The sequence below is a fragment of the Colias eurytheme genome, chromosome 4 (genome assembly GCF_061535395.1).
Source record: "Colias eurytheme isolate Ceu_HAF_F1 chromosome 4, ilColEury1 Martin Lab GWU primary, whole genome shotgun sequence".
NCBI lineage: Eukaryota > Metazoa > Arthropoda > Insecta > Lepidoptera > Pieridae > Colias > Colias eurytheme.
In genome coordinates, this window is record NC_142983.1 from 2,338,631 (window position 1) to 2,581,105 (window position 242,475).

The 242,475-nt window shown below is 32.8% G+C and overlaps 11 protein-coding genes and 1 pseudogene across 15 annotated transcripts; 5 read left to right on the top strand and 7 right to left on the bottom strand.

Moving 5' to 3' along the window:
• Positions 1-577: 577 nt before the first annotated feature.
• bark (C-type lectin domain-containing protein bark beetle) lies at positions 578-32,512 on the bottom strand. Of its 2 annotated transcripts, XM_090120343.1 has the most exons (16): positions 31,917-32,512; positions 14,545-14,705; positions 8,000-14,214; positions 7,580-7,791; positions 7,218-7,353; positions 6,787-7,006; positions 6,362-6,487; positions 5,574-5,603; positions 5,028-5,289; positions 4,423-4,624; positions 3,980-4,112; positions 2,733-2,853; positions 2,094-2,361; positions 1,656-1,881; positions 1,255-1,376; positions 578-974 (listed from the first exon to the last, which is right to left on the bottom strand). In XM_090120343.1, exons 1-16 carry the CDS (start codon positions 32,262-32,264, stop codon positions 745-747), a joined length of 9,012 nt encoding a protein of 3,003 aa, XP_089976469.1. In that variant the 5' UTR covers positions 32,265-32,512; the 3' UTR covers positions 578-744. The 2 variants fall into 2 exon arrangements, with proteins under 2 accessions (XP_089976469.1, XP_089976470.1); XM_090120344.1 differs by lacking the exon at positions 5,574-5,603.
• A 2,187-nt stretch (positions 32,513-34,699) lies between these two features.
• Positions 34,700-37,238, top strand: LOC149908765 (RNA-binding protein Rsf1-like). 2 transcript variants are annotated; one of them, XM_090120346.1, is made up of 4 exons: positions 34,700-34,860; positions 35,005-35,595; positions 36,098-36,177; positions 37,096-37,238. In XM_090120346.1, exon 2 carries the CDS (start codon positions 35,016-35,018, stop codon positions 35,460-35,462), a length of 447 nt encoding a protein of 148 aa, XP_089976472.1. In that variant the 5' UTR covers positions 34,700-34,860; positions 35,005-35,015; the 3' UTR covers positions 35,463-35,595; positions 36,098-36,177; positions 37,096-37,238. The 2 variants fall into 2 exon arrangements, with proteins under 2 accessions (XP_089976472.1, XP_089976471.1); XM_090120345.1 differs by lacking the exon at positions 36,098-36,177.
• Positions 37,231-50,792, bottom strand: MED17 (mediator complex subunit 17). Its single transcript, XM_090120347.1, has 12 exons — positions 50,498-50,792; positions 49,939-50,191; positions 49,369-49,650; positions 48,652-48,787; positions 47,812-48,029; positions 47,217-47,297; positions 45,790-45,946; positions 42,202-42,338; positions 41,873-41,958; positions 41,524-41,656; positions 40,006-40,147; positions 37,231-37,486 (listed from the first exon to the last, which is right to left on the bottom strand). Exons 1-12 carry the CDS (start codon positions 50,584-50,586, stop codon positions 37,266-37,268), a joined length of 1,935 nt encoding a protein of 644 aa, XP_089976473.1. The 5' UTR covers positions 50,587-50,792; the 3' UTR covers positions 37,231-37,265.
• Positions 50,793-51,333: 541 nt separating this feature from the next.
• Positions 51,334-142,380, top strand: Plc21C (Phospholipase C at 21C). The gene is made up of 22 exons (XM_090120348.1): positions 51,334-51,676; positions 52,017-52,163; positions 80,513-80,650; positions 98,916-99,049; positions 114,457-114,642; positions 115,155-115,346; positions 117,403-117,585; positions 123,731-123,993; positions 125,360-125,520; positions 126,242-126,434; positions 126,956-127,113; positions 127,584-127,721; positions 129,384-129,617; positions 132,448-133,269; positions 134,796-134,969; positions 135,467-135,551; positions 138,765-138,957; positions 139,247-139,297; positions 140,036-140,195; positions 140,611-140,745; positions 141,213-141,332; positions 141,784-142,380. Exons 1-22 carry the CDS (start codon positions 51,581-51,583, stop codon positions 141,829-141,831), a joined length of 4,011 nt encoding a protein of 1,336 aa, XP_089976474.1. The 5' UTR covers positions 51,334-51,580; the 3' UTR covers positions 141,832-142,380.
• Positions 142,381-157,357: 14,977 nt separating this feature from the next.
• LOC149908768 (carotenoid isomerooxygenase-like) lies at positions 157,358-165,094 on the top strand. The gene is made up of 13 exons (XM_090101558.1): positions 157,358-157,488; positions 157,841-157,952; positions 158,487-158,633; positions 158,955-159,065; positions 159,261-159,358; positions 160,025-160,105; positions 160,584-160,664; positions 160,884-161,008; positions 161,432-161,608; positions 162,898-163,054; positions 163,503-163,564; positions 163,708-163,806; positions 164,918-165,094. The coding sequence occupies exons 1-13, from the start codon at positions 157,389-157,391 to the stop codon at positions 165,086-165,088; spliced, it is 1,521 nt and encodes a 506-aa protein (XP_089957684.1). The 5' UTR covers positions 157,358-157,388; the 3' UTR covers positions 165,089-165,094.
• A 7,877-nt stretch (positions 165,095-172,971) lies between these two features.
• Positions 172,972-182,187, top strand: LOC149908769 (carotenoid isomerooxygenase-like). Of its 2 annotated transcripts, none has more exons than XM_090101560.1 (13): positions 172,972-173,065; positions 174,660-174,771; positions 176,304-176,450; positions 178,330-178,440; positions 178,749-178,843; positions 179,053-179,133; positions 179,308-179,388; positions 179,525-179,649; positions 180,046-180,219; positions 180,545-180,701; positions 181,074-181,139; positions 181,374-181,468; positions 181,920-182,187. In XM_090101560.1, exons 1-13 carry the CDS (start codon positions 172,981-172,983, stop codon positions 182,100-182,102), a joined length of 1,512 nt encoding a protein of 503 aa, XP_089957686.1. In that variant the 5' UTR covers positions 172,972-172,980; the 3' UTR covers positions 182,103-182,187. The 2 variants fall into 2 exon arrangements, with proteins under 2 accessions (XP_089957686.1, XP_089957685.1); XM_090101559.1 differs by having other exon boundaries at positions 172,981-173,065; positions 181,074-181,135; positions 181,370-181,468.
• Positions 182,188-183,499: 1,312 nt separating this feature from the next.
• LOC149908770 (neuropeptides capa receptor-like) lies at positions 183,500-185,819 on the top strand. The gene is made up of 4 exons (XM_090101592.1): positions 183,500-184,254; positions 184,489-184,589; positions 185,143-185,250; positions 185,647-185,819. The coding sequence occupies exons 1-4, from the start codon at positions 183,525-183,527 to the stop codon at positions 185,698-185,700; spliced, it is 993 nt and encodes a 330-aa protein (XP_089957718.1). The 5' UTR covers positions 183,500-183,524; the 3' UTR covers positions 185,701-185,819.
• A 168-nt stretch (positions 185,820-185,987) lies between these two features.
• LOC149908771 (cytochrome P450 4C1-like) lies at positions 185,988-192,848 on the bottom strand (annotated as a pseudogene). The gene is made up of 10 exons (XR_016456694.1): positions 192,658-192,848; positions 190,526-190,635; positions 189,765-189,855; positions 189,338-189,523; positions 188,663-189,039; positions 188,399-188,467; positions 187,411-187,579; positions 186,843-187,022; positions 186,260-186,429; positions 185,988-186,017 (listed from the first exon to the last, which is right to left on the bottom strand). The product of XR_016456694.1 is annotated as a cytochrome P450 4C1-like (transcript).
• A 2,797-nt stretch (positions 192,849-195,645) lies between these two features.
• On the bottom strand, positions 195,646-202,876 carry LOC149908772 (cytochrome P450 4C1-like). The gene is made up of 9 exons (XM_090120349.1): positions 202,631-202,876; positions 201,934-202,043; positions 201,649-201,739; positions 198,352-198,537; positions 197,683-198,065; positions 197,198-197,266; positions 196,715-196,883; positions 196,217-196,396; positions 195,646-195,812 (listed from the first exon to the last, which is right to left on the bottom strand). The coding sequence occupies exons 1-9, from the start codon at positions 202,779-202,781 to the stop codon at positions 195,652-195,654; spliced, it is 1,500 nt and encodes a 499-aa protein (XP_089976475.1). The 5' UTR covers positions 202,782-202,876; the 3' UTR covers positions 195,646-195,651.
• Positions 202,877-203,909: 1,033 nt separating this feature from the next.
• LOC149908773 (uncharacterized) lies at positions 203,910-207,335 on the bottom strand. The gene is made up of 5 exons (XM_090120350.1): positions 207,252-207,335; positions 206,867-206,993; positions 205,915-206,191; positions 204,861-204,983; positions 203,910-204,445 (listed from the first exon to the last, which is right to left on the bottom strand). The coding sequence occupies exons 1-5, from the start codon at positions 207,316-207,318 to the stop codon at positions 204,323-204,325; spliced, it is 717 nt and encodes a 238-aa protein (XP_089976476.1). The 5' UTR covers positions 207,319-207,335; the 3' UTR covers positions 203,910-204,322.
• Positions 207,336-207,776: 441 nt separating this feature from the next.
• LOC149908774 (uncharacterized) lies at positions 207,777-209,666 on the bottom strand. The gene is made up of 5 exons (XM_090101561.1): positions 209,570-209,666; positions 209,290-209,413; positions 208,804-209,071; positions 208,273-208,392; positions 207,777-207,952 (listed from the first exon to the last, which is right to left on the bottom strand). The coding sequence occupies exons 1-5, from the start codon at positions 209,628-209,630 to the stop codon at positions 207,830-207,832; spliced, it is 696 nt and encodes a 231-aa protein (XP_089957687.1). The 5' UTR covers positions 209,631-209,666; the 3' UTR covers positions 207,777-207,829.
• Positions 209,667-210,400: 734 nt separating this feature from the next.
• Positions 210,401-221,237, bottom strand: Acsf2 (Acyl-CoA synthetase family member 2). Its single transcript, XM_090120351.1, has 12 exons — positions 221,137-221,237; positions 218,076-218,256; positions 217,629-217,757; positions 217,114-217,334; positions 216,330-216,451; positions 215,915-216,021; positions 214,616-214,743; positions 214,014-214,182; positions 213,426-213,539; positions 211,572-211,714; positions 211,269-211,410; positions 210,401-210,651 (listed from the first exon to the last, which is right to left on the bottom strand). The coding sequence occupies exons 1-12, from the start codon at positions 221,187-221,189 to the stop codon at positions 210,424-210,426; spliced, it is 1,737 nt and encodes a 578-aa protein (XP_089976477.1). The 5' UTR covers positions 221,190-221,237; the 3' UTR covers positions 210,401-210,423.
• Between the last annotated feature and the right edge of the window lie 21,238 nt (positions 221,238-242,475).

The following is a 242,475-nucleotide window of genomic DNA, read 5'->3' on the forward strand; positions in this document are numbered from 1 at the left end:
TGAAACGTAGAATATTATTGATAATATTTAATTCAATATTTTTTTGTTTTATTTGCGTTTAATAAGGCACCGGGCCCGCGGAGCCCATTGTTAACTTTAATTTCTAAATGATTTTAAATTATAAACTAAAAGGTATTTGTGTAATTAATTCTAACTAAGAGATCGTGCATTTATTGTAATGCGCAAATAATTTTTCTTTTATTATACAGTAATAATGCTAAAAATTAAAATATGTATATTAATTATCTACGTATATAGTAGACAATGGTAAACGTATGTGTAGTAAAAGTAACAAATATTTAAGTATTTGATTCACGAATTTAATACACATGAAACATGATGCACAAAAATACTAAATACATATTATAACTAAATATTTCTATACGTATTTGTATGTATAGCAGTTAAAAATAAATGCGCTATATTATAAGGCGACCTTATTCAGTCTTTAGTTTCTTATACCTTAACATAATGGTGATTTATCGAAATATGAATTAAATGTGAAGCAATAAGTGTAAAAATATATCCATATTTACACATATGTAGTTATAGTACATTTCATATATCTTTTTCCTATTTAATTGTGTTATATCTTATATTGTGTATAAAAAAATAAAATAACATAAATTCTTAGCTTAAAGTTTAGTCAGTAGAATGAGTTCTTTATTGATTGACGGTAGTTCACGATTGAATAAAAAACTAATATATGTACAATGTCTATTAAATTTTATATTTTCTATCTATTCACATAGCAGTTTCCAACGGCTGGCTATGAGATCTATCAGCTTCAGTGATATGATTTTCATTGTCATCAAAATCGAAATTCGTCTCGAGTATAGCTTCGGATCGCGAACGCGCGTGAAGTTCGGGCGAGTAGTTGAAGTTTGACGTTTGCGGACTCGAGTCGTAGCTTTGGTCGTAGTTGTACATTGACGGGGGACTGGGTAAGTCGTCTTCGTAGTACTTTTCTGGTTCTAGAAAATTATTTTTTGGTTAAATATAGGAAAATAGGATATACTTGCTATTTTATTTTATTATTCCCCTTGCTCCTTAGAAAAAATTTTAGATCTATGGATTTTAATACTAAATCGATATTAATTTAATTCTAGATTATATCGTTCCTAATCACGTTTACATTATTTCAATTATTATTGGTTCGAGATATAAAATAAAAATGTTTTGATGATAGCACTAGGGTATGTTTAAATCAAAATCATTTGAATAGTAGATAATAAAACAATATTTTAGTTTTACCAGGTTCAGGTCGTTGCCCGAAAGTAGTAGTAGAGTGTTGTGGCGCTTCATCAGGTATGCGCGAGCGCAGCTCCATAAGGAACGAAAGTTTGGGCTGTGCTTCGAAGTTCGGAGCTCCATATCTGGGAAATACCAACAAAAAATTATAACAAGTGATACAACCAAAAATTTCATAATAATTTTAGACTTGATTTCAATTTACCCCGACAAAAGTTATCTACTTTTTTGTTAAGTTTAAATCATAATTTATCCCAAAGATTCGTTCATGAATGAAAACGTAACTTATAGTCCAGACGTGTTCAGTAAAAGTTTTTTAGGACTGACAAATGACAGCTGATAAGTAAAAAAAAAAGGTTTCATCATACTAAATCAATCATTATAACAAAAAAAAATGCGGGTACCCATAAATCTTCCCCTCCCTCTCCAAATCGCGCTTCATAGCGAGCGGGTCGTCAGTCTTGTCCCGGAGCGGGAGCGTGTCGGACGTGTAGTAGTGGTCTCCGCTCTGTGGCGATACTGTGTCGTCCGGTGACAGGCCTCCCGGGTGGTGGATGATTGGTAGTTCCTCTGTGGCCACTGTGTTCATAGATGGCGCCCCGCTTGCTGCGCTTGAGTGGTCGCGGTAACCTGGATAAATTTAATTTTATGGGTGTTATTAATCATTTTTTTTATTTCAGTATCTTTAGATTTAATATAAAAAATAATGTTCAAAAGATCTTTATTATTCTTGGTCATAATAACACCTACAATCGTTAGAGTGTACTAAAGTAGTTTGAAAAATATTGTTAATTTTAGAAAGACTAGAAGGACCATTATGAAGAATCAAACATGAAACAAACCTTCATTCCTATAGGCCAAGTTGTATGGCCTATTGTTATTGACATTTTGAGGTACACTGTATTCAGGAGACGCCGGTTTTTTATTGAATGTACTATGTTTCAACTGTATTATATTATTGGGATTATGTGCTTCGTAAATATCAAAGCTTTGTGTATCTTCAAGGGATGAATTAAATTGACTTTTCTCCATAGATTCCATAGAAGTGGTGGAAGCAAGCATCTTCTTATAGTCGGAGCCCTTTGTGAGCGTATCTGTAGAACGTGTACTCTGAAAAAGAATAATATAATCAATACACCTTATACAAAACCGTATCTGTTTTTGTTGGTTTGTAAAAAAAAGAATTTGCAGCATTTAAGAGTATATGGGTGTAAGGTATTAAAATTAAGCAAATCTATGTTGATACTTGAATATATCTGTATTCAATCCAACAAACTTACTTTGCAGTTTTCTAAAAGAGTATTAGGTATAATGAAATAACTTAAATAATTTAAGTTAATATTAGCTATAGTTCTGTTATTATTGTGTCATTAAGGAAGGTGGACCCCAAAATAAAGGCTGTCCTAGTTTGGGGTCCAAATGTTTAACATGTTTGTACCTAACCCACAAATTCAATAAAAATGATTTTTATTTCTACCTACCATTTGTGCAAGTTTTCTCCTATAAGTATTATCGGGGAAACCCCCATTGATACTTCCGATAGAGCGCACCGAATGCAGAGACTGTCGGATTGAATTGCGACGTTCTAGACGTTGAAGATGTCTGTAATAAATAAGCATAAATAAGTAATTTATAGCATGGAGTTAATGATTAAGCGTGTTTTATTTATTTATTTATTTATGACACTTTATTGTACATATAACAGGAATTTAAAATAAGAGAAGACATAAAATTGGAAAGTGTATAATAGGCGGCCTTATTGCTTAAAAGCAATCTCTTCCAGGCAACCATAAAAATAAAGGACATATAAGACATTGGTAAAAAGCGAGGGCGCATCAAAAAGATTTAAAAAAAAGAATAGATAATACAAATAATTCATTACTAATTAAAGAATAGACATAGATAATTCAGTATATATGTATTAATCAAGTTATATTTATATTATACATACAAATTAAATAAAAATAATAAGTTAAATACAAATTAATAAATATATTTAAATATATATATATATATATATATATATATATATATATATATGCATATAAATACATACATATTATACATAGTATATATAAAATATAAATACATATTTATAAGATAAAAAGGAAACTTAATACTGGAGAAAAAGTGCTCTTTTACAAGTGACTTGAAATGATGTGGTGTTTTGGCGCGTCTGATAGTCTCAGGAAGAGCATTCCACAGCCGAATCGCTAGGACGGTAAAGAAGGAGTTAAAAAAATTGGTATGGTGAATAGGGGTGGATAGGAGAAAGAGATCAGAGGAACGAAGGGAAAGGGAACTATTGGAGTTTAAATAATGAAACTGATTTTTGAGATAGACAGGAGTTTTGGGGTTAAACAGGACAGAGTACAGGAGTTGAAGGATGTGAGTATTCCGGCGAAGGCGAATAGGTAGCCAGTGTAATCTGTTGCGAAAATCAGAAACATGATCGAACTTGCGCAAGCCGAAAATGAATCTGATGCAAAAGTTTTGCAGCCTCTCGAGAGCATCAAGTTGATATTCGTGAAGATCGGGATAACAGGAGTCGGCATAATCTAGGAGAGGAAGCAAAAGGGATTGAGTCAACGCAATTTTGGTAGAAATCGGCAGGAAGTTGCGTAAACGTGCGTGCGTTGCGTGTTGTGATTTTTAAAACCCAAAATTCAAATTACTTAGGTGCTCTTAAATATTTTTTTGCGAATTTTATTATTTATCTTTTATTTACCTGTGTTTAGACTTAGAATACCAGCAGATAAGCGCAAGTATAACGAGCAATACTGCGGCCACTAAAACACCGATGAAAGCCACGGCTAGAGTGTCGCCTTGCCAGGATAGCGGGTCAATGGTTATTTTTGGATCTAGAATAAAATTAAAATATTAAGTTACTTAGTTATTTAACAGTTAACAGTTTCATAAAGTTAACAGTTTGTGTATTCGTTGAAATAAGTATATTTAAAATAATGCATTTATAACAGTTACTTTTGAAATAAAACTTCTTGAGAGTAAAACTAAAATTTTAAGGCCTTCCAAGATTTTGGTATCATTTCCAAGGATTTTGGTATCTTTGAATCTTGCCAAAGAAGTTTCCCTTCTGACACGTGTGCTCGACACACAGGCTTTGTTTCAAATGTACCCACATTTTTTTTCAGTAAAAAATAAAAAACTCACCAATCTCACAAATAAACGCGTTCTTCTGGTTGCAATCACTAATCTCCACACTTGAGAAAGCAAATGACGTGCACTGAGTCACATAGTCAATATGATTCACCCACACTCGGTCGCCATATTGGAACCATTGGTTCTGACGTTGGATGAACTCGTATAGCGCCTCGTAGTTGCCTGATACGTATGGCATGGAAGCGTTGTCTGACTGTGAAACGAAATAATTAAATGAAGAAGAAGAATTGGTAAACCTTGCTATTTTACAATGCATGGGCTATATTCACTCTAGTATGGGAGGAGTAATTAGTAATTACACGAGTTTATTTTCTCCAGCTCGTGTATACGTACATTGCACAATGTTCACTATAAATATTAAATAAAAATAAGTTATGTGGCCTTGGATATGGAGAAGGATAACAATAATGTTTTATTTGTCTGTCTGTTCTGTAGGCTTGACCAGAAATCTATTCTATACCTACGCTCATTATACAACTCTGCCTAAAATATGCATAGGCAGAGTTTTGCTCCAGACAATTTTTATTAAGATGTGAGTCTAGCAACATTAACTACAAATAATGGTTTTACAAAGTTACAAATAAAAATACACTCACCAAACAAAACAGTCTAGCCTCTTCATACGTCATAGGCGCTCCCACATACATATAACACGTGCCAGCGACCGCGTCCCACCCGGGAGGGCACTTCCCCCCTCCCAGTACCGTCAAGTTATTCATATAATACGGTCTATAGTCAACTTCTAGTAATAAAGGATTGTCAGATTGGTCGCGTATTCGTCCCGCTACAGCTAGACTCTCGTTGTAACTCCAGTAGTTGTGTTTCGCGTCGATGCGTGTACGCCAAAGGTCTAGTGCACTGTAATTGTAAATGGTATTAGTCTAACAGTCAGGCAGTAGTGGGAAACAGTGGTTGTTCATTAACAACTTCGATTGAACAGAAAAAAATGACAAAGCTAGTTAAGTACCTAATTAATGAAGGGACAAAGGGACAGTTTAAAGCTCATTAAAATAATCCAATATCATATTAACGGTTAAAAAAATATTTTTAAATATAACGAATGTCCTGCATTTTTTCTCTTACAATTGGATACTTAATATTATAAAATTATTTAAATAAAATAAATTATAACTACCACTCACCTCATAGCATTCGGGTTATAATCGAAAAAGCTAGTCCGGCCAGCCATGCAACAAAAACATGCAATAAATAATAAACCTTAAAATTATAGTAACAATAAACTTGAATCTAAAGCAAAGCATTCGGATTGCACACATGGAAAAAATCAACCAATTTTCCATTGATATTTTCCTGTGCCTTAATTTGCTCAGAAGTTTGAGAAACCTATTATAAAATATTTTATCGTAATTTGTTGTAATTTTAATAAATTACATTATTTAAAACATTTACGAAGGTAAATATATTTATTAGTTTTCCCAAATCAGCATTCGCAGAATATTATTTTACCCATTCTGGTTTCATTTTCCGCAATTCACCCATTTTATCAAATTCATTCATTCATTCATTCATGATTCTTAACTTCTACATATTTTCCCAAACCAACATGCAAAATATATTGATATCTATTAATTGAATTACACGATGTATAACTTAATTATTATATATTTTGGTTAATTTATGAATCACCCATTAGCAAAAATCTTGAATATAACGGTTTTTAGTTACGAATGACGTGAAGTTCGCGCGGAACACCAACATGCATGACCAATAGCGTTAACGCTAATAATAACCACGTTATTGTTTATTTACGAATGCTGCTAGTACGTATTAGATTAGGTTTAGTCAAACTATTAGGTAATAAATAATAATTAAATATCTTATTTTATGCTATACAAATGGATATATTTTTAAAACTTAACTAACTATGTAATTATTAAAATTATTAAATATAAATTAAAAAGGTACTTACATGGATCTATTCACAGTGATCATTTCATAATCATTGTCGGGGTTAAAGAATATATTGTCGACATAGTGCTGTCCGGCGGTTCCGGCTACAACTGTGGCACGGCCTTCTCTATCGAGTGCGTAGTTCCTGGAATTCATTTACGAGTAAGGTGATTAACAATTCGTGGTAAGTATTAACAGGCATAGACAAAGAAATTGTTAGTGCCCCTAAAATGTGGTTTTACTACAGATTATATTAATTAGTTATCTATCCTGACGATTTTAGGGGATAAATCAGTTTTATTGCCATTAAGTTGAATATCTAGAATATTTATTTCAGTTACCAGTTTAAGTATAAGCAAAGAATACTTAATAGTAGCTAACGCTATATAAGGTATAAGTCAAGGACAGATAGATATACATAATAAAAAATGGAATTCTACTCACTTATAGAAACCATTATGCGATGTAGTCTGATAGATCGGCAGGCGCACTTTATCGAAGCCAGAGACTTCTAAAATCCTCATTCCCGTGTTATCGTGAACATAGTTATGAGTGAAGTTAGATACAACTTGACGTAACACTATGACGTCCTTGAATTGTACCCGATTACGTGTGAAGTAGTTGCGGTAGATGGTCACCTCTTGGTATGGCGATGATTGGCGACCTGTAATAGATAAAAAATAATCAAGGCTAGTAAATTTACCTAAAGGTAAGTGACGTGCCTGTAAATCACCCAGGCTAAAAACGGTACATAGACGGACGAAATTATCTTCCATGAACTTAATTTGAATAGAAAGAGGAAATCATATATCAAATATCATCCTTATTTTAATTACATATCTAAATGAGTAGGTTTTTAATAATAGAAAATTCACCTTCCAACTGAAGACATGGTAAATCATGATTCTTGTAGAATAGATTATTGTGTATCCACCCTCGTAACGAAGTGGCTGAGCCTCGTGAATCCGCTCTCACTAATAAACCACCGACGTTGTTTCGCACTAAATTGTTCTGGAATAATAAAATAATAATAAAAACTGGTGTGCAAAATTTTCAAAATAAATGCATATAAATGTAGATTAAAAAGTATCCTTAGGTTTGTATAGAGAGCAGATAATTATTATGCTTAAAATTAAAATTATTATCTTTGTTGTTCTGTTTTGATTTTATTTTAGAGAGTGACTTGAAGTTTGTTCAAACTCTCTTATGAAAAACAGATAAAAAAGCTGTTACTCACCCTGAACAAAAGTGTCTGCGTATTTTGTACATCTACCCTCACGGCAGCTTGACAAGTGGTGAAGTTTCCATACAATTTAAGGCAGTTATCATTGAATTCGTTTCTGATAACAGCTACGAATGGATTTACTTCGCCTACAGATTGATAACTGATCGCACCATCGCGGTTGTTAGTAAATATACTATTTGATATGTTGTGCTGGACGTCGCGATCTGAAAGGCAATTAAATTATGATTTTAGTATTAGCAATATATTCATATATCATTTTTTCAAAGTGATATAAAAAAAAGAAAAAATAAGAAAAGCATTTTTAAGTTAAAAGCATGTAAATAATATAACGACGTAATATTTTATCATATACATACATGCAAATTTAGTCTAAAATATATATTCATTCAATTAATATTTAAATACACTTACTTAATCCAATTGCCGATATTGGTAACGTGACAATCTCAGCAATAAAACCGTGCACTGAAGAAGCACCATTTGCAAATAACTTCACACTCAAACTAGCGCCATCTGTCCTGAACAATTTCTTCTCATCAGGCGAACCGTTCTCTAGATAGCCTATCTGTGGTGCTGTTATGTTGTAAATATCACCATCGTACAGCGTAATAGAGTCTCTTTTTCCGTAACTCATTGTATGGTTGAACAAATTAAATTGTAACAGTCTAAAACCAAACGGTTTCACTCTAAATGTACTTTTGAATATCTTAACGCAGTTTACTGGATTGTTATCATATTTATAGTACAAAAGAACTCTTTCTTCCACTGTTACTACTTTGGAACTGTCACAGATATCAATTAGAGAAAATAGATGGTACGGCAAGTTGAGGTCCTTCAACGGAGTGAAACTAGACTCTTCAGATTCTCGTCCCTCACCGGTCAAGGATATCGCATTAACTCCCTCTCCAAGTATATCTGTGATGGAGTTAAACATTATGTCGATGGTATCTGTAGGTGAAACTATATTAATGCCATGGTGCGCGCATTTTGTTATATTCACGTTCTGGATGTGAGGATTTCGTATGATACTCTGTATAGCTGGCGACTTTTCATTGTGTAGAATGCCTGCTCCACTTATTTGAACGTTCCGCAGGGTACTTTCTACTTTCTTCATTGTTTCATGCGTGTGGTGATCGTGGATTCTATGTTCGTAAAGCGAATATTCAAATTCAGGATTTGCAAATCTTATCCCACCCCAATATTCAAGATTATCTTCTAGATTTCGAGTCCCACAGTGAATAAAAATAAAATCGGAATCCCACTTGCATTCATGTCTATGCCCATACAGTTGTCCGTTTAATCTAATAGGGCAGTCTTCGTATCTGTTTTCAGTTCCAACACATTGTAAAGGTTCCGGCCAAGACCAAATTCTTGATAATGAGTTACTATGATACTCAACTCTTCGATCATGAGCAAAAAATACGTTTATAGGATCGAAACCTAATTCTCGACAAACGACTTGAGCATTTCTCTCTGTAAATCGGCTATCACACATAGGGACCCACTGTAATGTAGTTTTTTTGTAGTATTCCAAAAAGCCTTCATTTTTCCTGTCATAGTTGTTATCAGTTATTGAACAATTTCTTCCTGTACATAGCCGAATTGAATCTTGAGCGATTAGCGTTTCTAGTTGACGTTGCTGTCGATGTTTTCCATAATCGGGTGAATATTGACCTATTTCCCTTTTTTCAATTCTATTTTCAATATCACTTGGCGGAGAGATAGGTCTCATAAATATTGGCAATTGACTGTGTCCGATGGCATTTAGAGTTCCCATTACTAATATTCCAACATTTGGAGCAAATTCTAAAATCACCCCCGGATTAATTGTAAACGTAACATCCGGCATAACTGTAATATCAGACTTAATGACATATGGTGCAATGCGTCCATCCAAGGTAATATCTGAGGTCACGCGACCACCAATTTCATTTATATCGACTATTGTATGTGGGCTAAAGGTAACTGATACACTTGAGTCAAAGCTATCTTCTAATAAATAAGGTAAATACGTAGCGACAGCATGATTATTCCAATCATCAAAATCAAATATTTCATTTCTAATTTCAGTCTCGTTGGCACTGCCCCACCAATTTTCTGTAACATCTAAAAGATTATTGATTTTAGCAGTTTTAATCCCCGCTACAAGCGTATACTTTAATGCATTGTTGCCAAACAAATTCCGAGTAACCTTCACTTTCTGAACACCTTTGAACCCTATGACATAAGTGGGATCTGTGCTTTTCACTAAAGCTCCCCTATTAATTTGATTCGAAAATTTATTATTTTTAAGTTGATTATAAACAAAAACTGCATATACAAATCCCATGATTTCACTTTGACTGTCCATGTAAAATTGAACCATGTATTGTCCATTATTTCGTTCGATAAAATTGCCATCAATCTTCATTTTCTTTTCCATTCCTCGAATTGATAATAACCCATATCGACAAACGTTGTCAGTAAAAATGTTCTTGGTTAGATTGACTTCGGCAAAATGTCCATCTATGACAACCGCAAAATTGTAATTGTTACGCCAGGTATTATTATGCATGTAAACTGAATGTGTGAAGTTCTCGTTATATTGCCAAACATATGGAAGGCTTATATCAAATCCACCGTTCATGTTTCTTTCAAACGTATTATCCTGAAGAACATAGTGGTACAAATTATTAGAGCTTCTCAAATCTCTAGCAAAATGATAAATTCCTCTTCCGTTGTCTGTAATTAAGCTACTGTTTATCATTAATGTGATTTCTGTAATATTACTTTCATGAATGTCCCAAAACGGGGTATTGATATAGATAGCTTCTTCTTTATTATGAGCTATTTCACAGTTTGTAATCTTGATTGTTTCATTGGCTTTTCTAAGAAAATGATCCCCGAGTTCATTTAAGTATCGGTTATAATACAACGCCATTATACCTTTTGTATTTCCTTTTATTTTGGTATTAGTTACATGAAGTGTGGGAACGGGTCCTTTAATAATTCTATTTCGTACATTTTGTACAGGCGCAACTATTGTGCTGACAACTAAAACCACTCCACCTAATGCGTTTATACCACTATCGTATTTCAACACGACACCAAAACTATTACTAGTAGTAGGAAAGGTTGATAGATCACGATCTAGGCACCATATAGTACTTCCTTCGTGAATATTTTGCGAGTCATAAATGCAGATACTTTCCGTAGAGAAATTATGAATCGGATTCATCAGCTGTAGTCCTAAAACATATCCTGGATTGCACTTTATATTATAGGTTTTAACAATTTTTTCTCCAAATTGTTTGCTAAATACTATGTGTCTAGTCTCCCCGTTTGCAAGAGATATATCTGTTTGATATTCAGGTATTATAATAGGTCGATAACTCGATTCATCCATATTGAGACTGGGATCTAAATTAAACCATCCTGCTATTTCTCTCTGTTGTGGGCCGGTTAGATGTGGATTATGAAAAATACCAGCAATCCTATTATTTTCAATCACTGAACTGTAGACTTTAAGACCTAGTTGCCTAAAGCTAATTCCGCTTCCTTTATTATTACTAAACTCTGAATTTCTTACAGTATTTACAGCATCAGCACCATACAAATCTGAATACAGTATTCCCAATCCATCGTGATAATTATTCACAATCCTCACACTTTCTAAACCATGCCTTGCAAAGTCTATTTGAAGCGCTGGCTTAAATAAATTCGATGAATAATCAAGAAGACCTGCTTTCTCAATAGTTACATATTGTAAATCTGCACGTTCAGCAATAACGCTAAACCTTACACCAGCCCAGCTGGTTTCGTAGCAACGTATTCCAACATCATTTTCATGTGTACATGAATTTTCAAAACTATCAACTGTTTCGGCTTTACATTTTGTTATATCATTATCAAATTCAGTACACTCTACATTCGATAAAATAATATCTTCTGTTATACCAGCACTGGGTATTTCATTTGGTTCTAAGAACCAATCATCGGGATTTAATGCTAAACCCAATTGATTACAAACTAAGGCTGCATTAATAATATTCCATTTATAATTGCACACGGTACCCCACTTGCCCTCTACACGGACTTGTAGTCTTCCTTCGTATTGAGTTCTACCACCTAGCAGTCTTATTGGTATAACTGGCTCCATGTAACCCGGTGTCGTGGGATCTACTTCTGGATCAGTTTCGTATATTGTATCATTACTCATAATAATCTCTTCTTTTAATGTAAAAGAAATATCATTCGGTCGTTTGCCTCTTGCGTCTAATTTTCCGGCTACCATCATACCAATAGCTGGGGGGAATTTAAGCGTGACTCCAGATTGAAGAAGTAATTTACCACCTGGGCGAATATTTATATCTTTCACCACATCGTATTCTCCTTGTCTCAGTATTTCTATACCTTCTACTTCTCCACCAACAATGTTCGATCCAGGAACATTAAATTGGGGCACATAGAGTGAATTATAATTTATTTGTGTTGCACCAGGGTTACTACTATGTAATAAATACGGCATATAAATAATTTTAGCTAAATTAAATCTATCTTTTCGATGGAATAATCTGTTGTAGACTTTTTCTTCTTCGCCGTACCCAAGCCAGTTATACGTACAATTCAGAACTTTGCTCTGATCTTCTACATGAGATCCAATTTCATATTGTGCCTCTGGATTATTAATAATATTTCTGAATACGTCTATATTACTTGATGCTAAAACTATTGTTGCTGCAACTCTACTCCTCGGTGTCAATTGTGGAGTACCATCGATAGATTCAAACTGTTCTCTTATCTTGTTATCTCGCAAATAGTTTCTTGAAAATAAAATATACTGAATATCACTATACGGAGATAGACCCAGATTCACTACAAATGGTCCTCTATTACCGAAGAAATAGTTATGTTGAATAACAAATCTCGATGGTAATTTTTCGAACTCTTCTAGATATTTTCCTTCAACCCTATTCAAAATTACAATAGCTCCATAGTCTCCATGTTCAAAATAGTTATATTCTATTCTACTCATCACATTGAGAGCTGGTTGGATTTTTATAGGAACACGTAAGTTTTGATAGAATCGATTGTGACCTATTTGTAGATTTAGCAATTTTACAGGATCATTAAGTAACCAACATGTTGCGACATCAATTGTGCTTTCTACGCTTGAATTAAACCAGTTTCCTGTTATATTTACCCAACTATCGCCACAGTAATTTCCATGTAAAATACCAATATCTAAATTTTTGAATATTTCCGAATATTCAACCACAGTAGTTTGATTTGTAGGTATGTATTCAGTCTCTTGCGTTGTATTTATCCATACTGCGATACCATATCGTTGGTTTGAACTTATTATACTTCTTGATATGTTTCTGTTACCCCCAGTTACAGTTACATTAATACCATCACCTTGGTTAAAAGATATTCTACTTTCAGTTATATTGATATCTCCAGCTCCATTAACTACTTGAAGACCAGCAACATGATTATTATTTGAAATTGATGTACGATGTACATGAATTTGTGATCTCAAATTTTCTATAACGACACCTCTGCCATTATTATCTGATATTATCGAGTCTGTAACGTTCAAATCATATGTCTTACTAATTCCTGAGGTTAACCTTATAAACCCGGTTATATCTGTTCTAGTGTCTGCGTGAAATCTTACATACATTCTACTTCTTGTAGATGTTATACTTTGCGGTCGTGTGTGGTTTCTTATATTAAAGGACATCAATAACTTATCATCAGCAGTCAATCCATCGTAAACGTATATGTGGCCTGTATCGTTTCTATTGGTTAAAATCTTTATAAAACTTAACGTCAGTACGTGATCGGGTCGCGTATAAAATTTTTGATGACAATCACGTTCCATGTTTGAATATCTTGATTGTTCCAAGGACATGACAATGGGGAATGTTTGACTAGGTGTGGATGCGAGGGTGCACAAATCGAATACTTCTGCTCTATCGAATCGTTCGTCGATGTTTAATTCGTGCACCACGTATTTGACCCCATCACCACCGTTGTCGTGAATCAGGCAATTCTCAATCCTCGTCATGCCGTAAGTAGAATTTACATAAACGCCGTAACCTCTATTGTTTTGTATTGTACAATTATTAATAACTATGGGAGCATTGGGTGACGTCACGTTGATAGCATTAAAAGCGCTATTTGATATTTCGATATCGTCCATCACGGGAGGTACGCCAATGACGTCTAAGGCACTAGTTGCATTATTGTCTCTACCTAAGCCCGCATTTTTGACTATAACGTGGGAAAGTCTCGACATCGAGGTGGGTACATAGAGCGTATTTTCCGCTGTGAGTATCCGTTCATAGACTGCGTGTTCGAAGCGCAGGCCCCGCCAGTGCACGCCGTAATTTCTAAGTTCGTTGTCATCGTGATGAGGTAAACATTGTATAGCGAGATCCGGGTGATAGTCGCAGACGCCGGAGCCGAGTTGTCGTGACTGCCAATCACATTGGAAGAGATCGTATTCCATGCCCTTACACTTGGGCTCTTCGAACAAAAGTCGCGCGCGCCGGCCCGGCTGCCGGTCCATCCAATTGTAAAACGTTCCACCCATGAAGCCTAATTGTCTGCACGCCGTTTCCATGTCGTTAACGGTCCAACTGTAAAACAACAAAGCAAATATGACCTTTTTTATTTAAACAATGTTAGCACTCACTTCTATGTTATTGTTCGTGATATAAAAAGAACATGCACTGATTATTTTATTACGGGATAAATAGTTTAAGTTATATGTATATTTCAAAAAGCAAACTAATTATAGGAATTTTACAATTGGTTACAATAGTAGCTAATAGTCTATATGAGCTCCCTCAACATACCTCAAACATTTATCCACATTAATAAATAAAAACAAGTCATTTTAACAGAATAAAACTGCCACAGATCACAGAAACTAATGAAAACTGCATACTAAAATACATGCAACTCACTTTCTGGAATTCGTACACACAGATCGCCATTGCCCGCGATGTAACAGTTGTACTCTTCCCGCCAAAATCGAAGGACCATCGACAAGCCGTATGTCTGGAAATGGTTTCGAAGTCTGCCGCTCTTCTGTACTGGTGAACGTAATCTTACTTCCATTTTGACCCTGTAACGAAAGAAATAAGGTTCAAATTACATTGTCTATGATTTGTGACCTTATGACTTGAAAGCATCGTACTTCAGCGTCTTTTACAAACTATGTATTTATTTATTTATTTATTTATTAGACACACCAATAATGACTCAATTAATACAATTTACAGAAATACATTAATAATTATTTCATAAACTGAATTGGCCATAAAGCAGGCGTATACAACAATTATAAAAAAAATGTCTTAAAATTTTTTAGTTTTAAAAGTCTAAAAATACATAATCAAATTTATCATCCATTGACGAAAAAAAAATAAATATAAAACATAAAATTCATCACATAATTAAAAATTTATCAAGAATACATCAAATTAATACTACAATGATAACATGATTAAAATTTTGTAATTTTAAATATCCATGAAATAAAAAATATATAAAATTCAATTAAAACATGGCAATTCAATTAACACATAAAATACAATACAAATTAATAAAAACACACAAAACACATAAAATAAAATATGTCAAATACATCAAATACATCAAAAATACAACACAGTCACTGAATAAAATTTACTATTTTATTTTTAAAACTATAAAAATTATCATGAAAGATGTCAATGTCAACGTTATTACTATGTTGTTGTAAGCTATTTCTTTTATTGGTAACACTATTGTACGTTTTCATTAACCTATTAAATGGACTATTCTTTTTTAAATTAGTACGGGATAAACTTGGGCAAAAAGTACTAGAAACACCGTAACGTGGAATAGAGCGTGGAACTGACAAATTCAAATACATAATTAGGTTAGAGCTAAGGTTCCCATGAATAATTTTATGCAATGTATATAAATCGAGTAAACGACGGCGATTTTCCAAAGAGTTTAATTTAAAGTGATCCAGTCTATCTTTATAAGCTGCCCTATACGAGATACGGTGATCCTTAAAAGCTAAGTACTTTGTGAAAGCTTTCTGTAGGCGTTCAATGCGGCCTATATGAATTTGATAATGCGGATTCCAAATCGTACTAGCATATTCTAATAGACTACGAACTAGGGCACTAAATAGGCAAATTATCGTACTTGCTTTTCTGAAATCTTTTGTATTCCGTTTTATAAAACCTAACATCTGCCAAGCTTTAGAACACATATGATCAATATGGTTTGAAAAGTTTAGTTTTTTGTCAAATAATACACCTAGATCACGAACTACTGACACTTCCTTAACAGGTTTATGATTAATCGTGTAAGCTGATTTAAAAGAATTCTTTTTTCTAGAAAATTTTATGTGAAGGCACTTGTCAGCGTTTATCTCCATTTTATTATTCTTACACCAGACTTGAATAGCATTTATATCATGCTGCAGAAGATATGCGTCATCAGAATTGTTCACACTACGATAAAGTTTAAGGTCATCGGCAAAGATTGAGCAATTACTATAACTAATGCAGTTAGAAATGTCGTTGATAAAGATTAAGAAAAGAGTCGGGCCTAGGTGTGACCCTTGGGGAACCCCTGACGTCGCAATATATTCACGAGACCTGAATCCACCCATGGTCACCCTTTGAACCCTATGGCGAAGATAAGAATGAAACCATTGGATAAGAGTTCCGTGGAAGCCATAATTCTTCAATTTTACCAACAGTGTTGTATGGTCGACTTTGTCAAATGCACTGCTGAAGTCTGTGTATATGGCATCCGTTTCAGAGCCTCTGTCTAAGCATTCGCTGATATATGTTGAATAGTGCAGTAAATTTGACACTGTCGACCGATTTTTGCAAAATCCATGCTGAAAATCATTGATAAGGTTGCTAAAGTATGGAGTAACGGCGGATAGTACCACGCGTTCAAATATTTTTGAGAAAGTGTTTAGTAGAGAAACCGGACGGTAATTCTTGACATCATCTTTATCGCCTTTCTTGTAAAAAGGGACGATATTTGCTGTCTTCCACGCGGTTGGAAAAATAGAAGACTCTAGGGATTTCTGAAATATGATTTTGAGCGGAAAGGAAAGATTATTGCTGGTTTTAATAATAAAAAATGGCGGGATTCCATCTGGTCCTGCGCCCTTACTAGGATCGAGGGAACGGAGCAATTTTAGAATATGGCTCTCAATTACCTCGATATCGTATATGGAGAATTGTGAATATATATCATTATCCGCGGTTAATACCTGCTGGTCACTACATGAAAATATTGAATTAAAATGAGAAGCAAAAAGCTCGGAAATGCCAGGTCCAGTATCGGAAGACAAATTACCTAATTTCATTCTTGAGGGAAAAGTCGACGAACAACCTCTACGACTTTTAATGAACGTCCAGAATTTTTTAGGATGATGTTTTATTGAAGCTTCTATACTAGTTATATAATCCTTATATTGAGATTTAATTAATTTATTAATTCTTTTACTCAGTATGCTGACTTCTAGATTGTCCCTAGGATTTTTATAGATTTTAAACCTTTTACGGAGTTTTTCTTTTTCAGAGATTAGCTTTATTAGATCCTTTCTATACCAAATAGGATATTTTCGGCTTTTTGTTTTGTGGCTGGGAACGTGAAGATTAATTACATCATTGATCAAACTATAAAACTTTGAAACCATAACATTGACATCTTTACACGAAACCAATTCCTGTTCCCAGTTTATCTTTGACAGCTTGGAGTTAATCAAACAATAATCAGATTTAAAAAATTTACGACTTGTATATGGTTTGTTTATTAAATATTTAGATTTCGATAATGCTACATTAATTTTAATTGCCGGATGATGAGGGTCTAATCTAGCTAAGGGAACAGAAACCTTTGATACTTCAATCTGACAATTTCGGCCAAAAACTAAATCTAAAATTCGCTGGTTATGATTTTTAACATTATTAAATTGGAGCAAATCATTATGAGACATAAAATCGACTAGAGACAAGCCAGATGAAGTATCATAGTTGCACGGGCGTAAATACATATCTGATTCCACCGTCCAGTCAATAAATCCCATATTAAAATCACCTATAACTATTGATTCACATGGATGCGATTGTATAGCATTACTTATATTTTCCAAAATACCATCTACTACATATGAACACACTGGAGGAGGTAAGTAAACAGCACATAGTAAGATATCCCTAGTTTTGCCCTCCGATATGCATTTCAATGAAACCCATAAATCTTCATATATACTTTCAAGGTGACGCATACGAACAGATTGAATTTCTTTAGATATAGCTATAATAACACCACCACCTCTCGTCTTTATAGATGCCGTAGATTGCCGGTCTCTTCTATATATATTATAATTTTCATTTAAAATCTCGTTATCAAATACTGAACAATCCAACCAAGTTTCCGTACCAATAATTATGTCGTATTCGGTTTGCAGTGACATTAACCTTATACCATCTAGTTTAGTTTTCATACCTCGAAAATTTTGATAATATATATTGAATGGTAAAATAATAAATATCGGACTTTTTCCTAGGGCAATGATACTATATTTTGTTGAGAGATTCGAAGTTCTTAATTTGTATGGGTTGAGATCGCTCATCCTTCCGGGTCAAAATTCTCCCGTTTCTTACCCAGACAAATTTTATACCTTTTTCCTTTGCAACGAGGCGTGTTTTAGCATGAAGGGACTTATAATATGGTGATAAATGTTCCGACACATAGATAGGAGTCTTATTTCCACCATAACCTAACAAACTAGAATTAATACGATCGTTTTGTGTGTTTTTATTAAACTTTGAAACAGCTGATATTATTCCATCTCGAACGTGTGTACTACGGAGCTTAAAAATAATAGATCTCGGTCTTTTATTAGAATCGTCGAGCTTTCTCACGCGTGTACATGTTATAATGTCGGATTCCTGATGATGTATTAATTAATAAACAATATTAGTGGGTTTGTGTAGATAACATGCAATAATATTGCAGGTTTAAATTGTTTGCGTTGAATTCACGTTTTCTTAACCCCTTACATGACTTTACTATAACATAGTAGGTACGTACTAAACTATACAACTATATACCTCATACAATTCGACCTATAGTTTCCCTATCTTTTCTTTCCGCGCAAAACATCCTAATTATATCCTTGTCCACGATTTAATCCTGTGATTTAATCTGTATCGCTGATGAGATTACTAAAGCCAAAGCTATCCTCGCTCGAAAATATCGTAGTTACAAGCAAGGATATAATATACGAAACGAAATATCTGTGTTCAACTCAATGTTAAAAAGAATGTAGCAATACGACCGCCAGAAAACTTTAAATTCGTAACCCAATTCAGCCTTACCCAAAACCGGAATCACAGTACGAAAACTGCAACATTGCCTTTGTTTATAACGTCTTCTTTACAAACTTCTGTCCGCGTCCGGTCATTCAGCTCGGATGGCTTTCATCACGATCGAATTAATAGTTTCCGAAACAATAACATTGTCTGCGATTGTGCGGATAATCGATTTGGCACCCATAAAGCAATATAGGAAATAACGAAAGTCGAATATTTTGTGAAATAAATATGTCTGTGAAATATTCAATAATGTTTCTTGGAAAAAAAAATATTGTAATCGAATATCGAAACAGTTTGGATTTTTTAATTAATATTTATAAAGCACTAGTGGTCCGCCCCGGCTTCGCCCGTGGTACATATTTCGCAATAAAAAGTAGCCTATGTCCTTTTCTCAGGTATCAAAATATCTACATACCAAATTTCATGCAAATTAGTTCAGAAGTTTAGGCGTGATTGGGTAACAGACAGACAGACAGAGTTACTTTCGCATTTATAATATTAGTATGGATTTTAATGCTATAAAACTAAATAGTAAATACATACCAAAATCAACAGTTTGGATTATGTATGTATTTAATAATTTTATCAATCACATACAGGGTTTTTCTCCCTAACTTACTTGGATCAATTTTAGTCCAGTAGCCTGTAGCAGCCAACAAACTTCTAAAAGTTCATGAGTCATCTATAGACCATTTACATAATCTATCGACTATTGAAGGCCTCACACTGTCACACATTACGTCATTCAGAATGCGCACACGCATCTGTCCATGCCCTTGCACTTGGCTGGTTTCCTGCCTTTTGATGCACCCCATTCATTTTGTCACGTACGAGTGACCAACTGTCACGTAGCGATAAATTACTATCCAGCTATAAAGTCAATTTGGCTATTTTTCGAAATGAATATTTATTAAATATCCATTACAGAAAAAAGTACTGATGAGGAAAATTTTTACCTTTCTTTATTACACAGAACGAATTCGTTTGCATTTCTTTTCTGTCAAGTCTTATAAACTTTCATTTATATTTTTTATGACAGATAAAAGAAAAACAATGAATATGATGAGGAAATTAGGAAATACAAGGGAAATACATTCGAGATCTTGCATTAGATAATATTACCAGGATTTCATAGCATGACAATATACAAAACTACCGGTGATTATTATTACAAAGAACCCTTAGAAAGAACCCTTCTCGATGCAAAGCTTTGACAACAAACATCCATACATAATATTTTATAGGATATATCCTGTAGATATGTCCAATCTTTACTACAGACATCAAATAAAGCTGTTCGTTAAAGTTTTATCGGTTACACGGTAAGGTGAATGCTCTAGAAAGTTCGAAGGATTTATAAGCTTCGTCTAGAAGCTCTACCGTCGCGTCGCGTGTTTTACCTGATTTAAATATAGGTACATGAACTAAATATGTAAATGATTCAAGGATATAAATGTATACATACGCATGTGAAATATTAAAGCTGATGATGTTTTATCTATACAAATATTATAAAGAGGAAAGGTTTGATTTTTTGTTTGTTTGTTTGTATGAATTGAATAGGCTCCGAAACTACTTGGCAGATTTGAAAAATTCTTTCACTGTTGGAAAACTACATCATTTTGAGTGACATAGGCTAGGTTTTATCCCGGAAATCCCACGGGAACGGGAACTATGCGGGTTTTTTTTTGAAAACGCGGGCGAAGCCGCAGGCGGATTGCTAGTTAGTTATAAACAGGTCCAGGCATCTGTAAAAGCTAGATAAATAGATACTGGATAGGTAATTTTTATATGTCGTACCGAGAAATTAGTTTTATAATCGCAAATACCTTCCATGAATATATTTGAATAAACTTCAACTGCATAATATATTATGTGAATAAAATAGTTTGTTAGATATCTAAAATATATGTCCTAAGCCTAAGCTTACATACTTAGCTTACATAATATATTTTTACTAGAGGTCCGCCCCGGCTTCGCCCGTGGTACATATTTCGCAATAAAAGGTAGCCTATGTCCTTTCTCGGGTATCAAAATATCTCCATACCAAATTTCATGCAAATTGGTTCAGTAGTTTAGGCGTGATTGAGTAACAGACAGACAGACAGAGTTACTTTCGCATTTATAATATTAAGTATGGATAATTTGTGGTTATTAGGAGACCAGCAGTTTGCAATTTTCAAGGCTATTAATCAGATGAGATTTTGATGACATGTCGTGACTTTCACTTTCAGTAATAAAACGACCCTCATCAATCTTACTCCGTACATTACATTATTCTTCATATATTTCACAAAATTATGCATAAATTACATTATCATTTACGTGAAATATGCTTCAGAAATATGAGAATAAAACATGATGAAGATAAGAATAATTTCCACTTAATTCGCGAAGAGTTTAGCTTCTCGTTTAATTTAATACATATTCAATAGAAAAACTAGTTCTTTTTTGTTTCAATTTATTATAATAATGCAATAAACAACATTAATTAATGTACCTCACCTGTAATTGCTGCTAAATATCCTCGAAGGACCAAAACTAAAGCCACCTGTGAGCTGTTGTACATTAGTCTATTGTTCACGGTGGATTCTAACTTCCGTCCATGCTCCATACATCGTGTGGAATGTTAAAGTGTTAAACAAAGCTTCATAACGCATTATGTGATGGTATTTGTGATCGGATGACAATTTGTTACGACCAGAATTGAATATTTTATGAGTTAATTTTTTATAGATGGCGTTTAAGTTGCTGATATTTTTAAAAGTAATGTCATCATATATTTATTATACAAACACGATTTCAAAGAGTTCAAAGGACCTTTTGATTTTTGAAAGACCTTAAAAGAAATCAGGTGTTTTCCTAAATATGTACATATGGAATTTTAATTCAACAAGTAGTTGACTGACTATTCACATCGAACAGTTTTTATGAAATATTAAACGGCGGCGTGAAATTATTGCATCATTGCTTAATCTATTGAAAAAACGGTGAAAGGAACTTCTCATAATACCGGTAGAACTACCGTATCGAGGTAGGTCAGCATCGCAATCAATTCGTATTGATTTTAATATTTCAGTCCCTTATCAGCAACCGACTCAAATATAGTCAAAACTCAAACACTTTTCTTACCGACAGAGAAAACATCTTGTGATGAAAGCAGCAACTCATTAGAAATAAAAAAAATGTTAGTATTCCTATTTTATTTAATAGGACCTATAACCTTCTCTGTATGTACATGTATCTGGAACTTTTTAGTTTTTACCTATTTCTAAACCTTTGTCTTACTAGATATTTAGTTAATTAGCTAATTTTCAAATACATAGTAACAAACCCACCTCAATATTATCCTATCGGCAACGGCATTGCCATTACAAAGTTGAATTTGTTGAAGTTGAACAAGGCATACACTACTTGACGAGAAGCAAAGTGTCACATCAGTGATAGGCCATCCTATAATCTAGCGTGTGGCTATGTAAAATTAAACTAAAGTACAATAAACGATTAGATAAACTATCTGAAAGCATTGTCGCGCTTTTCACGATTGCAAGCAGAGCGCGACGATGGTATCGCCGTGCCAAATGTCTGCCGCAAGCATTGTCACGGCTGGCTTTTTGTTCACTAATTTATATGGCATCTAGCACTTTACGACACGATTTCTAATTGGAGAATTAATTTAAGTTATCTTCGCGGAATAGAATTGAACTTTCAAGTTGTTAACTGTTTGTCATAGAAACATATTGTTGGATCCTATCCAATTTGCTAATACATAAATAATTAATTTAAGATTGAATGAAACGTCAGCGTCCCGTCGTAAGAAAAATTTATGTATTAATTTAATAAGGAATCGTAAGTAAGTATGGTACGAAATATTTTTAGTAAATTATACGTGTTCTAATACGCAACTCAATAATTATTGCTTATGCCCTCAGTATTGCTGAATCGAACTGATTATAAGCTCTAGAAAATATAATGTAATCTCTATATTCTTATGAAAATACACGATAAGACTCTTTGAAGTTATTGTATCGTTTTACTTGAATTATACTTTGTGTGAATTTATTTTTTTAATGGTTTAATTAATAATTAATACCGATATAGACTTGAATCTGCATCATAAGTACTCCAGAAGAAAATAATACATGAGTAAGTAGTAACATCAAAAAAATGATGTCTAAGTACGCACTTTTTTCCTATGTTTAAGTGTACTTACGTTTTATTTCATAAATGTAGGTTATCAGCACAATGTTAAGATAAGGTTCTAATCGTTAGGGAATGCCGAATGCGCATTACGCTATCACGTAGATCAGCAGGTATACTAAATTAGGAAGTAGGTACCTATTTATTCATTATCAAATAGATAGAGTCTCTAAATTATGGCTAGAAATTATAATACACAGTTGTGACGGCAGAAATTAAGATGATTAAAGTCACAGCTTTTAAGATTACTTTTCTTTGAAGCGGAACTTTCTTTGCGATATTCATTTAGGTTTCTATAGTCAAAGTTTTATGCATATTACTTTAATCTCTCTCTAATTCTCTACCTTAATTGCTTCATCAAACACAAATTCACAATGAGACTGTATATAAATAACAATATATAAACAGAATAATACAAAGTATCAGTTATGCAAGACATTCGCTCCTCCGCTGGGGACTTGTGCAATCGTTTCCACTGCACTTTGCAGTTGTTAACACAATATAGCTATATCTGTATAACGGATATATCTATGCAGCTACACCACAATGCTATCGAATAACAATATGACCTTCACCACTCACGTTTATACAACAAATCTGTGCCTAGAAGAATGGGTTTTAATGTAAACTTTAGAGATGTGAAGAAGATAGATGTATTATTTTTTGAAAATTTATTGCTGAGCGTATTTGGCATTCATTTGGTATGGAAGTAGATTATTTCCAGCGGAAATGTGAATTCTTCCTTTAAAGAGAAAAGTTTAATAATATGCTGAAAAATACTGTTTCCAGGAATTTGGATGCATTCCTAATTTCTCAACGTTTCTTCCTTTAGTAGCGCCCGATAATGCGTGATATTTTCTGAATGTATCTAAGCATGCATGTGAATACAGGAAACAGGAACAATAATAAAACTGTGGGTAAGTATGTACAATTTATAAGTTATACCTTGTTCGAAAATAAGAATGATTAATATAGAGCTTACATCACATCTATAATTTACATTCTCAATAATATTAATAATTTTTACTATCCTCAGTTCCTTAACATATAAGTAATAATGACGTCATCGCAAGGTGTCCTTGTTGAAAAGTCATGAACCTTTAATGACATTAATACATATTTTAGTCAGGTAATTCGCAAGCCGTGTTCCGCTCACATTATTGGTTTTCAGTTCTTGTAAGCATAACATTATAATTGTAATGGATTCCTTTTGCATAGAATGTAGAATAGTCATATTATGTTAAAGCTAAGTCAACAAAACTCAACAGATAATTCAATAAACTCTATAATGTAGCCACAAATTACAACTTATCACAAGAAAAATTTAACTCAAAACAATAGCACCTAACGCTGATAGATGAGATCATCACGATAGACTTGAATGTACCTACCTACACTCTTCTGGCTACATATCTTTTAAAGATGTAGGTACCTAATTATTTAGATACTAAGCTGAAGAGTTGTTTATTTGACCGCGATATTCTCAGGAACATTCACGTCTCGAATTGAAAAATTATTGTGTTATCAGAATCTTTAGTAACATAATATACCAGAGAGAATTCAAAACTTAACTAAAGTAGTTATACTAAAATTCACCGCAAATTCCCACGCTCCAGAACACAGGCGTATACCATGAAGCGATGCTAATAGAGATCGTATCTACACGCTTTGCCGTCGAACTCTCTTTGACGAGACAGTATTTTAATTTTTACTACACTGTTCTATTATTATTATTTTTTATTCTTGTGCGTACCATAGATTTCCTTACCTTTCAAACTTTGTACACTTATCAATGAATACATCAATTAATGAATTTATCTTTTTCAAGCGTGTTTTTTTTGTTCTCTTGTTAAAAATAGGTAGGTTCTAGCGTTAATTAATATTTTCATAATTCTGTAGTCTATGAAGTATATGACATATCATTATTGCTAGGGATCACCATAATAAGTAAATAGTGTACGTGAAAAAATATAAAGTGATCTTTGTTTACTTTTAGATAGATAGACTTCATTCAGACTTCTATTCACAGACTTCACTAAAACCTAGATGCAATCAAAACAAGCTAGGCAATCTTATCATCTGCTCTTGCAATTGAATTATACTTTACCACGAAATTACGCTACTTAGTCACTATCAAAACAGTAAACAGAAGCTAAAGGAAGTATCATATGTTATGAATCAGATATATAAAGGTGTAAATTATTATTATTAAAACATGTGACATGATACTTAAGACACTAGCATACGTGTGACTAATGAGTAAAATATTTTGCAAATATTCGTTCTATACGGATATCCGATAGTGATAAGGAAGTCAGAAAATATGGTATCAAACTAATTTAATTAACACTTTTTGTATGTTTTACGATTTAAAATTCGCAATTATGTTTATAAGATATTTTTACATCGGAATAAATTAAGAAACCTGCTTGGGAATAAATTTACCCACCAGTTATTTTATGTTAGACCGTACCTAATTTTTTGTGTGCTCTTTGTTTGATATTTCAGCAATTTGTTTAAGGTATAGCTACTCATAAACATTTCAATGGCTTTAAGTAACTTCTGAGTATTCTGATATTCTCCGGTGGCCAATATAAACTGTGACTACTAAGTAATTAGTGAAATAATATAACGAAGCCTCTTTAAATGCAAACTTATGTTAGAGCTTATTCTAAACCAATTTACGTGTTGGTTTATTGTTAATTATTACCGCTTGTACTAATCTTATTACTTTGTATGTTTACGGATGCTCGTTGAATTTGTTTAAACCAATTATTATATTAAATTGGTTAGGGTACGTAATTGAATTGAGGTACACAAGAATGACCATTACAATAGATTACCTACTTGACCTGATTCAACTTCCACGATACTTTTTTTACTATTCAATAATTATTATGTTGTATTATGTAAATGTAGAAATAACAGGGTAAAGGGCCGGAGTCAGGAGCAACTAAATGAAGAACCTGCGGACTAGAGCGTTGTCCAATCCATTGATTGTATCATTTGTATCACATTGTATCTACAATTTCCTTACCTAAATATTATGTACCTAGTAAGTAGATACTTGTTCTAAATGGAAGTATGTACATAATATGTAGTATACAGTATGTAGGCTTACGTTATTTTCATCATAACCAATAAGATCTCTACCGTCTACGTACACCCAGATGTTAATTATCAATAGGTTAAGATCACAATTTTTTTTAGTTTTTACTTACTTTTTATCTTTCAAATTGTGCAAATTTTATGAACAGCATCCAGGCTACAATAGGTGACAATTAGCATTCCGTTTCCCTAAAACCTGGTAACTCTAACCTTAAACAACTTTCCCTCCAAATACAAAACTATACATTCTAGAACAGATAATATCTTCACGCGTGTGGGCACAGACTATGCTATCGGTAGGTAATCACGGGCAGACGGGATGCGATCCCTGACTTCCGTTGTGCAAATTGTTTTGCTCATTTGATACTATTTTAACGGGTCATAAACTACTTCCTTGTAATGTAATGTAAGTTATACATTAGTAGTTATATTTCTTAGAAGAGAAAAGAAGATGGGAAAAATTTACTGCTCATAATAGTTTTCTTTTTGTCCTTTTAGTCATGCCATTATTCCATCAACTCGTTATTTAAAAATTAGCTATGCTTTCACTATTTTATTTTACTGTACCGTATTATATTTTCACAAAAACTACGGCAGTGATAGAGATACGAGCAAAAACACCATAAACAATCATAAGTTGTATTGGTTTTTGTTTAAACAATAGGCTAGTTATTTTTCAGCAATACAGTGAAACACATTTGTATGTTCAATTCTAGACTCCTTACTATATGTAGAGTCCAACTAATTTCTACCTATATTAGTTCTATGTCTGTATGTCCAAAGTAAAATCTAAATAATCATTGGAAAATCTTTAACATGAGTCAAGTGACCCGCGAAGCTAATAAAATAAAAGTGCCATCATATTATACGTATATTAATTCATTTGTCATTGCATAAAACCCATGACATGAATGGAAGCTTACCTTATACCGTTAAAGATCGTATAACGTATTGTACATACCTACCTACCTACCTTGACGCATTTTACGCTAGATAATTGCATGTTTATATGTTACTATATAGCGGTATAATGGAGAAAATGCAAATCATATCTCAAGCAGTTTCCTGATAAGAAACTTGATTTCACTTTTACAATGATTCACATATATCGTGAGTCACCGATGGAGCGTGACCGTTCTCGTCTGCAGTTAACCTATATGTGACGTTTTGTGTAACTCGTTATTGCAACTGTTCAAATGAAAACGTAAAGCATATTTATTAAATAACCATTAAGCTAGGGTAACAAAGATTTATTAAAAATTGAACGATCTCCTGTTGCTAAATGAAAAATCAATTGTGTTTTACGAACCTCACGAATTGTGAACGGTCTGCTTGGGGACATCTTTAAAAAACGGAATGCGATGAAAGTACGCACTGTATTGCACGCCTCATATGCGAAGCGTTGAGGTGGGTACTACTGTCACTTCGCGCAAAACATCTGATTTTTCAAACTTAAAATGTCTTTATGTATCATACATTGCACTTGTAAGATAATACATACACACACATATTAAGAAAAAACACTATTTTTAACGTTCATGATATTTTTGATGTCATTTTTGTTATAAATTTATAAATATAAATTTATAAATTCATAAATATAAATTTATAAAGTCATTTTTGTTATTTAAACTAGTTAAAAAACAGTTTAAAAAAGTTCTGTCTTGGACGTCCGTGTGTCTGTATGTGCGGATCCTTTTTCTTGTTAACACGATAGCGACCGAAATACTTTACTAATCGAGTCTTTTTTTTTCTCTTACGCTTGAGTATGCTCAGGAATAGAACCCTTTCATTTTTCAGGGTCTGATTCGATGTGGTTTAATTGTTATTAAATAAACAAAAATAATAATTAATAAATATTTATTAAAAAAAAATTATGAGGCGTGCACTTTTGGATTTTCCAAATTATTTTACATTATGTTAGCTGTATAATTGTGTATAATTCTTATTCATCTTTACATTATAGTTTACTTACTTAGAAATTATATAGGTAGGTACCTAAGTCATAAGTTGACAATAATGTATTCAATCAAAATAGTTTTCCATCTTTCCTTCCTAGCTAAGATGACTTGACGATTGATTTATCAATGTACTTATAGGTACAATTGTTTACTGTATCTAGTAATTGCTAATTAGATGATTCACTGGCGCCAGTTGCAAGGTTACCTATAAGTACGAGGTTACTCAACCGCGGGGTAACTGTTAACAAAACGTTACTCGGATGAAGATAAGAGGTCATTCACGTTATCAGATCGAACATAGATTTTTTAAATTGTTGAAGTAAGTATAACTAACATGTTTATTAAAATTTCGTTATTATTTCGATAGATAAGATAGTTTTAACTCTCTTTTATTCACCTGTTGTTTTATACTGCTACTTTTGGTAGGTAGCTAAACAAAATTAAAAAGGACCTAGCTTGAATGTTATTTTAGGATAAACAAGGCGAATTCTCGTAAGGAATGCATGTTAAATAACAAGTACATAGATAGGTATATACTTATATCATATTGCTACTTAAGAAAATTACTAAGTAAGTACTTATTAATATTACGCAAATGATCAAAATACAAAATAGTACCAATTACTTATATCTTCTTTAACTATATCGGAACATTAATAGAAATTATAAAACGTTACACCATAAACTACATATTTTGATAAATAGAACCGCTTTGTGTAAAGGCTCTTGGCCAAGTTATCTTTGTTTGCGGATCTTGACACGATTTTGATAGCAACGATCCTAATTAAACAACCATGAGTTTATCTATCTATATTTTCGACGTTATAGGCCTTTAGTGGAATCTTTCGTATTAGATTATTCGGAGCCTGACAACGATAAAGTATTTTTTCATAGATTTTTTTACTTAGTAAAATGTCTTTGGAGTTTTAAATATGTTGGTTTTAAGGTCGGTTCAATGTTCGCTTGCTGACTGGCCATTTGTTGCACTTGCATTGCCCAAAATCATTATCTTTCATCTAGCATACTCTTCTGACAAGTCACAAGACAGAACACTATCCCCTTCTTCGTATAGGAATTCGATCAGTTACACACTTTGTGAAATGCACCTGCACGGTACCCACGGTACATTTATACATAGCCACTTTACATTTACAACCTAACCTAACCTAAAAACCTTATCTTTATGGAATCAATAATCTATGAGTAGAATAATAAAAATCACAAAAATCGCATCATTATTCTGCATTCAATAAGATATAAAACGTGTCTCTACCAAAAAATTCGCACCTACGTGATGTTTCTCTTGTAAAGTTTTATCACAGGTTTTATGATAATTTTCGATTTTTATTCAGATTTGAAGGCTGAATAAATCAATTTGAATCATGGAATCAATCAATCTGAGAATGACAAGTAAAAAGAAGAAAAAAAAGTAAAAATATCTGTAGACGAACGATTTCGCAGCAAAAATCTGCCATCATAGGTTTTGTCAAATTATTAATAATTAATATAAAAATTTTAGAGATATTTGAGTATACGAAACACATACACAAATCTACTCTTTTCAGAGAGACGGGTCTGCAAATCGAATTATTATTCTTATATCGACTTCTAACTTATGTAACGACTGACAGGTTCAAGGTACCACCCTCGCACTATCGCATTTTTTGTGGCGGGTTCACTTTTACAATGGGGTGGAAACGAAACCTGTTTTTAAGTTTCTTGGAATCAGTGAAAGTAGTCACATTAGAAGATTGAGGAGTGAATGGAGATTTTATATATTTTTGAGGACTACACGGCGTTAATTCGTTGTTTTTTATGAATTAAATAATAATAGGATTAAGTAAAGATCGTGTTACAATTGAACATACAATTTTTTTAGACTTGACCTAAACATAATCAATTGTAAACGAAGTTAGTTAAAAAAAATGTTGTGTGGTTTTATGAAACCACGGTAAAAGTGAAACTGTTCGAACGGTTCCGAACACTGCTTTGTGTAGCGCATGTCGCGTGACGGTCGGCTGCCGAGTAGGTATACCTACTCGGCAGCCGCGATACACGCGACATGCGCTACACGTCAAACCAAAAAGTTTGAGACCATGTAATAAAAGTTTCACTTTAATATTTCACAAAGATATGCTAGGTAGTATGAAATTGTTAAAAGATGTTGTGTGGAAGACGATTAGGCGCTCTAATTTTATTTTGTTTAATCCCGTACATAATTACATACAAATGTATGGTCTACATAAAGAGTAGGCAACTAGTATCCCCTCGGAAGCAATCATTCGACGGATATCTGGTGCGCCTTGACATGTGGATGAATAAGATCCAACTCTGATTGAATTAGACGCAGGGTCGCGGGTCAGGCCAGCGGTGCACTTTGAACAGCTGCCAATTTTCGTAATCACACGTTTTTAAATGTAATGCAAGGAGTGACGCATGCGTGGTCCATTTCTGTATGACGTAGGTATGTTGTGCGTGTTCGTCACTGAAAATTGTGCTGAAAATCTCCGAAAGTGCTTGGCCGATTTTAATAAAAGTTTTTTCTTTTTTAATTATTTAGTGTCTACAATTCAAACGCGATTGAAATCTCGACAAAAAATTATATAAAACTTAAATGCTTGTGAAATCTAAACAGAACCATTAAAATTTGAGCGCTTACGATTAATAAAATTAGAACTAAAATATTTTATTTCTACTTAGAAACTTATTCGATTTTGAAGGCTAATGGCTAAGGCTAAGAGCAAATATCACGCAATATTTCGCATTCCTAGGCAATATGAATAACACGTTGAAAGTATGAAAATAGGAAAGATACCTACCTACATTGAACCAAAAATCATTAAAATCGGTTCAGCCGTTCTTGAATTTTAAATTTTAAGTGGTGTAACTACCTAACTACCTATGACTTCATTCATGACTTCATTCGCATCTAGATTTATTTACTTAATAATTTATATAAGTAAGTATGTATAGAAAAATAAAAATGATTATGAAATATTTGCCAAACATAAAAAAATACAAATACGCTTTAACAAAACATACACACACAGGTGAATTTGATACCATTATCATAAGTGGCCTTATCATTTCATTGAGGAACTTATCAACTCTACTCGCCCATATTATCGATTGCAGGGATAGGACAAATATATTTTATTAAATTATTTATTTATATACTTACTACCTATATTAATTTGTATACTTACTACAACTAGTATTTTGTTTGCTAGCAATTTTATGTATCGGATTTCGTTACCGTGACCTTGTACATAATTTATTCACACTTGCCATGCAAAATATATAGAGCCTTATACATTTTCATAAAGTCTGACTGGAATTTACGTGAACCTACTTTTTTGTTTCGTGAGAGAATTTCTTATTAGAGGAATGAATAATTTAGCAAGATCGAAGATTCATATTCAGAATAGGAAATTAAAATTATTTCGTATACTTTTTACTTCTCAAGGTTTTTTAATTAATAATAATTCGATTTTATAAATTAAGTCCATATTATCAATAAATAAAAAATGCATGGTCCCTCATTAATGGGTAAACGGATGAACAAGTTCTAATATGACTTTTAACGATATTTATTCAAATCGGTACTTTTCAAAATTGAACAGTTAAACCTTAGTTTAAACTATTGATATTTAAAACATATCTTACCACAGCTAAAAGCTTCCCTCTCACTGTAATTCCAATCATTGGAGCGAACCTGACTTCCACGCCAGGCTCAATGAGGAGTTCCGCCTCTCTTTCCACAAGGAGATCATCCCGTAACAAATACGGACTTCCATCAGCCTTCCACACCGTCCTACCACCGGTCAAAATACCGCCCGACAGCTCAGTGAGCCCTAATGTCTTATTCAATAAATACGGATCTAACTCTTCCCTAGATTCCTGTCCAGCACAACACACACACAGCACGAGCAACCACGCAGTCCTCCACATGAACTTGGTGTCACCGAACTGGCTGTGTCTCTTTTGGATGCCCATATCTTTCCAGCATTCCATGTTAACTCACAAAAACCATATCACTAATCACTCACACCTATAAATCCTTACACTTAACCACTGCACAGGTATTTCTCTTATTGGAATTCATTATATCACAGTAATTTGAACGATTTGTGCATTTCAGCTCAAAATAATGGTGATTGTTTTTATAAAAATAGAGATTATATTGAACAAAACAAAGGCGGGGTCAATAAATGAAATGAAAACAAGCGAAAATACGCGCCACCGCGCGACCGTTAAACAAAGCCGTTTGGCCGGTTTTGTTTGTAGTCGGTACGTGTACGGTGTAGGTTGTTCCTCCTCCCTGCCCTCTCTCCTAGCACACCTTCGAGCGTTTCACACTATGCGATACGATATCGCTATCGGCAGCTGATAGACAATGATACTGATTAGTTGTTTATCTTAGTGGTCTTATATATCTCATGGTAGCAATATAACCCTATACATTCTATGGTGTGTCTGGTTAAATGTACCTAAGCCTCTTTAAATAATTTCTTTCCTGTTCTCTCTCCTTAGGAACCTTCCTTGTGCCTTAAAAAAACATTAAAAAAATGGCCTTCTCCAGCTTTGCGCTTAATAACACCTTTGGCGATTCATTTCACTATTGGTCCGCCCGTGGTTCATGTTTTCTGTCCATAAGAACCACCCTCGTACTTCAAGGAATACTATAAAAAATAATTAACGCAATCGGTTCAGCCGTTCTCGATTTTTCCGTTTAGCATTTGGCGATTCATGTTTTATTATGATATAGTTAGATACCCCTTGTATTCGCATTCATATATGATTCGAAATTTTCCAGAGCGTATGGGATTCTAATAACTAGCCAAACGATTTCGTTTTGTACCTATGTTAAAGGAGTTTTGAAAAGGTCCCAATAAAAAAACTTGTTGTGTCCGGCGTGCTGTTATCTTTAAATGATTTTGGATACAACAGCTAATTACACTTCCTGATTGATTCACCTTTTTTTTTGAAAAATTCAACAATGCGTTATACTTTCTTAAACATTGTGGTAACTAATTACCATCTTAAAATTAGTGAATTATTTATTATATAGGGGTTTTTCTGTATCAATGCGAGAAGCAAATAAATCTTGAAAGAAAAAATTAAAAAACCATCATAAAAATAAACCTTCTAATGTTGAATATCAAGGATAGCTAAGTTTAGATATTTAATTCAAACTTAAAATTTATTTTCAAAATCATTATTGTTGCACTTAGTATATTAAGGCTTAAAGTTGTTATTAATTTTATCATAGGGTGTATTATGTGAAAACTTCAACCAGTCCATTAAATAAATAAATAAATAAATAACCGCTAAAATAGAGCTCATAATATGATAGAGTCTCTACTCTCTATCATAGAGATATCCTTTGAAATAGAGATTATTACCTAAATAGCATACGATTAATCGTATCGTAAGTAAGTCGTAAGTTATAAAATATTTAGTTCTTGAATGATAGTTGTATAGAGCCTGTGTTGCCATTAAGCCTTAATTAAATAAATATATAAACATTCACATTCTTACTTAATGATCTAAGGTGTAAACCGTGTAAACATATTATTCGGTAGAAATTTTAATATTTTTGCAAAGACTCTTTTATTAAATGTATTAAAGGACAAGTTTATTTATTTTAAATTTTATGTTATATGGGGACCTAGGGCTAGGATGGAGACAAAACTTGACAAAAGTCTCGACTCTCGACTCTCGGCCGGGTCTGTCGGTAGTGTCGGTACCACGCATGCACGCCCACTGTCCTACCTACCGACATAATATTTTAATCGCTACAAAAAAGATTATACAGTGTCTTACAAAAATGTATTGATTCTTATCGTTTGTACAAAAAAAATACTACATATTTTTAAATAAACTTCTTGTATTGATTTATTGACTGAATAGTGAAGAATAATTATTTGACAAAGAATCACAATGAATGACTGTTTAAGCTTTTCAATCAGTACCAGAAATATTTACAGACCGTATATTTGTGATTTCTTTAATAGTATTTAATTTCTAGCTCTCTGTTTTTATAGTGCAGTGGATCATAATATTTTAAAGACAATATAAAATACGCTAGCCCCTTGCTAGCCCTAAGCTCGCCTCGATTCTCGTTCTCGAATTATCGCGAAGCACAGTCGCGAAGCATACTTTAACGTTCACCGTTCATCTCAGCGGGAAAATAAAGAGTCATTCGTATCGTTCATCGTTCATGCTTGCATTTGCTTATTCCTGATAAATAATATTGCAGATTGGTCATATTGTCATCAATGTAAGGGCTATAAATATCAATTAAAAAAAGCATGGATATATTAAAGAATATATATATATTTGTTAACTTGTGATAAAGCTTGATAAAGACTGATAGAGAGGATAATTTGTGAAATATTTATACTAGCAACATTTTGAATGCGAGTGAACGGCGTTCAAATAATCGCAAATTTAATTCGTTCTTTCCTTTAACCATTCGGTCCTAAGGCATCGACGTATTGATCCATCTAAAAATTTAGTGTTTAGTTTAAAAAAATAAGTTTTACTCTAAAATAAAGTAATAAATAGACTTCTTTAAGTCTTTATAAAACTAATACACAAAAATCAGGTACGTACTTTGTTATTTATTGGTTAATTCCACATTTATTTTGCTGGTTGGCGTGGCATCTTTACAGCCGTGACGACATCTTGTTTTGTTCATTTCATTGTATTATTGTCGCTTGGGATTCATAATTTTTATTTCTTATTTTAGAATAAATCACAATGAGCTCGGGAGGAACTCGCGTGTACGTGGGCGGTCTAGTTGAAGGAATCAAAAAAGAGGATTTGGAACGGGAATTCGATAAATATGGCAAATTGAACTCTGTCTGGGTCGCACTTAACCCCCCAGGTTTCGCTTTCATAGAATTCGAAAACATGCAGGAGGCTGAGGATGCTTGTAGCGCGATGAACGGTTTCGAGATGTTAGGCGCGACATTAAAAGTAGAATTATCGAGAAAACGTGACGGTCCCCGCAGAGGTTTCCGCGGCGGCGGTCGCGGCGGAAACTTCGGCGGGCGAGGCGGTGGTGGCCGCTCGTTCGGTGGCTCCGGCGGTGGGAGCAGACCCTATAACAATTACGGGGGTGGTGGTCGCTCCTTCAACCGCAATGGTTATGGGTCAGGCAACAGAGACAACGGCAGATCCAGGTCACCCATCGGTCGATTTTAATTTAATTGTAGTTTTTAGTTAGGTTTAATGTTAATTGTAATCTGAAGCCTTCCGAGTGTTAAAAAATCAATGTTCGTCTAATACTGGGGGTTTAATGCTAGGAAGAGTTCTGTCGATGTCTTAGGACTTAGAGGTAATGTATCTATTTTTATTACTTTTACATAGTAGTTATGAAGTTATTTTTGTTGCAAGAAATTCTCTTAAATTTGCCTCATTTCATTTTATATTTTTCTCAATATTAACTCAGTAAAGTGGTACGGCCACTTCAAACTATTGATTTTAATATTTAAATGAGAATTCCTTGTGACACAAATCCTGTATTTATGCTTATCTTGGTTACCTAACCTAGAAATGTCATGTTGTTTTAAAAATGAGTCGGTACTCGTGTAATGTTCAAACTCAATGTAATACTTATTTGATTGTACTTAGGTAATAGAATGGTAGTTGTTGAACAAAAATTAATATGCCTAATGGCTTAAAAATAGCTGACGATCTTAAGAAAAATGCTTAATTATGAAATGTATTATAGTTATCTAAAACGTAATAAATAAAACTTATTATGATTGTTTGTTTATAAACACTTGTCTATTTGTCACATAGTAAAACTTATCTGACAGTAAATTGTATGTTCTCAGATCATGGGTGTTTGTGATGTGTGTGTGTGCGTGCTGCCTTTGATATATGGAATCTAATGTGGAATATCTAGTATGGGAGTGTGAGTGTTTTAGTTTATCATTATTAGGGCCGATTTTTCAATGCTTGGATAAAACTTATCCGTTCAATAAAGTATTACACAATAATATTAAAATGTCACGTAAACTGTCAAATATGGGCAATTATAATACGTATTTAAAATGGTAGTTTTATACATTATTTGACGAATAAGTTTTATCCAAGCATTGAAAAATCGGCCCTAAGTTATATTATTCATGTTTTATTGATAATTGCTAATGAGTAATGACTGACATGACTGGATCAACTTGAATCATACCAAGGATATTATTTTCATATGAGACCTCAAACAATAGAGGAAAAATTATTATTAGCAAAGTAGGTCATAAAGAACAGGGTCATCTAGGTTCAATTAGATCTTGGGTATTATATTTTATCATACTTTTATTCAATTGTCCTTAGCTTGTGTTATATTTCTGTATATGAGGCTTAATCAGTTCTCAGAAAGTTGAGCAAATTCAAATAATATTGAGAGATTTGACGCATAACTTTAATTTCTGGTTGTCCAGACATTAGATGCTTAATGCTTATGAATTTTATTGCTTAAAATGGGAATTTTAATTGTTTTTAAATCTGTATTCAAATGCCACATGTGGAACAACTTGATTAGAATTTTATTACAAAAAATTAATAATCAATTCTAAATTCTATCATTGGGTATGAATTTAATTTATGAATGTGTGTTTGTACCTATAATGTAAAATACCTATTTTAATTTTGTGTGAGTGGTCTCATTTCATGTTTGTCTGTTAGAAATTATGAATGAATAGAAACAATCTAATAAACAAATTTCTTAATGAATATTTAACTAACGAGCATTCATATTATTTCATAATCTTAGAGAAAATGTTAAGAATTGTACTATTGAATGTGTACTAATGTAAAATTTCTTTGTTTACAGATCCCTTTATCTTTAATTACTTATAGTCGTCGTATCAAAATGAAGAAGAACAACAACCTTCAGTGTATCTTTAACATTGTACCTAAGCACTTTATGGGCTAAGTTTCATTATGTATAATAATTAAAACACAAATGAATTCCAATATGGTTGTTTTATTTATTTATCTTAACTAAGACGGACTGCTCAAACAGGCCATGAGTAACTCCATTTTGTTTAAAAAGTTCTTTCCTTCCATTTTCTCTAGTTTCACTTCCTTGAACGCTCCTCCGAGATTCTCCCATTTCTTATCTTGTACAAGTTCACTGACAAAGAAGTCTTTCTTCGGGGATTGAGCGATAAATACTTGTATTCCAACTGATGGTTCACATCTTATTGCTATCATTCTGTCACCTGTGAATTAAGTTTTATATTACAAAATTGTTGCAATATATACAATAAATTGTTGCAAGGAATGAATATGTAAATGGCATATTTTTTGCTGATACAGAACTGTGTAAAACAAAATTTTAATTTGTTCTTTCTGAATGACCAAACTTTTATGACACAAAAAGAATTTAAATTGGAAGGAATGCATAAATTGTGTAAATAACTGTTTTGGCAGGTATTTAAAATTAGGTTAGACAGTTGAGTCAGAAATATTTATTTGAACAAAGTGAAAGTAGTCTCATTAAAATTTTTTATGCACTTCTACACTATAAAGGTAGTACGAGATCCGGCTGCAGGATCAGTGCGTTCATCGGTTTTTTGCTGAAAACCGAATTTTTGTGTATATTTATAATTAGGAGAATATATATCGACTAGGTTGCCAGTCAAAATTTGGCCGCAAGCATGTTTAATTAAAATTTTTCTAATCGATTTTTGGGAAAAAAATTCGTTCACTTGTTTTTTGAATAAAATGTAGTCTACATCACGTCAAATGATATAAAAATTCAAAAAAATCATGGTTGCCGCTTTTCACCTGGCCGCAACATCTTGGCAGCCTGGTGCAAACAGGTATGATTTCGATTTATTTTTACGTTCATAACGCACATTTATGAATCATATATCAAATTAAAGCTAATTTTTTTCTATTTATTATCATAATATATCGCACCCCTAGATGAAGACTCCGGTAACTCAAAAAACCAGTTTTTTCAGAAATAAAGAAAAACTGATATTTCTGCATTTAGAAAAGATATCAAAACTCTAACTATACACATTCAAAGATAATATTTTAAGACCGTGTTGGATTAACTTGTTTGTTTATTGACTGTTAAAAACCTGAACAATACATTTTTTTTTAGTTACCGGGGTTTTGAAGTAGAAATATTGAACTTTTTTGTACACTAAGAAGAGTTAGTTTACTTTACCTGAAATTAAAATGAGTTTCACCTAAAAAAAAGCGGATTTTTGCTGAGGAGTTTTGAGTTATATTACTAGTTTTTCATTCATAAATAAATAAATAAATATTTTTTTTTAAAATAAAAATGCATAATATTAGAAAATTTTAATATGTATTCAAAAAATGGTACATATGAACTTATTATTACAAACTATTATTACTAATAATTACTATTTTAATAAAATTGAGATCGTGGACTACTTATTGCTTAGCTAAAACTATACTTAATAACTATCATAACTTTCTTAAAATCACAGCAATAAGTAAATATGTAGATGTTTATTCTAAAAAAATAGAATAAAAATTGTTAGTATTTTTGTGACCATTATTGTACCCGGGGACAAATTCCTTGAACCCTCCGATGCTTCTAGCGGGTCAGGATCCTCCTTTTTTGTGTTCAACATCAATTTTCCCCGACCTTTCATAATTCTGAAAGCAAATAATGATCACATTCATTAAAAAATCAAGTAAAGTCAACCAACTAAAAAAAACAGCAAAACTTCACGATCTTACTTCGAACATTTATAACATAGAAAGAAATCAATTGAAAATGTTATAAATAATCTATTTACTTTATTATAATTGCGTATTTAACTAAACAAGCAACAATAAACAGAGTTAATCTTTTATTCAAGAAAACTGAGTTAACTCAAAATTTACGTAGATTTTCATGTAAATTAAAGTAACTCAAAATAGCCAAAAAAACATTGTGATACAATATCATCAAAACCCCTGCAAATCAAAATGAGCAGTCCTAAATATCAACGAAATTTCAGCAAAACTTGATCAACTCCAAATAAGAAAATAAACTTACCTTATAAACTTCACGTAAACTCCTGCAACTTAAAATGTGCTACTTTTGAAGCATCCTTCACCTGTGTCGATCGGGAATTAACTAAAGATGGCGGACTAGTCTACGGGCGGTGCGGGGCAAGGTCATTCAACTAAAGTAATGTTTCGCGCCATTTTTTCAAAATGGTGGACGATATTGTTACGTGAGTTATATCTCCGTGTAGGTACTCGATACGAGGATTTGAAAAGGCCATTAACTCAAAACGGGCACTTTTTGAGTTACCGGAGTCTTCATCTAGGGGTGCGATATGGTTGCCTTATTAAATCCGGCCGCAAATAAGGGTTGCTGGCTTATAAAAATTATAAATATAGGATTAGTGCGTTCATCGGTTTTTTGCTGAAAACCGAATTTTACCGAACCGAACCGAATTTTTTTAAGACCCACAAAATTTCGCGTCATTTGTAACAGGATGGCGGTTCTACAGGGGTCTTAGTACGCAATGACCAAAAGAAAAATGATGGTCCGAACGCTGATACCGGATGCGTTAAGATACTGTAATATAAAATATAACCGTATCTTAAGATAAAATATTATAGTATCTTCACCGTTTGTGACGCGCTTTACGCTTTTTCGATCAGGTCACGTGTCCTGACGCGAGTTTAAGATTTTATACCCATTACAGAAAAAGTGCTCAACGCCGCTAAAGAAGTTTTCACTTCAGAAATATACAGTTACCATTAGGCGAGGCCAGTAAACACGAGGACGCGTTGCCGAGCGGCTCCACGGGCCCCGAGCCCAGGTGCGCGCTGCTGGCGAGCAGCTGCCAGCCCATGCAGCGGCCCACCGCCTGCACGCCCGTCATCTGGTGCTGGTATATCTGTGCCGTGTCATATACTATACAGTTACTAGCGATCCGCCCGCTTTGTCTAAAACCTAATCCATACTAATATTATAAATGCGAAAGTAACTTTAAAAAATTACAACGAATTAAATGGATGTGTAATGTGGATGATTTACAAAGTTGGTCTTATCAAAGAGATAGTTATGAATTAAAAAATTAAAAATTATTTACTGTAGGCCGATTAAGAAAATTCCCGGAAAATATCCGGAAAATGCGTGAAAATGTCCGGAAAAACGTGGAAAATGTCACTTCAAATTTGCGAAGTAATTAAAGCAGAAAACCAAAAAAAGAAAAAGAAAGCTAAAATCTTTCATATTAAATGTAAGTATATGGGATATTCATATTTCATACTTAATGTATGGGAGGGTTTAAAGATAATTTTTTTGATATTTCTCGATTTATTTTTAAAAATTTATTACCGCCATTTTACTCATTAGGTTAAGTACTTTCGATATCAGTTTAAAGTTTTTTGTTATCTGTAATACTTACGGAAAAATCGCCTGTGCACAGTTAACGATTACACCCTGTATATATTTATCAACAACGCACCCCTTTAACAATTCAAGTCTACACTTAAACTAGAGTCGTTTTTGAACATACTGTGTAGTAAAATTGCATAAGTGTGAGTACTGTGAACATGCCAGCTTTCCTTAATCGACCTGTACAACTGTTTGTTGTGAAATCATATGTTTATTTAATGTTAAGGTTATATACGTATAAATCCATACTAATATTATAAATGCGAAAGTAACTCTGTCTGTCTGTCTGTTACTCAATCACGCCTTAACTACTGAACCAATTGGCATGAAATTTGGTATAGAGATATTTTGATACCCGAGAAAGGACATAGGATAGGTTTAACCTACGGAAACGGGTTTTTCTTTGAAAACGCGGGCGGAAAGCTAGTAAATTATATATGTACTAAAACTTTCCTCTTGAATCACTCTATCTATTAAAAAAAACCGCATCAAAATCCGTTGCGTAGTTTTAAAAATTTAAGCATACAAAGGGACATAGAGACAGAGAAAGCGACTTTGTTTTATACTATGTAGTGATATTGGAACGAAGTTCTTTATCCTTTACATACAGGTTTTTTACCTAGTTTGGGAGTCAGGGACTTCAATATCTCAAAATGTAAAAGCTTTTGTCAATAAAGAATTTTTATTTATTATTTATTTATTTTACCTTACGAAAGATGGCTAGACAGAAACGAGCGTGTGTGTCGAGCACACGTGTCAGAAGTGAAACTTCTTTGGCAAGATTAAAGATACCTAAGTCTTCTTACTCTATGATGCGACCTTGAAATTTTACACTTCAAAAATCTAACAATTAAAAATTCAAAGGGAACATACCTGACAATAAATAAGATCTCTCAACTCTTGCAGTTCATACGATAGATGCCGCACTTTGCCATCTCGGCATATGCATTTTAGCGTTTTTTCACCGACATGTACCACGAGGGAGGTGCGACATACTGCGTCATAACTGTAATTAAAGTATTTTTTAATAAAATAAACCAAAAAATGTCTATTTGAACGCTTGATTTTAGTTTTACTGCTCACAATATGTGAATGAAACAATCCTAGATCTATTCCTTTTTATAAAATCCGGAGAAGCAAATAAATTGTAAACTTTTAGTTATCACAAAATAAAGGAAAAGCAATTTTTTTGTAGATTCTTTTTAATATTTTTGAAACTTACGCGTGGGCCATGATATTGATTTTGACACAGGACTGCGTTGGACTGTTGAGGGCGTTCCAATGTGAAACAATTAGGGGATCTTTTACCTACAAAATAAATTCTAATTAACAAATTATGTTTAATCACTCATAGAAATGTCTTAATATTTAGGTATTGGAAATATCACTTATTTTTAAATTTAATTAATATTTTAATGAATTAATAATGTATTTTTTTAAGATGACGTCAATATGCAATTTATCATATTATACAGGCAGTATTTTTTAGACTGAAAGGAATCAACTTTCTGTAAGAAATAAATATACATAGAAAAAGTATAATTTATGTACCTCTTTAGCAATAGTATCTAAAACGTATTCACTTCGTCTTCTCATGAAGAAGTGTTGAGCTTGTTGTATGATTTGTTCCAATAGAGATTGTTCTTTGCTCATTTCGAGTAATTCATGTCGATCAGCCGCCATTGGACCTAGAAACACAAGCGTTTAAATATTACGTATGTTTTTATATGCATATAAAGTTTATACAAATTATTGTTATTTTTTTATGCATTATCTATTTAAAATGATCAAATAAGGGCCAGCAGAAACTCAGAGAAAACATTATACTTCTAATATAAGCCTGCTATTGTAAGGTTCAGGCCCTTCGCTCATGGAGCTACTCAAAAATGACTGAACTAATCAGTAATTACGATTACAAACCAGTTACAAATTGTATCTCGCATACAACACTACTCAAGTTATAAGGTTTCAGTCACTTGTCAATGTTTGCTCGTTCATTTTTATCATAAAAAACAAAGAAACTCGGGAAACCAGTAGCGTGGAGACCGACACGACGCGTCGCGCGTGATTTGTTGCTAACGCGTTACTCACCAGTTAGTAACTAGTCGCGTCGTGTGCGAATCTCCATAGAACATGTATGGGCTGTGACGCTCAGGCAACTCGTTAGTAATTTGAGTTTGTGACTAGTTCTTTTTGAGTAGCTCCATGAGCGAAGGGCCTTAGGCCCTTCGCTCATGGAGCTACTCAAAAATGACTGAACTAATCAGTAATTACGATTACAAACCAGTTACAAATTGTATCTCGCATACAACGCTATAGACTACAAGCCCGCATATGAAAAAAATATGGGTCAAATGAACCACCAGGGGTCATATCTAGAACGAAAGAAGAGCAAAAAATAATAAGATTCATCACTATGCCGTCACTTGTAAGCTGTCCAACTGAGTGCAGATGAGAATTGAAAAGTACAGGTAGGCTCGGTAAATTTTGGTCATATATTTTTGTACGGCATTCTTAACCATCGATAGATCCATTAAAAATAATAAGAAACCGCTCAGTGCCGTACAAAAATGTGGGTCCACCAAGTCGGAATTTTTATTTAATTTCCGAGAGTTACCGGGGGTAAATTTGGTCATTTGACCATGTACGGCATCTGTGTCATACTATTGCTATACTGCTTTTAATCCATTATTCCGCAACGCCGTACAAAAATCATGGGGACAAGGGGAAAAAATCGAGAGTTGCAATCCCTTCTCTTTCCCCACTCCAGGGGGTCATTTGACTAAGTACGGCTTCGGTTCCAAAACATTATCTAGCACTCAAAAGTACTATTAAAAGCAATGCCGTCAAAAAATAATTGTTCTTTTAAATGTATACCAATAATCATCTTAATTTCATCGAATTCTTGATATAAAGAGCTGTAAGGTCATTTGACCCTGTACGGGAACTTTTTTTTTAACATGATATTGTAAAATTCAATTGTTGTATAGTATTGCCGTTCAAAAGAAACCGTTCTAAAAAAAGTTATAGAGAAATGCAAACCCAGAAATTTTGTTAAAGTTTAAACATCGTAGATTAATGAAATATAATAGTTTTCTACACTTTATTCGTTGTTTTAAATAGTATTAACATAGATAAATTAGGAAAAAACGATGCCGTACATTTTTGTGCAGACCACATCTTTTAGGCTGATGAAAGCGACGAAAGCTACAATTTTAAGGGTGCTTTATGGCCATTTGATACAGTACGGCATTAACATATTTTTACCCAACTACGGCAAAGCAAAAGGAGGGTTATGGTTTTGACAGGTCATGTATGTATGTTCATCTATTCCCTCGTAACTTCTAAACTACTTATCAGAATTCGACAAATGACATATCATTAGAAGCGTCTGAATTGTTCACTGGATAATCAGTGACCAGCTAGCTAAAGGCTATATGGGGTTTCACAAAATCTAATGCGGCGCCCTCTAGCGGACAAAACATACAGAGTAAAAAAATAAAGTTAAGATAAATATGCCGTGTTTGGTATCATTTGAAAGCGCTTTACTTGTACATTTTGAATATGTATATATTACTAGCATTTGCTTGTGACTTTACCTGTATTCATGGGCTGATTGAATATACTTCACATCTTTTCGTTCATAGCTTTTTTATTAGTTCATCAATTTAACGGAGTCCATTCCACTTGACTCCGACTTTCCAAGGTGATAATTAACCACCTCGAGCTTCTTAATATTAATGTGTATTTATATTTTATTAGAAAAATATAAAGCAAACATTTCGTTATATGCATTTTTTCTTTTTCAGATTTTTCCCCTTTGAACCAACGAAAATGTACGGCACATGAAAAAATATTATCTATGCATAAAATACTTTAAAAATAAATTTATTTCGTGTTGTGTCAAATGACCCCCTGGAGTGGGGAAAGAGAGGGGATTACAACTCTCGATTTTTTCCCCTTGTCCCCATGATTTTTGTACGGCGTTGCGGAATAATGGATTAAAAGCAGTATAGCAATAGTATGACACAGATGCCGTACATGGTCAAATGACCAAATTTACCCCCGGTAACTCTCGGAAATTAAATAAAAATTCCGACTTGGTGGACCCACATTTTTGTACGGCACTGAGCGGTTTCTTATTATTTTTAATGGATCTATCGATTGTTAAGAATGCCGTACAAAAATATATGACCAAAATTTACCGAGTCTACCTGTACTTTTCAATTCTCATCTGCACTCAGTTGGACAGCTTACAAGTGACGGCATAGTGATGAATCTTATTATTTTTTGCTCTTCTTTCGTACTAGATATGTCCCGTGGTGGTTCATTTGACCCATATTTTTTTCATATGCGGGCTTGTAGTCTACTACTCAAGTTATAAGGTTTCAGTCACTTGTCAATGTTTGCGCGTTCATTTTTATCATAAAAAACAAAGAAACTCGGGAAACCAGTAGCGTGGAGACCGACACGACGCGTCGCGCGTGATTTGTTGCTAACGCGTTACTCGCCAGTTAGTAACTAGTCGCGTCGTGTGCGAATCTCCATAGAACATGTATGGGCTGTGACGCTCAGGCAACTCGTTAGTAATTTGAGTTTGTGACTAGTTCTTTTTGAGTAGCTCCATGAGCGAAGGGCCTTATTGTTATAACTTATAAGTTAGTAATGTAGCGGGTTGCGGTGTAGGTTTCAGGATCCCGGTTGCGGTTGGTACAATATGTGATGCATGCCTGATGATGATGTACCTTGCACGGTGCTATGTTCAGTTAGTAGTGTGGATCCCGGATTGGAAGGATCCCGGGTTTCTACACTATCTAGAGCCGGGATCCATGATCCTGAATCCCGGTTGCCGACTTATGGTGAAGTATCTGTCAGTTAGCGGCGCGTGGAGGCTTTGTATTGTATGGTACATTGTTGTGTAGCAGGGTGCGGTATAACGGGTTTCCAGATCCCGCTTGTCTCATAATCTATACTTAATATTATAAAGCTGAAGAGTTTGTTTGAACGCGCTAATCTCAGGAACTATTGGTCCGATTCGGAAAATTCTTTCGGTGTTAGATAGCCCACTTATCGAGGAAGGCTATAGGCTATATATCATCACGCTAAGACCAACAGGAGTGCAGCTAGTAAGATATATACCAGCCAGGGATCGTCGCTTGCTGGGCCCCAGCGGGCCGGTGGCGGGGTGCGGGAACGGGTGGTGCGTGTTGGCGTGGTGCGTGGCGCGGAGCAACTGGTGCAGCGAGTGCTCCAGCACGTGGTCGTGGTCCGACTTGCTGTTGGACGCACTTTCCGACTGTGAAGCGAATGAGACACAGATGTGTGCGTGTACTAGTGTACACACGTAAGAAGTGAAACTTCTTTATAACCTTATTTTTCAAACAATAATTTACTATATGCAACTTGACAGAAAAACGTTGAATCACGCGTGGCAGGGATAAGAACAAGATGGCGCGTAACGGAAAAATGTCACGCGTAACAAAAAAATGTTACACTAATTTTTTTTCCAACCCCGATAAAGAAGTTTCACTTCAAAAAGACGGGTTGCACTCCGGGAGTGCCGGCAGAAGTGAAAACTTGATTATTAACGTTGAGGATGTTTGATATCCATCCGTCTTACGCTTTTTCGATCAGGTCACGGGTCCTGACGCAAGTTTAAGATTTTATACCCATTACAGAAAAAGTTTGACCGCCTCCTTGGTACAGTGGTTGGCGCTTGAGCGTAGAACCGAGGGGTCCTGGGTTCGATTCCCGGTGGAGACGAAGAAAAAAAAAAATGTCTCGGTCTGGCAGGACACAGAAGGCTGATCACCTACTTGTCCGGTGTCCCTAAAGAAAATCGATCAGTGAAACAGATGTATGGATAATGCATCTGCCCCTTACCCCACTACGGGGACACGGGACTTCAAAAAAAAAAAAACAGAAAAAGTGCTCAACGCCGCTAAAGAAGTTTTCACTTAAAAAAAATACGTGTGGCACTCGGGGACTGCCGCGGTAAAGCTATTGCATGCTGCCTTCAAGCCAAACCTCCGTGCCCGTCGGAGTGGGGAGCGTGAGGTTTTTTCGTTACGGAATTTCTGGATTCGGTCCCCGCGCTCAAGGCCCACGATAGAAGCTATGCAATAGCTTAAAAGATTCCGACTTAGGAACGTGAATATTACGATAAACTATTATCATAAGTATACCTACAGGGAACGTAAAGGTAACAAGAGCGCGTGTCGGAAATGAAACTTCTTTGACAAGATTAAAAGATACCAATATCATGGCCATAATCTATGACGTAATGGTATATCCATGACATGAACTTGAAAATTTACTCTCAATGCGCGTAAACAAGTTTCACTTCAAAAACTACATTATTATTATGAGAATTTATAGTGTAGCAGCTTAAACGAGCAAAAAAAAAACAAAGTATCAACACCACATAAATATCCCCCAAAAAAGGACACATAACTTTCATGTTTTCACTATTATACAATGAAAAAATTAATTTTAAATGTATGATTAGCTGTAATTTGCCTTGTTTTAATAAATATTGAAATCAATTATTCTTTTTATTTGCTTACCTTCACATTATCTGTGCCATTGCTAGTATTTTGTCTGTTATTATGACACAGTCCGATCAACAATTGAATGCCTGGCAGTACCTGTAAATTAATATAAAGAATTTCACAAAAATTGCAACATAATTTACTTTCCTTTTCTGACTAAAAACCCATAAGCCAAAATTGCAGGCATTCATTTTATCTTTTAATAATTTTGAATAAGCAAGTTATTTATGCTAAACTACAAGAAAGCCTGTATATACGCACAGATGTAACACAATTTATTAATAACCAAATATCATGGTTAAAAGAAATATGCTTAAAGTCATGAAATTACTGTATATTCACCGATTCTTGATAAGTGTGTCAAGTTTGAATTACCTATCAATTATCTGTCAGTCTGTCGATTTCAAGTGGGTCTAAATCGTGGCTAGAAGAGCCGATTACAAACATATTATAAAGGCTAAAGCTAATCAAAAGTGTTTAACAATTACATAATACATTATTACATTCCATTCAAGTGGTAACATTACAAAATTACAATATCCATCCTGTAAATCTTTATAGGTATCAAAATCCATGTATAAAATAGTATTATAAATAAAAACCATCTCACCGTAGCCATAATCTGGTTCCCCACAACCATGTGCGGTATAGACGCGTCCAATTGCACAGCTTCAGCCGCTAATCTCGCAAACAGTTCCTTACAGAACAGCACATTTTGTGCCGCTTCGAGTTTTTGCTGCCAGTGAAGGTCTGCCCCATCGCCTAGTAATGTCCCGGGGCAGTTGATCGCTGACGAACTTATTGTAGCGGTCACTACGTCTTCTTGTTCTGAAAGTTTTAACAATATTAGGTTAGAATTAGGTTATAAATTAAATATTGAATATGTAAAAATGTAACAATAATTGTATTGTGTAAAATAATGAAGAATTAAAAAACTTTATATAAGCGCAATTTTATGTGTTATTTAAGTGTATTACAGCTTACCTAGAAATAAAAATATATATGAGCATATTTTCTCAATTTTTTGATTATAATTTAACATAAACAATATAAATAAAAAAGTTGTGCGGTTTTATGAAACAATGGTAAAAGTGAAACTTTCCGAACACTGCTTTATACCTACTCGGCAGCCGACCGTCACGCGACATGCGCTACACAGACCAAAAAGTTTGAGACGATGTAATAAAAGTTTCACTTTAATATATATGTGTATCCTTTATCATAGTTATTATTGCACTACCCATTTATGTATTTGGGTATTTATTCCTCTATTGTACCAAAGGTTGTCTGGAAGAAATCGCTCTAAGCGATAAGACCGCCAATTGTACTTAGTGTAAGTTATATTTAAGTGTTTGTATTTCTTGTTTTGTTATCTTTAAGTGCAATAAAGTATTTATAAATAAATAAATATAAACGCATTGTGAACCATAACTCCAATAAATAAACCTACCTTTCTGACACAAAACAGATATAAACGCAACCCCTTGCAACTCGGGCGGTACGGTTACACGCAACGCGGACGGCGCCGGTCCCGATGCGTTCATGCTCATTGCTTGCGCTATCTGTTCTTCTGGTGCTTTTGTGACCTGAAAATGTTTAAAGATTAAAATTTTAAATTAAGTTATTGTTAACTGACAAATATGGATGCATGTATAATGCAGCTTTATGGTGTATGGTTACGATTATGTAAAAAAAATAATGAAAAAGGTCAAAGTAAAAAATTAACATGTTCTGAAAATCTATGTAACATTAAAAATGTTAATAATAGATAATTTATAATTTTATAATTGCAAAACTCTAAATTGAAGAATACTAACTTTTCATTGTATGGGTTTTGTGTTTTCTTTATTTATATAGTACATAAATATTTCATTTAAGTGCATGGACATACAAAAACGAAATATATATAACGTTAAAAAAATGTATGCGTGTACTAGAGTACACAAGTAAGAAGTGAAACTTCTTAATGACCTTAAAAATGTCACGAGTATGGCGTAACGCAAAAATGTCACGCGTACGGCGTAACGCAAAAATGTCACGCGTACAGCGTAACGCAAAAATGTCACGCGTACGGCGTAATGCAAAAATGTTACACTAAATTTTTGTCCAACCCCGATAAAGAAGTTTCACTTCAAAAATTTACATACTGTGTTTACATTAAATTTACCTCAAAAACACCCGTCTGGCTGAACTTCGATCCAGCCGTTCTATAACTCAAATCCCCCACAATAGTGTTAGACACTTTCTTCAACCTCCAGTTCTGTCGCAGCCTCAACAGGTCTATATGAAAGTCTGGCATGTTCCTCGTCATCCTCATAGTTTCACTGGCCCGGAGCCTCTCGACACCGTTGAGGAGCACCGCCCCTGCGGCAGAGAGGGCTTTCTTACGTCCGTACACTTGCACCATCGGACGGCTTTCTACTTGATCTGCTTGGATTGGGTCTAACACCTAGAATTAAGAAGTTATTTTAAATATCAATATTCAATTTTGAAATAAATATCATTTTTATAAGAATTCAATGATGTTTCATGACTTAAAAAGTATTTATCATTACCAATTTATCATTAATTTATCAATGTTTTAAATTAATAAATAAATATTGTTTTAAAATAGAAAGGATTTATTGAATCATCACACAACTTTCAATTCAACCAATTCAGTTTTTCAAAAAGTGAATGTTTGTTGGAACTTAGAATCACAGAAGAGTAGTGACTTAATTATTAACTAGAAACATACCATATATCTCTTCTCCTTGGCTATACTCAATACATCAGCAAGCACACATACTTCCGTCAAAGCATTCCGCAGCTTATTCCTCACAGAATCCCACGGCCATAGACTGGACTGATAGCCTGGGTCCTTATCCTCCTCTGACTTTACATCTGAACTGGTTTCCCCTTCTTTTTTGATGTTACAGAAGTCATCATCGGTTTTAGAAAAGTCTATCTTTTGAGCCAATCTCGCCAGATTTTCTGACATTGACAGAGGCCTGTAAAAAGAAAAATTACGAAATTGTATATGTTCCTAATGATGATAGGTAATGGATTATTGATGAATTCTCTATGATATTCTTCTTGTTTCATCAGAGAAATCATCATTATATGCACTGAATAAGGTTATAATAAAACTATAGAATGGAAAATATAACTGGAAAGCTTTGAATTGTATTCGTAAATAGAAAATCGCACTTGAGAAACAATAGGAATTCAAAAACATAACAAGCACTGTGCTTTTATTTGTCGGTATAAATATCAGGTCGTTTTAGGAACATATTAAAAATGTAAAATATACTTACGCTTGATAAATCTCTTGTCCATCGTAGGTTATTTCTTGTATTTGATTTTCTATAGGTGCTTCAATTGAAATATTTACGGAATTTGCCATTATTATGCTTATACTACAGTTATTTTGTAGAAAATATGAAATCTATTCTTTTGTTTCTGCAAAACGTAACTCAGTATAATTAAACTATTTTGAATCCATTATTTTGTTCTGATTATATTTTAGAAAATTGTTATCATTATAAAGTGTTTTAATCGATTTTGTTTCCAACAACGTAAACTATGCGGCCTCTGTTTTCTTTCGGTCCATTGACATTGCAACATAGAGTAATAATAATAATTGCAATTTGCTAATGACAATGACGTTGTCATTTTTTCAAAACTGAAAGTGTTCTGCAAGACAACATATTATTCGAAGCTAAGTTTGTAATAAATATAGACTTTGAAACAATGAATTAATTGTATATAAATAAATAATATAAAAAGAATCCAAGTTATGAGTTGCTACATAAGAAACATTTATGCTTGATTTATCCCAATAAAGATTATTGACTGTCTGACAATGGAATACGTGGTCTGGAGTCTGGACACAATCGGAACACACGCTTCAGAATAATATTGTCATATTAAATAAATATGTTTACGAAGAAAGAAAATCACTAAAATAAAATTAAGGAATGAATTTGATTATTTACTTAATTTTTTTTCAATTATTTAGTGATAAGACTAATAAATAATAATAAATACAATTTAAATTCTATATTTATTATTCTTTGGAGCTTCATTCCTTCTTCATTCTGGTAACTGGATACAATTTGACATTTCTAAAATTTCGATGGTACAATACGGGCCTGTCGTGTCCCTGTAAGATGTGGAAAGTATTTGTTGTTTCTTAGCCGTAAGCGAACTTTCTTTGGCACTTGAACATTAATTATTTCTTATCACTAGTCGGTCTAGAGTTTACTGCGTTCGTGTGTGACTTGTGCCTTTACTATATCATTGATAACTATCTCAGATAGATCTGAGTGTTGGGAGGAAGATGACTGTATTTATCCGTGATAGTGTTATGATTTCCGTATAAGTGTTTGTTATTCACAATGACTACATCTACAAGATCATCTGGTGTAACTTTGAAGCCGATAGAAGTGCCTAAACCTTTACAAGAAGGGGAGAAATTCATCAAGTGGGATGAGGTATTAATCTACAACTTTTACTCGTATACTATAACGTTAATAGCATACCCTAGATAAGACAATTTAAATCATGAATTTATGTAAATTCTTAAACAATAAATTTCTAAAATACTTTGAAATTAAATTCATGGCTAAACTATTTATGATAAGCAGTTAAATGTATAAACTTTTGTATTAACTACTTAGTTAAGTTATCGAACAACAAGTCAGGAAAAGCCAAACAAACTGAAGATTATTGCAAAAATCACAAATTTTCTTATTTAACCGGTTTATTGTTAAAAGATCCTAAAGTGTAAAACTATTATTATCAAACAAATGAAACATATAAAAATATCTCCAGGATTCAGGCACTGGTCTTCCAGTCACCCTGCGGGTGGATCCCAATGGCTTCTTCCTGTACTGGACTGATCAGAACATGGAGGTAGAAATGCTGGACATTGCCACCATCAGGGATGTCAGAACGGGACAATATGCTAAACTGCCTAAGGTAAGTTACTTAATTATGTGATTTTCCCAAAGTTTTAAATTTATACTATTTTTTGAGACATTATTTTGATAATAATATTTTTTTTTATTTAATATATATGGATGTACAGAAACAAAAACATAAACTTAAACTATCAAACTATACCTATACAGTTTTATTTTATTTTTATTTATTTAGACATACCAACAGAGTACACATAAAAATTATAACAATTAGATCTAAACAACTAACGAATATTAATGTGATGTATACACCAATTACAGGTATGCACAAGAAAACTTATATAATTACGTTACTGTTATTTTAAGTGCTTAAATAAATTTAATTAAAGTATACCTTGAAGGCTATTGAAAGTAAGTTGTTAAAAAATCTAATAAGAATCCATTTAAGTTTTTCTAATACATATACTTTTATAATATGCAGGAGTTTAGTACTTGATACAATGGCCATATAAGATATTTTTAATAAAATATAAGCGTATCCTATTATCATCCTGTAGTATAATAAAAATAAACAGAAATAATCTGTTTTTATTTTTTATTAGGTACATTAATACGAGATAAACACATATGGTATGTGTTAAACAAAATATTATCAATCCATCTTCAGATTGGACCATTAAAAGAATAATGATTGTTGTACTATATAATTGTATACTGTCTGTTGGCATTCCATTTCATAATTTAACTATTTGGCATGAAATAATAACAAGTATATTATCTTAATCTATCTCAAATCTGAATATAAGAAACGTTTTATCATATGAGTGATAAAAATGATTTACTTGTAAAACAAAAATAGTAATCAATAATGTTTTAGTACAAAAACAATCTAAGTTTCTCAAAACATAAAGTAAACAGTATTTTTTATGTTATTATTTATGATAACAAAAACCATTAGTACCATTGTTATATTATGTATATTTTAAAATAATGTATTCTTGATAATGTAATGATTCATATATTTTCATAGTATTCTTCATCATCTTGTGCAAAAAATATCTCAAGTTCGAGTTAATTGTCTTTTAATTAAATATTTATATTTAATTACTTAAAAAATGTTATTATGAATTTTATGAAAATTTACAATTCAGTTAAAATTAAAATCTATTTAAGATGAGTATTTGTACATATTTTACGAAAACAGATAAAATCGAAAAAAGGACATCTTTTTTCGTCAGTTAGGTATCTATACATTGTACTCTATTCACAGTAGATACTTCGTTAGGTAAGTTTGAACACAAGCCGTGCAATTTCATCCGCTAATACGGTTTATTCCAATGCTAAAATACATAGACTATTTGCTACGGACAGCTGCGAAAATTGCTGGACGAAATCACGTAATATATTATCAAGTGAAATTTATGGTCGCACTCGCGTTTAATCCATTTGCATTTGAAATTCGCGAAACTGTTCATGTACTGCTGTAAATATTAGTTGAGTTGATTAATATCGTCGAAAAGTCTCTAATGAAGTCAATAGGTGGTGGCTTGGAGTTCGTAGAAATCGCTAGAAACAGCGTTTATTAAAACCTCGCTATTTATTTCTGATTTTGAATGTATGGAGGTTCCTTCAATGTGTGCTGTAATAAAATATATTTTTTTTAATATTCAAATTATTTATGTTTAATATTGTTTTATCGGATACGCTATACTCTTCGGATATGCCATAATATATATTGATATCATTGCAATCAGGAAATATCTTCTTATATATAAAAATGAATCGCAAAATGTGTTGGTAAGCGCATAACTCGAGAACGGCTGAACCGATTTCGATAATTCTTTTTTTATTATATTCCTTGAAGTACGAGGATGGTTTTTATGTAGAGAAAACGTAAATATGTACCACGGGCGAAGCCGGGGCGGACCGCTAGTTTTAAATAAAACTTATTTGACAATATTCATAAAGAACTATTACTTTACGTGCGTATACTTTCTTTCAATAAACTTTGATAAAACGACGTAAAATGGCTGTCGCATTTCGAACTCTTAAAAGGTATTTAGTATAAAACACGGAAAAATCATACATCACGTTCACGATATATATATTTTCACATTCAAAGAGTCGCTCCAATGATGCGGAATCTAAGATTTCTATTATTCCGTTCCATTATTACAATATATTTTTAATGTAGGCATAAATAAACATTATTATTTCGTGAAAATTTTTACACATTCGAAATTATTGTTATATTATTACAGATCCTGTGATTATTGTGTAAAGAAAAACATCAAAGTACTTTCAGTAGTTAGTTCAATTATTACACGAGGAATCCTATGTTAGTTACAAATGAACAATAACTAAACGACATAATAAATGTAATCAAAATCAACGTTTTACACAATGTTTTTCACAGCAAGTTATTTATAATCCCGTAATAGTGGTATCGGCTATTAGTTATCAGGCGTGGTCGTTCACCGTTAGTCCATTAGCGGAGGACAGGTGTTGGAAAATTGAAATTCTTCATTTTTACCTTATCTGTGCTCGTACTTTATGGTACACTTTTGTTCTATGAGCACATTTTTAAATGTGGAATGTTTTTTATTGGTCGATGAAGATATCGAATTGTTATAAGTTGTCTGTGGTTACAAACTATTCTCAATAAGATAAGAATATGTACACATACCAAGTTTACTTTCAACATTTTTAAAGTAAAAAAAAAATATAGAATATTACAAATTATGATTATTCTATTATTATTATTAACTAGCGGTCCGCCCCGGCTTCGCCCGTGGTACATGTTTACGTTTTCTCTACATAAAAACCATCCTCGTACTTCAAGGAATATAATAAAAAAAGAATTATCGAAATCGGTTCAGCCGTTCTCGAGTTATGCGCTTACCAACACATTTTACGATTCATTTTTATATATAAGATTAGGTGGCCTTTGTAATAATTACAAGCTTTCCACTTGCGGCTTGGCCCGCTTCATCTTATATCTAATAAATTGTATACTAAAATCTCCGTCGAGAATCATTCTATCTGTTTAAAACAACCGCATCAAAATCCTTTGCGTAGTTTTAAACATACAGTCACACAGACGGCTATAATATTCTATCCACTATGTAATTATAAATTAACAAGTTATTTATTTTTATTTGCTCCTTGAAATCCTCGTGTCATTTGGCGGCAATCACTTACGGATGTCCACCTACGTAAACTCATGTTTGATATTTTCGCGCGTAATCGTTCGAAGCTTGTGAATGAGGTTGAGGACTGATTGACAGACACCACAGACTAAACAAAACGACCGTAGACTACGAGTAATGCCCCTTTTTATTGGTATGAAAATATAAATTTGGCAATCTATTGTTCAGAAGAGTTGGTTGCAGAAAAATGTAACATTTAAAGACAAAAATATAAAGGGACCAAGAAAAATATTAATGCGGTTATTATATTATATCCGTAAATAATTCAATAGTCGTTTGTTAAAGTAATAACAAATGTACGTCATAGAGAAATTTAGATAAAGTAGGTATGTTAATTGTATCGATTATGAAATGCATATTATACTAGCTGCGCTTCGCGGTTTCACCCGCGTGGCTCAGCTCCTGTTGGTCTTAGCGTAATAATATATAGCCTTCCTCGATAAATGGGCTATCGAACACCGAAATAATTTTTCAAATCGGACCAGTAGTTCCTGAGATTAGCGCGTTCAAACAATCAAACAGACTCTAGCTTTATAATATTAGTATACATTTTATTCTCATTGGTATTCAGAAATGTGTTTCTGCCCCGTAAGCATCTGTATTCAATAGTATTTCTTTCCATAACTTTCAATCTCGCAATATATCTTCTAGGGTCTGAAAACATTTAAAATATTCAATCTTGCGTATCGGTATTTGCGGTAACCGATAATGTAATAATTCATACGAATAAATCAGTTTAACTTCTTTTGTATAAGCTTCAATATGCGTTATAAGCTTTAGTATTTAATCAAATATTCGCCTTATTCATTATTATCTATACTAATATTATAAAGCTGAAGAGTTTGTTTGTTTGTTTGTTTGAACGCGCTAATCTCGGGAACTACTGGTCCGATTTGAAAAATTCTATCGGTGTTAGATAGCTCATTTATCGAGGAAGGCTATAGGCTATATACCATCACGCTACGACCAACAGGAGAGGAGCCACGGGGGTGAAACCGCGTGGAGCGGCTAGTACTGTTATAATCCTTCTTTCATCTTAGTAATAACATTTAATTAACTTTGTATACTAAATTATTAAACTACTTAAACTGGGGACATGTTAATCTCAATTGCTTATTCTATGAGAAACAAATGAAACATCAGTATTATATAATTAAATTATATTCATAATTAAATTATAATTACTGAAACATTCAAGCATGTTGTTCGTTACAAAATTAACTCACACATTTGTAAGTTTAGTCTCCATTTTCTTACTAATTTCAAATAACATATGAACTTTCATTTAGCGTCACAGCTTACGTGTAGGAAATATTCATTTGGACTAGATTGTAATAAAAAATGAAACGTCCTATAATATTGTTTGGTTTGTATAATAATTTCGTTAAAATGATGCCATTTAATATGGACATAGAAACATCGATACATTGGTATCGATTGTCTATTCAATGCGATACGCGTTGGAAGTTAGAATTGTGAAGCTTACACGGTACTTCACGGTTATTAGTGAAGAAAAGCATTGTAACATTGTATTACTGTCACAGAATAACGATAAGTACAGTATGTAAACAATAGGTATTTTAAATGGATTTATCTTTCCAGAACTTCTATTGAATTTAAATCGAAACTGAATGAAATTTAACTGTAGCAATGGGTATCGAAATTATAAGTAAGGTAAATTTTATTCGTATATCTACCTAATTTAATTTAGAAATTGAAAGAAGCAAAATGTAAAAAAATATCGTGTGTGCCGAGCACACGTGTCAAAGGTACTAAAATTGTCGCTTTACTCCATGACGTGACGGTGTTGCCATGACGTGATTTTGAAATTTTAATATCAACGCGCCTAAAGAAGAGTTTTACTTCAAAAAATGATTATTTCTACTAACATGCGAGTAAAATTAGTAGGTAGTTCTAATTTAATCTTCGCTCAAAAAGTCAGAAAGCGCGGGTAGTTATAACAGTTAACTCAGTTAAATTATAGTGCAGTGCATATTAGTCAGTTCAATAAAGAAACGAATCTTCAATGGCGGCCAAAGCTGACTTTGACAGATGGTAGGATCATCAAAAAAGAAAATAAAAATAACGTAAATTGATAATTATTTTATTAATTATTTCAAATTGTTTGTTGACAAACTTTTTTGTTATTGTATTTGTGTATTTATATGAATTATCATATTTACGTATACAGAATGTAATAAAATCCCCATAATACTTGTAATAAGCCCATAAAACTGAACAACTTTTCCCAAAGAACATATTTTGTCAAATTCCAATAAAACATTATTTACTTTCGCAAATGCATAATTGTCATTGTAAATTTATGATAAAAACTATTATAGGGAAAATCAAATACATTTTAGTGATTTTATTTTTCCATTTTTTTTTTGCATACCGTACGGCCGTGTGTGAGCGAGAGGGAATGATAAGCGCCGCCATTGAAGATTCGTTTCTTTAAAGAACTAACTAATATCTACATATTGTAGAAAGTTCGCTGTTAGCAGTTTCAGTTTCTCGTAAAGTTTGTATGCAAACTCCTGGAACAGAATGTAACTGGCTCAGGAAATCCATGAGATGATACCCAATGCAACTTGCAAGCACTTGGAAGTTGGAACGATGTATCATGTAGCAAGTTTGTATGAGTGCGTAAGTGGTTATAATAAATGTTAATGGGCTCATGAGATGCTTTTCAATCGTCACTGCAAGAGAGTAACTAAATTCCTTAATCCCTAAATTTGTATTTTGTGTATATCGTGGCTTTAAAAGGATAGGTACATAATATGTTACATTGCGGTTTGAATCGTAGTCTCAGTTGCGTTTTGCTATGCAACTCGAGCGTCGGAATGAATGACTGAAAAATTCTTTATTGCACACTAAATACAGGATTAGAAAATAAGAGCTATAAATATAATAAGTGATTTCGGCCAGACAACCCGCAAACCATAAGGATTACATTTATGGTGGTGGTGCATTACAGGCTTTATATTTTTGCTTTAAACTAAAATAAAAGTCGGAAGTATTCTAGGAAAATACAAATGCCTAAGTTTTAAGGCTCTATAGACTGTTAAAACAATAGCTGAATGTGACAAAAAAAAACCTTTGGCTGAAACGCATCAAGAACTCAATCTCGAACATTTATTTATTCAATTAGGCTTTGTCAATAAAGGCTTTTGAGAAGTAATTTAATATAACATAAAAATAATATACCACATACCTAATCATTATGTAATTATTAGATTCGAGACACACATTAATATAATGCGCTTATATTAATTACCTAATTTAATTATGTTGTACTTCCGATTGTTTTGTGGTTATTTATGATAACAATTAACAAGTACATTGCAATGATTTTAAAGCATTTTCATACAATATATTCTCTTGTGTTACTTTGTTGATCTATACTAATATTATAAAGCTGAAGAGTTTGTTTGCTTGAACGCGCTAATCTCAGAAACTACGGATCCGATTTGAAAAATATCACTGTTAAACAGTCGCTTTTATCGACGAATGATAAAAGCTATATCATTATCACGCCAATAGGAACGGAGCAATGCGGATAAAACCGCGGGGCTTAGCTAGTATTAATTTATATTGTCCCTATGTCCCTTTGTATGCTTAAATCTTTAAAACTACGCAACGGATTTTGATGCGGTTTTTTTAATAGATAGAGTGATTCAAGAGGAAGGTTTTAGTATATAATTTATTAGGTTTTAGACAAAGCGGGCGAAGCCGCGGGCGTTAAACTAGTGTAATATAAAACTATGCAGAATATTATGTAGTTACTTTTTTCGTTATTTTTTAACTGTAATTGGTCGACATTTATGTGACTGTAAATGTGCCTCACATTTATGTTAATTTTATGTGAGAGGAATTTTATATCAAACTTTTGTTGTTGAATTCAAATTCAAATTCTTTTGTTGTAGTTGTGTCTACGAACATTTAATTTACATAATTTTTGGATAAAATTTTATTATGATAGATGTTGTTAATATAATGTAATGAGCTTTTTCATAAATATGCGTTTTTCATACGTTGTGTTTAAAATACAAAAGCTTTTATGTTTTTATAATGTAAATCATATATAGACACATTATCCTTAAATTAATGCATCTATTAAGATCTAAATTGCAGTACCTATAATGTAACATAATATCTACTACAGTACATGTAAGTTTTATGGTAATTTTACGCAAAAGTTTCCGCGTATACGTATACATTACCCTGAATACTATCTATCTGCTACGATTGGAGAAAATTTAAATTATGTTCAAACTCGAATAAAATATGTTTGTGAGTTAAAAGGTTTTCTTTTGCTTCCATTTAATTGTTATCAATAATAAGAAAAATATGATAATATTTGCAACATTTGCATCTATCACGTAAAGCCGAACGACGAACTAGTTGAGTATTTAATTAAATTATAACTGGCTGCTATGTACATACAGTGCGTTATCAGCGATCCGCCTAGCCGCTTATCAGAAGCTGCGGTAATTGGCTTTGCTTTGACGTTCATGTGAAATTAACTAACTGCGATATCTGAATTTCAATAAATCAATTTTAATAAATGCATATTTTATTATACATAATATAATATGTGTTAGTTAATAGTTATGGTAAACGTGATGTTTATGTATTTATTATTTGAAATCGATGTTAGATATAAATAACGAAACAAAATGCAGTTTTTACACTTGAAAAAGTTTATGAGATATCCAATACTTGTTGTTGTAATGTTTTTAAAGTTAAAGCTTTAATATTACAATAGCAACAAAATCTATTATTTGACTATATTATAGTTCGCATTTGGTACCACTAAATTGCACAAGGGGAAACCCACTTGATAATGTATCTAGTGATGACTTGGATTGCTATGTCATGGTCGTTGTTATTTAATATTTTGTCTACCAACTGCGAATCGTGAGCAATAGTTAGATATTTTAAATGTTTTGGTGCAGTTTTTATTATATTTCTTGTTGTTAATGTTATTGTTATGAAAATTTTCCAATAACAGATATTCCACACTAGGTGATATTAAAAATTTGTTTGAAATTGAATCGATTGAAATTATTTTTGTGTTGGATAGTGCATTTATAGAGATAAGGTTATGACTTATGACGACGTACACTACGGGGAGCGAAAAATGTTGTAAAAGCGAGAAATAATATTCCGTAGACGTTGCATGGGTCAGGTAATCCCATATTTATTTAGTTGAACAACTAAGCTTTTAAGTTTTAATATCCATTGTCTTTAATTAACGAAAAAGGTAAAATTATGAAAATGAAATCTTACATAGTTTGAGACAGCTTAACATTTCATCTGCTACACCTGAGTTTATCACTGAATACTCGCAAAAGCGAAAAAAAAGCTTTTTAGAGCATTCGTTGCAGCTAGTCCTACATTTATTTCGTTTTATGTCAACACCTCCTAATATTACCGTACATTATCCATCCAAATAATTTCGTTCAACACCTCACTATTTAATATTTCATTGTCTAATGAGTAAACTGAACGGGACGGTCAAGTGCATCTCGCACGTGAGCCGATCTATTTCGGTTGGCCACTTGTCGCCCGGCCTCGTTGATGTGCCGTCTAGATCATTTGGGTCATTAGTTTGTATTGAGGTATTGTCATAAATAGATATAATATAAAAATAGAGGAAGTGATGCAGTGTATTGGCAGTTGAATGACCTTGTATGTCGTGGGAGTTTTTTTGGGTTCAATGACGAGATGGGTGTTGCTTTAGGAAGAAAATCTCTTGGAATGATATTTCTGATGATAGTTGGCCTACGTTAATCTCGTACTGCCACATTAGCTATATCTCTTTTTTAAAAACTGGTGACTGTAATAATTGCCAATTAATAAATTTAACAAACTGATGAGGGATACTTAATTCTAAATATGTAATTTACTATAATAAATTAAATCCCCTCTGTTGACTTTATCATATCGATGAACTCTAATAATTTATGCATTATTTGTTTAAGCCAATGTCAACGCAATTGTTATAACCAGTTTAACTAGACCTTGAACTTCGTGTGCAAAAGTTATTGCGGAATTTATGTGTGTCAATATGTATGTGATTTCGTATAAATGTGAAAAGTATAATACTATAAGATATTTGAATTGTAGCAATGAGGTTGGAAGCAGAATGATACGATGAGTGGTAAACATTATTATAATTATTATAAATCATAGTAAAATGTATTGTTTTAGGCATGAAAAAATCTACGTAAATATAAACATTTCCTTCGATTCCTTTAAGTATTTTATCCATTGGCGATACATGACATGATTCCGAAATACGGTGAAGATATTTGAGCAATATAAAATCTGTCCATATTTGTTATCTAATGATAACTCGTAAAAAAATCTAGTCTGAATCCGACACAGTTCCCATATCAAATAAGTTATTCATTCGAAAAGACGCATTACAGACATCTTGTACCAAAAGATGACACATGTCATCTAAAATGGCGGATAACTTGATAAATAATATAGCAAAGTAAGCAAAATTTATTTATTGGATGTTTTAGGAACTAAATCAGAAAATGTTAGCCATCCGAAGAGACGGATTGACAATTCCGTAGCCTACAAAGTTTATTTCGGTTTAAATTGTAAACAAAAGTGTCCTTCTTTTTACGACAAAACTCAAATATTTTGCGTGTCTTTTACACTTTATTCTTTTTTTAAATCTTTATTACGAACATTTACAAAACGGTTACTGTCAAATCATTTCTATTCTCAATAGATGCGGCCATAAAACTGTTATGATTGAGAGTAGTACAGATATAAAAATAAAAATAGCCACTTCACACTCTTTTATCTCGTAAGAAGTAGATAAAACAATTTCTTGAAGCGTTTAAAATGATGTATTCGTTACATACGAAACTCAAACATTTATTTATTCAATCAGACTTTTTATAAAAGCACTTTTGAACCGTCATAACATTTTTTAACATTTACCACCGATTCGGAAAGCAGTATCTATGGAGAAGAACCGGCAAGAAGCTCCATATAGTTGCTCTTTTAAAATCATGTCAATATTACAATTGTATACGAAACTATAAGTCTCACAAATTAACGTCAGCGGTTTTAGCAAAAAAGGTGATTGCACTCGCGTTGGAAATAACTTTTGTCCGATTTTCGCGAAATGCGGATGAAAAATGACGCCATTAATACCCGTCCAATTTGAACGGGACTCTTTGTGATAAACTTCGCTTTGAAAACTTCGAGCTTTCAGTTTTCACCAAGTATTCGATGGCCTAGGCTTTCTTTGGAAGTGTCTGACGATTTTTGGTGAAAATAACTCGGCGTCTTTGGAATGCTGAAATTTTGAAATGTTTTCGTAGTTATTAAATATTTGTTTAAATACTTTTGTTAATTATTCTTTGAGTCGTTTTTTTGTTCCTCTCAATAGGACATTATTCCAATATATTTTTGCAATAATTATAACTACATCGAAGATCAACGCAAATCATTATCGTTTAAACACTGACGAATTAATTATAATCGCATTATAACAATCAAAAGTACATTATTGAGTTATGTCATAGTTTGCATTTCGCTATAAATTTTCCACTAATTAGTAAGTGATGAATAATGAATGGTCCCGACGTATAATATTGACACACTTTCAATTTAAATTGCCTGTTTTCAACCTGTTATACCTACCTATTCATGAACATTGCGTAATTTTAATTTCTTGTGGGTAGTTTGAGAAATACTTTGAATAGTTCGATGGAGAGATCGGCTTTTGTTTATAGTTTGGAACAGAAATAATCATTGAATAAGTATAATAGACCGGGAGATACTGACACAAAATTTCGAGTCATTTGTAACAGGATGGCGGTTCTACAGGGGTCTTAGTACGCAATGACAAAAAGAAAAATGATGGTGTGAACGCTGGTACCGGTGGGTTAGTCGCGTGGGCTTTAGTCGAACTCGTCGGAAAAATAGCGAAAGTCAAACGATTTGTAACACCAAAATTTTAGAATTTACCGATAGCCCATAAAAAAGAAGTAGGCGGTAGTGTCATGCCATACTTTTCCGGTATGACTTACAGCCCGCCATACCGACGCGAATGTGTTGATTTAAAAAAAACAATTATTCAACCATTTGTACCAAGCTAACTTTTGCACAGGTAACCATCGTCGTGCAGCCATTTACGAAAATCGCCATGCCATACTTTTCGGACGATTCCAAATGGTCGCCATACCGCCGAAAATCTGCAATTTTTTTTTATTTCGCCTATCTTTTTGTACCAGTATTGCATTTGGCTTTTTGGAGAGTATTTGATAAAATGTGACCATTATTATATTTGCCATACTTCTAGTAGGGGGAAAAAGTGCTGTCATACTTGAAAAATAAATTTATTATTAATTTATATAAGTGAAGATTTCCAACACCTAGATCTTTGAAATTTTGTATTTATATTCGTTGATCCTCAAACTTACAGGAAAAATAAGTGCCATACTGTTACAAATCGTTTGACTTTCGCTATTTTCCGACGAGTTCGACTAACGCCCACGCGACTAAGCCGCCGGTACCAGCGTTCACACCATCATTTTTCTTTTTGTCATTGCGTACTAAGAACCCTGTAGAACCGCCATCCTGTTACAAATGACTCGAAATTTTGTGTCAGTATCTCCCGGTCTATAATTAATGAGTTATGAATTTTTTTCTATGTGTATTAATTTCTACTTTCAAACATGTCATCTATTGATTTTTGGCCTCTGGCAATAGAGATAATTCTTTCATTATAATTATTAATACCTACCATAATTTCTTCCTAAATCTTTTCTTAGAATAATACAGTGCGCGAGTGAAACCGCGCGATATATCTAGTATATTGTATTATAAATAGCGTTCCAGCGACAGATTTGCTCACGTGCACTTGACGTTTTTGCTCTATATTTATTATTTTCTTACCAATATTGTAACATGTTTTTTCCATTTCCTTCAAGATTTATTTAAAAAAAAACCAGCCTATGTATACAGGTATAATTTACGTACATTTTACATGAAACGTTGGAAGTTAAAAACTTTTAACCGATAAGCATAATTACTATCGAATTTATAACAATAAGATTACGCTTATAACGATACATTTAAGCTTGGTAATGTTACAAGATTCCAACAGATTGTACTATAATTTTATTTGTCACGCAATATTGTGTGTAGCTTTCCCGTAGATCGGACACGCAATAAAAGTTCCACTTCCGAAATGTGTGGGTGACGGAATTGTGACAACATCACAATGAAAATAACACCGTGGCTTTTGTAACTGTTTGATGAAAACAGATTTTTTGTCAGAGCTTGTGCAGAGGCGTAACGATTAGATAGTAATACATGCACTGTTCGAACGATTATGAACGCAGGTGTGCTGTGTGGTGTGACATGCTTAAGGATTTGTTTAGGATTGGAATAGAATGAAGTTATGGTCAGGGATTCGTATATTATTAACATTTGGCGTTAACCCATTGTTAATATTTTACGACTCTGATGTACAAGCACTGATTAGCGCATTGAAAGCGTGACTGGCAAAACTAACCGCGCTCATAAAGTGAGCTTAACCAGCCCGTTCATTCCAAAATACCTAATCCAGTCGATTCGCATTAAGATAACCAAAATATCGCCATTGTGCGATTCCAAATTCAGCGAAGCGGATCCCGAAACTGCGTTCAGATGACGTTAGAGTAAATTTAGTTAGAATTATTCATAAGACCGCTTCGAGAAAGATGTTATTTTTAACGCGTCGTTTCCTCATTTATTGTCCGGTGGCTGCGTTACGCGGTTTATTATATGATCATTACTTTCCGTTCCCACGCTTTAATTTATCCGTGCGGTAAACAGGGTATAGCGTATGCATGTAAGGCGTTGTTTCAGCGAAAAGTTAATCAAAACAACGTTCATCATTTTTGAGTTGTGTTGCTGATAGCTAATATATGGGGCATCACGTTCGCTCGACGGAGTATCTTGAACTCTTCAATGTTTTTGTATTGTATTATGTATAAAGAGTATGGAGTAAATATTGTTTCTTAAACAGAATTGGACTAATAGCGCCTTTTTATCGTATTGTGACTGAAATATTTTAATTCGTGCGTCGTTGATTGGACCATAACTCGACACGTAAATAATTAATTGGAGACGTATGCAGGATATTTTGTTTCAATTTCAATTAAAATAAATAACAATACATGAACTTTAATCAAATTCATTAATTACGTAAGTTGATCAAATTTTGGTACACTATTTTGCATCGATTTACAATCGATATCTATAATAATTATTGTATGTGAAGTATTCACCCTCAATCGAGCGTACTACACTATTCAGTAGGCTGCAGCCTGCATTCGAAGAGCTTAATTATTCCCTCACACTACATTGTCCGCGGTAGTTGCATACCAAATATGTATTGATTTATAGCTTATTAGGATTACTTGCTTTATGTTAATGGTTCCTGAAATGTATTTTATGAATTTCTAGACTATAAATTCAGTGTTGAAATAAACTGAGCAATAAATATTTAATGTACCTAAAATAGATTTTAATTATATTTCCGTGTCGCTTCACTCGTATATTTTTCATATAAGGACTTGTTTGATATCCGTTTTTCATAGAATTTTGATTTGTAACCAAAAGTGATGTATGGAGTTTTCCAAGATTCGATCTAATTACCGGTGAACTCCCTTCAGAGTTACTTTTGTATTAAAAATATTAACAGGGATTGAACGTCTCCTGCATATTTACTTACATATTTGGGCTGATTTTCCAATTCTTGGCTAAAACTTATTCGTCTAATATCGTATTGAACAACTCTTTCAGAAATGTGTATTGATATTTTACAGATGTAATTTTCAGGTTATTGTGTAAGTTTTAACCAAAGATTGAAAAATAGGCTCTTATACAAATAATTCGACCTACAAGTAACACCTTGAATGAAAGACATAATCTTAAATTTTGTCAACGGCACAAAGTAATAATTTCGATTGGATACATAGACCGGACTCTCAGTGGAGTTTCGTTTGCAAAAATCGCGGACCTAAATCTGACTTCTGATATATATTGTATAGATCCCAGACATCCTATAGACAGATGTTGCCAACCAGTTTTGTGGTCCCCCTGCCCGCACCCCGGTAATTAAATATGGCATACAAAGAAAAAAATAAAAATTTCCAAAACATGCCGTGTGGGGTATCAAATGAAAGAACTTATTGAGTAGATCACGAATATATAGCATACTATATACATTTCTTACACTTTCTCTAAGATTTTTTAGAAAATTTACGAAAATGGTCCATTTTTGAGTTAACTTTAAACCACTATAGATTGAAAACTCATGAATATATTTTTTAAATTATTATTTTAAATAATTAACAATAGTCCATTGTTTACGATTCAATATTTCGTACAGTGAAATAGTTGCATGGGGGAGTGGGGGGAGCATTCAAAGATGGCTAGTATATTTTCAAGTTCATATAGTATATAGTTATTTTCATCAAATCCACCACATAGCTCACTTATATTATATTACGAACTATTGAATCATAAACAATGGACTGTTGTTAATTATTTAAAATAATAATTTAAAAAATATATTCATGAGTTTTCAATCTATAGTGGTTTAAAGTTAACTCAAAAATGGACCATTTTCGTAAATTTTCTAAAAAATCTTAGAGGAAGTGTAAGAAATGTATATAGTATGCTATATATTCGTGATCTACTCAATAAGCTCTTTCATTTGATACCCCACACGGCATGTTTTGGAATTTTTTATTTTTTTCTTTGTATGCCATATTTAATTACCGGGGTGCGGGCAGGGGGACCACAAAACTGGTTGGCAACATCTGTCTATAGGATGTCTGGGATCTATACAATATATATCAGAAGTCAGATTTAGGTCCGCGATTTTTGCAAACGAACATCTCCTTGGAGCCTGCTCTAACATGCAAAACATCCATTCATACTATGAATTCAGCTGTGACACATAGAGATGAGCCAAATAGCTGAAAATTGATATAAATCATACAAATATAAACATACATACATTATTGTATGTGTAGTGTCGCACACCAATAAAGACGTAATAAAAATAGATGATACGGCATTGTCCGTACCGTGTTTATACTCCCCTGTGGTGTTTGGTATCACGGTTTTGTATGCCCCAAATTACGATATGTTCTCTTTATTTGTTTTGTTCTTTATATTATGTTTGTTTATTTATATAAGTAATAATAAATCATAATCACTATACATAGTATAAAACAAAGTCGCTTTATCTGTCCCTATGTCCCTATGTATGCTTAAATCTTTAAAAATACTCAACGGATTTTGATGCGATTTTTTTTAATAGATAGAGTGATTCAAGAGGAAGGTTTTAGTATATAATTTAATATGTTTTAGACAATGCGGGCGAAGCCGCGGGCGGAAAGCTAGTTTTATATATAAACTGCCATCAAAAATATTGAATTTGTTGTTTAAAGTTTTAGTAAAGCAAATATTATTTTATTCGAATATATAAATTATAAACGTTTCAGTATGAGTTTTAAGTATATCAATGTTAAAAATTGTCTCTTATTTTATTGGGGTTTAAAATACACGTAGAGCAAAAATTTTCAACATATTCGATAGATACAGCCAGTTTTCGTTACAGCTATAAAATAATTTTATCAGTTCGGTAGTTTTGCAAAAAAAAAACAAATTTTTAATAATTATACCATATAAATTAAATAAATCTCACTCTTAAACATGCATGTGTATGTGTATATGTGTGTTTGTGTGTGGGCGTGTGTGTGGGTGCATGTGTGGGTGTGTGTGTGGGTGTGTGGGTGTGTGTGTGTGTGTGTGAGTAATTTAGATAGTGCTCTATACTTCCAGTTTCAAGATCTCTTCAGTCTGAGTATAATCAAGACCTTGCATCCATACTTTTCTGCTGCACTTGAAAGAAGCTATTTCGTTAAAATCAAAAGGACATATTGTTATATAACACTTTATGAGTGAGAATTTTGATAAAACAGAGACTACAATATTAAGCTTTGAAGGCACTCATTTATTTTAACCGAGTTGAAAGTATTTGAAGAAGCCATTAATCATTTAATTCGCAATTCGGAATCTATTTAAAATATCAATAGGACATTGGAGTTATCGTCATTTTGAAATGTTGAAAAATATTAATTAAAGAGTTAGATCGCGTTTTATTTTATGGACTATTATTTATGTAATGTCTGGAGTTATTTTTTAATCATTGCCGTTCGTTAACCTCACATAATTCAAAAATAGTTTGCATTTTATAAAAATACCTCGATCAGCTTAAAAATAGTCATAAAATTATTACAAAACTTTTTTTTAAATTTTCAAAAAAAAAAGTTTATTTCTCGAAGTTTATATAGGTGTGATGCAAGCAAAGTTTTCCAAGGACATAAAACGAGCGATGCTTATACAAACATACGTGTACGGTTATGCGGTCGCTTATAAAGACGTAATAAAAACGTATGGCACCGCCGCGGCCGCCCGTGCGTGAGTACGTTGTGTTGCTGACGGTACACGGTTTGGTACAGATCGCGATGTTTGTTGTGGGATTATGGGCAGTTACGTGTGACTGTGTTGCGCTGTTTTGCTGATCGTACGCGGCGAGGTTGTAGGTTGTGGTGTTGAACGCCTAGAAGTATTTTTTTGAAGTAGGTTTAATTGGTAATGAAGTTTACCTATCGCCGCCCGGGGCGTATTTAGATTTACGTTGTGTCGTTGCTGACGGTACATGATTCGCTATTGCTGTTTGTTGTGAGATTAGAGGGGTTAACGTGTGAATGTGTTGAGCTTTTTTGCTGATCATATGCGGCGAGGTTGCAGGTTGTGCCGTTGTGATTTAGAAGTATCACTTTTGATAATTTTTAAATAGGTAGTAATGGTGTTCAACCCTTATTATTATTTCAGTATTATTTCAATAATACCTGTATGATTGTCTATAATTTTGTATTCGGTGACATTTTCTTCCGCTTAATATATTATTTTATTCATGTTTCCTGGTATTCTTATACGATAATGTATATGAGAACCCAACCGAACTTGCTTCTGTGAAATCTGCATCGGATATGCTTACATTACCACGATAAATTGTGAACAGATGGCAAGTTATAGATATGTGTATCTGTATAGCATGACCTACATTGTGGAAACGTGGAAATAGTGGAAATTTATTTGTTATTCATTAAGATTATCGTAATCTTATATATAAAAATGAATCGCAAAATGTGTTGGTAAGCGCAAAACTCGAGAACAGCTCAACCGATTTCGTTAATTCTTTTTTATAATATTCCTTGAAAAACGAGGATGTTTCTTATGGAGAGAAAACGTAAACATGTACCACGGGCGAAGCCGCAGCGGACCGCTAGTACTTTAAAAAAATTACATCTAATATGTAATTTGTTATTAAAATATTCAGTTGATTTAAACGTTTCTTTGTATTTATAACTTCTACACTTAAAAAGAAAATCGATATAGCTCCAATAATACCACAAAGGTTAGCGTGTGTAGGGTCACAAAATATGGCCTTTGTTTCGCCGATAATAGTGATTGCCTTCCGAGTTTTGTGCACCGAAACATTTCCGAAAATGGCAACAGTGTTACAGTAATAGCGTTACAAGCATCACTTGTTATGAGGTTATCTTGTTGCGGTTTATTTTCGGTATTGGTTATGTTTGGATTTTAGGCTTTAATATATTTTTATTCATTGGAAATAAACGCTGCTTGCTATTCTTCTGCTTGTTACCTTTTACCGTGGTTGCTTGGAAGAGATCACTAATAAGTGATAAGGCCGCCAAATAAGTTGTCTTTTCTGTAAGTTTTAAGGTTTTCCTGTTTGTACAATTTTATTAAGGGCCGATTTTTCAATGCTTGGATAAAACTTATTCGTTGAATAATGTATAAATACATTATTCGACGTTACGTATAACGTATACATTTTAAAAACGTATTCTAATTGCCCGTATTTGACAGTTTACGTGACATTTTAATATTTTATTGGACGGATAAGTTTTATCCAAGCATTGAAAAAATCGGCCCTAAAACGCCACCTCTTCTTTATCCTACTCCTGAACCCATTTACTGTATGTTTGACTGATTTCTTCGGTCAAATACATTTCGGAAAATGGTTAAGCTAATAATAATTATTTAGGGAAACAATGTTTGTAACGTAACCAATAGTAACAGAGGTATATTTAGAATATTAGTGCGGACTAACACAACCTGAAATGTTCAGATAGATCGATCGGTAAACCGGCGGTTAAGAGGTATTGCGACGTCGCACGCTGGCTACGCTAAACGTTGTTTAACTATACGTAAACCATGCTTGATTAAACGTGGTTTAACTATACGTAATCCATGCTTGATCAAACATGGTTTAACTTATACGTAATCTATGCTTGATCGAACGTGGTTTAACTTATACGTAGTCTACGCTTGATTAAACGTGGTTTAACTATTCGTACTGTATGCTCGATGGCTCAGCCGTGATTGAATTTGCACAGATTCTGTAAATACACGAAGGCAATATGTTGTGGTGGACCCGGTTTACCTTAGGTCGGTTTATGTGATGCAAATAAATTAGGCGAAATGAAAATTAACTACTCTTGCCATAGTTTAGTCTTAATCAAGTAATGTAGGATGTTGTTGTAGTTAATTGTTTTTGATGGTGTAATATTTTAGCTAGTAATTTAGTAGCTCATTTTTTATGCATGTAAACATTGCGAGTTAGTTTGATTGCCTATCAGCCTTCAAATTTTTTTTTTAGAAATAAATCTGTTCATATTTTATTAAAAGATGTAAAAATCGATCAAATGAAGTAACTATAGCTTTTTAAAGGTCATTTTGAAAAGAATCTCTCAATCAATCACGATTTTGTTCTCAGAAACTCCGGTAATACCGTTACTCTAGAAATCTTAGTGCTCTAAAATATATTTTTTCCTCTTTTCAATGGTCGGATAATGGGTCCTTAACTATAGGTACACTTTTCACTTAGCGTGCTAAGTGCGCGGATGCATTAATATTCAAGACCATGATGGTAAATGGTTGAACTATGCATTTACTTTTTCTATATTATATTCTTGCCGTTGATTCTTGCCTTCTCTCTCTTCTTGAAAAAGTAGGAAGGTTCAAATTTTGTTGTGTTGAGAAATGTTTGATGATTTTAGTCTATTTGTATATAATTGTATTTAATAGGTTCTTATATTCATAAAAAAACAGATATAACGTGAAGTATCTTATTAAGTTTTTCATAACATTGGACACATATTGCTACGCATACAGCTTTCAACGCGTGGTTATCTACGCCGTAGCAGTAACGGGTATCGCGTAGCGCTACGGTGTTTACCTTCTACGTCATTCAGAAAATTACATGTTTCTAAAGAAAATTAGTTTAGTTTTCATTTTACGTAAACTGGAAATAAGTTTAAAATTTTTATTGCATAAATGTATTTATTGATATATGGGTTTGGTAAAATTAATATGTATTTTTATGATAATGCAGATAAGATACAGTGACTTTGGCAATGGATCAAAAAGACCAGTGTACTTTAATTTTTTGTAATGGTATATTTGACGCTTTTAATATTTTTATGAGTTTTGCAATTATTCTGCAATACTGAGATAAAATATACACGTAAATAATAATTAAGTATACTTATTCTTTAAATAGCTCATGTTTTTAGCAATTCTACTGCTTTGTGTATCATGTTAAATTTATAATATTTAATTAAAATTATATCCATGGTATTTTAGCAAAATCTCTTATATAAATGAAAATAGAAAAATCTGTTTAAAATTTTCAGAAATTACTACAGGATTTTCTCGTTAATAATCCTATAGGTATACGTAACACAGATTATAATCATCTGTTATATTACGACGGCCCATTAAACTGAATAAGCAGATCATACCCAACATGTCTAGTCGGAGTGGAAGTTGATAGGTCTAGTCATTAGGCTGGTTCACGCAGAGCGAGCAGCCTCGCAAAACAATTGCCGCGCGAAATAGCTCGGTCAATATAGAGTGGCTCGGACATTAGGCGCGGGACATATACAAGCGGCGCGGCGCGCATCGGGCGCGCTGTTGGCGTCCGAAAATGATATTTATATAGAGTGGTTAAATGCATTTTCTTCATGCATAATTTAGTAAAATTATGTTTTTTGTGCTAAAAGAGATTAACATTAATTTGAAAGTAACGATTTTGTTTTGATAATTCCTTGTAAGTAAATAGCGAGGATAACCCCACGATTGCAAATATATCTTTGTTGAAAATGTTGGAATTTACTTGGAAAATTTTATAGTACTTTTAAAGTAATTTTAAAGTTGTACTGGTGTAATGATGGAAGAAAAGAAGGTTAAAATAACACAAAATTTATATTGTACTAGCGGTCCACCCCGGCTTCGCCCGTGGTACATATTTCGCAATAAAAGGTAGTCTATGTTCTTTCTCAGGGTCTAAAGATTATCTGTGCCAAATTTCATCAAAATCGGTCCAGTACCTAGTTTATGCGTGAAAACCATACATACATACATACATACATACATACATACATACATACAAACCTTTCCTCTTTATAATATTAGTATAGATAAAATATGGTTTTCAAACACAGGTTTACATTTAAACCATATAAATCTTATCATTAAAATCTCAGTTCAAAAGTATTTACAGTACTGATCATTCCACAATATTATTACAATTACAAATAAATAAAAAACACAATCAAAATCAGGATTATCTTTATTTCTGACATTGTAAATACATGGGAACTTTCATTATGCTCTTCTTCATTTTCACTTTCCCTACTGCCATCACCTGTGTAAATCATTTCATCGATTAATTCAATTCACCTTTAAAAACAAAACGAAGAAGGGTATGTAATAGCAGCTCTATATAATTCCACACAGAGAGAACACATTTTTGACTGACAGGCTACCGTCTCCTACCACCCGATTTGTTTTTGATTGTGTATGACCGTGAATTGACCTCTATTTGGATGCGATGGGGGAAGCGCGCCTGCGGTACGCCTGCGGTACGCCCGCGGCGCAACGGTGGCGTGCCGCCTCGACGCCTGTCCAAAATTCTTTCATACAAAATGTATAAGAAGGATGTGGTGCAAAACAGATTGAAGAGGCGCGCTTATGGCACGCCCGCGCCCGCACCGCTTGTGTTTGACCCGCGCCTTATGGACGTGGCTCGGTCGAGGAAAATAATAGCACACGCGCCGAACCGCGTCTACACAGAGCGCGGAGCCTCGCGAAATTTATGCGTGAGGCAGGTGTTTGGAACCGCCTAATAGATTTGTTTGATTACGGTTTTAATGCCTTACAATGATTGCATGATACCACATTATCCTTTTTGATTACTAAAAATGACAGCACGCGCGCTTTCCCCGGCCGAGCCAGGTCCACACAGACCGAGTTGCTTCGGGCAGAATTGTTTCGCGAGGCTGTTCGCTCTGTGTGAACCCGCCTAATGGATATTACATTATCCTATTTGATTACGGTCTTAATGCCTTAATGTATCACATAGTGTGCGTCCACACTGAATGCGCGGTGGCGGCGGCCTAGGCGGGCGCGACGAGCGGGCGCTCGCGGTGGCCACACCGACGCGCGAGCTCAAGTAGCGGTTCGACGTTTTTCGGGTGTTGCAAACTTTGGACGATTTGCTATTTTTACTGGACAGTCCGATTTTGAGATGAGATCATTATAGAAGTTGTACACGAAATAAATAAAACAGAGGAATAACGGGTGAATCTTATATGAAGAATTGAGATTATACCCTACAAAATTACTGTGGTGTATATAAGTGTTTTAGATTGAATCGCACTTATTAATAAAGAAGGTTCACTTCAACAATTATGTATTTACCGCTATTTTACGAAAAACAATAAGTGCAGGTCCACACTGCGAGCCTAGCGCGGTTGCGACGGCGGGCGCGAAATATCAAACGTATGAAACGCGCCTTTGCGTCCACATTGAAATGACTATGGCGGAAGCCTAGTGCGACGGTAATGAGCGAGCCAGCGCGCGTAGTTTTCAAACTCTCCTATCCGCGCGTTCTGGCCACACTACGGGCCTAGTCAGCAAGCGACCCAATGCGCGGACGGCGGGGGTATCAAACCAGTTCGGTCTTGTCGCTCGATTTCTTATATTATATCCTTTATTGTTTTTCGTAAAATAGCGGTAAATACTTAATTGTTGAAGTGAAACTTCTTTATTTATAAGTGCGATTCAATCTAAAACACTTATATACACCACAGTAATTTTGTAGGGTATAATCTCAATTCTTCATATAAGATTCACCCGTTATTCCTCTGTTTTATTTATTTCGTGTACAACTTCTAAAATGATCTCATCTCAAAATCGGACTGTCCAGTAAAAATAGCAAATCGTCCAAAGTTTGCAACACCCGAAAAACGTCGAACCGCTACTTGAGCTCGCGCGTCGGTGTGGCCACCGCGAGCGCCCGCTCGTCGCGCCCGCCTAGGCCGCCGCCACCGCGCATTCAGTGTGGACGCACACTAAAGGATATAATATAAGAAGTCGAGCGACAAGACCGAACTGGTTTGTTACCCCCGCCGTCCGCGCATTGGGTCGCTTGCTGACTAGGCCCGTAGTGTGGCCAGAACGCGCGGATAGGAGAGTTTGAAAACTACGCGCGCTGGCTCGCTCATTACCGTCGCACTAGGCTTCCGCCATAGTTATTTCAATGTGGACGCAAAGGCGCGTTTCATACGTTTGATATTTCGCGCCCGCCGTCGCAACCGCGCTAGGCTCGCAGTGTGGACCTGCACATACGCTTCATAGTCGTTGAAGTAAATATTATTTATTATTCTCTCGGAGAATGAAAATTATATGAATAATAGCGCGTAGGTGATTTTGGTTTGGTAGTAGAAACAAAATATGTATTTACACTTTTAGTGAAAGTTCAAATGAATAATAAAGTTTTGATTTTTAGATGTGTATGTTATTTTAATTGGATGTTGACTTGTTATTTTCTGACGAAAAGTACTGAACTGGAACGCAGCAAGCATTCAATAAAAGAACAAAAAATTATATTTTTGAAATAGCAAAATTGTTATTTTTTACACAAATTCAACAGAGGCATGTTCTTTGTAGAGAATGAGCCTGGAATGTAAATTCTATCATTATTCCTATACTTGCTTTGTTGAATTCACAATTTGTATGGAAATCGAAACTATCTTCTGAACAATTACGTCTAGCAATTCCGAATTATCACTACAACGGTCGATAAGATCGTCGGAGTGTATAATTATAGGAGCAGACAGATAAGCAAATTGTCTGCCTTGAACATAAAAAGATTCTAGTCGGGTGTTACGTAGGAGACGAAGATGCGTTGGTTGGATGCAGTCAGACCGAATTAGCGAATTATAAGTGACATGACTTGTAGGATTGAGTGGGCTGGTCTAGGATTTTATATTATTACTAACTTTCCGCCAGCGGCTTCGTCCGCTGAGGTTAAGAATAAGCCGCATAGTTCCAGACAAACAGACAAAAATTTTAAAAACTATATTATTGGCTTTGGTATCTATTGTATGAAGATCACACCCCAAGTATTCTTTACAAAAAATATTCAATGTTCAGTTTTGACTTGCCTACGATTTAATTATATGTATAGATTTTATTATGTATATGTTTGAATTATACAAGAAAACATTTCAGCATCCGTAGGACCTATGAAAATCCAGTATATACTCAAATTTATTTATTGCTAAGTATGTGTTTTATAGGCTGTTTTAAAACCAGTATGAACCTTGCCAATAAATATGAGTGATGATTAGTGTGAGGTAGTAATATATTACCTACCGTAAATAAAATATACTTCACTATTTATCAGCGACCAGCGAAACGAGCTTTTAAATGTAAGTTATATTGTAAAAGATACCACTAACAAAACATAGTTTTACATAAGCCTGCAAATCTTACAAATGTAGAGTTGAGTATAGAGTTCTTCAATAGAAATGCAAAGATATCTCCATAGTCCATACTGCATGCTGGAATAAACAGCGACAGTGTTTCATAAATATTTTATATAGAAAACGAGTAAATTCTATATATCTTAATGTATTGTTAAGTTCGTTTTAATTCCATTTAAGTTTAATTGTGACAACAAACACAATAACTTATTAAATTTTATTAATGCTTTTCTTAACTTGGTGCTCATAATCAGACTTGATATTTTTATTTTAGTTTAAAAAACTGTAATGCAACTACAAGTTGTAGTTAATAATATTTTCCAAAAGATCTATAAAATTGTATTTTGATTTCGGTCCTTGATTTGTATTGCCAATTCGTAGTAAATATGCCGCCCACGGGCGTTGAAAATAATTTTAAAAGATTTCATTACTGCGAAAGATTTATTCTGATCAAGATAGCATAAAGCCTTTTTAAAGTATAATAATTAGTACTCCCATTAAGAGAAGAATTTAATAAACAATTACGTTGTTTTGAATGTAGGCTAAATTCGAATACAAATGGCTTTCAAAGAGATGAAGTACATGGTGTCTAGTTGCCGAAATGTTTCGTGAAAAGGGTTAAAGTTTTCCAATACAGTTCGGCAAACCATTAATTAGATATATTGGACAAGCATAGTCACGTTCTTGTCTTGTTAATGAGTTTAAGGACACAGTCGTAAGCGCTGAAATTTATTGACCCTTCAGAATAATATTTGCTGTACTATTGTTAAACATAGACTATAAAACAACACTGTTCTGTATTTATGATTATTTCATGAAGACTCGTGGCGTGCGAGCAAACGTTTTGCGTGAATAAAATACATGTCAACATTCGAGCGATAATCCAGTCTGTAGGTATTTATGCTCTACAAAAGGTGGCGTAGAAAATGTTTTGAAACGATATTGTTTAGGTATGAAAGGTTAATAAAAATCCAAGTTTTCGACCTTGACGGACCCAGGCGCTAGCCGCCATCTTGAATTAAAGGTGCTAAAATTAGGTATATTTTAAATAACTTCTCAATTGTTTACTAAATCACAAAAATGTCTATGAGGGGTTCAAAGAAGATAAAATTACCTACATTTTTTGCATACATGATTATTCTGTAAGTCTTAAAGGTAAAAAGCTACAAGTGACAGAAATAATAATATTTACAGAAATCATATAATTTTAATTTTGTTTAAAAATTGTGCAGCTATCATTTTTTAATTCTTTTTGATGGCCCGGGCTGGTCAATGGTGGCTTCTTCATTATCGTCGCTGAAATTTTCTGTTTCATTGTCTGTATTTTTAGTTTCCAACCATGAAATTTCGTCGTCATGACCAGAAGAAATCGAAGACGCTGGAGCACGCTTTCTAGTAACTTTGTACAGAGGGGACATCTTAGATCATTAAGTAATGGATGGAGTACGCTGGCAAATGTTCTAACTAAACTTTCTGCTGATTTTGGTGCGGGGAGGGTAACTCACACTGATGAAACACAATGAAACATAATCACACATTCACAAAAATAATTTGTGTCACGAAAGTCGTAAAAATTTACGACCTTTTAAGCGACGAGTTTTTAAATTCAACTCTATCACTAAGATAATAAAGATTAAATTTGTATTTCATTCCAAGATAGTCATGTGGAGTGGGGTTCAATATCGCGTTCTAAATTCAACTTTATCACTTAGGTCATAAAGATTAAATTTGTATTTCTTTACAAGATAGTCTCGTAAGGAATGCGGTTCATTAAGGCGTTTTAAATTCAACTTTATCTCCTAGTTCATAAAGATTAAATTTGTATATTTTCTTTCCATGATAGTCTCGTGGGGCCGCATCAATGATCGAGTAAACATGACTCGATTATTTTTCTTGATCATATCGCTAAACGATACATCGACGATTATTAGAAATTGCATTTTATTAGAAATGTACGTTAAAAAAATAAAAAAATATACACAAATGAAAGGTTATTCCATCTTTTTTAATATTCGACATGTTTGAATTGCTTCTGCAAGACTTGACAGTACAAAACGGCATTTTTAGCGGAGCACTCGCAGACGTCCGTTCGACGTATTACGAATACGCAGAGTGCTTGTAATCGATTACGCAAGTAGTTTTTATGAAAGGATAAGATTTTTCGATGAAAATAATCTTATACCTCGGCAAAAGGGGAAACGCCTGCGAGTGTTATCCATTACTTAATGATCTAAGGGGGACATGGATAAGGAATCCTTAGTTATCAATAAAAAGTAAATTTAAACATGCTTCTTTGCCGCCAACAAAGGACGCTGCATGGTATCATGCGTTTAGGACATACCACCAACTCCAAAAATGGTATGGAATTGAAAAAAGTCCAGAAAACTGGGGCTGGAGATATGACACCAATAGGCTCACTCCAATAACAACGACAGAGAAAGCAGCACCTCAGATGCTTTTAAGTGTAATTTCTTGCCACTGTAAAAAAGGATGCAGCAAAGCATGTAGTTGCAGAAAAGCTGGATTAAAATGCTCTATTGTTTGTGGATTCTGTAGTGGTCAGCTGTGTGAAAATGCAGTAGAAATTCAGATAGATACCGAAGACTGTGATGACGACGAAATTTCATGGTTGGAAACTAAAAATACAGACAATGAAACAGAAAATTTCAGCGACGATAATGAAGAAGCCACCATTGACCAGCCCGGGCCATCAAAAAGAATTAAAAAATGATAGCTGCACAATTTTTAAACAAAATTTATATTATATGATTTCTGTAAATATTATTATTTCCGTCGCTTGTAACTTTTTACCTTTAAGACTTACAGAATAATCATGTATGCAAAAAATGTAGGTAATTTTGTCTTCTTTGAACCCCTCATAGACACTTTTGTGATTTAGTAAACAATTGAGAAGTTATTTAAAATATACCTAATTTTAGCACCTTTAATTCAAGATGGCGGCTAGCGCCTGGGTCCGTCAAGGTCGAAAACTTGGATTTTTATTAACCTTTTATACCTAAACAATATTGTTTCAAAACATTTTCTACGCCACCTTTTGTAGAGCAGAGGCTTTTACATTTCCCCACAGACTGGACTACGAAGGTTAGGCTTCAGAATACGAGTTTAAAACTGATTTTTATCTGGATTTATTTATTACTCTAATTCAGTTTATTTTTAAAAAATTTAAGGAACACGTAATGCTGCTAGTTTTTGTTGTAGTGGCGTAATTAGGCTTTAAAAATAAAACTGAGGTTTGTAGTAATATTTCAAAAGGTGAAAATCAAGAATTAAAGAGAGATAGACATTTCACAGTGTGGCTTTTATTTTAATACTAAATAAATACTAGATTAAGATTAGTAGGTTTTTACGTTTTCCCAGGAATTAATCATTACCTTCCTAATAGCAAAGCTATTAGGTTATTGCCTCGAGATTGAGTAGGGCGTTCGCAATTTATCTTCTTATTAATAAATTATATAATTTATATTACACAGTTGAATGGCAATGCTAAGCATACATTAGCCGAGACTTACAATAAATCCGAACGGAATATTGGAATCATTTTTCACGGAAAGAGCGACAGGTCTTGTACGTGATCACCTACATTGTACTTTGGTACTTTATATATTTAATCTTACTACCAGTCTTGGCACCAAACCACTATGTTGTAACGGACGATAAAGTCTACAGGGTAATATAGTGAATATTCTCAATACATGAACAATGCATATAATAAAGAATGTTCACAAATACAGGCTATGAATTTTTGAGATCCCCGTAGGGATATCGAGTCTTCAACAAGAAAGTTCTAGAGATTGTTAGCCAGTATTACGTGTCAAAGTTTGTTATACGTTTCAAGGTTTTTTCAAAAGCCTTGTTGCAGGTTCTAGGGAAATTGAATCATCTATTCTCTGACGTCAGACAGCTATCAATGTTTAACATGAAATGGAATGTTTAAACAAATATTCTATGGAGGTGTTTTTGTATGTATGTTTGTAAAATTTTGAAACAAAAACTACTGGACAATTTAAAAAAAAAATTTCACCAACTGAAAGCTACATTTTCCGGAGTCACATACCCTATTTTTATTTTCATTTTTATCAGCCCGGTTGGCGCCAGAGCCCGCGGCTAGTTAATAATAAAATTACACTTACACTCGCAGTTAAATGTCTCTCCTCCTTTTAAATACTTGTATAATATATTTTAGAACTCAATAATTAATATGTTACTCTTTTCAGGACCCAAAGATTCGGCACGTGGTGCTGATCGGGTCGCAGGACTCGCTGGAGGACAAGACGGTGACGGTCTGCCACGGGTGCGACTTCGTGAACGTCACCTTTGTCAACTTCTGCTGTACGAGGAAGGAGATTGCTCAGGTATGTCGTGGATACCCTTTAAAAACTAATAAAACTAACTAAACCTGAAAAACCAGTTACATCGAAATTTTCAGGGTGCGAGGAATATTAATATCCATCATCCAATATGATGATAAATATTTGTATTATAATTATTAGTCAGTTTTCACGAAATTTGTCTCGTAACATATATTTGGTGTACATACTTGTGAAACAACTTTTCCGTCCGCACTATCGAGCGCCCGCAGTTATCGGCTGTAATTATCTTCGCTGTCTTTATGCCCGTATATTTATTTGAACATAAAACACTAAACATCTAAAGCTTTTTATATCGCCGTGGCCGTCTGAACTTTAGTCATTAAACACCTACAAATATAAAGTGCTCCGTTCCACATTTTACGGCGGAATTAAGTTTACGTCAAAATAAAAGTGTTTAAGTGTTCGCCGCGAGTAATTTAATCTGTATTAAATTTGTTTGTCGGTGAACATTAATTTTCAGCTACAACACCGGTGATTACGTAGTTCGTATGTGAAATTAGATTAAAAATACTATGAAAGGTTTCCGCGGGAATTTTGGCACGGATTGTTAATTTAAAAGGTTCTCTCTTTTATAGATGTATTTTACTATTTCTCGCGTTGAGTGAGAAAATACTTAATTTGGAAAGGTCAGACGGTTGAAAGGTATTTTAATAGACGGAATAACGGGCGGACATCTACCCTTAATGGGAGCCACATACGAATATCTGGAAGATGTACAACAGGAATCCGCGATTGAGAATCCATTGTAGGATAAAAAAGGTAGATTTATTTATTAAATATTAGATGTTGCTATGGGTAACATTTTTGAAGACCTACTTAAATTATTGTGTTCTTATGTAACAACGTGTGTTGTATTTTGTCGCCTGAATCAAAGCACATAAAATAAGCTTTCATTTTGTATAGTCTACATAGTTCAAGAATTATTCTCTGCAGATTTTTCTTTCCACCTAAATTCTAATACTATACTAGAATTATTGAATGCTAAAAATAAATCAGTAGAAAAAGAGCAGCGATTCAAAATAGGCAGTATATTGAATCACAATCAGGCTCCGTTAAGTGGGTTTGCTAAGTAAGTTGATCGGATTGTGGGTACCGGCGGCTGCGGGGACGCTGGCGATTAATCTGATACCGCTTCACTTTCTAGCCGAGTATTAGTCATATTTGTATAGAGTTTAGTTTGCTGGGACGGACTGATTCAGTTTCTAGCCGCTTTAAGTCATATTTGTATAGCGTATAGTTTGTTGGACGGACTGACTATTAATTGATTCTGTACGTATATCAGGCCTGTGTCTGGCTATTGGAGTATTGGCATATAATCTATACTAATATTACAAACTCTTTGTTTGTTTCAACGCGCTAATCTCAGGAACTACTGGTCCGATTTCAAAAACTATTTCGGTGTTAGATAGCCCATTTATCGAGGAAGGCTATATTATATCTTCACGCTAAGACCAGCAGGAACAGGACCAGCACAGCTAGTGTTTCATATTTAGAATTTTTTTATAAAGAGGAGTGTTGTGTGTATGTAACGAAAAGACTCAGAAATTACTCGGTCGATTTTAAAAACGTTTTCTATTGGGACCTCTGTAATATTTTTTAATTATTTGTACAGCTATAGGTATGATATTCTGTTAGCGATAAATACTGTTGTCATTCAGATTTTTTTTGTCCTCTTCAAAACAATCCTCCAATTAACAAAGAGTGCTTCAATTGGATCTTGAATCTCGGCAAATCTACAAGAATAAATTCAGAAAACTGTTATTTTATTTTTGTCAATTGCTATAATCGTTTCCTATTGACCATTGTTGTTATTTATAAAATTAGAATTGTTTTATTAATACCTAATGCATGTTACAATTTTGGTATTATTATTGTTTTTTACAATACTTACAATTATATATTTTTGGAAGGTTAAATTAATTTTATTTGTATTAACAGTGAAGCAATAAATTTGTACAATTTCTCCCTCGCGTGTATTTATTATGTCTGCCGCAATTTCGTCTAGCCCAATACAACAAGGATAACAGCTTATCCAAATATTTTACTAGCATAAGCAAATGTTATTCGTTGTCTATTCGGCAATAAAAGTAAAATATACGAGTGAAAATATATTATCATCACATGTTACACATCGGTAACAGTTTTTTATGGATACGCAAGGAAAATAAACATGTCTCATTCTGTACGAATTAATGGTTGCGTCTATTATACGTTTGTTTTAGAAAATAGAGGAATTGTTAATCAAATGGAGTGTTTCACAGCCCCTAGCGTTTGACCTCCAGGAGAACTACCCTGATGTCTTATAGCAGTTTTATTTACAGTGTGAGAGAGTGATGGTGCTACACGACTTATAGCTCTGTCATTTTTCCATACTGGAAATAATACTGCTTAAAGACATCATGGTAACGCCCCTGGGGACGGCCTCTTTCAAATGTATATGAGTATGACGTTAAATTTTCACAGAAAATATTACGTACAGGTGGAATATTTAATCTGTATTGTATGATATAATGTTGCGACCTCTTTGATGTTTTGGGTTTCAGTTCATCTTAAGTTGTCTTTACCAAAGTGAAATTTTAAGAGGTTTGCAATTCGAGTGTGTTATTTTTTATGAAACATAATTTTGTATAATCTTAGATTTATTTAAGAGGTAGTAATGATATTATAAGTTATATCGTTTTTATGCTAAAGTACCTACTTATTTGACTTCGTCTGCATCTTCAATTGAAGCCGGCTTTTTGTTTAAAATAGTACCTAACTATACTTAAAAAAAATTCCAGTATTTGAAAAATGATCATGCTATACCTATAGGAATCAGTATCTTATAATTACACTGAAAACGTTAGCGAGCTTTGCATGTGCAGAAGTTAAATATTTTATTGATTATAATAATTTGTCCTTTATGATAAAAAGGACGTTTGCACTTTGCAGGTGGATGGCCACTGATTAAACCTTTACAGTAGGATTATCAAGATAAAACTTAATTACTTGGACTGTGATAACTGATATATGTAACTGTAGTTTAATAAAATTAAAACTGAAATTTAAATAGGATTTTGTATACATTAATTTTGCAACAGTTCAAATATGTACAACGAGTAGTGTAACACTTTCAGTAATCACTCGCATACATAATTAAAAATGTTTTCATGAGTAGGTAAGCTACCTCGTGAATTCTTCATACGCATAAAATACCTTTAAAATGTTTCTCTCGTTTATTTATAAATAAAGCTATTTATTATTTGGTTAATTCTAGGTCAGTGACGTCATAAGTGAGTAAAAATTTTCATTCATACTCATGTATGAATGAATACGATTTTATAAACAAAGTTTTACCTGTTTGTAATTTGATAGAAATTTCCTCAAATGACCATAGCATTATAGTTTCCCTGTGACCCAATTGACCTTATATTACATTAACCTTAATATAGATGTGTCTAACAATAACAATAGCAAGAGCCGAGGATGTTTTCCTAATAAATAAGTGACAGAAATAAGATTAAGAGCATGTTACATTTGCACACTTCTCCTTAATTTAATTACTAGTTCTATTTAGAAAGTAATATACGCGTCGTTGTACTATAGTATCTAATATTCTTTATTATTTATGACGAAATAAAAAGACAAAATGCATCTAGATAATGCAAACAATTACGTTTAAGACTCGTAAAAATGCCATATATTCGGAAGTAGAGAGACGTCAAGAGCTCCACCAATACAGGTAAAAGCTAATAAAATTGGCGCTTCAAAAACTATATGAAATGGATATTTTACGTTCACCTTACGCGCTCCGGTACGACGGGGACCTTTTATTACCGGCGACATAAAACCGGCTAATGAATACAAGATCACCACTATAAATTAGACCAAGCCACGCCTCTATCCCTACGAAGGCACCGCTCCTCGGGGATCAATAATGGTGGCCGATGCTCGTAATTTACGAATTTAACAGTGTTATCATATTACTATGGAAGGGTGCTTGAGTATGAAAAAGGTTCGATGCGTGTACCTATAGCGCTCGGCCACCCGATGAGTTGGTGTTTGCATAGTTCAATGAAATCTAGAATTTTCCATGTTGATTTATATTTGTATGAAATGTAATTTTATACTGTGCGTTGAATTTTGTATTGACTAAATAAAGATATTAGATTTTTCGTAGCAGCTGTTATGTAAATGGCAAAAAATAGTTTTCTCATACGTCATTTTTGTGTTATATGCTAGTTGTTATCGCAAAAAGTAGGTTAGTAGATTTCAATTTGCAATCGAGTCTGTCGGTAATGACGTAGATTGTAGAGGCTCTCACGAAGGCTTGGTCGGAAGGAGCGTCAGTGGCTGCAGTATTGTGCTCTAATTATAGATGTACTACTCACCAAGATAGAATAACCGTAAGTGCCATTAAAGTGCGGTAATGTTGATATGCTATGGGGTTCGCGGAACAGGTAATGTGTTTCCCCTAAGTGAAATACGTCGCTGCGATAGTTGGCCGTAAAGTGGAGATTATAGTGCTGTTCGAATCGTGGAAAACTCCATGACTCGGCAGTTCACGTTTGATACGAGCTTTGCGTGCTTTTACTCGTATAATGATGTGTGTTTATGCTTATTGTTTGTTTTCGACTTAATTTTCCAGCTATTATATAGGGTTTCGTGTTTAATAATATTGTCTTTTACATTCGAAAGGAAAGAAAATTAGATGTACAGAAATAGATTTCCGCAAAATGATTTGAAGATAATCCCGTCAGAGAGCAAGGGCGTATTTTATTATCCGCACCGTAAGATAGCGAATAATATGTTTAAACATTGGATATGCCTGACGCTTTGCCTAAAACCGAATAAATTTTATATTAAAACCTTCCTCTTGAATAACTATCTATTAAAAAAAAAACATCAAAATCCATTTAGTGGTTTTCAAGATTTAAGCATACATAGGGACAGCGAAGGTGACTTATGTTTTATACAATGCAGTGATGTCTCATAGTCCAGTACAGGCTCGCAACCGCGCTACAAATTCCATTGATGCGGTACGAGCGGACAAATATTCAGGAAACGTGTCAAGATATTGCAGCTCGTGTATTCCATAGGAATTTCCATGTAATTGCAGACCGGGCAGAATGAGCGCGGGAACATTTTGGGAGTTTACGCGGCGCATTCTTTGCGAAAAGCCAAAGCTTTGACTGTGCTCTGTGAGGGTCTTGAAGTGGGGTGGAGTTCTTTTTAATTTGTGCGGATTATACCGTTGGGAATCGCATGTTTTTTTTATACCACAAACAGCAAAAGCGGAAGTGATGCATTTGGTAGCAAGGTGATTCATCGCCGCACATAAGAAAGCGAAATGTTTGTGTGTATGTGTACATACATGAAACTTTTAATTAAAATACTAAATTTTTGAAATATTATCAAGATTAGTTACGAAGTTTTAAGAATACAAAATTTAGAGATGTAAAAGGTTAAAAAATTCGTAATTCAATAACGATAAATAACGCAGAACTTTTGTATGTATGTCCCAAAGCAGTACAAAGTAAGATATACAAGTTTGCGTTGATAATAATGTAGTTCGTTGACTACAAACAAATAACGTTCCAAATTTTATGTGAACTATATTTTTGTTTTCACAACCAAACGCCGTAAAGCCATGAAACCACGAAGGGTTCTCACATGAGACCAATGCTAGTTACATATTCATTTGTTATACTACAATGCCACATAGAAACAGTACTGCGTAATAATTTATGTGTTGGTATTATATTATGGGCCCACTTCACAATGGGCAGTGTTGGGCGAGTAGAGGCAATCATGATAGTGTAGAGGGCCTAAATGTCTATGATCGGCCGTTATTGTAGATGTTTATTCATAATCGCTGTAATGGAGGCAAACATCGACAATCATTTGTTGGGCCAATGTTGCCCATTGTGAAGAGGGCCCATTTTATATGAGAGCTATAGAATATGCAATCCTTGATTGAAATGCCGAAAGGATAATGTGGAGGAAGCTCTTAAATTATAATCTACACAAAGCTGCTACTGCTTTGTCCTTTGATCGGTAAAATGGTAATATTTTGTGTTTCCTGAAAGAAGCTTAATGCACTCACTTGTAATGTAGGTTGGTGAAAGGCTTCCGATGTCGGATAAGTTTTTGTGTTTATCCGAAACAAACTTATTTATAAAACGAAACCCAAATATTTAACTGTTTTAAATCATCTCGAAGCACACATACTTGTATTATACCTATCACAAAAATATCACTGAATTTCTATTAAACTTCGCAACAGTATAAAACATTGCAGTAACATAAATTAAAGTTTATACTCATGGAGATTGACGCACGTTGTTTTAACGTATTAATCGATGTCAATATATGCTTAAGAGCTTAATGTTTCCGATAATAATTTTCAAGCTGAGCTTTTTATTGCTTTTCCTTGAAACTTATGTCCGCTCAAAGAAGAAATACAGATTTTTTATTATTCTACAGAATATAAATTCAAATGATTATATCGGTCAATTAAGGAAAGCTGGCATGTTCACAGTACTCACACTTATGCAATTTCACTTACAGTATGTTCAAAAATAAATGCGACTCTAGTTTCATTTTAGACTTGAATTGTAAAATGGTGCGTTGTAGATAAATATATGCAAATATAATTATGAAAGCTCTCATAATTTACCTGTAAAATTATAATTTAAAAGTAAATCAATTGATGAAGTTAATTATTTATTCTACTTAATAATAATCAATTGGATAAAAGTATTAATAATTATTCAATTATCAAATAATAATTAAATTTCAGGTCATAAAAACAATACAAATAACACGTGCGCTCACTCCCAACATACACCAGGGCCAATCCCTTCCAAAATGATAAAAACCTAAAACAAAATAGTAGTAGGATGAAACCCATTAGAAAAGGAGGAGAATGTGATAAAAATTAAAGGAAAAATAAATTACAGACAATCCGAGTTCGGGAAGTGGGAGGAGGGGAGCTTTTAAGGCTAAAAAATGGTTTCTCTTGATTTCCAACAAAACTACAAGTCCTATGGAAAAAAGTTCAATGGCAAAGTTGTAGGTAATAAAAAGTACAAAAGTTGTACTTTTGTATTAACAATTTTTTCACATAACCTCAAAATTTAGGTGAAATATTCAAAAAACCAAGTTATTGGTTTTTTATTTCTTTTTCAAAAAAAGTTTTTTTTCTACTATATTTGGTGAAAAGTTACCTTATTGTGTCTCAAATACACTGTAATTTATTTGATTGAAAATATTTATTTTTTCGCCTTATTTCAACTTAATACCAAAAAAACAACCTAATTTTCAATCGAAAATTCTGACGTCGAAATATCAGCTTTTTACAAAAAGTTTGGGGGCTTTTTGTTTAGTTGAAATATCTACTTTCTAATGGTCTAAAATATAATATACATTACCATAGTAAATTTACTCAGAAAATGCATACAAACAGTGTGATAATGAGCTTTTTTGGCAATGGCAAATTTCTCAAACGACCTGAAATGTTTTTATCGACATCATTTTGTTTATGTACATACTGTCAAATGTTAGCTGTGGTATCGTTACTTTGATCAGATGAAATTTTTTCTTTTGAAATGTTACCGAAAAGCCGATACAAGAGAAAATATAGAGTTCGAGAAGTGTGCCTGATTTAGTAAAAGCTCATTATCACACTGTTATTGGTAAAAATGCCGATTTTAGTCAAAATTTATATTTTTCTAACAAGATCCTTATCATCCAAATTTCCACCTTGGTGAGAAAAATTGACATTTCTAATGAAAATGAACAAAAAATTAAATGATTTTATTAAATACTGTAAAATAGTCTATAATTCTTCCATTTACTGTACTTATCACAAAATTCTTCATAGATTTTTAGATATTCGTACTACACCAATTACATCACCCTGTATTTATAAACAATTGCAAAATATGACACATACATAGGCCGGGAGATACTGACACAAAATTTCGGGTCATTTGTAACAGAATGCATGGCGGTTCTACAGAGGTCTTATTACGCAATGACTAAAAGAAAAATGATGGTCAGAACGGCGGACTAGTCGCGTGGGCGTTAGTCGAACTCGTCGGATAAATAGCGAAAGTCAAACGATTTGTAACACAAAAATTTTAGAATTTACCGATAGCCCATAAAAAAAGATGTAGGCGGTAGTGTCATGCCATACTTTTCCGGTGTAACTTACAGCCCCCCATACCGACGCGATGCGTTGATTTAAAAAAAAAAAACAATTCAACCATTTATACCAGGCTAACTTTTGCACAGGTAATCATCATCGTGCAGACATTTACGAAAATCGCCATGCCATACTTTTCGGACGATTCCAAATGGCCACCATACCGCCGAAAATCTGCAAAAAAAATTTTTTTTTCGCCAAACAATTTGTACCAGTGTTGCATTTGGATTTTTGGAGAGTATTTGATAAAATGTGACCATTATTATATTTGCCATACTTCTAGTAGGGGGAAAAAGTGCTGCCATACTTGAAAAATTAATTTATTCGTCACGTTTCAAAAATATGACTGTACAATACGTAAAATATTTTTTTACAGTATGGGATCATTATACTCTGTTTGTTTGTACAATACAATTCTACCTAGAAAAAAATATCGCAGAATGCAAACATGGGGCGGATGATTGTAAGACTTAAGCCAAGACGTAAAAAAAAATGAAAAGAATTGGCGATTTGTACCAGTACGGCATTTTTGGAAAGTATATGATGCAACGTGACCATTATTGTATTTGCCATACTTTTAATAGAGGGAAAAATTAGTGCCATACTGCTACAAATCGTTCAAACTACGAATAAAATCTTAAAATAAGAAAAAAATCTTATACACATTCGTCACCACCCACAGGTATGGCATTATCACACTTCTATTTATAATCATTCAGGAGTTGTTGAAAAAAAAAATGTAGGGTGGTACAAATCGTTTGGCGAGAAAAAAAATTCAAAAATTTGCAGATTTTCCGCGGTATGGCGACCATTTGGAATCGTCCGAAAAGTATGGCATGGCGATTTTAGTAAATGGCTGCACGACGATGGTTACCTGTGCAAAAGTTAGCCCGGTACAAATGTTTGAATTGTTTTTTTTAAATCAACGCATTCACGTCGGTATGGCGGACTGTATGTCATATCGTCAAAGTATGGCATGACACTACCGCCTACATCTTTTTTAAGGGCTATCGGTAAATTCTAAAATGTTTGTGTTACAAATCGTTGGACTTTCGCTATTTATCCGACGAGTGTGACTAACGCCCACGCGACTAGTCCGCCGGTACCCGCGTTCTGACCATCATTTTTCTTTTTGTCATTGCGTACTAAGACCCCTCTAGACCGCCATCCTGTTACAAATGACCCGAAATTTTGTGTCAGTATCTCCCGGCCTAACATGTGCAATGTGTAAATGTGTTGACGTTCCAGCTCTTCTTAATATACCTATAGTTTAAAATGATAGCGACTTATTGTATTCAAATTCATTTCAAAATTTCAGTCATTTCATTTTTAGTTTTTTTTTCAATCCAATTCATTTCCATTTAGTTGGCACCAAAAACAAAAATGCAGCAAAGATATTTAATATTATGAAACATTTTAATAGTTTTATACAATAAACTCAAGTCAAGAATTATTCAGTGTTTACAAACACTTATTGTTAGCTACAATTCTCCTTGTTGCCACATTCTGTTTTATTTTTTCATTTCAGTTAGTATATTTAATATGTTAGAAAAAGGACTTATAACGACGTATAAAAGTTCTGATTGTTTTTCTATCGTGTTGGAACTTTTTTCAACCAGTTACTGAGTAACGAACTCGAACAAATACGAAGTTGAAAGTTTTTAAGGAAATTCTTTTTGTGTTGGTTTTTTCTGCCTATAATAGATTACGTACAGGAAAATGCTTTTGGCTGTGACATCTTTAATCATAATAGTAATTTGTTTCATGTGAACTCGAAGAATTATTTTATTAAAGTAATAAAAAGTGATTACTTGCGTAGTTTTAATATTTGATTTTTAAATGTTTCCGTATTCGTTATGCAAATCGGATAACGCTAACTAAGAAAACTGAACTGAAAAATAATGATGTATGGGTTCCATGTTCATTTGAAAAAGGTTGCCTTTAAATTTGTTAAAACCTTCCTTCATCTTTTGTTTGGATAGGTGCTCCATATCTTAGTACAAGAAGGCATTTGACAGGTAATCGGTTTGCGGGTAGACGAGAATAAAGTAATGATATAGGAGAATAGAGTATGCTCAATTTATTTTTCTTAGCTTAGCTGGGCGTGAGGTTTTCATAGTATATTTGCCTTAAAATGCATAGATATTTGAGTACGCTCAATAATGCATTTGCATACAAAAAAGCAGAACAACGTGAATGGTCATATAAGTATCAACCATTAACTGGGAAAACATATTCATCATCGAGTATGAGTTCCTTTTAATGGATGCAATTTAGCATTAATAAATGACAAATAAAAAAAAGTGTGTGCGTGTAACCTTTACGCGCGATTGAAGTAAAACGCACATGTCAATATAACCTTGTTATTGAATATTATAAAATGTCGCAATTGTCAGAAAAATTATTTTTAATTTACTTATTTTAAAAGTAATAAATAAACAAGTATATTTAGAGATTTTCAAAAAATTTTGCAATTTAAAATAATGTTTTTAAAACTGTTGAATTTTTCATTCACTTTGTTATTCACAATTGATCCGTTTGAAAATTTGAAAATAAATAATCCTAATTGATTATGATATTTGCCACTAGCTGGCGTATAAGTCAAGAAGCGTGTAGTATATGACATATACTTACAACCAATCAGAATTATTATTTTTAAATGGCGGAAACTACACAGCGTTACTTCCGTCAGAAAAAAAATCTGAGTTACTCCCTAGTCGCGCCTAAAGAAGTTTTACTTCAAAATCGTAACCTTTTTTCATATTTATATAGTAAACTGTAAGGCATTTCAATGTTAAATCCCTTGAATAGTAAGCGATGATCTCAATTGCATCGATTTAGTAGATTTTAAGATATTCCCCATACAAATGTCGACTCCTACACTTACTTAGGTGTAATAATCGATAACAGATTCAACTGGAGGATGCACATTGAAAAGGTGTGCAATAAACTTCGATCTTTTCTGACAGTCTTGTATATTATTAAAAACAGATTACCATATAAAACAAGACTGTTGCTGTACAATGCTTTTGCTGATTCTATAATATCATACGGCCTAAGTAGCTATGGTAGGACTTATAAAACATATATGCAAAGGATTCTGAACCTACAAGTTCGAATTCTCAAAAAAATTGTGTCGCCGCAAATAAAAACAAAATTTAAAAATGACATACCTAAACTTTTCAAACATTGCAGTGTCCTGCCAATTAATTATAAATTTGAATTTCAGTTGCTCAAAGAAAACTTCTTCAACACAAAATATCAAACATTAAATTCACACTCTTACCATACACGGAACACTACTCTTAATAAATTAATTAAACCATTCTCAAAAAACATGTATGGCCAACGACGTACCGCGTTCTTGTTACCAGATATCTTGAATGGGTTGGATATTAATTTAAGAAATTGTATTACCAAAATAAACATAAAACGTAAACTTAAGCAATATTATCTAGACAAACTGTAGTTGATGTTATAGTTATAAGTATCTATAAAAAAAAAAAAAACTGTTATTTTTGTGCAATCTTTAGACTCAATTTATGTATTCTACAGTTAAACCGAAATTGTTTTGTTTAAATTATTGTAGACGAACATTACTATAAACCTCAGTGGTTTTTTAATTCACAACTGTACACTAATATATCTGTAAACCTATTTTGTTTCTGATAATAAATAAAAAAAAAAAAAAAAAAAATATACAGTAGTAGTAGACTAGTAGTGGAAAAAAAATATATTTCGCGGAATAAATATTTAAGCTTCAGTTAACGTTTAAAACAGAAACTGCTACGATTATTTTGTTTTATTTGTAGTGGGTTTATTGTTCAGCGCTCCGCATTTTCATTCGAGTTTTATTTTTGTTGATACGTTTAAGCGTTGTTTTGAAACGATTGCATAGCAGGTGAATTCAAATTAAATACCAATTCGCTTCTAGTTTATCAAATTGATAGCACTTTAAAATGGCAAACAATCGGAATTATTTCGCTTTATCTGGTTTTAATCACTACATTTCTCTGCTAATATACTCATTGTACATGTACAATCCATACTAATTAGAAAATTCTTTTGAATTATAGTCATTAAAGTACCGTCTCTTTTGCACATGGGCCTGCGATTATACGCCGTCCCTCTCTCACGTTGGGAATGCATAATTTATGATTTTGTTTTCTATTAGCGCTCCCTTGCTTACCCTCCTCATTAATAAATTGTCTCTTATCATAATTATTTTCTTGTTCGCTACAGCGACCGCTCAATGTTGCCCGTCTGTTGCTCAGGTATAATACGCCGCATTGTAATTATTTCAATTACCGGAGAGAATGTAAGAATTTTTCCCTTTGCAAACTTCAAATCCGTCTCGAAGGACCCGGGCAATCCATTTTAGCGATGAATATTTGAGTTGGAGGAACAGCCGTGTTGCGATGGAAGTTTTAATTAACATCGTCTCGTATTAGCTTGTTAGTGTTTTCGGTCTCTGTTTAAGCTGAATCTTATGCAATTTATTGTTCCTAAGTTAAAAAAAAAACTTTAGTGAAATTTTGCGCTAACGTTGTAGGTATTGGTAATTGGATGGAGGGTCTGGCATAATGAAATGCTAGATTTAGATTTTTGTTGTATGGTTGAGTTTTTCTTTCATAGTTATCTACTTAATTTTTTTTTCATATAAAAAGGTAAAATGATTATTGATGGCATATTCGTTAATCATTGTTTATTAGAATCGCCAGACGTCATACGTAATCTTATTGTGTACAGTTATTGTGATTTAGCCAGACTAGACACAGATATAATTTGTACACACAGATATAATTTGTATCTGAACAGACAGATATAATTTGTATCTGAAAACAGCATTTGAAATCTGCTAGTAATTGATTATATTGTACAATAAATCATGCTCGCATAAAATTTGCGGTATAAGCTACAAATTAAATGCACGACTGGCAAGTAATACCGATTCAAAAATAAACTATTACGGTGGGAAGTAAAAATAGTTTAATGAAATACATAGTACGTTATATTTGTGCAGTAAACTTTAAATTTCCCGAATATATTTTTACACTCGCGTAAAACAATAAATGGAGCGGAAAGATGAAGGAATATACTTGTAAAAATTTTAATCACGGTATGAGTTGCTCGTATCCAGCGACTCGTACTAAAACCCTTTTTAATAAAATATTGTTTCGTTGATTGTACATTTTAACCTAGCGCTCGGCTAAAAGCTTTTAGTTGGGAGCAGAAGTTATGACACAAGACTTTGTCCGCACTTTATTCATACAAAAATACTAAACTTTTCACCGAGCATGCCTCAAACTTGGTTTTACATAAGGTATTGTACTTATGAGTTCCCAAAGTTTCGCCCGGTCTGATATTGTATCGACTTGGCCGTCTTGGAATTTGGTATTTATATAGTACATGTAAGTTGATGTTAATGTCAACTTCTGAGTACTTTTCGGTCTTTTTGTTACAATGTTCTATTTTGTTTGTTGGTTAGTTGACAGTTTAGGACAAATGGAAACTACGTAAATGTACAAAGTGTTGTATGAATTGATTTTCTGGCTGTAGTGCTCTGGCGAGCGTTCATGTTATCGCGTTATAACCGAATCCTATTCAATTTCACTGTTTAATCCCCGTGGGATTTTGTTTTCGAGGTGAAAAAACCGTGTTACTTTTTAACTTCAATCCGTAATTATAACCCTCAGGTATCGTTACAGAGTAAATAAGAACATATCTCATACTTTGTAATCGATAATAGCAATGAGAATAAATGTATAAAAGCTTAATTCGATCCGACGAATAATCTGGATACACATCCACATTATTTATTCAGTGTGGATCACAGCAGTGTTTATGATTCCTCAGACAGCTTTAGGAATCTTAACGTTTGTATAGATTAGATATAAGATAGTTTAAGCGGTGATGAATTGATCTTTACGAGAATAACCATTAATCTTCGTCTCGGGCACTAGGGTAAAAAAATCATAACCGTCCCAGAAAAAAGAGCTCAACTACACCATAAATATGTACAATGTGTTCAGCATTATAATAATTCTGAAATTTATATCACGTAAAACTGTTAGGCGGATTATTATCTAGGTCTACGAAGTATTTTGCTTTGTCATAAATACGTGCAGAGATTTTAGGTGACTTCTCAAGTCTTTCATTCGGTTACTAATAGACTACAGGCCCATGTTGAAAAAATTATGGGTCATTTGACCCACCACCTGACCTATCTAGAATGATATAAGAGCATAAAATAATAAGATTCAGCACTATGACGTCACTCGGAAGCTGTCCACCTGAGTGCAGATGAGAATTCGAAAGTTCAGGTAGAGATTTTCTCCCCTTGTCTCCATGATTTTTGTACGGCGTTGCGGAATAATGGCTTAAAAGCAGTATAGAAATAGTATGACACAGATACCGTACAAAAATGGTGGTCCACAAAGTCGGAATTTATTTTTATTTTTCGACAGTTGCCGGCGTAAATTTGATCATTTGATTTTGTCGGCATCTGTGTCATACTATTTCTATACTACTTTTAATCAATTATTCCGCAACGCCGTACAAAAATCATGGAGACAAGGGGAGAAAATCTCTACCTGAACCTTCGAATTCTCATCTGCACTCAGGTGGACAGCTTACAAGTGACGTCATAGTGCTGAATTTTATTATTTTATGCTCTTATATCGTTCTAGATAGGTCACCTGGTGGGTCAAATGACCCATAATTTTTTCAACACGGGCCTGTAGTCTATAATATATCTTCAGTATAAAGCAAACAAAATCAGCGCCGTTAGTTATATTTGTTTTTATTATATTTGGGATGGAAAGGGGACGGGGATTATGAATGATGGATGAATAAATTACTTCCTCTTGAACCGGTTCGTACTGATTAATATAATAAATCATACTTGTAATTATTATAATTGTATTAATAGGCATTTGAAAAGCAGAGCTGTCTAGTGGTTTCAATATTTGGATAGCAATAGAGATTTTATGTTAAACTAGCGGTCCGCCCCGGCTTCGCCCGTGGTACATATTTACGTTTTCTCTACATAAGAACCATCCTCGTACTTCAAGGAATATAATAAAAAAAGAATTATCGAAATCGGTTCAGCCGTTCTCGAGTTATGCGCTTACCAACACATTTTGCGATTCATTTTTATATATAAGAAGAAGAAGATAGATGGAAAATAATAAGCTATAATATTGTTTTTAAATTTTCTGATATGATTTGGAGTCTGGTTAAAAGCAAGTAAGATTAAGGGCTTGGTCTAGTAGTGCAAACAAATGCATCCTGTCATCCTATATGTAAATAATACAAATGTACTAAGGGAAAGTTGCTCCACTTAATTTTTAAAAATTAAATCATTCGTATAATTTAATATTCGTAATAAGTAAGTACCAAAAATGACAATTTGAAACAATTTTCGTGAAAATTACACCGGGTGATTTTTTTTTATCAGTACACAAAATTTGCGAATACTTTCTATTGATATCTTCAACTTCATGATTATATAACTGATCAACTTTTACAAAGAAATTTGGACGAAATATAAAAAAAATAAGCTTTCCATACAAAATGCATAACTCTATACATTTTTTTCGACCTAAGTTTCTTAGTGAAAGTTGTTCAGTTTAACTAATAAAACGGATAAACAAATTTTGTATTTAATAAAAAAAATGTAATGTTTGTGTTAAAAAATTATAAAATAGAAAAATACGCAAATGAAAACAAAAGATATTTATTTCTGACTAGCTTCCGCCCGCGACTCCGTCCGCGCGGATGTCAGTCTTCGCGTCTTCTACAGATTTATTATATTATGTATTATGTATAATACATATATAGATGTATATTGATAAACCTAATAAATCTTTTGCTAGCATTCTGATGCTTTATCGGTTGCACTGGATTTATCTCTTTTTTTCAATCGCTTGAATGATATAGGATGGGTCCTTGATGGGCATCGAATGCTGAAGTCTCGAATCAATCAATTCTGATTTCTGACAGTAGGCAATTTATGTAAAATCCAATAATGGTCCATCATTTTATTTTGCATACTTTTACGTTACATACTTTTTTTATATATTCTATTTTATATATTCTATTTTTAACGAATGATTCACTCCAGTCCAAACAGCAAATAAGCAGACTTCTGCTTCTGCAACGTTTAGTTGTCCCTGAATTTGGAAAAAATAGTCATGATTCTTATCTATGACAAAAGTGTTATTTTTTGCATTGTATTTCAAATATTAATTTTTTTTTAACCGCATCTTCCGCAATCCGCATTCATGTCTTTTGCCGGAATTAGACATTTAACTTCTACTAGTCCCATTTTCCCTTTTTGATATGGGAGTGTATAAAGTAAATTTTTTAGATATTTCTCGTTATACTTTTAAAAAGTTATTAATGTCATTTTGCTCATTAGGTAAAGTAATTTCGATATCAGTTTTAAGTTTTTTGATACCTGCAATAATAACGTCATAATCGCCTGCACATACTTATCGATTACATTTACACCCTGTATACAATCCACCATCCACATTCATAATGTTTTCCTGTCCTCCTCTCCTTTACGCTGTTCACCGATACATTTTAAATGAGTAAATCTGCTACCACTGAAGGATGTTTCATTGTGATCAGCAAATTTTCACCACTGTTGTCGATTATTTGTTTTTCATTTTTAATCAGCAATTGGGAATCATCAGTTTTGTTTTTTGCAGATTGGTGATGTACCCTAACAATACGTCGAAAAGGGAAAGCATCAACGAATTATCGTTTTCGTCCTCTTTTTTTATTCTTTGCGTCTCTGTTACTTCTGTTTGTTTAGTTCTCAACCCCACTGAATTTTGATGATGTGAAGATAATCCATTCGTTTTAATATTGGTACTTAGAGTTTTTTGGTAGTTTTGTAGTTAGACTAAACTAGAAATGGTGGACTAAATTTGTCAGCGCGTCTGTAAGATCAGAATATAAAACCAACATCCTGTATTTAAGTTACAAAATTAATAATCAAACAACATGCCGCTACGTTGAAAATGACTAGAAGAAAAAATTAAAACACCTCGGATCAATTTTGGAGTAAACAAATCATTTTCCCCGTATGGGGATTTCCCCGGATGAACTTGGGAAGTTCAAGTTCTCAATACAAGTTTATATTATATTTCGTATTTCTCAAAAGAAAAATAAACATTTTTGGAACTTCAAAAAAATTATATTATAAGAAAATTTATGAGCTTACTTTAGTTTTAAAGAAATATATATACATCCCTTTACTGACACCCCGTAAAATAAAGAAATTGTTGCCAATCACCTTTGCAATCTATTTGGTTTCATTAACTTTATGTTCGAAGATAATTTTTTTTCTAGTAGTTACACGCGTATTTTTTTCGTTTATTTTCCATATCGAAATCAAATGTTTAAAAATACGAATATTTGCACAAAACTAAGATAAAAATAATCAATTAACAAAAATATTAAATTTAATGAAGTAGAGCAACTTTCACTTCGGTATGAAGGAAAATCGAGCGTAGAGCACACGTCAGAACGCTCCGGCCCAAGGAGCGCGACTAAAGAAATTCGCTAGGATTTTTCCTTATTATTTTAAATATTTTTTTAATATTTAAAGAATTATCAAAATTCAAAAAAAAATTTTTTTAAAGGATTAATACTCATTGGTCTTCAACCAACTCGAATAAATTAATGGAAAAAATAACTTTTAGCAGTATTTATCAATCGATTTTGTAAGGCAAAAAATGGGAAATTTAATGAATTTATAACGCTCTAATTAAGAAAATCATAAGTTTTTCGGCAATTGTATTCAGCAGTTTTTAATAACGACTATATCAGTTAAAAAAAAATCAGTTTATCATTTCATTAGCCGGGAAAAAATTGTCAAATAACTTGTTGAAAACGCAATTTTGCTAGACTGCAGCCTTAAAGGAATGGTCTTCTAGATATTGAAACCAAACTTTACATTTACTACATTTTCTAGGCAAGGAAACTGCAATACTATATGTAGCTATAATATATTTGTCTTTATAACATATAAAACTCTGTTAACAGATGTGGACGGACGAGCTATTCAGCCTGGCTTATAATCTGAACCAGTACAACAATTCCACGATGAAATTCCTGGAGAAGCTGCACACGAAGATCACGCTGAAGGCGGACAAGTCTGGCAAGATACTGGTCAAGAAGTAAGTGCAGTTTTAGATCATTTGGTGCAGGAATATAGGAAATAGGAAGCAGACAAAATTCTGTCTCATGTCCCTGAAGATACAGTGCACAATCTTACATTTTTTTTGTAGTAACATCTCTCGTAGCCCGTTCCACGTAGGTCTATATCTAATATCTAATATTTTATATTATAAAGGCGAAAGTTTGTAAGGATGTATGGATGTATGGATGTTTGTTACTCTTTCACGTAAAAACTACTGAACCGATTACAATGAAATTTAGCACACATATAGAGGGTAACTTGGATTAACACATAGGATAGTTTTTATCCCGGAAATCCCACGGGAACGGGAACTATGCGGGTTTTCCTTTGCAAACGCGGGCGAAGCCGCGGGCGGAAATCTAGTAAATAACATAAATATATGTTGTTAGAAGAAATAACCCGTCGGGTAGTTCACAGATAGATATGACAAGTCCTAACAATGTGTTGTATAAAGTTTGTTTTGTATAGTTAAAAGCACATAAAATGATCACCAGAATAAATGTGTACAAAAACTTTGTTTGGATACTCACCAATTACTACGTTACTTCACAGTTAATGTAAGAAACTGATTTTTGTGCTCAGATACTTTTCTGTTTACATCATCCATGCCCATATAATGTTTCTCAACAAAAGGTTTAGCTAAGTTCATTTAGATCATTTTAAACAATGAAGTTCTCAGTAACGTTCCGAATACAATCTAATTTTACTCGAGTCTGATTCTAGGCTTTAGAATTCACTACTTAGAAGGCATCCGTACGTGTACCTAGTGTTTCAAATAGACGAGTACATAACAATAGACCTTTCGACGAAGCCCCAAAGTCGAAAGTTGAATGTACGTCATACAAGATTGAATTAAACAAAGATGGATTTAATAAAGCTGCGACGTTGTTGGGTAACGGCCTTGTTAAAAAAGTCCTCGAAGTTCGCGGAGGACTGATACAATAACTTTTTATTGTAAAGATAACTGAAGACGACGATAGTGAGAGTTTTTATCTTGGAAGATTTCGATGAATAATAAATGTTTTATGTATTTTGCATAATAGATTTTTACTTCAAAGCAATGTTTAAACTTACTTGACGTTTATTATAATGTACCAAAGTGAGGTAGGGAATTAAAGAGAATAAAATAACCTGTTAGAGAAAAATTCAACAAAAGAAAGAGAGATTCAAAGAAATTAAAACGAGCATTGGTAATTGAAATGTCGTTCCCCAATTTTATGTTTTAGGCCTCTAGGCAGGAATATATGAAATTAAATAAAATGAAAGATAATAATCTTATCCTTCATCTTGCCGTATCTTTTTTTACCAAATTTAAATGTTCATAACTCATCAGAGTTACTACTATCAAGTGATGATGGATACTTCCTTAAAATAAAAGAATGTAACCAGTAATAGAGAATGCCGATAAAAGTGAAAAATTTACATGAATTAGAATTTTAAAATTGTAATTTCATAACTTTAGCATGTCGGTGACACGAACACATAAGAATTTCTCTGACCAAAAAGTGCTCAATGCGGCGAAAGAAGCTCTCACTTATATAAAAAATAAAACGGCCACTAAAAGCTGCCACAAAAGATGAACAAGCATCTAACCATACCAAGTTTCGGATAACAGCTAGTCAAGCACAATAAAGAAGTATTGGAAATTAAAAAGCACGTATCGTGTCGTTCAACTTCACAGACGATATAATGTGACGCCAGGGATTCGAGCAACAGTTGTGAAGCCAAGCTTTACTTTTATTGGCCCCACGGTACCCCTATAATAAATGTAATATTCTGAACACGTAAAGCGTATGTGTTTCTGTAATAATTCGATTTAATGAGTTAGAAATTCTCGGAGTTTGCTAGACTGGCGAAACATTTTGTGCGATTATTGATTTTGTAGAAGAGTGGAGTAGACTAGACAATTTTCTACTTCTAGGAATATGCTACCAAACATTTTGTTTGGCGTCTAGATGAATATGTACTCTGGATTATTGAATGATTGCTTTGCCTAATTCTCAGTTTCGAAGTGTTTTGATGAATTAACTGGAAATTTATTTTCCATTATATTACGAACTCTATTAGTCCGGGATACATCGCCCATTTTTGCAAGTGATTACTATCAAGCTAATTTTTCGTGAGTAGCTTTATTTTGATGAGATGCCCAATAATTTCATGTACAAAACTCTCGATTGTGGTAGCTACCAGAGGAAACAAGGATAAAATATTTTGATTTGATGGTTCTCAAATATTAATTACTAACTGAATGTTTTTTTTTGTTCAATCTCAAGATAATTATCTAAATTCTTCGAAAAAATATTTGTCCTACAAAATCTATGGTTTGATCAAAGAGTCCCCCTTTCTAATGTGTGTCGATAACGAAGTCATCATAAATGATTACTAACCAGCTGATTTTTTTATTTTCACTTATTTAATACTTATATAATTCAACAGACATATTGTCCTACAAATTGCGTAATAAATATTTGAGAACCGTCAATTCAAAAATTTTTATCCTTGTTACCTCTGTAAGCTACCACAATCGAGAGTTTCGTACATGAAATTATTGGGCATCTCATCAAAATAAAGCTACTCACGAAAAATTAGCTTGATAGTAATCACTTGCAAAAATGGGCGATGTATCCCGGACTATATTGAAGCTCTAGTTCTAAATTTTGGGGAGTTTTGGATATACAATAACTAGATATTATGTGTTCTAAATTTAGCTTAGCTAATTACAAATACAGCGAATCATTCAAACTCACATAAACGGTAGGAATCTCGGCCACATATTAAAAGTAAATATACTGTGTGATTTTTCCCTAAATTATGTAATACGAAATTTGTTTAACCAACGATGTTTTCTCAAGTACATTGTTAGTGAACCGCGAAAGTATTTCATAATAATGGTCCCCTTTATTCTCGGCGGCAAAAATGGTGAAAGTAATAGCTTGTTACAAGCTTGTGGCATTTTCCGATACTAATATCGAGGTATAGCTTCCGGCGTTCGGATTTGGTCAGTTAATGGAAATCTCGTACGGCTCCCCTGTCACTGCGCGGACCTTTTTCAATTTGATAACATTATTCCCGGTGTAATAGAATTTTAAAAGGGTTACGCCGTATATTTGTTTCGGACTGATGATATAACTAACTTACCGGTGCCAGCGGACCCGCTTACGTAAGTTCAGTTCTGGCTGAAGCTATTTATAGGTCTCAAAAAAGGTCCCCGTATGCTTAAAATTATATTCTTGTTTATCATTGTCCAAAGGGTAAAGGTTAATCCCATCAGGAATGTAAATATTAAAGTGATATTATACTTTAAAATAAAATTTAAATAATCTTGCAGTTGTAATGATACCTTTGGTTAGAGATAACCAACATATTTGGTCGAATCCAGCAAATTTATGTAAATCATATCTATATTTACCGTCTTACTTAACGATTACGTAGTGTCAGCGTTTTCAGGCGTAAGAAAGTAAATACGACAAAAATAACCTGACCTATGCGGTAACGTGTAAAAGAGCCGTGGTTTCACCCTTGAAAATGTTCTAAGAAATAAAAATATCGTCACAAAAGTCACCGCCGTGCCACTCGTTTGACTAACCTTTTAGAGATTCTGCGCTTCTATTGAAAACTCGCTGATTGCAGTTCTGCTCTCTGGTATTAAAAATAAGGTTTATTCGAAACGTTTGTCATAGAAACTGACAAAACTTCGTACTTAATATTTGTTTACATTACCGAAGTGGTATACTTGAAAGTTGTAATTTATCGAGTCATAAAAGATAATGGTTTTTGAGATAATCACTTTTAAAGGTATGCTGGATTGGGATGGAATAATTTTGTATTGTTATAATGGATGTCTAGGGAACTTTTGAGCTCATTAACGCGGCATGATCTATTGAAAAGTGTTTCATTGTTAGGTACGTAACGGTATCTACGAAACAAGTAAACTGTTCTTTTGATAGAAATTTAATTTTACATCCACCCAGACCCATTAAGGTCTTGCTTTAAGAAATTGACAAAATATGATAGACACCATCTAAAATTCCCAGTCCTTATTGTATCGATCTTGATACTTCAAATACTTGAAGGATATTTACATAAAGCGAAGTGATTCACGACCAGTGACATAATCGTCTACACGTGCTAATTGTACTATTGACAATCTTACCGGTTATTTACTTCTTGTGTTAATGTGTTTGATTTATGAGGCTGATTCGCTTCCTCGCTGTTTCTGCGGTAGTTCAATCGTTCTTAATGAAATTGCTGATCATTATCTTCAATATTAGTTCAACGAATTTAAGTAGGTTTTTAAAGTAGTGTGTTGAGAAATTTTGTTTGCATATTCCATAGCAGGTTTTATCATTTTGAAATATACGGTTTGATTCAACAAAACATCGTCGTATATTGTGTAACAGTAAGTTAATTGGTCTGTCGTACTTGGATACAAATATAGTCTTCTCCAGGGTTAAGAGTTAAGACCTTAATCTTCCAAGCCTAATACCGGCTACCCGATCTATGCATATGGAGAATATAACTGTTTTACGTGTCTGGATTCAAACTGAGGTTTCGTATGAAATGTTTAATATCACTGACATTCATGTATAATTCATTTAAGATCTCCATTGATATGAATCTCACTTTGTAAGCGTCCCTAAAAATATGAATCCCACCGTGACCTCTAACGTCTTCGTCTAAAATGTTGACGGATTCATTCGCCATCCTCGTCACACTCATTTCTTCAGGCTTTACACAAAAGGGACAATACAATTGAAACAAAAAGTTGTGAATTCAAAGTAGGCCATTTGCAAATACATTTTCATATGTGTCTGCCGCACTGTCTCGGCTTGAGAATAAAATGTTAATATAACCGACATTTTACTGTACCCAAGACAAGCGCACGATTTTGGTAAAGCCGTGTTTGTTTTAATTACATTAGTTGGTACGTGTGAAATGTAGTTGCGAGTTTTAAAGTAGTTAAGTAAATGTGTTTATAAACTGAGATATTTGCATATGAGTTAGTGTTGTCATACAGTTACTTGGTTTTGTGGCTAATGCGTTAATGTAGTTAGCGTTTTTAATAAAAGCATTTGGGTTCTGTATTGTATTTACTATGTTGTAAAATAAAATATTTTTCTAGTAAACTAAAACAAAATTCTAAAAAACTCAAGATTGTCATGATAAATTATATTTTTTGTTAAATTAATAGACTGTTAATTTAAAAACGGCAATAATAATTATAAATGATTAAATTTTGAAGTATTCACCTTAATTTCATCGTCTAAATTACAATTTTCGGAGAGAGGATGAATGTCTCAACTTTGTTGTCGTAAATTATAATGAAAAAGTTTAATTCGCTTAGTTACGTATAACTGACAACCACATAATTGGATTATCATAAATGTTAATAAATGATACCTATTTTGTGAATTGAATTGTAAAAAGTGTGTCATCAAAAAAGGTTAAAGGTGAAAACGAAAAGTAGAGCAACAGTTATCCAAAGCAGATAACGTCAAGCACACGTCCTATATTCCGCCCCGAATGGCTTCCAATTCGAAAAATTATCAAACCGATTCGTTGAAAATGGAAAAACTAGATTCTAATAGCAAATAGTTGCAAAGAGCACTCTCTGTTATTACCCCAATGCTATATTTCATTGGTGCCATATTTATTGGGCAGACTTTGCAATTTTATGGCCATCCTAGATCTGTCCACAAGGTTAGAGAAGGTCGAAAAATAAGCTTTCACAGAGACCGAATATTAATAAATTTCAATGAATTGTTATGCGTGTTGCAATATATATTCAACCGAAATACAAAAACCAACGAGGATTCTCAATTCGTAGCGTATTGTCGTTTATCAGTGATAACTTCGATGCAAATAAAATAGCTTTATTACAATAATTTAAGACCGGCTTCAATATGTGGCTAGAATAAAATTATTAGTTTTAAGATTTAGGACATGGATAGGTACAAGATCCCTTATATTTAATAAAAATATACCTGGCCTTGTATCTAGCCTAATATAGTCTCTCAAGTGACAAGTAATTTTATTTTGCAATTTATTCAAGTATGCGGTATATCTTCTCTTATATATAAAAATGAATCGCAAAATGTGTTGGTAAGCGCATAACTCGAGAACGGCTGAACCGATTTCGATAATTCTTTTTTTATTATATTCCTCGAAGTACGAGGATGGTTCTTATGTAGAGAAAACGTAAACATGTACCACGGGCGAAGCCGGGGTGGACCGCTAGTATGAAATAAATTCTATCACCGATATTATTTACTCAGTTGAGAAAACAATTACATATATCGGCTGGAAACATGTATAAAAATACTGGCATTTATTTTGATCGATTCATTAAAGTAGGAATTATAATTGGATCTTTTTTCCACCCTAAAAACATATAAAAATGATTTTTTTTAACGAGGCAAACGAGCCAATTATAATACCAATCGGTAACATACATAACAAACGCCCCAGATACAAGACAAATATATCGCACGAAACTACGCATTTGTCAAAGAAAGGCAACAAGCGATTTAGCTTCTCAATGGAGGAACAATTTCGAAATAGGCCGTCCCATAATTGTATTGTCTGTACTGTAGAACATTCGTGCGTGGTGGGTCCTCTTCACAATGGGCAGCGTTGGGCGAGTAGAGGCAATCATGATAGTTTAGAGGGCATAAATGTCTATGATCGACCGTCATTGTAGGTATTCATAATCGCCATTAGGCGGCAAACATCAAAGATCTTTTGTTGGGCCAACGCTGCCCATTGTGAAGAGGGCACATGACAGTTTGTCTTATCTCGACCAAGATTGTAGTGCAGCTTGTCTTGACATTACAACTGTGAGATTTTTCAGCTAGAGTACGGTTTGACAGGCGTACAGGGGTACGGCTACGAGTGGCTTTGAGAACGCTTGAGACGAAGGTGGTTGAGGTTTTATTTTGCGTTTCTTTGGAAAGATAATCCTTCCGATCGATTTGAGACGCTATTTGATACTGGTAGGCATGAATTTAATTTTCGAGTTGTTTTCGTGGTATGAACATGATTCTCCTGTTTTGTCGTGTTCTGAAATTATCAGCTTCATTCGCTTCATTACAATGTTCTTTGATTTCAGCAAATAAATTCAATACATAAATAAACTCTTAATGATAAAATTAATAATGTTTTGTTATTGCGTATTTCTCAATCTTATATATAAAAATGAATCGCAAAATGTGTTGGTAAGCGCATAACTCGAGAACGGCTGAACCGATTTCGATAATTCTTTTTTTATTATATTCCTTGAAGTACGAGGATGGTTTTTATAAATATGTACCACGGACGAAGCCGGGGCGGACCGCTAGTATTCAATATAAATGTAGCTGTATGTTTGTCAAAGTACTACAAACTTTAATTGAAAATACAGTATCCTGATTTTGATTAAAATATTCGCTTTATCAATAAGCCATTAATGAAGTCACTTGCAGTATTGCCTGCAACGAAAACGTCCATAGAAATGAAATCGGAGTTAGGTGCGGACGGTGAGAGGACGTCAAAGGCAAACCGTGTTCCCAATCACGTTGAAATCAGCGTTCCATTGGAAACTCTATCCCGACGAACAAGACACAAAAAGTACGCTTAAGGTCTGCTCGAACGGGAATAGGAAATTGTGTACATGTATGTGGTAAAAAATTGTGGGTTTTTAGATTTGTAATAAGTATTGGTGATGATGGTTGAGAATCTTATACATATTTTGAGTGATTTTGATAGAATCTCAACAAATGCGATAGAACTTGATATGGTTGAGATATTAAAAAAAAATCACTTGACATTCGTAAGGCGCGTAGAACACTACCTAATACGATTCGCTAATGAGACGTGCAAAAACAATTTGGAATAATATAAACATTTTACTTATTTACGTCTGTTGTAATGACTGTTCGAGATGGTTATAATTCATTATATACGGAATTAATTATCTAATTTACTATTAATATATTTCACGAAACTGCCGCTAATAGCACTTATTGGGTGGTTGCCAATTATTTTCATTAATTGTATTCGAAGTATGTTCGTTTATTATTTTATTATTAATGGATCGAACTATCAAGAAGAAGTATTCGGTCGCGAAGATCGATGGAGTACTTTAAGTAGTTTTGTTTGTCTGATGTTCATATTGTCCACTTGTATTCAATACTTTCAGTACATGTATACTATTTACTTATCCCTGTAACTTTTGAAGATGGTCTCATAGAAAAAGTGTAGATTTACGACGTTACCTTTTTACTTATTTCAAGCAATTCCTTAAAGGGATTTTTAAGTTTAATCACCAGTCTAATTTGGTAAAGGTAAATACGGCGATCTTTGTCTTTTTTCCAATTAGTTCAATTAGACTAAATCAGTCGTTAAGAACTTTATGTTTTGAATCAGAATTGCTACAAGATAAAGGGTTATATTTTACGTTTGCGGTTTGTAACAGCCTTAAAAGAGCATGCTCTCGACAAATCGTTACGTCGGTTGGAAATTCAGTTCACCGTAAGAGGTTTCCTGGTTATTGATTAGAAACCGTTTGAAAGTAAGGGATGTTTCTTGCTATTAACGTAAATGCCACTTATAGGCCACTCGGTGTATAAAAGGCTATGTCCTTTGTTTACTATATTTAAGTATATTAACGAGGTCATGAATGGGGCTAAAATAGACTGGATTTTTTATCCTTCGGTTAATAGTTTTATTCGTTTTATAATCACTATCACTACATAGTATAAAACAAAGTCGCTTTCTCTGTCCCTATGTATGATTAAATCTTTAAAAATACGCAACGGATTTTGATGCGGTTTTTTTTTAATAGATAGAGTGATTCAAGAGGAAGGTTTAAGTTTTAGACAAAGCGGGCGAAGACGCGGGCGGAAAGCTAGTTCTATAAATAAATAAAACCGGTACTTTATAAACTGCTAAATCCTCGCTTCATTTATATACTCCGAGGTTTACCAGATCTTGTGGATCGGACAACTCAAATAAAAAGTTTTACACAAAGCTCCGCGATTTACTTAAGGCCGATTTAAAAACGTTTAAAATGGGACTACGTTATAAAGCCATTAAATAAAATATATGAAATACCTAATAAGTAAAAGTATGGTTCTGAAGAAACTTCTTTGAGCCCTTAATCGAGCTAAGTTTGGTAGTAGCCCTTATCCGAAAGTAACTTCGAAACTTTGAAAATCCAAGTGCTTTAAATAAAAGATAAATTGGTCAAGAGAGCTGCGTTATTGAACAACTTTTCTCAGTTTAAATATAAACAACCCGCTGAAATCACACACGGTTTTACAGTTTTGATAAATTGCTACACGTTTAAAGCATTCGCTCCGTATTCCCAGGATAAATAAGGCGGAATAAAAATTACCGCGTCATTCGTTAACGAGATCTCACATAGTGCAAGTGCTGAATGCAATTGTAATGTAGTCTCTAGAGTCTAGACGGTGATGCAGCATGAAATTCGCGTGGTGTCATGCATGAATGATCGTGTAGGTCGATGATGGAAATGAATGACATGCAAACTACGTGCTGGTAGCTGATTCACATTCAAGTATGTGCATGTCATGCAAAAGCTTAGAATATTTCATGCGCTATACCATCGCTACGTAGCGAGAAGGCCCCCTTTGCTAATTTTAAATGTACTCATGTTTGCTTTACATGTGATTATTTACATTGCAATAAAAGAATTTCATTTCATTTAATATCGTATACTGAGGTTGAATGCGAACTTTGTAAAATGCATGATTTGATTTTTGTGGTCTCTCATGCAGCATGACAATTCACGTCAACGCATGCCATGCTTGCATTACCGTCTAGACACTACTTTATAGTTTTTCTCGAGCGCAGCGGGGCCTTTGTGTAGTCGTGTACGATCTCATTGTAGTCTGCATCTTTAGAACATCCTGAGATGCTGGATTTTGTGGAGAAAGCGTTGACACCGTTTTCTAATGAGATATATAATATAGAAATGCTGTATAGTTTTTTCAATACAATGGTATAATAGTATTTTTAAAAGAAAACGGTGGAGATTGTAGCCGTTGGTTTTAAATTGTGTATTCAAAAAGTTAGTAGACGAATGAATTAATTATTTATTTATATAAATAATTAATTCAATAATCAATTCATTAATTCAAATAAGAAAACACTTATTCGTAGTTCAAGTTAATTAAGTTATATAGTTAATTAAGTTATATACGTTCGTAGCAATAAAACTTAAATATTTCTAGCAGAGTTGACTGTTATTAAGTTTATTGTAGTTAATTTAATTTACTTTTGTTTAATGCTTGTCCACGAGATGCATTTTATTTTGTCAATTTCAAGTAAAGTTAAAAAGTTTAATAAATTATAATATTAGGATGTTATGGTTCAAATTAATACCTATTTGACACTATGAAGTCTAATTGTAACACTAATATTGGACACATGTTTAAATCTAAAACTAATACTATATATTGTTGCAACATATACTTTAGCAGGAACTCTGAGAACGAGCCCTTCTCGCAATTCAATTGATGCTCCTTTTGGGTCGCCGCACAATTATTCCACATTCGTTCTATGCTCATACATATCTACTTGTATTTTACTAAACTACGTTTAAATATCTCTTACATATGTACGTTTTTAAACTACGTTTAAGTATCTCATAGATGTCTTCAAAATGAGTATTGTGGCATAGGTGTTTTATAAACGAGGTTTAAGGTTTTTGTATGTGGATTATTTTAATTAATATAGCCAGTTTTATAATGAATACCTATTCAAATTAACGCATTATATATGTGAAATTATGTTTCAAATTTCATACACGAAAAATAGGTAATTTATTATTTAAAACGGTGCGTTCATTAAATTTTAATATATTTATTATTTTACTCCGGCAAAATAAATGTGTAATGAATACTGTATGTTTATCAAATAGTATTAATATATATTAGTATAATTAATGAGAACTGAATTAAAAACATGTAAAATACAGTCGGTGTAACCACATAAAATTTAACGAGTACATATTTACGTGCTGTCTGAGTTTTATAAATTAATCTGTATTCTTTAATCAAGTCTTGGTAATGGCTTTCATAAAATTTTATCGTTAGTTTGTTTATGGCTGAGTATTTCGAGTGATGAAATTATTATAAGGTTCATATGAAATTTTTATAGGGCGAAAGTGTCGGTTACATGTTATGAGTTTGGATAATGATGTGTGGAGATTTATGTTGATATGATGTTTTTCGAAGATAATAAAGTTTAGAGAAAGAAGAATGTAAATAAAGTGAGTACTGAGTATATGGTACTGTATAGAAATTAACTTATTTCATAAATCGGTATTTTAATTAGGATACAAATCTATTTCAACTGTTTTACGGTAATATAAATGATCAGCATCTTGTATCCTGTTAGACTCACATTCTCTTACCGAGATTGAATCCAGAACATCTCTACGTTTACGCCACGTACGTTACGTAACGTTACGTTATCAAAATACCATCACAACCATAAATTATACAAATAACTTAATAAGTTAATGTACTATAGTTTGCAATATACAAAATTTTCGAGCTTGTCGAGATCTAATCCAGAATTTCTCTATTCTACATACGCGTTAACCAACAGTGGTACATACCACAAAGCCCATAAATTCATAAATTGTTCAAAACATACTTAGTAAATCTACTTTAGTTTGCAATATACAAAAAATGTCGGTCTCGTCTAATAAACGTGTCAAGCAAACAGAAGGTGGCGGCTTGAGTGAAATTCAAATTGCAAGCCAAGTTAGTTAGCAGTGGGAAGCAACAAGCAATTTACAATTAAATACCGTCGCGTCTGTCGCGCTGTAATGCCTCATTGCCAATTAGATTCCACAGCAGATATATGGAGATGTATCTTCTTTTTTTATATATAAAAATGAATCGCAAAATGTGTTGGTAAGCGCATAACTCGAGAACGGCTGAACCGATTTCGATAATTCTTTTTTTATTATATTCCTTGAAGTACGAGGATGGTTCTTATGTAGAGAAAACGTAAACATGTACCACGGGCGAAGCCGGGGCGGACCGCTAGTAGATTATACAAATCCTGTTGAAAGTAATAAAGAACTAATTGTAAGGTGGTGCCGCTAATATGTCGAAGGATGTAAAAGTATTGATATTTATTTTTTCTGCATGTTGTTCACTTAAAACAGTTAAGCTTAGCTTGCTCTAATTTTTTAGATAATCATCTAATTAATATCATCTGATTTATGTATTATCATACAATTTATGAGAACTCTTATCAAATATAGGTATGCACACACTTGGCTAACGTGTTGAATTACAGCCTAAAGATATCAAATAACAATTTTTTTTCTCAAATGACGAACTCGATAAAAATACTAAAAGTGTTAAAGTTAATGGCCCGAGATGAAAAAAGTCGTGTCATATTTCGCGGAAGGTGTATGTTAATCGAATGGGTATAAGGTAACCTTTAAGTTCTCACCAAGTACCCTTAAAATGTTACAATTTCACTGAACAGGGTTGTGTAAAGTGATCCACAAAAATCCCTTTCCAAGTGTATCTTAAAATAGTTTATATAGAAAAATATATTTTAGAAATTGTAACATGTAGTGCTTTTGAATATTGCTTTTTTAGAATAAAAATTTCTACATAATACCGCGAAAGAGAAGAAATTTCCTGTCGAGTAAGTTAAAGCTGGTCTCAATTTCTGAAACTCGTACCTATTCTCTATTGTTAGAAGTTGGAAAATGGTCAGGGAACTTTTCATATATAACAATGTCTAAACTTTTCAACAGGAATTCTTTTATCTGTAAAAAGTTCATATTTAACACAAATGACTGTCATATATAGGTGAGAGCATTGCGAATTCTTATATGCTGCCTATATATTGGCATTTTCATAGCCCTCTACGTCTTGCGTATTCCAATATAACAAGATAAAGTGCCGCCCCGCTGAGCTAATACCTCCTGCAGATTGCCATATAAAGGAGAATGGATTGTTTTGATCGCTAATATGCTTTTCTATGCCTCGGTACTATGCAAGGAATCGGCAATCGATACAGTACAATGGCGTTTGAGAGGATTTTCAACTACTTTCGGTAAAGATGGTTAGATTTCTGGTTCACTGGTTTCAATTCGGTCAGGAATTTGGGAATCGGGATTCCTCTTTTCGCTCGCTGTTTAAAATGTAAGAAGTTTCTCGCAGATGAAATCGCGCCGCTGTGTTTGATATATTTTAATGCCTTAAAATTAATATATTAAGAAGAAGAAGAGAAACACGTTTTGTACCATGGGAATGCGTATTGAGTACCTTTGTGTATAGCGTAGAAGAAGGGTTCAGAGAAAGGAAGTTAAGACAATCACAAAGTTTAAGAATTCCATCAGATTCATTTACGAAAACGTTTTTACACAGAACAAATAATAGGACTACGTTGGTTGCGCATTATTCCGTGTTATTCAAGTCAAACATTTAATTAAACGCAGCCAGGGTTTTTGAAATGTATTTATTCGCTGAGTATTTCAGTGGCGTCGCCATTTTGTAAACATTACCCGCTCCGTCGCCGTTGGGATAAACAGCGATTAAGGTTGTATTGGGATGCAAATACGAATCTTGATTTGCCTAACCGCTTGCTGAATGTCCAATGCATTTTTTTGTCACTAATGACTTCGTCCATGGTCTGCATGTTCTATTTTGTTCTAGCTCAAAGGAGTTGCTATACACTATTGGTTTTTTAACTCGATTGGTTAATATCTATACGTTTTTTTTAATATCGCACATAAGAATATGAATAAATAATACTTACACCTTTTGTTTCATGATAAAGTACCTACATTATATAATGACAGAACCCAAATTAAAAGACACAATGCAAAAAATGTTGTGGAGGTATGCGGGTTAATTCTAAATGTTCCTGTATTTATTCGCGGCTTTAGTTGTTATTCCTTTCAAACAAAGTAGGAACCGTCACGTTTAAAAGCGCTTTCAGATTTTTCCTTTATATTTCTTATTTCTAATTAAAATACAAATGTTCTCGGCATAAATAATGGGCTTTGAAGCGAGCTATAAGCTGAAAAGGAACCTTATATTTTAATATCCAAAGGATTTCCACAATGATTAGTACAGTTAACGTAAAACGAGCACACATTAGCATAACATATAGCTTAAAAAGTACGTGCGGAAGAAATTGCATTTTAAAACCACGTACCAGTATTTAAATTGCTCTCTTTGTAAGCTTCGGATTCGATTTGCGAGTCTCTCTGAAGCTCACTAAAAAGATGAGAATTTTACAAATATCCTAACGTTCATACTTGCATATTGGAAAATTTCAGCGAAGGGCTATTAAAGATGTATTTATTCAATGTAACAGTAACGGAGAAATGGAATAACGCAAATAAATATTTCCTTAGGTGTTTATCTTCGTTCTGACTTGACTCTAAAAGGTTTGTCTTTGAAATGTGCTGGGGACTTTAATATTCTTTCATTTATTATTCGGTATGCTTAGTATCGTTTTTTTAACTGTAACAACCTTTAGTTGTCGGTATTGTTTAGGACTTTTTGTTGCGTCTATATTAATAGGATTTTGATATTCGTACAATGTGTTAGTTAGGGTTAGTTAGGGTTAGAAAATGTAGCTAGCTCGCTTTGTTGGTATTTGTCTCGAAGATTGACAAATATAGTTAAAGCAACAGACGACTTGAGTTAAGTTGTTTATTTTACGGAGGAAGGTTTAAATGTTTCATGTTTAATATAGTTACGAAGATATTTTGTTTGATTGATCTTTTTTGCGAACCATCAATGATTGGTGCGTTGTTTGTTTTACTAATGGTTTACTTTTAAATTGCGTCTACAATAAAGTAGTTTGATAGTCGATAATGATGAAGGTGTGGGAGAAAGGAAAGAATAACAAACAAAGTAAAGATACAAAATTAACGACGCCTACCAAAACGTTTGAAATTTTATTGTATTTGTATCGTCTTATAAACGAGCTCTTAAAATAGACCGATGTTTTCTTTAATGTATCACTTTATTTTTATTACAGTTTGCTCGTATAATTATCGAAATCACTGAAGCGATTATAAAGACTTCTAAGGTTAATAGCAGTAATAATGGAGATAGAATATGTTTCAGCTTGATTTAGGTGAGGCAAAATTTATGGTTACTATAAAAGAAAAGTTTCATAGTGTTGGTAGATTAACCAAATGTGTATAGGAGCTAGAACAAATTAATTCTCTGTAGGTATATTGACTAATGACACTAAGCATTCCTCCACCAACAATTCCAGATTATTATCATTATCTTCTCATATCTTTTATTTTACGGTAGGGGCAATTGACGCATTGCCTATACAATAATATATTGTAGATATTTTAACAATTATTTCCGTTGTTCCCAGTATCGTACGACTCTTCGCGCAGAGCAAAGAAGACAAAAAGAGGATAGAGAAGGCGCTCAGTGAGTCTGGTCTACCGACCGGTAAGAACGACACCATCTGCCAGTCCAAGTTCCAGTTTGAGGACTTCTTCGGCTTCTACAAGAGCCTCACGCAGAGGACTGAGGTGTTGAATATATTTAATGGGCTGTAAGTAATTTGTTATTGCTATGGAAAATTATAGAATATAGAACTGAAAACAAATTAAATAACCTAGCTGTAATTTATGCCTTTGTTATCAGAATATTCTAGAATCTAGTTGATTGGATTAAAAGAAAGTGAATTTGGGCCACTTAGTAAACCTAGAAAAACTTGTAGCCACAAACCATACAAAATGGTGGTCTTAAAAATGTCACAGGGCCAGTGATAGTGATAGTAGACATAGTAGGAACAAATGCGTGTGTGGATGATGGTGTTTATTAAATAAAAAAAGACGTGTGGCACTCGGGGACTGCCGCGGTAAAGCTATTGCATGCTATGCCTTCAAGCCACACCTCCGCGCCCGTCGGAGTGGGGAGCGTGAGGTTTTTTCGTTACGCAATTTTTGGATTCGGTCTCCGCGCTCAAGGCCCGCGATAGAAGCCATGCAATAGCCTAATAAATAAGACTAGATGATGATGATGATTTTAGTGATGACGATTAATACAGTATCCACTCAACAGCACAAACGGCAAACCCTACCTCTCCGCGACGCAACTGGTGGAGTTCCTTAACGTGGTCCAAAGGGACCCCCGTCTCAATGAGATATTACACCCGTACGCGGACCTGCAGCGGGCGAACGATCTCATACGGATATACGAGCACAATAAGTACCATCAGCAACGGTCGCAACTCACGTTTGATGGGTTTTTGAGGTATGTATGTGGGTAGGGTCAGCAAAAGTGGTTGTGATATTTCAGTCTAGTTTTGATTTACTCACGACCTTTTTAATAGAATAAAACACTTTTTAGCAATCATTTCGTTAAACCATATCCAATGAAAAGTATAGTTGCTGCCACGTAACGTGACAACTTTTTAGCGAAGTGGGATATAAAGCTTGCGCAAGTAAAAATGTACTCAAACTTCATGCGCAAATTTCCCTCAAAAAAAAAAAAAAACTGTAGCCATCAACTTCTCAAGTTACGTCCCCACAATTATACCTTTTCCAAAATAATCATATTGTATCATTATATTACGTCTCTTTAATATCAACGTGGACTAATTAATTAAAATTAAAACGAGATTGAAAATCGTATCATTTACAAGCTAAGACGTCTCGAATAATTATGATAATTATTTACGCAAACAATTATATTGGAAAATCTCTTAATACATGCGATGGCACGAACTTATTAATAAATTAAAATACAACTTAATTTCAATTTTCAGTATAAGTTCAAACTCATTTAATAATTCATGTTAGAATTATGATATGTAAATTTTGATGGGTATGAAATTTATCAAACAATACCAGTTATATACAGTATGTCTATGAAATCAGACATCATTAGAATACCTACTATAAATCATCACTTCATTTTGATGCGGTTTTTTTTAATACATATAGAGTGATTCAAGAGGAAGGTTTTATCATATAATTTATTATTTTTTAGACAAAGCGGGTGAAGCCGCGGGCGGAAAGCTAGTTATAAATAAATAAACTCACAGTTTTGCTTTATTTCATTTAACTTTTAAACGTTTACAAATTATAATATTATTGTCGCCTGGGACTGCCCTTATATAGTTCTGTGCGTGAATAAACATTTTGCCAATTATTTTCTAAACGATTCATACGTATGTAAAGTTTATAATTTAGAGCTTTTCTGAAAAGGTCAAGTGAAGAAAAATTTGTAAAAATGTATAATTTTACTGTTATATAGATGTTCAGTTATGTTCAGATCGATATTTTTTATTTCCCTGCATTGTATTATCGCTAAAGAGTTGTATACTAAAGAGATATATCGTTGTCCCGATCCTCTATAAAAATGTTTCCCTTTGCTCACATATGATTTCAAAAGAAATCCTTGGATCTTATAAATTGTTGTTTTCTGTTGTGTACCAGTATTATAATAAAAAGGGCTTCATATACCGCAATAAGCATAACTAAAGGGCTGTCTGAAATATTGTAAAAGGTCGATGTGGTATGATAACATATTAAACGGGATAAAGAGCTTCATTTAATGAACCTTTTGTTTGGGATAAGCCGCCATACGGTTGGCTTGTTTTTTAAATGATGTATACGTTATTATAATGTTCGGGGTTTGTTTATTAATATACTAGCTTTCCGCCCGCGGCTTCGCCCGCTTTGTCTAAAACATAATAAATTATATATTTAAACCTTCCTCTTGAATCACTCTATCTATTAAATAAAACCGCATCAAAATCCGCTGCGTAGTTTTAACTTTAAGGATTTAAGCATACATAGGGACAGAGAAAGCGACTTTATTTTAAACTATTAATATATAAGTAGGTATCGATTTAACTTCTTTGTAAATTGCAGAGGTAACGTATTTTATGCCTAAGTGAATTTTACAATTAGGCGTGGATAAGTAAGCCGCCTTTATTAATGACAGTGGAAAACTTCGCAATGTAAAGTTTCTTATCGTTATCTGTACGAATGTATTTATTATTTATAAGATGTTGGAAACAGTCCCCCTAGTCGTAGATACGTTTATCTACAGCCTACGTCAATCTCATACATTCGTAGTCTATTCTATTGAACGCTACGCTAACAGAAAGCCACTTGACTAGGGGGCAGTTATTTTTAGGTTAATTCTGGATTCTTGTGACAAAATTGCTTATGCAAACTTCTAATTAATTGTATGTATAATTAATGGTTTATATATTCTGCGCTGTCTCTTATACATGTTTATTTCTTTCAAAAATACTATCTACACTTATAACACTATTAAAACACCACATCTCTTCCAGATTCCTCATGTCCGAAGACAATCCAATAGTAGCGCCCAACAAACTGGACCTCTGCGACGATATGGATCAGCCCTTAGCGCACTACTTCATCAACAGTTCCCATAACACTTACCTCACCGGGCACCAGTTTACCGGCAAATCCAGTGTAGAAATGTACCGACAGTGCTTGCTGGCTGGATGTAGGTAAGTGCCAGGACTAGTTGGTAAAGAGTAGCAGGATTTTAGGACTGTTTGGGTATGTTGATGGCCCCGTACTAAAGCGACATTGGGACCATAAAGAAAAGAACGATTATGCCACCAATAGCTCACACAACACCTACCTCATGGGGCACCAATTCCGATATACCGGCAGTGCTTTCTAGATGTAGGTAAGTAGTAGGATTATATGGAAATAAATTACTACGGTGTTCCCGAACTAAAAAGAGATTGGGGCCTTGAAATTGATGGTCCCATATTATAAAGACACTGTGGTTTTAAAGAAAAAAGCGTATAGGTCATTAAAATTGGCCTGTAACAAAGTTACGAAATTTGGGGTTTGGGAAGTGAAGACTCCTTGTTTGAGTTTAGTTAACAATGAACAAATAATAATATGGAAGATGAAAATCCATAGAGTGTTTTGTCTTGAGAACAGCAGTTCTCGTGCATTATTATTATTTAAAATGAAAAATTCTATCCCATTTATATGATTTTTTACCAGCTCTTCTCTGTAGAAACTAGTATTTGTTTTCCGGACCGGTGGGAAATAATGTCTTTCTGTATTATGACGATTCAAAAGCGTTTCAAAGGAAATTCTAGTTGAATGAATAAATGTTAGAGTTTGCGTTTATAGCGCTATTAAATGTTTTAATTGCATTCTTTAGTGGATTAAACAATTAAAAAGATTAGAACGTAAGAAGTGTATTTCACCTTGCATTCTAAGTATATTTGTCTTAATCCTAGTACTTTGTAAGTTTTGGTTCTATTTACCAGTTTATTATTAAATCGAAAAAGCTTTATTATGGACTTTATTATGAACTAGCGGTCCGCGCCGGCTTTGCCCGTGGTACATATTTACGTTTTCTCTACATAAGAACCATCCTCGTACTTCAAGGAATATAATAAAAAAAGAATTATCGAAATCGGTTCAGCCGTTCTCGAGTTATGCGCTTACCAACACATTTTGCGATTCATTTTTATATAGGTATAAGATTCTATAAGCAAGTTTAGGATTTATGAAGACATAGAACTTTAATCTATTATCTTAAGTCGAATTATTAAGAAGTAAATCTTTTAATGCTGCGTAGGTAAGATTCGTTTGAAAGTTATGATTAATGTAAATTCACTTTTTATCTCTGCCAGTCGGCAAAAACTATCCAATTCGAGATAAGTTGAATTAATATTAAATCAGACTATAAATTCCGTTTGATTAAGTGGTCTGGTGAAAAAAATAAACATTACATTTATTGCAATCTTAAGATGTTCTAATCTAGAATCTGAATGGGTTTTATCTATACTAATATTATAAAGCTGAAGAGTATGTTTGATTGAACGCGCTAATCTCAGGAACTACTGGTCCGATTTGAAAAATTATTTCGGTGTAAGATAGCCCATTTATCGAGGAAGCTATATAATATCATCACCCTCGGCCTCAGACCAACAGGACCGGAGCAATGCGGGTGAAACCGCGTGGCACAGCTAGTTTATAATAATAAAAAGAGGAGTTGTGTATTTTATCCGAGGCCGAGTATCGACTGGCTGAAATGTAGAAGAGCAGTTTGTTTTTCATTAATTATAAATACGGCGCGTTACGTCGTGTTTGATCTTTGTTTGTTTTACATTAATGTTTGGAGCGATTTGACGGTTAAAAATAACACTTAACGCGCCTCGTGTGTTGCTTAACGTGAGTACGGAGATGTGTTACGTTTTATTGGAGTTTGGATGCTTTTGAATGATCAGTTTTATTTGTATGTGTTTAAAATAAGCGATGGTGGAAGTTTCGGGTGTTGGTAAGGGGCGTAAGTGTTAATTGGCTGATCGATTTTCTTTAAAGACGAACAGATTATTGGAACAAATAGAGATTTTTTACAAGTACCTACCTACTAGAAATTTAGAATACTAGGTTCCTAGTATATATGCTACAGTCAAAACCCTGAACCAGTCAATATCCTTATTGACGGTTATTAAGGTTATTGACTAAGGGCGTCGGTTAATATCCTTATTGACTGATTTTATCTGACAAAATCAGTTAATAAGGTTATAATGACCGACACCCATAGTCAATAACCTTATTGACTGATTTAAAGAGCAGACATTCAGTCAATATAGGTTTTAACCAACGTACTGAATAGAAAATCTATTCAGTACGTTAAGGATATTGACTGGTGGTTCAGGGTTTTGACTGTAACATATACATATTACGCTTCACAGTTCACAGTTTCAAACATCATTAACATTACCGCAAAATTTCTGAAGTATTGAGGAACTAAACTTTGGCTATGTTGTAATTAATCATTTTAAAGTATTAAATTTTAAATATTCAGCCATTTTATGAATTTTAAAATGTGGTTGTTAAACATTTCAATAAACAGTTTTACCGTTTAATTAATTGTCTTTATTCCCGATTCTTAAAATTATTCTCAAGTTTTATAACAAAAAGGTGGAATTGTTGAGTTAAATAAAATGTTCGTTTCGTTACAGTAAAATATTGTCAGATCGATCGCAATATCGGAATGTTCAAATAGTGAAGCCAGATATATAGAGATAGCCTGAAACAAAACGTTGTGTAGTTTCGCAAAATCACATGGATTGCTATTTTTATTTATATTTCAAATATAAGAGAAGTGATGTTTGTTGTTCTGATTTAGAAACTAGATAAATAACAAAAAATAATATCTTCATATTTCTTTAAGATTAAGCAATGTGATGATTATATTATTTACGTAATAATTATTTTGTAATATTCTATATTAAAATTTGCATATTTTTTGATAAACCAATGATGGAAACTCAGTAAAAGGTTTTATGTTTATTTATGATTGCTACCAAAGTAGTTAATAAGATTAGTTAAATTTTACCTTACCGATAACTATAAAGTATAACTTTAGTAGCTAATTGGTAATTGGACAAAACCAAGACATCGCTTTCAGTCGGCTCTTGTAAAAGTTCACATTAATAAACTTTTTGAGTTTCACACGGAACTTGCTACCACAATTACGATTAAATACAAAATCTTTATTCATCTATAGTGGTTTTGCCGTTTTATTCATATAATTATGTCCCATAATGTAACCGCAAGAGAACCGCGCTATCACCTCTATCCCGCACGATACAGTTGTTATCAACACCTTATCGCCTGAATTTGTTGCTTCAAATCTCCCAAATGAATGTAATGTACTTTTAATGCCGTAACAAATTAATATTGGAACTCGCTATCGAGCCGACGTTAATGGCTACAGTTAACGTGTAAACACGATGGGAAAGTTGATTTTGGGGTACCGTATCGTAATTTGTATGGAAGAATAATATTATGAACAGATATCTGATTACTTGTACTTTTGTAAAATTATTCAATCCTATAAATATTATTCATGCTAATTACATTCCCTTTTAATTTATGAATTTCATGACTTATTACATCCATAGTAGGTTTTTTTTTTATCTTAAACAATTTATAACACACTAATTATTTAGGTTTACGAATGATCTTTAATTATTTAAAATTTACACATATACATAGTTGAAAACTACATTGATACGATTTCTATGCTCTTGTTCTATGTTGTTTTTTGTACACGAAACAAAGTCCGTAATTACAAACCAATTTCCTTAACACAATTATTATAGAATTTTCACATTTGATTATATCTTATTTAGGTTTTTTAATCAGACAATCACCGCAACACACTGAGCGAAAAATCATGTATTCACTGATGCGGAACCCTCGAGTTCACGCAACGCTCGCTCTAACCGATTTTTATTAGATCTGTTGAGCTTCAAAATAAATCACCTGATCGACGATCTTCGTTAGTCGATTACATCGTGATTAAAAATATATACTGTTTATTTTTGTTAGCTCGTATGTTGGAATACATTGACGGTGATCCGTGAAAATGTATATTCGATTTACATTTTGTCTGCACGCTTATTTATTATGTTTATCTATCGTGTAATATATGTATATTGTATACGTCTAGATCAAAGAATTGGATAAAAGGAAATAAAGGCATACTGATATTATGAATAAGAATTTATTGTATTCAATTTGGATTATATCGAAGTTTGCAAGGGTATAGATGAAGTTTAGTTATGAAAAAGTTTTACTAAAGGTGGAACTAAAGATCTTTAATAGTGTTTTAATTGATTTTTTAAATATGTGTATAAAGCTGAGCAGAGAGAACTTCGTGCTCATTGCTTTTCGGAAAAACTCAAACTAAAAATTACTATAAGTTTTGATTTGTCCTTTGCCTGAAGGTTGCCTGACAGAGATGGCTTTGAGCCATAAGGCCGCCATTTGTACATTTTGAATAGTTTTGTTGTACTTTTATTTAATAAGACTTTTGTACAATAAAGAGTAAATCATTTATTTATTCAATTAAACTTCTCATAAAAGCTCCTTTGAATCGTCATAACATTTTTTAACATTTCCCACCGATTCGGAAAGCAGTATCTATGGAGAAGAACCGGCAAGAAACTCCATAGTTGCTCTTTTAAAATCATGTCAATATAACAATTTAATTTTACATAGTAATATTATGTAACCACATAATATAAAAAAATGGGTTGTCGTAAAGTCGGTTTACTGACGATAGTTGAACGTGACAACGTCCGATTGTGATTCTTGGTCGCTCGTTCCGCGCTCTCGCTTGCACTTCAAGCCTTACATGGAACGTCTCAGAGCGAGGTAACGCCGCATGAGTCATGTTTTTTCGCGCGTGCAGCCGGTTCTATCGAATTATAAGACGTTGTCAAGTCAAAAATTATTTGGCAACATACCTACATAAGTAATTGGTGGTGGTTCTGATTATTATATATATTTCAAGGAAACCTAACCTATATAGTTATGAATGTAATTTAAGTTCTATAAAGTTTAAATCGCTCTCGATATCTATTGGGGATTTAAATGAAATTTCTATTCAAGCCTTGAGATTTAAATCTAGCCTCTCCTTGATCATGTCTCGATCCAGGGTTTACCGCTATAAAACTTCAATATATTTATATTCAAATAGATGCTGGGTTTTATATTTTATATATTTTATTGTACAATGAATTTACCTTTTATCTATATAATAAAAGGAATCGCAAAATGTGTTGGCAAGCGCAAAACTCGAGAACGGCTAAACCGATTTCGTTTATTCTTTTTTTATAATATTCCTTGAAGTTCGAGGATGGTTCTTATCGAGAGTAAACGTAAACATGTAAACCACGGGCGAAGCCGGGGCGGACTGTCTTATATAATTCATGGTTTTGAAGATGTATGCATATATATCTATACTAATATTATAAAGAGGAAAGGTTTGTAATTATGTATGTAAGTATGTATGGTTTTCACGCATTTTTCATTTATTTTTATTTTACTGGACCGATTTCAAAAATTCTTTCACCGTAATTCAATACAATGAGCAGGCCGTAGTGCGGGACGGGGTAAAGGCGATTTTCATGTGATTAAAAATTAAACCTATAGTCCGACCTATAGTAGACTTTTCACTGTCACGATATCACTATCTATGCGGGTGAAACCGCAGGGCATTGCTAGTAACTTTATATTTTTGGTCGATAAAATAAATACGTTTTCATTTAATCCCTTTAAGCACCTGGTCAAAATATTTTAAAGATAAAATCATGTTGGAAAATATGATATTTCACGTATTTAATATGAACTGTCGCACAAATAATAATTGCGTTATTTCGTTTCTCTGTAGAATGAAATGAAGAACATTAATTTATAAGATAGCTTTTTGATTAAGAATTTTAACGCAGTGTTTCGTTCAATAAGGTTTTTGTTGTGAAATGCTTTTCTTTTAATTGCACAATGCAGAGTTTATTGTTATCATTTTTTGCTCTCAATTTCACATTTGATTATTTTATCGATTATAATAATAACGTTATTGTGAAAGCTTTTGATAACATTGCTTAAGATGTGCTACAATGTGTTTATCAATTGAAACGCAAAAAATTTTTGCTATATTAAAAATGTTTTCATGTTCTTACAAAAATATATGTACAGGTGGACAGGTATTAGGGCATCGTTTGAATAAAAAAATGCGTTCGTATATAAAATTTAATATATGTCAATTTTGTTATTTTTCCTATGTCTTTTACTTCTTTCATTAAAATTTCCTTCCAATTACAGGTGCGTAGAACTCGACTTCTGGAACGGGCGTACAGACGAGCCAGTCATAGTCCACGGCTACACTATAGTGCCGCAAATAAACGCTAGGGAAGTGCTCAAAGCGATAGCCGAGAGCGCCTTCAAGACGTCCGACTATCCCGTGATATTGAGCTTCGAGAACCACTGCAATCCACGACAGCAAGCCAAGATAGCCAACTATTGTAGGGAGATTTTCGGGGATATGTTGTTGGATAAACCGTTGGATTCACATCAGTTGGAACCGGGTGAGCATATGAATCTTAATTTTTAGGTTAAATCTCTTAGATAAATTCTCTTATGACGATTATCATCAATAAGTCTTCTTCAAAGAGTCTTTAAAATTAGCCTGGGTAATTTGTTGACAAGAACATTGATAAATCAATTGTGGTCATTTGGGTCTAAACAGATTTTTGCGCCTATAACATTTGAAATGTAAAGTTTGTATACTTCAAGAAAATTGTGAACAAAATAGTTCAGTAGTTTGCATATAAACAGACGGGCAATCTCACAAACTTTCCCTTTATACTATTTAGGTATGTTATAGAAATAGCGCTGCATCTACCTAAAGTTAATATAGCTGGCTATTAAATACAGATGACCTAATCTCTCCATTCCTCAAATCGATATTCTGAGCTGCTTTATTATTCAGTGCTAAGAAAATTAGAGTGACTCAAGATAAATACCACTTTATAGAACACACCTGTGTTCACTGGAAGTTTACGGTATAAATATAACATTGACCTTTTTTGCAATAACTAGGAAAACCTGTAGAAAACTACGAATAGAAATCTAAATATAAATGGTAATAAAAGACGTTACGGTTATATTACAGAAAGGGAATTGAAAGTTTAAAAAACTAAACGCCGGAAATATCGTAGTAGCAGATGTTTCTAAGGCCAAATATCGAAAAGTATTGCAAATATACATTTGCGTTGAGAAATTTCGTTGAAGTTTAATTGTTACAACGTGTTCGGAAACGTGGAGTTGGCGGTAATTAATGGGAACAGCTAATCTGCTATTAACTGTATTAAGCTCGACTTTCGATGGCTTACTGTTTGCGTGTTTGTGTACGCGCGAGCGGGCACGTGTGCGTACGTTGTTATTACAGTATATGCAGACTCATTAACCAAATGAGGTAATAATTGATAGTGGCTATGGATGTTGGTAACTAAATATTTGTTTAAACTTTCATAGTTATTAGGGGTCGGTAAGGTCATAAAGAATTAGCGTTATTTCTTTGTCTTTTGCATTTAAACCGTTTAAGAGTATACGCCCCAGACAACAAGTTCAATCAGCCTTTTTATAAAAGTTTAGTTTGATTATTTAACGGCATCGTTTAATTAACTTTACTTATTAAATGAAGCGGCTGGATATTTTTTAGGCAGTTAATCGAACGGCGCTTTTTAATAAAGAGCTTAGACTATTAATGCAATTGTTCACTAAAGCTGAAAGAGCTGATTATAGAGCGTAGACTTTTTAATCAAATAAGTAATTATTATTTATATTATAATTAAGTCTGTGTATAGGTAAATCTGTTTTAACACGTTTTTTAGTTTATGTATAATTTTTAATATCGCTATCAGACGTAAAAATATTTTCTAACATTTCAAGGGGGAGAATTACCGCCGCCTTCACTGCTGAAAAACAAGATAATTATAAAGAACAAGAAGAAACATCATCATCATCATCACAAGAAAGAGGAGGTTCTCGTTGAGGAGAGTGAGCAACGGGAGATGGTGCCGCAAGGGAATGGGGAGATTGCTCATGGATCGGTAAGAGATAATAAGAGCTTATATACATATTTTTATGGAAAAAAATTGTTGGTTTGGTTGATAATTTAAAAACATTATCTTCTGTTGTCATTTTTTGTCATATCTTCTCTTGTCGTTTTGATAATTTTATAACATTTTGTATTTTTGCGTAAGACATGTAAAAATTTATCAGTTCTTTTATAGAAAGTATTTCACGGACTCTTTTGTACTAGCTGATCTTTGCAACTGCTGGTATATAAGTAATATTTTATTTGGTCGATAGAGTATATAATAAAATAACGATATAAAAAGTATATCGTTACTTTATAAAATTTAATAGAGTTTGCGTGTGAAATCTTAATTTTTATAGCGACTGTTTCGTTTAAACTCAAACTCAAACATTTATTTATTCAATTAGACTTCTTCGAGAAGCACTTTTGAAACGTCAATACATATTTTTAACATTTACCACCGATTCGGAAAGCAGTATCTATGGAGAAGAACCGGCAAGAAACTCCATAGTTGCTCTTTTAAATCATTTCAGTATTACAATTTAATTTTACAAAATATGTAACTGTATATTATTATAATATGCCAAAGAACTGTCCTGTGGTTTTTACGAGACAACCCTCCATGGGTTTTTATCTTCCAATTCCTTTTTTTCTATTAATTTTCCGTTTAATCTTGCAATTACAATGCGTTAATTGTATTATTTATTTATTTATGTTTTCACCCATTCCAGCTGGTCCGTCAAGGCTCCAAAGACTCGTCGTCGTCCTCCGAGTCGGACAGCTCCAGCGAGGAGGAGTGCGCGGGCGCGGGCGAGGCGGGCGGCGCCGCGGAGGAGGCGCGCGAGAGCCACGCCGCTGCCGAGATATCCGCGCTCGTTAACTATGTGCAGCCCGTGCACTTTAGCTCGTTCGAGAGCGCTGAGAGTGAGTAGAGTTGTTGTAGAGTTGGTGGTAGAGATGTAGAGCTGTAGAGCTGTAGAGTTGTAGAGCTGTAGAGTTGTGGAGCTGTAGAGTTGTAGAGCTAGTGGTAGAGATGTAGAGTGAGGGTATGTGCAGCTAGTGTGATTTAGCTCGTTCGAGAGCGCTGAGAGTGAGTGTAGAGTTAGTGGTAGAGCTATGAGCACTATAGGTCGTACAAGAGTGCTGGAAGTGAGTGTAGAGTTGTAGAATGTAGAGTGGTAGAGCTGCTTTAGAAGAAATGAACGCTTTAGTAAAATACGTGAAGGTCCTTCGAGACAACAAAATATAGATACGTTAGAGATAAAATTGTATATTCAGATGTTGCGTTATGGCGTAGGTGAATTCGTCGGTAGTCTAGTGAAAAGGGATGGTATCAAACTTAAAACTCAAAATTGTTGCATTCATGTAAAATATTTTGTGAAAATTATTTATTTATTTAGATCTGCTAATTTACCTTTCCAGTAATCGCTCTTTCTCATTTCCAGAAAAGAATCGTTTTTACGAAATGTCGTCGTTTGATGAGAAACAGGCGACGGCGCTGCTAAAAGAACGTCCCATAGAGTTCGTGAACTACAACAAGCATCAGTTGTCGAGGGTGTATCCGGCCGGGACAAGATTCGATTCTTCCAACTTTATGCCACAGGTAAGCAAAAAATGCTTATGTAATGTTTGACTAATTCCTTAGTTAAAACCATTAATAATTTATTAGTTGAAATGAAAATGAAAATTTAGATTTATAAAACTGTAGTATAAAAAACATCATTAAACACATTTAAATGAAAAATCGATCTACCTTTAAAGACTTGGTAACGTTCATTTTTCAATTTTCATTTATCCACTAGCAAACCCGGCGGAGACACCTTTTCTTTGCTATAAACCTCACGGAGCCCGAGACCTTTCCAACGAATGCAAAACCGTGGAAATCGGTTCGTGCGTTCTGGAGTTATAGCGTCAGGAAGGGAAACCCGACTTATTTTTATATAGTAGAAGATTATATCTTTATTCTAAAATAGTTAGGACGTACATGTTAGTAATTTTAAGCACATTGTTTATACAATAAACCTATAAATGTTTTCTCTTATGTCGCTTAAATATTCCTTATAAATCTTCCAGGTTTTCTGGAACGCGGGATGTCAGCTAGTAGCGCTCAACTATCAAACCTTAGACCTCGCGATGCAACTCAACTCTGGCACCTTCGAATATAACAGGAGATGCGGATATCTATTGAAACCGGAATTTATGAGGCGGAAAGTAAGTATCTTATGTATGTATGTATAAATAACGTTCAAACATTTATAAACTACTAGTGGTCCGCCACGGCTTCGCCCGTGGTACATATTTCGCAATAAAAGGTAGCCTATGTTCTTTCTCAGGGTCTAAAGATTATCTGTGCCAAATTTTATCAAAATCGGTCCAGTACAGGTAAATTAGCTTGGAGAAATTTTTGCATATGTAGTGGTGTGTATATTACTCAGATCTTAGAGCGCGTTTCCACTATATCGTTCTGGCCTATACAAAAATGTTTCGATATCCTAACATTACTATTTAATTTTATACTTATTCCTAGCAACACTTTTGTTTTCAATAAAAACAAGTTTTTATTTGAAAGAAAATGGTTTTGACTTTATAAAAAAAAATATATCATTCAATTTTACGTCCTTGAGCAAAAGACAAGGCGACTACCGTGAAACAATAAAATATCGTGTCCATAATAATTTGTTTCATAATTAATATTTGACCATAATAATTACGAAACAAAACAAATAAATAAATCGTCACTTGATAGTGGAAAGTGGAAACACGCACAAAACCAGAATAAACCAGTTTACGCTGTCCGCACTCCGCAGGTGCCACGTGCAGTCGTTTGGTAGCGTTAGAACATAAAGCACATTTCATTCAAAAATTATAATTATTATGTACGTAGTTTAATTGATAAATTTTGTATTTGTTGATTGTTGTTATTATTTGTTATTATTGTTATAATATTTGTTGAAGTGAATTACATGTCCCGCAGCCGGAGGGCCCAAATGAAAACTCAGATGTACTTAAAAACTACATTTAATAGCTAAAATGAGACTTTTACACCCATGTCTGCACGATGCAGACCGGAGTTAAAGAATGAATTTATACAGTTTAATAATTATAAAGACGTAAGCTTGGATGCTAACTAAGGGAAATCGCATCCACATTCTATTCCCGTGCGAACGGCGTATTCAGCAGTTTTGTATGAAGGCAGGGCCATAACTAGTGTTTAATTTGTGTGTAAGTGTTGTAACTTTATATTGTTAATTCAATATGGCTCCAGTGTTAAAACATGGTCGAGGCAAGCCTTTGACTTCTCAAACTAAAGAATTAAACTTTAAATGTCGTTTCTTTTTCAGGTTAGTAAATTCATTTTAGTAACATTGTTAATGTAAAAGTTATATGTATGTTAAATGTGCAAATATTAAAATAAAGTCTCCTCTTTTTCAGAGGAGAAACACATATAGTTTAATTTAAAATCCCTTATATATACATATAAAATAAAAACTAAAAATAAAATGTTGTTTTATTTTATTTGCTGACCATACACTACTACAAACGCAAAAATTTCTCCAAGCTAATTTACCTGTAGTTTATGCGTGAAAACCATACATACATAATTACAAACCTTCCCTCTTTATAATATTATAGTATAGATATGTATATATAATCAAAATGATGAATGCTTAAACTTTTTTTGGTATTTGTTACACATTATACAAGGTAGTTAATATTTTTTTGATGGAGATAACGAAAACAATAATATAATTACTGTCATCAATACACAACATCTATGTCACTATAGCGATGTGGAATCTAATGCTTATTATTACGAGTTTAAATATTTGATAAAATGAACCTAAAAAGACCAAAGATTATTCTTTCTTTTAGGATAGGCGTCTCGACCCGTTCGCAGAGAGCACAGTAGATGGCATAATTGCTGGCTCCTTATCAGTTAGCGTAGTGTCCGGACAGCTGCTAACGGACAAGCGCTGCGGGACATACGTGGAAGTGGACATGTTTGGTTTACCAGCGGACACTGTCCGCAAGAAGTTCCGGACACGAGTAGTCCCGGCCAACGGCATCAATCCGGTTTATGGGGACGAACCGTTTGTGTTTAAGAAGGTGTGGTATTGGATAGGGTTGACGGACTTTTCTATTTGACAGATTTGAATAATGATTCATGTAAAGTGTTAATGTTCTGTACAGTTATACAGGGTGTAATCGTTAAGTGTGCACAGGCGATTTTTCCGTAAGTATTACAGATAACAAAAAACTTTAAACTGATATCGAAAGTACTTAACCTAATGAGTAAAATGGCCGTAATAAATTTTTAAAAATAAATCGAGAAATATCAAAAAAAATATCTTTAAACCCTCCCATCCCATACATTAAGTATGAAATATGAATATCCCGTATACATTTAATATGAAAGATTTTAGCTTTCTTTTTTTTTGGGGTTTCTGCTTTAATTACTTCGCAAATTTGAAGTGGCATTTTCCACGCTTTTTCCGGACATTTTCACGCATTTTCCGGATATTTTCCGGGGATTTTCCGAGCATTTTCCGGGCATTTTCCAGGCATTTTCCACGCTTTTTCCGGACATTTCCACGCATTTTCCACGCTTTTTCCGGACATTTCCACGCATTTTTCGGATATTTTCCGGGGATTTTCCGAGCATTTCCCGGGGATTTTCCGGATGTTTCCCAGACATTTTCCGGACATTTCCCTGGCATTTTCCGGGGATTTTCCAGGCATTTTCCGGATATTTTCCGGACATTTTCACGCATTTTTCGGATATTTTCCGGACATTTTCACGCATTTTCCGGATATTTTCCGAGCATTTTCCGGTCATTTTCCAGGCATTTTCCACGCTTTTTCCGGACATTTCTACGCATTTTCCGGATATTTTCCAGACATTTCCCTGGCATTTTCCGGGATTTTCCAGACATTTTCCGGGAATTTCCCAGGCATTTTCCGGGGATTTTCCGAGCATTTCCCGGGGATTTTCCGGATGTTTCCCAGACATTTTCCGGACATTTCCCTGGCATTTTCCGGGGATTTTCCACGCATTTCCCAGGCATTTTCCGGACATTTCTCAGGCATTTTCCGGGGATTATCCAGGCATTTCCCGGGGATTTTCCGGATGTTTCCAAGACATTTTCCGGACATTTCCCTGGCATTTTCCGGGGATTTTCCACGCATTTCCCAGGCATTTCCCGGATATTTCTCGGGCATTTTCCGGGGATTTTCCAGGCATTTTCCGGACATTTTCACGCATTTACCGGATATTTTCCGGACATTTTCACGCGTTTTCCGGATATTTTCCGGACATTTTTACGCATTTTCCGGATATTTTTCCGGGGATTTTCCGAACATTTCCCGGGGATTTTCCGGATGTTTTACAGACATTTTTTGGACATTTCCCTGGCATTTTCCGGGGATTTTCCAGACATTTTCCGGGGATTTTCAGAGCATTTCCTGGGGATTTTCCAGACATTTACAGGCTATGTCAGGGAAATGTCCGGAAAATGCCTGGAAAATTCCCAGAATTATCCGGAAAATATCCGGAAAATGCCTGGAAAATCCCCGGAAAATGCCTGAGAAATGTCCGGAAAATGCCTGGGAAATGCGTGGAAAATTCCCGGAAAATGCCAGGGAAATGTCCGGAAAATGTCTGGGAAACATCCGGAAAATCCTCGGAAAATCCCCGGAAAATTCCTGTGCAATTCCCGGAAAATGTCTGGAAAATCCCGGAAAATGCGAGGGAAATGTCTGGAAAATATCCGGAAAATGCGTGGAAATTTCCGGAAAAAGCGTGGAAAATGCCTGGAAAATGCTCGGAAAATCCCCGGAAAATATCCGGAAAATGCGTGAAAATGTCCGGAAAAAGCGTGGAAAATGCCACTTCAAATTTGCGAAGTAATTAAAGCAGAAAACCAAAAAAGAAAAAGAAAGCTTTTTCATATTAAATGTATACGGATATTCATATTTCATACTTAATGTATGGGAGGGTTTAAAGATAATTTTTTTTATATTTCTCGATTCATTTTTAAAAATTTATTAGGGCCATTTTACTCATTAGGTTAAGTACTTTCGATATCAGTTTAAAGTTTTTTGTTATCTGTAATACTTACGGAAAAATCGCCTGTGCATACTTAACGATTACACCCTGTATAATCAAAACTGAAAGCCAAAAAAAAAGACGGGTTGCACTCCGGGAGTGTCGGCCGAAGTGAAAACTTGATTATTAACGTTGAGCATGTTTGATATTTTGGAATGGTATCCGTCTTACGCTTTTTCGATCAGGTCACGTGTCCTGACGCGAGTTTAAGATTTTATACCCATTACAGAAAAAGTGCTAAACGCCGCTAAAGAAGTTTTCACTTCAAAAAAGAAATTACGAGACGTCGAAATATGTCTATGGGGTCATATATATGGGGTGTATGGGGTCACTTATCTGCCTATTCCTCGTTTAACTGTGACTGCGGACAATCACGTTATGAAATTGATATTTATTATTTTATGGCATTCAAATGCTTTATAAATATAAATTTGTAAAGAATAGAAAAAAATCGATCACGAATCCTTTCGCGCCATTCCGGGGCGGATGCTTGACCAATTCAGCCACTCGTGACCCGCCAGAGCAATCGAATGTATTCTATTCTTTCAGTTTTATGTGTCTTAGGGACACACCGCGCGCCATCTATTGGGATGATTAACAACCATCTCAACCAATATGAAACACTTTTCAGTGAATACAATATTGTAACGATGGAGCACGACCTTTTTTGTTGAAATTGATATTTATTATTTTATGGCATTCAAATCCTTTATAAATATAAATTTATAAAGAATCGATGATCGAATTTTTTCTATTCTTTATAAATTTATATACAATCACGTTATGTGTGAATTTGTCGGTGCTACTAGTAGTAATATGAGTTGTGTGCAGGTGGTGCTGCCGGAGCTGGCGATGCTGCGCATCTCGGCGCACGAGGAGGGCGGGCGGCTGCTGGGGCACCGCGTGCTGCCCGTGCCCGGCCTGCGGCCCGGCCACCGCCACGTGCAGCTGCGCTCCGAGCTGGGCCAGCCGCTCGCCGCCGCGCTGCTGCTGCACGTGCAAGTCCAGGTGAACGTGCGCCCCACTTACGTAAGGCCCGTCTCTACATACCGCACTAACCCCCACCGCCACGTGCAGCTGCGCTCCGAGCTGGGCCAGCCGCTCGCCGCCGCGCTGCTGCTGCACGTGCAAGTCCAGGTGAACGTGCGCCCCACTTACGTAAGGCCCGTCTCTACATACCGCACTAACCCCCACCGCCACGTGCAGCTGCGCTCCGAGCTGGGCCAGCCGCTCGCCGCCGCGCTGCTGCTGCACGTGCAAGTCCAGGTGAACGTGCGCCCCACTTACGTAAGGCCCGTCTCTACATACCGCACTAACCCCCACCGCCACGTGCAGCTGCGCTCCGAGCTGGGCCAGCCGCTCGCCGCCGCGCTGCTGCTGCACGTGCAAGTCCAGGTGAACGTGCGCCCCACTTACGTAAGGCCCGTCTCTACATACCGCACTAACCCCCACCGCCACGTGCAGCTGCGCTCCGAGCTGGGCCAGCCGCTCGCCGCCGCGCTGCTGCTGCACGTGCAAGTCCAGGTGAACGTGCGCCCCACTTACGTAAGGCCCGTCTCTACATACCGCACTAACCCCCACCGCCACGTGCAGCTGCGCTCCGAGCTGGGCCAGCCGCTCGCCGCCGCGCTGCTGCTGCACGTGCAAGTCCAGGTGAACGTGCGCCCCACTTACGTAAGGCCCGTCTCTACATACCGCACTAACCCCCACCGCCACGTGCAGCTGCGAACGACTGCTCTACATAGAGTACGCACCAAAAATTTGTTTTATCGGTAGGGGGTCACGGATGCACAAAGCTCGCTCTGGCTGAATGCTCTACATAGAGTACGCACCAGAAAATTATGTCGATCCCAGAACGCGTGGGCCAACTTCGTACTCTATTGCAACTGTGGTCTGCTCTTTATTTTGCACAAAGCTCGCTCCAACCGAGTGCTCTACATAGAGTACACACCAGAAATTAAAAATAATTAATGTCGGTCCCAGAACGCGTGATCGATCTAGCGTGGTGGTCTTTACTATAAATTTTGCATAAAGGTAATGTTTGGATTTTATATTCCGTTAAAATTTTTCACCTGTTGGCAAACTCGATAGCAATGACATGTATTTGCACAGGAGATGTATTATGTGGATTCTCTTCAAATAGGTAAGATTACTCTGATCGAAACGTTGCAGGTTGCAGTTGACCTATAAAATTTGTAAGTTACACACTACAGAAACATAACTAGATAAAAGTATATTCACATCATTGCATATTCCGTTTATTATAAAACTTCATCTTATTTATTTGTTTATTGTATATGAAACAGGTATATGGTCACTATATCATTCGTATTTCTCTATACTTCTTATCTTTTTAGCACTTTCTCTTTCACCATACACTTTATTTGCACATTTTACACAATTTTCTTTATTTATTTAACAATATATGTGTAGCTGACGCTTTTGTCACTAACGTATAAATGTAATGTGATTAACACTCAAATTGCTCTATCATAGCTATGTCAATTTCTTATTTCTTGAAATATTTTTTCAACTTTTTCTCTTTTATAAAATATATATTTAAATTTATATTTTCATTTTTCCCATCAATATTCACTTTCAAAAAATTTCATTGAACATTTTTCTTTTCTTTTATCGGCAATTACTACTTCACTGGTTATCCCGAATGCCTTTCAATCTTACCTGTCAAATTCACTTTCAAAAAATCATTAACAGAAATGTAGAATAGAATTACTGACCGCTATGCGCTCTATAATAGTAGAGTTAAAAAGAGAAGACTGACAAAGTATCTCTAGAAAACATGATTTAGCTGATGCAGATCAGGTCAATACTTGACTCTTTACAAAACTTGACGGATATTTGAAAGAGACCAGAAAAAGTGAAGTTAAATCGTCAAATGGCCGATGTAGAGTATGTTCAAGAATAAGCCTGACTGCATATCTCTACAAAATTTTAGCTAGCTCATATAGAAAATTATAAAAAAAACAACAGATTGGACGAAATATTCGTCTAATCATCTTTACAAGACGGACAATACCATTACAAAACTTACGAAAGCTTTCTATAGATACTAGTAACGTTGAATCATAAAATCAGCCAGATATACAGTGCTAGAAACTCCCCTAAAAAGGCAACGGGATAACCAGCCATTCCCCCTGACTAAACCCCCACCCCCACAGGACTACGTGCCGGACCGTCTCTCGGAACTGGCAGAAGCGCTGGCCAACCCGATAAAGTACCAGAGCGACATGGAGAAGCGCGCCCACCAGCTGGCGGTGCTCACGGACGACACGGAGGAGCCGCCACCGGATCCGACTGTTGTGCCCAGGAGGAATGTCGCTACTGTGCCGCAGGTATGTGATAAATGTATAGATGACATATACATACAAACACACGCACGTAGATACACACACACGCACACATACACACACGTACACATACGCGTGCAATTTCCAAATACATACCCTTCTACTGCTGTCTCTTTTTTTGAGTATCAATTCATCGTAAAATCTGATGTATTTATAAATAGTTTACGCTGTTCGACAAAAATATATCACACCATAAAATCGCGCATTAGTGACGTGAAAAAAGACACAAACAAACATACTTTCGCATTTATTATATTAGTAAAAACTATACAAGTGTAAAATATTATTTCCATAATATCCTACCAGTTCCATTTTGATAATGTGTCAACATAAAAATAAAGTCAATCTCAATCACCAAAATTAATTCTAACAGACACACAACGATACAATTTACAAGCCTTACTAAAAATTGCTAGTCACTGTTAATTTTATAGAAACATTTAGAAATTTTATTTAAGAATATCAAACAATTATTCCTATAGCCCCGACCAGAAAGCGCTCCGGAAGCATCGACTGTGCCGATCACGGAACCGCCGGCTAATAATAATGAGGTTATACCAGCCAAAGGTGCGTATACTTTGAGTGTTTTGTCCCTAAAAAGGTACATAGTAAGTAGAAGATTTACCTAAAATTAGTAGTAAAGTTCCTTGTGATTAATGTACATTAAAGTTAAGTAGGCTGTAGATTTAGACTTAGAAGAATTATTTGATTTAAATTAATAAAAATATCTACGTGAAACATACCTATTTAATGTTTAAGGGCTTGGTCTAGTAGTGCAAACAAATGCATCCTGTCATCCTATATGTAAATAATACAAATGTACTAAGGTAAAGTTGCTCCACTTAATTTTTAAAAATTAAATCATTCGTATGCATAATTTAATATTCGTAATAAGTACCAAAAATGACAATTTGAAACAATTTTCGTGAAAATTACACCGGGTGATTTTTTTTTTTATCAGTACACAAAATTTGCGAATACTTTCTATTGATAACTTCAACTTCATGTTTATATAACTGATCAACTTTTACAAAGAAATTTGGACGAAATATAAAAAAAAATAAGCTTTCCATACAAAATGCAGAACTCTATACATTTTTTTCGACCTAAGTTTCTTAGTGAAAGTTGTTCAGTTTAACTAATAAAACGGATAAACAAATTTTGTATATAATAAAAAAAATGTAATGTTTGTGTTAAATGAAAACAAAAGATATTTATTTCTGACTAGCTTCCGCCCGCGACTCCGTCCGCGCCGATGTCAGTCTTCGCGTCTTCTACAGATTTATTATATTATGTGTAATATATAGATTTATATTGATAAACCTAATAAATCTTTTGCTAGCATTCTGATGCTTTATCGGTTGCACTGGATTTATCTCTTTTTTTTCAATCGCTTGAATGATATAGGATGGGTCCTTGATGGGCATCGAATGCTGAAGTCTCGAATCAATCAATTCTGACAGTAGGCAATTTATGTAAAATCTTGATAATGGTCCATCATTTTATTTTGCCTAAACGTTACATACTTTTTTATATTATATTCTATTTTTAACGAATTATTCACTCCAGTCCAAACAGCAAATAAGCAGACTTCTGCTTCTGCAACGTTAAGTTGTCCCTGAATTTAGAAAAAATAGTCATGATTCTTATCTATGACAAAAGTGTTATTTTTTGCATTGTATTTCAAATATTAAATTTTTTTTAACCGCATCTTCCGCATTCATGTCTTTTCCCGGAATTAGACATTTAACTTCTACTAGTCCTTTTTTCCCTTTTTTAATATGGGAGTATATAAAGTAAATTTTTTAGATATTTCTCGTTATACTTTTAAAAAGTTATTATTGTCATTTTGCTCATTAGGTAAAGTAATTTCGATATCAGTTTTAAGTTTTTTGATACCTGCAATAATAACGTCATAATCGCCTGCACATACTTATTGATTACACCCTGTATACAATCCACCATCCACATTCATAATGTTTTCCTGTCCTCCTCTCCTTTACGCTGTTCACCGATACATTTGAAATGAGTAAATCTGCTACCACTGAAGGATGTTTCATTGTGATCAGCAAATTTTCACCACTGTTGTCGATTATTTGTTTTTCATTTTTAATCAGCAATTGGGAATCATCAGTTTTGTTTTTTGCAGATTGGTGATGTACCCTAACAATACGTCGAAAAGGGAAAGCATCAACTAATTATCGTTTTCGTCCTCTTTTTTTATTCTTCGCGTCTCTGTTACTTCTGTTTGTTTAGTTCTCAACACCCACTGAATTTTCTATGTTATTGTGATCTTCCATTACATCTGAGTTTTGATGATGTGATGATAATCCATTCGTTTTAATATTGGTACTTAGAGTTGGTAGACTAAACTAGAAATGGCGGACTAAATTTGTCAGCGCGTCTGTAAGATCAGAATATAAAACCAACATCCTGTATTTAAGTTACAAAATTAATAATCAAACAACATGCCGCTACGTTGAAAATGACTAGAAGAAAAAATTAAAACACCTCGGATCAATTTTGGAGTAAACAAATCACTTTCCCCGTATGGGGATTTCCCCGGATGAACTTCGGAAGTTCAAGTTCTCAATACAAGTTTATATTATATTTCGTAGTTCTCAAATGAAAAATAAACATTTTTGGAACTTAGAACGAAGAAAATTTATGAGCTTACTTTAGTTTTAAAGAAATATACATCCCTTTACTGACACCCCGTAAAATAAAGAAATTGTTGCCAATCACCTTTGCAATCTATTTGGTTTCATTAACTTTATGTTCGAAGATAATTTTTTTTCTAGTATGTAGTTACACGCGTATTTTTTTCGTTTATTTTCCATATCGAAATCAAATGTTTAAAAATACGAATATTTGCACAAAACTAAGATAAAAATAATCAATTATCAAAAATATTAAATTTAATGAAGTAGAGCAACTTTCACTTCGGTATGAAGGAAAATCGAGCGTAGAGCACACGTCAGAACGCTCCGGCCCAAGGAGCGCGACTAAAGAAATTAGCTAGGATTTTTCCTAATTATTTTAAATATTTTTTTAATATTTAAAGAATTATCAAAATGCAAAAAAAATTTTTTTTAAAGGATTAATACTCATTGGTCTTCAACCAACTCGAATAAATTAATGGAAAAAATAACTTTTAGCAGTATTTATCAATAGATTTTGTAAGGCAAAAAATGGGAAATTTAATGAATTTATAACGTTCTAATTAAGAAAATCATAAGTTTTTCGGAAATTGTATTCAGCAGTTTTTAATAACGACTATATAAGGATAATAATGCGCTGATCAGATTGTGTAAATTGTAATCGGTTGCAACGTAGTGAGTGCACAAACTTAGCTCGAAATGTCTTTGGGGGAAAGAGACTTATCTTGAAGGCCTGATTAAGGTAACATAAAGTAACTTTATAAATATGAAAAAATTCACGCGCATTTCTTATATAACACTAATTGATAAACAAGAAAAAAAAAATCAGTTTATCATTTCATTAGCCGGGAAAAAATTGTCAAATAACTTGTTGAAAACGCAATTTTGCTAGACTGCAGCCTTAAATTGCCTAATACATATACCATTTTCTTAATATTTTATTTTCGTTTGATACTTTTGTAAACACCTATCGACGATTTAATCAAATTTACACCTTCTTGACCAAAAACTTTATAACTTACTCCATTAATTCGCAACATTTAGTCCACTAATTCTAAAACTACTGCGAAATAAGGAAACTAGACTCTATCGTGTTTTAATAGAGTTCATTTTCGTTCAGAAGAAGAGAGCACAGTGAACGGCAACAACAGAGAGCTCACAGTCGAAGAGCATCTCAATGCGCTCCTAGAGAGTAAAGTTGTCAAGGAAAAAAGGGCAGAGTTGGCAAGAAAGTTGGACGCCTTGAGACGGAAACAGACGAGAGGCAAGCCGGGACCCAAGTTCTTTGCGAAACGGATATCTATTAGGAATATGTAAGTAGAGTAAATCAGAATTTGTAAGTAAATCTGATTTTCCCTTACTTAAGTTTTATTAATGGTCGGTAGCACAACTTATCTCTGTCAGTTAAAATGTTATTCTATTATCAGCAAGTAATGAAAACGGCAACTTAAATGTAAAATATAGTTTTGGTAGAATATTATCCTATTTTGTAAAACCTTATCTATTTCAAAGCATAAATTAATTTATCCGAGATGTCATTATTATTTTTTATGTTTCGATATCCTTTCTTTATTTTTTGACAAGTTCTCCACATTTGTTAAGGTGGACGTCGCTATACCGCATAACGCTTCTATTGCAACAAGCACCAGGCAGGTATGATCTCATACAAAAGATATATTGGGTGTTCTATTTTATCGTGTGCGTTCCTTGTATGTGCGTTTTAAAGTTTTGCAGTTTGGGATCTTAGAACAATACTGTTTTTTTTTACATTAAGAAGTAGAAAGTTGAGGACTTAGAAAATTATTTGTGTGTAATAGGAGTGTCCAGATAAGGCTCGTTTCTAAGTAAACTATTTAGTTCTTTTAATACATATTCGATGCTATAGTGGACAAATAAGTATTCTGCCTTTTGTTACTTTAACTACTGGACAGTTTAAGTTTAATCTTTTGTATCAATAGGAAAATAAAATTGACAAGTCTGTATAAAAAGAAGATTGCTTTGGGATTGTGTCACTGTTCGGGAATCTCTTATCGACTGATATTACAGAATCATTTAAGTCATGAATCAGGATTCGATGTTGTAAGCTGCGCACGTGGAATAGCATGCGCAATAGTTGAACATTGGTTGTGATCAAGAAGCTTATATCTAATACACTGGAGATTTCAGTATGAACATTAACTTGTAACAAGAAAATATGACCTTGAATGACGCCTGTATGTTTTTTTATCCCTTTCACACCTAGGTAGTTAATGTTCATACTGAAATCTCCAGTGTATTAGATATAAGCTTCTTGGTTGTGATTATTTTCTGAAGCTTAGAGTCAAAGCTGCTCAGACGTACACTGCTCAATACTATTGTTTTTTGACCAAATATACTCGTTTTTTCTTAAAGGAGCGAGCCCTGTGTGGGTTCCGAAGAAGCGAACTGCGCAAGCGCAGGCGCGGGGGAGATGGTAGAGCGCGAGCTGCGGCTGCGCTACCACCACGCGATATTCGCCGCGCTGGAGAAGACTCTCCGCAGCCAGCATCACCAGCAGATGAAGGAGCTCACTGTGAGTGCTTATAAATAAATAATAAATAAAAAAAAGACGGGTTGCACTCCGGGAGTGCCGGCAGAAGTGAAAACTTGATTATTAACGTTGAGCATGTTTGATATCCATCCGTTTTACGCTTTTTCGATCAGGTCACGTGTCCTGACGCGAGTTTAAGATTTTATACCCAACGCCGCTAAAGAAGTTTTCACTTCAAAAATAAAATTGTTTTATTTCAGGACATGTGTTCCCATTAGAGTCACTCTTTCAGCAGGAGATATAGTAGAGGTTAATCTTCAAGAAACATGTCAGATTTTACGTTTTAGGTATTTGAGAAGTGATGAAAATTTATAGCTGATAGTACGGTACAAATATGATAAATAAAATACTATGAATATGAAAAAATACTAATACTTATGTTTAAATTTCAATATAGGCAAGTCTAGAGATGAAGAAAAAAGACGTGTTCAACCGTCTCGAAATCTCACGGAAAGAGGAAGTCAAAGCGTTTGCGAAGACCAACCGAGATAAAGATGAAATCCTGAGGCAGAAACGGAAAATTAATGAAGAGGTATTGAAAAAGTTACATGTTTGATTTAATTTGAGTTAAATCTGAAATGTTATTTTGTAAATTGTGCGAAATAATACATTTTGCACCATTTGAAAAAAATATTGCAAAATACGAGTCCTTAAACATACACAAACTTAAACTACGGTTATCATAACAAGAAGGCAACTAAAACTTTGTTTTCTTTTGTCCTTTTCATATTTTATTGAAGTGAAACTTCTTTATCGGGGTTGGAAAAAATTTAGTGTAACATTTTTTCGTTACGCGTGACATTTTTCCGTTACGCGCCATCTTTTCTTATCCCTACCACGCGCGATTCGACGTATTTCTGTAAAGTTGCATATAGTTAATTATTTTTTGAAAAATAAGGTCATAAAGAAGTTTCACTTCTTAAGTGTGTACACTAGTACACGCACCTTTTTTTTTACTCACAATTCATACATAATATTAAAGTCGACTTTACATTCCAGTCGGTGGGTCGCGGTGTGACGGAGTGCTCGCTGCTGGAGAAAGAACATAAAGCGCTGTGCGAGCAGCTCGTGCGCTCACACGAGCGGCTGCGGTTAGCGCTGCAGCGGCGAAGGGATCAGGTACATACAGACAGACACGCAGGGATCAGGTACATACATACACGCACACACGCACAAATACACGCATGCATGGATACAAATACACACTCATATTATAAATTGTACGCAAACATATGGACAACATATTTTTACGCACGAGACAAATGACATATGTAAACGAACATCAGCTATTTTCGAAAATGGAAATGGCATTAAAATTTTAGAAAATACGCACGTAAACGATGTAGACGTAAACCTAAATTCATAAATGATAATAGTTGACATGAATTATGAATTTATGCACAAACAGCCACAAACAATAAAAAAAAATAATAAAGAATAAATTACAACAATACGTACAATGCCAATAAATACACAATTTAACGCGCTATTGTTACTCATGAGCGTGTTCACACTATCCAAAACCTTGTTTACAGTAGTACTCATAAAAAGAAAAATCTTGATTTTCCAGGAGCTTCTAGAAGTGGCGCGGCTGTGCGGTGGAGCACCGGAAGGTTAAAGCTCCGCGGAACACTTCCTGTTTCTCTTCGGAGCCCCGCTCCCGGGCCCCAGGGGCCCCAAACTGGCAATACGCCCGGGGCCCCAAACGGGCAATACGCCCGGGGCCCCGGTATAGAAGCGCCTTGCTTCATGGGGCTCCCTATTAGCGAACGCCTCGGGGCCCCCAGTGTAAGCTAGTCAGCTTAATTTCGCGGGGCCCCGGTGACTGCGAGTGTTGTTTTGTTTAGGAATCTGTGATATTAACTCCTAAGTAGCGTTGCGTCTATCACTACCGACGTTTATGATCGTGTTTATTGTGTTTTGTTTACAGTATAGTGTGTGGGGATTGGTTGAGCAATATTATGTGTTTAAACGTATGTTTGGAGAATTGATGGTATATGGGAAAATATGTTTCATTTCATATAGTCGGCACAAATAAATGTAGTTTGAAATCGAATAGAAATCGTAATTACGTATGCAGTGAGGATATATTTTCCGATGTACACTTAAGACTACTATAACCTATAAATTTGGTTATTAATAAATATATAAAATAAATACTATTATAAAACATATTCAGATGTTTTATAATATTCGAAAATTCGAAAATTTCTCAAACAGTGTACTGTTCACAAGACATTCGTCTCGTCTTACCAATCCCGTAATAATTTACGTTTTATCGATAGACTTAGATACATTAGCCGAGTCTTACTTATACGTAACATGTAGGTCTGAACACGTATATAATAGCACCATATACATTGATATACAAGTTTGGACTATTTACAGAATGTTGAAGTACCCCCAAATTCTTATTTTTTCATCTTAAAGCTCCTCTGGTTTCTTAAACGTTTTGTTTTGTCGGTAGAGGTTGTGTCACTTTCATAAGATAGGTTTAAGTCTTGAAAGCAAACGTTAAAGAACGCTTAACTTATTTATAAAATATTTACCTGATGTAGTCGATCTTAAAGGATGCTCGAAACGCAGGTCCGGATTCGGCTACATAATAAAAAAAAAATCTAAAAAAGTCAATGATTATTTTCTTGGGACGAATTCCTTTTTTTTCTGATCTTAAGTTTACGGTTTTCTACTCATTACTCTGTAATAGTATATTAAATCTAATATACTACTAACTACTGTTCTAATACACATCTAATCAGATGTATTAAAATGTTCTTCTATTTACTATTTTTGGCACAAATTGTATTTTCCGCCATTTTGTACCATAGTCTATGGTTTCGTATGCGTGTAGTAAGCAATCGCATTTAAAGTTAGCTGTAAATCGTTTGGTTTTAACTAGTTTGATTATTGTATCCCATATTTTAGAGTTTTTAATAAATATACAATTATCCAACATTTGGAAATTTTGTATGTCTATCTGTCAATGTCAAATTTACTACAAAAAGGTTTTATTGCTATGCTTATAAAAATCTATAATCTATAATATTCTAATAATTGATTCGTTACAAAAACGCTAAATTTCGATAATTTTAATAATTAATTTGGTCTGTACTAGTCAGTATTTCTGCTTAAAAAGTACATTTGATTTAGTATATTGCCGTTTTTGTTTTATATTTTGCTTTTCTTCTCTCTGTGTTTGTCCTACTAAGAATTAACTTGCCTATCCGAATATTATTTTATATTTATTAACTGCGCTGTAATATCACAAATTTAATTTAAGTCGTACATTTAAAAAGCACAAAAAGATAAGTTTTTTCGTATATTTTTGTAATTACGATATAAGCTACTAAACGCATAAAAATACCTAAAGATTTTTTTTATAACAAATTTCTACGTAACAAAGACGGTATTTTCACACAGTATATTTTACGATTCTTTATATTATATTGAGAAATATTTAAACTTTAAATATACGCTTTTGTGACAATCCTACTTATATCAAGTTTTTATTTTATAAGCGTGTTATACATTTCTTGTTAGAATTTTTTCACGTTTAAATTATCGTATAAGACCAGGAAAGCTCAAATTTATTTAAAAAAAGAATACCATTTATATTAATTTAATTTATAAATAAAATATTTTTATTGAAAATAGAGAACTAACTCTTTCTTGAAGTTGAAAATGTTCGAAGTGAAATGATTTGCACAAGACACTTGGTTTTATACTAACGACTAACAAATTTTAATTATTTAAGATGTATATTTTATAAATTATAATATATAAAGCGAAAAAAAGTTACTTAACACAGATTTATTGTTGACTAGATACTGTAAGTTTTTTCACAACGTATTTCGCACTTAATACAGATAAAAAATTAAAGAAAAAAAAATTGATAAATGTGTAAAATATTTTTCAATATATCAACCTTCTACTTATATTATTTGGCAAGATTAAAAAAAAACTTAACAGTACCTTGACTACAATACGTTTCGCGTATAATTGCTTGAGTTTATTTACTAAAATTCAATTGAATAACGAGTCAGTAACGATAGGTTGTAGATTAACATTCCAAGATTTGGTTAGTGTCTGTACGTCTAGTCTGAGCTAAGATCTAGATCTGATTATAAAGATAATAGAAAATAAATAAAAAGATGGTTCATAGGTATGATGTATTCTAAAAGGTCATAATTACCAACTTGTTTCGCTATTTTGTACCGTATGCCGTATGTAATAGAGTTGATTTTTCCTTGACCTAATAAAAGTATTACCAGTTTCATTAATTTGAATTACTTACAATCTTTAACAGTAGCCGAATATTTCTGTATGATTTAAAAAAGGTAGTATTTATATTGTGTATATTTTAGTCCATGAGTGTTTGGACATTTTTACTTGAAAGATTTGGAAAACAAAAGTTCTACTTAATTTGCTTAAATCATCAGCTAGGAAGTCTTGCCAAAGACCTTAAAAATATTAACTTATTCAAAAATTACTGTTATTAAAAATTATTGATTAGTCATTAGATATCTTTAATTGGCAAGATATACTTACATATATATTATTTTATTCATTTTATACGTATTTATTCCTTCTAAAAGAAGAATAAGTCTTTCTAAATATATTGTGTCATATAAAATCCTTCTTTTATAGACATTAGAATTACTAAATCCTCCATATGTACATTTCCTACTAATTTACTTCAACAGAATACTATTATTATATATCTTCATATATTTTCTATCAGTGACTTCTATCCATACCATACATGTAAATAACGACACAAACTTCGCGTCTAACATGTTGTTCGAACTGATTACTATAAACTAATTTCCTAATGTATTTTCTGAGACGTTCTTTAATAATTCAATATTAATAATAATAATAGTTTAAAAAACTAAAAAACACGCTTTTTATAGAAAACCGAACTTAAAAATAGAAAATTTTATCAAATTAGTGTATTGTCATCGGTCCTCAATAAATCTACAAAGTTTGAACGAAATCTGGCCGTTTAAAGTGGGTCAAAATCGCGCCCAAAGAAGTCGGTTACAAACAAACAAACATACAGGTGAAGCTAATATAAAGCGTGTAAAAACAGGGAATCTTACTATCTCCTATGGATATCCCGTAGAGTAAGTAGATGTGCGAAGTAGCCTTGCGTCAGTTGGCCGCCTTTCTATAAGTAGACACGTAGTTAAGTTGGTACATAGTAATGATTTAGGATGTATATATGTCACGGATAGGTTTCAATTTTTTTAACCCGGGTTTTGTTTGGTAAAAATACGTTATTATTTGCGTATTTTATGGCGTTATTATAATTGACAATTGTGATATAGGCTCAGTTAAGCTCAGGAAAAGTTTAATTTCAGTAAAAAAAAAAATACAAAAAACACACTTGAAATATTTCCGTGCTCTTTTTTTTCAATTAGAAAACCTTAGTAATTTCCGGCGGCCAAATTAATATGTTTTTAATATTTACTTATCACAGTAACATTATCAATATTAAGTGTATACACGATGTATTCTTGCCTTGAAATGATATTTGTCCCTAGGTAAGGTTTATTCGTAGGACGGTTTGCCCTTCGTAGATAGGTCGTGGCCTAAATCATTTACTGTTTAAACATTGTTAAGAGTAAGGTCCTTTAAAGTGTCTTTAAAAACTTTTTTAGATTTAACCTGGAATGGTAAAATAATTTAACAGAAGTAAGAGTCTTGAATTATCTGCAATTTTCATACTAATCTTTGTTTCTAAAATTCATTGTCTGTGATGAAAATATACTTAATCGATTTCGTATAGATCGAACTAAATACCTATTTACTTAACCGTTTATTTGCATGTTAGCTTTATAGACGTTTATAGCTGTTCTTTGAGAGTATTTTAGCCTGTTATTAAAGTCTCGAAGTCGTTTCGAGGGCTATTTTCCGATTCCATTATTCGATTGCCTTTTATTGTATATATTAATCTATTGGACTAAAATGAGTCTTATGAATCCTCATTAGCCTTAACGCGTGGGTCGAACACGTTATAATAAATAAACTATAGGTTTTAGTGATTGGTAGATATTTCACATCTCGATAACATTTATGCATTTACTTTGTTATAAAATGCAAATGAAGGTAGTGTTGTGGTTCGCGATGGAACGGTATCGAAGTCCCATTGACATTAATAATCGTAGGAATTTAAATTGTTGCTCGGCTTGTAAGTATCGTTAAGGGTTGTGAATATGAGATAATGCTGTACGTTTGAGTTATACCGTGAAATGAGCCGTCTAGCGTTTAGTTATTAAGTTATGTGGAATTTGGCACATGTGTAATCTAACTGTGTTTATTGAGTTGTTTAGTTTCTCTCTGTACGCTATAATAAGAAACCTATGTAATACTCGTACAATTATGTGCCAATAGGGGTTTGAGGAATAAAATTTTGGTTGTAAAAGGCACAAATTATTTAAATAGAGTTATGAAATTTCCCTTTCTTTAATAAAATATTTCAGATAGTTGTCAAATGGATTGTTTTGAAATTTGATTGTAGTTTGATTTTTTGTTGAGTTATATTTAGAAATAATGCTGATATAAAGACAAAAATATGTTCTTTAAATATATGCCCTGTTTTTTTGGGTGAGTGAAAGGGATGCAGCATAAGTTTCATATAGCTTTATCCCTTTCTCTCACTGTAGCATTTTATCCAGATATGCTTTTATAATAAAAGTGCTGTCACGATAAATTTAATTGTAATTTATTTTGAGCTGTATTTTATTGCTATTAAGAAATTGAAATCAAGAGTTTATTTTAAGCCTATAATAGTATATTATTTATTTTTTAGTTTGTAAAATATTTTTTGTTTTCAAATTTTTATGATTTATATAATTTAGGACTAGTGAAATTATATTATTAACACGATGATATAATTATGTGTATTCTGTTATTCTAAAAGACGGAAAAGCAGTGTGTTTTTTTCGAATGCATATCTAAATAATACGTACAATATTTGCACACGTAATGAATAAGTTTTTATATATTATACATTATTTAATTTCAGTATTTTGAGATGTAATATAATGAGTTAATTTTTTTGTGTGTTTGTATTATATTATCAGTCACAAATTTCGAATATTTGAACATTGTTTGAAGAAACTAATTACTTGACGATAGTAGACAGGAGTGAATTTTGAATAATAGTGCCATCCTTGTCTAATAATATTGAGTAATGAAATGCGTGGTATGTGCGATAGAGATAGATATATTTCTGAATTTAGCTACTGTGATGATGACTTCACTCTTGTTTAATGTGCCATGTGAATCGTTGAGTTTTTAGTATTAATCATTGATTTACCAGCCCATGGAGGTGGTAATTTATATAAAAAATACTGTTAATATATATCCTGAATATTTTGAATGATTTGTAATCTTTACAAAAGAAATTGACGCTTTTTAACTCTTTCTGTATGTCATTGTATCTTTTGTAATTGGCAAGTGTTATAGATAAAAAATTGTAACGTACTTTAAATGTTACATATAAAACCTATTCATGTTATTTATATTTCTCTTTATTTCTTAATTTTTCCTATGAAGGTTAAATTTTTAACAATTTTTCCTATTACCAATCCATTCTTGGTAGATCAATGGTTATAATAGGTACCTAGTGTTTCGAATATCAGTACTTACGTGGAGTCTAGGCGGCTGTCGTTCACTGGAGTTCTAGTCATGTGTGTGTACACTGTATACATGAGTCGTAAGCCTGTGTGTGGGTAGACAATATGTTAATCATTATGGATCTTACTATGTAATAGGTGAAACTTATCTATTAAAATTGATGTCTGTTCTGTGTGTGTTTTATTTCTTATTAGTAGTAGAAAACAACGTTAATTCTTTTCCTGAAATTTACATAAAATGAGGTCTATTTTAAGCAAATAATATGAAATAAACTGGCTTCCGCGGCAAATTGTTGAGCTGCCAAGACACTCGCATCTCTTAGGAAATTGAAAGAAACAGTTCACGACCTCTATTCAGACTTACTGATTTTTTACAGAGAATTGAATTAAAATCGATCAATTCATTTCGGTGAGGTTTCCTTGCAAACACTGCTCTGACACGAGAAATTTAAAATAATATAGATCTTATCAAAAAATTCTTGATGCCATTTCAATTTTTTTATTCTATTTTTGCTGAACATCATAATATTATATCATTGACGTGAATCGTCAAAATTTTCATAAATCAAAGCAAACACAATGTTGCACTCACAAACAACAGAATCATGAAATAAAATATCAAACCACATAAAAATATAACCAATTTATCCTCTAATATTCCTTTCATCATTCAAAATGTTTCGTGCGCTGAAAATATTGAAACCCCATAATCTGTTGACCATCCACAAAGCTAATTGGCAAAACTTCGTAATGTCTGATGTTTTAGCCAACTTGGAGAAGGAATGTGAGAGATACTGCGCAAAACCAAGGTTTCCTCCAAGAAAGGTACAAATTCGAGTTCCTTGTAACGTTTTAGTTTGTAGGTCCAACATTATTTATATCGCACCCATACATACCATGATGGACAAATGAAACTACAATAATTTACTTAATTTGTACTTCATTAAATGTAACATGATATTGATAGTAACATGAAAGGTATACCTACCTTATAAGTACCTATATGTAAATCAAAGGTAAAATATTATTTTTAGTGACATGGAAATTTCTATCAGCTTAAAATACAGATTATATTTTGGTAACTTTCAATTCCAGTGGGAATTTTCTCTACAATACCCCCCAATTAAATGTCTCTTCAATCGAATCTTTTAGATCTTTCTAATTTTGGATATAGGTAGCAGTGATCGGAGCGGGCAGTGACGTCGGTCGAATCGCGGCACTTTTCCTAAAACAGCATAAGGTGATCAACGTTCTGGCGCTGTACGACGACTGTCCTGAACATATCGTCTGTGGGGTTGCCAATGATCTGGCACATATTGATACCAGCACTGAGGTGGAAGCGTATCAAGGGAAGATGTTCCTGAAAGATGCTTTACATGTTAGTTGATGAAATCTAAATACATATCGAATATCTACATAATAATCGCTTCAGCTAAATAGATTAAGCTAAATCATACTGATAGAATGAAGGGAGAATTAATAGTGTTCACACAGAACAAAACTTAAAAATAATTTAATGGTTCATTTGGTCATTACTGAATTACCGATCGTTGCCTTTAATTTTAATGCAAACAAACTCATATAGTTATTTACATTAATTTAAAGCAAAATCTTTTTCATCGAAAATCAAAATCCTTTCATCTGTATTATAATAAATAAACATTCGCAAACGTACATTTCACACAGCAATAATATTATAAGTTCGACTAAACTGTGAATATTGTCTAGTTATCCTTTAGACGCATATCTTTCCTCTATTACCTATTAGGCATTACCACCCACCTACCACCACCTATTAGCTATAACCTATAACCTATTACCACCTCCCCAAGGACGCAGACGTAGTGTTAATCTGCGGGGGTTGCTACATCCAGCCGCCGTGCTGCAACACGCCCGACCGCGACCTTTTCTTCTACAACATGCAACACGTCCGCACCACGAGTCTGGCGTGCGCGCAGTTCTGTCCGCAAGCCGTTATAGCTGTGCAGACCCCGCCCGTGGATTGTAACTACGCTCTATGTGCTTATGTATGTGGTCCTTCTGTTTATATATTAAGCTTAAACTCCTACTTAATAAGAAGTAGTCTACGATATCTTGTCCTGATAGGAGAGAAAATGGTGAAGAATCTAAATTCTTGCTTGCTTGTTTAAAACTATAGATTAGTGATAAGAAGTTATTAGGGGATTAAAAATAACAGTAGTTTGTGGGTTATTTAGGGTTTATTAAGTACATTAATTATGTAATTTTTTAAGTTCTCTCTCGATTGGCAAATTTAAAATTTCCTTGCACCTTCTTGCATCCCATCAAGTTCTTTATTTTACTTTACCAGACCCTCAAGGTAGCAGGCGTATACGACAAACGGAAAGTACTAGGTGTGAACGCAATCAATGCGATGCGAGCGAACCAGCTCTTCTGTTCCATCACCGGTTCAGACCCTTCCAAAGGCGCCACGCCGGTGGTCTGCGGCACCGGCCGATGTACTCGAGTGCCTGTGTTCTCCGCTGCTAAGGCTGGGAACTTTCCGCAGGTACCTGTAGTTTCCATGGCAACTAATAATTGTTAGTAGATATAATCGATGAAGAGCCATGTTGTGATGTCAGTCGTCGCAGCACAGCATAGCGTTTCTACGTTTTGATGTAAGAGTTAAAGAATAGGATCGAGTAAGCGCCATATTGTAGCTGATAATAATTTAAAGCAATTAATTATCGCGGTTAAGCAATGAGGTCTGACTTTTGATGTAAGACTAATCTGTTGGTTATTGATATATGCAGATAGGTTTTTCAAGTAAAACGTATTTTTAAAATGATATTCGACACAAGCACTTGCTATTACTAGAGTATTCAGAGTTATTATACTAAGGGTTCGCTGCTATACCTACTCTATGCCATCGTTAGAATCTAGTTAGTCCTTGACGAGTCTACATCTCGTTTCCAGAACTACGTTTTTACATAGGTACCTACTGTTGGGTATTAAATTATTATTATTTTTTATACTACAACCAGAAAAGGATTAATTTTATATTACTTTTAAGTTCCACGAGTTTTTATCAGATTTATGTAGCCTTCGATCATAAGTACCTAATAATTAATGATCGAACATGTAAGCTCTTAGACTTTACATATTTTTATTTTGAAGTGCAATACTCTTTTTCTCATTAGCTAAATAATTTATAATATTGCGCGAGTGAATATTTAAAAACCCTTTTTTTGTTTGGAGGATTATTAGTTGTTTGGAATGGTGAGCGTCCGTTCAAAGTTATAGCGTTATTACGAATATTACTGTACACATAAATGTATTAATTTACATACAATTGTATGCATATATATTTATTAAATGGTTTTATTTTCTTTCTACTTCCGCTAAGGCCCGATCGTCGATCGCGAATCGAGAACCGCTTACACATAACAGATGGCTGCTGTTTTTATCTATACTAATATTATAAAGAGGAAAGGTTTGATTTTTTGTTTGTTTGTTTGTATGAATTGAATAGGCTCCGAAACTACTTGGCAGATTTGAAAAATTCTTTCACTGTTGGAAAGCTACATCATTTCTGAGTGACATAGGCTAGGTTTTATCCCGGAAATCCCACGGGAACGGGAACTATGCGGGTTTTTTTTTGAAAACGCGGGCGAAGCCGCAGGCGGAAAGCTAGTTTTCTTATATTTTTTGCTCAACGATGTTCTTGAACTAGCAAAATAGATTTGAAACTCTATAGTTTTAACGGCCAATGTCAATAAGTGGCTTCGCGATTGATCAATTTACATCGAAAATACGATGGATCGTATTATTTAGGTTCGCTTCTGGGATTGTATTTCATTGTAAATCACGTGACAACTATACGAAAAAAATGCAATGTTGTTCACATGAAACCGAATGTTTAGTTCCTAATTTCCATGCTGTAACACATTTTTATGTAGGAATAAGTATACCTAATGTCAAAGAAAATTTAATTCGATTTACCCACAAGGATTTAATTGTAGAATGGAATAAATACCTATTGAAAAAAAGTGTCGACTTTCGAATTTCGATCAATGAAGAAGTAACATCTTGAAATGCATAATATGCAATGGGACTGAATTGATCAACCTTTTACGTGATGTTTTTCCATACCCTGAAATAATTTTATAATAATATTTATATTTTTTCACAGACACAAGCAGATTGCCTAACCCGGCTGGTGAGAGAAGCAGACGAGATTATATGTAAAGTGAAAAGCAACCGGGAACAGGGCCACCTCTCTATTGGATTCTCTTCAGCTAGATTCGTTACCAATATAATGCAGGGTAATATTTTAGTAGTTTTATAGATATATGATCATGGTGAAATATCGGAAAAGTATAAGAATTTTAAGCAGATTTGAAATTAAGATTTTAAAATGAATTTTCTTTTAAAAATGAATTCTTCGTCGCCAGTGGTTTTCAAGACAACAACCTGTGAGAAAAATACCAATTCAAATTATATCACGGTGCCGCTAGTCTTGAAACATCTTAAAGAAAAATAATCTATTTCCTTTCCAGAGGTGAAAATTAAAAAGGAAAATTCCTTAAAATTTTTTTATTGCTATAATAAATCAGAGTGGGCAAGTCTAGTCACTAGTGTAGAACACAGTGTGTTAGCCTATAATTAATTGTTGCACTTGATTTGTTAAATTGCATTCTCCTTGTATGTCTAAAATTAGTGTTAACAATTGTTGGCTATCCTTTGTAAAATAAATAAATAAATAAATAAATAAATAAATAACACAATTAATTTTATGGGTTTTCACAACGTGGCGGTAATTCATAATGTACAAAGTAACTAATATTTCCCAGGTCTCTTCGAGAAACCCACATTCATAGACAGCGCACTAGTCGAACAGGGGGACCCGGGCAAATGCTACAATATGCGGATTTGCGCGACCCCCGTCACTGTGGGCAGGAGCGGTGTGCAAGAGTATGCTGTGCCCACGCTCAATGAGTCTGAGAAGAGATTACTGGAAGATAGCAAGTTAGTTTATATAGCATGTTTTTTATTTAATGTGTTCGGGTAGGTATTTCCTGGGTATTTAGAAATAAAGCTTTTTAGGTACGCCTATCGCGGTTTCCATCTTCCGTTTCGAATTAAACAACGAGCTTTGTAAAGGCGTAGTATTTTAATCTCAGTAATACTAGTGAAATGTAATACTTACTTCATACCAGAATTTTAAGCCTCGGCTACGTAGCAACTGTGTTTTTATTATCGTAGCCTCAGTTTATCATAATAGACAAAAAAATATTTAATCTTCTTAAAACATATATAACTATTTGTTTGCCGTTTTTCTATATTATTCTAGATTATAAAATACGTACTTATTTGATATGACGTTTTTATTTACCGTATATGATTTCAGGTGTGACTTGGAAGACATGCTAAACCTCGGCAAATGCTACGCGCTCGGCGACGAATATTATCTTCACCCGCAAAAAGTGTGTCCGTGTATCAAGTGTCTGCAATGCCCTGAGTGCGAACCGAGGAAAAAAATTAAACAATGATTTTTGGCGGGATTTTCATAAGTTTTTTTTTTAATAAATGAATCTGTGGTAAATTATATTGAAATGTACGGTTATAAATAAACGTTGTAATAAATTTAATTTATAATAAAAATAGCAAACTTATTTTTGTTGTTTTATTTATAAACAGAACACTACTAAATTTCCTTGTCAGTGGTTAGTTTTTGAAAATTACCAAATAAAAATAATGTGCATAATATTTTAGCTAGTTGATTTACATTATTACAATTTTACTTATTGAAACAATATTGATGGTTGCACTGTGCACGGCATACATTTTCCGTTATTATAATAATTTTCGGAATATTTTTAATGGTTGCATAGCATACATTTTTCTCTAGATATTTTCTCTATCTATACTTATACAAATTATAAAAATTTTAAACAGAATTGTCTTCTGAAAATTTTCACTTTAATAAATTATTCACCACGCCGGCCGCTTAGGTATTCTACTCGCATAAAATAAGATTCCTTCATGTCACAAGCATTTTATTTAGCATTAGTTAAATTGCAATAGCGTTATCCTCATGGGTCCCTGGAGGTCAGTCAGGGTCAGCTAGATCATGAACTTGCGCGGCCTTGTCCGCGGAGGTCGTGCGCTCCCCAGACTGTCCTGTGACGTCATCGCGTGTGGCGCGAAACGAGAGCGATTTTAGTATTCTTTTTTTAAATAGCACTAGAAGAGAGAATGTAATACAGACTTATGTTAAACTGGCAATTTGATAGATCTGCGAAAAGTTTAGAAAGGTACATTTAAAGAAGCTTATGATGAGGCTTAGGTATTATTACTAAAAAAGATTATTAGGTGAATAATTATACGAAGAAAGATTGGTCAAATCACAAATGTAAATTAATAAAAATTTATACATTTAGGCTCTATGTGATAGGTACTAATTTGAATCTTGTATGTGTAACAATGTATTAACTAACGATCGCAGTATAAGAAGAATAAGAAAAACAATTTTCAAGTTGAACTACTTATACAATAATTTTTTAACAGTTGCAAAGTTGTAGAATTAAACCAGTTTAAAGTAAATCGCCTATAGCTTGTTCTATTCAACGCCCCTACACGTTCAATGTCAGGAACACAACATATAGGAACTGATGTGCACTTAACTAATATAATGTGACCGTGGCTGTTATATAATCTTTAATATAAGGTAAACGTTTCCAGAAACCATCACTTTTAGAGTCCTTAAAAGTCCTCAAAAATAATTTATTTTTAATTTTTTAACGTGGCGTTTATCATCAGTAATAAAAACATCAAAATATTATTAATTCGTTGGGAGTAAAATTTTCATGTGTCATGCAAATTCTAGACAATTTTTTGCATGATAATAAATAACTAACTGGCTAATCTGCTGGTCGTAAAAAATATTGTTAGCTATTTCACATTATTGACGTACTCTACCTGTGTGCAATGTGGACATTGGCTCGACCGAGAAAAGCGCGTGGACCGCTAGGTCCATCGGAAAATGATTTTCGATGCTGACATTACTACTACCACTACTTTCATTCGACTTTCATTTGCTCCTGAACAAATTATTAGGTATTGTATGGTGTTATGATGATAGAATATTAGATTGTAGCTATGTATGTATTTTTCTGGCTTTGTTACCTGAGAACTTACCAATTTGTGAACGGGTTTTGATTGAAGTTTTTCAGTTGCTAGCCTTCCGGTTGGTCCCATTTGAAGGCCATTTCAAGGCGGTTTAATTTTTGTTAAAAATAATTATATGGCCTAATCTTGTAAAAAATGCCTCATACACCACACAATAGTATATATGTATATAATATATATGAATTGGATTTGGTTTCGAAATGATCAATATTTTTCAGAGACTATTGAAAATATAAAACGATCCTTTCTTTGGCGGTATTTGTAGTTAATAGGTCAAAGAAACCACGAGTAAGTTAAACGATTAAATAGTGCAAATGGATGATTCGAACCTTGAATACAACGATATAATGAGCTGGTAATGAAAAGATGGATTGCCAATTTTGCGTAAACGATATTGCATTGAATTCTATTTCTGCGATGTAACAAAAATACAGTCCAAGAGACTTACTCCTATTTTGAAATCGGTTAAAGGGTCCGAAAATCATTACAACTCTATTTTTCTATTTATTCGTCTAGTTTATTCGTCTAGCGCTTGTTGCTTTTCTGAAGTGGGAAACGGAAAAATAAACAAATAAACGCTTGCATCTAAAAATAAGAATGTTATTAGAACTTGTGTAGGATTATACGAAAATTATAGCGCCTCTGCGCTATAAGTTTGGTTATCCATGTTAACCAAACCATTCTGTAGACAATTATTATATGTTAGTTGTCTAAAAAATGGTTCTTCTTAACATTAACGTTGTCCCTACTGTTGTAGAGAACTGGCACACTTCAAATCGGTTAAATATTTTAAATGCTAAGTATATTGTCACCAATTTAGACGATTTCTGGAGTACCAAGTACAACGTATAACCCGCACCCGTAGGTACGGTAAAATCGTTAAAAAACTTTTAGATATTCATTTACTATTGATACAATTTATATCATTGATGCTGAAAGCGTTTTATTCTCATGTAGTGTGGCACAATTACATTTTCGTTAATTTTCGATAGCGTGGCTTATGTCATTAGAAAAAAGCTTGTAAGTGGTAATTACTAGGAACAAAATACTTCACGAAATGATGGTCTAATGTAATGTTGTTTCAGTCGGGGCCGTGAACGATCGTCCGCGAGACGGACAGTGAGTACACAATATTTAAATTTTAAACTCAAAATGCTCAAAATTTATTGTTTTTGCCGTCGTGAGTTTAAAGTTTATTTATGCTACTGTTTATTTTTGTATGTTGTAATGTTATATCACAGGTTCTGAGTAATAGATGTTTTGTGTATTCTGAAAACGCAAGTCTCAATTTTGTATTTCTGCCAACATGTTTATTAGAGATTTGAAAGTCCTTACACTTGTATTTTCAAAATGTTTTACAATTACTTTGTGAAATATGAATAATAATGACATCATCGCAAATTAAATTGATTATATTTGCTAATATTTTATATACATTTAACTGAAGAGTCAAATTTATGTGCGGATTAGTCAAATGAGGAAGAGATATTTGATAGTCACGTGTTAAAATTCACAAACAGTTTTTTTTTGCAATATAAATAAATATGTAGTATATCTATAGAGCCATACCTTTATTAGCCTCCAAGAAGGTTACACGAGCCCTTAAGGTTCACCCTTTCAGTTGTGAAATACGTGAACCATTTTCATAGCGGTTTTTTGGTGAAATTTTCAATTGGTGCGTGGACTTTCTTCATAAATAATATGTTTGTTTTGTTTTATAATTTATTGATAGTATAAAGTGCTTATAATATTATTTTCATTAATTTATGTTATTTAAATGGTGAGTTTAAAATATGTTATTTGGTTTAATTAATATCTAATATGATACGCGTTTGTTTTTATCCATACGTTTTTCCTTAATAATGGTGCGATAGCAGTGTAGGTACAGTTTTTTTATTCAATTTGTAGTAAATATCAATAAATTATATTTTTTTCGTAGGAAAATTATTATCTTAATTTCGGTTAAACATAATATGTTATTCACAAATAAAAAGTAACGATATATATAACAAAATCTGTACAATGTGATTAAATATCTTCTACAGAAATAGATATTATAATTAAATTATACTTGCTATCTATTGGATAAGCATCTCTTACTTCGCTATAACGCAGTATGTGAACTGCAACGAAGATATAAGTTTTACGTTATTTGACTAAATCATGATATCTATACAGAATCTGATGATTAGACCTAGAACAATGTATTAATATTATATTTTTATTTTAATCAAATTTTTATACCTTCATTTTAGACACATACTTACATAGATTAGATTTTTTTAAGTTATTTTTGTGTGATTGTTATTTTCGTCATAAATAAAACAATAGAAACCAATATTTCAGGTTATTTTATGTAAAAAGTAATTGTTTTGTTCAAACGATGGCGAGTGGAAGAAAGCTTTATCCAAATTGTGATTCCAACGTATGGCTTCGGTCCTGTGGGGAGGAAATTGTTGAACCAGTGAAAGGAACAATCACAGGTAAGGCTTTTTATTTTTTTATGTGAGTTTTATGTATACTTAATTGAGGGTTGTGATGTTTTAGAATAATTTTTGGTGACTAGATCAAATTTCGATTCCTTTTTAGAATAAAAACATAGTCTGTAGAATTATGGAAACGTAATAAGACGATAAAGTAAAAGACAACATTCAAAAATTTATTATAATTTATTGCCAGATAGTCGTTTTTGCCAATTTATGTAAAAAATTTAATGTCTCTGTACATTTTCCTGTCTTAAACTTCTCCATAAACACATACCAATATAACACACATCACTCTACGTAATTATATACCTTATACCTGAATAATATTAAAGCTTAAATTCTAATGCAGGCCGAATGCCGCCGTGGCTACGCGGGACGCTGCTACGAAACGGTCCGGGCTCGCTCAATGTAGGCTCTATGCGATATAAGCACTTGTTTGATAGTGCCGCTCTTTTACATAGGTAAGTATTTGATGTGTAAATGAAAAAATATCAAAATAATATTAAGATTTCTCAAGTAACTGGAAATTAACAATTCACAAAAACGATTTTTTGTATGTATAGTAAAATTTTTACTTTTGTATGTATGAAGCGATGTTTTCTATCTTCTTTACTGTCGTTCCAAGAAACAACGTTTCACAATTCGTACCGTATTTTTTTAATGTGCTACGGAGTTACCTAATCAATACTATCTATACTTATACCTCTATTATAAAGCTGAAGTTTGTTTGTATGAACACGTTAATCTCGGGAACTACTGGTCCGATTTGAAAAATTCTTTCGGTATTAGATAGCTAATTTATTGAGGAATGCTATAGCCTCTATAGGCTATCATCACGCTAAAACCAACAAGAGCTGAGCCACGCCGGTGAAACCGCGGGGCGCAGCTAGTTCTCTATACCCATATCTTTTAGTAAACACAAATTTTTGAGTCAACTGAACGTAATCCTACTTTTCTATATCCTTAACTTAATAAGTGATCAATTTGATTGCTAGATTTTCGATCAACGACGGCCAGGTTACATACCAATGTCGTTTCCTCCGCTCCAACACTTACAAGAAGAACCAAGCGGCGCAGCGGATCGTCGTCACGGAGTTTGGTACGAAGGCTGTACCAGACCCTTGTCATACTATTTTCGATAGGTAAAATCTAAATATTTCTTGTAGGTATATTTTATAATATATATGCGACGTATCTGTTATTTAAATAAATTTAATTTTAATAATTAATTAAAAAAACAGTGCGATGGCACTTGACAAAAAAAAATTTTTTTATTAGATTAAATTAGAATTCGAATCCGTCGATTCTTCACAATTTGAATTAAATAACAATGCAATGCGAACATAATACCTATGTAAGTATTAAGTGTGTAAGTATTAAGTAATTAACAAAGTACTTAGTTTTAATATATACCTACTATGAAATATTTAAAGCATGTTTTTTTTATTCTATCTATATTACAGAGTTTCCGCCATTTTCAATCCAGCGGAATCAATATCAGACAACGCCATGATATCTGTGTACCCATTTGGAGATGAAATATATGCATTCACAGAAGGACCCGTTATACATAGGTAAATATAATATAAATGTTATATATAAATGTATATATGTAATGACATATCATATATTTTACTGTAGTTATTTTAGTCCATAATTCACCTTCACAAACATATTATATTCATAACATATCTTAAGCATCTTCACATGCAAACAAAATACTAATTAATCGAGTATGTAGTACATATATTATATTATGTTGTTTTCAGGATAGACCCCACAAACCTGGACACAATGGAGAGGATTAATCTTTTGGATCGCGTTGCTCTCATAAATCACACATCGCATCCGCATGTCATGCCTAATGGTAGAAATATTTTTATCGTATAATCTTTAGAATATACGATTAATGATGACGAAAGAAAACAGGCAAACATACGAGCCTACCTACGAGCTATAGTTCTTAGTAGCTACGGATAATCGATTCCTACTGATTCTTCTGAAAGTTCATATTTACCAATCTATGCAATATTTTAAGGAATTCATAATGTTATTGTGTTAAAAAATAATTAATACTATACAGTGTGTCCGGACATGACATACCGATATTTGAAAGGGCTATTCTCCAGGTATTTTTATCGACAATTCAACCCCTCTACAGTCCCCTTCCTCACCCCCCTCAAAATGGTTTTCGAATTTTTTAAAGTATGTTTCATCACTCTTATCAATTAAATTTGTTTAGTGGTCCCTAGAATAACTTGTTATTGTTCAAATAAAACCAAATTTAGTATTTTGTGACACTCACTTTCGAAGTTATTACAATTTTCATAAATTCACTATCCGAATTGATAGGTTTGCCATTTTGAGGGGGGTGAGGTAGGGGACTGTAGAGGGGTTGAATTGTCGATAAAAATACCTGGAGAATAGCCCCTTCAAATATCGGTATGTCATGTCCGGACACACTGTATATCGTAGCTGTTAATACTATATTCGTAATACATTGATCAAAATATTTGCCAATATTTATTTTCAGGCGACGTATATAATGTCGGAATGTCTATTGTTTCGGGAAGGTTACGGCATGTGGTCGTCAAATTTCCTTTTGAAGAGAAAGGTACAATATTTTTTTTTGTAATTAAACGATTTTATTGTAAAATACTACTATTGTACAATATCTAGATAGGAAAAAATGAGAATATGTTGTAATTAGAAATCATAATTTAGCTTTAAAATCCTAGTGACTAATTCACCATTAATAAAACGTCAAACTAATAAAGCGCGTCACACACGGTGAAGATACTATAATATTTTATGTTAAGATTCTCTAATATAAAATATTACAGTATCTTAAGGTATCCGGTATCAGCGTTCTGACCATCATTTTTCTTTTTGTCATTGCGTACTAAGACCCCGGCCCTGTAGAACCGCCATCCTGTTACAAATGACCCGAAACACTGACACAAAATTTCGGGTCATTTGTAACAGGATAGCGGTTCTACAGGGCCGGGGTCTTAGTACGCAATGACAAAAAGAAAAATGATGGTCAGAACGCTTAATATGAATACAATAATTCTTAATAAATGCGTTTTCAGGTGATATGTTTGCCAACGCTGAAATAGTTGGTAGTATGAAACCAAGATGGTCGCTTCATCCAGCCTATATGCATACTTTTGGTAAATGAATATGCATACTTTTTAAACTTACTCTAAAAACCGAAAAGAAATTGTTCAGGGGCAGGATTCAAACCCACGTCTTTCGCTCTACATTTGCTACGACTTAGACTTTTTTCAAATTTCGGATTGTCGTACACATAATGGATTACATTTATTTATTATATTTTATAATACATTAAATATTTAATACCAAATGTTAAAAAAATGTACAATTTTCAGGAATAACGGAGAACTATTTTGTCATAGTAGAGCAGCCTCTTACAGTGTCGTTAATAAACATGGTCAGAAATCAACTCACAAACCAACCGCTTATAGCCAGTTTGAAGTGGTTTTCTGAATACGAGGTATTTCCTATTTTTTAATGAATAAATTAAAAATTAACGCTTTATTAAAAATGATGTTAGAAAAGTTTTTACATTGACAAAATTCTAAGGTCAAAATTCATGTTTAAATTAATTAATTAAGTATTAATTAAGTATTTAAAAAATGTAAAATTGTTTTTCCATCAATATTTATTTTACATGATGATTCAATTTTATTTGGGATATTTATGAAATGAAACACAAAATCTTTATTGCATAAAGGGCCGATTTTTCAATCCTTGGTTAAAATTTATCCGTCTAATAAGGTAAACGTTCTGTAAACTATCAAATACGGACAATTAGAATACATTTTTTAAATGGTAGTTTAATACTTTATTCGACGAATAAGTTTTAACAAAGTTAAAAAATACATTTAAATCATAATACATATGCAATTACTTCCAGACTCACATAGTTCTTATAAGTCGAACAACAGGCGATGAAATAAAGCGCTACAGAACGGATACAATGTTTTTCTTGCATATAATAAATAGTTTTGAACATGAAGGAAAATTAGTGGTCGATCTGTGCGCTTATAAAGACGCCAAAGTGCTGGATGCAATGTACGTGGATGCTATTGAGGTGGGTAAATTTATTAAGTAGTTTTACAAAATATGATAATATAATCTAAATAGTAATAGTATGAAACAAAATCCCGCTGTCCACATGTATTCTTAGATCTTTAAAACTATGCAATGGATACGGGTTTTTTTAAGTAAAGGGACCACTCTATCTCTATCTCTATCACTTAAAAAGTAATCACTCTTTAGGAAGTTTTTAGTATGTAAATCGTTTAATAATATAAATATAGCACTAAAATTACTTATTTATATGTATATTATTTTCATGACAATAAGATGAATCTTCAGTATAGTTATTTGTTTAATTTCATATTAAGAAAGAGCAATTATTGATGATGCAAAAAACGCACAATCAGTATTCGATCCCTAACCACTAGGTCTTGTGAACTAGTGCTCTTATTTTAACATTATTGTCAATTAATGTCACCATTTCTTATCCACTGGATAATGACCTCGTGTTTTAATTATGCTCTCCCAATTGTTTATTATTCACTGATATCTTCTTGCAGTTTCAATATAAACCAATCCCAAAACTTTCCAATCAAATGTATTATTTTTAAGACAATATTTGTAAATATTGAGTGTTAATAGATACGAACAAGTTTATTATTTTTAACCTTCATTAATAATTTGCGTATTACAGGCGTGATAATGATTTTAACGCTATCAACGTTGCAGCAAATATTTTTACGATACATTGATTAGTGTTTACTTGATGCGAAGTTAAGAAAATCTTATCAAATGTAAATAAATTTAATTATTGGCCTTAATTTTTAACTTTACAAATACCTTACTCACTCGAAAATGCATACATTACAAGCTTTCGCCGAGTTCCAAAACTCCTAAATGAAATGCCGTCGGAAAAGAAAAAGATTGATCAATCGCAGACCCAGCTTTCAGCCTATTCTTTAAAATATATTATAATACTAGATTACCGACCGCGGCTTCGCCCGCGTTTTCAAAGAAAAACCCGTATAGTTCTCGATCCCGTGGGATTTTCAGGATAAAACCTATCCTATGTGTTAATCCAAGTTACCTTCTATATGTGTGCTAAATTTCATTGTAATCGGTTCAGTAGTATTTGCGTGAAAGAGTAACAAACACACACATCCTCACAAACTTTCGCATTTTCGCTTTCGGATAGGAACGGATGTGTGGATTCTCAAAACTGTTAATTTTTGTGACGATTATCGAAAAGACTGGCTTTTTTCTGATATTTGCAGTATGTTTGTTATTTACATCAAATTGTCTTTCCGATAATATTTCTAAAAAGTAAATTTCCAAACACAGACAATGCAAACAAATGCCGACTATGCTGCATGGTTTAGAGGCAGACCCAAAAGACTGGAGATGGACCTAAACGATCCCAATATGACAAAAATCGATGCAGAATTGTTGGCAGATGTTGGATGTGAAACACCAAAGACTTATTATGAAAAATACAACGGTAAGAAAAGATTTCAGTCAGAAATTATTTCAATAATTATTTGACCGATTTGGCCTTTACCCAAATGTTAATGATTTTGGCAAGGAAAAGCTGTAATGTGTGATTAAATTTATGCATTGTTTATTTCAACGTTGTTGCTTGACCTAATTAGAAGAAATCCTGACTATTGCGTCAGAGGATTTGTTTTGAGGAGATATATTTAACGGAAATATATACAGAATCACGAGAGCTATCGGAAAACATCGCAATTTTGTGTTTATGTGTTTTTAAAAAACATTGATCAACACATTTAAAAAGTTTTCATACATACATGGCACATACTGGCTTTGATTCTCTTTTTTATCTTTGAACTTTGGTTATACGAAATGTATGAAATTATCCATAATCCATATTATTTTCTTACTTGTAAAAAATTAAATTAGTATCTATTCTATTGTATTATTTTCAGGTCGTGCTTATAGATATTTCTACGCCATCAGCTCTGATGTAGATGCAGAGCATCCAGGATCAGTAAGTATATAGATAATATTAAGCCTTAACTAGCCTTTACAAATAAATGTAGATAAAATATATTTTTGGTAATCTCAAAAATAAAGCAGAGTATTCTGCAAATAGCAATATTATAGAATTATTTTTCTTGTAAAATTTTTCAGATAATCAAAGTGGACACAAAAACTGGTAAAGTGACGACCTGGTGGGACGATGGCTGTTATCCCAGTGAGCCTATATTTGTGCCTCGACCGGATTCTACGGTATTTATCCATTAATAATTGAATAAATGTTAACTGTACCCAATAATTATAAGTTTTATTATAGCTATTACAATTTCTGATAAGTCTGTGAAACATTCATTATATTCATTATTATTTAACAACTTATTACAGTTTTTAACAATAAATTTCGAATTCAAAATCAATATTAACATATGTATGTACATTGTACATAAAATATTAAATGAGTAATTAAAATTGAGACAAGACCAATGCGGGTTAAATTGAATTGTGGGTTCCGTTGCTTATAACCAATGAGTCGTCCAATGGCTGTCACATACGCTCTGCTTACATCCAACGTTGAGAAAAAAGAATGTACCTGAAATTAAAAAGACATTAAATTACAGTGATAAGATTTCATTAAAGATTTGTTTTCTGGTTATAATATTATTGCTTTGTTTTAGCAAGTTTGCTTGATGTGTCATACACTTGTATGACACATCAACCGATATATTTGTTTACTATTTGTAGCATATATTAATTCGATCTACAAAATAAAACAGCTACGGACTATAAAGATGTATATAGATCACCTCATTTGGTACACATCAACTCATTCGGTATCTACTAATTATAGTCGGTACGTACGTTTGGAAAGCTGTTTATGATATAATACTATATGCATAAATAATATTGCTACAGATTTCAAAGAAATTGGAAATTCCAAAAGATTAAAAAGATCAAACATTTTGGAAACTAAAATAATGTTATCCGGATTACTTACGTTATACTACTGATGTACTGCAGAACCCTAAAAATACAACTTTCCGTTACTCGGCCAAGCTTTGAAACTCAAACATAATAAAAGGATCTGATGCGACTGACTGATAAAAATGATGTCCAAAGGTCGATGGTTTCAAATTCCATGTATGTAGGTTTGGTTTGTTTTGAAGGCACTGTAGGTACTCGTTAATTGTAATAAGGATGTACTTTATACCTACTTAAAAATATTTATTAGTATCTACGAGATATGGATAACAATAAAAACACAAAATTTGACACTTTCAACGTACAAACATAGGCATAATTTAGTAATCTTTTTGTACCCTTTTTTCTTTGCTAATTATTCTGTAACGATGTTTTTTCACTCCAGGAAGAAGATGATGGTATACTATTATGTGCCATTGTGTTCGGAGACGAGGAACGTCGGGTGGGACTCTTAGTATTGGATGCAAAGACTTTCCAAGAAGAAGCAAGAGCTATTTTTGAAACTCCATCGCCGGCACCGAAGTGTTTACATGGCTGGTTCTTGCCAGCGAAATAGTTGAATATTGGAATAAATTATTTATTGCTAATAGTCTTTTATTTGCTTATTGTTATATTAATAAGTATAACTAAATTCTAAGTGATTTAATGAAGAAGAAAATGGGACATCATCACATAATTTTTTGTTTACAGGTTGCATTATTATGACAATGTGATTTTATTGCTGTACCTAACACCTATACTGCTTTTAATCTTGCGATTAAATTCCTAAATTTCTTTAAAATAACCATCTAGATATATGTATGAAAATAACATACATTTATAATGTAGGTACTTCGACGTAGACACTGTACTCTACAGGTTAAATGCCAACTCTATACTTCGTTTTGTGCAAATATGCAGAAAAATCTTTACAGGATTATAAAAATTTAACCATTTCTGGAAAACCCTGTATTTGGCAAACCTAATTATAAACTATTATTTATTTTTAGCCGATATCTCCAGCCGATTTATAAGTCGTGTATCATAAGCTTAGATTGCGTGTAGCTATCCTATGTTTTATCTGTGCCAGACTCATTAAGATATCTATTATCTTTTCTCCTGGGAATAACAATTTTATTATTTTAAGATATTTGTAATTTATTTAAGCACTGGTGCATACTGAATTCATTCAAATGCCATTGTTAAAAAGAGCTGAAACTGTGATATCAAATGTGCTTTATATTCAAGCACATACATAATATTTTGACGTCATAGTTTCTTATCTATTACTATATAGGTACATAAAATAAAATCGTAAGAAATTTAAAACGGAACATTCAATATTTTTTTTAAAGAATACTTGGGTTGTGATCTACATTCGATATCGAAGCCAAAAATATAGTTATTAGAATTTTTGTATGTTGGTCTGTTTGTCTGTATGTATGTCCAGGCTAAACTCAAAAAGAACTGCATGGATTTACTTCATATTTTGTACAAAGATAGTTTGAGACCTGAGAAAGGACATAACATATTTTTTATCCTGGAAATCCCACGGAGACGAGAACTATGCGGGTTTTTCTTTAACTACGCGCTGGTGGATAGCTACGAGTACTTAGTTTTACAAAATAAAAAGATAAGGGCGGTACAAACGTAACCTTTATTTTTATTTATCGATTGAAAGTAGTTCATTAATCCAGATTATAAAATAAAACTGTAGATGACTGTCCAAGTTTTACACAATAGGTACCCATTGGACGGATTTTGACAAAACTTTTCTTGTTAAATAGCTATTAGTTCTCTGCGATATTTAGGTTCTGACTTATTGGAAGAACTTTTTCTCTAAATATATTATATTGTTTTTTACAAAATTATAATGAGTAGGGTCATTTACCTTTATAGATTAGAACCAATTATAGTTAGGAATGTCTAATCATGATCAGTAGGTATTAAATAAATATAAATAAAAGAATTTGATTATGATTATTGTTATATCTCCATTTAAATAAATTAATCTTATTATTTTAGGAATTAAAAAAAGCTTATACCTAATTAAGTACGTAGATAAGATTAGAATTAAATCAAGAAATTAAGGGATGTAGAGGATGTTTTTTTTATTGTACTTATGCCTTTTTTCTGAAAATTCACTAATTTAATATGGTAATTTTACTAATAATCATACATATGAGTTTCCGTTGATTTCAATGTGGATATGTACGTACATAAAACATATTTTTGACAATCTCCGTGTTTTAAATTATGATGATAATGTATTGTAGAAACAACTAGGCACCGTGAACCAAGAGATGAAAAAAAGCTAATGTCAGAAAATTGCGCCTTTTTATTTTCGGGTGGCTTCTAAAGACCACTTCTAGTACTAAATCTGACAAATCTTCATTTTTATCACATAATTATTTTTAGATCAATCTTGCCAATCTTTTACTGGGTCACACTCGAATTATTTCAGTGTTTTGCAATTTTTCATTCTATTTTTAGGCCTTGTAGATCGAGTTATACGCCATTCATAACTGTCTTATAAGTACAATACCGATTAAATAAATAAACAAGAAATTGACCTTGAAGGGCTTTTAAATCTTTTTATATATTGTCCATTTTTAGAATAAGCTCGAGATAACAATGTGACGAAAACTTTGCTTTTACATGTCTTGTAATGCTTTTATAAATAAAAATAAAGACATAATTGTTTATTTTATGCCCGAGATATCTTATCGAATAGGAAATTGTTTTAACATTTATTTTTAATCAATACATCGTCGTAAAAAAGGAGACTGTATAATATTATCTCATTGTCCCTCTTTGAAACCGCCTACTGGTAACACCCTGTGGGTTTTCCCCAATGAAAACCACTAGTAAAATCTACCATCCCTTTATCCAACACTTTTGGGGAAAAATAAAATAAATACTTTCAACTTTTGTATTTGAAATTAAAAATTAGTGCTGTTTATTTGCAAAAGCGTCACAAATAGACTACGGTATTTTCCCTTAAAAATTTTCCCTAAATATTAAATGTATGATGATGTATTAGATCTACTCTGTTAAATATTTTTAATAATATTGTTTACGTTATTTTAATTTTTAATTGTTTATTCTCATTATCAGTTTTGATCCTTGTTCTTGAAAAAGTCATAAAATCGATAGCAACTTTTTCAACAATTACTTCCTTCTGAATATTGACGGGTAGGTATATTTTTTGATTAATAATTATACATTCTCTGTCACTACGTACAATTTTAATCCATACTAATATTATAAATGCGAAAGTAACTCTGTCTGTCTGTCTGTTACTCAATCACGCCTGAACTACTGAACCAATTTTCATGAAATTTGGTATTGAGATATTTTGATACCCGAGAAAGGAATAGGCTACTTTTTATCCTGGGAAAATGGCGCAATCCCGGAAATCTGGCGGGAACGGGAACTGTAAGAAATTGTACTATTACTAGCTTTCCGCCCGCGGCTTCGCCCGCTCTTTCTAAAACATAATAAATTATATACTAAAACCTTCCTCTTGAGTCACTCTATCTATTAAAAAAAACCGCATCATAATCCGTTGCGTAGTTTTAAAGATTTAAGCATACATAGGGATATAGGGACAGAGAAAGCGACTTTGTTTTATACTATGTAGTGATTATACCTACTTTGCCTGGCGCCCAAACACATAAATGTCAATGTTATTAATATTATATTATTACTGATAAAGATACTCGAATGTAAATATTGATTTAATAGTTTATGTATTTATGTTTTTTATAGGGGTCAACTGCGAATGAAAGACAAAAAAATGTTTTGTGTTTACTTACTTAAAATATATCATGCAGCAAATATACTTTCGGTCACGTAGTTCTATCTAGTCAAAGTGCATTATAACGTAAAACAGGTTGAACTGTAATATACCTATAGTATAATCAGTAATCACAGATAATTAATAATACTATACTGGTGGGAAAAATAATAATGTACTGTCATTTCTATGCTCGTTCTGTAGAGACCCGTCTGTTAAAAAGGCAAAATTTTCACAATTGAAATAAGTTTCAGAAATAGTTTTGTTTTATAGATTCATAAACGATTGCTGTAATTATCCTTTGAGGCAATACGAATTGACGTCGCGTCGTCGTCTGATTGCATTTAGTTTTATTGTTCTACTTTTTGGTAATATAAAACGTACTTGAGTAATATATTTTACTGATATAATCTTTTTATTGATTTGTTTATTAAAAATGGAAATATTCGAAAATAAACTGCTTTATTTTTTTGACCTATTACCCCCTTTACCTTATAGCAAGAGCCAAGAGCGTGTCTAGCACTAAAAAGACATAATTCTGTATTCGATAAATAACAACTATAAATAAATAGCGATGTCAAATTTTGAAGTTATGCTAAACATCTACCTACTTATTATCATTAACTACTTACTAGACTGTGCTACTACTATATAACTTCACTGTAATACGTGCATCCTTTCATTATACAACACTATAATAGTTTCCTATTTTTTGCATAGATTAAGACTCTACTACCTTTCCAATCGCATACGAAACCCCAAAAAACTTGCAAATTAATATTAAAACCCAATGAAAGTCCGTAATACTATGTCAATTTTGAATAAATTACCAAAAGTAAGAACACATAAATGTTCTTATCGGTACTTGGCCCGAGTCAAACAAGCTTGTTTGAAAATAAAGGAAACATTTCAAAATAAACAATTAGAGAAGTCAACAACCGGTGTATTTGTACCACAATATGTAACGTATTTGGATCACAATATGTTGTTGACGCACTTTTCATAATATTATTTTCATAGATTAATGCAAATATAGATATTATGCTTATAAGTACTTACATTATGGGATATTACCTAACGATCGATGCAAATTGCAGGGTCTTTTATCAGATCTTAGTTGGTTCGATTCCCGGATGTGGCAAGCGAATTTTTGTAAACATTTGAATGTAGTTTTATTACTTTTCAGTACCCAATTTTACAGGTCTGTATAGTAAGAGAACGTAAAATTATTTTGATTATTTTTCCGACCCAAATATCGACCAATAGAATTGCACCATTCGACGTCACGTGGTACAACCTACATGGTAGGGATGTAACGATACATGATTTTGCCGATACGATACCGATACCGATATTTGTAGTAATGTATCGGCGATACCGATACCGATACCGATATCGATAAATAGTGAATTATGCATAAAAAGTTACCAACATTTAACAGAGACAACTGTTAATCGTATTCTTTTAAATAAAAATGCCAAATCAAAAAACAACAAAACCATTTATTTTAGTATTATTATTTTACGAAGTCAGTTAAACTTTAAGTAATACACATACAATCAGTACCTAATAAAAGTTTACTATAATTGGTAGAGTTTTTTCAGAAAACAAAGTGCGCACGCGCGGGCGGCCTCCCGCATCGTTCATTGGGCGCGGATTTTTGAATTATTTGATATCAAAAAAATTGGTTGTTTGTAAAGTAGGTTTACGATCGAGATGTTTACGTGATAACATAATGCAGTGGCAGCGCTCGAGATGAAACGGGAGATCGGTCCGTCTCTCTCTCGTTATACCTGCGATCGCGCTCGTGAGGTTTTGGTGTGACACAAGTTTATGAACATGTCACCCGACTAAAACGATTTTAAAAATGTTATCAGTTATCACGTTAAAAATTAAAAAAATTCGAAATTATTTATTTCTTTCCTTTACATAAACAAATTTGTGATTGGAACACTCCTAGTAAGCAAATAAAATGCTTGTGTCAGGAGGTTCCGCTCTTCTTTAACACTGTTACAGAAACAGAAATAAAACAATATGAATGAATACAATGCAAAAACATAAAAGAAAAGAAAGAATTTAATAAAAAAATATCGGTATCGGTTGATTTATTATCGGCGATACCGATATATCGGCTTGCCGATATATCGGCCGATATATCGGTATCGGTATCGTTACATCCCTACTACATGGTATTATACTGATAATTTTTTGAAAATTTTCTCTGGTCGTTGACGTCAAACTGACAGGTTCAATTCAATTGTGAAATTATTGGCCGACATTTGGGACGGAAAAATAATCTCCCGAATACCACACGAGCTTCAAAATTATCTGGCATTTCCCTCAAGGTTCCCTGCAAACAAATAAAGTCGTCAAGTTTTTCAGGAAAAATCACTCGCGCTTCGCGCTCGTGATTTTTTAACCTTGACTAAAAACTTGACTCCTTCATTTGTTTGCAACGAACCTATCGGAAAATACCCGATAATTTTGAAGCTCTTGTGGTATTATAAGTGAAAATATTGAAATAAATATACTCAGAGCACTGGTACTAACTACTATTAGAGTAAATCCAAAGTTATTTTATTATATTTCATTTCCAATTAGGTATATATTATTTGTAGGACACTGTTACCTGCAAATTGTAGGTAACAGTGTAACTAAAAAATCAATGAAGAAAGAATGATATATGCAACCTTTGGATACATAAGTACATTCAAAAGATATCTACTATCTTTAGCAGGATACAAATAAAAACTTTATTGATTTAATTTTATCTTTCATTAGATTTTTCTATAATAAAGTGTTCATGTTTTGTTATCACATAAAAGTGGAAAGATTTATATTTTCTTTTACCAATAAAAGCTACATCAGTAGTTTCTGAGTAACATAGTTTTTTTGTCGAGGCTCAATATCATAAGCGAAGCCGGGGCAAGCCGCTAGTAAAATAAGAAAAAACAAAGTAAGAAATGTCGAGTAAAAAGTAGCAATGAAGATTTTGGCTGCTTTTGAAATATAATAGAAAAGATTATAAAAATATTTTTTTGGGATAAAAGCTTCAAAAGATCAATTATTTTTATTAAAAAAGAAAAAGAACTTGGTGGTAGGTACATTTGGCGCGGGACAGACACAAGCGGCTCGGCGTGCATCGGGCGCACTGCCGGCGCGCATCGGGTGCGCTATTGGCTATTTCCAAAGTTCTTTCATACAAAATGTAGAAGAAGGACGTGGTGCAAAACAGGTTGAAGAGATGCGCTTATGGCACGCCCGCGCCCGCGCCCGCGCCGCTTGTGTTTGACCCGCGCCTAACAGTCTGAGATTGATTGATTGATTGACAGAACCCTCGAAAATATCATTAAGTTTGACATATTTTATTTTTTATATTTGATCTTGAATATTACACGTATCATCTAAAAGTAGATTGGTGATTTTGCTTTATACCCACTCTTAATATTCGTGAGTTTTTAGTAATTTAAATATTGATAAGAAAATTAATTAGTTTTATCATAATTACTTATGTTTATATTTTTTTAACACTTACGGATACAATTATTATCTTGAGTCACCTTGTCAATTCTTGGGTGCATAACTATCTTTAATTTTGCGTATAGAATATTATATTTTGTGTAAAATTATTGAATGGATATAATTGTTTCAAAAAACTAAGATATATATTTATAGACAGTATATTTTTTTATCGGTTTTTTTAAAAAGAAGACTCCCGTTCAGTAAATATTTATTTAAGCTTTTATTTTTGTGTCTCTGAGAAAAGATTTTACAAATTCAACATACCAGTGAATAATAGGAAAAACCAGCCGAGTGCGAGTCGGACTCGCGCACGAAGGGTACACGTCTTGTACTCGCGTTCTATGGGGACCTCCCTTAATATTTAATTTTTAGTATTTGTTGTTATAGCGGCAACGGAAATACATCCTTTGAGAAAATTTCAGCTTTCTAGCTATCAAGGCTTATGAGATACAGCCTGGAGATAGACAGACAACGAAGTCTCAGTCGTGTCGTTTTACACTTTGGATACGGAACCCTACAAACCACAAAAAAAAACACAGTTTAAAACAGTGATATATTTTTGGATGATCTGCCGTTATTTTCTTACCTTTCAGTGGTTGCATCATTTTAGGATTTTGCTCTTTGATAAAACTTGGATGTGGGTACCTAATTCGGATAACATTAATATGTGGTATCCTGTCTCAAAATATGTGACGCAAAATTTGCTTAGGTTACTGTTTTTGGTTGTGGGATACCGTTGTTAAACAAGAAATTGAATTCGTTATTTGACATGATTGCTCGAACATTTTTAATCTCAATTGCATAGTAAAAATAATCCACGAGAGTAAAGTTTACTTTTCTGTAATACATAAGTATTGGCAACAATGGGCAATAAAGACTTTCAGTACCTATGTCCCTACAGTACGAAACAATGTAAGCAATAACAACCTAATGCTGATTTTATCCAAATTATAATATCAATACCTACATTTACTATCGCAAAAAAGTAAAAATGATTAAAAACGTACAGAACTCGCACCGTTATCTTGTTCTTTTCCTGGCTTTTGACATTCTTTGAGTCGATTTCATGAAAGCGTTGCAGTAGTGTATGTACTTATGCAATGTGTGCGCGGTTACTGTATTAATACAAGTAAAGTAAATGCGAAAATATGACAGAAGTATACTACGATTTTAGTGTTCTCTTGCGATCCTGCGAACAAGAGATACAAGAACCGATAGAAGGAACTATACAAGGTAATAATGAGCTTTTTAACACGGAAAAAAATAAGGTTTTATAGGTTTTTTTTCTCGTAAAGACGTTAGAAAAATAACTGCAGTTTTTCTTTTTTTTATTGAAAAAGTATATTTGTATTTTAAATTAAATAAATGATGCTTGATGTATCAATATTGTAGCTTAAAAAGCTTAAATGAATTGTATTTTCAGTGTTATATCTTCTTAATGTTATGTGTTATATATTCTATTTGCCAGCCACTATATACTTAAAATTAATACAAATAATAATCCCAAAAACAATAGCTATTGTTTACAATTTTCATAAAGTGCGAAATCAGTATAAAATTATTCAGTGCAAAGCTTTAAAAAGCTTTAAGCTTCCTTTGTGTGTTTGTCGTGCCAAAGGTTATTGCTATCACTGCAAACTCAACTATTTAAGTGATGACCTATGTATAATTGTAATTTATCATATTTTTTATTGAGTTTTATTCGAGCAATGTATATTATGTTAATTTCGTAGACTAATTTTTTTGAATTTTTTTAAAGAGAAACCCACCCTCATCTTTGTTATATTTATTTTAAGCTTAACAATAAATATTAGTTGTTATTTTAAGAATCTGGTTTTTTAAAAGATGTAAAATAAAAAAAATCTAGACAAAGAAACCAAAAATATCGGTTTAGCTCCTAAGTGTCAGAGATGATAGAGAAAGCGTTCAATTGCCAAAAAGAAAAGTTAAGTTACGTTTCGTAGAAAAATATAAAATATTTTACGAATACACATAATAAATATATTATATAATACATCTTTTATAATATTAGTGAAATTATTAGTATGTGGATAATGGACTGTCCTTTTGATTACGCGAAAGTATTATCCGATTTTTCTTTTAAATCTAATTAACATTCCGATCTAGTTTCTTTTATAACAAATTTAATTAAGAAACATTTTACTTGCCTCCTAGGCTTGCCCCTTGCCTAAATACCTAATGAACTTATTAAAAAATTTAAATTAGAAAGTTATTTTTATAATGTAATTTATTTTTGGAACACAACACCCTTGGTTTTATCAGATGGGTTACTTGACCGTAATTTGTCGACCTTTGCTCTAGATTTTTTAATAGTCTTCGTTTTTCGTTTGTAGTTATATTATTGTGAAATCTACCTCAATTACTGAACGTAATACTTGTTACAAGAAAGCTTTGGAATGTGTGTAATAATTATAAGCCTATTTAAAAATATTTTAATTGAATTCTAATCATAAAATTATAGAGTTTCTTGTCGGTTCTTCTCCATAGATACTGCTTTCCGAATCGGTGGTAAATGTTAAAAATATGTTATGACGATTCAAAAGTGCTTCTAGTAAGTCTAATTGAGTAAGTAGGTAAATGTTTGAATTTGAATCGATGTTCTTACATAAAATTAATGAATTCAAATGCTTTATACCATTGGATTGACCTTCCCTCACTCTATTACCAGATCAATGACACTTTAAGATTTTGAAAATACAGAATCTTTCGAATTTTTTAATAAAACAACACAAAACATACATATAACAGTCAATATTATTTAAAAATCTTGATCAGTATCTTGAAACTTTAATGATTACAATTTTAGGTGAAATACCATCATGGATCCGTGGCAGCCTCCTGCGAAACGGTCCTGGCCGGTTCAAAGTTGGAAATTGTGAATATAAACATGTTTTTGATGGATCAGCACTTTTACATAGGTTTGTATACCTTGGCTACTAAAATACTTATATTAGATCCAGTCTCCGCTCATAGGTTCTGTCAGTTTCCAGGTAGGTAGTCGCGGAAAAGTCGTTTCTGTTAAAAAAAATGTGTGCATGTACTAGTGTACACACGTAAGAAGTGAAACTTCTTTATGACCTTATTTTTCAAAAAATAATTTAAAGTAAAGCAACTTTACAGATAAACGTCGAATCACGCGTGGTAGGGATAAGAAAAAGATGGCGCGTAACGGAAAAATGTCACGCGTAACGAAAAAATGTTACACTAAATTTTTTTCCAACCCCGATAAAGAAGTTTCACTTCAAAAATGTATGCGTGCACTAGAGTACCTACACACGTAAGAAGTGAAACTTCTTTATGACCTTAAAAATGTCACGAGTATGGCGTAACGCAAAAATGTCACGCGTACGGCGTAACGCAAAAATGTTACACTAAATTTTTGTCCAACCCCGATAAACAAGTTTCACTTCAAAAATCCATTCCATAAAATTTAAGATATTAAATACTTAACAAACTTTATAATTCAACATCATCAACTGTATAATTAGGTAACAAAAAATCTCTCAACTTTATCTCATTATTACTTCCAAAATGACTAAGTAGTTGACAATCTATATTTTGTAAACTAAAGATGTTCTGTTAGAAAAAACATACTTGTATTGAACAAAACAAACAACGCACTCACTCCATTTCATTTAATTTTTTTATTTTTATGATGAGTCATTTTAAAGTGTCCTTAAACACCCGTTATGGACATTTTAAGGATACATGTTACGGGATCAGTGAACAAAGAATTGTTTAATTTATATATAAGGAAATAACCTTTGTGAGTATGTTTCAATGCTATTGGAATCAGATTCAAACCGAATCTTGAGTTTTGTTTTTATGTATAAGAAATCATTTTGTATTATTTTGTATGCACGTCTGATTGTTACAATCATCTTGTCTTTTGTAGTTAGCATATTATTAGAAAGTAAAAGTGAAAATTGGCTTTGTTAAAATCAATGTCAGAAATGTTTTCTCCCTTCGTATACAAAAAATTATTATTACATTGTTGGTACACTTTATCACCTAGTTTACCTATCTACGTATTAACCTACGTACCTACCTACTTACCTTTTTTTGAAGTGAATTTCTTTATCGGGGTTGGACAAAAATTTAGTGTAACATTTTTGCGTTACGCCATACTCGTGACATTTTTAAGGTCATAAAGAAGTTTCACTTCTTACGTGTGTACCTACTCTAGTACACGCATAATTTTTTTTTATTTTGATGTTAATTATTATTACACGCTTTATATTAGCTTCACCTGTATATTTGTTTGTTTGTAAACGACTTCTTTGGGCGCGATTTTGACCCACTTTAAACGGCCAGATTTCGTTCAAACTTTGTAGATTTATTGAGGACCGATGACAATACACTAATTTGATAAAATTATTCCATTTTTTAGTTCGGTTTCTATAAAAAGCGTCTTTTTTAGTTTTTTTAAACTATTATTATTTTTTCCCAGATTCGCCATATACGATGGCCAAGTGACGTACCAATGTCGCTTTCTCAGCTCCAACACTTACAAGAAGAATCAAATCGCCAATCGGATTGTCGTACAAGAGTTTGCCACAAAGGCTGTACCAGATCCTTGCCGGACTATATTTGATAAGTAAATATTCTAGTTTTGTAAATTATAGATAATATTATCAACTCTAATTTATTCGAATTTGGTCTTAATTTGATGATGTTTCATATTAAATTTGTTAAAAAACGATTATTCCTAATTAAAAAAATGTGAAGGTAAAAGATTACCTACATAATAGTTTGTTTTTTAAAGTTTGAGTCTGCAAAATAATAATTTCTAATTACTAGATAATAGTGTAGATATAGGAGCTTGACCGATAGCATAAAATCTGCATGTGACGATACAATAACATGCTTCGTTCTAATGCCTAAACGCATTAGATCGAATCATTTAGATATAGGTGTATAGATAGTTTATCATTTTTATCCATGTAAAATATCCGCTTTATATTTAGAATTAGATTCTCGATTGTTTAAATTATATCTATGTATAAAGAAAATACAAATTATGAAATTTATTTGATGCGGATACCCAAATGTACTTGAAAGAGAAAAATAAAAATAAATTTGTTAACGTGAACGTAAAAGATTCAATTATGTATAAATTGTTCCCATTTTTAGAATGTGCTAAAGAAATAATGTGAACATGTGTTGTTACACGTCTTGTGGATTTATGCTGCCGTTTAAATTATGTACTATTTTCTTATATTATCCAGATAAACAATGACAAAAGTATGAACATTGTCTGTTGTCAGAAGAAATTACATATTTAAAAATAATTATGTTTACTTAAACATTCGTTTGTTTTGTAAACAATTTATATTAAATTAAAAGTCAATCACGTTATCAATCAAATCCTCTTATCAAATAAATAATACAGTGGCATTTAAGCTAAATAACTGCACTAATATAGATTATTGTTATCTCGTACGATTGCAATGAAGTTAGTAACAGACTAGAGTCCGAGGGTCAGACAAATTTTTGGGAAATCTGACAATCTCAGCAATAATTGGCGAATGTTTGATAACAAGCTGATTAATATTTGATTACTTGTGGATTATACATACATCACGTGTGCACGTGATGTATGTTTTGGTTACAAGTGTACTTATAGTACCTAAAACAATTAGCTCGGATTATTTATTTATCTACTTTAATATTTCCATTGTGATGGTATAAAATTCTATTTGATAGAATGATACGATAGACGGTTATTCGTAAACTAGCTTCCGCCCACGACTTTGTACGTGCATCCTCGTTTTTCCCCGTTCCCGCAAGAATTTCGGGAAATCCTTTCTTAGCGGATGCCTACGTCCTAAAATCTACCTGCATGCCAAATTTCAGCCCGATACGTCCAGTGGTTTGGGCTGTGCGTGATAGATCACTATATCAGTCACCTTTGAGTTTTATATATATATATATAGATAGGGGGTGAATATTTGCATGATACTTAGAATTACTTATGGTATACTTAGAAACCTCCTGTAAAACGAAATAGCAAGTTGCAGTGTCTATACGCGCGTAACTGCGGCTGGATTTTCATATCTATTATGTATCCTATATAATGTATGCTAATACATAATATAAATTATAAAGTACATCACTATCGCGAGTTTCTAAAGTCCGCCAATTAACTCTTCTTCTCTACATAGATTGTTGAAAATAATAATTATGAGATTTTACACAGTTCGACGACAAGTCACATTTGCCAACCCGCACTTGATCAGCATATTTATTAGTTCTTGCCTGAAGGCTGTACTCACAGGAGATTTGTTTCTCTACAGTGGGAACATATTATATGGGCTGATGGAAATAGATAAATAAAAATATTAAAAAATATAAAAAATATAAACTGCATGGTACAATAATATATAAAAAATTACTGTCGAAATAAAAACCTCCTTCTTTGCTCGAAGTCGCTTGACAAAGAGACAATTATAATTTTTCTCTTACTTTTCTTGTAGATTCTCCAGTGTGTTCAAGCCGGCTGACCACCTGACGGATAATGCTGTAATATCCGTGTATCCGTTTGGTGACGAAATGTATGCGCTCACTGAAGTGCCACTCCTTTACAGGTGAAAAAAACACTAACCAAACACTTCATCTATTGCTGTTTAGATTCCTATGAAAATTTTAGTGAAACAAAGTTTAAGTTTATGTTTTAACAAGAACATATAAAAAGAATAAATTAAATAGAAAGGATTAATTTATCAGTCAAGTACCTTATCAACGATTAATTTGTATTAAAAAATAAAATCTTTATTAATCATTAAAAATTATTTATTCTTATAATATACCTACAATCTACAGACCATACTGTGTTGAAGGTCTGATATTGTATCTAGAAGCCAAATCATAATAACAAAGTTAATAATAATTCCAGAATTGATCCAGTGACCTTAGAGACAATGGAAAGGAAAAATCTAATTCATTCGGTAGTAGTTTCGCACACGGCGCATCCACATGTAGATTCAAATGGTGAGCTTTTCTATGGGAAAAATATTATTCAAGCAAAAGTTGTAAGGAATCTAAACTAATTTATTTACATATACTTATCGAAAAAAGATAGGTACATTATACCTACACGTATTCTTGATATTGAATGACAATGTTTTCATGTTTTATTTAAGGATTTGATCTTAACATCGATTTTTTTCTTTAAATAAATGTTATTTAATCAATTTCAGGTGACGTCTACAACGTCGGCATGCACGTGGTAAAGGGAAGATTAAAACTTTTGGTCGTCAAATTTCCGTATACCGAAAAAGGTGACTTTTCTCGCTTAGCCATAAGCTTATCACTTTTTAAACGTCTTTTCTGGTATTTGATTTTTTGCGAATATAATATGAATTCTTTAATCGATGTATAGAATGATACACACGCATCTGACTTCATTCGTTATAATTTTTTTGAAAATTTGTGTTATTGCTGCCTCGTTTCAGGTGACATGTTTGAATCGGCTCAAATCGTGGCAACTGTGAATCCCAGATGGTACATCCATCCTTGTTATATGCATTCATTTGGTAAGATAATATTATGAATTGGTTTATTTATTTTGCAAAGCATTTAATTTTTTAAATGCTTGCAAATTTTACGTTCCTTTTCAATCAACTACTTATAAGAAACTTACACACTTTTATATATTTTATATCTTTACAGGTATATCAGAAAATTATTTCATTTTAATCGAGCAACCTTTAACGTTGTCGTTGTCGAGTTTTGTTAAGTGCCAGTTAAATGGAGACGCCTATGCAACCGCCCTTCAATGGTATCCCGAACATGAGGTAAATCTAATTATATCTAATCTAATGTATAGACAATTAGGAAATTTCAACTTGAAAGTAAAATATAATATTAAAAAGCCGGTGAATTTGCTCGTTGGTACAACGGTACAACCGTAGAAAAAAAAAGCTTAGAATAGCAAAGCTTGTCATATACATGCAGCCATGAAATCAGCGGTTCAATCTTTATTAAACTACAATGTTCATAAGAAAAATCTGCCATTATAAAGCAAGTAAGTACGTAGTATAATTTTCTTACAAAAATAGGCGGGTCTACACAGAGCGAGCAACCTCGCGAAGCAATTTCTGCGCGCGGCTAATGGTCCATGTGCTCGCCTATTGCTAACTAACCTGACCTGTATGGCATATAATATGTTAAACATATAACATTACTTACAGACACACATACTGCTAATCAGCCGTGCCGACGGCAGCGTCAAGAGATACAGAACGAAGACGATATTCTTCCTGCACGTCATTAACTGCTTCGAGAGGAACGGCAAGTTGTTTGTCGACATGTGTACCTACCAGGATGCTAAGATCATTGACGCTATGTATGTGGATGCAATCAAGGTAAGAATTATACAATTTTAGCAACGAAATCATTACATCGATAGACTTGATTTGTGTGGTGCCAGAAATAGCATCCGGTTTGTAATGCCTTATGCTCATTCTAACCCGATCAGCCATTTGTTTTAGGAAATCATTCCACCTCACTTTATAGGATTTCATAATATTGTTCAGTGTTGCATATTATTGTTGAAAAAAATGAGACAAAGCAATAAATGGCAATGAAAGAAAAAATTTGAAACATCCAGAATCTGATGAACAATTCATTGATAAAAATAAATATATAATATAACTTATAATTTCCATACTCTGCTTATCTTGATTACAGTCAAACCACAATAACTTGGACTACGCCAAATGGTGTGACACAAGACCACGGCGGTATGAAGTACCGCTCGATGCGCCAGAGATGAGCATGGTGGAGAGCCGTCTTATAGTTGATATCGGTTGTGAAATGCCCAGGATTAATTATGAATTACATAATGGTAATTTAATCATCGTTGATTTTCAGCGTATTAAATCGCCCACAATTTATGATATATCTACGCTTGTTTTTCTTCGTTGTTCTTAGTGCGTTCGAAAAGATTCTATGCAATGATCTTAATTATATTGAACAACACTGAAGACGAATTTTCATTAACACTAAAAGATCACGAAAGAATGCTCTTGCTCTAGCTCTATGTTTGTTTGGTCTAAATGGACATTAATGATTGAATTGTCAATATTCGCTTTTAAAATCTACCATATATATCTTACATTTCGTTAAATAACTTGCATCTATTTTTAACAAGCTATCCATCCATCAATCCATTATATGTATATTTTGTAGTATAGTAATGTATTGATGTTTTTTCCAGGCCGTCCTTATAAATTTTTCTATGGAAATATAGCGGATATAACAATCCCGCAGGTTGGTGCGGTAAGTATAATTAAAGTACCTATTTCTGCATTTTATGACAACGTATGCTTTTCTTATGAAGGCTATTTTGGCTTATATAAATTTAACTTACCTTAAATTATCTATAGGATTTCTAAATCAAAATTTTGAAACTGTAATTTCAGACCCTTACATAAGTATTTTGCATTTTGATTGGAATATAATTAAACGATGTGCAGTAAAGTGATAATATTTAAAAAATAATATTTTTTACAGCTAGTTAAAGTGAACACAGATACAGGTGACCTATTAACTTGGAAGGAGACGAACAGCTACCCCAGTGAGCCTGTGTTTATACCACGACCTGGTGCAGTGGTAAACATTTTACATCAATATTTTAACGATTTATAAGAGTAAAAAATATTTCACGATTATTCATGATTGAGTAGTATATGGTTTTAAGAGTTTACATGCCGGCTTGAATAGGCGGTAATTAGAGATTTCCACAATGGAAAAAATTAAATAGGGATACATCACGACGATGAAGCAACCATAGCATATTATCAATGTTAATTAATAATGTAAAAAACTTGGAAGACAAATGAAAGTTTTTGAAATTGAATCGACGTATTTGTATCGTTTTTAATAAGAGTTTCCGAAAATCTGTTCTACTAAAATTAAAAGAATTTATAGAACATTATATCAGCTAATACATCCCATTATTCTAAAATTTAAATCACTAGAAGTATTATAATATGTTGGAAAAACATGAGTAACCCCAAAATGATTATGCCTTTGAATACAAATCTTTATAAAATAATTTCAGGATGAAGATGACGGCGTCATAGTCAGTGCAGTTCTATGGAGTGATGATGAAAATGCAATAGATCTCATAGTTTTGGATGCACGCACGATGCAAGAGTTGGGAAGAGCCAAGTTTAGGACCCCCTCTCCTGCCCCTAAGTGCTTGCATGGATGGTTCAAATCAGACACCCCCTTGGTTACATAAAATATATTATACATATGCCTTAATAATATACCTTATTTTATAATATAATGTACATTTATCGATTAGTTTTATGTTGACTTTTTATACTGTGTATTGATCTTAAGTCTTATTGCGTAGGTAGAAATGTGATAAACTGTTTAATCTTATATATTCGTATAATAAAGGCTCTATTATGAATAGATTTTATTATTATTCCTTGTACAAGTTCTTTAATTATCTGTAATATTTATTAATTTACATCAATTACGGAAATGAAACATATTCAATCATGACAACGCATTTTCCAAAAAAAGGAAGTTATTCTATGACAACATGAACAATGAATTTAAAGGAGTGTTAACTATAGAGATTGTTATTTTTGATATTAAAAAGTATTGATTAAAGGTTGTTTTAATTTCATGGTATGAAAAAATCCCTACTTATAGATATTAGAAATAGAATTAAACTTAAAATTTTCCTACCGAAAATTAATTAAGTCTATCGATCTATATTTGCACTGCCAATATTTGATTTTAAAATTTAATCCACTTAACAGTAACGCAAACATAATATTATAGTGTAGCAAACAAGATGGCAAAGTAGTAGCGATATTGCTTTTTATATCACAAAATATAAAGATGTCTTGAATCAGTTTTTGTGCAATAGTCGTTCAGATTTTTATAATTAACTAGCGGTCCGCCCCGGCTTCGCCCGTGGTACATGTTTACGTTTTCTCTACATAAGAACCATCCTCTTACTTCAAGGAATATAATAAAAAAAGAATTATCGAAATCGGTTCAGCCGTTTTCGAGTTATGCGCTTACCAACACATTTTGCGATTCATTTTTATATATAAGAAGACTAGCGGTCCGCCCCGGCTTCGCCCGTGGTACCTACATGTTTAAACTATCCTATCTCTCAAGTTGGATCGAACTGCACATGGTGTGCGAAATTTATTATAATCGGTTATGTGGTTTAGGAGTCCATTGAGGACAAACATTGTGACACGAGATTTATATTAAGATGTTCTATGAATCAAATTGCATCCTGTTCAGATTTATAAGCTTAATAAAAGCTTTTGCTGGATTGGGAATCAATTTTACTGTGCATTCATACGAAGCATCAAGTTGATGTAAATTTTTGGTAGGATAATAGACTTATATTCAGTATATTAAAGAAAAAGAAAGCAGTTTACTTATTCAAGGTAAAAAATAACTGAAACATCAAGGATAATGAGTATATAATTGCACTGTCAACAGTAGGTATAATTTTTCGGAAGTTTAATCCACTTAATCGAAGTGCACACTTTAATGAGCAAACACGATGAATACAATTACGTGAATGAGCAAACAGCAGTATAGCGTACGCGTGCCTCAAAGAATTATTAGTTTTCTACAGTCATACACCTATCGCTACACTTACCTTACGTTCTTTTAATGTATCATGAATACCACACGAAAGGAAGAAGATGACCTGGAAGCCTGGTCCCATTTTCTCGTCAAAGCTTTCGAGGAAAAATCACAGTGGATCGACATATGCTGCGTCGTTATATTGGTCGTCATTTTCTTTGTTTCCATAATTGGAAATGTGCTTACTTGCTACGTGATCTACTCAGTGAAATCGATGCACACAGCGACTAACTTCTATCTTTTCGATTTGGCAGTGTCCGATTTAATAGTGACGTTTTTTATTATATTCGAATTGTATGACTACTTAACTGACTTCTCCAACTTCGGGGAGAGCATGTGCATACTGAAATTTTTCTTTGTCGTAATTTTGTGGAACAATGGTATTCTAGTGATGACTATTCTTGCGATTGAGAGATACATAGTGATTTGGTACCCGATGCTACTAAGTTCTTCTCCGGTTTGGAAGAGAGTGACTAAAGTGATAACCATCATTTGGATTGTGGCTCTATTGGAATCATTACCCGACCTTTGGACGGTCGGTTTTATAAAGACAAAAAAGATGTCTATCTGCTTTACTGTGCCAACAGAAATAGCAAGAAAAATCAGCGGTGTTCTGGCTCTAGTTACCTTCGTCTTTCCTCTCATGATTATGATATTCGTTTACGCAATGATTGCTTTTAAAGTGAATGATAATGAAAAATCCAATTCGAGTGGCAAAATATTCAATCATCGCGATAACAGACGTAAAGTGAACAAAATTATTAGTAAGTGGGATGTTTTTGTTTTAAATGCAAAGTAACTAAAACATAACAGGTAACATAAAGGTTATGTAAATTTTGGAACAAATTTTGTGTATTATATTGTATTAATAAGAAGATCTTATGTTCTGAACCTTTTTTCAATTGCGTACGTACGTATGGTTCTAATTTTACCTGTGAATGATTTAACGTAAATGTTATGAATGCTGAGTAGATTATATCTTTTTAAATATTTTTCAGTAGCACTGACGGCGTCATTTCTGGTCTGTTGGTTTCCATTTTTTGTGTATCGCATTATAATATTTGCCTACGACATAAATCAATTGATGGAGTTTGAATGGGTAAGACATTTTCCATATAACCGATATTCTTCCTTTGTATCCCTACTAATATTATAAATGCGAAAGTAACTCTGTGTGTCTGTCTGTTACGCTTTCCCGCTTAAACCTCTCAACCGATTTTGATGAAATTCGGCACAGACAATCTTTAGACCCTGAGAAAGAACATAGGCTACCTTTTATTGTGAAAAAACACCACGCGGGCGAAGCCGCGGGCGGAAGCTAGTTTTAAATAAAATACTTTTATTTTCCACTATACCAGCCACCATGTGTTTGAAAAACTTCAATGTTCAAGGCTATTCACTGCTCGTACCTACCTGTGACGGTATAGAAATGATTTAAAATTACAATTCATTTAATACCTTTTTCGATTTGCTTAAGCTTTTCCCCTAAAATTAACCTGGGACAGGATTAACCTTGATTTAACCGATTTCACTTGACATTCGTAATTCATATGAGCGCTTATATTTTATCTGCATTTTACTGCCCTGCTTTGAATCAATCGGATATACTTAATCTAACTGTGATAATCAATGAATTTGTTTCCTTATTTCAGTGGTGGAGTACAGGATTCAGAGTTCTGTTAATAAATACTTGGCTCAGTGTTGTTTTGAATCCCATTCTCTTCAGCTTGATGTCAACTAAGTTTCGCAAAGCTTTAAAGGTAATGATTTCTCTTAATAATTATCATTATTTATTTGACCAATTTTACAACATATTTAAATTTATATTTTTTGTATTTATGAATATCTCTTTATTAATAAGTATAATAATATTAATTCTTCATTGTTGAACAACTGTTATTAGAGACGAGCAGTCTCTACTACATTCGAAAATTTTGTTTAGCAACTACATATTTAATTTATTACTTGGTATTTGGTAATTCCTTATATTCCTTGGTTCCTTATATTCCTTGGTACTTGGTATTTGGTAATTCCTTATTACTAACTCTCTTTCAACTTTGAACCGTAATATATTATTATATTTTTATGAAGCCATGCCTAATTCAGTTTTGTACCTATACCTCATGTAAAATAGGCATTTATCCATTTGTTTCCAGATGTTGTGGACACGGAAGATGCGTAAGCAAAAAACAAGCATAATAAGACTTTAAAAATTAACGTCATTGTAAAAGTATACAACGAACACCAATAGAAGATTAGACAACGCTGTTTGTTCGTAGTATAAATATTGCTCCAGGTGGTAGAGATAAGTTGTTTCGAAATCGATATATTTACACTAAATTTGTGATTATTGTTGCAAATTACTGTTTTATCATCTATGGTTTTTCATAGGCCAATTGTAAATAAAACATGAGTCATTATTTTTATAGTTTGTTTTAAAAAATAATATTTATTTAATATTCATGACTATGAGGTGGTGTAATTTTCACAGAATTCATTAAATTAATTTACTAACTCCTGTACGTAGCTGGTAATAAATCAAATAGTTTATTAATAAGAAAATATTTGTAAAATACTAAAATGCATCAATGCAAATTATTTATATAAGTCGATATGAGAATACAATTTGATGTGCAAAATTTTGAAATTGAAGTCCAAAATCGTTCATACAGCAATTTAAACATAACTTAAAACCTAAGCCTAAAACTATATTATTAGTCTAGTTATTATTTAATTTATTAGGATACTAAAAATAAATTTTGTAAATACTATATTGATCTAAGCTCTTTTATGAAATTTAACATAAACAGGATGGGTTGGTCTCAAAACCAAATCGGTTGTAAATACGAGGTCTTCTGGAGTTGTAACTGCTTCTAAACGATACTTTCTAACTAAACCAGATATCATTGTTTTCATTTCCAACATCGCGAAACGTTGACCTGAAATATATAAAAATATTCAGAAGTTAATAATTGATAAAAAGTTTAAAATCCTGATGTTTTTGACACCATACGAAAAAAAATTCACGAAAAAAATAAAATGGCGCAAAAAGTCACCCAATGTCTCATTTGTTTATTAAATTGAAGTTGAATGCTTGAAACCATTCAACAATAAACTTGTAAATGACCCACAAAAGTTTATTTGTAAAACATAATGATCATGGGCCCTCTTCACAATCGGAACATTGGTCCCCTAAAATATCGAAGTTTGCCATTACGGCGATTACGAATAAACATCTGCAGACGGCCGATCACAGACATTCCTCTACTCTATTACCTATACCAATACTGTCCCAACGTGCCCTGCCATTGCCCATTGTGAAGACGGCCCATAAAATACAGTTATTATATACCTATACAATTCCTCGGTCCAGCACTAAACGGTAGGTATGAAAAGGGATGTCTTTTGTGAGCGTTTTCTGGTAGAAATCTTTCAGGAATAAATTTCTCAGGCTCATGATAGATATCAGCCCTTCGATGCAGGTCAAACACGAAGATGTGGCAGATTGTGTTCGCTGGGATCGTGTAGCCACCTGAAATATATTTATTTTAAGTGTCGTAATGAGAAATAAAGCCCAATTCAAAAAAATATCATTGACCAGCGATAATAACCTCATTATACCTAAGTTTGTAATGAGATAGCCTATAATATAAAGCGTGATACAGCTAAGGTTTGTTTGAAACCGCTAATTTCAGGCGCTGATCAGTAAAAAAAAATTGTTATTACAGAGGAAGACTTAAATTATTATTATCATCTATAATGTAAGTGAAACCGATAAACTCAAAAGATTTCATTGACAGTTGAAAAAAAAAAGCATCTAAACTTTTTCGACAATATTTCAACAAATTAAGAAAATACCTTCTGTTTTTCTCCCTTTTTTAACGTTTCAATTTAACAAACCTAGTTCAAAATTAACTTACTTAAAACGGTATCTTTGGGTGTATTTCTAGCAATAAACGGCACGCTGGGGTACAACCGAAGGGACTCTTTTATACAGCATTCCAAATACTTCATGCTGTTTAAGTCTTCAATGCTTGGGGTGCGGTCGGAGTCACCAAAAATGTTCTCCATTTCTTCATATATTTTCTCCTGCGATTTAATTTGTGACGTATAGAAATGAATCATATCTTTAAGTGTGTGATTGTAAAAGAAAAATGTGTGGTACAGTTGTTTTAGAAGATAATAAAGGTCATTATTCTATATAATAATTATCCAATACTGTATAATATCCCGACTAATAAGCTACTAAATACAGAAGTTTAATTTAGAGTTACATAAATACGGGATTGAAGTTTGAATATAATTTATATTTATTTATGAAGGTTCAAATATTCATAAAGTATTTTTTTATATAACGGGGCATAATTAGTTTGTATAAATTGTATAGGAATGAAAAATAAAATGTTGTTTACAAAAAAATGGGTACTAAAAATTGAGTAGTAATTTTATTGTGCGTTTCAATAATTGAAACATAAAGGTATTTACGATTTAGCTAATATTATATGATAAAAAACAAAATGTTATTAATATACTATTTAGATTATGGCCATAAACACTAACTAGCAAATTAAATCAACTTAAGATAATTAATTATTTATCTCGACACAGAAAAACCACAACTCAACACACATTAAAAAACAATTACAATAGATTCAATGTAATAATTCTCTTATTAATATCAAATAACCCGAATTCATTTAATAATTTGGAATTTACAAAATTAAAAAAAATATGTATTCTGGTATTTCCAATAATTTAAAACAATATATAACTTTTTATTCGAGTATTCTAATGAAACTATTGACAAAGAAATATTTAGTAAGACATCCTTGAAGAATAATTATTTAAACAAGAAAATATTTTTAACATTATTTAAATAAATAAAAATAACATTAATTAATTACTTACTTGAACTTCATTTTCATTTGCTATACTCATTATGATAAATATTAGTGCCATTGCTGTTGTGTCGTGACCCTGCAGTGTATAAAAATATTAAACATAATAATGATATCCAAATGTTCAATGACTATATTATAATCATAGAAAATACATATCAGCTCCGGACAGGTCAAGTCTTTCATATATTTTTTATTCATTCGGGAATCGAACCCAGGACCCTTCGGTTCTACATTGCTATGTTCTTATGTTCTATCGAATTTAGGTACATACCTCAAACATAAACGTATCCACTTCTTCCCTAATACCTCTCAAATCAATTTCGCCTTTTTTCTCTTTTTCCAAGAGCAAATCCAGCATTGGAAGTTTACCCCTTTTACTCATGCCTACATCATCATCAATATCTGTAAAAATATCTTCTTGTTTCAAAGCTTTTCTTTCTTCTATTATTTTTAAGGTAAATTTATGTAAATCTGCCACTGCTGTCCTTTGAGCCCAGAACATTCTCGTAAAAATGTAAACGTAGTCGAAGTAAAGCCAAGTACGACAAATCCGTTGTACAACGCAGTATATGAAATTGTGCATCCCTTGGAAATATTTATCCATAACTGTTTTTATGTCTGATGTTATTGAGGTACCCATTGCGGTTTCTGAAAAGAGTAGTATGTGAATAAGCTGCTAAGATTGTTTATAGTTTCAAAAAATATTTTTAATAATTTCCGAAGTTGATTAAAATTACCTGATTGTTACAAATTACCATTTCATTGTCAAGTAAGAGGTAGGTATACAATAGAATAAATTTCCTATTTACTTTAATGATGATGGTGATATTGTAAATAAAATCAATGTTAAAAATTCAGTACCTACCTAACTAATTATATTTTTATGTTATATAATAGGGGCTTTTTAAGAAGATCTTTGAAATAAATGTATACGTATTATAATTACCACACATTATACGAAGTGTCGAGTTGATAATCAACGGAACTATGTCACTTTTATCTCTTCCTACTTCACCTTCAATCTTCACAAGGAATTCTTCAGTTTGTTCGGTAAATGTCATTGCGTATTTCTTCAGAATGTTGAAGTGAAACGCAGATGTTAAAAGTTTTCTTCTCTGATGCCATTTGTCGCCTTAAATAATAATAATGTCTAAATAAGCAGCCTTAATAGCAATTTTAATAATCAGAAGTTTAGAGATTTGAAAACCAGAGATAATTAGCGTAGCTAACATTTACGATATTATTTACTGAATCTTTTGGTTGACCTTACCTATACCATTTCATATTTTTATTGATGATATTCAAACCACAAAAAGTTGACACACAAATATATATAAAAATACTGTAAAATCCTCACAAATTACTAAAATTACCGTTACTAGTAAGTAGACCTTCTCCAAGCCACGACATGAGGAACGTGTAGGGTCTGCGTTTGTCATTGTATGTTGTTGAAGTCAAGATTTTCTGCAATATGTGTGATAGAATGATGATTAGATATTATTACATTTTATGTTTACAATAACAAAATGGGATCATAAAGAAGCAAAATTAAAGTGTATAATGGAGCAACTGTTGATGTATTTCATAATCTATACTAATATTATAAAGCTGAAGAGTTTGTTTGTTTAAACGCGCTAATCTCAGGAACTACGGGTCCGATTCGAAAAATTCTTTCGGTGTTAGATAACCCATTTATTTAGGAACGCTATATATCATCACGCTAAGAACAACACGAGCGGAGAAATGCGGGTGAAACCGAGGGGAACAGCTATAATGAATAATTTATATATTATGTAGTACAAAATTGCAGTCTTCCAAAACAGTAGTCATGTTTCATAAGAACTAGTATTTCTGGTTATGTTACTGGTATATGTATTACATACTTTATTTTGTGGCATCTAACTGAAGTAGGTGCTGGTATTTCAACAAAAAGAATGTTGAATACGTGGTTCAAAATACTAATGAATTATAATTATTCGTAGTAAATAAATGTATAGTTTAATAATTTATTATTAAAAAAATCAAAGAGACGTTATCATGGACAGGATGTTAATGTAAATAATTTATTTATGAATAAATATAATTAATATAATAAATGTAGGTTACAAAAAATTTATAATAATCATAATCATACCTCGATATCTTCTGGATCGTACAAATTAACAGCTTGGTAGTTGAAGGCATGTACTTGGCTAAAGTTGCCGTATTTTCGATAAAAAAGGCGCAGGTATGTAAATAAATCATCTGAAAATATGCTCCTTGTAGAAATTAACACCGTAATCTATATTACATTACATATAATAATATCTATAGAAGGGTAAATTCTGTATATTGAAAAAATAAATAGCAGGGGTTGTTACTGGATCGATACCAAAACCAAATATGTGATTAAAAAAAAATTTATGTCTGTTTGTCTCAGGTATGTACCTATGTGCAGGCATCACGTGAAAACTAACGGTTGGATTGCGATGAAACTTGGTATAATTATTCCTCATTATTCTAGGCATAAAGAATACCTACTAACCTACGTATATATACTAATAACCTAATATGCATAATAAACTTGACTGGGCAAAAAATGATTATAATACTAGGTTCGCTAATTCCAGAAGTATTAAGCTGTCGCAACATTTTTCTTCGTCGTTTCGTGGTAGCTTCCGTTATGCTGCTTCAAAGTGCTGGAATAATTTACCTCCCCCTTTACGAAATCTTTCTTCAGTGCCATGTTTTAAAAAACGTCTGAGGTTTTTGTTACTCCAGCATCAGAAGCAATTGCCGATAGGAGTTCGGCCTGTCGCCACATATTTGAGCCATTGATCATTTCAACGTATTTTATCGTGTATTTAATTATAATATGTTATCTATTTATATTATCAAATTATATAGTATCTATTTATATAATATCTAACACTCTCCCACTGGTCGCAAAATAAAATTAAGGTGCACATATTATATTATATTGTCTCTACCTATCCTACATAAACACACTGTCATAATTATATGTATCATTTAGTAGGTACTGAATCATTGCATCTGTACAGTCACGTGGTCTCCTCTGAAAATCAGTGCAGCAATACATTTTAATTAATGGTTGCTGCTTTGCTGACGGGGAGTCCTTTTTGCCACCATTGCTATATATGTATATTTTTTTTCCTGTTCTGTGTTATTTAGATTATTAAGATTTATATTTTTGTAATTGGTGGCAAATAAAACACTTTCTATTTCTATTTCTATTTCTATTTCTAATATATCTACCTAAATACCTAATAACCATAAAGAATAAAGAATACCTGTTAGTAATATGTTCTTATTAAAACTATAAAAACATCTAGTAAGTACCTACCTTCCTTATAGAATCTAATCGAAAGGAAAAACGGCGGAAGTTGTCTATCGTTTATAATTTATATTTATTTTAATTAATATAATTGTGTTAAGAATACATTAAAAACAATCATATTATTTCTTTAAGGTTTAAGTTAATCAACTAATCTTACATACCTACTACCTACTAGAATATGTAAATGTATTTTTTACTAGCTTTCCACCCGCGGCATCGCCCGCGCAGTCAAAGAACCCGCATAGTTCCCGTTCCCGAGGGATTTCCGGAATAAAACCTGTCCTATGTCGCGGGGTAAAAAGTAGCCTATGTCCTTTCTCGGGTATCAAAATATCTCTATACCATATTTCATGCAAATTGGTTCAGTAGTTAAGGCGTGATTGAGTAACAGACAGACAGACAGAGTTACTTTCGCATTTATAATATTAAGTATGGATATTATCAATTTTTTTTTATTTTTATTTTTTTATGAATCGGTTCTTTACTAGGTCTACACACATATTATGTCTGTGACACTACACTTTCAATTGTTTTATTTTTTCGTGCGTACGATAATGAGTGAGAGTGCATGTGATAAAAGGGTAAGTCACCTTTCATTGCATAAAATTAACTATGAGTATTTTTCTTCAAACAAAAAATCAAATTAATAAATAATTTTACCTTTCCATCCCATTTAAATATGACCCTTCCCTGTTGTTCCCATGTGCACATAATTTCTAAATATTACTTCATTTATCGAACTTTATTTAATAGATAATTTATTAATCCCTATAATGGTCAAAATTCTAAAAATGTATTGTCAGTAATTAATGAAAAATAAATATATACATTATATACATTATACTGTTAAAAATATAAATTAGTTTTTATAATATGAATATGCTAGACCTAATTTCAACTACATAAAAAAAACAATATTCCATATTCACCTGGTGTAGATATAAAATTCCATGTATTCCCTATTATAGGAAATGAGGGCGGTCCCGGTATTTTCCTGAAAACACTATTTTTATATTGGATTCTGTCGTAAACGACCACTAAAAGTATAGCTAATAGAAAATAAATCATTTTCACACACTGATCGCGCGCTGTCTTCGTACCAACTAAGCATGGTTAATTGCTTTAAAGGAATATAATATGTAGAATGAAAGAAAAACGTTTAAAAGTATGATCATATTATTTTTAACCGACTTCAAAAAAAAGGAGGAGGTTATCAATTCGGCCGGTATGTTTTTTTTTTACGTATGTACACCGATTACTCCGTGGTTTCTGAACCGATTTACGTGATTCTTTTTTTGTTCGATGCGGGATGGTGTCGAATTGGTCCCATAAAAATTTTATTCGGATAGGCCCAGTAGTTTTTATTTTATGAGCATTTTTGTCTGTATTTGTAAATGTTGCAAGTGCAAGTTTGAAGTCGGTTGTTTTTAACGCAGTTATTGACTTGTACTTATTACGTTGTATAGATTGAACGTATCAATTCCTGCCTTCTTTGGTTTTGTTTTTTATATTCAGATTATTTTTATATTGATAGCGGTCCGCTCCGGCTTCGCCCGTGGTACATATATGTTCTTTCTCAGGGTCTAAAGATTGTCTGTACCAAATTTCATCAAAATCGGTTTTGCGATTTCAATCGCGAGAGGTTTAAGCGGGAAAGCGTAACAGACAGACAGACAGACAGAGTTACTTGGTACCCTTAACATAGAAGGCTCTGTGAATCATGTTATAATATTTATTTTATTTCTTATTTCAGCTCAATATGTTGCGATAATTTTTGCATAATCAAACTGTTTGCATACTTGTCTCTGGATCTGCTCTGTGAATCATATTATAATATGTATTTATTTTATTTCTTGGTTACAGATATTTTATAACAATGCATACGCAGGCTTATGTAATTTCATCTACTACGTCTGATATCTTATACCATACGTAGTAATTATTTAATTATATGGTATATGTGGGTTCTTATACTATAGGAAGTAATACTATAATAACATGGTATACTTAGGTTCTTTATGAATTTTCTAGTGTAAATTATTTAAAGTTAATGAACTTTATCTTCACCTATGTTTATCCATAAGCAAAATATGAGCGTGTTATTACTTACCTATCGTAATAATTTACAATAAACCAATTTGACTGATATAATCGGAGTTTCATTGGGGTAATGCAATTTAATTATATTTAAATCTTCAATGTTGTGTGTGATAGAATATGAAGTCATCATAAAATATGTGCAAAGTAGTTGGGTTAGGGCACAGTTTTGGGCAGATGCATTGCATAGATCTGTACAGTGTACACTGATCGATATAATATAATAATAAATAAATAATAATAAATAAATAATAATAAATAAATAATAATAAATAAATAATAATAAAACTATCCTAGCGAATAGACCTGATATTGTGGTGATGGACCGAGCAACTTCTAGGATTTTCTTGGTAGACATCACTATTCCACATGACGACAATCTTGTTAAGGCCGAGTCAGATAAACGGCTCAAATATCTGGATCTGGCGCATGTCGAGGTTGTCGAGATGTGGGACGGTGTGTCTGCCGAGATAATCCCTATAGTTGTGTCCACCAATGGGCTGGTTCCTGCCTCCTTAAAACAATATTTAAGGAGGTTGGATTTACCGGTCAAGCCCATGACAGTGGGGATACAGCGGGCAGTCCTTCTGGATAACGCTCGGATAGTCCGAAGGTTCCTCACTCAGTCGCCCTAGACTCCGGCCGTCTGGCCACTCAGCCGGAGTTTTTTTTCACACCGCCGCGAGGCGAGATACTTGCCCCCCAATAAATAAATAGTTATTCAGGTCCTGTTGGACACTTTTTGTCTTCGTCTCAATCGGGACTCGAACTCAGGACCAGTTCTCCGTTCGTTCCGTTGTTTATCACTGTACCACGGAGGCGGGCAAATATAGTAATACAATTTCAAAGTGAAATAGAAATGCATTTTTCGGATTTCTCCGGCTCTCTAGAAACTAATTTCTACATGTATTCAAGATATTAGTTCAATTAATAAATTCTGCAGATACTAGTACGGACAAAGTTATGTTATTTGTCCTTATAGCGGTAAAATTTACTTAATAAGGCTACTGTTTATCACCTAGGTAATGCATATTATTACTACCTACATAAAAAATGCTTACTTCCGTATAAGTTTTAAAAGGAAACAGCAGCTTATGTGATATTATTCCATTGAGCTGTGTCTGATTAATTTTTATGACTGTATTAGAAAAGTAAACCTGTAGTTATAATATCTATGTATTATCCATTTTGACGTGACAACGTCTTATAATTCGATAGCGCCGGCTGCACGCACAAAAAAACATGACTCATGCGGCGTTACCTCGCTCTGAGGCATCGAGATATATGTACTACGCTCTGAGGCGTTCCATCTGGCTTGAAGTGCAAGCGAGAGCGCGGAACGAGCGACAAGGAAGCACAGACGGACGTTGTCACGTTCAACTATCGTCAGAAAACCGACTTTACAGACAACCATTTTTTTTTTCATAATACAAATTCAAAATCTTCATCAAACAATACTAAATACTACTGTGTCAAACGGTTTTAGCATAGGATGTAAGGGTGATTTTCCACCAATAATGTGTGTATATTATTATAATGTGTGTCAGCTCAGTGGTCCTTAGGTTTCTTCAAAAGATAGCGTAAGTAACAATTTCCTTATGACCTTCTTACATGTGTAGTTCGATATAATGTTATGTTACAATATTTGTTGACACTATTGTATATCCGTGGAAATAAAAATTGGTTATTTTATATTTACAAACAAATTCCTCGCTACAATTCCTCGCATATTATTGGCGTAAAAGCACCCTAATGCTACCGAAAGGGTTTTAGGAACTTGATTTTTTAAATATTTTTTAATAAAACATTATTAAGGTCTTAATTATTTATTTTCTAGGACGGAATCTTACATATAGCGGGTGTGTGCTTCTTAGAACTACATCAGCAGTAAAAATAACTTCGTTTGGTTTTGTCACTGGTTCTATTTTGAACTTCCTCAGTAATCCCGATATTACAGTCTTCATTTCTAGGAAAGCGAATTTTTGTCCTGAAAAAAAAAGATAAAACTTACATCAATGTGTTATCTTCTATCTTCTATCGTCTAATTATTATAAAGGCGAAAGTTTGTAAGTAAGGATGTATGGATGTTTGTTACTCTTTCACGTAAAAACTACTGAACCGATTACAATGAAATTTAGCACACACATAGAAGGTAACTTGGATTAACACATAGGATAGGTTTTATCTCGGAAATCCCACGGGAACGGGAACTATGCGGGTTTTCCTTTGAAAACGCGGGCGAAGCCGCGGGCGGAAATCTAGTTTATTATATTATAGGTACCTACTTACATAACTTTTTACCGCCCAGGTTGTGTTTCTACAAAACAACTGTACTATTTATGTCCAAACTTTGTTTTTTTGTAATTTTTAATAATTTAAAAAATATATTACCTATGCAATTTCTCGGGCCAGCACTGAATGGTAAATAAGCGTAACGATGACGTTTCACCACATTTTCAGGAAGAAATCTTTCCGGGACGAATTTCTCGGCATCCGGGTATATGTCCTCTCGATGATGAAGGTCGTATATATGAATGTGACAAGCTACGTCTTTTGGAACTGTATATCCACCTGAATATAAAAAAACCTTAAATGATTATAATACTTGATTGGCATCATCGAATTACTGGAATTACTCTATTCAGTATATGTTTTTGGAAGAAACAAATCGTCGCATTGACGTCTAACCGCTGCCTAGGTCATAGAGATACCAGTTATTTGAAGTTAATTATAAAACAGGGCAGAATTATAATACATCTAATTTCGTATCGTTGATATGACTGTAATTTCTATAACTACACTCAATATGAATAACAATAAAATAAATATACTCACTTAAAAACTTAACTTGATAAATCAAGCAAGTCAGAAACACCTGTATGTACTTACTTAAAACAACATCCTCATTTAAATATCTAGCAATAAACGGAACACTGGGATATAACCTAAGGGATTCCTTGATACAGCACTCCAAGTATTTCATATCATTTAAATCATCCATCGTAGGCAATCTATCAGAACCTTGGAATATAGTTTTTAATTCATCATACATTTTTTCCTGTAATTAAAATATAATTACTTAGTTTAACTCTTTTTATAAAGACACAATTAATACGTTTAACGCTATTATTAAATTATGATCAATTGTTTCACTTCTTATTATGCTCTAGTTGTATAACTTGATGAACTAGGTATAAATAAATAGTTATCGTAAGTACATTTGAAATTTTTTAAAAGAAAGACATAAAATCCGGGACCACGAAGACCAAGCAAGTAAGCAGCCTTTCGCAGCCCTGGGTGGACCAGCGTATTGAATTATTTTATACACAAAAGTTAATTATAATTTGATTGTTTGTCTAATTTCAAACTTACCTGTATCTCGGGTTCACTAGCAATTCTCATAACAAAGAAGGATAACGCCATGGCAGTTGTATCGTGTCCCTGTAAATCAAAATTATTTGAAGACGCTATTATAAAACATTTCAATAATAATCTTCCAAATCTATATTAAATTTACTAATTGTATTTTGGTCTTATTTCTCTCAATCAAATATAATATTTTAATCATTAAGGGCCGATTTTTCAATGCTTGGATAAAACTTATCCGTCCAATAAATTATTACACGATAATATTAAAATGTCACGTAAACTGTCAAATACAGGCAATTAGAATACGTTTTTAAAATGGTAGTGTAATACGTTATTCGACGAATAAGTATTAACCAAGGATTGAAAAATCAGCCCTAAAAGCAACAACCTTTAATCTTTAAACTATCAAATACAAACAAGACATCAGCGAAGAGATGAAAAATGTAATCTTTGCTAATAATCCTACCAGACTACCAGCTATTTCTTACCTCAAACATAAAAGTATCAACTTCCTCTCGTATACCATCTAGATCTATATTCCCTTCCTTTTCGCTTTGAAGCAATAAATCCAACATGGCCAATCTTCCTTTATTACCTCCATAAATCTCTTCACTGTCCGTCATTTCTAATATATTTTTATCTTCTAGATATGCCTTTCTCTCTCGAATAACTTTATTGGTAAATGCATGTAAATTAACTAACGCTTTTGCTTCAGCTTTCCCTAGGGATGTGCGATTATACACAAAGCTAGAATAGTACCAAATTCGACACAGCCTTCTGACAATACATTCACCAACCGTATGTATGGCCTCAAAATATTTTCTCTTTTCCGATTCAGCTACTTGGTCCATTGAAATACCCATAGCTGTTTCTGCAAAATAAAATCTTGACGTACTATATATTTTATAATAATAAAATTTGCTACTATATTTCCGTTAACAGCTTCGTCCGCGTAGTCAAGGTCCTGTTTCCATAAGATTTCCGGGATAAAAATTATTCTATATTCCTATTCTATCTTTTTCGGTTATATGGTTCAATGGTTTTGAATCAATGGACGGAACCTTTTGCTACACGGGTGAAGCCACAGGCGTCAAACTACTAATACAACAATTAGTTATTTAATTATCTTTTTGAAGTACCTAAGATAACATACTTACGACACATAATACGTAAAGTAGCATTAGATAATAATGGTCGGACATCTGTTTGTTCGTTGCTCGTCTCATTTTCAATCTTCTTTAATAAATTTTCAGTGTATTCGATAAACGAACTTGTATATTTCTTCAATATATTAAAGTGAAATGCTGACGTTAGAAGTTTCCTTCTCTGATGCCATTTCGATCCTGAAATTAAATTAATGTGGCTGCTACGATATAACTTTTGTTCGTTAAGGGCTTGGTCTAGTAGTGCAAACAAATGCATCCTGTCATCCTATATGTAAATAATACAAATGTACTAAGGGAAAGTTGCTCCACTTAATTTTTAAAAATTAAATCATTCGTATGCATAATTTAATATTCGTAATAAGTGCCAAAAATGACAATTTGAAATAATTTTCGTGAAAATTACACCGGGTGATTTTTTTTTATCAGTACACGAAATTTGCGAATACTTTCTATTGATATCTTCAACTTCATGTTTATATAACTGATCAACTTTTACAAAGAAATTTGGACGAAATATAAAAAAAAAATAAGCTTTCCATACAAAATGCATAACTCTATACATTTTTTTCGACCTAAGTTTCTTAGTGAAAGTTGTTCAGTTTAACTAATAAAACGGATAAACAAATTTTGTATATAATAAAAAAAATGTAATGTTTGTGTTAAAAAATTATAAAATAGAAAAATACGCAAATGAAAACAAAAGATATTTATTTCTGACTAGCTTCCGCCCGCGACTCCGTCCGCGCGGATGTCGGTCTTCGCGTCTTCTACAGATTTATTATATTATGTATAATATATAGATTTATATTGATAAACCTAATAAATCTTTTGCTAGCATTCTGATGCTTTATCGGTTGCACTGGATTTATCTCTTTTTTTTCAATCACTTGAATGATATAGGATGGGTCCTTGATGGGCATCGAATGCTGAAGTCTCGAATCAATCAATTCTGACAGTAGGCAATTTATGTAAAATCTTGATAATGGTCCATCATTTTATTTTGCCTAAACGTTACATAATTTTTTATATATTCTATTTTTAACGAATGATTCACTCCAGTCCAAACAGCAAAGACTTCTGCTTCTGCAACGTTTAGTTGCAGAAGCAGAAGTCTGCTTATTTGTATTTCAAAAGTGTTATTTTTTGCATTGTATTTCAAATATTATTTTTTTTATTTTTAACCGCATCTTCCGCATTCATGTCTTTTGCCGGAATTAGACATTTAACTTCTACTAGTCCCATTTTCCCTTTTTGATATGGGAGTGTATAAAGTAAATTTTTTAGATATTTCTCGTTATACTTTTAAAAAGTTATTATTGTCATTTTGCTCATTAGGTAAAGTAATTTCGATATCAGTTTTAAGTTTTTTGATACCTGCAATAATAACGTCATAATCGCCTGCACATACTTAACGATTACACCCTGTATACAATCCACCATCCACATTCATAATGTTTTCCTGTCCTCCTCTCCTTTACGCTGTTCACCGATACATTTTAAATGAGTAAATCTGCTACCACTGAAGGATGTTTCATTGTGATCAGCTTTGATTGTGAAGCTGAAGGATGTTCAATTTTCACCACTGTTTTCGATTATTTGTTTTTCATTTTTAATCAGCAATTGGGACTCATCAGTTTTGTTTTTTGCAGATTGGTGATGTACCCTAACAATACGTCGAAAAGGGAAAGCATCAACGAATTATCGTTTTCGTCCTCTTTTTTTATTCTTCGCTTCTCTGTTACTTGTGTTTGTTTAGTTCTCATCACCCACTGAATTTTCTATGTTATTGTGATCTTCCATTACATCTGAGTTTTCAAGATGTGATGATAATCCATTCGTTTTAATATTGGTACTTAGAGTTGGTGGACTAAACTAGAAATGGCGGACTAAATTTGTCAGCGCGTCTGTAAGATCAGAATATAAAACCAACATCCTGTATTTAAGTTACAAAATTAATAATCAAACAACATGCCGCTACGTTGAAAATGACTAGAAGAAAAAATTAAAACACCTCGGCATATAATTTTGGAGTAAACAAATCATTTTCCCCGTATGGGGATTTCCCCGGATGAACTTGGGAAGTTCATATTTCGTATTTCTCAAACGAAACGAAAATGAAGTTCCAAAAATGTTCATTTTTGGAACTTCAAAAAAAAATATATTATAAGAAAATTTATGAGCTTACTTTAGTTTTAAAGAAATATACATCCCTTTACTGACACCCCGTAAAATAAAGAAATTGTTGCCAATCATCTTTGCAATCTATTTGGTTTCATTAACTTTATGTTCGAAGATAATTTTTTTTCTAGTAGTTACACGCGTATTTTTTTCGTTTATTTTCCATGTCGAAATCAAATGTTTAAAAATACGAATATTTGCACAAAACTAAGATAAAAATAATCAATTAACAAAAATATTAAATTTAATGAAGTAGAGCAACTTTCACTTCGGTATGAAGGAAAATCGAGCGTAGAGCACACGTCAGAACGCTCCGGCCCAAGGAGCGCGACTAAAGAAATTCGCTAGGATTTTTCCTAATTATTTTAAATATTTTTTTAATATTTAAAGAATTATCAAAATTCAAAAAAAAATTTTTTTAAAGGATTAATACTCATTGGTCTTCAACCAACTCGAATAAATTAATGGAAAAAATAACCTTTAGCAGTATTTATCAATAGATTTTGTAAGGCAAAAAATGGGAAATTTAATGAATTTATAACGTTCTAATTAGGAAAATCATAAGTTTTTCGGCAATTGTATTCAGCAGTTTTTAATAACGACTATATAAGGATAATAATGCGCTGATCAGATTGTGTAAATTGTAATCGGTTGCAACGTAGTGAGTGCACAAACTTAGCTCGAAATGTCTTTGGGGGAAAGAGACTTATCTTGAAGGCCTGATTAAGGTAACATAAAGTAACTTTATAAATGTGAAAAAAATCACGCGCATTGCGTATATAACACTTATTGATAAACAAGAAAAAAAAAATCAGTTTATCATTTCATTAGCCGGGAAAAAATTGTCAAATAACTTGATGAAAACGCAATTTTGCTAGACTGCAGCCTTAAGCTACTTTTTGTCGACCGGGTAAGGTTTTTTTTGGAATTTAGAATGTAACAATTGTTGTTAATGCGGTTGTGTAGGCTGTTTGTTAAATTATTCCCTATAATAAATAATTAAATGTCTTGAAATGCTTCCGGGATTCCAACTATCCAATTACTCTTTTTCAAATCTAAAGTATATGCATTTTAATTTCTTGTACCTGCTCATACAAAACTTATTCTTACCATTGCTGATTAGCAGACCTTCTCCGAGCCATGATCGGAAAAATGTATAGGGTATCTGTTTGTCATTAAATCGACTTGCGGAAAGTATTGTCTGAAAAAGGAAAATTTAAATAAAAAATATATGCAAATAATTAGAATTTTGGGCAAATTATAGCCAGTAATTTAATAAGTATAATTATATTATACTTTTTCTTTAAAAACCTGTATATTCTGTTGAATTCTATTTCTTCAATTCTTAAAATATGTAAAATAAGATTTTGAATTTTAATTTAATAAAATACGTACCTCGATATCCTCTGGGTCATAGATGTTGATGTAACCAAACCCGAAGGAATAATAGCTTGTTAAACTCTTATAATTTCTGTATTCTTCACGCAATTTTATGAATACCTCCTCTAAAATATAATTTTATTTGAATTTATGAGATATCCTATTTGCATATTTTTTATAAATAATTAACTGATAAATAAAAAAGAATGGACTGATTAAATTATTACTGTGTAGTCTATAGATACTCAGTAATTAGATTTTTTATGGTTTGCAGTTTCTGCATTATACATTACTGAATAATAAGTGTAAAACCAATTTTGTACCATCTTATCAGTTTCTTATGTTAATGCTAAATGTTTTAGAACATAAAACACATGGTTTGTCACGAGCTCATTATCACAATATAACTGTAACTTGTGTAAGTACTTAATATAATTATATGCCCTTATCGTATAGTATTTTAAACAAACGTGGATTATAATGAATACTAATTAACAGTATTTAGATTAAACTTGATCTCGCAATTTATTTATTGCATATTTCCTTCAACCAGTCAGGTCCTAGTGTTACTATATTTTTTGTCTCTTGAATTTCAATAGAAGTGATCTTAACATAAATTTTGAGTTTGAAAATTGCACATGTAAAGAAATTCTCCATACTTATGAAGTATGGAGTAGTAGTTGTAGTTGTAGCTATGAAATTATCCACATACCAGGAGACACAAGGAACTGAAACGCAGTTCCTACGATAGGCCATCCTTTCGGTCCGGGTAGTCTTGACATAAGCCGGGCTTTCCTAGACGTTGCATTTATGCACCAAGTGAAAAATATAATCACCACGACTAATATCAACGACCATGCCATTTTGTGGCACTATTAAAACTAAATGACTTTGCACTGTATGAAATAACAAATTTCCTGTGTCGATGTCGATACATTATCACAATTATTGTTGTTACTGTTTTAATTAAGACAAGACTTTCTACTAATTAATAAGATTAAATAGATGTTTGGTAATTGAATATTTTACCTATGTAGTTTTAGAATATTTCAATACGAATTAATTAGGAGTATACACAACCTCTTGATAAGAAAAAGAAAAAGAGAGCAAATGAATTTATTTTACTTCATTTTTTAAATTCTCGTGCAACAATTTAAGAACAAAGAGAGAGATATCGAGAAGTCCTAGATCCAAACAAATTAAATCCTGGAGAATGGTTAAAACTTTCAAACCATAGTTCGAGGTAAAAACTTCAAGCCTTTGTAGAGTGTTTCATTGCCACTTCTGACACAGTAACTATTTAGAAATGTGCTATTCTAATGGGGGTTATACGACTTAGAGCAGTATTAATTCCAGTGTTTAAAAATGACAAAGACATGCTGGAAATAATACTGCTTTAAGACATCATGGTATATCCCTCCTCCCACTCATCTCTCGCCGGTCGAGTAGCTTTAAATTCCACCATAGATTTCATACTAGGTCCCCAATAATATTTTCCAAGTCTTATATTTTTAGAAATCAACAAACGACAATATAGCGTAATATAATCTTAAAAATAAAATTTGTACAGGTATAGTTATATTGGATATTTGCGTAAAAAAAAGGAAAGTTATAGTACCTATAAAAGAAATTAGATAAACACCTACCAATAAGTAAAATGTAATTTAACACTTAGAAATGTAAAACAGCCCATGTAACATTGTAATTATATTACAGATAAAGATAAAAAAACGTTCTCTACTTTTTTTATCCAATTTGAATTAGTTAGATGAGTATTTATCTTGTGTCTTTTATGTATTCAAGGCCAAAAGTATATATTGCAAAGGAAATAATTGTAGGGTTTTCCATTTAATATGTATTTCTAGGAAATTATAACATTAAGATCAATAAAATATGTAAAATAATTGTAATCGTTTATGCATACCCAAGATAATGATTGCCATAGGTATTTTAAAAATAATAAAAAACGATTCATAGATCATGGTTGTAATGCATCAAATGTAAAATTATTCATATTCGTTGCTTTCAATAACTATTTTACTAGTTATATCATCAATACAAATAATCGAAATCAGTATCGTCAAATCCCTACTACAATGAGTGTAAAATATAAATAAACTTGTAATCTTTCCTCGAACCATAAATAGGAATGTTATTCTTTTGAGTATCCGCATTATCCATAACCAATATTTCTAAAAACAAAGAAGTTTTTTCATTGCGTTTTTTTTTTGAAAGTGAAACTTCTTTTGGCGCGTTGAGAGTAAAATTTTAAGGTCGCGTCATGGCAATATCGACACGTCATAGAGCAAGGCGACGATTTTGGTATCTTTGAAATTTGCCAATGAAGTTTCACTTCTGACACATGTGCTCAGCACACACACTCTTTTTTTATTAATTATTGTTATTAACAGCCATCAAAACGTATTTCCGGGAACCCAAGCTTTGTATCAATAAGTTTCTGCATTATTGGCACGATGATGTCTCTAGCCCATGTCGTGAAGCCACTGTCCATGTGGTACCCGTGAATCTGAAATGTTATTAAATAGTTTAATAATATTTTCTTAAAATTAGCGCTTCAAACCTCAATGTATCGGTTTGCAATTTAAAATAAGTTTTAGCGTTTCTTTCTACCTGAATTTTTATCCGGAAAATTTATGGGACAAAAAATATTTTATTCACATTTTTTTTATTTCAACAGTAGTATGTTAACCACTTGTACAAATTGTTTTATGAAAGATAATAATTAAGACATAGAGTCGACTAGCTAATCTTTATTGAAAATATTCAAGGCATAATTTATTCGTCAATTCATAAGTTCGATGACATCTGCTAACCCGCACTTGGCCAGCCTGGTGGATTATGGCCTGTACACTCACAGAAGACCCGCTGTCCTAGCAGTGGGAACGTATATGGGTTGAGGATGATGATGACTTATTACTTACGTGTCTCGATAGCACTTGAGATACTTTTGTGTTTGGGACGAACTGCATTCGTTGGTGGCGCGATGACTGACCAGCTGACGTCGTACTCACTACCGTTTCGTTTGTATTTATCTTCTTAAGGATCTGGAATAGATAAATAAAAATAAAAAATTACTGAGGATATTGACTGATGCTTTTTGTTTTACTTTGAAATGAATATTTAAGTAGTTTTGTCCCAATTACAACATATATATGTATATACTTATATCTAACTAATAAAAGCACAATCATAATGGGATGCAATAAATATTTTCGTAATCTTAAAAATAAAATATGTTGAGATATTATAGTGTTTAATATTTTGTAAAAAAAAATTTTTTTGAACTAGTCATTGTTTAACTTAATATAAACGTATTGAAATGTTCTATATAAATAATTTTTTATAATTTTTTATGTATATAGTGCGCACATCCATTGTTTCATTTCAGAATGTAATAAACTCATGCATAATTGTAGTTAATTGTATTTAATTTATTTAATTGCCAATATAATAAGTGGATTTTGCGAAGTGATTTAACATTTTATAAAGTGAGATGCAACTGAATCAAAAAATAATTATATAAATTATATTGAATGTTTGTTATTCTAATGTTGATATAAAGAATAATTAATGTTATCGATGTAATATACTGTTATTATAATTTAATCTAGTAATAATTATGCACCAAAGACGATAATAAATTAAAACAATTATTAATACCTACATTATTTTAATTTCAAATAGAAATTTAAAATGTTATCATAACCTGTTCTCAGTTGTTGTTACGTACATAAATAGCTCGGCTTTTTCCATTTCTATACAATAAATAATTATTATAGCATTCGATTTAAAATTAAAATTCTCCGCGTTATCAAAACAACTGAACTAGCATTCCAAGAAGCAAACTCTTGTGTCTATGGTCTCAAGTATCACACAAAATATATGAAAAAAATTATCTTTAAGTGGCTGTCACTGGCCACCTGTGGTTGGTAGCCTGTTTGCCCAGACCCTAAACATTACCAAACTGTAACTTACCAAAATCGGAATTGTGATCAAGTCAAATTGAAATACTGCAGTATAGTGCTGTGGGCCTGTACCTTCCACATCAATTATAACATCAAAACCAAGTCTAGGCACTCGTAAGTTAATTGTAGCTCGGACCAGAGCTTCATATTCTGTCACATTGGTTGCTGCTACATGCCTCCTTCCAACTACTGAGGAGATGGCATTAACGCCCATTCTCTCTATGGATATTAGGAAACTGTTCTTGAATTGGGCCAGTCCGGACACGTGGAAGGAGTACATACGATCGCTGAAATTAAATTTTATAAATATAAAAAATAAAATAAAAACCATTCAATGAACAAAGTTAGGACCCCAAAATAGGATTTGTTTGATAGTCTGTTTACCCAGAATATGCTAATAAATGAGAGTTATAATTGGAGATGTTTGTTTCCATGTAGAGATTAATAAAAATCCGTAGTTTTGCCAACGGATTCCTACCCTGTGGAAGGATTTGTCGTATAAAAAAAGAAATGGGCGCGTTTGAAGAATTTGGAATAGATATCCTAATCCTATTCTACTGTAATGTCTTACAAGACTCTAAAACTATTTTGTTTGTAATATAATATGTTTTGTTTGCCGTTTCCTATAATTTGTCGAAACATGAGATAAAAATATAAAAGTCTCACTTCTGTGTTTGACATGGTGAGAAATTATGCTTTATGAAAGCATTTCCTAGAATTTCTTGCAAGTTACTTTAAATAAGTTTACCTATACTTGTGTGTCTCTAAGAGCTAGCGCGCACGAGCAACTTTGTCTCCGCAACTATTTTGTCTCTCCACCCATGGGCTAGTATGAAAGTGCGCGCACGTAGCGACGCAACTCCCCATACAATTGATGGGAGAGACAAAATAGTTGCGGAGACAAAGTTGCTCGTACGCGCTAGCTCTAATAGAAATGCGATGATAACATATGAAAATCTCACTTTAACGTGTAATTAAAATCGTTCACCCTCAAATTGCAAAACTTCACATTCTTTTCAACTTCATACATTGTTTCCTGCAAAACCTTTTCAAGGTAACTATCACGATTCACAAAGCAAGCGCGCTGATCTAAAAATTTTAAACATTTTAGTACAAATAGATGTAACAATTGCAAATTAATTATTTAGGAACGATAGATAGTGAAATAATTTGCAATTTTAAATTTAATGCGAATTGGCGATTACATAATAAGCGCTGAATACTAATTTCAATTAAAGTCCGCTTAAAAAATGCTGTTTTTTTTAATCGTGTGTCATTTGCATGTTATAGTATCAGTGTTATTTTAATAGCTATAAAATTACCTAATAATGATAATAAAATACTTACTCCACGCTTGACAAACTTCACAAGATAATATGAAAACAAAGAAAAAGGCACCCAATAATTTTAACATCTTTGTTAGGATATTCTTTAAACATTAGTATATTATGCAAACTGTTAATCACACAAATAATTGCTAACAAATCTATGATAAAACATATAGCTACATATTATATTCTTATCGATAAGAGATAAATACAAAGTAATTATCAATCTCAAATGCCCTTGGCCGATGTCAATTCAGGCCCCGGAATCACAGACACAATAGAAAATCTATTGTGTCGTGGCCCGATCGGGGCGCTCGGTGGTCAATGGGTTAGTAAGATGGTTTTTCTGCAGCATACGGTCTGCATTTAAATATCAATAAATAATAAATAGGTACCTTAATAGTTAACTCTTTAGAATCTAATAATAACAAAACAAATATTTTATTATATTAACGTTAGATCCTTTAGTTTAAAAGTATTGTAATAATCAGCTGAACTAACACTATCTATTATAAAATTTCCAGGAAACCGATAGAGAACTCATATAAATAAAACAATAAAATTCAATTGTTTTTGTTACAATAATATTTCTTAATTTTAAGCGGGGCAGTTGTAGCAATAGTCAGGTATTCTGTGTTCCGATTTAGCCAAGTCCAGAATTATAGGCGCTAACGTGTTGGCCCACGTTTCGACACTTGAAAATGTGTTGTTCCAGTGAAACTGTAAAATAAAATAAACTATGAACTGATAATCTTTATTATAGACAGTGTATAAGCGAATGATAGATGCTTTATAATCAAACTTGACTCAATTCATGATCTTAAAAGAGCCCTTGCATATAAATTATTGTAGGTTCTATTAGTAGGAAGTGCGTTTGGGAATCAGTGGAAGTCATATTTTTCTGTACTTTTACGACTGAAACGCGTTTCTTAATTTAATATGAATAAATGTTTTAGTTCTAAATCTATTTGTTTTTGTTTGATATTCATACTTAACTAGAACCAATATTTAAAAGAATTAAGGATAAATCAAATGATTACCAAAACGCTCAAAACTTGAGTGACATCATCCTGAGGTAAGAAATTCATAGTGTTTCTCGTAAGCGGGAGTACAGGTGTAACGGTAGAAGATAGTTCATCTGTGTACACATTCTTGATAAGCTGAAAAAAAAACAAAATATAATTTCGTAAAAAATTTCTTTATGAATTTTACATTTAATATTAAAATTAAACGTAATTTTCTGGTAAGTTCTAGTATTTGTGGTATGTGGTGGTACCTAAGTCTAAGGCAATGAATTCTGTATTTATTTTATTGATTCCTTGTACTCAGTTGTATTTTAACGATACCTACATTCGATTAACGTGCAATTGAATCATTTCTAAATATTATAAATGAACCAAAATTTTTTCATGCTCTATTTACAGCTGCTATTTTTTATAAAATTGCTAGTTTTTCGCTTGTGGCTTCGTTCGTTCCCACGGGAATTAAACCCTCCAGCCACAAAATATTTTTGTGATTTGAAAAACAAACAAATGAACTATGTCATTAAATGAAAGATACTCGGTACTCACCCTACAATCGAATTGGATCAACGGGTATACAATTACTCCCGTTTTTCTGTACTTCCCGTTATTCAAATCTGCATCCACATCAAATCCGATCGCGACGTCGTGCATTCGTAGCATGCTTCGTAGTTCCAAGTTTGTGATGTTTGTCAGTCTGTTGTATATCCACACCTGCTGGACGGAGCTTTGAACCAGGTCAAGGCGTTGCATGGACACTATGAAGCCGTTTGTGAAGTCTATGGTACCTTTCACTGTTGTGTTGAGCACGTCTTCACTAAAATATTTGCTGTTATTAACATTGAAATTTGTCGTTGATGGTTTTTATAATTTTGTCAATAAGATATCTAGTGTTATAGCTATCCATCGTGACTCCTGTGCATTCATATTATTATGAATTCAATTGCGAATTGAACATTTTAACTAAGAACATGTTTCAAATATATTTTAGCTAAAGATTAACTTAAGATTAGATTCTCAAAAATGTCTACTTACTCTACTTCCATTCTAACATCCTGAACCTTCAGTTCGCGCCAATTGTTTTTCTGAACACGGTCAAGTGTTTTCTGAATTAATTCTATGATATAACTCGTGTGATCCACCAAACGTATATTTGATACTAAAACAAAATAATGCAATATTTTTGTTTAATAAATTAAAAGAAAGAGTGTTGTACTCGAACTATTTCCAAATCAAATCATAAACAAGCAATCTAAATTAAGATATGGATTGTATATAATTAAAAAATAGATAAAATTTAAGAAAAACATCTTACTCGTCTGACACGACACAAAAACTACGTAACTAGACAATAATATTAACAATATAGAACGCATTTTTGTTTTTAAAACAACACTTAATGAATTAAACAATGAAATATAATGTTATCTCATTGCTAATGTAACAATATCTTCAATTATTGAGCTGTGATATCGATTTTGGTCTTATCAAAATCATCATATTATACAATGTATATTGTTCATTAATTAATGTTACCGTGATAGCAATATATTTAGCATACGATGATATTTTACCCTATACACGGACGTCTTGACTCTTGACGAACATGAGTTATAGTCCTAAATCTTTTGCCCTTTGCTTGCATTCAATGCTTTCACAATCAAAGCTACATTACACTTCTTTTATAGCCTTAGATAATCCAGATAATTATTATTGACTATTATGTCTCTCTCCATAATACACGGGTACCACCAGAAGGAAGATACCCGGTCCCTTGGAAGGACACGGGTTCAACACGCAGAGGCCCTTTAGAAAATTTGAATGTGTTGTGGGCCACCAGCCGCAGCCTGCCCATGGGCCATGACTGCCATATAAAGATGGGCAGTCGTCTGCTGATGTAGGATAGTTATTGCAAAATATGGAAATTAAAAATCTGGGCTATGGAAAGCGGGTGCTTGATGGATCGGTAGGCTGAATCTATGGGGACTATGGACATCTACCTTTTCATATTGACTATTATTATAATCGTAATTGTAAATAATTTTAACGAAATAAAAAGTCGTGATTGTTTAATTAGAACTTATTTATTATTTTATCTTTATTTTATTAACAAAAGTGTAGGTACATGTAGGTATGTACGTGTAAATGTATAAATAATAATATATTGATTTATAACTTTCCAGACTCAATCATTTGTTTTATTTTAAACTTTTGTATCTTCCCAGAAACGGTTTTGGGGAATTCGTCTAACTTTTTAATTACTCTGGGTATTTTGAATTTGGAGATCTTTCCAGAACAGAACGATCTTATTTCTTGAAGATCAATGGTGACATTATCTCGAGTCCTTAATACTGCGCAAAGTTCTTCACCCAATCTCTCATCTGCTACTCCAACAACCTGAACATAGATAAATAAATTCTTTAGATTGTAACTTACCTAACTTCTTCTACATATACCTACATACATAAACCAGTAAAAAAGTCGTATGTACCAGAATCAATTTCGGTTAAAATTTTAATATATTGTGCAGTGAATATTATTGAATTATATTTGTTTTTATGGCATTCATGGAATAAAAAAAATAGGTCACGAGGATTCGAACCCGCGTCCTTGACGCCAATCCTGGGCGGACGCCTGACCAATTCAGCCATTCGTAATCCCGCCAGAGTGATCGAATTAATTCCATTCTTTCAGTTTTACGTGTCTAAGGGACACACCGCGCGCCCTCTATTCAGATAATAAACAACTATCTCAACCAATACAAACCATTATTTCAATGATTACGTACAATATTGTGCAGTGAATTTATATTTATACTAGCGGTCCGCCCCGGCTTCGCCCGTGGTACCTACATGTTTAAACTATCCTATCTCTCAAGTTGGATCGAACTGCACATGGTGTGCGAATTTTATTATAATCGATTAAGTGGTTTAGGAGTCCATTGAGGACAAACATTGTGACACGAGAGTTATATATATTAAGATTTGTATTGATTTTATGGGATAAATACTTACTTGACTTTCAATAATATCTGGGTGCGTGTTCAACAAATCTTCTACTTCTTTGGGAGCAATGTTCTCCCCTCCTCTTACAATGATATCCTTAATTCTGCCAACTATCCGGCCATAACCATCCGGGGATATTGTAAATCTATCACTGGAAATAAACATTTCATATTACATATTTATACAAACATTAACATTAACACCAACATTAACATTAATATTATAATCATTTTCTGATGCCAAGATTTAAGTAAGTCTATAAAATAAAATGTCACTCTATCGTATTTGTTATTCGAAAATAAAAAAATGTACCCTGTATGAAGCCATCCATCATCTCTTAATACTTCTTTAGTTTTTTCTGGATCTTTCCAATATTTAATCATATTGATGTAGCCACGCACCATTAGTTCTCCTGGTTGATTGTATGGTACTCTTTTTCCATGCTCATCAACAACCTAAAAAGAGAAAAAATTATTTACATGTATCTGTGATAATAGAGAGGCTTATTTTGAAACGTGTTTGAAACAAACAATTACCACGCAATAAGTTTCTAGGTTTAGTATTAAATTGTTGCCCCTGCCAAACCCGAATAGCAAATGTCGCGTTCAACGTGATAGCATGTCTTAAACCTACAGTAAAGGTAAATTCTATGAAAGAAAGGAAGAAAGAAAACATTTATTTATTACAGCATTGATTATAATCAGCCTGATAATATGAGGTTTAAAAAGAAAACGAATAAAATATGGGGTAACGGCACCAGTGGTCAGCCAGGCACCAGTGATCAGCCTATTGCGTTGTTTATTGGCCATAAATATCGCTGTAATCAAAATAACCAAATCACGCGCACCTTAATAGAAGCTCTGTTTCGTTATTGGTTCATGCATCACGCGACAGGAGCAGCATGGGGTCAGGGGAGAGAAGTAAACACGTTCGTACAGGTGCTGTCCACCGACAAGAGCAGAAGTGTCATGTCTGCAATATTTTTTGTTTCATGTGGTGCTCTTTTGAAAGGTGAGAAATAACATATTTTAGTATGAAATGTGATTGGGTTTTATAGATAATAACTTTATAGATTACTTAGAGCATTTAATTTTGTGAAATTTTATAAAAAATATTGTTTTTTTACTTAAAAATTTGAGGGGCCGACCATTGGATACTGATTTTTTATGAAAGATTCAATGGACAGCCCCTGGGGCTGATTACTGGGATTATTCCTAATTGTTAGAAGACCCAGTGGTCAGCCGCATTTCAAAATATTTTTTTCAAGCGGCTGACCACTGGGTCTCAATCTGTGGTCTCAATGATCCAGTATTCAGCCACGATGTTATTGAAATAATTTTTGAAGTATAAATTCGAATGTTTGTGTTTAAATCTATAAGTAATACTTCATGTTAGTTAAGTTTTACCTGAAATAATTGTATTATGTGTATTCATATCCAAAAGTTATTATTGTTCCCTTTTTTTCTAGCTAAAAATGCCGCCAAGACAACAGTATCCTCCAGATAAATCCTCCGAAAGAGATCCTCCTGTGGTTGATTATAATTATATATATTGTGGATTATAGATACATCCATAATATTATAAATAACTAATATCGCTGATTATTTTAAAAAGAATTATTGCTGTTTTTATGATAAATAATAAGAAGTACCTAGAAAATAAGAAGACACAAAGAGATTGTAATATGTAGTATGTTTAAAATAATATTTGTATTATGTGCGATATACATTTTTTTGTGCTAAGTGAATCGTTGCTATAAAAATGTGATTAATATAGTTGATTTTGATATAACATTGTTTATTTTGATCTCATAATTAGTTATACTTACGCTGGCTGAACACTGGGTTCAACAAGGCTGTTTATTGGTTTTTAGAGGCTGTTCACTGGGACACTGGGCCATTTTTTGTTTAAAATTAATTATATATTTTACTAAGAGAATTATTGTTTTTGATAAACGCTGATTCGAAACTACAATAAACAATAAATCCATACATGTTGTACGTTTTTTTATTCGACAATTGTTGTAGAAATGGCAATTGTCAAAACTTCAAAAAGCTGTTATGAGGCTGACCACTGGTGCCGTTACCCTGCATAGTTTACTTGTGTCAAAGTAAAGCATGCATTAATAATATTAAAATTAATTAAAATTTACTGATGTGAACTTACTTGAACTTCTACATGGTCCTGTAAATAGCCCACAGTCTCAGCTACAAGATCCACGCCGTCCGTAGGAAGCGAATGGAATACACTCGCCGTAGTTTCAGTCATTCCGTAAAGGGCCTGATATTAATCAATTAATAATTATTATACACTTTAACGTTAATAACAATTAATAATATAAAGATAACAAAATAAATCCCAAACTAAAACAAAATTTAAATTAATTTAAATAACAAAATTTTAATTAAAAAGTAGTAACTATCTAACTACTTTTTAATTAAAATTATCTTGTATGATCCTAGCATTTGTTTTATAGATTTTAAATAAAGAATTCTGAAATCTGTAAAAAAAAAGAATGACTGGCTGTCTGGATTGACAGCAGATGTTTTAAAAATAACTTTTGATATAATAATCTTATTTTCTCGTAACTAAAGAAAGCATTGATACTATAAAAACGTGTTTTTAATTTGCTATAATTAACTAGATACCTAGTTTTTTTTCTTATATTTTTATCTAGACATTTTTTGCGGAATTATCACCATAGCTAACAGCTCAACTTTCTAATTTTAGAAATAAATCCTTGCAAGTACATACTCTGACTGAATCTGCTTTAAGATATTTCTTAATTTGATGTATAAGCTGTGGACTGCAAGGAGCACCGGCCGCCAGCGCCATGTTTATATTTATTGGTAAATCTGTCTTGTCCCTTATTTTTGAGATGATGTCGACGTACATTGTTGGTGTTCCCGTAATTGCCGTACATCTAAAAATATTTATTAATATTATTAACGTTTATTTACAATATTTTTAATTATTATATTTTCATAGGTATTTTTAAGGATATTAAAACTCTTTGCAACAAGCATCCTTGCCACTTACCTACTGGCCATATAGAAATTCGAATTTAGAATGTTTGTGACAGATGAGAAAAAAATCGTCATTGGAACAGAAATTCATTTTTGCCGCTATAAATTAGAGTTTTAAATATTTTAAACAAAATTAAAACAAATGACAAAATTACGTAACATTAGTATTGATTTTAATTATTATAGTCAAATACTATATGTAGATACGTGGTGATGATTACCTACTTGTGCTTAGTAGGCCTAATAGTTGAAAGTCGTCTTTATAAGGTAAGTTAACACAATTTGAAAATATTGATTTTAATTAATTTACTTGCAATATTTTATTCGTACTTTTCGGCACATAAGGCGTTAATATTAGAAGCCACGTTGTAGGTTGGGGCCGCTAATACAAGAGTGACGCCATGGATTAGTCCGGCCAGAGTTGTGATTATAGAGCCCAACGCGTGGAACAATGGAACCTGAAATACAATTATTAGATTATGAGTGAGTTATTTATGTAGTTACTTTTACAGTCATTTATTTTAGCCTAGTTGTCATAACTGTCACTTATTCACGTCTAGTAAAATACTTTAGAGTAGGTCTAGTATGATGAGAGTTATTATACCTACTTGTAAGTGATCAATGTACCTATATGAATATCTAGACAGACAGAATATTTATATGTATGTAATAATAGTTTGACAGTTTTTATAGTATGTATTAGTTAGTTCTTTAAAGAAACGAATCTTCAATGGCGGCGCTTATCATTCCCTCTCGCTCACACACGGCCGTACGGTATGCAAAAAAAAAATGGAAAAATAAAATCACTAAAATGTATTTGATTTTCCCTATAATAGTTTTTATCATAAATTTACAATGACAATTATGCATTTGCGAAAGTAAATAATGTTTTATTGGAATTTGACAAAATATGTTCTTTGGGAAAAGTTGTTCAGTTTTATGGGCTTATTACAAGTATTATGGGGATTTTATTACATTCTGTATACGTAAATATGATAATTCATATAAATACACAAATACAATAACAAAAAAGTTTGTCAACAAACAATTTGAAATAATTAATAAAATAATTATCAATTGACGTTATTTTTATTTTCTTTTTTGATGATCCTACCATCTGTCAAAGTCAGCTTTGGCCGCCATTGAAGATTCGTTTCTTTAATGAACTGACTAATACTTAGAACATCTTCTACCGGCAAAAATTAAATTGTCCTCTAATCTAAATAGGCTAACAGGAAACTATTTTAATGATAAGTAAAGTTTGACGGTTACAATGTGATAATAGGTAATAAATTAATTCTTACTAGGAACGTAATTTAGCAAAATAAATAGTTTCTAATGCCTATTAATTAATGACAATAACGTACATTGAAAATAAATACTTTAATTTTTTGTACGTATTTTTATTACTTACAATAAATAGTAAGAAAATAGAAATTTATTTAATCTTAACTTTATTTAAATTAATTAAGACATAGATTTTCAAAATAATTCTTCTTTTATAATATTCCTTGAAGTAGAGGTTCTTATGTAGAGAAAACGTAAATAGGTATGTACCACGGGCGAAGCCGAGGCGGACCGCTAGTACTAATAAATAATTAATATGAATTATGAATACAACTAACTCACTTGCACACACAAAATTTGATGTCCTTCATTGAAATTGTTTCTAACTCCTGTATAATAGCTATTGTTGACAAGACCTACATGTGAGTCTAAAGCGGCTTTTGGGTTTCCTGAAATAGAAAATCGTTAAATGTTTATTCCACCCACGAATTCAAAGGAAATTCTCAGGGAAATGAGAAGAAGAATTAAAAATGATATTGTATAGCCTCCTAAACTATCTCCAGATATAATTTAAAGCCACGAGAAAGTCAAACTACTTGCACTTTCGCATTCATAATATTAGAAGATAAGGATTTCGATACAAGAGAGAGTGTTCGAGATAGTACCTATAAGATATAAGATACATCCTCAACTTAAAATGGGCATTTTTTTATAAAATCTGCTATAGTGACTATAATAAAAAATACCTCAAACCCACCAGTAGTCCCTGAAGTGAAATGAATAATGCTGCCTTCCTCTGATTTGGTTTCTTGCACGTATTGGGATATATTGTTGTTGTTTTTGTGTTCGTTTGTTAAAGCATTTAGATTGAATGTCCCTCTGAAATGTAATTATTATTGATTTTTAGTTTTCATAATATAAATAACAATTTTCGGCTACACGTTCTATGTGGACCTTGTGGACGTAGTCCGCCATTTTTACTGGCCGCCTTATATTTTATTCTGAAAAGTATTAGCGGCGGCGAACCTTATTTGTTTTCTTTATTATGTTCGAATTTATCGTAAAAACCCATAGAAGATTTATATGATATTATTTTAATAGGTACTCTTTTAATTAAAATACTTCTTTAAAATTTTCAGAAAATTAAGGTATTATAGTACAATACCTTAATTTAAGGAAACTACAAATTTGTTTTTAAGTACAGTGTAGTCTTGTAATTATTATGAGTTTAATTAGTCTAAAACTATAGAACTCATATTTGAAAAAAGTACAAGTTTTAATTGCTTCAGAGACCTTATATCCTGTTGTTAAATAATTACCTAATAGTTTTACTAATTAACTTCCTTCTTCTTTGCAAACATTACGAGTAAATATACAAAAAACTTAAAATTTTAAAGAAAAAATACAATACATATATAATAGCTATAGGTACGATGAGATGTAAAGCGTTATATTGTTTAGTGGCACCGATAAATACCGGATAAAACACGGAACATATTGTAATGACTACATTCACCAATATTGAATGAATAGATACTTACGGTAAATTATTATTTCCAGCTGTAACAACAGTAGTAAGTGTTGGGAATGTAGCCGATTTTATTTGTCCTGGTTTCGACGTCTGTAGTTCAGGTACAATCTGTTGCATCATACTATAATAGTTCCTAGTTGATATTTCATCTCCAATAAGCATTCCTTTTATCTCAGCTTTATTGATGCAATTGCTTAGCTCTTGTTTCTCGTACACGGGATTGATTAGTACCTTAAAAATATCAAATGTTTATGAACAATTTTAGAGCATTATTCTTCATCATACATACCATAGATAATAATTTACTTTTATGATATTTTGTCTTACTTTTAGTATTTCTATTTAACTTTATTTTTGTCTCTACACTGTCATTAAAAAAGACGATCCCTATATTGTACCTACAACACTTTCGCTGGGCTTTGCCCACGTACATTCTATACTTATTAAAATCCGCTCCTTGAAGATTTATCATTTGTGTTATTTAACAATAATTAATTTAATATACATAATACACATAATACGTACAGGTATGAGACCTGCTCTTGCAGCCGCTACTGTTCCGATGATCCATCCCGTACAATTGTGTGTCCATAAACCTAAACGATCGCCCTTTTCGAAGCCTCTCTGTCGTAGAGCATGTCCTAGGGAGTCTGCCTGAAATATTTATAGAGTCATTTTATAGAACTGTAGATAAAAATTTCTTCATTGCATATAATATTTCGACAAAACTACAATAAACATAGGAAAATTGGAAAAATAAGCAGGTATATTATACAACTTTATGTTCGAGCCAGTTAAAGTACACATAGAATTATTACATAACTAACAATATTAAAGTTTCAAAAATACATTAAACGTATTTAATTAAAGTTTTTAGGAAAAACAATGTCAATAGTTTGCTTGAAATTAAAACTTGTTGGAACAATTGGAAAAGCAAAATATTTTCTTCTAAATATGTAGAAAGGTAAATACCTGTTTTAGTAATTCTTCATATGTAATACTCAAATTTTCATGGACGGATTTGATCGCTATTCTATTGGCATACTTTTTAGCGCTTTCTTCTAAAACTTGTCCTAAATTTGCAGTGATAAGAGGTTCATTTCCTGGATGGAGTAAGTAGCTCGCTTGATCTGTTTGTAGGTACCGGGATAATCTAAAAAGTAATTAATATGTAGATAATAGGAGAGAAAACACAACAATTTACTATTAGAAGCGTGGGGAAAAAAACATAAATCTTAATCCACCTTTTTATTTACAATTTATTCGAATTTTCGCTATTTCATCGATTCCGCAAAATTATACCTATCCATAATTAACAGCTTTGAATATAATTTCTATAAAGCTTTTTCAATACGATGATCGTGGATATAATAGCTGTTGACCATCTAGGTCATCTTGTCTTGTCATTTTGTGCACCAAACATCGAGTGGTAATTACAAGATATTTTGTACAGGAAAGTCGAACAACCGAAGTTGTATACAAATAAACATCACAAGAAATTTTAGTGAAGGTCACGTTATAGTTTTTTAGGTCGTTTGCTTTTCCATAATTTCATGAAAAATGGATCCTATGAACTTTAGAAGATTACGTTTATATTAAAAATATTAACCTAACCTAACCTAACCTGTGGTTTATTTTTTCTACTTTAATTTGCTAATTCCTAATTGGATCCTATCTTTTTTATGTGTGTACACTAGGATTTAAATAACGAAACAAAAAATGTCATTAATGTTGTTTATCAACTTAACTAATGATGGTTAAAATTATCAGAGAAGGAAGCAAAATTAAAAAACAAACTTTTTGCATTAAGTAGGTATAACTATTAATTTAATTTTGCATTTGCCTACCTCACTACGACTTTAGGTAAGCTATTTTAATAAATTTTTGTCACGTATATTCAGATAAGATTTAAAGACTGAGTTTAAGCGCCAAATATTCATATTATTTTAATTATTTTGATATCTTCATCGAGTCAAAACTTCAAGGTTCTCTTGAAGCTTCAAGATGGCTTAGCGATAATACCGCCTCACGTGTTTATTTCTTCGAAATAAACACTATTTTGAATTCTTGCCTATACGCAGGTAAAAGTACTTATGTTTATTTTTTTATACCGTGCAAAATTAATTTGTCTTTCAATTATTTATGCCGAGACTCGAGAGAAAAACTTTTAATTTTCCACGTGGACAGATTTTGCGGATAAAACTTTTATCTGATCTGCCAACATAACTGAGGTTGGGGTAGGTACCTACATTTTATCTTTCAAAAGGTTAAAGTATTTTTAGGTAGATAGTTCCATGTAATCCTAGTCGTTAATCATTTCGCGAAATTATAGATAAATATCAGATGAAATATAACGGGATTACCTTATCAAATTATTATTTTATTAATATCGCTTAATATCACATAATTTTATACTTTTATCACAGAGTTATAAAATTATAACATGACTGTGTATTTTTCAATTCGCTACAAACATCTATTCTTGTACGTAATATGTAACAGACTTATTTTTAATATATTATATAAGCAACGATAAAACGATAAGAGTTCAATTCTAATGTAATTAAATTTACTTGAATTCAGTGCTTATTTTTAATTAATTATATATAATAATCTTTACCTAGAGATAAAAATCAATGCAACTTTTCGTTGTTACTTTTAACTCAAGCTCACCTATCCAAACCAAATGTTTAGGTACTAGGTAATACTAGGTATATATGCAAAACTATTAATGATCAATTAAATAAATAACAAAATATTATATTTATGACGAGTTGTAATAATGTAAATTACTATATAGTATAAAACAAATTTGCTTTCCGCCGCGTATGTATCTCTATAAATATACCTTTGGTCTTTTTTAGGGGATCGCTAGACGAAAGACGACATAGAGTAAATCGAGTGAGAGTTTTCATATTTTATTAAGGCGGATTTTGATTCGATATATAAAGAGCTTCCTTATTTATTTTCATTGGGTTTTAGAGTGTGTTTGGTTCACATTAAATAAAATATATGTAATAAAATGGTACAACTAATAGAAGGTTGAGAAGTCAAGTAGATACTGGACTGGTCAGAGAACAAGAAATTTGGTTTTGGACAACTCGACATGAACTTCTATTAGGTATACAGTGTGGAAGGAAAGTACTTAAAATACCTACTGTAGATAGCAAATTTTTGAGAAATAGAACTGCATTCGTAGGTTTTCGAAAATTCACTTGCTTCGACCAGGAATCGAACTGACCAAAAATTAAAAAAAAAAACTGCTATTTTTCTATAATAAGTAAACAAATTGTGATGATTAAATTAAAAATTAGAATATAACAAAATAACAAGTTTATAAACATGGGTCTATTTCAGATCATACGTGATTATCATGCGCAGACACAGATAAATAATTTAATTTAATGTACAATACGTACCTACCTACGCAGTAAATAAATAAACTTCGACTTGCTTTACATTTAGCGTTACACATTTAAATATTTTGTTAATTACAAAATAATGTCTTTCCCTGTCTCAATTTACATACAACGGGTTGTCTGACATAACATATTTTGTGTTATTTTGTATCTATGGTTATAGTACACTATTGGATCTAAATTATTATCGTACATTTAATTATGTGTACACATTTTTTACTAAATAAACTATTCTGAAAGTCAATTATATTCATTTCATACTGTTAATTAAAAGTATAACCTGTCCTATTTATAACATAATATTATCTATTCATTAATATGTATCTACAATATAGACGATAGAAATTTGATACTGCTTTTCATTATTTCTACAAAACACTAAGATATATCGATATATAAATTTGTGAAACATTATTTTTATAACCTTTATCTACAATTTAGCCAAACTAACAAAGCAATCGTCAAAGTCAAAAGATAAATAGATAATGCAATAACAAAAACATAACCTAATATGTATCAACAAATGTATGTAGAGTTGTTTATTTGCCTTCAATTGCAATTAAGAGATAATTTATTATTTTTAATTTGCTATTTGTTTATTTGTTTACTCTTACCTTAACGGTGTATAATTTATCCGGTTTTTAATAAACACGGCACTTTTAAACATCTTTCACAGAGGAGTCGTGGTTTCCGTTCGGTAGTAGTTATCAGACTGGTTAACTATTTATGATTCGCTTATCCATCTACTACTATCAGTATTTAGAGTGACAGTCATTATTTTTGAATGTACATTTCATTGATAAAGACTTTCATATCGTACTAATTAAAGAACACTTATCTAAATAGCTATCGTCTATTTGTGTGGATTTAATTCCCCCCTGCGAAAGTGTTACACTAGATAATATGAAATTTATGTAATTTATTGCAATATATTATGCGAAGCGTAAATAGACTTTATTGACTTAATGCATGTAGGTACTAAATGTAAATACCAACAAAGAAGACAAAACTTAGGGTCAACTAGCAGTCCCCATTATAATAGACTCTTGCTCTTATATATTACTAGCTTTCAGACCGCGGCTTCGCCGGCGTTTTCAAAGAAAAACCGTTCCCGTAGGATTTCCGGGATAAAACCTATCCTATGTCCTTTCTCGGGTATCAAAATATCTCTATACCGAATATCATGCAAATTGGTTCAGTAGTTAAGGCGTGATTGAGTAACAGACAGACAGACAGAGTTACTTTCACATTTATAATATTAGTAGGGATTTTGTTATAGCAACTTATCTCTCTACCTATAAGTACCACTTGCTTCTTGTCTGACTTTCTATCCCACTAGACACGAATTCAAAATGTAGCTCGATAGTATTCATTATTATAAGATACTAGCTTTCCGCACACGGCTTTGCCCGCTTTTTCATGAATCTCTCTATCTCTTGAAAAACACCGCATCAAAATCCGATGAGTAGTTTTGAAGATTTAAACATAAATAGGGACAGAGAAAGCGACTTTGTTTTATACTATGTAGTGGTGATTGAAATACAGAACTGAACTGAACCCGTGTTAGGTACAATGTAAAATAGAATATCAACCGAATCAATAATAATATTTAATCAGTCTCACTGGAGTAATTCAACCGATAACTCCACTGATAACACTGAACTTGAAGTTGTTCAGGTATTGGACCAAACCCGTATTTTATCGTTTTCACACGATATAATATAATAAACATATCATAAAAGCAAATAATAATATTATGAGCACAATCATGAATTGGAATGATTGTTTTCACAACATGATAAATAATATTCATTTTCGTTAATTCTGGTTTTAACTAGAGCATTTATAACTATGTAGTTATAACTTAGGAAAACGTACATATACATACGTAAAATACGTGATAGAATATTTTCATTAAAACACAAGCATTGACGTACAATATTGTAGCGTAAGTAAAAATGTTTATACGTAGGTAAAAGCTTAATTATAAAAAGCAAATAAGATAATAATACATTGTACACAATTATTGTCAACAGAGATATATAATAATTTTAGCTATGTTTACCGAATATAATATTATGTAGCTAGATATGCGGCGACCTGACGACCGATCGCACGACCGCACCGGTTCTACATGCTCTTCAACATTTGCTAAATAAGATATGGCCAAAATTCGCATAGAGCTTAAATTTACGAGAGACATTACATACATTCCTCACTAAACTCAACCCGCGTCTTACAGAATCTACAATATTTGTAGAATCTATTTTCATCATAAAATTTACAATTTTCGAGAAAAATCTATAGACTAATTTTTGCATGTTTGATAATGATTTTTTGAATAGGTAAGTAGGATCGAAGGGACGTGTATGTATTTAACATCTGCAAATTTTCAGCTCTATGTTAATTTTGGCTAAGTTGTGCTTAATTTTTTATATTTTGACTGGATTAAACGTACATATTCGCGAAGCCTATCATTAGATCGCAACTCGTTCTGATGACGGATGTTCACTCTATTTGTCATATGAAATACCTAATAGGATAAGTGGGATAAAAGTAATTTTTGTTTAATACTACCGGTAAGGAACCCATAAATACCAAATTTTAATTAAGTCCCGATTATTAAGATAGTGAAATTTTCGTGTGTATTGATGTATCTGGAAAGCGAAATGTTATTACATTTTTACTAAAATAAATGGAAGTATAATATTGAAAATATTTCAGGCTTACGATTTGAAATTTAAACGTTGAAACCCCATTATTGTGTCATTGAATTCAATTCAATGAATTCAATAGGTTATTCTTGACGTATGTATATTGTATATATAGTAATTCTAGTAATATTTAGTGAATAATCCAATCCAAAAAATGCCCTATCAGATACTATATCATTCACATTCTTTATATATAATAAAGACTCCTTTTATCTAAATTGATACAGACGCCATCTGTAGAATTATTTTAAAACTACCGATTCTACAGTTACCTAACATCGTTTATAATTTCAGCCAAAGAGGTAAAGAGTGCGTTTAGTTCACTTTAATTCCTTAGTTTTCTCTTTATTTATTTTTCTTTAAGATTTATAATAGCTATTGTATATTTATACATTCCAAGTAAATTTAAGATGGCATAAAAAAAAAACTTTTGTGAGGTTCATTGTAACAATATACTGATAGTATCAGCCAGTTGATGAAAGAGAAATACCATCCTATACTTTTTATGATCTATGAACCATTTAATACATATATTTCATATTATTTTTTATAAGATCATGGAAAATAATACTTAAGTGAGGTAGCGGATACTTATGTAGAGCGGGCTTCATATATCTCATTTCAACCTTCAAATGCATTACCATATTATATAATTATAATAATACATTATTTTAGAAAAATATAATAACACAAGTATATAATTATGCTGTTTCAACTTTAATTATCTAATTCTGTTAATGTTGTGATAGAGGGCGTCGATCACAATACATCCAACAACATTCTATACCTACATGATTAAATTTAGAAAAAATCTCCTTCGATACAAAATGACAGTATTCTTATTTATTTCATTATTATTAAATTTTTATTATACGACTTTAAAACTAGGCAATGTTAAACATTTTTTACTTTAAAATCCAGCATTCAACAGCTTTTGTAGAGCTCCCATACTATGTAGTAGTAGGTACACCGTACACGTACTTAATCAGTGACCTGTAATTTGTTATTTGTTAATATATACCACGTACATTTTGTCTCCCAGTGTACATATCGTATGTTTCTTTCGGTATCTGATCTGAACGGAATCGAGGCCATTTCACCCCTCCGGAAGTGTGGGTCGCACGCGACGCCGCGCCGCTGTGACGAAACATGCAAATTTCCTTATGGACTCGTATCAATCGAAGTCTTGAGACATTAAGAAATGGAACGTTTGCGTTATTGAGGTATTGTGATAGGAAACAAGTTTGGGCATTTGTTTTTTTTTCTGCGTTTTTGGGCCGGGAATGTAAGTCAGTAGTCTGAAATAACTATTGAGAAGGTATTTAAAAATAATGATATTATGTTCAAAGATCAATACTCAATTTTTCGATTACAATAAAAACATTAAGCACAAGCACACGCTAAAATGTGTAGTTTTTTTTTGTTTTACGTAGTACACATATACGTATTTTAATGGATTACCTACCACATAGGGTATTGTTCATACTTTTTCAAAAACGCCAGGACAAAGGCTGGACAAAAAACTAGTTTCTATAGTAATAGAAAGTTTCAATAGTAATTGAAACTTATGCAAATTGGAATTGTTTGATAACTCGCTAACCCTCCAGTCATCGGTTAAAAAATGGGTCACTGCATGAGACATTTTGAGACATCGCCTTCGTAAGTTTGTTTGTAAATCCAGCTCGCGTTGCCGCCGCCTTTATTTACTCGAATCATGCAAGAAGTCGACTGGGCTACGCAACTGCCGCAGTCATGCTCCGCCCGCCCTACGAACAACATCGACCTAGACATGCTTCGCGAAGTGTTCTGTGACTCTTAGTGACGTCGGTTATGTGAGGATGTCGCAAATCCCAGGTGGAAAAAAAGGCGGGAAGGGCCCGCCGAAAAAAGTAGTCGACGATGACAAGACTGCACCGAAAGCGGAAGAGAAAGATGAGACGTCTTCTACTAATGGAGATAAGAAGGAGGCTAAGGATGGCAACGGCATGCCTGATGTGCCGAAGCCTCCGAGCGCTGGGGTTAACATGCGGGAGGCCGCGGCGAAAATACTGGTGCTGGCCCAAAAGGGGGAATGGCCTGCCGTCGAACAGACCCTCAAGGCGCTGGAAAAGCTGGTGGCTGCGGGCGGCGAGGATATAGTATCCGTGCCGATGGCTGGCATTGTCGACCCGGTAATGTTTACTTCATACTGTTACCCGTTTTAATGCTCACGCAATACTTCGATAATTTAACAGCCGCTGTTATGTCATGTAAATATTTTCCTTTGAAATATTAAAAGTGGCATGTAGGATTTCTAGAGAGGTATTTATTATTTCTTCTGTAGAATGGGTAACTTATTTATAGATAGAGTAGCTGTCGTCAAACCCTTATTCAATATAGATACTAAACAACTCCCTTATTTTTTGTATGAAAAAGAATATTACTAGCCATTTTTATCTTCATTTCACGTGCACCTAAATACGAAAATAACTTTTATTTTATATATATGGTTACAGGTGTCACAAAATAGTATGTGTGAAATTATTAATACCACTGCAATTCATTCACGTGAAATCTTATCTGTGAAGTTTATTATAAGTTTGTTTCACGAACAAACGATGTTGGCATTTTTCATATTGAATTTTATTTATTGTTTTGAAGCTTTATTAAGGTTAATCTTGGTTGACGACTGACTTATAAATATTTTTAATACAATCATTTATATTCTTAATGAATTATTATTGTTTTATATAAATGTATTATTTATCAATCAACCGTAATACAACTTTATCAAGCGACTAAAAAGTTGTCGAAGTTGTGAAGCTTTTCCCCATACATGATTGAGCGCATCAAAGACATAAACGACATTGAAGCTACGATTGACAATTTTATAAGGACGCTTTTTCAGTATCAACCGCTCGCTTATATTTATATTTGTATTTTTACTTTAGTACTATATTAATTAATTATCCCATTATTATTATTACGTATATGCAATTGAGAAATGACTCCAGTTTCAATATTAGGAAAAAAAATTGTTATGCACCGTGAACTTTATAAAACATTTCGGCAAAATACATGCAGATTCAGGCGTATAATTTAAATAAAAATAGTAAGTTCTAAACTCTACCTTTACTGAAATAACATTTACTACTTCAATAGGTATATAATATCTTATTTAAGCTCATTATTTTACTAATCCTAAAATATTACAGTATGTATAACGTAATGGATTGTGATTCTCAGACCATAGAATATAATATTTGATATAATATTTCATAATATTATGCTATACTTCATAAATATTATAAAAGCAATATTTTAATGAACTTAAAGGTTATCTCACAAGAGTATCTATACCTTTTAGTACCTCAAAAAAATAAATCATAACATTGAAACTTAATTAACTGCGTAGATAACTCTCTATCGTCACGGGAAGATAAACTTTATCTTGTCACTGGTAATCAAATCAGATAAAGCTCTTACCAAGGATCAAATCACACTGGACAGCTTTTATTAATTTCCATATATTATTATTAATTTAATTTTGAAACTATATTTGGATGTATTTTTATATCCCTGATCAACACTAGGCGAGCAACTAATAATGTTATTTTTACTTGACTTTTGTAATAAATAAGCAGCTCGCCCGGATAACTAGGCTCTAACTCTAACTCTTTTTAACGCGCATTATGGTCACCTGTATGTTTGTATGTAACTGAAATCTTGAGGCTCGATTTTTACACATTTGAACGAACAGATTAAATTCAATCTTTGTACACTTGTCAAGGATCAATGACAATCTTGACTTATTAAATTATTGTAATTTAATCAATCCTCGAGAATCAATCTATCCATTAAAAATAATACCATCAAAATCGGTTGCGTAGTTTTAAAGATCCAAGCATACAGATACACAGACGGTGGAAAGTGACTTTGTTTTATACTATGTAATGATAAATCTTTATCTATCTAGATTGATGAAAAGGGAAGAGTCGGTCAGACAATATTAACGTTAAACGCCACTAATTGCAAAATAGTCCAACACATACTAAAGCATGAATTTATTTTAGCTTACGTTACTATCCTTAATATTTTACGATACTAGTAAACTATTATTTTGCTATTTCGTTCTAACCTCAGAAATGAAACAACAGTTTATCACTTCTTCAATAGTTAAATATAAATATAATATAGCTCTAATAGCTCTCAATGTTCAAAACACATAAGAATCATATAATGAAATATTTTACCTCCCTGTTTGATTGATAACAGAGTAACATATTTACATTTTTATGTAAAAATCTTTATCTCGAGACAAACCGACAAATGTTACAATTTTGAGATTCGACAATTCGTTTGTACCCGTTTTCGTCGACACTTTCATATTACGTATAAATGTTATTTATACATCAATATTTATTTAATGCGTATATTGATAAATATTGAGACATAAGTAAAAATCTGTCTGCACTCTAGATTAAGATCAAATAATATAGAAGCACATAATACTTAATAGTAGCTAACGCTAACAGAAGCCTTAGGGCTTAGGCCATAAAGTCCTCGTTCATTTCCTGAAAACTCCATTTAGATCATACCAATTTATTATTCCTTTAAATATAAAAAAAAAAATATTTGATGGTTGTCATTGAAATCTACTCAATTTACTTCAAAGCTAAGAATACTTAAGCCTCCATAAATTAAGAAAAATCAAAATAACCAGAAAAGTAACGGTCAGTATGAATCACTATTTTCGATTAGACCGCTCGCTCTACGACCTACTTCTAACTTGCGTTGCTACCACGCACTTCCCCTTTTCTTTCCTATTTATTTTTCTAGATAATTGATACCTTTGAATCATTAATTATGCAACTAACAAGGCACTATTTTCAATATTTTTTCGCGTATTTAGTGTGCGATTTGAAAAAAATCCTAACGCTCTAGATACACCATATACCAGGAAAAAATTATTAACACGTTCGCAGCGAAACAGGGCTTGAAACACCCTGTCCGTGTCTCGTCGTTAGAGCGGTAGGAAAAAACTTAAACTTCTCTGTCGTGCGGGAGGCATAACTTCCATCTGGTTCAGTGTAGGAAAGTGATATCTATATATCTGAGATGTGCTATTGATTCCTAGTTCAATGGTATACCGACCTTAATACCGGGTTTCTTGGACCTCGTGCCGCACTGAACAAATAAAAATTCTAACACAGTGCGGAACGAGGTTGCGAACACCTCGTACCACCGCGCACCTCGTACCGCACCCTAAGCTAGCTTCACGCGGTTAGTGTTGTGCAACGCATTCGAGACTATTTGTGGAACAACTTATTGAAGCTTTTACAAAGAAGGACTTGAATCCTAATCCTAATCCGAAGGTACCTAATTTTCAAACTACTCGTTATAATAAATATCGTTAATAGAAACGTGAATGTGACATGTTGAGTAACTTTCTTCAAATAGGTTGATAATCATGATTACTATTAGTGTGTTTGTTCATTGAATCAACTAGTGGCAAATCCAAAACACCCGGCAATCGGTGTATGGCTCATCAAAATTTAACTCTTGCCCAAGTCAACAAGCCAACAAACAAGGCACATCATCTCTTAAAGGGATCTAAGAAGAGGAGATGTGTAGGATGTTACGAAAAACTCCGCATCTTCTTAACAAGTCGTGAGGCCGACAAATAAAGTAAAGGAAATTCTCACAGAATGCACTGGTTGCAAACAATATTCTGGTTTGGCCTGTTTTAATAAAAAACATCCATAAGTTTGATAAATAAATACAATTAAATAAAATCGATATTTCTTTTCCCATCACTAAATTATATGAAAAACTGCTATTGTTCAGTGCGGTATGGGGTACATCAGACCCCACATTTTATTTTACCCATAGAATCTAAACTAACTAATCTAACCACGGGCGGCGGTAGATTTAGGTTAATGAACTCATTGTTAATAATAATCACGACAAAAGCCGCACACTTTGTCTTATTTGGCGCCAAAAAAAGGATTTTGCTACGGGCGGTGGGGTTTAATATGCCTCGTGCCGCCACAATCTCTGGTATAGGACAAGGTTTAAAACGACCCGTAACGCAGTAATGGAAAGTACAGATATATCAGTGCCGCAGCGAACGTGTTAAGTCATCACACCACATAAACCTAAAAATATAAATAACTTCAATCCTTCTAATTGCAAATAACGCTTCTCAAAATAACTAGCTTTAATATCAAAGCACCCCTATTACCGTCTCATATATAACTGCAATGTTACTGAAACGTATAGCCCAGCTCACAACCGCGACAGTCTGACCTTCCGAGCGCCAGTCTAACACCAGCACTATAATTATAAAAGTTCATTCGTAATCAACGCGAAGGCCAAGCTGACCACTTGCTCATTCTTGGCTTTAAATTCCAAGTCAAATAACGGCTTATTTCATGTTAAGAGCAGAAAACGGGAGATATCTTCAATACCTAGTAGAGAAATTGGCAAAAGCTTTAACAGTTTGTTATTTTAAACAATTGAATCTTCACATGAACAGTTGGTTACAGTTCAAAGCTGTTGCGTATATTATTATAATATCTACGAAAATGCTGAGGTTGACCTCAACCTCAGCATTTTCGTAGATGGTGGTTTCGTAGGTGGTTTCGGCGGTGTCATGAGATTAGATAAAATCAAAAACAAGTGTATATGTCGCGGATATCCGAGATAAGATGAGAGAGAGCCGACTGCGTTGGTTCGGCCACGGCCCACGTGCAAAGCCGACTAGTGTGACTATACATGACTCAGAAAGTGATCTGTCGCCTGAAAATGCAAAAGACCGACAAAAACGGAGAATGAGCATTAGATGTGCCGGTGTGCCCAAATAAATGGGACTAATGCAAGGAAGAAGAAGATTATAATTCCTTCTACGACAAGAAAAACTAAAATTTTACTTGTATTATCTGCTTATCACCCAATGCATGTCATAAATTCATCAGTTCGGTTATCAGATATGTTTTCAGATTTTTCTTAAGTACAGTTATACAGTAATAAAAGTATATCAATGTTTGTTTTCTCCAAACAAATTAAATACAATTTTATCATGATCAAACAACAATATTGAAGCGTTAAAAGCTAGAATTCCTTGTAACAATCTGAAAATAACAAAGATATATTCAATGCCGTCGGAAATGTTTCGTAGAAAAACAAATCATACAGAGTAATCGTTGAATCGATCTGACAATAAAGGGATCCCTAGCAGTAAAAACTCGAAAAGATGTCTCGCAAGTACACGCGATCCGTTGCCATGATATCGAACACACAAAAATATACGTTTTTTACCTTAAAAACATTATAACAACTGGAAAAGTAAATACATTGAATAATATTCAATTTTGCGCGGTATCTGCAATTTTCTATTCATTCATGTAAAATCTTTTACTTCTACTCATCATTCATTCCAAACCATTTTCTCCGCTAAGTGGAGCGAAAAACCAACACCTATAATAATTTGCAAATAAAAATAATTTAACATAAAAAATATACGTATAAATATTAGTAAATAAGTTATAAAAACCTAGTGTACATAGTTATTGGGTATATACATAATAATATTTGTAGATACAATAAACACTCTCCGGTCCAAAAATATATTTGTTTGTAGTTAACATCTAGAATATTATGTAAAATACGGATGTATGAACTTTGTGTTGATATTATGAAGCTGATTATTATTGAAAATCACAACTTTTATCTTGTCTGTGCGCTGTAAAAGCTAGAATATAAAACTGAAAATTTGAATAGTAAGCAGGCAAGCCGGGTTCACTAACCTCAGGTATATTTGCACATGTAAATTGCATTCTTTTAACATACTGAAAAAGTTCCTATATATAGGTTGCATAGTTTGTAAAATTATTTGTTAACCAACAATTCAAACGAGGTCTATTTCGAGCTAACATTCTTTTTCTAGCATGCCATTCCACTTAAATGTATAACATTTTTATTTTTAGAGACCTCAAAAATTGTATAACTACATTGGTTAACTAAGTATTTCTTGTTTTTGTTTTTGTCATAATAAAAAAAATGATTCTCTGAAAATATTTTAGGACCAATGTGGAAGAAATTCTGTATAACCGTAGAGCGGAATTAATCCATCGCGTTTGCCATGGTTATACTTATATTATACAGAAAAGCCTAAGGCTTAGTTTGCTACTGAAAATTGAGGGATATAAAATAACAACTAGGTATATTATTATAATAAAAAGAAAATACAAATTAAATGATTACATAATGTTTTACATAAATGCGATTTATACCGGTTTTCCGGCTTGCATTTCCTATGTCGTTCCTCTGATAGAAAGGTCACATAAAAATAGATACTTTGCTGCATAATTACTTTGTACGCATTATTAACATTTACCCACTTGAACTTTCTAACGTAGGTATTTTAAAATGGTTATTTTCATCATAAAATAATTGACCTCATACCTACTCGTATGAGTAAGAAGTTTTCTTTATATTTTTTATAGTTTAAATAGTATAGTTTATGTTTTTATTTAAAGTTTTGACCTTGTAAATAATTCTAAAAGATAGCTGTCAGATGTTAATTAAATGTTGTAGGCAAGCACAGTATTTAGCTAATCAGATAAAGTTAAAAAGAGGAGAGAACATTACTTTTTATCTCTTTGTTAGGTTCTAAGAAAAAAATTTTTGCCAAAAACATTTAAAAATATTTAAATTATCTTGTTGGAAATCGAAATCGTAAATTTACAACGAGATAGACAATAACACAGAAAACGTACTGTTGATACAAAAAATTAAATTCTAACAATCTTGACTCATAATGCTAAGTCTAATCTATACATACAATAAAATCGTAGGAAAGTCAAAACTGTACACGGAATATTTGTTTAAAATTATACTTAGGGCGTGATCTGTAACCATCGACATCGAAGCGAAAAATACAGTTTTCAGAAAATATATATCTGTCCGGGCTAATCTCAAAAAGTAGGTACCTATATTCTGAAATTTTCAAAATCTTATCTTTCTTAGCTTTTCAACTAATTTCGTCCGTATTTAAAATTCAGAATAAGTATAGTGTCCATATTCTTATCACAACCTTAGAAATGTTGCTGTCAAGTCTTTACAGACAGACAGACTTTCAGATGTTTATCAAATTAGATAGTATTTCATGTCTCTGAATTGTCCGGCTTTCAAGTAAATAATAATAAATTATCGTAGATAAAACAATTAGGTATTAAAACATAGACCGTATGTACATCTAATGACCTTTGTAAGTCGCTGGTTGGTCTAGTAGACATAAATTAGTAGAAATAAATCGGAGCTTTGTTAATGTACTTATTTAAAACCAAAGTAGTAATTAGCCATAACTTAAGTAATTTAGATGCAATTAAGGATTGCATGAAGTTTCAAATGATATGAACAATTACAGAAATATTGCACGCGTTCACTAAGTACCTAGACTTGAATATTGGTCTCGTGCCAGCGTATATAAACTTTAATGATTCTTAAGTATCGAAAACTTTTTAAAGTTTTTGTGATTTATTGGTATTATTTTAATATATTACAAAGAACCTAAAGGTACTAAGTAATATTATGATATTATATCATAATATTACTTTTTGCTTAAAAAAATACACTCGCAATTCATTCTTTCAAATTTTCGTTTGATTTTCGCAAGAGACGAATGAAACGAATTATTAAGCTTTTATATATATAATACATTCAAGTCTCAAAATTTCAACTTATTAATATTTATTATAATAAATATTATGCATTTTTGATAAAATAACGAGAATAAGTACTTATATATTTACATGTGATATCAATTCAAAAATATATTGACCACCCAAAAGGCCAAAGGGTTTATCGTAGTTAATAAAAATTAAAAGTTAAGGAAGAGTACGTAGATATACTAAAAAGAACAATTCTATTATGGATTACTAGATTTCCGCCCGCGGCTTCGCCCGCGTTTTCAAAGGAAAACCCGCATAATTCCCGTTCCCGTGGGATTTCCGGGATAAAACCTATCCTATGTGTTAATCCAAGTTACCCTCTATATGTGTGCTAAATTTCATTGTAATCGGTTCAGTAGTTTTTACGTGAAAGAGTAACAAACATCCATACATCCATACATCCATACAAACTTTCGCCTTTATAATAGTAACTAGTAGGGATGTAACGATACATGATTTTGCCGATACGATACCGATACCGATATTTGTAGTAATGTATCGGCGATACCGATACCGATACCGATATCGATGGCTTGGTAGAAAAATAAATAGTGAATTATGCATAAAAAGTTACCAACATTTAACAGAGACAACTGTTAATCGTATTCTTTTAAATAAAAATGCCAAATCAAAAAACAACAAAACCATTTATTTTAGTATTATTATTTTACGAAGTCAGTTAAACTTTAAGTAATACACATACAATCAGTACCTAATAAAAGTTTACTATAATTGGTAGAGTTTTTTCAGAAAACAAAGTGCGCACGCGCGGGCGGCCTCCCGCATCGTTCATTGGGCGCGGATTTTTGAATTATTTGATATCAAAAAAATTGGTTGTTTGTAAAGTAGGTTTACGATCGAGATGTTTACGTGTGACACAAGTTTTTGACACGATTTTAAAAACGTTATCACGTTAAAAATTAAAAAAATTCAAAATTATTTATTTCTTTCCTTTACATCAACAAATTTGTGATTGGAACACTCCTAGTAAGCAAATAAAATGCTTGTGTCAGGAGGTTCCGCTCTTCCTTTACTCTATTACAGAAACAGAAATAAAACAATATGAATGAATACAATGCAAAAACATAAAAGAAAGAAAGAATTTAATAAAAAAATATCGGTATCGGTTGATTTATTATCGGCGATACCGATATATCGGCTTGCCGATATATCGGCCGATATATCGGTATCGGTATCGGTATCGTTACATCCCTAGTAACTAGATTCTTATTTCCATTTATACAGGGCACGCTATGTAACATGAAGAATCCACTATTTTCCAACCTTATGTTTCGTTTCCTATCATATCATTTCAGATTTGTCAATTTGTAGAAAAATTGATATTGTAAATATGCGGTAACATTGCGATGTTACAAGATAACAAAAATAATTTATAGTTTATTTTAGAACGTACAATTATAACTAGATCCTATTTATCATTTGAAGTTCAAACCATTGAAGAAAAAGGAAAGAGTCGCCTAACAACGTTAAACAATATTCATATAGAAAATTCTATAACTAAACAGAATGCACATTTCCAAATTTTAATCTTAAATGTTCTTTATATTGTACCTTCAATTACATGTTTTGAAATTACTACAAAAGTAACGAAGTATTTGAATTATATAAAGATTACTCGTTTAACATCAGGCATCCCATGGCAAGATACAGATAATATTTTTCGATTGCTTAAAATTTAGAGAATTCGGCGAGATATTGGTAAATTTTTTCCAACAATATTGATCAAGAGATTACATGTAGACACAGATAGATTAAGAGATAACAGAGAAGACTGAAGAGCGACCCATTTACATTTTCAAGGTTGAAGGGCCCAAGGTTGCCAAAAAGCAAGAGCATCGTCCGTGAAACGAATGACCAGTACACACTGGTTAAAAACATAATTCTTGGCCTACATAATTTTGGTTAATCGGCAATATAGTGGCCGGTTCTGTGTCAAGGGTATAGGGCCAAAAGATTTGCGTGCTAGCCACTTGACTTACCGTAATCGATAGGAGATTTCCGACCTTCGCTCCTAGAATTTTTATCCTTGGGAATTTCTGATTTGTCTTAAATGGAGCGTTACTTTTATGTTAGAAACATGGATAATATTGATTTTTTAGGAACATTTTGTCACCGCAATATTTTCAAAGTGTATGTTTAGAAATTTCGACTTTTGTTTCAAAATTAACGAATATAATTTATCTACATGAGAACTATGATAGGTTTGATATTATTTATTATTTCGACAACTTTACCTTACTATTTTTTACATAACGAACTCTATAACGAATTAAAAATAGCAAAAGAGCGAAACACAACCCTAAAAATTGATATTATACTACTACACCTAGTTTTTTATGAATGCCATTTTTAAATAACTTGAAAAAAGGTCCATTGTTATAAGCGGAGGTGCTGTAAAGACATTTTCAAAGTCTCCATTATTAAAAAACCAATAAATAAAATGCATGCTACTCATTGATGCTCAAGTCGTTCGTATAACATCCAATTTCCTGGTGTCCTGATTTTGGGGTTTGCCGCATCGCTATTCAGCTTTTGCAATATCCGCTGGGCTTTTAGTAAAATTAAAACTGACCAGCAAATTGCTGAGTAAGCGTGCCCTTTTAAGTTATGAATTATAACCCTAGCTCAGCTCCCTTAATAAACGAACGAGCTTTCAACTGTTACTGGAGCAAAAGACGTACGAATTGTATTTATACATACCCATAAAATAGTTTTATGTATCTGGCCTTATCTATTTCTTGCTTAAATTCTAATTATAATTACATCAATAGATTATTAACACTCAACAAATTTTACACATGAGCCGATTAAAAAATAATTGATTTACTTATTATAAACAATGCAGTCTCCTTGATAGATTGGTCAACGAATAAGCTCACTAACAGATAAATTTTACTTCTTGTGGAGACAGAAAAATACAAATCTTCCGAGGTTTGTATTTTTCTGTCTCCTCGGCTGTTCTGCTTATACATATAGATAGATTGGTAACATATATTGGTATAATATTATATTCTGCATTCAAATCGCTGATACTACTACTAGATCATAGATGTATTTTCTTCGTGAATATCTGATACCATCTTTCGGCATTACTTTAATTATCAGCCTTATCATAGTTCCTATACCCAGTAGCATTTATACTATCAAAAAGCCTCACAAAATTGTCACCAAAACACATAGGACATTTTATATAAGTACTAGAGGTCCGCCCCGGCTTCGCCCGTGGTACATGTTTCGCAATAAAAGGTAGCCTATGTCCTTTCTCGGGTATCAAAATATCTCAATACCAAATTTCATGCAAATTGGTTCAGTAGTTTAGGCGTGATTGAGTAACAGACAGACAGACAGAGTTACTTTCGCATTTATAATATTAGTATGGATAAGCATGCATTTTAGTATTTTTATTCTATTTGACTATGGATGTTTTGTCCGCTCATAATTTCAAATATTTCCATACTTAAGATTGCTCCTGATATATTATATGACCTAATTAAATCTATTGAAATAATGTGGATATTGAAATAGTTTAAAATCATTCATGATGAAGCTTACAATTTATTGCAAAAAGGTGTGACTACAGACATTCTGAGGCTATTCACGACATTCATTAAATCACGAAACTGCAGGACATTTTGTTAAACACCTCGTAAAACAAACGTAAACTTCCTTTACTTTCATCAATGATCAAACAGGAAAACATAAACTTAATTAATATTATATAAAAGAAAAGATTCATTATTATAGCTATATTTATTGGCAATGAATTAAAAATGAATGTGATACAACGAATATTTTGAGAGAATCCATAAAAATAACATAATAATTGATATTAATACACACAATTAATTAGAAACTATTAACTATTAGATTTTAATTAAATAAGTGGTAAATTGTATAAAATTGTATAACCACGGTACGTAGGTATATAATATGTATTAAAGAACTACTAAATTATGAGTGGAACTGTTCTAAAAATAGTAATTTAAGTCATAAACCTGCTGTAGTGACCCAAATCACCTAATCGTTACAAGATTTGGGTGCGCTAAATTTTACCGACAAATTGTAGTGTTATTTGCATATGAAAACGAAATTAAGGTATATTGTAATTATTTTTTTACGGTTAGAATTGATTAATATACGTATTAACTGCGTGCGGTGGATTAAAAAAGTTTCAGATAATACTTAGAGTTTCTTCTCCATATTATAATGTGTTTAAATATAATATATGTAATTAGATTTAAATTTCTATCAATCTACTAATGTTGATTATGATAACGGTCAAACGATGTTTAATACTCAGGAACCAAAATGTTATAAAAAAATGATATGTAACTAAGTTTGACGATCTTCGGAAAATATAATAATTAGATTTTATTGGAATGGAACCTTATAAGTTGTAAGAAGTATGGTTTCAACCAAATTGCTTGCGAAACTCTAATACATTAAAGTTAACCAATGTTCATAAAATCCGATTTTTAACTATTTTACAGTAACGACGATCGTGTCAAAATACTGTGACAAACTTCACATTAGCACACAAATTGCTTTCCAAGAAATGTAGTGGTGTTGTAGCAAATAAATGAATTAGGGCGTGGTGTACAATTACCTTTGCAATTTTACGCCACTCTACATACATAATTTTATTTGTTAATGCTTCCTATTCTTCATATTTTTAGTATTTTCATATAATAGCTATATTGCAAATTGCATTTTTTCCAATACATCAATGTGTCCTCATTACTTAAAAAAGATTGTGTGTTCTGCTCAAAATATAATCTATCATAAAAAATGAGAAATATGATATGTATCAAATAGGCTATCAGGAACTTCATCAGAGAGCTTTAAATCCGTTCCTAAAAGCCCAAAATAGAGTCGTCTAAAACGAAGGTTATTTATAAGACTGCAATTTAACCGAATATAAAGTATTTAAAACTCGTATATATATTATATGTATATTACATAGTTAATTACTTACCTACTTGTTATCATGAAATTCATGTTTTCATAACTATAACACAACCTCACTATGTAGTATGTTGCAACAATTTGGACCGCTTCGCCGAGAATTCTCTTAAAATTAATGAAACTTAAATAATATAGATAATATTTTTATTTCAGACAACAGGAATGACCCCGCTGATGTATGCCGTAAAGGACAATAGGACATTATTTGTCGAACGACTTATAGAACTTGGCTCCGATGTCGGCGCGAGGAACAATGTAAGTAATTATTATAGTACGGTTGAACATTAGACAAATTAATAAACGATTGGTTTGTTGTGCGATTCAAAATTATTTTCATACTCAGTCGGGGTATCAAATAAAAACCATTCAAGCTCATTTGCCATTAACAATTCTTTTTAAGAAAAACAACAATACAAATTATTTAAATTGTCATGATTTAGACAATTTAGCAGAGACATTACTTTTTTTATTGTTTTTATCTGAATTTTCAACGTAAAATTATAGAAGTAGGTACAAAAGCCAAAAGATTACGATTTCCTTTCTACATCTCATACTCATACAAATAAATGCCTCTGAAATAGAGTTAGTTAATTCTACATGCCCATATTGAGGCATTTTAACTACCTTTATGGTATCCAATTCGTTTCGATAACATAGAAGATATGAAGGAAAATTATAAGGTCAGATATAGACGATAGAGCAAATTGCAAATGTGTAGAATTTTCGTAATTTTGTTACTTGATCGAAGTAACTTCTACGAATTTACTGACGTCTAATTTAAACGTAACTTTGGAAAAGTCATTTCATTTTTTTTAATAAGATGTCCTAGCAGGGTGACTTTAACAAGCTGTTTAAATAAAAACTAACACATACTTAGTAATTATTACGCGGCTGACTAATGTTAGAATTCTTTTGAAAGTAAAACAAACACCTACAACTCATTTCACGATTATATGAAAGCTATCGTATCCTATATCATACCTGCTTCCATAAACTAAAAAACTCTTTGTGAATTTCATAAGGTCACGATTACATTAACTGAATGAATCGTTAATTTTGAGTCATAAGGACCGTGAAATCACGAAAGTTCTGGCGTCATCTAATTCACAAGTTTAAGCACGCGAAGCGAGGATTATAGTAATATTGCAAAGAAATCAGTAGCCTACCACGACTTTACAGTGATCTTACTGAAGCTAGCGCTAAAAAGATTGTATGCAAAATTATAACAGTACCTCTAGCGGTCACATAGAAAACTTATTTTGGTTGTATAAGCCTTATAGTAAAAAAAAGACGGGTTGCACTCCGGGAGTGCCGGCAGAAGTGAAAACTTGATTATTACCGTTGAGCATGTTTGATATTTTGGAATGGTATCCGTCTTACGCTTTTTCGATCAGGTCACGTATCCTGACGCGAGTTTAAGATTTTATACCCATTACAGAAAAAGCGCTCAACGCCGCTAAAGAAGTTTTCACTTCAAAAATTATTAAATCTTACAGCGTGTCACGTTTTGTAGCGTTTTCTTTAGATCTAGCACCTACAGTAACTAATTAGAAAAACACTCTTGAGAGATACGTACTGTTTCAGGCGTAGAGTATTCCCTATCGAATGCAGTAATTAAACGTTAGATTACTTAACCCAAACAAACAAACAGACATTAATTTATTCTATTAGACTTCTTCTAGAAGCACTTTTGAATTGTCATTACATATTTTTAACATTTATACATATACATATTATAACTCTAGCTCACGGTAAGGGTACAGAACAATTGGAGTTCAGTCTCTCTTTCGCGTTATATCGGTACCAATTATGTGCGATGGGAAAGTCGACAGGTCACGCTATACCAGGCGAATGTGTGCGAAACAGCAAGGATTGCCTTTTCCTTATTCTTAATTGCTTTTACTTGAAGCGTTAAATGCAATATTGCGTTCTTGCTCCCCTGTTTTTCTTGGTTATTAAAGTTTGAAGTCAAATACAAATGTGAAATGAATAAATGAAATTGATAAGTAATTGTTAAACATTTCAATCAGACGTATGTACATTTACATATACGATTATTATTTTTAAAACAATGAGATAAGAAATAAGACGATAATTCTTAGACAAAACAAAATCATTTTTAATGCTGCATTACTCAACTTTCAATCAGTAGATAACGTTACTATCTCAATTTAATGCAAATAGTTTATTAATTGTTTTAAAACTATTATTACCTCGCAGGATAACTACAATGTCCTCCACATATCAGCGATGTACTCGCGGGAAGACATCGTCAAACTTCTCCTTTCAAAAAGAGGAGTTGATCCATTTGCAACTGGAGGAGTAAGTTAAAATTAAATAATCATTTATTTTAAAGAAGCTATGAATATTGTGTAACTATATTCAATGTATAATGAATTACTTGACTTATTGTTCCTGTGTCCCCTAGCTGAGGCAGAGGGCATCCACAGTGCTCCGCCAGGCGTTTCTATCATGATAGCAACAATCAATATGATCAAATTTTTTATAAGGCCTCATTGCAGAATTTTCTATTTTACAAAATATTGTACTTTGCTTGTTGCACTTATCATTGCAGTGCTTTAATTAAATAGGTCTGATAACGCGAAACGCTAGGCTAGGCTAGAAGGCTAACTAAAAAGTTTCAGTTTAGCACAATATAGAAGGCTGATAAGCATATTTAAAAGGCATATTCCCCATCATAGCCCACAAATGAAAAAAAATGAATAATGAAATTATTTATTTCAGCAAAAAACACAATAACAATACATATTTAACAATAGAATTTGCTGTAGCTTTTTACACATTATAAGTATTAACTATAGCTCCCACACTAAGAGAACTTGTGTCGTGGGAGTTGGTAAAAATGGAGCCGGATCTTCGATGACACAATATTTACAACTATTTTCCCATAGAGTCGTCAACAAACAGCAGTGCATCTCGTATCAAGCAGACAGACCGGCACCGCGACGAGCATCCTGCGTGCGTTGCTCACCGCTGCCGGGAAGGACATACGGTTACGACCTGATGGGGTGAGTAGTCAGATTATATTTCGAATTAGAATATATATTTAGAATTATAATACTAACATAGTTTTTTAAGGCCATTTTACTAACAAATATATGGATATTAAATTAATCTGAAATAAATGAAATAAATAAAAATAAATAAATAAATAAAATATTTCAGATTATATTATTGTTCGTTATATCGTTCGTTATATTTTTTGTAAGTGGGACAATCTTGCATAGATGTATAAATATATAGGGGTTATGTCGGATTCGGGATTCCTACCAACCGAAACCCAACTGTGTTCCGTCCACCCGCTCAATGACGATTGACGGGGCTACGGATATTAGTAGAATTCTTCCGCGATCAGGAATAATGAAACTGATGACCCCATCAGTTTCGTTTTATCCCGGTGAAAATATATGTAGCTAATAGTCTATGTATGGAGATACAACAAGAAGACATTAGTTCTAGTTAATCTGTAGCCATATAATACTTTCGATTACAAATGAACAAACTAAAAAGCTTCACTTTGGAACGGGTTGAAATTCTATGTCGTAAACTAGTAACTACAAATCATTAAAATCTGTTCAGCAGATCTTGAGTTATATCTGTTTTTTTTTGTATTATTGAATACTTTATATAGATGTTGTAATGGTGATTTGGTGGGTCGAAAAGTTACGGAATTGTCCTTCTACTGCTTCGCTCACATGCACTTTCCTTACATATTCCTATTCATACATTGGTCTCGTCTAATAATTACATGTTCAATTAAGAATATTATTAATAATGACTGTATTATAGTAAAAGTTAATTGGCATTCCAAATGCGTTTTTCCCCTGTTTTCCGGAATACATAGACATAGACTTTTCATAAAAAAGATACGGAAGATTTAAGCTTTTGCTACTCCACAACAAATAAACTTTTCCAATCTCGGTAATTTTGCAAAATTTGTTCGTATAACAGGAAAAGCACACAAGTACTTACTATCGCGTGTGTTAAATAATTTCAAAAGTAAATTACAGGTCTTATTAAAGCGTTGTACAAACCAAGTGTAGGGCCATTTCATACTACCTTCACCTGTATCCTTATCATTGTTTATAACTACAATTTCAACTAGATAAATCGTAACTTCTTACTTTATATTTATAGTTTTAATACACGAATGTTTTAATTCTTTAAATGTTTGTGTTTCGTTTCCATTTTCCTTTATTCTGCGGATTGAGGAAAGCGGAAGTGACACATCATCTATTATGTAGCCATTATTTAGATTACTAAAGCAGATTTAAAATAAAAATGCAAGAATATTCTAGACTTTGCAACCTTGGATTGCAAAAGCGGTGCAAAGAAAATAAATACTTGAAGAACAGGGAAAATATTTAAAAAAATGTGTGCGTGTACACACTTAAAAAGTGAAACTTCTTTATGACCTTATTTTTTTTTTTAATTTACTATATGCAACTTTACAGAAATACGTCGGATCTCGCGTGGTAGGGATAAAAACAAGATGGCGCGTAACGGAAAAATGTCACGC

Bases quoted from the DNA above. Each gene is read 5' to 3' on its own strand.
- LOC149908770 (XM_090101592.1), top strand. From the start codon at position 183,525: ATGAATACCACACGAAAGGAAGAAGATGACCTGGAAGCCTGGTCCCAT. The intron at 184,255-184,488 runs GTAAGTGGGATG...AATATTTTTCAG, and splicing joins TAAAGTGAACAAAATTATTA to TAGCACTGACGGCGTCATTT. The intron at 185,251-185,646 runs GTAATGATTTCT...ATTTGTTTCCAG, and splicing joins AGTTTCGCAAAGCTTTAAAG to ATGTTGTGGACACGGAAGAT.
- LOC149908774 (XM_090101561.1), bottom strand. From the start codon at position 209,630: ATGCGTTCTATATTGTTAATATTATTGTCTAGTTACGTAGTTTTTGTG. The intron at 209,414-209,569 runs GTAAGATGTTTT...ATTTTGTTTTAG, and splicing joins TTTTGTGTCGTGTCAGACGA to TATCAAATATACGTTTGGTG. The intron at 207,953-208,272 runs GTAATCATTTGA...TTTATTTTACAG, and splicing joins CTCAAGTTTTGAGCGTTTTG to TTTCACTGGAACAACACATT.
- LOC149908769 (XM_090101560.1), top strand. From the start codon at position 172,981: ATGACAGAAGTATACTACGATTTTAGTGTTCTCTTGCGATCCTGCGAA. The intron at 176,451-178,329 runs GTAAATATTCTA...CTTTTCTTGTAG, and splicing joins TGCCGGACTATATTTGATAA to ATTCTCCAGTGTGTTCAAGC. The intron at 179,389-179,524 runs GTAAGATAATAT...ATATCTTTACAG, and splicing joins TTGTTATATGCATTCATTTG to GTATATCAGAAAATTATTTC.
- MED17 (XM_090120347.1), bottom strand. From the start codon at position 50,586: ATGGCAAATTCCGTAAATATTTCAATTGAAGCACCTATAGAAAATCAA. The intron at 49,651-49,938 runs GTATGTTTCTAG...TCTTAATTCTAG, and splicing joins CCAAGGAGAAGAGATATATG to GTGTTAGACCCAATCCAAGC. The intron at 45,947-47,216 runs GTAAGCAAATAA...TTCGCTTCACAG, and splicing joins ATGGCACAGATAATGTGAAG to TCGGAAAGTGCGTCCAACAG.
- LOC149908768 (XM_090101558.1), top strand. From the start codon at position 157,389: ATGGCGAGTGGAAGAAAGCTTTATCCAAATTGTGATTCCAACGTATGG. The intron at 157,489-157,840 runs GTAAGGCTTTTT...ATTCTAATGCAG, and splicing joins AGTGAAAGGAACAATCACAG to GCCGAATGCCGCCGTGGCTA. The intron at 160,106-160,583 runs GTACAATATTTT...ATGCGTTTTCAG, and splicing joins ATTTCCTTTTGAAGAGAAAG to GTGATATGTTTGCCAACGCT.
- LOC149908772 (XM_090120349.1), bottom strand. From the start codon at position 202,781: ATGGCATGGTCGTTGATATTAGTCGTGGTGATTATATTTTTCACTTGG. The intron at 198,066-198,351 runs GTAAGTATGTTA...TTTATTTTGCAG, and splicing joins TACTTTACGTATTATGTGTC to AAACAGCTATGGGTATTTCA. The intron at 196,884-197,197 runs GTAAGTTTGAAA...TTTTAATTACAG, and splicing joins CTAGTGAACCCGAGATACAG to GAAAAAATGTATGATGAATT.
- Acsf2 (XM_090120351.1), bottom strand. From the start codon at position 221,189: ATGTTTAAAAGTGCCGTGTTTATTAAAAACCGGATAAATTATACACCG. The intron at 217,335-217,628 runs GTACGTATTATG...GATATTTTTAAG, and splicing joins CAAGAGCAGGTCTCATACCT to GTACTAATCAATCCCGTGTA. The intron at 211,411-211,571 runs GTACATTTTTTT...GTTTATTTCCAG, and splicing joins GATGGATGGCTTCATACAGG to TGATAGATTTACAATATCCC.
- Plc21C (XM_090120348.1), top strand. From the start codon at position 51,581: ATGACTACATCTACAAGATCATCTGGTGTAACTTTGAAGCCGATAGAA. The intron at 51,677-52,016 runs GTATTAATCTAC...AAATATCTCCAG, and splicing joins AATTCATCAAGTGGGATGAG to GATTCAGGCACTGGTCTTCC. The intron at 114,643-115,154 runs GTAAGTAATTTG...TCCACTCAACAG, and splicing joins TTGAATATATTTAATGGGCT to CACAAACGGCAAACCCTACC.
- LOC149908765 (XM_090120346.1), top strand. From the start codon at position 35,016: ATGAGCTCGGGAGGAACTCGCGTGTACGTGGGCGGTCTAGTTGAAGGA.
- bark (XM_090120343.1), bottom strand. From the start codon at position 32,264: ATGGAATGCTGGAAAGATATGGGCATCCAAAAGAGACACAGCCAGTTC. The intron at 14,215-14,544 runs GTGAGTTGCATG...GTTGTTTTACAG, and splicing joins GTGTGTACGAATTCCAGAAA to TTGGACCGTTAACGACATGG. The intron at 5,290-5,573 runs GTGAGTGGTAGT...TTACAATTACAG, and splicing joins TATAACCCGAATGCTATGAG to TGCACTAGACCTTTGGCGTA.
- LOC149908773 (XM_090120350.1), bottom strand. From the start codon at position 207,318: ATGTTAAAATTATTGGGTGCCTTTTTCTTTGTTTTCATATTATCTTGT. The intron at 206,192-206,866 runs GTGAGATTTTCA...ATTTAATTTCAG, and splicing joins GATTTTAATTACACGTTAAA to CGATCGTATGTACTCCTTCC. The intron at 204,446-204,860 runs GTAAGTAATAAG...ATAACATTTCAG, and splicing joins CTCAAGTGCTATCGAGACAC to ATTCACGGGTACCACATGGA.